We start from the raw sequence: 288358 nt of genomic DNA, 5'->3' as shown, positions 1-288358 counted from the left end.
AGTCACTTGGATTTGATTTGAGATGTTTTGCTGGCCCAAAAGCAAGCTTTCAGGGTGTTTGGGGGAAGTCTTTGGGGACCTGGAGGCAGAGTTTGGAGATTTTTGGGGCAGTAGGACAAGTTTGGCATTGTTTGGTGGCTCCTGGAAAAGACACGTGGATGTTTTGTGGCCTAGAAGAAAGGTTCACTGTAGGATCTTTGTCGGAAATTAGTGTCTGTAGGTCTTTGGAGGAGGACCTTCAGGGGCTCAGAAACAGGGTTTGGGATTTTTTGGGATTGTGAGGCATGTTTGGGGGGCTTCGGGGGTAGTTGGGTACGGTTTGTAGGTAATCATGGCACCTCTATTACCTTCTCTGAGGAGCATTCAGGAACATTTGGAGGCACTGAAAGAGGTTTTAGCAGTGTGACAGGATCAGAGAATACTGGGGATACTTGGGTAAGATGTGGGGGTAAATGCGGGCACCCTGGAACTGGGTTTAAGGTTTTCTGGGCTGCTGGCATAGGGATAGGGGTGTTTGGGGGCATTGAGACAGGGTGTGGGGCAGCGGTGAGCTGCCAAGAGCTGTCAAGGAAGGTTAGAGGGGTGGGGAGGTGGTGCATGAAGCAGGGTTGGGGGTGTTCTGAGGCCCTGGAGCAACCCTGGGGTCTTTGGGGTTAGTGAGGCAGGAATTCAGGACCCTGAAGCAAAGATTTCGGGGGCCTCAAGCAGATCATTGCGAGTTTGGGGTCCTGGACCTGATTTGGATTTTTCTGGGGGCAACGGGGACGGTTTGGGTGTGTTCAGGAACCGCTGAGTACCCTGGGGCTGCTGTGTCTTTTAAAATTGAAAACAAGTGTAGGGAAGGCCTGACTCAGTGCTGCTAGGACATGTTCTGGTGTGGGCTCTGCCACTCTCCAGGCTCCCGGCGGAACACTCCCCACGCTCAAAAGACATCCCAATGCCCTTGGTCCCCCAAAGAGCAGCGCCCATCCCCCTAGTGACGTGCGGAAAACAGACTCCACAATCTGGTAGATTGTAAAGTAGGTATGTTTATTCAGCGCTGGGCACACAGGGGATAACTCCTCCGAATGTGTGTGCTACCATGTGGCACCGTTGCCTTAGATTTATAGAGCAAATGATTTCATATTCATAATATTTCGCAATACGCCTATACATATGCATCACCTATCCCTGCTTCGTATTAAAATTAGCATTTCCATGATCTCCTCCCAGTTGAGTCTGCGCAGTGAGTTCCTTTGGTCCTGGGCAGGGGTCGTGAAGGACTGGGCGGTGGTCGTGGGAGGAAGTATCTCCTCTTCCTCAGTGCTGAACTTTTCACCCCAAATTCCTGCACAGTCTCTGTCACCCCCTGGACCCGCAGAGCAGGTTTGTGCTGGTTGTGGGGTAATCTTCACTTACTCAGGGGTGGAGGAGGCTTTTTACTTAAACAGGAGATAGTGGTCGATCAACACAAACATCTTCACTTACTCAGGGGTGGAGGAGGTTTTTTACTTAAACAGGAGATAGTGGTCGAGCAACACAAACACCTCTACAAGCTAGGCAAACTCTTATCTCGACTATTTCCCTCCTCATCCCCTTCTTGCTATTCCCACATTAACCCTTACATCCCCTGTTCCTATCTAGGCCCTGTATCACTAGCACCCGCGCGTTGACCCCGCAGCCGGCCTGCTCCGGCCACCCCGCCTACACTGTCTGTAGGGGCACACGGGAGCAACGAGTTCCGGCGCCCCAGGCTGCGCAGAAACCACCTTCATATGTGCGCTTCCGCCGGCCGGGAGGGCCTCAGCGGCCCGGAGCTCACACAATGGCGGTGCAGTGGGCAGTATCCCTGGCTGCCTCCGGGAGGCTGGTGGCCGGAAAGGGGAAGTCAGTGGTGTGCGGGCACTGCAGAGCAGCTCCGGCCTGCGCTCACTCCCCGGTGACACTAATCCTCAGAAATGCTATGATGCCTCCCAGTGACCAGCGGCGGAGGCAACGACGGAGGCCACGACCGGTCACTTTTTTTACTGAGGCGCGGCGAAGCGGTAAACACGGCCAGTTGCAGCGGGTAGGCGTGAGGGACTGGCGGTGTGCTGCGGGATAGCCTCGGGGAAGAGCTGCGGCTGGCCAGGCTGCCTGCAGGAGGGCAGCAGTGTTAGGCAGCAGGGGCTGCCAATTGCCGTGCCGCGCATGCGCAGCGTAGTGCGTGCGGTGCCATGGACTGAGGGCAGGAGGGACAAGGCGCATGCGCTGGACTGTGGGCGCGGGGTGGGGGCGGAGGGAGGCAGTGCTCTTGCGCTTTCTTAACGGAGCACAGCTGGTGGCTGTAAAGAGAGGTGAGTACATGCGCATGGGTTTGTTGGTGGTGCTAAGAGGAAGCTGGGGAAGTGCTCGTGGTTCTGCCAACAGTCCTGCAGGCTGAGGGCAAGAGAGTGCGTATGCGCTTAGCTCAGCGTGTACGCTGAGGGAACTGTGCGCATGCGTGAGGTTGCTGAAGCGAGCATGGGACCGGAGCAGTGAGCAGGATGGTGGCCTCAGCCAGGGAGGGAGAAGGCTGGAGTGGGCTGCCGTGAGGCACATAGGGAGAGAGAGGGACATTGTCATGGAGCAGGACTGCTCAACTGGAAGCAGGCCAGAGTGAAGGGGTGATAGCAGTGAAGTGAGGGAGAGAAGGGGAGAGAGGGATCAGAGGAGGGACAGAAGAGTGGGAAGTATGGGTGGAATGAGGACTCTGGGAGCGAGAGTGGAAGGGGGAGATGAGGAGAGGTGGAGGGATGGTCAGACAAAAACTGTGATAGAAACAATGAAATAGGGACAAGGAATGGAGGAGGGGGTGGGGAGAACAAAAGGGAGATGAAGATGAATGGGAACACAAAAATAGGGAAGAGGAGCCAAACAAAAGGATAAAGAAACAAAGTCTGGGGGCCTGGCAAAGGAATAGAGAGAAAAAAATAGGCATGTGACCAGAACAGAGGGGCAGTGTGAGGAAACCAGTGAGTGGGACAGAGACAGAGAAGTAAAGGTATGGAGAACAGGAAAGACGGACAGAGGGAGAGAGGGAAGTGAACACTGAGATGGGGAAAGAAGTGTAGAGTTGGGGAACGTAACAGATAAGAAGAGCAGATCCCCAGTCCTGAGTTCCCTCTGGAGCACATGCTTCAGGGCCATGTCCCATGGTTCACCACCCATTTCCCCTTCAAACCAGGTAAGGACTCCCCTGCTTACCACCCCACACAGGCATCAAGGGAAGCTTGCACATTGTGCTTCTCTGCCTGTGTGGGGAGAGGACAGAGCAGGGGCTGAAGTGTCAGAACCTCAGCTGCCAGGGATGAGAGGCCACTACACACCTGCCTGACACTGCTGGAGCTCCTTGCTTCTTGCTTTTATTGTGCAGCTGTACTCCATGTGCTGTTGGAACATGAAGAGCTCAGGCAGCAGCTCCACCTCCAGCTCAGCCACTCAATGGGGCCTCTGCTGTCTGCAGGAATGGAGAGCCATGAGATTCCTACTTCATGCAGACCCTCCCACCATCATCTGCCTCCCTTTGCACCAGCACTGGGGCCCCCCATTGCACACTTCCCCAGCCTCCCTTGTCCCAGCACTCAGCAGCATTGGGATCACCCCAACTGGCTACCTGCTCCACGAGCCAGGCATGTGCACCCTGCAGTGCCTTCCTGTTCTCCAGCATCCCCAGCCTCACTAGCAAGGCTACTCAGCCTGTATATTTGTGCCCTGCTGTGTCAGAGAGATCTTGGCACAACCCTGCGCCATCCACCTTCCTTGGAGAGGAGCTGAACCCAGTGAGTAGACTGTGCAGCTTGAAATGCATGGGGAAACCCTGATGACATTACTGATGACCAACACACTCATGGTTTGAGCCCAGAGGGCAACTGAGCACCACACAGCTGTTCACTCACCCCTTCCCCCTATCAGGAATGGGAAGGAGAAGATGAAGCAGAAATGGCTCAGAAATCCAGTTATGGACAGGGAGGTGTGCTCACCCATTCCAGGCATGGGCAAAAGACAGACTCATTAGGGGAAGAAAAAACATCACTTTAATTCAAACACTAACAAAGACAACACTTAACAGACGAAGTGGAACATTGAGAAGTGCCACCACATCCAAAACCACCTTCCCTCACCCCTCCCTTCTTCCCGGGCTCAGCTCTACTCCCAGTCTCTCTACCTTCTCCCAAAGTGGCACAGGGAGCAGGAGGTGGGAGTTACAGTCAGCTCACAGTTCCTTCCTTCTTGGGAGGTGGGGTGAATGCCACACATTCTTGCCCCTGCTCCACGTGGCTCCCTTCTCACTGAAGACAGTCCTCCATGAATCTTCTCTGGAGTGAGTCCTTCCCACAGGACGCAGCCGTTCTCATGCTGATCTGACGTGGGTCATTCCTATGTGTTCCAGTCCTCCCAGTGCTGAACAACAACACTAGGGGCCACTTCTCCCCTCAGAGTCCAGACTTCTTTTAAGTGCAGCTGCCTGTCCTGTTGTGGGCTCCTCCATAGGCTTCAGGATGGCATCTATGCCACCATGGACCTCCATGTGTAGCTGGGTGAGCAGCCCTGCCGTCTGACCAAGGGATACAGGGATCTCTGCTCTGGTGCACCTCCCCTACTTCCTCATACTTCCTTCCACTCACCTGGGTGCTTGTCCTTCTCATAACTCTTCCTCACAAGTCCCCCAACCTCCGCTCAGGTTCCCCTTCTTAAATATGTTCTCTGTTGCTGATTGGTGCAACATCCTGGCTGGAGGCATGTCTGAGGTGGAGCCAAGGGAGCTCTTGAGAAGCTTCTCACAGGGCCCACCACTGTAGCCCCCCTCCCCCACTACCAAAAAAATGTGACACAGAAACCTAGAACAGCACTGCAGAGCACATCCACGCCAGCACTTGACACCTTTGCCAGACTTCCCAGAACTACTCATTAACACACCCAAACCACTCATGGGGAAAAACAGCTTTATGAAAATTCAAGACAGCCCCATGTATTTTCCAGGGAATCAAAGCAGAGGGTTTTGTGCTTCTGCTCTTTCCTAGATCCTGCAGTAGCACTTTGCAGAGCTACCTTCAGTACAAGTGCTTTCTTCATCCTTTCTCCTTGCTCAGCTGTTAAGTGTGACTGTGGCTGGCCATTCTTTTTCTGTGTTGACTTCCAGCCTCAGGTTCTGGGGTTTGGCTTGGAAGACAAGCCAATGCTAGAAGGGCTGATTGGGGAAACTCAGCAGCAAGCTTTGGGAGAGGTTGGTGGAAGAAGCAGAGCTGGCCCACTGTTCTGGGTTGAGTGAGTGGTGGAGTTTTTTGGTGGCAGGGGAGGGGGCTATCGAGGCAGCCCCCTGTGAGAAGCTTCTCGAAGCTCCCCCAGCTCCAAGCCAGCTCCACTTCTCTTTGGGAAATTGAGCCAATTGGTGCGCCTCTGCGATAACGTATTTAAGAAGGAACGTGGTGACATGCAGTCGGACTTGTGAGGAGGAGCTGCTACAGCTGCATGAACACCAAGGTCAGTGGAGGAACAGAGGAAGAAAGGAGGGGGGAGGTGTGCTGGAGCAGAGAACCCCCTGTATCCTGTGGTGAGACGGCAGGGCGGCCCCCCCCTGCCACCCATGAAGATCTACGGTGGAGCAGACATTGATTTGTGGCCTGTTGTTCCTGCTCGGAATAATCAAGGTTCTGTGCCCAAAGAAGGCCGGGGTCTCATGGAAAAAGGTAGCCCCGCTGCTGTAATTCAGTGCTGGGAGGATTGCAGCATGCGGGGGTGTCCCACGCTGGAGCAGCTTGGGAAGGGCTGCAGCCGTGGGAGGGAATCCAGTTGGAGGAAGTTAGTGACCCATGACGGAGCAGTGTGGGGAACGCTGCTGCCCATGGGAGGAATTCATGTAGGAGAAAGTTTGTGGAGGACTGTCTCCTGTGAGAGGGGGACCACGATGGAGTAGGGGGGAACAAGTTTTGGACACTCCCCCCACCGAAGATAAAGGAAGTGGCAGCACTGACTGCACCCCCCATTCCCTGCCCCTGTGCCACTGGGGGAGGAGGTAGAGATATCGGGAGCAGAGCTGAGCCCGGGAAGAAGGGAGGGGTAGGGGAAGGTGTTCTCAAGATGTGGCAATGCTTCTCACTGTCCTACTCTGTTATGTGTTGTTAGTGTCTGTAATAAATGTATGGGTTTTTTTTCTTCCCCTAACGAGTCTGCCTTTTTGCTCGTGATCATAAAGGGGAATTTTTTCCCATCCCAGTCCTATCTTGAACCCCAAGCCTGGCTCTCTGTCCCTTCTCATTGCCGGAGGGGAAGGGAGAGAGAGGTGCTGCATTGTGGTTGGCTGCCAACCAGGCCCAAACCACGACACCCACCTGCAGGCACATCCATCCGTAGAGGAGGGATGCCCAGTGCCGAGTTTGCTGAGGAGCAGTGCTGTGACCAGCAGGACAAGTGACCCCAAGAATAGGAGTAACAAGTCACATAACTTCATGAGGTCAGATTACAGCCTGAACCTGTAGCTAGAGCTTTCATATGGACCTTCTCTACAAGCCCCAGTCTGCAGTGGTCTATCCCAGTTTTTCACAGGGAGAAGTGGCAGCGAAAAAAAATGTTTGTCTCACAGCTCTTTCATCTGATTGTATAGGAGAGGACAAGCAATGAACCTAGCCAGAGCTGAGGGGCAAGTATGTATCCTTCCTGTAGAATCTCAGCCGGAAGAGCCTGATTTTATCATCTCTTGGAAAGCCTTCTGCAGTGGCAGCACAGTTCAGGTGGACGAGAGAAAGGAAGAGCAACACTGACTTGCATGATGAGCTCACTGTCACTGTTCCCTTCCTTGTCAGTAGTCTGTGAGCAGGGAACCAGACCTGCAGGCCCCTACACTGATGACCAAGCTCATGTGAGCAATGAGCCCAACAAGGAGCTGAGCTCTAGCTCAGAAGTGTCGTAAGTTACATGCTCTGACTCATAGCACCAGTGCCTTCTCATGTTTTTCAAAGCAGAAAACTTGTTCATGGTTTATCCTCAGTCCTCACCTGCCTGGCCTGCCAGCATCCCTGTGCTGAAGCTGGCCATCGCTGCTCACAGCCCAGCTCCATGGCACTAGGAGTGGCCCCCAGCTTCCCCTTCCCCAAGTGTGTGATATAAAAAGCATGTATAGGTACCTGTCCACCAGTGCTTCCAAGGTCCAGAGTCATAAAGGATAATTTTTTAGTATGATTTTTCTAGGCTCCAGGGGTATTATCTGGTAGTAAGACATGCTCGTTTCTGCCACCAGGCATGGTTAGATGGCTGTGGGACAAAGCAGCTCAGACATTTCCAAAGATTAACTTGTAGCATAATTTTGGAATGTGATTGAGGGCTAAGGAGCACAGAAAGCAGCTGGACTGCAAAGCCCCAGTACCCCAGGCTCACTGCATTTGCAGGCTTAAAGTGGGAGACTCTAGCACCAGTTCTTCCACCTTCAGGGAACCGTAACATAGGTGGATTTGCCATCGTCATGGCACCAACTACCCCTTCAGCCCAGCCCCCTGTGAGTCAGTTTCAAAATGGGGCTTCCTGGCTCAGGGAGAGGAAAAGTGGTTTCTAGCTCTGTGGCTAGGAGTGGACAACCCCATGCTGGAGGCATGGTGCAAAGTAGTATGGGATGAAAGGCTCAGAGCATGGGAACAAAGGTTTAGTAATGGCTCCTGTTCACAAGATAAGGAAAGCTATTGAAAGGGGGACCCTTAATGCAACTAAGGCTGTGTGCAGGTGGGGCAGTACGAAGGACCGCAAACTCTTCCAGGTGAAATGTAGATATTGATGAGAGCAACAACAGGAGGAACACCGTGCAACAGCAGAGTTTAAGGGATAGGAAGGACTGTTGCTGTGTAGCCACAGTGTAGCAAATACCTATTTGGGGTTGGGGGTGGCAAACAGGATGGGGAGGTTGTTAAAGGAGACTCGAACTCCGTCGTGGGTTACTCTAGGATTTTATTCAGGTCCAGCAGCGTTGGGTCACCTCCGCAGAGAGTGACAGCTTACATGAGTTCGCATACATGTATTTATGCACCTACAAAGCATTACCTAATCCAAAATACACAGAATTATACTTTATCAGTCATTATTATCTTGACAGTGGATTTCACATCTTGTTCTGGAGTCCGACTACTTCGTTGTTTTGTTTCTTCTTTCTTTTAGTCTTCAAGGACGATTACCTCAAGTTCTGTACGTCTCAGTTCTTAGTAGCCACAATGATAGATCTCCCATCGCTTCGGTAGCTAGAGGTCAGTTTCTCATACATCAACATCCTTTGAACTGTCAGGCCCATCATTACCTTTGTTACAACATTTTATTGATACTCTATTCAGTTGACTGTGCTTGCAGCCCTGGGCTGGGGCTATACAGGGGACAGAGCTGATAGAACAGCTTGTGCAGCAGCACTGCATTGCAAAATTTTCCCAACAGAGGTGATATAATTTCAAATAAAACCCTTCATGTTTGCAAGCACCAAATGCCTGGCGGTGGTGCACAAGAAGTCAGTCTAGCTGCCAGGCATGCATCAAGGCTCTGGCTCCAGCTACAAAATGCCCCCTGTGCCCTGCTCCAGGCTTGGCAGCCGAGTCCCAGGCCTGAGGCTGGCTGTTGCACTCAGAGCTCCTGTGAAGGTTGCTGCCTGCTGGTGAGCCATCCCAACAGGTCTGAAACAAAAGTTTCTGCAGAGTCCCAGGCTTTCAGGTGCCAGGAGGCCACTGTGTGTCTCACCAAAGCCAGAGCAGCCCTGGCCTTACAGAACCAAAGACAAGGCAAGGCATGGTACTTTTGGGGATGTGCTGAACTGCCTCCCATCTTGGCTGAAGGGGCACCTGCAGCTCAGCATTCTGGTGCTGTATATTTGCTCCAGGACCGCCATCCAGCTCCAGACCTCCTCCCAGGCACCTCACTGGGGCACTGCAGCACCCACATGCCACAGCCCTGCCTGCAGAGAAAAGTACAATTTCTGTGGGGCAGGGGACAGAAGAAATGTCCCCAATGTGGTCAGAGGCTCAGGGCTGGCTCCTTCTGTCCCCAGCAGCCTTTTGCATGCTTCCTGCCCTTGTTGAGCTGCCTGTCTCTGCTGCTCACCTCTCCTGTCAGTCCCCAGGGATCATCACCTGCATGCCTTCCCCAAGCCCAGAAGCCTGTATTTGCAGCTCCTCTAACACACAGAGGACTTTTCCCAACCCCCTTGAGCAAGCAATATCTCAAGGCTCTCATCTTCAGGAGCAGAGACAGATGTGCCTGGAGCACAGAGTAAAGTTGTCGCATGTTGTGGCCATAAACCTGGAAGGGAAATAATACTTCATGGCTGTGTTTGTTGTGGCCTGGGGATACTTAACCCTGTGTCAGGATGGTGATGAGGCTGTTCTATTCCTGCTGCAGGGAGCAATTGCAGCTGCCTTTTCTGCCCTGCCTTGAGCACTGATCCTCCCTGGAAGAGCTCTAGGACCCTAATTAAAATAGGGTCTGCCCCATTGCCCTCCCTGGCTGCAGCCCAAGACCTTTTGGGAGACTAGAAGTACAAGCTGATTGACAACTGATTGCATGTAATTGAGAAACCAGTAAACTGCTTTGATTGTGATTGGTTTTAAGTCATATGAGTTGAGTGCTGTTCCCCTATGACAGCAGAGGAATCAGAATTAGCAGACAGCTCTGGGGAAGGAGAGCAGTTCAATTAGCATCATTTTGTGGTGCAGTGCTAGAGGCTGTGGTTACCCCAGGGAGAACATGTGCCCTGGCCTGTAACTGTGTTTGTGCTCATTTTGCCTTGTCTTGGGGGACACTTGTCTGTCACTACATAGTGATACTTCTAGTGAAGGAAGCCCTTGAAGATTTGGGTCTGTAGCCAGTTACGGGTCTGTTTCTAACATCCCTAAGCAGTAAACAGGTCTGACAAGGACCAGGTCTGACTTCTTCACGCACAATTAAGCCTTCACATTTCACAATGGCTGTCCCTGAAAGGTGCATCACCCTAGGCTGCTCATTAAACTCTTGGCCTTCTGTCCAGGGATGTGGAGTTACTGAAAAAGGAACATATGAGGAAGCCCACATCAAAACAACAAATCAATTAGCTGTCAGTAACTGAAAGCATAACTTTTCGACAACTCATTGCTCTGACAAAATAATTCAAGTGTTCAAATAAGCCATGGATGCATGCCACCACCAGGTAACCCCCTAGCCTCCATGGGAAGGAATGTGCTGCAGATTTGCACCATCCACATCATTCAGCAACTTAAAGGTCAATGGTGAGATTGGGAGGAAAGAGGTTTGGCGTCCAAAGCTGCAGTAGAAGTCAAATATACTTTGGGAGTCTTGGGTGGATGAATGGAGCAGGATCTCTCTTTTGGAGTAGCAAAAATCCTTTTTCTTCTACCTCCACTAGCAGTGTTGGAATTGCTCAGCATGTCACATTGCAAAGGAATCCCTCCCCTCCAGATACTGATGTGAGTAAAAATGCACTGTGATACATTCAGCCATTGGTCTGAATATGCAATTTTGGTGTTGTTGCCTTTTTCATGCAAAGGTTCAGAAAAACATCTTGCTAATCTGCAGTCCTATGGTAATTTTCATCCCTCTCTGGATCTGATCCCCTAAACATGGCGTTTTCTTCCCCTTCTGAGGGGTTGCTGCAAGCAGCAGCACAGGGGCTTTGTCCAGAGTGCATGGTTACTCTTGCTGTGGTACTATTGCATGACAACCAACATGGTTTCACCACTACCAAATCATGCTTCGCTAACCTAGTGGCCTTCTATGGTGGAGTGACTATATCAGTGGGCAGGGGAAGAGCTGCAGATGTCATCTACCTGAGCTTCTGAAATACCTTTGATAAGGTGCCCCACAACATTTGTGTCTCTAAATCAGAGAGATATGTTTGCTGGACAGACTGGTATGTGGATAAGGAATTGGCTGGATGACTGCATCCAAAGACTTTCAGACAATGACTCAGTGTCCAAATGGAGATTAGTAACAAGTGGGGTCCCTCAGGGGTCTGCACTGGGACTGGTACTGTTCAATATATTTATTAATAGCATGGACAGTAAGATTGAATGCACCTTTAGCAAGTTTGTGGATGACACCAAGATAAGCTGTGCAGTTGATAGACTAGAGGGAAGGGATGCCATCCAGAGGCACCATGACAGGCTTGAGGAATGGACCAATGTGAACCTTGTGAAGTTTAGCAAGGCCAAGTGCAAGGTCCTGCACCTGGGCACAATCCCCATTGTCAATACAAACTGGGGGGTGAACAGATTGAGAACAGCCCTGTGGAGGACTTGGGAATATTGGTAGATGAAAAATTAGATATGAGCCAGAAATGTGTGCTTGCAGCCCAGAAAATCAACTGTAACCTAAAAAGAAGCATAAAACAGCAGATCAAAGGAGATGATTCTCCCCAACTGCTCTGCTCTCGTGAGACCCCACCTGTAGTACTGTATCCAGTTGTGTGTCGCTCAGTACAAGAAAGACACGGACCGGTTCGAATGGGTCCAGAGGAGGGCCACAAAAATGGTCAGAGGTATGGAATACCTCTCCTATGAGGAAAGGCTGAGAGAGTTGGGGTTGCTGAGCCTGGAGAAGAAAGGGCTTTGTGGAGATCGGTCATCGTGGCCTTTCAATTTATGAAAGTGGGCTTATAAGCAAGTCAGAGAGAGACTTGTTACCAGGACCTGTAGTGACACGACAAGGAGTAATAATTTTAAACTCAAAGAGGGTAGATTTATATTAGTGTCCTGGGTTGAGTGAGTGGTGGAGTTTTTTGGTGGCAGGGGAGGGGGCTATCGAGGCAGCCCCCTGTGAGAAGCTTCTCGAAGCTCCCCCAGCTCCACGTCAGCTCCACTTCTGTTTGGGAAATTGAGCCAATCGGCTGCGCCTCTGCGATAACGTATTTAATAAGGGATGTGGTGACGGGCAGTCGGACTTGTGAGGAGGAGTTGCTGCAGCTGCATGAACACCAAGGTCAGTGGAGGAACGGAGGAAGAAAGGAGGGGGGAGGTGTGCCGGAGCAGAGACCCTCCTGTATCCTGTGGTGAGACGGCAGGGCGGCCCCCCCCTGCCACCCATGAAGATCTACGGTGGAGCAGACATTGATTTGTGGCCTGTTGTTCCTGCTCGGAATAATCAAGGTTCTGTGCCCAAAGAAGGCCGGGGTCTCATGGAAAAAGGTAGCCCCGCTGCTGTAATTCAGTGCTGGGAGGATTGCAGCATGCGGGGGAGTCCCACACCAGAGCAGCTCGGGAAGGGCTGCAGCCGTGGGAGAGAATCCAGTAGGAGGAAGTTAGTGACCCATGACGGAGCAGTGTGGGGAACGCTGCGGCCCATGGGAGGAATTCATGTAGGAGAAAGTTTGTGGAGGACTATCTCCTGTGAGAGGGGGACCACGATGGAGCAGGGGGGAACAAGTTTTGGACACTCCCCTCACCGAAGATGAAGAAAGTGGCAGCACTGACTGCACCCCCCATTCCCTGCCCCTGCACCACTGGGGGAGGAGGTAGAGGTATCGGGAGCAGAGCTGAGCCCGGGAAGAAGGGAGGGGTTGGGGGAAGGTGTTTTCAAGATGTGGCAATGCTTCTCACTGTCCTACTCTGTTATGTGTTGTTAGTGTCTGTAATAAATGTATGTTCTTTTTTTTTCTTCCCCTAACAAGTCTGCCTTTTGCTCGTGATCATAAAAGGGGGATTTTCCCCCATCCCAGTCCTATCTTGAACCCCAAGCCTGGTTCTCTGTCCCTTCTCATTGCCGGAGGGGAAGGGAGAGAGGTGCTGCATTGTGGTTGGCTGTCAATCAGGCCTAAACCACAACAATTAGATATAAGGAAGACATTTTTTATGATGAGGGTGGAGAAACACTGGAACAGGTTGCCCAGAGAAGTTGTGGATGCCCTGTCCCTGGAAGTATCCAAGGCCAGGTTGGACAAGGCTTTGAGAAACCTGGTCTAGTGAAAGGTATCCCCACCCATGCTGAAGGGTTGGAACTAGGTGACCTTTAAAGATCCCTTCCAACCCAAACCATTCTATGATCTTGTGATTCTATGGAGAACCTGTTACATGTTGTAACTTGGCTTGAAAGTCTTATGAACAAGGAAGGCTGCCCATCTGGTGTACTTGCCTGCAGGCGGAGTGGATGTCTTCCTGTCCTGACTCTTGCGCTTCATCAACAATTTGAGTTTAGGTGATGCTGGATATATGTAGAACTAGTGACTAAAACTAAACAGGGTCTGATCTACCAAAGCAAAGTGACTCAGCTTCAGAGGAGGCAATAAACCATAGGAATCTGTCAAGGTCCAATTTCCCAGTTACGACTTTTGGTAATGTTTGTATGGAGAACCATCAGCCTTTCAGCTGCTTCATTAGCCCTTTGTTTGGCCTATTTATTTGTCATTGACCTTGCAATCTGCAGATTATTCAGGCTTATAACTGCTTAGAACAGAGAAGTAAGCCACATTACAGTGTCTTGCAGAGTAAAAGTCCAAAGGCAAGGGAAATGACAGGATGTGTCTGAGCTAGACTCAATGAAGAAAGGGAAGCAAGTTTCTGAAGTTTCTGATCATAATGTGGTTTACAACCAACAATAACCATCACAGTGTGTCCTGGTTTGAGCCTGGATGGCAGCCAAACACCATGCAGCCACTCTCTCCCCATTCTCTTCCGTCAATAAGAAAGGACAGAGGAGCCGGGCTTGGGCTTTGAGATAGGACTGGGAGCGGGAAAATCACCCTTTGTGGTCACGAGCAAAAGGCAGACTTGGTAGGGGAAGAAAAAAAAGAACATACATTTATTACAGACACTAACAACACTTAACAGAGTAAGACAGTGAGAAGCATTGCCACATCTTGAGAACACCTTCCCCTACCCCTCCCTTCTTCCCGGGCTCAGCTCTGCTCCCGATATCTCTACCTCCTCCTCGCAGCAGCACACGGGCAGGGAATGGGGGGGTGCTTGACCACTGTCCTGATAAAAAAGTGTTTCCTAATATCAAGTCTGAACCACCCCTGACAGAACTTTGAACCATTGCCACACCTCATGTCACTGGATACCAGGGAGAAGAGATCAGCACCTCCTTCTCCACTTCATGTCCTCCTGAAGCTGTAGAGAGCAATGAGGTCACTCCTCAGCTTCCTTTTCTCCAAACTAGACAAACCCTGTGTCTTCAGCCGCTCTTCACAGGACATGCCTTCCAGCCCTTCCACCAGCTTTGTTGCCCTACTCTGGACACACTCAAGTGCCTTAACATCCTTCTTAAATTGTGGGGCCCTGAACTGCACATACTAGTCAAAATGTGGCCACAGTAACTAAATACAGCGGCCTAATCGCCTCTTTTGACCGGCTGGTTGTATTGTGTCTCCAGCCACTCCTCTCCCAGTTTATACTTGTGTCTGGAATTCATCCATCTCAGGTTGTCCTGGGTTTGAGTTAGTGGTGGGGTTTTTTGGTAGCAGCAGAGGGAGCTACAGCAGTGTCCCCCTGTGAGAATCTTCTCAAAGCTCCCCAGGCTCCAAGTAGGCCCCACCTCTGCACCAAGGCCAAGCCAATCAGCTGCACCTCTGCGATAACTTATTTAAGAAGGGACCTGGGAAGAGGAATTGAACTTGTGAGGAGGAGTAGCAACATCTGTGTTTAACATTAAGGTCAGTGGAGGAATGGAGGAAGAAAGGAGGGAGAGAAGGTGTGCTGGAGCAGAGTCCCTCTGTATCCTGTGGTGAAATGGCAGGGCAGCTCCCCCTTGAAGGTCAGTGGAGCAGACACTGATATATGGCCTGTGGGGGGCCCTGTACAGCCAATTAAGGTGGCTGTGCCCAAAGCCAGCCAGGACCCTGTGGGAGGAAGCAGCCCCTGCTGTTGTAGATTGGTGCTGGAAGGATTGCAACGTGCGGGGCTTTCCCATGCTGGAGCAGCTTGGGAAGGGCTGCATCTTGTGGGGAGGACTCAAGTTGAAGAAAGCTGGTGTCCCACGCCGGAGAAGCTATGGAAACACTGCAGCCCATGAGAGGGACTCAAGTCGGAGAAAAGTTGTGGAGGACTGTCTCCTATGAGAAAGGGACCACGCTGGAGCAGGGGGAACAAGTTCCAGAAGTTTCCCCTCCACTGAAGATGGAAGCAGAAGCAGCACTGACTGCACCTCCCATCCCCTGCCCCTGCACCGCTGCGAGGAGGAGGTAGAGATATCGGGAACAGAGCTGAGCCCGGGAAGAAGGGTGGGGTAGGGGAAGGTGTTTTCAAGATGTGGCAATGCTTCTCACTGTCCTACTCTGCTAAGTGGTGGTGTTAGTGTCTGTAATAAATCTATGTTCTTTTTTCCTTCCCCTAATGAGTCTGCATTTTGCTCATGGGGAATGGGAAAGTATAGTTCCAGGCTGGACAGGATGGATGTGAGAACCCTTTAGGTGTGAGCGTGAAATGATGCTGCTCTTGAAAAAAAAAAAAAAATGACCAGAAGAAAATTCTTAACTGTTTACTTTCTATGCATTATTTGGGAATATTCATAGCTGTATAAATACATAAATTTATTATTTCTTGTTTGTTTTTCTCTTCTAACTTTTAGTATGTTTAATAAAAATCCTTCCAGGCAATGATGGGTATAAGTTGGAAATATCTAATACAAATAATAATGGGCTTCTGTAGTCTAAGGTGTCACCTCTGACCAATCTATCTTCTGAAGTTTCAGCATGTTACAAAAAAAAATGGGAACTGTGTGGGTTTTCCAAAACATGGAGGATTGAAAGGCTAATAATAAAGAATTTTTAAATGAGAAGGGAGGTTGAAATAGCCACAGTCCTGACAGATATTCAGGATTGCACACAAAATGTGCTTTTATTGCTCCCTAACAGATGAAACATACATGCCTGCAGCAACTATAAATTCTAAAACTGAGTATTACAGATGTGAGGGGCCATGTCATGTTACTCACAGTTTATGCATAGAGAAAAGAGGATTGTCTTTTTAAAGCAAAGTGGTCCACATATTTTAGAAGCACAGGAGCATGGGGGACTAACGGATATATGACTTTACACTGGACTATTCATGCCATGCAGCTAATTCCTCATTAGTTTGTCTGAGTCTGCAAACCCCATGCATTTCATTATTACAGTTCCACATTTCAGCTGCCTAATGTAGCAATGGTATTGCAGAAAAATGTTTCCCCACCTTGCTAAATTAAGTACCTTGTTATCTTTGTAAGACATTTCTGTGCTACTTCAGGAGCTGAACTGACAGGCAGGTCTTGGCAGCTAATTTTAACTCACTTTGCCTGCAATCCCATTTTGAGCAGTTATGTATCATGTAAATACTGCCTTTTGAATATCGAGTAGTTACTAATTCATTAGCAGTGATGCTTAATTTCTGTGAGAAGCACAGAAGACACAAACTACTTTTATAATTCTGTTATGGTTTGAACTGGGTCGGCAGCCAAACACCACACAGCTGACCTCCTACCATCACCTGCCTGGGAACAGTGTAGGGAATTGGAGGTGTAAAGGGAGACTCGCAAGTTGAGATAAAAAGTGTTTAATAATGGTCGTAAAATGGTCAAAAAACAGTAACCATAATAGAAAGTATAAACGGGCAATGTACAATGCAATTGCTCACCACTTGCTGACTGATACCCAGCCCGTTCCTGGATAGTGATCCCAAAACACCAAGATCCTGCAACTGCAATCCTGGAAGCGAGAGAGAGCCCCTTCCCAGCCACCCCTCCTCTATATACTGAGCATGATGTTACATGATATGGAATATTTCATTGACCAATTTTGGGTCCTGTGCTCTGGCTGTGCTCCCTCCCCACTTGTGCATGGGCGCATGGGCAGGACATGGGGAGCTGGAAAGTCCTTGAAATCTCAGCAACAACTGAAAACATCAGTGTGTTATCAGCATTCTTCTCATACCAAATCCCATATTAAAACCAAAACAAAGCACATTAACTCTGAGGCCAAACCAGGACAAATTCAGAGGACTTTTTGTTAGGTGCTTTTATTAGCAGTTTACAAGTGTGCACTTTGACAGACCACTGATAAAGCAGAATAAAATGAACCTCTGATTAAGATGATCTGTATTTGACCTCTGCTTTGTGGATAGCTTCATATTTTTTTCCTCTCTTAAATAAAGAAAAAAAATATTATTTATTTATTTTATTAAATAAAGAAAAGCACTGGGAATTATGCAGTTGATGCAGAAGAGAGAAAAGTCAAGATGATCTTAGAATGTTATCAGTAGCAGAATCTTTTAATAGTAAACTCCAAATGAACTACCCCAGGATTCTTCAGTACACCCACATGGAAGTCACAGCAAGTCCATCATAACTGACATCACTTTCACATAGTTCTGTGTTGTTTCAACAGAATTCATAACAATTTTTCAACTACTGAAAACTCCTCCAGGACTGTTTGACAGAAAAGTTATGACAATGACTAGGTAAAAAAAACAAAATAAAACAGAACATGAAGAACTTGGTCATTTTTTCCAGTCCTTTCCACAACTTTTTGCTTCAACTTGTCTGCTTGCATTATTCCTAGGAGCCCTGATATGTCATCCGTGTTAGGTCACTACAGCCTTCTTTCCTGAATAACTTGGATGTAGTGTTGCTTTCTTGGGGCATGGGCCCTAAGAAAAATCAGGAAACTGCTTATCAGCCTCCCTGGATCACAAATGAAATCTCTTAGAGTCATATGTCCCTTCCAGGCCAGATGCAGTCCTTGAAGGAGCACCCAGAGGATGGAAGGACCCTGTGAGTCCCAACAGCTACATAACAACCTCAGATGGAGGAACCTGAAAACCTTGCTCCAAAGAGAGATTGGAGGGGAAGGGATCAGACCCACTCTTGCTCCTTTCTCTGATCATGGTGCAGTCTGGAATCCAGGGTGCAGATAATCCTGCAAGGGAGTTCTCCTGAGAAACATGGCCCAGTGACACTATGGGCATCCAGCCATTCTGAGGAGCATTACCCTCAGCTCAGTGCACAGGCCACTGCTGGGTTTGAACATCCGGGAAAGTTAAACATGCATTTTGTTAATCTCCAGTCAACCCATGCATTCTGTTTACCGTGCTTTTATGTCCTTTTTTTTTAAAGTGATGCCACTAAAGTGTACACATGCCACACAGAGCAGAGTCAGACCTCTTAGTTTCTTTGCTCCTTGCAGCCTGACATCAGGATCATACTCTGGTTATGTGGCTTTGAAAAGCCTAACAAAGACAAAGGCAAGCTGAGGACAGAGCACCCTCTTTGCAGTCTGGTGGGAATGTAAGTGCTCAGCAGTATGGGACAAATACTATTGCTGGGGATGCTGCAAGTGAGCTAACCAGCTAAAAGATGGAAATTATGAAGTGACTCAGCCTGACTTGGTGTACCCAGCTGGTGCAAAGCAGCTTTTCTTTGGCACACTTGCAATACAGAGTTGAATTCCTGTGCTACACTAATTTCATTGCTTTCTCACAGCTTTGCCGATTCAGATTAGTGATCACATCAGAACACAACTGGTGATCTCTAGGAGAAAATCCTCAAAAGATAATGGGTTTTGTTCACTTCCATGAAAAAAGACGCTCTTTTTGCAGCAGCAGTAGCATTGGCAACATAGTCTCAAAAGGCCAAATTCGGCTGCCAAGCTACAATTTCTCTAATGTGAGCTGGGTAGACTGAGGTGACATGAGTTTAGAGATCTGTCTATCAGGAACCCAGGCTGCTACTTAAATACCTATCTATGGAGTCTAAACTTCAGGCCTCAGCTGGGTAGGACTGATGGAAATGCAGTGAGCTGTGTTAATCAAATTGCTTAATTCCAAAGAGACATTGTTGTATAGATGTGAGAAGTCTGGTGCCTTAATAGAGTACAATGTAATGTCATTGGTAATTTAGGTGGTTGGTGAAGGAGGTCCACCTGTACATTACATAAATGCTACCAGACCAGAATGAGGAGTTAAAGTCAGTTCGTTTAGAATCTTTCATAGTCTTAGTTAGAGGTGTGAAGGTCACATTATCCTAAGTTCCCCACATTCTCTGTGTTGATGCTCTGAGTTGTATTACCCCACTGAGTGATGCCTGGTCAGCAGCTAAACGCCCCGCAGGCGCTCACCCACCCTCCTCCAACTTGGGAGTGGGGAGGGAATCAGAGGGGCAAAGGGAGACTCGCGGGTTGAGATAAAAACAGTTTAATAACAGAATAATACAGTGACAATATAAACGGGTAATGTACAATGCAGTTGCTCACCACCCACCTGTTCCCAGCTAGCAATCCCAAAACACAAAGACAACACAGCAACACTCCCAGAAGTAAGAGCATACCTCCCCACCCACTCCTTCCTTTATATAGTGAGCATAATGTCACATGACATGGAATATCAGCCAATCCCGGCCCAGCCCTCCAGCTGTGCTCCCCCCGCCCCCACGCACAGGTGAGGGCACTAGGACCTGGGGAGCCCCTGAGGTCTCAGTGTGCTGCACCACCCCTCCCGCTGCCGAACCAACGGGAACTCTAGTCCAGCCCCAACCAGAACAGTTGCTTGTAAGCAACAAAACCAGCAGGATTTCATTACATACGTGCAATTGGTAAGAATCATAGAGAAGGTGTGCCATTAATATTTTTTAGAATAGAAAAGTACAGGAATAAACTGACCAGTATTTTGATCTTAAGTGTTTCTCACTGTGCAAATCACTCACTCTTTCATCATTCCTTAAGTCAGTAAACAAGTGACTTGACACTTGTAGTGTTTTTGCTGATGTAAGGTCTAATTCTGCCTTGAGTATAGACAGCATAGTCTCTCAGTCTGTTTTTCTTTAGCTGGTAATTACACTCACCACAAGTACAGGATCAGCCAAAAGCACTTGCACCTATGTCTGTATACATTTCTCAGCTGCAGTTCTCTAGTAATGTCTATCATAGGATAGAAAGCTTTTTTTCTTCTTTTTTTTTGTCAGTCAGTGTGTATCAGGCAGCTCTGAGTCCATCCATCAGAAGAGGTCCATCCCCATTAGACATTCAGCATGAGCAGCTCACAACCAAGGACCAAGTCCTATACTGCAGTCAGAGAAGAAGAAATGTATTCTACTTCTGTGTATGCTGTGGTAAGAAGAATTCCCTTCCCAGATAAAAAAGAAATTACAGTCACCACTGGTATTTGTAATCTTTACTTCTAAGGCTATTTCATAAACTCAGAGAAGGTCTAGAAGAGATAGCTGAATGGGTAAACAGATCTAACCACAGCTCATCATATTTAGAGATATGTAATTTATTAATAGATTTTTCTGTGAAGAAACTTTCACCTTCTTAGAAGTTTTACTTGGTGATATTGATATTGAGCTTGGTTATGAATAAACTCCAGTGTCAGCAATGAGAGTCGATGTAAAGCCTTGATGGGTGCAGTGTTTTGTGAGCACAGTGAACCACTCCTAAATATTCAGTAGATGTACCCTGTTCTTAAGATGTTCACTGTGCAACAGATTAGTACTCCCATGTCAGGTACCTGCCATAATGCTATCTCTGAGCTCAAGATAAGACAGAGCTCTGAGTGAGGTTTCCTCCTGATGCAGAGGAGAACATTAGGAGCACATCAGGGAGTTTTTACTGTAAAGGAGTTAACATGATGTACTTCCAGGAAGGAGTAATTACTTATGTGCCTTCTGCCTTTTAAGACTGGTGAATAGTATGTGTCGTGGTTTAGGCCTGATTGACAGCCAACCACAATGCAGCAGCTCTGTCTCCCTTCCCCTCTGGCAATGAGAAGGGACAGAGAGCCAGGCTTGGGGTTTAAGATAGGACTGGGATGGGGGAAAATCCCCCTTTTATGATCACGAGCAAAAGGCAGACTCGTTAGGGGAAGAAAAAAACCCCATACATTTATTACAGACACTAACAACACATAACAGAGTAGGACAGTGAGAAGCATTGCCACATCTTGAGAACACCTTCCCCCCACCCCTCCCTTCTTCCCGGGCTCAGCTCTGCTCCCGATATCTCTACCTCCTCCCCCAGTGGCACAGGGGCAGGGAATGGGGGGTGCAGTCAGTGCTGCCACTTCCTTTATCTTCGGTGGGGGGAGTGTCCAAAACTTGTTCCCCCCTACTCCATCGTGGTCCCCCTCTCACAGGAGACAGTCCTCCACAAACTTTCTCCTACATGAATTCCTCCCATGGGCTGCAGCGTTCCCCACACTGCTCCGTCATGGGTCACTAACTTCTTCCGACTGGATTCTCTCCCACAGCTGCAGCCCTTCCCGAGCTGCTCTGGCGTGGGACTCCCCCGCATGCTGCAATCCTCCCAGCACTGAATTACAGCAGTGGGGCTACCTTTTCCCACGAGACCCCGGCCTTCTTCGGGCACAGAACCTTGATCAGCTGAGCAGGAACGACAGGCCACAAATCAATGTCTGCTCCACCGTAGATCTTCATGGGTGGCAGGGGGGGGCCGCCCTGCCGTCTCACCACAGGATACAGGGGGTTCTCTGCTCCGGCACACCTCCCCCCTCCTTTCTTCCTCCGTTCCTCCACTGACCTTGGTGTTCATGCAGCTGCAGCGACTCCTCCTCACAAGTCCCACTGCCCGTCACCACGTTCCTTCTTAAATACGTTATCGCAGAGGCGCAGCTGATTGGCTCAATTTCCCAAACAGAAGTGGAGCTGACGTGGAGCTGGGGGAGCTTCGAGAAGCTTCTCACAGGGGGCTGCCCCGATAGCCCCCTCCCCTGCCACCAAAAAACTCCACCACTCACTCAACCCAGGACAGTATGTCAAGATGCTGCCCATCATGAACACTGAACCCTGAACAGCTGGTTCTGCCATCAGCTTAATCCCCCTTTCCATTTGTCACATTTGTCTGTTTGATAGTTCCCTAAGACAGATTTCAGCTGTGTCATCTGGAAAAGCATATCTCAGCTGAGAACTACACAGACTGTCTAAGAGAAAAACTCTGTCATCTTTCCAAGAAGACTCTACTAATATGTGATAGAAAACATATGGTCACAGAGCCACAAAAAGCTAGAACTATTTTGTAATAGTTGGTCAATGAGATAAAATCCAGGCTCTTTCGATGTACCCATGAGAAGAAAGCTCATGTCCAAAATTAATAATAAAGGTAATGACAAAAACCACTATATAGTATTTAAAAATCAAAATCTGTCTAAAATGACAAAATTGTTGATGTCCAATAATCTGCTTCCATCTTTTAACAGCCATGGAAGAAAAGCATGGGCAGATGTACTATTGATTTTTTGTCTCATCCAGTTTTGGAAGATCGGTTAGTTTTCTTTTATGTGTAGATGAGCTATTGACCCTGACACGCATCCCCAGGAACTGTGGAAAAGATATTTCTACTTACACACATGACTCCTCCTCTTTCGTTACTGAACTCTGACAAGTTCTCAGGAATTTGAAGTGCTTTACAGATGTTTATTATTGAGTCTTAACTTTCCAAAAACCCAGATTTTCATTTTTCAATCTTTGTTGCCCATGGTATAAATCTGGCTGCTTCTTGTTATTGACATCCTCCCAGAAATACCTAAATACCAAAAGTTGAGACTGTTTTTTTGCATAAAAAGAAAGCATATTATTTTTATCCTATAAAGGCAACCATTACAAAACCATAGCTATGACTAAGGGATAAGTGGTCCACTTCTAATTCTGTGACAACACTTTTAAATCTTGTTTTGGAGTTCTTTGGAAACCCTCAAAAAAGCTATTGCTGGATTTGAGGTTATGTCAGAAGAGGCAGAGAACATCTACACTAGGTTTCTAAACAATCAGGTTACTGTTCTGTGGTCCAATGCAGCATATCCTCTGAAGCTTTTAGGACTCTGGGTACAAAATTTTGTCTTCAGGATAGCCTTTCTAGATGGTACAGAAATTTTATGCTGGACCTGATCTCTCTCAGCTTTAAGTATGGGAGCTGCTCGTGTTGGAAAATGGATGAAGACAAAAAATAATTATTTAGGGTAGCATAAGAACTTAAACAATTAGTCAAACACCTGCAAAATGTTGTCCATTACACAGAGGTCCCTGAGCTAGGCAAGCCTGGTAAAGACCTCCTGGGTAATGTATAAATGGAAAGGCTCTGCGTGTACATTGGGAGACTCCTAATCAGAAGCCCTCATCCTTGAAGATTAAGGCCCTCTGAAAAAGAATGAACTAGCTAAAGCTAGGCAGGTGACAAGAAAGTGCAGACGTAAACCAAAGAAAGGCCAATTCCAAAGTATAGACAAAGTTCCAGAAAGGTTCCTCCCCAAAGACCATCAGAGACCTCTAGAGACCACCAATGACCCCCATGGTAGCCCCTCAGAGACTTAAACAGCATGCGTAATAATTATGCAAATATGATAATGAGTTTTGAGAAATTTGATCAATATGTATGTAACAGAGTGATATAAGCTTTGGCTATTGTAACGTACTGTGGACATGTTAGGTGGAATGGTCCCCTCATGACCCTGGCTGAATAAAGTAATGCCTGCTTGTTGATACTAAACCCAGCGTTAAGGAGTTTTCATTCCCAATTTCTGTGACATACTCACATACATGTTTTAAAATAAATGAGGAAAAGATAATTCAAAAGTTAGTTAATTTGGTTTTCAGGCAATGCATATTGGGTACTTGGGTAACTGAAGAAACAAATGAGCTAGAGGGATGAATATATATACCCTATTTTTTCTGCAAAACAAATGTATTTACACTAATTTACAAATAATCCTTTCAGGTTAGGTCTTTCCATGGCAATTGTCTTCTTTTTCCAACTTTTTTGAGAAAAACAAACCAAAACAACTTATAGTGGGAAAGCATAAACTTCTTTCATCTAGTCTGCAAGGGGAGAAGAGAAGACTATAGTATGAGGGTCACTAACTAAAAATTATTCACTTTGCCTTAGAAAATCCAATTACATATGTCCTGGGTTGAGTGAGTGGTGGAGTTTTTTGGTGGAAGGGGAGGGGGCTATAGGGGCGGCCCCCTGTGAGAAGCTTCTTGAAGCTCCCTCAGCTCCAAGACAACTCCACCTCTTTGGAAAACTGAGCCAATCAGCTGCGTCTCTGTGATAATGTATTTAAGGGACGTGGTGACGAGCAGTCGGACTTGTGAGGAGGAGTAGCTGCAGCTGCGTGAACACCAAGGTCAGTGGAGGAATGGAGGAAGAAAGGAGGGGGGAGGTGTGCCAGAGCAGAGACCCCCCTGTATCCTGTGGTGAGACAGCAGGGCGCCCCACCTCTGCCACCCATGAAGATCTACGGTGGAGCAGACATTGATTTATGGCCTGTGGCTTCTGCTTGCATGATCAAGGTGCTGTGCCCAAAGAAGGCCAGGGTCTTGTGGGAAAAGGTAGCCCTGCTGCTGTAGTTCAGCGCTGGGAGGATTGCAGCATGCGGGGGAGTCCCACGCCAGAGCAGCTTGGGAAGGGCTGCAGCCGTGGGAGAGAATCCAGTCAGAGGAAGTTAGTGACCCATGACAGGGCAGTGTGGGGAACGCTGTGGCCCATGGGAGGAACACATGTTGGAGAAAGTTTGCGGAGGACTGTCTCCTGTGAGAGGGGGACCACGATGGAGCAGGGGGAACAAGTTCCAGAAGCTCCCCCTACTGAAGATAAAGGAAGTGGCAGCACTGACTGCACCCCCCATTCCCTGCCCCTGCGCCAATGGGGGAGGAGGTAGAGGTATCGGGAGCAGAGCTGAGACCGGGAAGAAGGGAGGGGTGGGGGGAAGGTGTTCTCAAGATGTGACAGTGTTTCTTACTGTCCTACTCTGTTACGTGTTGTTAGTGTCTGTAATAAGTATATGTTCTTTTTTATTTCTCCTAAGAAGTCTGCCTTTTGCTCGTGCCCATAAAGGGGGATTTTTTTCCCATCCCAGTCCTATCTCGAACGCCAAGCCTGGCTCTCTGTCCCTTCTTATTGCCAGAAGAGAAGGGAGAGAGAGTGGCTGCACGGCGGTTGGCTGCCGACCAGGCTCAAACTACGACAACATAAAAGGGGAAAAGAGGAAATAAAAGGGTTCCGAAGATGCAAGAATGAGAAAGTGGAGCACTGCAAACGTCAGTACTAGATAACATAGTGCCCTTAATTCTCCTCACCAAGTTAATAGAGTGCCAGAAGGCATCAGGTGTTAAACAGCTTTATCTTACCTTCAACACACTTTGACAAATCATGTCAATTAAAATCATAACAGAATTTGTCTGGTGCTGGGAGAGGACCAATACTCATGATCTGATGAATTTCCACAGCAGTGTCCACAAAGTATGTGGCAGTCTGTTTTACTGTTTGAGCAAATACTGCCGAGAAGTCCTTCAAGACAGCCTATGTGTAAAGCAGGAGCAAAAGATTAAAACACACTCAGAATTTGATTTGCAGGAAATTTACTTTTACTTTGATCATCAGATACCTGCTGTCCCATTCTGTTATCATTTAAAGGAATCTCAGCTGGAAAGTTTAACATAACAGAAGACACACACATTAACCACAAAACTGTAGTAAATAAGTTTAAGTGTTAATTTAGGAATTATATTAGTTAAATAAAAGAGTTTAATGGGTAGGTGCCTGCACTTAGTCTTCTAAATCATAGCCAGACCTCTACATATTAAAGAGACTGGGTTGCAGGGAACAAATGAATGTCTGTGTCAAGAGGGAAAGGGCCTTGGGAAAGGGCACTTAAGTACTTTGCACTCCCATCTTTTCTGAGCTGAAAAGCTGTCTATCTCCAGATACTCTAGGCAAATCAGGTAGATGTAAGAGCAGCCCTGGGACAAAGCAAATACATGATGAGGAGTGCACTGGCCCAATGGAGAGACACAGGTCAGTTTCTTAGTCTTCTTCCTTATGTCCCAAACTCTCTCTGACTCCGTTTGCTAACGCAGGATCTCCTTGGAAGAAAGATGCAAAAAATTAGGAAGAAAAGAAGAAATGTGGAAAGAAAGGTTGAAACAAATAAATGTGAAGTATGATGGGAAACAGACAATTTCATTATATTGCAATATGACAGTACTTTCAAGATTATTTTTCCCCTCCTTATGGTAAAATACAGGTTGCTACTGACCTTAAAAAAAATGGATTCAGGCTATGCTGTGAAGGTGTTAGAAGGCATAGCATAGCAATGCATTGTAATAAAACATGGAGTTACAAGATTATGTCAAAACACATTGAAGACAGTCAGAATGGCTTCTCCAAGGGAGAATTATGCTTGACTAGTCTAATGGCCTTCTGTGATGGAGTGGCTGCATCAGTGGACAAGGGAAGATCTACGGATGTCATCTAACTGCACTTCTGAAAGACCGAAAATGGCAAGATATGGGTTTGATGGATGGACTGTTAAATGGATAAGGAATTAACTGGATGGCTATGTCCAAAAAGTTATTGTCAGTGGCTCAATGTCCAAGTAGAAAACAAGAACACAGGGTAGCCCTCAAGGGTCCATACTGGGACGAACACTATTTAATTTATTCATTGATGACATAGGCAGTAGGATTGAATGTGCCCTTAGTAAGCTTGTGGATGACACCAAGATGAGTGGTGCAGTTGATAGACTTGAGGGAAGGGATGCATCCAGAGAGACCTTGATAGGCTTGAGAGGTGAGCCTCATGAAGTTCAACAAGGCCAAGTTCAAGGTCCTGCATACAGATTTGGGCAACCGCTAGTATCAATCCAGGCTGGATGATGAAGGAGTTGAGAGCAGCCCTGCAGAGAAGGACTTGGGGGTACTGGAGGATGGAAAACTAACTATGAGCCAGCAATGTGTACTTGCAGCCCAGAAAGCCAACCATATCCTGGAGTACCTAAAAAGAATGGTCAGCAGGTCAAGGGAGATGATTTTTCCTTTCTACTCTGCTCTGGCTAGACCCTACCTGGACTACTGTGTCCAACTCTGCAGTCCCCTGCACAAGAAAGACACAGACTTGTTCAAGTCTTTCCAGAGGAGGGCCATGAAAATGATCAAAGGGCTGGAAGACCTCTCCTATAAAGAAAATCTGAGAAATCTGGAGTTGTTTAGCCTGCAGAAGAGAAGGCTCTGGGGAGACCCTACTGTGGCCTTTCAGTACTTGAAGGGGGGCTTCTAAAAAATCAGAGAAAGAGATTTTTACCAGGACCTTTAGTGAATTTAAATCAGGCAAGTAATTTATATCCATCTCACTTAATCATAGATAACCTCAAGATGAACAGAAATGTTTTCAGTATTTGTTACATATTCTACAAAACCTTAGTAAATCGTGACAAGACATTTTATTATCCCAGAAATATTAACTGTTTTCTACAATCCAGCAATGCCAAACAAACCACACTTCAAAAGAGTTTAAACTTTCAGAAAAGTCCATGGTGTTTAATTTCTGGGAGGAAAAATTCAGATTATTCAAATAAATATACAGTGTTTCTCCACTGCTATGGTTCAGTGTTTTGCCAACAGGGTTTACAGAGGGGGAAGAATATATGGGGCAAGAGGGCTTGACAAATTTTCGGAAGCAGAGCCAACCAATTAAATATTTTGATTAGCTCCATAATGGAAGTAAACTACTGTATACTTTCTACTGCTCCTTGGGTTTCTTGCGTTTCCCAAAATGTCGCTTATCTATTGTTTCTTTTACACCAACACATTTTTTTATGGATAGGTATTTGCTGTTTGGATTATAGAGTGAATATACTTTGTGAAGAAAAGGATGTTTGCATTGTAAACAAAAATGTTGATATTAAAAGTCAGTTTACAGCTCAGCAGAAGAGTCTGTTGAGTTGTACTGACAGGGCTTAAGTCTAGATGTGAATTAAATAATAGTGTCTATTATTAAATATGGATAGTGTCTATTTCTATCATTGTTAGTAAGTTGACTGACAGGCAATATACTAAAAGGATAATCCTAAAATAAGTTTTTAATGTCAGACTATATGGGTATGATTGAACATTGCATTATAAATCATACTCATTGTAATTTTAAAAACTTTTTTATATAACAAGTTCTGTGTTAAAATAGATTTGAAGTATGACATATCTCAATTTTGTGCTCAGTTCTAAAATGAAAAGAACTATGTCTGTTAAATTACAGAGCTGAAGTTTCATTTGTTATGTTACAATTTAATAGTAACTTGACCATGAAGCTAATTTTCAAAGTCACTATGCTCCATAATATGTCATTAGAATCACTGAACCATATAATAATTTAGACTAGAAGGGATGCCCAAAGATCTTGTATTTCAACCTCCTGCTCAAATGAGGACTAATTAAATTAGGTTTCTTGTCCAGTAAAGCACTTGTGTCTACTTGTCCAGTAGAGTGTTGAGCACCTCCAGGATGGAGACTCACCAGTCCCTATGAGCAAACTATTCCAGTATTTGCTCACCCACAGGATAAAAATAAATAATTAAATAAATCGTTATAGCCCCAGAGTCTTCTTGTCTTCAGCCTAAACAACAAATCCTATTTTCTCAGCCTTTGTTAATGTATCAAGTGTTCCAGCCCCCCACACTATCTTGGTGGCCTTCTACTCTAGCATGTAGAAACCTGTAGAAGGAAGTATTTCAGAATGATGTCATTAAAATTAAAAATTACTCAAATATTATTTTTCTTCTCCAATTTGGATTCAGTAATCTGTTCTGTTCTTGAAGATGTCTGAGTAAATAAATTTAGATAATTTGGAACATAGCTTGTTTAGCTTGATTTTGCTTTAGCAGTTTCATTGCAACTACAGAGAGTAAAATTATTAGTAACAACTATAGCATATTTCCATCTATGTATAGTTACATTCATCCACTTTATGCTTTATAATGCAATAGTGCACACAGTTCAATGAAATAATTCAGAGGAATGGAAGAAGTGAAACAGGTGTCAACCCTTCATCTGCTTTCCAATTCACCTTGAAACAGGTTTTTATGCTAATTCTCTCCACTTCTAGAGAGACATAGCAGCACAAGCCAATATACCCAGGATATTTCACATTACACCTGCAATGCCTGTTCCTTAAGAACAAAGAATTACCACATAAACTCGGCAACATTTTTTTACCAAAATCACATATTCCAGAGTAAATAAAGCTGAAAAGGATCTGTAAAATAACTTGTTTCAGGTGTATTTTGTTCTTAAAACAAAATTGAGTTTAGTTGCTATTTCTACTTCACTGTTTTTTCTTCTTGATGCTTCTTAAAATCATGTTGACCACATGATGTCCAGGCCTGTATTTTGAGCAGACAGTCAGACTATCATTGCATAAGATGCATGAATAGAGAAAATCGTTGTCCATGAGAGCACTGGTTTGCACATGCCAACATTAAATTTCCTCTGCCATGATGTTACACTTTCCCAAAGTTGTAAACAGTTGTAAACTCCTGATTATAACTCTCTGACATACTTTTCTTATTCTGTCCTCCCTAACTTTACTATCCAGAAATCCAGACATCTTCTCTTCAAGATTTCTAATTAATATTTTAATGATCAATGCCTGACAATTTTGAAGGGCTTGTCCTGGGTTTGAGTGAGTGGTGGGTTTTTTTGATGGCAGGGGAGGGGGCTATAGGGGTGGCCCCCTGTTAGAAGATTCTCAAAGCTCCCTCAGCTCCAAGTCAGCTCCACTTCTGCACCAAAACTGAGCCAATCAGCTTCACCTCTGCGATAATTTATTTAAGAAGGGACATGGTGAGGAGGAGTCGGGCTTGTTTGGAGGAGTTGCGGCAGCTGCATGAACAGCAAGGTCAGTGGAGGAATGGAAGAAGAAAGGAGGGGGAAGGTGTGCTGGAGTAGAGACCCCCCTGTATCCTGTGGTGAGACAGCAGGGTGGCCCCCCCCTGCCACCCATGAAGATCTACTGTGGAGCAGACACAGATTTATGGTTTGTGTTTTTTGCATGGATGATCAAGGTGCTGTGCCCAAAGAAAGCTGGGGTCTTGCGGGAAAAGGTAGAGCCCACTGCTGTAGTTTAGCACTGGGAGGATTGCAGCATGTGGGGGTGTCCCACGCCGGAGCAGCTCGGGAAGGGATTCAGCCTGTGGGAGGGAATCCAGTCTGAGAAAATTGGTGACCCTTGACGGAGCAGTGTGGGGAAACGTTGCAGCCCGTGGCAGGGACTGATGTTGGAGAAAGTTTGTGGAAGACTGTCTCCTGTGAGAGGGGGACCACGATGGAGCAGGAGGAACAAGTTTCGGACACTCCCCTCACCAAAGATGGAGAAAGTGGCAGCACTGACTGCACCCCCCATTCCCTGCCCCTGTGCTGCTGGGGGAGGAGGTAGAGATATTGGCAGCAGAGCTGAGCCTGGGAAGAAGGGAGGGGTGGGGGGAAGGTGTTCTCAAGATGTGGCAATGCTTCTCACTGTCCTACTCTGTTATGTGTTGTTAGTGTCTGTAATAAATGTATGGGGTTTTTTTCTTCCCCTAACGAGTCTGCCTTTTGCTCATGACCATAAAGGGTGATTTTCCCTCTCCCGGTCCTATCTCAAACCCAAAGCCTGGCTCATCTATCCCTTCTCATTGCTGTAAGAGAAGGGAGAGTGAGTGGCTGCGTGGTGTTTGGCTGCTGACCTGGTTCAAACCATGAGAGGACTCCACTGCTACATAAATACTCTTTGCTATACTTTTTAGTCTCTTAGTGGAATCATCTTTGTCACATTATGGCAGCTGTCTAGCAATACAAGGATATGCAAGTATAGAATGAATTAAGGATAATTATAAAGTGATTTCACAGTTGGCAAATATTCTTAAAAAGAAAAAAACCATGATGAACACAACAGTATCCTGAAATGCTACCGCTCTGTATGTTGGTTAATCACTCAACACCTGAAATGTGAAGTTACAAATGTTGACATAAACTATGCCTTTATAAATTGATAGCTGTACAGGTGAAAGTGAATATACAACTTTCAGCCAATCAAGAACCAGACTGTGAAGGTTAAAAACTAGTATAGATCTTTCAATGACTATAGGTACCCAAGACGTAACATTTCAGTAAGAAAATAATAGTCTTCTTATTATTTTTTGTTATTTATTAATTCAAAATTAATCCTTTCATCTCTCAGAGTTCTGCTTCACTGAGCCACTGGATTTCTTTACTTTGACATCAGGGTTTTCCTCAAACAGTTGTCTCAAATATATCAAAAACATCCCAGTAGTATTCAGTTTAATTTCCACTCGCTGACCATGAGAAGCAGAAAACAAAAATCAAGCAGGTAATGGTAAGTAATTTTGAGTGCCCTAGTAAGGATTATGTATTGGTGAAAAAGTGTTTGTACAGTACTTTTCTGCAGAGTACCATTTGAAAAAGTTCTAGCTGTCATGAATGAGGTAAACTACTTCCTATTAACTACAAGGAGAGTGTGTTAAGCAAATCATCAAACCTGGGGCAAATGAAAGCAAAACAAAAAATAAACCACATCAGAATTCCCCTGAATATTTTCAATAAAATCGCACAAGTTGGCATACAGATTTGCTCAGTTGTCATACAGATAGTAGCTTTAAAAAAATAATGGGTGGCTGAACTGAAACATTTTCAGAGATTTTTCATAACATTATTATAACCTGCAGTGTATGGAGAAACTTACTTGGTCATTGTTAAAACAGACTTAGTTTCTGTCATTCCAAAGTTGTAGTGATCTTGCTGAGAGAGCAAATCACTGCAGAGTTTGTACATTTGAATCATTTTCCTTGCAAGAGGTTTGCTATATTCAAATTCTTCAGAATACAGTATCCCCTGCAGGGAGGAAGACATGTATAATTCTGTTTACATTGGTAAGATTTTGTAGATTCAGACTTTGTGCTTTTCACAGAACTTACCTTAAAGGGAATAAAATCTCACTTGTGACAGATGTACATTCAAATAGTAGAGATTTTGCAGTTACTCATTCTGTTGGCACTTCTAAACATTATGTATTATCACATATATAAATACTAGGGTCAAAATAGAAAATAGGTTTCATGTTTTCTACAAAAAAACCTGATAAACATTTAAACTTGCAAGTCAGAATAAGAAGTTACATGTGCATATCAGGTTATCATAACTGAAAATTCCGGGTGTTTGAATTGTCAAAAGTAGAAGTAAATGTTTCAAAATTCAGCTGTAGAGGAAAGCCTAGTAAAAGTACAGTTAAAAGTAAACATAGCAAAAATAATTTAGACTTCTGGGTTTGCATATCTAAATGATATTTGGTACCTTTTATGTTCAGAAAAATGCATTCTCTGAAAAAATAAATCAGTTTATTTTAATAAGCAGCTTCAACTTTCAAGATAATAGTTTAAAAAACTATCTAGGCATATTTGTAAATTCATTGGGAGCAATAATAAATGTATAAAATTATACACAGAGACGTGGGGAAGTGGGGACTAGTTTTGAAACTTCTTGCAATCTCCAGATGAGACAATCTCTAACAATCTCCAGATGAGAAAAGGGCATGGACTTGAACTCAGCCCTTGTCCTCATTTGTGTACAACCCACAGGAAATTACAATTTTTCTACTGTGATGGTCCCCAATGAAAGTAGGCTCTGATACTCCTGGTTCTGTGTATAATCCTATAGGTTTCTTCAGGACTGTAAGAAGAGATAAAAAATAAGATTTACAAATAAAGTTCAATTAATAAGATACTTAATTACAAACAATTCATGCTTATATTGATAAACTCATGTGAAAACATAAGCACTGAGTGAGTATAGAGACTGAAGATTCAGGCCCTCAGGGTCGTAGCTTAGTTGTGGGTGAGAATACTTCCTTGATGCTCCCCATGTGACATTTACTTTTTGACTAAATAAATAAAAAATCAGTTTACAGTGGTATCAGCAACTCTGATGCTCTTCTGCATATGAAATACATTTATGATGTACATTAATATCTATTGGTTTTAATGTGAAATAGAAAAAGAACCCATCTTTGTAACTTTAGCATTCCTGAAGGTAATCAGCTGTTGTGCAATTACAAAAATAACTTCAGTATCAATACAATTAAATTAATCAAAGCAGCAATATGTCCCAGATTGAGCTAAGCCACTGAAGAAACATCCCATTATCTGATAAGAATCACTTTCAGGGCTTATTTAGAAACTTAATACTAGATTTTTTTCAACTGCTTTGCAGTAGGAATTCATTCCATTTCAGAAAAATAAAGCAGAAGAAACCTGACAGATATGACAGATCTCTTTCCTCTCCTAACAAGCCCAAAACAAAAGTCTGGTTTCTATAGACTTCCAAAAATTTAGCAGCCATACATGTCCAGAGTAAACATCTTGGGGTAAGAGATAGCATATTGCCATGAAATTAAAGTCTGAGACTTAAAATTGGAGAGGCACCCATAGACATCACAGTTAAGAACTGTTATCTTACATGGTGTAGCAGGGAGGAAAGGTAGTTTGTTGTCACAGGTAATATATCAGACTGCTTATATGCAGAACCTGGTTATTCCATGTTGTGGTTTAAGCCTGATTGGCAGCCAACCACAATGCAGCACCTCTCTCTCCCTTCTCCTCCGGCAATGAGAAGGGACAGAGAGCCAGGCTTGGGGTTCAAGATAGGACTGGGATGGGGAAAAATCCCCCTTTTATGATCACGAGCAAAAGGCAGACTCGTTAGGGGAAGAAAAAAAACCCGTACATTTATTACAGACACTAACAACACATAACAGAGTAGGACAGTGAGAAGCATTGTCACATCTTGAGAACACCTTCCCCCCACCCCTCCCTTCTTCCCGGTCTCAGCTCTGCTCCCGATATCTCTACCTCCTCCCCCAGTGGCACAGGGGCAGGGAATGGGGGGTGCAGTCAGCGCTGCCACTTCCTTTATCTTTGGTGAGGGGAGTGTCCAAAACTTGTTCCTCCTGCTCCATCGTGGTCCCCCTCTCACAGGAGACAGTCCTCCACAAACTTTCTCCAACTTGAATTCCTCCCATGGGCTGCAGCGTTCCCCACACTGCTCCATCATGGGTCACTAAATTCCTCTGACTGGATTCTCTCCCACGGCTGCAGCCCTTCCCAAGCTGCTCCGGCATGGGACTCCCCCGCATGCTGCAATCCTCCCAGCGCTGAATTACAGCAGCGGGGCTACCTTTTCCCACAAGACCCTGGCCTTCTTCGGGCACAGCACCTTGATCAGCTGAGCAGGAGCAACAGGCCATAAATCAATGTCTGCTCCACCGTAGATCTTCATGGGTGTCAGGGGGGGCCTCCCTGCTGTCTCACCACAAGATACAGGGGGTTCTCTGCTCCGGCACACCTCCCCCCTCCTTTCTTCCTCCGTTCCTCCACTGACCTTGGTGTTCATGCAGCTGCAGCAACTCCTCCTCACAAGTCCGACTGCTCGTCACCACATCCCTTCTTAAATACGTTATCGCAGAGGCGCACCGATTGGCTCAATTTCCCAAACAGAAGTGGAGCTGGCTTGGAGCTGGGGGAGCTTCGAGAAGCTTCTCACAGGGGACGCCCCTATAGCCCCCTCCCCTGCCACCAAAAAACTCCACCACTTACTCAACCCTGGACATTCCACTGCGTGAATTCCACTATTTCCAATATTATTGAATTCTACTGTTAAAGAATAGACTAACTTTCCCAAAGAATGGTACACTTGGGAAACCTGTGAACAAGTGTGTGTATTTGCAAGCTACATAGTACTGCCATTTTCTGGGAAAAACTAACACAAAAAAATCCACTATACTCAAGTAGGTCCTAATCTGTCAGTTAAGGGATGCCTTGCAAGTTAAGTTTGCAATTCCCATTTCGTTCTTTCTGTGTTGTTCAAGAATTTAAGAATGGCAATGATCTGGTCATCACTGAGAATTTCTTCAGGTTTTTACTGAACTAAAGTGTTGAGCTCATGTAGCAGTTTTATATGCTAATCCACAGGAATTTCATGCACAGAGATTCACACAGGTACATAGCATAGGTATATCTGAGAATATTGCTATATTCAAAGACATCTTACGCTTGAGTTTAAATGCCCATATTTACAAGCATGACATTTTTAACTATACATGAGGCTAGTTTTTACAAGTGCATGTTTGAGTAGTTTAGTCTGAATGAAATTGTAAACTTAAACTGAAGTTATTCAAATTGTTTATCTAATATGACAATGTTGTAGATACTAAAGACTGGATGGATTACACACCTCCACGTAATCTTATGACACTGTAAATTATTTATTTATTTTAATTATATTTATATTATATTTGTTATTATGTCATGGTTTGAACCCCATCGGAAGCCAAACACCCCACAGCTTCTCACCCACCCTCCTTCACCTGGAAATGGGGGAGAGAATTGCAGGGGTACAGGGAGACTCACAGGTTGATATAAAAACAGCTTAATAATGGTAATAAAATAAAACAGTGACAATAATAGAAAGTACAAATGAGCAATGCACAGTGCAATTGCTCATCACTTGTTGACCGATACCCAACCTGTTCCCAGCTAGTGATCCCGAAATACCAAGTTCCTGCAACCGCAATCCTGGAAGCGAGAGTGAGATCTCCTTCCCAGCTGCCCCTCCTCTACATACTGAGTATGACATTACATGATATGGAACATATCATTGGCCAATTTGGGTATGGTGCTCTGGCTGTGCTCCCTCCCTGCTTCTTGTGTACCTGCACACAGGCAGGACATGTCAAGACATGGGGAGTTGGAGAGTCCTTGGAATCTCGGCAACAATTGAAAACATTAGTGTGTTATCAGCATTCTTCTCATACCAAATCCCATACTGAATTCAAAACACAGCACTATTCTAGCTACTAAGAAGAAACATTATCTCCATTCCAGCCCAAACTAGGACAAGGTACTAAAGACTGAATTGATTACACACCTCCATGTAATCTTACGACATTGTAAATTATTCATTTAAAGGTACAACTAACAAAAGTTAGCAGCTGCAATCTCATAATCTTTGATTACCCTACACAGTTATCCCACTTTGCTCATGCTGCAAGTTCATGTCATACTAATGGGTACAAGCTATCAACTTCAATGGGTACAAGTGGTTACAAACTATAATAAACACAAACTAACTACATCTGCATCCAATAAAAATCCAACACTGCCTTAACTGATGAATAAGAAAAATAATACCTAGATACATACAGTATCTGGGGCTTTAACAAAACTTGGACATTACCCCAGGTTATCATAACCATATATATATTGGGATAAACACATTCTAACGGCATGGTCATCCAGACTCAAATCCCAGTAGCAATGTGGCTACTTTTGCCATTCAAAACTGTCAGCAGTGTCCACCTACCGAAATGAAACCTCCTGTTAACTTGATCAGGTTTGTACAAGAAGAAACACTACCGTTTCTGTCAAAAGTCCAGTAGCAATGCCTGTGGCATGCTTGTCAATAGTTGTCAGTCAGTGCTGTTATAATATCTCTGTGTGACTTAGTGAAACAAAAAAGGCCCAAACAATAGGCCTCAAACCAAAGTTGACTTCTGAGTGAATTCCCCGACCAGCAACTGGCATCTTATCAGCAGCATGAAGCAAGCAGCATCTTATCAGCGTGAAAATGCAACCCCGGGAACAATCCCTGGGAATTATAAGTAAACAATAGGAAGTAACTATAAATCTCAAATGTAAAGAAAAACAGAAACTCCTCAGACATGCCCGGATCCTGGCCAGATCCGGACATGCCTGAGTGAGGCATGTCAATCTACCAGATATCTCCCGTGCATTTTGTATAGATTTGTTTGTTAAACTGTATAAAAGCCGGGCCCTCTCACAGCACAGACGGAGACCTCACCTATGAGTGGACGCACTGCGTAGGACCTCCCAGTTGCTGGGAAAGGCTCTCCGACCCTTCGCTGTGATGGGGCTCCCCAGCTGATGCATGGGTCTGGATGATGGTAAAGTCTGAGGGCAATTGGTGATGTATCTTTCTTAATCACTATAGCTAGCTTTATGTAGTAATGACTAGATGCATTACCTTGCTTATTCTTTCTGCTGCTTTAAACAGTAATGTCTAGGTGCATTACCTTGCTTATTCTTTCTGCTGCTTTAAACTAAAGTAAAATAAGCCTATTTCTTTAGCTTGGTATCTGTGTGCTTTGTGTTAACCCCGTCAATTGGCAAAACACTTAGGAAGATTAATAAGAACAAATCCAGCCAGTACATCTCTGGAAATGAAGAAATATATTATAGGGTCATTTTCTTACAGAGTGTATAATACAGATGTCTTAAGTTCATCCAATTTTCAACAGATACAGTCAGCAAGAAACATTTCCCTAGTTCATGATTAAAAAATAAACCTGACGCATTTTTAATGATACTGGTAAAACTTACAGAGAATAGTAAAATAAAGTTGCTTGCAATTTTGATATATTTGGATTGGTTTTAAGTATAGAAAGGTGTCATGGTTTGAGCCTGGTCGGCAGCCAACCACAACGCAGCGGCCCTCTCTCCCTTCTCCTCCGGCAATGAGAAGGGACAGAGAGCCAGGCTTGGGGTTCGAGATAGGACTGGGATGGGGACAAATTCCCCTTTATGATCACGAGCAAAAGGCAGACTCGTTAGGGGAAGAAAAAAAGAACATACATTTATTACAGACACTAACAACACATAACAGAGTAGGACAGTGAGAAGCATTGTCACATCTTGAGAACACCTTCCCCTACCCCTCCCTTCTTCCCGGGCTCAGCTCTGCTCCCAATATCTCTACCTCCCCCCCCAGTGACACAGGGGCAGGGAATGGGGGGTGCAGTCAGCGCTGCCACTTCCTTTATCTTCGGTGGGGGGAGTGTCCAAAACTTGTTCCTCCTGCTCCATCGTGGTCCCCCTCTCACAGGAGACAGTCCTCCGCAAACTTTCTCCAACATGAGTTCCTCCCATGGGCTGCAGCATTCCCCACACTGCTCCATCATGGGTCACTAACTTCCTCCAACTGGATTCTCTCCCACGGCTGCAGCCCTTCCCGAGCTGCTCTGGTGTGGGACTCCCCCGCATGCTGCAATCCTCCCAGCGCTGAATTACAGCAGCGGGGCTACCTTTTCCCATGAGACCCCGGCCTTCTTCGGGCACAGAACCTTGATTATTCCGAGCAGGAACAACAGGCCACAAATCAATGTCTGCTCCACCATAGACCTTCATGGGTAGCGGGGGGGGCCGCCCTGCCGTCTCACCACAGGATACAGAGGGGTCTCTGCTCCGGCACACCTCCCCACTCCTTTCTTCCTCCGTTCCTCCACTGACCTTGGTGTTCATGCAGCTGCAGCAACTCCTCCTCACAAGTCCGACTGCATGTCACCACGTCCCTTCTTAAATACGTTATCGCAGAGGCGCAGCTGATGGGCTCAGTTTTGGTGCAGAAGTGGAGCTGACATGGAGCTGAGGGAGCTTCAAGAAGCTTCTCACAGGGGGCCGCCCCTATAGCCCCCTCCCCTGCCACCAAAAAACTCCACCACTCACTCAGCCCAGGAAAAAAGGTAAAAACTTCACATTTAAATATAGTCCCTATAAAGCACATAGTCAGTATAAAAAAAGAAAATAGAAGAAAATGAAATAGCCTATTAGTATGCTGAGGATAATTCTTTAATACCTTGTCATGGTTTGAGCTCAGAGGGCAACTGAGCACCATGCAACTGCTCACTTCCCCTTCCCCCCCAGCGCTGAGGAGAAAATAAGCCAGACTTGGGATTTGAGATAGAACCATAAGGGCTAAATCACCCATTATGGTCGGGGGCAAAAGGCAGACTCATTAGGGGAAGAAACAAAGAACATAGATTTATTACAGACACTAACAACACATAACAGAGTAAGACAGTGAGAAGCATTACCACAACTAGAGAACACCTTCCCCTGACCCCTCCCTTCTTTCCGGGCTCAGTTCTGCTCCCGATATCTCTACCTCCTCCCCCCAGCGGCACAGGGGGCAGGGAATGGGGGGTGCAGTCAGTGCTGCCACTTCTCCCATCTTTGGAGGGGGGAAGAAACTTCTGGAACTTGAACTCGTTCCCTCTGCTTCAGCATGGTCCCCCTCTCACAGGAGACATTCCTCCACAAACTTTCTCTGACATCAGTCCATGCCATGGGCTGCAGCATTTCCCTACACTTCTCTGGTGTGAGACACCAACTTTCTCCAACTGAAGTCCCTCCCACGGTCTGCAGCCCTTCCCTACACTGCTCTGGTGTGAGACACCAACTTTCTCCAACTGAAGTCCCTCCCATGGTCTGCAGCCCTTCCCGAGCTGCTCCAGCATGGGACACCCACGCATGTTGCAATCCTCCCAGCACCAAACTATGAGAGCGGGGGCTGCTTCTTCCCACAGGATCCTGGCTGACTTCAGGCTCAGTCACCTTAAATTGATGTATGAGGCCCCTCACAGGCCATAAATCTGTGTCTGCTCCACTGTGGCAGGGAAGGTCCACCCTGCTGTCTCACCACAGGATACGGGGAAGGGTGGATCTCTCCTCCGGCACACCTCCCCCCTCCTTTCTTCCTCCGTTCCTCCACTGACCTTAGTGTTCATGCAGCTGCTGCAGCTCCTTCTCACAAGCCCGACTCTTCTTCCCAGGTCCCTTCTTAAATAAGTTATCGCAGAGGCGCAGATGATTGGCTCAGCCTTGGCACAGAGGTGTGTCTGACTTGGAGCCCAGGGAGCTTTGAGAAGATTCTCACAGAGGGCCACTGTTGTAGATCTCTCCTCTGCTTCCAAAAACCCCACCTCTCACTCAAACCCAGGACATACCTTCCTTATTATGAAGTAAATATTATCCAGTGCTATAGAATAACTAACCTTGAATATCTGAGCACCTTTTTGTGATGCTCACACATTTACTTTTTCTAGCCCTTCCCTAAAATGGCTTGTACATAATTACATCTCCATAGCTGTGGCCTAAATGAAGTTTGCACTCCTGGTTATGAGCAATGTTGGCCATTAGTGGCATCAGCCACATACTCAGACTTGGCATTTTCAAGACCTGCTCATTTTAGCTTTTCTTTCAAGACCAGCTAAGGGAGGAAAAATCTGTGGGTTTCAGTGGAATAAATGCGACTATAGGAAAAGTTTATTTTGAAAGCATTTCCATTATATTATTTAAAGCAACACAGATGATTAGATACTTCTGATTTTCCCGAAAAAGAGGTAAAATATTTGAAGACTTGCTTTAGACCTGCCTCTCCAAAATCTATATGAACTTGTGCTGAGTTGACCCTGGCTGGACACCAAGTGCCCACTGAAGCCACTCTATCACTTCCCCTCCTCACTGAGACAAGAGAGAGAAAAATATAACAAAGAGCTTGTAGGTCAAGATAAGGACATAGAGATCACTCAGAAATTGCTGTAACAGGCAAAACAGACTTGACTCGGGGAAATTAGCTTAATTTATTACCAATTAAATCAGAGTAAGATAATGAAGAATAAGAAGTCAATCTCAAGACACCTTCCCGCCACCCCTTCCTTCTTCCTGGGCTCAGCTTTTCTCCCAGTTTCTCTACTTCCTCCCCTGCAGCAGTACAAGGAAACAGGGAATAGCGGTTGCAGTCAGTTCCTCACCTGTTGTCTCTGCTGCACATTCCTCCTCAGGAGGAGGACTCCTCACACTCTCTCCCTGCTCCAGTGTGGGGTCTCACCCACAGGAGACAGTCCTTCATGAACTGCTCCAGTGTGGGTCCTTTCCATGGGTTACAGTCCTTCAAGAACAGACCACTCCTGTATGAGTCCCCCACTGGGTCACAAGTCCTGCCAGAAAACCTGCTTTAGCGTGGGCTCCTCACTCTCCACAGCTCCACAAGTCCTGTCAGGACCTTGCTCCAGCATGGGCTTCCCAGAATCACAGCCTTCTTCAGGCATCCACCTACTCCAGCATGAGATCCTCCATGGACCACAGGGGGACAGCCTGCCTTACCATGGTCTTCACCACAGGCTGCAGAGGAATCTCTGCTCTGGCAATTGGACCACCTCCTCCCCCCTCCTTTTTCACCGACCTTAGTGTTGCAGAGTTGTTTCTCACATATTCTCACTCCTCTCTGCATCTGCAATTGCTGCTGCACGGGTGTTTTGTTGTTTGTTTTTTTTTTTTTTTTCCCTTTTTCTTAAATATGTCGTTACAGAGGTGTTGTCACTGTTGCTGATGGGCTTGGCCTTGGCCAGTGGCAGGTCCAACTTGGAGCTGGTTGACATTGGCTCTGTCAGACATATGGGAAGCTTCTAGCAGCTTCTCACAGAAACTACCCCTGTAGCCACCCCCGCTAACAAAACCTTGCCACTCAAATCCAATAAAGAACTCTTGCCAACACCTGGAATCAAAGCAGCTCAGCAACTTTCACATCATAGTACAACTAAGAATTTCCATAGTGGAGTAATCCCTGATATATTCAGACATGTATCAGTAGGCTCACAACAAACCAGATCCATGTTCTAATCACTTAAATGGAAACATAGCTATTTTCATTTTTAAAATGAATCCAGAGTTGAAGCACAACGCAACACATTACACATTTTAGAAGCTAGAAAAAGCTTATAAACATCAATACATCAAAAATATTTTTTTCAAATTCTTTCAAATCCTGTAAATGACCATGTTCATATTCTGAACACTGAATAAATAAACCACAACACCACAAGCAGTGTGAGACAGTCAGTATAACTGGTATAAAAGAAATCCAAAAAAAATTACTGATATATCTAATAAAGTTTTGATACCAGGATGTTTGTATGGCTCAGTTCAGTTCTGCATGAAACTGCTACAAACCACTTGCTGAAAACATCCATCAAACTATGCTCCTTGACTCTACTGTGCACATCCTCTCACATAAATGTATTTTCCTGTTCAAGGAATCTTGCCTCCACCTATCTCTCCCTCTTGTTTCCTTGTTTTTTTTTGTTTATTTTTTTGTTTGTTTTTGTTTTGTTTTGTTTGTTTTGTTTGTTTTGTTTTGGTTTGATTTTTTTCTTTTTGAACTCTTTGTTCCTCACTGTGCTGGTTTTGTGTGGTGGAGTTTTTGATAGTGGCAGATGGGGCTACAGCGGTGGCCCCTGGCAGAATCTTCTCTAAAGCTCCCCTGGCTCCAAGTCGGACCTGCCTCTCACCAAGTCTGAACCAATTAGCGATGGTGGCTGTGCCTCTGCAATAATGTCTGCTGGGACTTGTGAGGAGGAAGACATCGATGTGAACACTGAGGTCAGTGGAAGAAAGGAAAAGGAAGAGGGGAGGTGTACTGGAGCACACATCCACCACGTATCCCACAGTGAAATGGCAGGGCCACCTGCCCCTGCCATCACCCATGTAGGTCTACAGTGGAGCAGAGGCTGACTTGCAGCCTGTAGAGGACCCACACTGGAGCAGTCTGTTATGCCAGAAGGAGGCTGGGACTCTGTGGGAATAAGAAGCCCCCACTGTTGTAGTTTGGTGCTGGGAGGACTGCAACACACATGGGTGAACCACACCAGGGCAACATGGGAACACCTGCATCCCATGGGAAGGGCTCACATCAGAGAAAGTTCATGGAGTACTATCTCCTGTAAGAAAGGAAACATGTGGTACAAGGAAATAATGTAAATAGTGCTCCCCTCCTTGAGGAGGAAGAAGCTGCAGTCTGACCATAACCCCATCCCATGCCTCCTGCACTGCTGGAGGTAGAGATTGGGAACAAAACTGAAACCAGGAAGAAGGGAGGGGTGGGGGGAGGTGTTTTTAATATGTGGTGGTGCTTCTCACTGTCATACTCTGTCTGTTAAGTGTTGTTGTTATTAGTGTCTGTATTAAATATATGTTCTTTTTTTTCTTCCTCTAATGAGTCTGTCTTTTGCCAGATCATAATGAGTGAGCCACCCCTCCCTGTCCTTATCACAATTCCCAAGCCTTTTGCGCTTTTTTTTTATTCCTTCCCATCCCTGAGGGAAAGGGGTGAGTAAGGAGCTTGTGTGGAGATCAGTTGCCTTCTTGGTTCAAACCACAACACTAGTAAGAGCCTAATTCCAGGTATGTAAACAGAGCAAGCATTATAATATCATATATGAAGAGTGCCATATAAAAACATAAGGTTATTATGTTGCAAGAAATGCACACCTTAAATTCAATTGCTAGTATGTTTAAAACATTTGTGTAAGGTCTTGATGGATCAAAGATAGTTCACAATTTAAAAGAAAAGTTTGCACAGGAAAAAAAAAAAAAAAAGTCAGGTCTTATCTGAGACATGTGTCCATAAACTTACCATTCCCTTCTTGTTCTGGTCTGATAATCAGCAATAACATCATTTTCCAGGTACACAGAAATGTGTGTCACTTCTTCCACTTCCATGAGCCAGTCTTCTCTATTTCCTCAAGCCCCTAGTCCTTTGCTTAAGCTAACTTAAAATTAATTTCCAAGTTAGTTATTAAGGGACATATTTCTGTCTACTTAGTACCTTATTACAGTTGTGCCTTGTTTATTCACTAAAAATTAAGAGTGTTAACAATAAAGCCAAATGTAATGGACTTCACTAATAAAAAATTTTATTCCAAGAAGGTCATACTTAAAGACAGAATGCTTTACTGGTGATCTAGAAAACTGTATTTTACACATTTATAATAGTTTGTCTGTAACTTTCTTTTGTGATACAATACACTAAGACAGTTTTTATTTTGTTAGTGGTAACGGATGTACTAAAAAGGAACCATTTATTCTTTTTTTTTTTTTTTAAACCTCAAGTGACACCATTTCTAAAATAGTGTCCATGAAAACTTCCTCCTGATTTCCTACAGTTTGTAGGACAAATACCAGACTTGCAATTGAATCTGGACTGCTTAGGGATTAGGAGTTTCAGTCAAAATTTCCAGGAGTTCATAATTTGATTAAAAATAAGATCTGTTTGGTAAATGACAATAATAATAGACTTCGGATAAAAAGTGTGGTGTCCTGGTTCAGGCTGGAATAAAGTTCATGTTCGTTTGGTGGCTGGAGGAGTGCTGAAGCACACTGAGATTCCAGAAGCTCTCTAGTGAGAAACACTTAAGATCAAAATACTGGTCAGTTTATTCCTGTACTTTTCTATTCTAAAAAATATTAATGGCACACCTTCTCTATGATTCTTACCAATTGCACGTATGTAATGAAATCCTGCTGGTTTTGTTGCTTACAAGCAACTGTTCTGGTTGGGGCTGGACTAGAGTTCCCGTTGGTTCGGCAGCGGGAGGGGTGCTGCAACACACTGAGACCTCAGGGGCTCCCCAGGTCCTAGTGCCCTCACCTGTGCGTGGGGGCGGGGGGAGCACAGCTGGAGGGCTGGGCCGGGATTGGCTGATATTCCATGTCATGTGACATTTGCTCACTATATAAAGGAAGGAGTGGGTGGGGAGGTATGCTCTTACTTCTGGGAGTGTTGCTGTGTTGTCTTTGTGTTTTGGGATTGCTAGCTGGGAACAGGTGGGTGTTCGTCGGTGGGTGGTGAGCAACTGCATTGTACATTACCCGTTTATATTGTCACTGTATTATTCTGTTATTAAACTGTTTTTATCTCAACCCGCGAGTCTCCCTTTGCCCCTCTGATTCCCTCCCCATTCCCAAGTTGGAGGAGGGTGGGTGAGCGGCTGCAGGGCGTTTAGCTGCTGACCAGGCTCAAATGATGACATATAGCAAGATAGAACATTCTCCTACTCTTTTAAAATACTATATTTGGAGTAAATTTCAAAATACGATTGTATTAAGTAGTATATTTAGAAAGTACTTACAACCTGCAAATACTGTGTTACAATGAATCACAGTAAGATGCATAGTAAGATACACTACATTTTTGATCTACTGCTCATTCAGCAGGTCGTATTCACTCTTTGGTGTAATTTTTCACCAGCCTTAAGACGATGGCTTTTCCTACATTTAAATTATTATCCTTTCCAATATTTATTCTGTCACTGTTATTTCCAATTGTAGCAAAAGCTGTTGCAAAATTCAGATTTACAAAATTGTTTTATTATTCTGAAAAAAAAAGTCTTCATATGCTGTTCCTTTTGAGGAATTTCCTTGCAGAGCAGAATATTTTTCTACCTCCAAATGTCTCTCTTCACCACTCTCCTATAAATGTGATGCATTCAAACCACTTACTTTCCAAGAATTCTCCATCTGAGAAGCATCTGTACTTGTGTTTAGGTCTTCATAATATGAAGTATTTTCTAAAATCCAGATTTCAACCATTTGCTCATTAAGACGCTGCATACTTAAAATACTTATATACTATACCTAAATAAGCAGGCAAATCTACATATCAGTCCCAAAATTTAAAAAGACAACTGCACAATATTTCCATGCCTCTACAGTCAGCACATATGACAAGTTTCCAGAGCCATTTGCTTTCCAGGTAAGGAATCTTCTTAAGATAAAATGTAGCCATAAATAATTCCATAATTATTTCAAATAAAGCCAATGACATGCTTTAAATGATTATTTACTTTCCCCAGATGAACACGTTTCTTATGGCATAGAGCCTAGCTATAAAACCATATCAGAGAAGTCAGAGTACCCTCTTTTCAGCCATCTTAATCCAGATAATTTTGTGAAAACTAAGATCAACCCAACAGCACAAACCACTTTTTTTTTTTATTTTCTTGGTAATTCACTACTCACCAGTGACTGAAAAATAAGAAGAGGTGTTTCTGCCATTCATCTACATGTGATTTAAGAGGACCCATATATCTTGAGGAAGCTAAAGTTGTTATTTTTAAAAGTTCTTTTATCAAGAATAACCTTAGGGAAGAAGTAAACAATCCTTAATTTCATTCCAAGATCCCCAACATTTATCAGGAATCAACAAGAAGGAGAAACTGCAGATCAGCTTCCAGGCCTTTGAATGAATGTCCAGATGGAACGAAGTGCATACAGATGTCCTGTGTCATGGTCAGTCTTCACAGGACCTAACCCAGCTTTCTCAGACAGGTTTCTAAGCCAGCAAACTGTTGCTTCTTTCTCTTACTGCAAACATTCCATGTTAGTCACTGTGTTGCTGTTTAACTGAGAAAAAAAGTCATATTCTGATAAGCACCATAACTGTTAATGAAACAGTGGGACAACTATGAAAATAAGTTTTGCCTTAAGAATATTTCGTTATCATATGGTTATGAGCAACCCTATGCATTTAAATTTTGTATGTATAATTTTTCACATAAGAATACATTTGCTGACATGTGTTATTACTGGATTATGCTACCATGTTATAACTACTGCTGTTCCTTTCATCTATCCTACTTTGAATTCAGTTTTTAAGTGAAAGCATTTACATACTTGAATATTGTCTGTGGCATCAAAAATAAATACATCTCCAGAATGATGGTGAGGATGAACAATAAATTCAGTTGCTTTCAATGAGAACGTTCCACTTAACTGAGAAAATTATAGGATCTCTAAATCTAGCTATGAACTTAAATGTTTAGGTTTTACAAATTATATATAAGTAACAAAATCTTTTAATAACAAACACTCCCGTTTTATCTAAACTGACACTAAAAAGTTTTATATTTTTTCCATTTTCTTTGTCAGAACACACAGTGGAAAATTACAGGTACTTTTGTTCTCTTTAATTGAGTAAGCACCACATTGTTTCTTCATTTGCAAAGCAAAGAATTTGCATGGGTCTTGCTTTTGTACACTTGCAATACTATCAATTTGCATAGGAAATTCCCAGTTCAAAACACAACTGCTATGTAGACCTAGAGGTATTATAGGTATTCTGTTGCTCTAGTAACTGCAAAAAACAAACAAAAAAAGTTCTATTTAATAACTGCCAATTAGAGTAACACTGTGCAACTACAAGTTAAATATGGATTGTAACAGTGCACTCTGTAAATTTCCCTCATAGCAGCTTTGTTTACAATAACAGGAAGCGTTTTTTTGCTCTGTATTTGTTCAGTTATAATAATTGCAATATCAATATAGTATTATTATATTATGATCCAGAATTTTGAAAATGACTAAGATCAAACCCAAAGATATCTCTGCTAAAAGTACCTTTTTAGAACTGACTCCAGCGGAGCTTTGCCAGATGCTTCCCCAGAAACATCCTGAATTTACTAGGCAAATTTGAAAACATTGAATTCAACAAGTCAGGCTAAGGGTAGTGATTTTTTCCACATCAGTCAATGGAGCATGAACTATTCATCAAAAACTGCACAATATCTTGGTTTCCAAAAAAGGCTTTCTATGTCTGTAAGAGCTGACACCTGGAAAAATAAAACAACAGATATAATAAAGCTTTGCTTACAGCCTTGACCACCTAGAAAACTCAGCCCTTTGCAAAGGCATTGAGAACTGACAATAGTACTCATTTTAAGGTTGTGGTTTTGGGGAAAACTGAGCAAGGTGTGTGTTGTCGGAGGTCTTTTTGTCTTTGGTTTTTGTTTTTTCTTTTGTTAAGGGTAGGTGATCTTGGGTTTTTTGTTTTGCTTTTATTTTTTACATTTTGGAGAAAAATTCAAAAAAACTTGGCTTTCAACATGTGGCAAGCTGGCAAGTTCTCTTCTCTCCACAATTAGTTCTCCACAAACACACAAAACCTCTCAGAAATCCATGTATAGTAGTATATTTACACATTATCTTAAGCATTCAAATATCTATTTTAAATTCTACTCGAATCTTTTCTACCCTTGCTTTGAGCTGTGGTACCATGTTATTATACAGTGTGTCAGTCTAACCTTGGTGCCAGGGAAGGTTATAGAGGAGGTCATCTTGAGTGTCATCATGTGGCATGTGCAGGACAACCAAGTTGTCAGGCCCAGTCAGCATGAGTTTATGAAAGACAGGTCCCTCTTGACTAACCTTCTTCTACGACAAGGTGACCTACTTGGTACGTGGGAGAAAGGCTTTGGATGTTGTTTGTCTGGACTTTAGTAAAACCTTTGCCACCATTTCCCACAGAATTCTCCTGGAGAAACTGGCTGTTCATGACTTGGACAGGAGTATGCTTTGCTGGCTAAAACACTCTCTGGCTGGCCTGGCACAGAGTTCTGGTGAATGAAGTTAAATCTAGTTGGTGGCTGATCACACGTGGTATTCTCCAGGGCTCAGTACTGGGGGGCAATTCTGTTTAATATCTTCATCAATGATATAGATGATGGGATCAAATGCACGCTCAGTAAGTTTGTAGATTACACCAAGTTGCGTGGGAGTGTTGATCTGCTTGAGAGTAGAAAGGGTCTACAGAGGAATCTGGACAGGCTGGATTGATGGGCTGAGGCCAGTGGATGAGATTCAACAAGGTGAAATTCTGGGTCCTGCACTTGGGTCCTAACAACCCCATGCAACACTACAGGCTTGGGGAAGAGTGGCTGGAAAATTGTGTGGTGGAAATGGACCTGGGAGTGTTGATCAACTGACACCTGAATATAAGCCAGCAGCATGACCAGGTGGCCAAGAAGGCCAATAGCATCCTGGCTTGTATTGGAAATAGTGTGGTCAGCAGGACTAGGGAAGTGATTGTTCCTCTGTTCTTGGCACTGGTGAAGCCGCACCATGAATACTGTGTTGAGTTTTGGGCCCTTCACTACAAGACAGACACTGAGGTGCTGGAGCATGTCCAAGGAAAAGCAACAAAGCTGGTGAAGGATGAAGAGAACAACTCCTATGAGGAGCAACGGAGGGAACTGGGGTTGTTTAGTCTGAAGAAAAGGAGTCTCAGGGGAGACCTTATCACTCTCAACTGCCTGAAAGGAGGTTGTAGCAAGGTGGGTCCTGGTCTGTTTTCCCAAGTCACAAGTGATAGCACAAGAGGAAATGTCCTCAAGTTGCACTACAGGAGGTTTAGACTGGAACAGGCTGCCCAGGGGAATGGTTGAGTCACCATCCCTGGAGGCATTTAAAAGACCTGTACACATGGTGCTTAGAGACATTGTTTAGTGCTGGACTTGGTAGTGTTAGGTTAATGGTTGGACTTGATGATCTTAAGGGTCTTTTCCAACCTAAATAATTCTATGATTCAATTAGGTGGCAAACCTATTTGGCAGTGTGAATCCAGCTGATTCACAGATCTGGCATCTTTGGAAACTGGGGAATTTAGTTGTTCTGGATGCAGTTTTTCAAATTTATACTTTAGAAAATCAAACACATACACAAATATATTCATTAATGACCATGGAATAAAAATATGCCACTTTAATTCACTCTGAAAGGAAACTATTTACCAAGAAACAAAGTTGGTCCTGACTGGATTCGGGGGTTGGGCCCCCACAGAGTAACCTCCATTATTCAGGCCTGAATTATTCTGTTGTACTAGCCATGCTTTAGGAACATCAGTTAGCTCAGAAATCTCAGCAGCATAATCTGGGAAGGTAGCTTCTATTTGTCTCAGTGATGTAAAACCTTTAATGATATTTTTTGAGAAAAAAAAATCTACTTTTCAAATTTATATGTGTCATAGAACATAAATTCATACTACTGACTTCATTATACATTGTTGCATAGTATTTCGCTCAAGAATCAGTGTATTTAATTAACTGATGTCTTTTCTAAGACACTGATGTCTAGTGCTTCCCACTTAGCAACAGAATACAAGAGCAGGTGCTTGAGTTTCAACTCTGCATGTTTCCTCTAATGCATCTGTAAGATACTGAACTGTGAACAATTTCTCTGAAAGAATACCTGCCTGTAAGGATGACTGCAAAGTCATGGAGGCCTCCAGCTTGAGAAAAACATCGCGTGTGCACATTTGGAGATATGCAGGTATGTTTCTTTTGCTGATCATGCGAAAGTTGTGTGATAGATGAAACTGAAAGCACATGGACAGTGTATGAGACGTACATGCATGTACTGGACTGTCCTCTATAAAAAGACCTCAGAAATAAGCCATGGTATGCACCTACCACTGAAGAACTGAAGACTGAGGACTTACAGGACGCTGTGGATCCATGGTGGTGACTGTGCTTGCTACTCTATTCTGACTGCTTGCTCGATTTCTGCCTTTTCATTCCATTCCATCCTATTGTTATTATTTTTCTACTTTTGATAATAAAAACTGTTCAGGGCATACAGCATTTGAACTTGTTTGCATCTTAATCTCGCTCTTGGAATCATATTGAAACCTCCCCCAGCACTGGATCGGGACAGCATCCCATTACCTCTTGAATCAAGGCACAATATGAAATAACAGCAATTTGGGCTACTGAACATGTCACAGAGGTACAGAAATGAATTACTTAATTTTCTTAACTTTTAGTTTTATTCCTAAGTAAAGAATCACATCAAATTGGAATTAAAGTAGAAAACAGATCCAAGTAGTTAATGATAAATCATATAAAAGGATATTGTGACTTACCCATAAATGAACCAATAGAAACACAAGTCTGAAAAATTTAAGCTTTGAGCTGTGCAAAAAATGTGAAAGGAAATCACGTAAGCTGAAGCTCACATTTATCACATCCTTTGATTTAGAATATAAGCTGCACTCTGCCCAGTAGCAACATCATACAACAGAGTTGTCCAACTTTCCTGACCCTGTGAGCAGCATACCAAAATCTTCACCACAAATGCAATAGACTCCACTTGCAGGGCAGCCTCAGCATCAAATCAAAGCATCATAGAATAGTTTGGGCTGGAAGAGACCTTTAAAGGTCATCTAGTCCAATCCTTCCTGCACAGAGAAGGGACATCTTCAACTAAATTAAATTGCTCAGAGCCCCATCCAACCTGGACTTGAATGTTTCCAGGGATGGGGCATCTGACACCTCTCTGGGCAACCTGTTCCAGTGGTTCACCACCCTCATCATAAAATATTTCTTCCTTATATCGAGACTAAATCTACCCTCTTTTAGTTTAAAACTATTACCCCATGTCCTATCATAACAGGTCCTGCTAAAACGTTTGTCCCATCTTTCTTATAAAGCCACTTTAAGTACTGAAAATCCACAATAAGGTCTCCCCCGTTTTCTCTTCTCCAGACAATCCCAAATCTCTCAGCCATTCTTCATAGGAGAGGTGTTCCATCCCTCTGATCATTTTTGAGGCCCTCCTCTGGACCTGCTCCAACAGGTTCATGTTTTTCTTGTACTGAGGACTCCAGAGCTGGATGAAGCACTCCAGGTGGGGTCTCACCAGAGCAGAGTAGAGGAACAGAACCACCTGCCTCAACATGCTGGCCACACTTCTTTGGATGCAGCCCAGGTTACTTTCTGGGCTGTGAGCACATATTGTTAGCTTATGTCCAGCTTTTTGTCCACCAGTATCCCCAGGTCTTTCTCCACAGGGCTGCTCTCAATCCCTTCATTCCCTAGCCTGGATTGATACCAGAGCTTGCCCCAACCTACGTGCAGGACCTTGCACTTGGCCTTGTTGAACCTCATGAGTTTCACATGGTCTTAATTCTTGAGCTTGTCCAGGTCCCTCTGAATGGCACCCCATCCCTCAGGCATGTGAACTGCACCACTCATCATGGTATTGTCTGCAAACTTCTTGAGGGTGCACTCAATCCCGCTATGTCATTGATGACAATATTAAACAGTGTTGTTCCCAGTACAGACCTCTGAGGGACACCACTTGTCACCGATCTCCATCTGGACATTGACCACTACCTTCTGGTTGTGACTCTCCAACCAATTCCTTATCCACCAAACAGTGCACCCATCAAATCCATCTCTCCAATTTAGGGAGGATGTTGTAGGGGACTGTGTTAAAGGCCTTATACAGAAGTCTAGATAGGCGACACTGGTCATTTCTTTATACAGGTAGGGACTTGTATTACCTCACAACCACTCAATGCTGGCACAGGATTCATGTTAAAACTGCAGAAACTTCATCTAGCTGGAGAATCTGAGCCCAGGTGCAGGCAGAAAAACTTCTAACATACACTTCCCGTGTAGTTAGAAACAGAAGCACAGGGCTATAGAAATCACCCAACCAAAACATGCTCTGAAAAATGCTAAGAAAAAATAGACCTTCCAAACAGACATTTGTCTACTATGTTATTGTTCATATTATTAATGATTGTTATTCATAACAATGACATTTTAATTATTATTATTAATATTAATAATTAACAATAATAGCAATAAAATAACAAAAAATTTAGGGGAAGGAAAATGCCACACTTTTCTGGGTGTAATTCCATCATCCTCTCCATAAAGAAGATGTTTTTCTTAGTATTCTAACACTTCCTTTTTGCTAACTAAGCTGATTTCTTCTTATCTTTTCCTTAACAATGCAAGGAATCATCTTTAGTATCCTCCCAATATAGGAAAGCTGATAGAAGGAATGTCTGTTAGCTTGTGTAGTCTTGATGGACATTATATTTATATTTACAGGAAAAGAAAGCAAGAGTTTCTTCTCTCTTTTTTTCCGTTTCACAATGGCATTATTGAAGTGGGCCTTTCTACCCCAGAAGAAAGAGGCATGACAGGGTACTGCATGAATCAGCATCAAAAAAATCCTTTTGTGATAATGCATTAGAATGGTGAGGAGAGTAAAGTGTTCAAGAGTAGCTATAAAAGCACAAGGAAAACTGAGCCCAGTTACACTTTTAGTAGTTTTTTTTTAATTATTATATCTTGTTTATATAATAAATGCTGGTGAAATGTCAGATTGCGTTTTTGTTCTTTGTTACACAACACTGTTACTCAGTTTGGCAAAAGTGGATTTATGCTTCTTGCAGTGCTAACTATTCATTTATTCTGGTATTACCTTGCAGCATGCAAACAAGCAAGGACACCAAAAAACGGACATCATCTCAGTTCCGAAGTTCTGAGCAAGGTAAAGCCATATACAGAAAAATAATAAAAAGAAGTTATGGCATGTTCCACTGCGTAATTGCTAGTATTGTATTATTTTAATGAGAAGATTTATCATATTATGAACAGAGCTGCTATGAGCCTTCCACATGTGAGAGCCTGTTTGGAAGCTGATTTCCCACTGGGTGACTGAAGAATAGATACCTAGTGAGTTTTTATCATGCAATATAATACATGAAGTAGAAACCAACTATATTATGTAGGCACAGCTCTAAGCAATTCTGAAGAGAGCAATTTCAGATACAATTTGGTTTCATATTGGTTTTATTACCATTAGGACACACAGACCTGTTTTAACATTTCAGATTAGGGACGCATTTTTAATACCTTTCTTTCTTCAGCACCGATCTTTACCTCATATTTGAAAAGAAGAGGAAAACAACATTAAAAATACACTCTGGAGTAATGTACTCCTAAAGTAAGCTTCAGCATTACTTGAAGATATTATAGATTGGTTGATATCTTGAAGGATGATAGTGGAGCTCTTTCTTTTAATAATGTTTTAACTATTAGTATGTGTTCATAAAATCTAAAAAAAAAAAAATATGAAAGTTTTAGGTAAGAAAATGATAACTAAAAATCTGGGGACTGAGGTAGCATATTTGTAAAGAACTACCAGTAATTGCCTACTGACACAATGAATTTAGATGGACAAGTAAACTTTAGACTGGGAATGTGTTAATATCATGGCTTATTTAAAATACCAAAAAAAAAAAATTTTCTAATAGGTATACATAAAACATTTACAGAAAAAAAAAAATACAAAACCAGAATTAATTCAAAAAAAGGCTGGTACTGAAAGTATAAGCCCCCAGGTACAAGAGATTGTTAACATAAGTGAAAATCTCTCACCAATTCCCCAGTTATGTAATTACATGATTTATTCTAATGCTCTGCCACTGCCTTCTAGCCAAATGTGCTCACCAGGGGAACACACCTGAGCTGAGCTCTAGCGAGCATTACTTCTTCTTCTCCTTCAACAGCTTAAAGAGGACAGCTGTCCCAGCAGGCCTCCATGCCCTTCTCAAACTCTATTAACAGGGAGGAGCAGATCATGGGACCTATTAAGATGGCACATCTCAGGGAAGCATATCTACCACATCATAAGCAATAGCTCTTTGACAGCGTTTATGTGGATTCCTCTGATGCTGACTAGGAAGCAGTTGTCCATAGGTCCAGAAGTGGGAAATAAAAATGACTCTTGAAAAATGCCTGTAAGATCCAAAAAGGGAAGATATTAAATGACAAATCTTTAGTTAATCCTCAATGAAAAAAATCATTTTCTGTATACAGGTTCAAGTATATTTTTAAGGTGTAAACCAAAGAATAAAACCCTAGTGTAAGCTAAATGCTGTTGATACAATCCCACAGAAGTCAGCAACAGAACGTTTACCTATTTCTAAGTTTGTTTCTGTGGATAAACTTTAAGAGATGTGCATCAGAGGTCAGTTAAAGAGGAATAAAAAAGGAGCAGCTCCACTGTGGCCAAAAGACTTACATATGTTCACTTAGTGTCTTAAATCGGCCCATATTCAGCTTCAGGAGATTCTTCCAATGACACAGCAGCAATTTTGCTATGTTTTGCTGCCATCCAGAGACTTGTTTCTCACAAGTTGAGTACAAGTGAGTCTTTCTGCTCCTTGTTACCATATCAAGGGTTGTCCAGAAAAGATTGTGACAGACAGGGAACAAAGCAAATTGTTTAGAAAATAAATATCTTGGGAAAAAAAATGACATTTCAATCCAGGAACATAGGAAATACTCCAGTTCTAGGAGCTTAAGCACACATTTTTTAGCAAGTCTTTATTTGGCACATACTGCCTCAGATGTCACAGAAAGATGGGGAAAATAAGATTTCAAATGTGAATTAACTAAGCCTCAGGACTTATACACAGGCTAACCAATCCTGTTCATTTGCTTTGATAACAGCCTTAGAGCAAATACTTATGAAAGTAAATAGCTCTTAACTACTGTTAAGTAATATGTCAGAAACCACACTAGCAAAATTTTTCTTTACAAGAATCTTAATCAATACAGCCTACTTCTTAACAAATTTTCTTAAGAAAATTTACCAAAGATTAACCTTCATATTAGTTTTTGAAACTGGCAGTGTGGAGATGAACATGTCCTATTTTGTCTAGACCGGGTTTGGTGATATGTACACTTCTGGTGAGACTCAGCATTTTTAAAAGTCATGTTCACTTTAAGATGCCTCATTATAGTACTAGGTCACTAAATTCAAATGTTTATATTTCAAAACTTTGACCTTCAACTCCACAGAAATTATCTTTTTCCTCCTAAACATTTATTTTTTTTTCTTCAGCCTTCCATGTTACAATGTCAGCAGCTTGTAGAAAGCTATATATTATATTTCTAATGGAGTGATCTTGAAATATTCATTCAAATCTTGCTACAGCAAATTATTGTCCTATACTAATGGGATTTTATTGTCATAGGGACACAATAAGGATCTAGAATATAAGTATTCTAGAATTAATGGCATCCATAAATGCCATTAACCACACTCAGTCACTTGTCTTGCAAATTTTTTTCACATATATTCCCATTCTTTCTGTCAAAAAGACCATAATCCAAAAAATTGTCCTTTGAATATCAAACTCTTCATGTCTTTTCATTCAGCTTTGAAAGACTCAATTTTCTATGTCTTACTATAAAAAGAGAAAATTACACTGTTTGGTTGAGGCGAAATTAATGTTTACTATGATTTTCTATTTTAGCTTCTATAATTAATCACAATAGGAGTAAACTAAATTTTACCCACCCATGTCTCTGGCCTGATCTATTTGGTGTCACAGGCCTATAAGGGGGGCCCCAGCCTGGACCTACATTGACTTAAGCTATTTGTGAAACTGCTTTGAAGAGCCCTGTCCTATTCTGATCAATGGATTCTCAGTCATGCAGGTCCCCACCCTTCACATGAAAATCCTCTAATTGTTCAGCTGAGCAGTCATACTAGTCTCTTTTACTAATTACTATTTTATTATTGGGTCCTTGAACCCCTCTGAAGGAAAAAGAAATTGAACCTGTAATGAACTTTCACTGTCATGCAGTGATGTTTTCAAGAGTTCTTCAAACACTGGATGACTGAAATCTACAGAAAAATGGGACAGATGATTTAATTTCCCTCTACCCCTTCCATGGGAGAGACAATCTCTCAGGCACTCTCTGAAGTGCTCATGCAAATGGGTACTGTTAACAAAAACAGACAGATAAATATGTAGCCTCTGAAACCCATCAGGGACAAGATGGTCCTTCATAGAATTATTTGGGATCATATGGTGCAGAACATCTTCAAAATTAGATAAAACAATTTTGTTCCCAAAAGTGGATGATGGCAGTTTTAATGTATTACATGCATAAAGGACCTTCAGAACTGGACTGCTGAATGTGCTTTTGAAGAAAAAGTGTAAGCAGGCAAAGGTCTTCCAAACCTCCTGGAGTCTGAATTTTCCACTAGGGCATAAAAAGCTCCCTGGTTCTCCCATTAGTCTTTTTCCAGATGTAAATGGTAAGCATATAAGCAACCCAGTACTTTGCTAAGGTGAAAGATCCCTTTGGATATTATCTCCATCACTAAACACTGCGCTGGGTTTGTGTGGCGGGGTTTTTGGGGTCTGCAGAGATGACCTCCTGTGAGAAGCTTCTCCTCAAAGCTCCCCTGGATCTACGTTGGACCCGCCTCTGGCCAAGGCCAAACCAATTAGCAGCAGTGGCTATACCTCTGAAAAGGGGTAGTGGGGAGATGTGAGGAGGTGTTGTGAGAAGGACACATAAGTGAACATTGAGGTCAGTGGAAGAAAAGTGGAAGACCCCTCCTCTGTATCCCATGGTGAGATGGCAGGGCTGCCCCCCACCATCACCCATGGAGGTCCACAGTAGAGCAGAGGCCAACCTGCAGCTTGTGAAGGTCTCTACACTGGAGCAGGTGACTGTGTCTGAAGGAAGCCAGGACTCTATGGGAATAAAAAGCCCCAACGGTTGTAGTTCGGTGCTGGGAGGGCTGCAACACATGGGGGTGACACACACCAGAGCAGCATGGGAATGGCTACAGTCCAGGGTATGAAGTCACAGCAGAGAAAGTTCATGAAGGACTGTCTCCCATGAGAGGAGAACCACGCTGCAGTAGGGGAGAATGTGAGGAATCCTCCCGCTGAGGACGAAGGAGTGGCAGACTGACCATAACCCCCATTCCCTGTCCCCCTGTGCCACTGGTGGGGGAGGAGGTAGAGATATCGGCAACAAAACTGAGCCATGAATGAAGGGAGGGGTGGGGGAAGGTGTTTTTAAGATGCAGTAATACTTCTTACTGTCCCACTCTGTTAAATGTTTTTGCTGTTAGTGTTTGAATTAAAGCGATGTTCTCTTTTTTTCTTCCACTAAGGAGTCTGTCTTTTGCCTTTGACCATAATGGTAAGTCTTCCCTCCCTATCCTTATCTTTACTCCTGAACCTTTAACTTCATTTTCTACTTCCCATTCCTGATGGGGAAGGGGTGAGTGAGCAGCTGCATGGTATTCAGTTGACTTCTGGGCTCAAACCTTGACAAACACTGGTGGATACAGAACAAAACTGAAGAAAAGTTGGTTTTATTCTTCTGTGATATCCCCCCAGTTCTTTTTGACTTCCTATACCAACGAATCAGAATTATATCAAATAGTTGCCAAATGACCTATCCTTCCTGAGCTCTGAATGACTTTCAAAGTAGTTTTTATTAAAAACATTACAATGACTTAATTACTACTATTTATAGTGATAGCATAAGACCAAAAGTGCGTTAGACAACTTGTCTAGCCACAAACAGATATAAGACACAATCCTGGCATTGTTAAAACTGAATGATAGAAGGATTCAGGATTTCAGCAATGTTGAAATATAAAGGATATTACAGAATTATTACAGGATTAATTAAATAAATTACAAGATACAAAATGCAATGGCAAAACTATGCCACTGTCCTCACATGGAAGATTACAAAAGTCTCTTTACAAAAGAGGATGAGGTAGAGGGAAATCTCCAGAAGGGTTTTGAGAATGATAAATAGTCTGACATAATAGAAAACAAAACTACATTACATGAAAACTAATGTCATTTATTAGGTACTCTGGGACTAGAGGTATAAATGAAGAAAGTAAGGAAGCAAGGGAGGATGTAGGAGATACCCCAAGATATTCAAGTGCCAGAACTACTTAATTTAGGCACCAGCCTTATGTGCAATCATCAATTTGCCACTGATTACATTTCATTCAGGTTGGTTCCAGGCTTCAGAAGGACTGGCAATAGAAAATCTCAGGCAGAGAGAAGAGTTAAAGTGTCTGAATCTCATCTTTGGAGTCTCAGCACTCTGATCAGATAATCACAGAGCAAGATCTTCAGCTTTATCTGGTACCTCTCTACCACAAACAGAAGTTCTGAAGGCTTCATCTCCAAGAAAAGGGGGATTCTGACCATTGGTACATGCAGCAGACAGGCATAATGCTACTTCTGAAGGAACTCTGCAATTCGGAGGGTGATTGTGCACTGAGAGGATCAGTGCTGTGCAGCTGTAGATACATTAAATGCCATAGTCAGAGTCATGGCTCTGCAAAGATTCCAAGCCATGCTCTCACTCATAGGGCTGCCCACCAAAAATCAGAGCATCATAGGATAGTTTGGGTTGGAAGGGGCCTTAAAAATCATCTAATTCCAACCTCCTTGCCATGGAAAAAGGATACCTTCCACTAGAACAGGTTGCTCAAAGCCCCATCCAACCTGGCCTCGAACACTTCCAGGTAGTAGGCATCTACAACTTCTCTGTACAACTTGTTCCAGTGTATCATCACCACCATAGTAAATAATTTCTTCCACATATCTATTCTAATTCTACCCTCTTTCAGTTTAAAACTATTACTCCTCATCCTATCACTATTTTCTCTGATAAAGGGTCCCTCCCATCTTTCCTGTAGGCCCCTTTAAGTACTGGAAGGCTGCTATGTCTCCCTGGAACCTTCTCTTCTCCAGGATGAATAGTCCCAACTCCCTCAGCCAGTCCTCATATGGGAGGTGCTCCAGCCCCCTCATCATCTTTGTAGCCCTCTTCTGGATCTGCTTGAGCAGGTTCATGTCCTTCTTATGCTGGGGGCCCCAGAGCTGAACACAGTACTCCAGGTGGGGTCTCAGAAGAGCAGAGTAGAGGAGAATAACCTCCCACAACCTGCAAGCTACACTTCTCTTGATGCAGCCCGGGATACGGTTAGCACACATTGCTGGCTCATGTCCAGCTTTTCATTCACTACTACTCCCAAGTCATTCTCTGCAGGGCTGCTCTCAATCCACACATTGCTGACCCTGTATTTGTGCTTGGGATTGCCTTGACCCATGCGCAGGACCTTGCACTTGGCCTAATTGAACTTTGTGAGATTTGCATGGGCCCACTTCTCAAGCCTGTCAAGGTCCCTCTGGATAACATCCCTTCCCCCCAACTGCACCACACAGCTTGGTGCTGTCAGCAAACTTGTTGAGGGTGCACTTGATCCCACTGTCCATGCCTCCAAAAAAGATGTTAAACAGCGCTGGTCCTGATACTAACCCCTGAGGAATGTCATTCATCTTCACTCTTCGGTTGGACATCAAGACATTGACCACAACTTTCTGAGTGTGACTATCCAGCCAATTCTTTATCCATCGAGGGGTCCAGCCATCAAATCCATGTTTCTCCAATTTAGAGACAAGGAAGTCATGTGTCAAATCCTTTGCACAAGTCCGGGTGGATGACATCAGTTGCTCTTCCCTTATCCACCAACACTGTAACTCTGCCATAGCAGGCCACCAAATTCATCAAGCTTGATTTGCCCTTAGTGAAGCCCTGTTGGCTGTCACCAATCACTTCCTTATTTTCCATGTGCCCTAGAGTATTTTCCATGAGGATCCGCTCCATGATCGTGGAGCTCCATGAAAATGCTGACATTTAGATCCGTAGTAAAGTTTAACTCATACCAAAAATGTCTTTATCTCTTAGAGGAGTAGTGAACCAGAGGACCTGAAAGTCCTTGTTATCCAGACCATGCCTGTAAACTTTGTGAGTGAAGAACAGGATCTCACCATAGTTTTTACAGAATACTTAGAAATGTGTTTCTTAAAAAAACCTAGTGCAGTCTTCAGTATAGTTATGCACAGATATATAACCATGGCAATATTTAGTTTCATTTCCCAACTCTAATTAAAACAGATTGGGGCAAATTCAAGTGCAGAACACATGTCGACATTTAAAATCTAATGTAAATAATAGTATAATACACATACAGACTGTTGCAGTAAAATGAAAGAATAAAGAGAAAAACATGCCTTTGCAGCTATAAATGTCAATATTTCAGGATTTTGTTTCTTAACTGAATGAACTACGGTGTAGTTTTTTCTCATCTACTTCAGATTTGAAGAATTGTTAAAAATATTATGAGAGAATCTTGTTGCTATTTGATAAATCTAAACCACACAGACATTCTGAAGTATTTAATATTCAGTCCTTTCAGAGACTAAATTGGTCTATGGTTTGACCTATTATACAGGTTTTATTTACATAATTAATTAGCTCCAAATTTAGAGAATCTGCTCAGTTACTATTGTGCAATTTATAAAGAACACCATGTTTACACTTTATTAGTAATTAAATAATAGAGGAAAAAGCACAAAAATAGCATTTTCTAAGAGCAGCAAGCACTAATCAAGTTAAACTTCTGCAACAAGATCTTTTGATGGCCTTCTTCATGTAGATAATTTTTACAGATGATTCCATGTAATGACTTTTTACACAATTGGGAACATGGGCATTCAGTCCAGACAATACGCCATACGAGAATATTGGTGCTCATTCAATATGGGAAATAATAAAAAGTCTGTTAATAAAAATATTGCAAATATTAAAACACACAACTGCATCACTCAAACATTTTTGGGTTGATTTAGAAAGAAACTGTCAATAATTGTGATTTATGCAAAATCACAATATTAGAGGACCTTGAAGCACCTACAAGGAATTCTATGGATCTCCCCATTACACAGTTCCCAGCCCTTTATGACTCCTCCAGCCAATGGCAAGGCTTCAGATTACTTTGGCTCTCTGACAGGTATCAGGTGACCCTGCAGTGACTACACAGAGTCACAATTTAATGTGGAGAGGACCTCTTCTGCCTTTCCCAGACTGTGTATTTCCAAACAAATTTAAAATAGGAGACAATTCAAATCCAGAAAAAAATGTACAGGCACAGAATCTGATATCTATAATACAGACCTTCAGATAGCATTTGACAATGAGGTCAAGATAGCTCCAATTACAAAAAAAAAAAAAAAGAAGGAATGAATAAATGCAGCTTTATACCGCTCCCACTTCCTAAATTTAACTGATACACAAGCAGCAAAAGAACTTTTCCAGCTTAACCTATAGCAGCAGTAATGCAGAACCTCTTTGATGAAAGAGAAGGGCAAAAGGAGCCTATTCAAACAAGCATTCACAGCTGCTATTATTCTCTTCTACAATAATTTAATATTCTTTGGGAATATTCAGCTAAATGTGTTTCTTAACAAAATTCTAAAATCACAGGCTGAGTAACTGAAATATTAGACTTTCCAGGGAATGTTAACTGTTGAGAAAGAAAAAGTGCACTGGAAAGCTCTATCTGAGCAGGAGCTATTTCCACTGTGTTCAGCCTCGTTTTACACATGTAATTTCTCTTCCACACATGCAGTCATTAGGAGTGAATCTGAATTCAGGCTGAGCAGCCTCACAAGCACTTCTAGAAACATTTTTTGCAAGCTCTCTGTATTCCAATAGACAGACTGTAACTCAAAGCAGTAGTGCACTTAAGGAACTGTGATACCAAAACCCTAACAGAACAAACAAAAAATGCCAGAGCTTTGAGCCCGTGACAACAAATTACCTCCTCCAGCTAATTGAGTTGGGAATCTCCAAGCTCCTCCAGGCTGCATGTGTAACCTTTTTCAATATGCCGGTCTCATGTCACTGATTTAGTGTTACATATTTTGAATGTTAAGCAGTGCTGGTTACAAGGACTGCCAGTTAATAAATGTAAATTATTAAAACTACACTTTTACAAATAAAACTACACTTTTACAAATATGTATTTTTTAAGATAGTATGAAGAAGCTTGTGAGTTGAGACAAAGACAGGGAATTTCTTACCAGTTACCCCCAAGAGCAAAACAGACTTGACCTGTTGAAAATTAATTTACTGGTAATTAAAATAGATTTGGATATTGAGAAACAAAGACAAGATACTTAAAGCAACCCACTACCCTTTTCACAGGCTCAACTTCATTCTGTTCCCAACTCCTCTACCTCCAGCCCCATGAGAAGCACAGGAGGATGGGGAATAGGGATTGTGGTCAGTGTGTAACAGCTCCTCTCTGCCACTCCTTCCACTTCACACTTTTCCCCTTCTCCAGTATGGAGTACTGTCCAGGGGATACAGCTCTTCAAGAACTACTCCAGTGTGGGTACTCTTCATGGGGTACAGTCCTTCAGGAACATACTGCTTCAATGTCAGATGCTCTCCATAGGCTGCAGTCCTTCAGGATATAACTGCTCAGGTGCGAGCTCTCCATGGGCTGCAGCTTCCTTCAGGGCATGTCCACCTGCTGTGGTGTGGGGTCCTCCGTGGTCTACAGTGTGGATATCTGCTCATCGTGGTTCTCCATGAGCTGCAGAAGAATTTCTGCCTGGGCGCCTCAAGCACCTCTTCCCCCTCATCCTGTGCTGATCTTGATGTTCACTGTTGCTTCTCACACTTTTTTTTTTTTTTTTTTTTTTTTTACTTCTTCCTTTGCCTTTGTGGCATTTTTGACTTTTCTTAAATATGCTTTCCCTGAGGCACCACCATCTTGGCTGAAGCACTTAGCTGTGCCCTGTGGTGAGTCTGCTGGAGCCAGCTGGAATCAGTGGTGTCTGGCACAGGGAAGCCCTGGCCTCCCCTCATGGAGGTCCTCCTGCATCTGCACCCTGCTACCAACCCCTAAAGACATGTAAAACTAATACAATACTACACATTAAAATATATGCAATCGAAGTTATATAAGATGCATACCAAAATTATATATATACTATTCATATGAAAAAAGAAAAATATCAGATAAGTCTTTTTATTACATTTAAAGATATCAAGCAGGCTTTCCAACCCACTAGGCCACCACAGAAATTGTAAATCACCTAGGGAAAAATGAGAGAGGAACTTACGATGCAGTCTCTGTGGATATCAATGGAATAAGCCTGGCCCTGACAATTGTGGCAATCTGGGTGACACAATAGCAATAATATCCCCAGATATTTCTAAACAGTCTACAGAGTTGAGTCTCTGTGGGTATATTAGCACAGATATGATGACTTTATTGTCCAGAATCTCAGTTTGAGCATAGATGCCAGGCTTGTCCTTGAAGGATGTTTGCTGACTGCAGCACCAATCTCCCAGATCACAAACCTGAAGATAGATTGCATGGTTAATTTTCTTTTAGTAGTCATGTAAGGTAGAGGGAAGAGAAAGAAACCTTTTACATGTGACTTTTGACAAAAAGGGGAAGCACACACCAAAAAAAACCTCTGGTAGAAGAGTATCACAGATACCCCACCAACAGTTGAAAGGAAACTCACGAATTATATTTTTAAAAACATTAGCCCACCTCTGGAATTTTCTGGAGAGAGGAAGCCTGCATATCATACCAAAATTTCAGTGTTTGAAATGTGTAACACTACAGTTTAATGGATGATGTGCAGACCAGTAGTTTATCAGTTTGTGGCCAGGTTAATTAAAGAAAATTTTATGGGGCTCTGTGTTGCTTAAATCCTAAAAGAGGTATGCATTTCTTGAACAATAACTAACTTTCTGTTCTATTATCTATGAAAACTGCAGGTTTGACTTTCACTTCATACGCTCCTATATTTATTAAAAAAAAAAATCTTTCCCAATAAATAGCATTTTCATAATAATACTTAACTTTAAAGAACTAAAATAACAGATGAAGAAACTAACTGAGCAGTGAAACATACATAAAGATTTACACCTTCTTTAGCAAGACAGCCACAGGATGGACAGTAGTGCTTACAGATAAGAACTACAAGAGAGAAACACAAGTTGAGATGTGTAAACTGAACTTCTGTTTAGAAAAATAACTCATTTCAGATTAATGTATTATATTGAATTGTCAATTTAGGGACTGGATCAGTCATATAAAGAAAAGCATGTTTTTCAATTTCACATGTAACTTGAACAATTTTAAGAGGATCAGTAGTGTTAACTTTAATTACATATTCTGCATCTTCAAATATGTGAGCAGAGAAGGAGGAAGATGGTTTACAAACATCTGGTTTTAAAGCAGGATGAGGTTGTTCAGGAGGTGTTGGAGGTCTTATTCTATTTGTTCTTTGCAGTTGTGTATTAAAAACAAAACAAAACAAAACACATAAACTTGCAGAGAAACACAAGAAATAGAAAACTGGTTCGATACACAGGACATGTCTATTTTAATTATTTCATATTAGTAACAGAAAATAAATATTTGTTTACAAAAAATATGTAACCAAGGAAACATTATAAATGGAGGAAACAAAAGTAACTGGAATTTATACTGTTTAACAATTCCATTATAAACTTTTGTTTTCAGTTAACTTCAAACTCTACCACTACCTGTGTTTGACAAAAACGTTCCCTTGGAGATAGCTAAGCGGTGGTAGTACTGTATGAGTACTGCTGTGAAAGTGATTTAAAAATCAGACACTAGCAGTAGCACAGATCCTAGTTTAGTGCTAACCTCTGACCTACTGTAGTTGAATTTCTAATGCCACTCCATTAGACTGTACTAGCGAGTGCAGTAATGTTTCCAATGCTGATACAGTACACTGCTGTCAGAGCATATCCTACATTGTCTCTTTGCTCAAGGTGAAATTACTTGTGGAAATTTTAATTTGAAAACAGTTCAGTGATTTCCAAGGACATAGGAAGCTAGCAAGAGCCTGGTTAAAAACGGATGGTTCTTCATATAGGAAAAAGTAGATCTGTGGAAACATTTGCCAAAACATATTGCATATACTAAGTTTACATGGTTCAAGGGGAGGTTGATCAAGTTTATGGAAATCTATGAGACATTGCTAAGTATACCGAAACAATAACTGCTTCAGAAAAAAAGTGCAAAGCCAAGAACTGTTGACAGCTGGGAGAGTATGAAAACCCAGGTCTGCCCTATGCTTCTGTGTATTTAATGTCCTTACAAGAAGAGCAGCTTTTGAGAGTAGTTGCTGAAGTCTTGCAGGTTTCTGGACCACACAGGATTACCAAGAGCAGAAGAGTCTGTTAACTGTCCTACTTCTTTCTTACGCATCCCTTTGATGATGTTTTCCCTTCGTTACCCTATGCACAGTCAGGTGCTGCAAATTCCTGAGCAGCCTGCTCCAGCCACTTTTTAACACATCAACAAAGACAAAACAGCTTCATTTGTCAGTAACAAGAAACAGAGACTGGCAGAGGTCTATAATATTGCAGACACAAGACACATTTAATTAGTCATAATCACTTTCAGAATAAAAATAACATGCTCAATTGTTGTCCAAATCTGATCTCCTAAGCCTCTGGAGAATACTGATTTAGGAACTGAGATTTCCAGTTCTGAACACTGTACTTATAAACACCAGCACAAGGCAGCACACAAAGAGAGTGTCACCTCCTACTTTACTGTGCATAAAGGGCAATAGCTTCTTCTTGCTTGCAACTATTTCTTAGTACAAGCAGCAAATATTTGTCCTGTGATATAAAGGTTATTGGTCCACTGGCCCTTTATCAGACACAACAACGATGGTTTTGACACTATGAAGCAGAAATGTGGAGTTTCCAATTCCTATAAACTATTATGAATCTTGAAGTTGGGAGGCGACATTTTGGTCATTAAATACATTAGTGTAGTGTGTGCAATACATCACTGTTGAGTATATGCATGGATGGAAAATAAGCTCTTAGTATCCTGTAAAGAATATTCTTTTGTGGCAGATATGATCAGAAACCATTTAAATTGTAATACAAACACTTTTTTCATCTGAGCATGCTGGGTCCAATTGAAAATTCCCTTAAAATAAAAAATTCCTCTGCTAACACACATTTGTCTTATAATTTCACTGAAGACATTCTGGTGAAAAATACTAAAGAATACATCACCATGTTGCTGAATATTGTACATAAAAAAAGTCATTAGTTCTACTGACCTTTGTTAATGACTACAGAAAAACTCCCAGTAGGCAGCACCAGGTTATCCTCATTCAGACCTTGGCAAGAAATATTCCTCCAATGAGTCACCATCAGTTTTAAAAGAACTATTCTGACATTTGTCCTAAACTTTTAGACTAGAAATGCAACAGGTCCCACTGCAGATCTTTTAAACCATATTAAAGCCTTTAACATCCAAGGGCTCCACACTTACTACTTGCCGTCTCTTCCCTGTTCTGTCTTGCACCTCTGTGTTATGCACAAATCTCAAAGCACTTGGGTTCATTGCTATGTGTTTGGGAAGGACACAAACCAGCCTTTCCCTTGGCTTGCTGGCATTACTGACAGTACTAAGTAGCTCCTCATTTGAGTATTTATCACTTATGCCATTCTCACTCATGGATGACTAAGGGGAGAAGGACAGCAGCAAGAGCTTCTTAGACATTATTACCTACAAATCAAACATACATTATCTGTTAAAGAAGAAATAATGAAGGTTTGGTAACTTCAACACTAATCTGTACAATTTTAAATGCCTAGATACTACTTTCCTCCACATGTTGGAAAATAGTAATAAAATTTTAAAATAATTGTTAAGGGTGACATAAGAATTTAAGCAATCAGTCAAACACTTGCAACATGTTGTCTGTTGCACAAAGGCCCTTAAGATAGGCAACTCTGATAACCACCTCCTGGAAAATGTGTAAATTGAGAGACTCCCAATCAGAAGCTCCTGTCCTTGAAGATTAAGGTCCTCTGAAAAATAATGAACTAGCTGAAACTAGGCAAGAGATATTAAAGTGCAGACATAAACCAAAGAAAGGCCAAGTGCTTACCATACAGAGAAGAAAAATTCAAAAGTTTGGACAAAGTTCAAGAAGGGTTCCTCATCAAAGACCTGTGGAGACTGCTAGAGATCACCAACGACCCACATGGAAGCCCCTCAGAGACTCAAACAGTATACATAATAACTATGTAAATATGATAATGAGTTCTAGGAAATAGAATGAATATATATCATCATTCCAGGAAATTTGATGAATATGTATGTAACAGAGTGATATAAGCTTTGGCTGTTGTAACATATGTCAGTATATGGTGGATGTGTAGGTGGAATGATTCCCTCATGTCCCTGGCCGAAGAAAGTAATGCCTACTTGTTAATGCTAAACCCGGTGTTAAGGAGTTTTCATTCCCAATTTCGATGACACATTGTATTGGTTTTGGCTGAAGAGAGTGAATTTCTCTCGTGGTAGTAGCTTGTACAGTGCTATGTTTTGTATTTGTGCTGAAAATGGTGTTGATAACATAGATATGTTTTAGATATTGCTGAACAATACTTGCACATCATCGAGACCTTCTCTATTTCTCATGCTATTCCACCAGCAAGCAAGTTGGGAGTACACAAGAAGCTGGGAGGAGACACAGCTGGGACACTGCAACTAACCACGGGGATATTCCACACTGTATGACATCCTGCTCAGTGATAAAAGCTGGGGGAAAGAAGGAAAAGAGGGGCACATTTTAAGTTATGGTGTTTGTCTTCCCAAGCAACCATCACATCAAACGAAGCTTTGCTTTCCTGTTCCTGGATGAACGTCTGCCTGCCAATGGGAAGTGGTAAATGAATTACTTATTTCGCTTTGCTGGCCTGCACAGCTTTTGCTTTCCATATTAAACTGTCTTTATCTCAACGCATGAGTTCTCTCACTTTTACCCTTCTGACTCTCTCACTCATCCCTCTGCAGGGGACTAAGCAAGTGGCTGTGTGGTTCAGCTGCCTGCCAGGGCTAACCCACAGTAATAGTTCAAACACTTCTGCTGTTTCATTTTGCAGCAGTTAAATGTAAAATCTTCTTTCTTCTTGCGTCAAGCAGATGAAGTCTATGATTGTAGATTTTTCATTTTCATTCCATCTTTTCTGGCTACAGAGAAGCCATTCACAACCAGTCCAGAGGAAACAATGACCTGGGAGATGTGTCTGCAAAGTCAGAAGGTCATTGATTTTACCTTTTTAAGGACCTCTTTCTGTGAGCGAGATGAATCAAAATAGTTAGCAGGTAGTGCTTGAAAGTTAGTTCTTGAAATAGTGCTTAAAAGCTAGAGAAAACTGAAGCATCCAAAAACTGGTGCAGGGTTGCTGGGGATGGAGAGCCTAGCTACCTACATATGGTGAGGCACAGATGAAAGCACCAGGGTAATCATGGTCGCAATCGTGAATAAAACTTATCTACACACAGCAGATAAGCAGGCACTTCTTTATTCCAGCGCTGGGGAACATGGGGGATAACTCCGCCAAAGATGTGTTCGCCGACAGGTACAAAGCACAACATATTTATACACTTTTTCAGCAGAGTCATGGTTACATAAGATCAACAAAATTCACAGAGTTTAGTTTGACCTTAATAATGATTGGCTTTCAGTTACCTCACCTTACCTATATTCCAATTCTGCAGAAATCATTGGTCATCTTTACTGATTGATTTAAATAGAATGAGGAGAGGGCAATGATTAGCATATTCATGTCATTTCCTGGAAATCATTATCATATGCAAATGTCTCTAACGCGTGCATGGTTATACTGGACGGGGGTCCTCTGGTGGTCATCGATAGTCTTCCTCACTGTGTCCACTGATTGAAATCCATCCCTGCGCATGCTCATTTTATCTTTGGCTGATCTTCCCAATCAAACCCAGTTTCTTCTGGTACGTATTGTTTCAAATCAAGATCCATAACCAGTACCCATTGTTTTGATTCAGAGTCCATAACGATTTCCATAGTAATCGAGGCAAACACAATGCTAGTTGCTCCTAAGATCTTAACATATCATATGTTCTCATAGCTGCTATAACTCCATTTTAAATCAAATCCATATTTTAAACTAAAATCAAAATAATATTCTAGGATTAAAGTTATTTTGTTAAGGTAACTGCAACATGTTATAAGGTTGGTTTCCCGAAATTTCCCAATTATGGGAGTCAAAGCCAATTAAAATTTCAATTGTTTATTCAGCAAGCGGCAACAAGCGAAACAGTGCTGGGCATCCAGGGAGTTCAACTCCGCCAACAGTGCATGCCCTCTCCCCGAAAGTCTTTCCTTTTACATCCTCTGCCTTCTGGTATCTGTGTCTCTTCGAGAGGGGTACTCTGCATCTGCGCATCTTGTTCTCTGCCTCCTGGTGGGCATAGGGATGAGGATGAAGGCTCCATGTCTTCCTCGCGTCATGAACTCCTCGTACTTCTTGCTTTCTTCCCTCAACCCCCCCCTTCACAATCTCGCTTTACCCTGTTCTCTTAGCTAAGCGCTTGCAGCTAGTCCTGCACAATGTAGCAATATGATTAGCCCTGCATAGCTCATGTGGCAACATCCTTCCTCGATATCTTCAATGGAATTTTGATGAACAATGTACCACCTATCACAAACACCATCACCTTAACCATGTCTGTAACCGAGGTGGGGAGCAAAGGCTGAGTGTCCCACTTATATTTTTAAGAGAATAAGGCCTACCGTTCCCGGGGGCACTCCCTTGTGGATATTAGTGGGAGTCTCTCATGACAGGACCACCAGCCATCTCCCTTCCGCAGAGGTTGGGCCCGGATGCCCGAGTTGTGGGTGGGCGGGTGTTCCCGGGGTGGAGGTCCCCACGCAGCTTCGCTCCAGTACTGCGGGGACTGGCGCCCATGGCACAATCGACGCCTCTGTTGCCAAACAACGGCGCCCAGCGCTACCCGACAGCCTTCGCGGAGGATCCGGTATCCTACGGCAACGGAAAACCGCATTCCTGCTCCGTCATGCACAGGAGCCTTTAACCAATCAGAGGCGCGCACGCCGGGCTGCCTGACAACAAGCCCCGCCCCTCAGGTACCGCGCCCCATAGCGGCGCAGCCGGTGCCGGAGCCTGAAGTGGCGGGTGACACCCGACGGCGGGCTGGGGCGGTGGCAGCACCTGGAAACCGAGCACGGCGGAGCTGGTGAAGAAGTAGGTGTTAGTACTGCCAGAGAGAGCAGAGCAGAATCTGCACATGCCGGTTAAGGACAGAGACTCGGGAGAGCAGAGGGGTTCTGGGCAGGGCCCAGCTCCTCATTGTGCCTGTAACCTTGGCAGCTGAGGCACTCTGTAGCTTTGAGGACTAAACGCAGATCTAGGAACCTGCTTGTGGAGACCACTTGCCTGTGTTTACCGTAAGAATTAAATTGATGCATTAATCCAACAAAAAACAGCTCCATAAAATTACTTGTGGAGGCTGTTTTTCAGTAACATCCATATTTTCAGGTTTCTGAAAATTGGAAAAAAAAGCTTTACCTCCGTTCTTTCATCTTTAGAGACTTCAGTGTAGCTAATGTGGGCCTATCAGAAGTGTGCTGAAGATGGCATCTGTGTGGCCACATACTACAGCCTTGCCTTTTGCTTTGAGATGAAGGGAAATGTTTAACCCCACATTTGGAAGGTAGAACCCCTCAGAGCTCCAGAGCTCTCAAATTAAAAGGACCTGGAGAAGGCACATCAATAAAGAAGACAGCATTGGACACGAGGACATGCACTGTGTAAATATGTTTTGCCTGTTAATTGCCAGCAGTTCAGGCCTTGAGCATTTCTCACTCTGTAGGTTTATCACCAAGATGAACTGTGTTTGAAGTCTGCATGACATACAGAATCAAGATACAGCATATGATTCCACTGGGTGAATAACTGATACAAAAACCAAGAGTGATATAAAACCAAAGAAGAGCAGTAAAATCAAAGAAATACGACTGACACTGTGTCAGCACATAAGGAGAAATGTGATTTCTCTTCAAGAAATGCAGTTGGGCTGGGAGTGGAAATGGATTTCACTCACAGTGGGAGAGGCAGGAATAGCCTGTGGACACCTAAAGTAGGGCGATGACTATACAGCCAGCCTAATGCCTACTTATGGTCAGGATGGAATTCAGAGCACACAAATCACATGGTTTGATTTTCTCAGAAAAAGCACTTTGCTGGATTTGCAGATGGATAAGACTTCACTTCAAGGTATCCACCACAAGAAGAAGAGCAGTGGTCTGGCCAGGATTCGGGGGAATTGGCTGACAAGACTGTACACTGCCCATTAATTTCCTCAAATACTTGATACTCTGGAGACCTGAATATTGTGAGATAGACTTCCCATCTTTAATACAGAGGGTGCCTCTAATGGTTTAAGTCTCTAAGTGTACTTTTCTCCCACATGATTTTATCACTCCCATCCAAGCACTTATATATATATTTAAGAACATGGGAATATATTTAAGAATGTGGGAAGGAAGCACCCCTGTGTCCCTTCTTAAGAAAAGGGACAGCAAGTCACAAGTAGATCAACACTACTCATCCAAAACAGTTAAAAGACCTGTGTCCAAGCAAGGATCTGAACAAAGTACTTCAACTTCATGTTTCTGTACTTTAATCATATACAATTTCTTGTCCCAGAGAGAACATGACAAACAGAACAAGATACATAGCACAAAGATGCTCTGTATGGTATGGAAAACAGTGAGGGTATTTTGGAGGCTTGGTAACAACTTTGGTATATTCAGCTGAAGTGCACGTATTTTTGCCGTGAGTAGCACTGCTTCCTATAGAGATAACAAAAACTAGAGTCTGTATTTTAAGATCATTAAGAATTTCCTTCCAAATCACATGGGACTAGCCAGGCATGAAGAGTGGTGAGAAAACTGTCAGATGAAGTGAGACAGAGGTGCATTTGTACTGCTGACTGAAATCTGGAACAAGATGCCCATAGCGTGTACCCAGGTTAGCTGTTCTAAAGCCCTCAAGCAAACTTTTCTCTGTTTTGCACGATGAGTATCAGCTTCTAAAGCACATGGGCAACATCTAGTGTTACCTGAGGGATACTGCATATCCCAGCATCTTTGTGAAAGGCTAAGCCTCTGAATCCATAAAAGAGCTTCTATGAAAACCAGGTCTTCTTACCTCAGTTCAAGATGATGTATCCCTGAGATCAGGCAGGCATTACCACAAAAGGCACACATCATGTATTTGCTTGCTTTTTCTCAATGTCTGAATGCTATTACTGGTCAGTTCTGTTGGCATCCTGTTTAGTCTTAGCAATAAATAAACAGGAACCTTGGGAAAGCAGGTTAAAAGAACAGTATAAACTCAGAAGTGATGTTTTAGACAGATTTCTTATCCACATGAGTAAAGCTATGTTGGACTAGCTAAAATGAACAGCAAAGGTCCCACCATCATTTAACCTGTGATTCCTAGAAAGTCTACATGGAGGCAAGTAAAGTTTCTTCCCCAATACCAGTCTATGGTTATGACCACAGTCCAAGAAGCCAGAAATATGATGGTCAGGCCAGAGAGCAGGACAGTTACTGTACTGCAGAACAAGACTGCTACTGAATAGGAATGGATGGATGGCTTGATTAAGTTGGAGGAACATAGGAAATCAGGGCCTGCATAGGCTGTGCTCAGAGCTTCAAGCAGGAAATGAAGAGATTGTAGGGGATGATGTGCATGCTCTGGACATGCTCATTAGGATGATGGAGAGGGGGAGGAGGCTGTGTTGCAGAGGAGATCATTCCAAAGCCACCTGACACTGGCTGCAGAGGTCAGCACATCTCAGACCCCCCTGCTACTGCAGGAGGCTTTACCTCATTTGGTGAGGTACCAGTCAGTCTACTTTCTCTCTCTTTCCTCCCTACATCATCTGTCACCCAGCTTCCCTAATGACCATTTTTCTTCCACAGTGTGACAGCAAGGACCTAGGACCAACAAATGGGTACAAACTTTCTGAAGATGAGTAGCACTCTGGCTTGATCACAGTCAAGCTGTAGATTAAAGGGATATTTATTTTCTTTTACTGTGTGGGTCCAGCTTTCCCCTGGTGCTCCAGAACAATCAGTTGTTTAAGCTAGTGAGAATCTTTCCCTTGCCCTTTCTGGGGACCACCTACTAAGACGTGAGGAGATACTTGGGACCCCAAAACTTTTGTCAAGGCCTCAATACAGACTAGAATCTGTTCTCTCAGCAGCACATTATACTGACAATGTTTGCTGAACCCCTGCAATCTGGTCAGACCAAGCACCATATTCAGTAGTCTTATGTCATAGCTCTGTACAGAATTAGAAGAACATGATCTTTACCTTACCATTTGTTTCCAAGAGAAAAATTGGTGGGGCGGGAGGAGGCAGGATGTGCTCAGTTGGTATTATTTCCCCAGACAACACAATGTGTTGTTATGGCCCAAGACTAACAGGACCCAAAGCCCAAGATATATCTGCCTCCAGCAGGCACATCCCATATGCTGCTCATGTGGTGCCTTCAGACCAAACCAGCAATTGCTTGTGTGGCATACAAGCAAAAATTGCTTGTATGAGGTGCTGGGTAAATGTCCTGGGTTTGAGTGAGTGGTGGGGTTTTTCATAGCAGGGGAGAGGGCTACAGCGGTGGGCTCCCTGTGAGAAGCTGCTTGAAGCTCCCCCAGCTCTATGTCAGACATGCCTCTGCATGAAGGTCAAGGCAATCAGCTACACCTCTGCAGTAACCTATTTAAGAAGGGACCTGGGAGGAGGAGTTGTATTTGTGAGGAGGATATGCAACAGCTCTGTGAACACTTTGATCAGTGGAGAAAGAGGAAGAAAGGAGGGGGGAGGTGTGCCAGACCACCCTGTATCCCGTGGTGAGACAGAAGGGTGGCCCTCCCCTGCCACCTATGAAGATCTACAGTGGAGCAGACACTGATTTATGGCCTGTTAGGGGTCCCATATGGTTAATTAAGGTGATTGCACCTGAAGGAGTTTGGGACTCCATGGGAAGAAACAGCCCCACTGCTGTAGTTCAGTGCTGGGAGGATTGCAACATGCAGGGCTGTCCCATGCCAGAGCAGCTGGGGAAATGCTGTGGCCCATGGAAGGGACTCAAGTAGGAGAAAAATTGTGGAGCACTGTCTCCTGTGAAAGGGGGACCGTGCTGGAGCAGGGGGAAGAAGTTCCAGAAGTTTCCCTGTGCTCAAAGATGGAATAAGTGTCAGCACTGACTGCACCTCCCATTCCTTGCCCCTGCGCCACTGGGGGGAGGAGGTAGAGATACTGGGAGCAAAGATGAGCCTGGGAAGAAGGGAGGCGTGGGGGGAAGGTGTTCTCAAAATGTGGTAGTGCTTCTCACTGCTGTCCTACTCTGTTAAGTGATGTTGCTGTTAGTGCCTGTAATAAATTAATGTTCTTTTTTTCTACCCCTAATGAGTCTGCCTTTTGCCCGTAACCAGAATGGGTGATTTATCCCTCCTTGTCCTATCTCAAATTCCAAGCCTCAGCTTACTTTCTCCTTCTCAATGCTGGGGGGGGGGGAAGGGGTAGTGAGCAGCTGTGTGATGTTCAGTTGCTGTCTGAGCTCAAACCATGACAAGAAAATACCTCAGCTTTTTGGACAGGATCAGAACACAGTCCCTGTGCCTGGAGGGATTTGTTCCTGTATCTGCTCTTGGAGCCACCTAGTAGCCACACTCCTAGCAAGCTGTAGATGTTTTACAAGCTAGGAGTAAGCTACAAATACAGATTCTGAGTTGCTGTCATCCACTTTCTGTTTCATATCACCTTGATGCAGCCTGTTTGGCTCAGTGCAAGGCGCTAGTGGATACATCTGCATCAGAAGGTCAAATGAGCTAATAGCTTCAAGTGTCATGCTAACCATCTTTACAGCATCACCTGCAGTTTGTCGTTCCATGCTGGATTTCCCAAAACAGATATACATTTTTATTTATTGTTTTTAGCACCATGGACTTGGTTTCAGCAAAGGAACCTTTAAGGTGTGAGTTTGATACATTCTGTGCCCTAGACTGTGCTCTTGCTGTGACACACATACCAGCTGACAACAAAAAAATCACTTGTCTTTCTGTCATTCTGCTTAGATAATGTCCTGTGCAGTAGGTATTGTAGAGGTATGTGGAAGGTAAGAGCATCTGCCTCATTTATCTGATCAAGGACCTTTTCAATGCAAAGGGCAATTGACAAGCAAGGACACATGAAGATACAAACCTAGTAGACAACAGATAAAAGAGATGATGCCAAGGATTAAAAGTCTCTAGTTACTAATTGATGGACGATTGAAAGAAACTCCCAGGTACAGCTTTGGAGATGGCCACCTGGACTTTGTTACTGATAAGGGAAAAAAGAGAAATGTCCAGACAGTCTGGGTTTTAGGTATTCGAGGTGGGTCTGAGGGACTATGCAAAATTCACAAAGGAATGTTTAGTGGAAGGGGATTGGGGAGGAACAAAGTGGGGGAATAGAAAGTGGTATAGAAGTGGCCTGTTGCATGTAAAACGTTGCTGGTCAGTATGCTTGTCTGACCACAGCCTGTGTCTGATCACTGAAGTTGGTCCTATCTTCTTAAATCCTTTCTTAACTACAGTGGGTGAGAGTCTTGGCCACCAGCCACTGGGATGGGAACAGTGTGTGTCTGGAAAACCAGTAACTGTGAGGAATTGGTGAGAATGAAGCAGGTGAGGGGATCAGCTCCAGTTGATGTAGTAGGACTCAAAGTCACAGGCACATGTGCCTGGCACCAGTTGCTGTGGGGTGGAAGAGGATCTGTACCTTCTGCAAACCTGCTGTGTGCAGGGGTGGGGTGTACTTCACTTGCAAATCTCAAGCTGTACCAGCCAGTGGGTCTGGGTAGAGGTACTAAGTAGGCAGAGAGTCTGTGCTGGTAAGTGAGGGTGTTGCAGTTACCTTAATAAAATAGCTTGAATCCTAGAATATTATTCTGATTTTAGTTTAGAATATGATTTTGATTTTAAAATGGAGTTATAGCAGCTATGAGAATATAAAGCACACTAAGGCCCTTAGGAATAGGTAGCTACTATGGTGTGTGGCTTGAACACTATAAGAATCGTTATGGACTCTGAATTAAAACAATGGGTACTGGTTATGGACCTTGAGTCAAAACAATAGGTACCAGAAGATACTGGGTTGAGTTTGGAAGATCAGCCAAAGAAGAAATGAGCATTGGCCAAAGATGAAATGATCATGTGCAAGGATGGAGTTCAATCAGTGGACACAGTGAGGAAGACTATCGATGACCACCAGAGGACCCCCGTCCAGTATAACCATGCACGCGTTAGAGACATTTGCATATGATAATGATTTCCAGGAAATGACATGAATATGCTAATCATTGCCCTCTCCTCATTCTATTTAAATCAATCAGTAAAGATGACCAATGATTTCTGCAGAATTGGAATATAGGTAAGGTGAGGTAACTGAAAGCCAATCATTATTAAGGTCAAACTAAACTCTGTGAATTTTGTTGATCTTATGTAACCATGACTCTGCTGAAAAAGTGTATAAATATGTTGTGCTTTGTACCTGTCGGCGAACACGTCTTTGGCGGAGTTATCCCCCATGTTCCCCAGCGCTGGAATAAAGAAGTGCCTGCTTATCTGCTGTGTGTAGATAAGTTCTATTTGCGATTGCGACCACTAACAAGGGGACCTGTGAGTGTGGTGTACTTGTGAGATGAGTATGTGAATATTGGATCTGTTACCTGGACCAAATGGCAAGTAAGAGACCCATGAAGTGCATAAAAGGGTGCAGGATCTTGGTGGGGGTGGTGGATGGACAGAGGGGCAAGTCACACCGGTACAAGTGTGAGTGTGTGTCGGTGTGAGTGCATGTGTGTGTGTGTCCATACGTGCATGTCTGTGCACACACATGTGTGTGCGCGTGTGTGTGCACATGCATGTGTGTGTGCATGCCTGTCTGTCTCTGGGATACATGCTCAGCTTCACTACTAGTTGAACCTGCAAATGGGAAAGCAGCAGCTGTGTCCATCAGTCTGGAACAGAGACCGCTGCCAGGCAGGAGGAATCCCCATGATCTGGAGCTGCTAGAGGGGATGGTCACTTATAAAACTGCTTAACATGTCTGTGCATTTCAAACCTAAATTCTAACTTGCTTGATCTCTCAATTTGAAGGCTGGCCTCATCATATAGGAGGATATAAAATTCCCTGAAACTTACTTCATTCTTAATTTGCTAGTCCAGCAGACAGTCTAGACTGAACCCTAATTCATTCGACTATGAGGGGTCATCAAGTAACAGATTGCCCAGAGAGGTCTGGCATGACATGTGCAGCAAGACAGAGCTGCTACAGAGACTAGACCTCTAATGCATTATGTTTTCCCACATAAAGAACACAATGGCTTTAAACATCTCTGGTTCTACAGAACACTTATTCTGAATTAGAAAAACAGAACTAATGAATCAAGAATTGCAGTCCCTGAATTGCGAGCATGAAGAAATTTAAAAACAAATGTGATTTTTAATGAAATTCAGGTGTAGGAAATTCCAGGTCAGGTCTTGAACACATTACCAGAGGAAGTCACTGGGTATAAGCAACAAATTCAGTAAAGAATTGGCTATTTGAAAAATATTCAGCTTGTTATTAGCAGCCACCACTGAAGTTTTGGAAGGAGTATTTTTGTCTTTTTAGGCTGCAAATCAACCTCTGTACTTCAGTTCATCATTGACACCTGGCTTTCTGGGAAAATTATTGTGTGTTTGTTCACAGTGGTACACCTGAATGTTTCCTGGATTGTCAGTTTCCATTCCTGCTCTCTAGGAGCTGAAATGTTGAGACAGAGGTTGTTAGCTTTACTGTAAACTGCTTTATTTGCCAAATTTCCTTTCTAGCTATTGAGTACTTGAGCTAACCACAAGTGACATTTTCACAATTCTCAACAACTGATTTTCCTCAAATCTGAGTCTTAACATGCAAAACAACTCCAGCATTTTGGCTTTACCTCCCAAGCATGTAATGGACAACTGCTGTGAATTCAGCTGAGTGGATTACCTGTATTCTGTTTAAACTCCCACATACCAAGGCAATCAAAGCATCGAGCTTGAAAAAACTTGAGCAAGCTTGAAGAGCCTCTCCTGCTAGCCAATGACTTTTCAGCAAAATATGAATGGATTCTTGGCCATGTTTGGTGATATCTGGTGGCAAAGAATTAATATTTTCTTGTATCATTGTTAATATGAAGAAACTTCATCAGAGTGACACTGGTTTGAAGTCATCTTCTAGAGCACAAGTTCCTTTCCAAAGCACTGTTTTCATGATTACATTCTAATGTCATAGGCAGTACAAATCTACTGGTGAGCAATGTAAGCTACAAAGGAAGTACACAGCACTCCAGCAAAAAAAGTGCTGCATGGCATTTAAGAAGCTAACATTGCAGTGTAAGTCTAATGTAGGGAAAACTGCCTGTGTATATGCATGTCTCACAGGAGCCTTATCTACTTAATAATGGAAGTGCCTAAGTTCTTCTGAATGGGGGGGGTCTTTCCACAGTAGCAAAGTACTTGGAAATGTAAAAGTCCCAAGACACATGACTGTTTTATGTGGCCTGCTAAGTACAGATGTGCAACTGATGTACTTACACATCTTTTTACCTTTCATGACAGGGTAGCAGCCTGATATTCAAGATTCTTGTTACTTGTAGTATTTCTGGTCCAGTTCTTTTAATAGCCTTTGTCTGCTTGATCCACTTAGGTGTGAGTTTATATTCTTGAAGCAATATTTGCAGGTAATGACCCAGTATGTTACAAAAGTCCAGCACAAAACTTCATGTGCCTTTCAAAAGCCACGTACCAGATGGACAATCACAATAATACATGGTGTGACTGTGTGCAGCAGCATATCTATTGCAATGCAACTTGAAAAGATGGGCTTATTTTCTTCTATTGCTAATTTTAACATAATCAAAATATCTGATTTCTACCATTTCTTTAGAAAGGGCCACCTCCTTCCACTGAACTCTGCACAAATTATAAGATTATCGTGAATACTCACTAAATTAATAAAGGGGGCTTTAAAAAATGTAAAGCTTTTGTTTCTAGAAGGGAGAAGAAGGAGATGAATACTCTGTGTTTTTTTTTTTTTTTATCAGAAGTGTTCAGTGCAGCTTTGTTAAGAGCTCTATTTCCCTCTTAATCACAGGGTCAGAGCTGCTTTGTTTCAGAGTATGTCTGTACCACCTGCTGCAACACCACAAAGGGAGCACCAGCTCTCAGTCCTCAGGGACTCTGGCTGCACCAGAAGCTAATCAGACCAGCCTCAACCTGGCCCACTGTGCTGTACTGAGAAGACATACAGTAGGCAAAACCATCTTGGTCAGGGTTGATAGATGTTTCCAGTGTGCATTGTGTCATGTGCACTAATCCTGAACGGTAACTACTGCAAGTATGCAAGGTTTGATTGTCGGTGTTGTGTGCATCTTTTGAGATACTATGCCACCACTTGATAACGTCAAACATGAGGAATGTTTACACATTGAATCCAATGACTATCAAATACACAGTACAGAAATGGGTGCAGGAAGGCAGCCTTCCAGCAGCTGATCACAGTGATACCTGGCAGATGCTGGTAATCAGCGCTTAAGCTCTTAAGTCATGCTCACTCATTGCTTAATAAACATTTATATCTTCTATGCACCCTAAACAGAGAGGATCTATCTCCCCACACTTAACTTCTGGGTGCTAGCCTGCACCTGGAGGAGCTGTGCCTTTAGATTCCCTCCAGCAGAGAGCTGAAAACAGGTCTTACCCAATGTTTTAACCCCAGAGCTACCTGACAGCAAAAAAGGCGTTAGCATTGCTCCTTGTTTTGTGGGGACCCCAGAGGCATTTCCCACACTAGGTGTCTACATGTAGAAAGCAGGTCCCCTGACCTTCTGCTGGTACTGCCTAAAATTGCACTAATTTGGAGCTGAGGTGGGAGCTGCAGAGAGGAGGAGTAGGGAGAACTGAGACAATGCACAGGTAGCAACATTTGTCAGGAAATAAAGGCAAAATACTGTTTCTTGTCTTCAGCTGCATAAACTTCTAGTGACTTGAAGGGAGAGTATTAAACGAAAGAGATAATGCACGAAAGACCCATAGTCATTTATCAGAAGCATCAGAAAGAGCTGTGACAGGAAAATATTTGTCATCCAGGCTATTTCATTATTTACGCATCTACAGACAAATGATACCAAGACACACACAAACGACAGTTTAAAATCAAAAGCTTTCACTTTTTGCACTGTATGAAGGAATAAATTCTCTGTTGGTTTTGTGACCTGGTGGGTTAAGTGACTTGGGATACAAGATGTATAATCAGAGGTAGTTTAGCCAAGGTCAGACAGGGTGGAGATTTTCTGAACTGTTTGATACCCAGTTCCCTGGACACCAACAGGAAATAGCTGGCTGCTTGAGCACTGGAAAACCTAGCTCTTGGATAAGGTATAGCTGAACACTGCTGGAAACACCCGTATGGAAAGATGTATACCTCAGAAAGATTTAGGGAATCACAGGCAGGAGCCTACATTCCCTGCCTAGACCACAGATATCTTCAGAGCAGTCTTCAGAGTTTAAGTGCTGGATGGCTATTACTATCCTGAAGAACTTTGTGCTTCTCATTTTATTTCATTTAACCCACTCAGTCTAGCTGTGGCCTGCTTGCAGGCAGGAGTGTTAATACATTGTGATAGAGACTTTTTGCAGCCTTTACTGATACATACAGTCTTCTCAATAAGGACAAATATGCACCATAACAGGACTGTGATATTGATAGGTAAATTAATTTAATCACGAGACCTGACCTGAATAAACATCATGTGCATTCATTGTTGGTTACAGAATAGCAGTCTGGATGAAGCAGAGTAGAAGGGTAGAAAATGGTAATCAGTTTCAGCACAGATATAACAAGATCACCTTTTATTTTATTAATTTGCATAACTTAGATTTTATTTTTTGTGATAAAGTGTAAATGACATGTTTTGTCCACATTTTCTAGACAGCAAGCCACTGTAGAAATACATCTTCTAAAGCACATTCCTTGGTTATTGAAGAGATTTCATCTTTGATTTCTATACACTGACTGTCACAGTGTTTTAAATAGCTGATCAAAAGGGGCCACAACAACCCATTGAACTATACCAGCCTGTTATCTCACTTTTAAAGTAATTGCAGCTTCAACTCTACCAGGAAGAGAACAGACCAGCCACAAGACTACTCTGGTGTTTGAAGACAGGGGTCTTCTCTTCCATTGCCTGGTTCTGTTTTTCCCCAGTTGAAGAGCGCTTTATATTTCCCCACATATATTTTCCCCTGAAGCCTTGTTGCAGAGGGGACAAAAGAAGTACAGAGAAAAAATGGGACAAAATGCTTAAATTTCTTCAATTCTATTTATTTACCTGCCTTCTGTAACTCCTGAACTTTTTCCTTTTAATCTGTTTTAGAAGTATAATTTTGCTATATGAATGGTTAGAAACAGAGAAAACTCTCTGAAGTTTTGAAGTGAAAAGAAATAAATGTGAATCACTTAGTAAGGTTTTTTGCATTACACTGTGTTCTTTTATGCTACTGCACCTTTTTAAATAACAGAACCATGGAAGATTCTTAAGGCGTGTCAGAGATCAGAGTGAAGTAGTCCTCAAAGTTTATGCATCCCCATTCACATTGTTATAATTATCACTTAGAATGGATGTGTACATTTTTAGACCCTAAATGGAGAACAAGATTTTTTTTTTTCTTTCAGTAATTCTATTTTTCACATCCTATCTGAAAGGATTTGAAAGTAAACCAGCACTATCACTAAGGAACGTTCACAGTTCACAGAAAAGCTGTGTCAGATAAGAGCAGATTACTGTGTATGAAAGCACATTGAATGAAATCACGCCTCCTGCAATGCTTCACAAGAAATCCTAGTTGCAAACCAAATATATCAGAAAATAAAGCCTCAGTGTATTAAAAGTGACCAGCAGCAGAAAGGAAGAACTGTGAAATTGCATGAGGTAGCTGTTGGGAGATCTACAAAATTCAGAATAAATGGTGTCTAATGCCTATTCCATTTCATCAGCAAGTAGAAATAAAGTGCAAGTGCTGACTATCTCAGGAAACAGGAATTTATGAGCCAGACCTGTTCCCAAGGAGGATGTTTTTCTGCCTTTTTTTTCCTAGCTATATACATAAATTTGAAGTTTTGTAATAATTAAAAAGCATGTATGTCACAACACAGTAGTCCATTAGCCAAGCTTAATCAAGCAAAAAATATTAACAAAAATTCACAATATACTGCTGAACGCCAGTGACAGTTATAACCTATATGCTCTAACATTACAGTTTAATCCAGGGGTTGTGTGGAATTATATTACCAAACCAGTGCATTTTGAACTGGGCAGGTTTTTAATTTCTGCTAATAACTTTGCAAATATGAGACTTCCAAAAGAGAAAGAGAAATCTTGACCACAAGAAACCCATGGCAAGAGTCCTAATCATCTCAAGATAGATCTGTTCACAGAAAACATTGGAGAGATGATTTATGAAAACAATTTAAGCAAGGAGGGGAACAGCAAAGTGCACAGGCTAATTAGTAAGTACAAAGGAAAGAGAACAGAAAAGGGAGACTGGGATGTTCAGATGTAACAAATAATGCTTTGTTATAGCACTTAGAGGATGTGGAGGCACCTAGCTTGAGACAACAGGAGATTTCAGCCCCTGCACTGAAGAAAGAAGTACCTGCATCTTCATAATGATTTCTGAATCAATTCTGTTACTCATCACAAGACCAAGTGAATCTCAATTGCAAGGCAACAAAAGCTACCTCAGCTGCTTAGGAGGGACAGATAGAGGGGCAGTGAAGTCTTCCAGGCACCTGATGGTAATGCTTGCTTTCATGATGCTCTGTGGCTCAGAGAAGGGTAGTACCTGAGCAGACCTTGGCCATGAGAGTAGATCTTCCGGCTGTTCCAATTCTGGCAAGCTTTTATTGTTCTAGAACTAGGGAGAAACAACTGGACCTAAACCTAGCACTTCCCAGTGGTCACTGTAAACAACTGAGTAGCATGTGCCGCTGGAGTAAAGTAAGGCTCTGCTCTCCATGCCAGTCACAGTTTCAAGACTTTAGAGTCCCATGGCCAGTCAGCAGTGACTGGTCTGGAAGAAAAAGTGAGGGGTAGAAACTACTAGTTTAGTTCACAGGTATCAAGCCAAGACCATGAAACCCTCAAAAATACCTTGAAAGAATTTTACTACTTTGAAGAAAGACTCACAGGATGCAGCCTCTGTAGGCATACAATCCATCACACTTTAAGGACATCTCTATTTCCCTGACACAGGCAGGCATTTGGGTGCAGGCTACAAAATCAGTTACACTACCAGAACTGAATTATCCGTAGTGCTACTTCAGGTCTCTGTTATTCCTGAGTGTTTTATAATTACTATTCCCACATGCAGCCTAAGAAAAATGTTGGCTGTTCCACTAACTCAGATTCTCTTACTGAGGCAAAGCTCTTGAGCAACCATGGGGAGGGAAAAAACTGAAAAGTCAGCCCGGGGCTGTTTTACACAGCAGCCTTTGTCTTGTAATGGAGAAAAGAAGTGGAAGCTCTGCCTCAGACCCTTCTCCCAGTGCTCTGGAGCCCTTTGGGCCTGTGCCACACCTCATCATGAACTTCTGCAGGACAGAGGACAGGCGTAGAGGCAGCAATACCAATGCATAGGCTAGCAAGTGGCAGAGCACTCTGATGTAATGTTTTTGGTGTCCCCCTCAGATGCACTGGTAAACACACAAGTACATGCTCTGTTTGCCAGGCCTGCAGTGCATCTTTGTAACTAAGCTATCCCCCATCTGATCAGCTTTCCTCAGGTCATATTCAGGCCAAGGAAAATAGCTCTGGACCCATCAGGTCTATGGAAGTTTACACCAGTGTAAAATCAACCAGAGAGAGAGATGGGAGAGCACATCACCAGCCTGGCTTCTGTGTAAAGCCAAGGAAGCCAGAATGCATTCAGGACCCTGAGGTCTTGTAGTATTCCCTCTAAGAAGGAATATACAACAAGATGGTGCCATCTTCTACTCCAGCCCAGATATATTTCTTTCCCCACAGTGCTGCTGCAAACTGCAATATTTAGCCTCTCTTTTCTCTGTTTTCTTCAGCAGAGGTTTTGTTCAAGTTCAGTCCTTCTGAAGGGGTACTGAAATTTGAGATCAAGAGATGAAAAGCCTGTTCAGAAAGCTGGAACTCTTTGCTCCTCCTCTGCCAAAGTGCAGTAGAAAGACGAGAAAAAGAGTTACTTTTTATAGGCAATGAAAAAAGTAACAACGCATGTGTACCTGCATAGGAAGGGAAACCTGAAGGTTTGTTGTCTCACTGAGGCAGGTAGCTGCTGTGTTTCCAATATACCAGGCTCAGTACACTGGCTTCAAGCCTTCCCATTCATGAATCTTATAAAACCTTCCTAGGCTATGAAACCCTCCTAAAAGCAGTGGGACATTGCTCACAAAATGAGTCAGTGTGATCACAAGAGGGTATCCTCTAGAAACAGAGAAGACCATTCATCACAACTTCCAAGCTTCCTACATCCAACAGTCAACAGCATGTCCATTTTAAGTAGACAGTAAAAGACAAAACAATTGGAAAGTCTGAGAATTTCCACTGAAATTGGCAGAAAACTTTCAAGGATTTCCTAGAGTGAAGTCTAACTGTGCAGAAAAAGAAAAGAAGGCTGTTTCTCCCACAAAGTGAATCCACCTATAAATTAACAATATATTTGTGATTTAGAAAGAGAGGAAAAACCTGCATCTGGGCCTCTCAAATCACTTCTTAGAAACTTCTTATTTTGGAAGCATCCAACAGTATGATTGTGAAGGTCTCCAGGCTTTTTTTTTTTTTTTTTTTCCTTAAATGTACATTAGTTTGTGCTTATGAGACTTGTCTGGCCATTGGAGGTTCAGGTGTACCTGTTCTACAACAACACCAAACAGATGGCAGAAACATTCTTTTCATAGGTCTTTACTATTTTATTCTATTGTAGAAAGTGTTGTCATGATCATTTGCCTTTATATGTAATCCAGAGCCCTAACAAGCAAAAATTAGAAGCATTACCAGTAGAGACATAAAATACCAACTTCTCTTGCGAGCTGTGCTCATATGACCAAAATAGTCTGTTCTAATAAACACATTAGTGGTGTGTAAATCATCTTACAAGGCACTGAAGGTGAAAAAAATGTAATTTAGTTGGGCTCATACAGCTAAACAACAGCTATGCTATAGTGACAGTATAATTTCCCCAAAGCATTATGGGATAACATTAAATCATTCTTCTGCAAGAGAAGGATAAATAACACTTTAATTAAAAATCTTCTCCTGTATTGGGCAGGTCAAACCAATTAATAGTGTTAATGATCCAGATTCAGGAAAAGGAGGCAGTTTAAGAACACCCCAAAGAACAGATGTCCCACTCAGAGTCTTCTATTTTTGTCTTTGCACATAATTTTCTTTTTTGCTTTTCAGGGTAAGAGCCCTACAGCTTGGCTTCCCCTGTGTGTCAGTGCAGCATTATCATATGCAAAGTCAAAGTCAGTAGCAGGAGGAAGAGACAATGAGAAAACTGGTGAGCGCTGCCAGTATCTGCATGAACATGACTAGACCATCTGTGGCCCCCGGACTGGGGTTCAACCGTGATGTAGCCATTAATGATGCGGATCCAGGGAGGCGGATCGGTAGCACTGCAAGGCAAGAGAATAACATCAGTCCAGACCCAGCCCAGAACTGCCTGATGCCCACAGAGCAGGAGGTGGTCAGCCTCTGTGCCCCACTGACAGTGTTCAGGATTCTTGGGAATGTTTTCTTGTACTGGTTCCATGCTCACCAAAGGCATGCGTCTCCTAATGGCAGAGTGCTGCCTTGTCCCTTCCTCACAGGTGTGGGCAGTTCGCATGGACCAGGATGCTGACCAGCTGAACTGTGAAGCAGTCTTGAGGGGGAATATGGAAGAGATTGTGGAGGGTAGAGACACCACTGAAACACCTGCCCTCTACTTGAGTTCACCCACCCAGCCTGCCCATTGCTCCCATGAAGTCAGTCATGTGAGTAGCATGACCATATTCCTAGCATCTTTCAGCTAAGCAGAAAATACATTAAAAAAAAAAAAAAAAAAAAAAAAAAAACAAAAAACAAACAAACAAAACAAACAAACAAAAAAAAAACCAAAACAAAACAAACAAAAAACCAAGCTTTGTTGCAGAGGAGTGTCGCTGCAGTGACACTTGCTGAGCACAGCAGGAGTGAGGCACCTGATTTCAGCTGAACCTATCTTCCCCAGACATGCTTCTGTACGTGCATCTTAGCATGAACCAAACTTGTTCCTGTACTGCATGTTCCCATCCACAGGTCAGGAATTAGAAAGGATTTACATTATATGCTTTAAGGAGAGGAAAGGCCGCTTCCAGAAATGCATCATAGAGTCACTGGGAAAAGATCATCACATCTCAGAGTATCTCCCAGTGGTAGTGAGGACTCTGAGGTGGTGATGAGCAAGAACTCAGTCAGAGCCTACATGATGCTGAACCCCCATTATGGCATCATGTGACTGAGGAGAGAAATTTGTATGCTTCAGACTGCTAACATCAAGTATCTTGAATTGGGGTAGTTCACACACCATGGCAGGTCAAGAGTCAGAAGAGTCAGATACTACACAGGTGTTATTCTCTTCGGCAATAGATTGAAAGCCATGCTTGACCCCAAGGGTCTCATGGTGCTGCATGGAACCAGAAGACAAATGCAGACAAAATTACAAGCAAGTCTACCTGCCAAATACAAAAGCAGTCATTTTTCCTGCACCCACTCTTCAGCTGCTGTGTACCACCCTTGCCTTATTTTGGCCAGCTGCATTAAACAAAAATGCTTTGAGAAATTGAAGGCAATTAGCATCCTTTTTAAAAACACTTACTCTTCCATACCCAAAGGCCCCCACACAAGGCTTTGAGCAGTAACTGGAGAGAAGCCAGCTGGCAGCACATCAAAGAAATACAGCTGACAGCTGATGCATGCAGGAGCATGAACTCAAGCAATTCTGCTAAGCCCACTACAAGACTTTATTAAATCACTTGACCTGCACCTTCCAAATTTCCAGGCTTACAGGAGGAGAGCTGTGAATGACCCATACTCAAGAAACCTGACAGTTTTACCTGTGCTTGGGCGCTCAGGGGAATGCTTATAGCAAGGCTTGAGACTCCCAGTGAGACGTGCCGGGCACACCTGTGAGTTTGAGCCCAGAGGAGGCGGATTTCTGTGGGGACACATCGCGGCTGTGCCACGAGGTGGGGCTGTCAGCTCAGCCCACGCCTGGCCAGGCGGCCCGCAGCGGCACGGACTGTCGGTGCAGGGAGGTGGTGATTCGCCCTTCTTTACAAACACTAAACCGATAGCACAGGTGGGAAAGGTGTGTGAATGACAGCTGCCTCTCTGACACTCACGGCTTTGCCTCTGCACCAAGGGCGCAGCAGCATCCCAGGCAGCCGTAAGCATCACTTACTTGTCTTTGCTAGTACTGTCATGCAACAGCTCCGTCTCCAGACATTCAAGCTCTCTGCTACTAAGGACTCACCCCTAAAGAGAAATTGCCACCTAGCACCTAGGTAAGTTTGTGGGATTTCCTGCTCTCATATTTATGCAGTAGTTTCTTAAGCTGTTATCATTAGCTTTGCTTTTATCTCACTATTGCCTTGCAGTACTTGAAATCCAGTACGTAGCCCTAATGAGTATTCAATTTAGTCACGATAGCACGTCCTCCCATCTTCCATCTTCTGAAGGCAGTGACACTGCAAGTGCATGTGTATCTCATATTGGGATGCCCAGTGACTTCCATGAGTTTCATGAGAGCAACTGCATGTGAAAACTGAACATGTCAGTGTGCAGTCAGGCTGGGAGCTTGAGATCATAGACTCCAAATCACTTCTTAATGTTTCAACTGAACAGATTGTCAACAGAAGCTCCAAAGCCCCATTCAAAAAAAGCTGGTATCACCTACATTAATAGAAAGTAAATGATACACTAAAGGACAAAATCAAATGTGATCAATATAAGGATTTGTTGTACTGGTGAATCTTGGACTGTGTGTAGGTCTGTCAGTGGGCATGCAAACTTCCATGTGCATTTGTCTCCCTTTCTCTCCAAACTATACACATCTAAGTTGGAAGGAAGAGCAGAGAGGGCACAAAACTACTGTAGAAAAGAAGAAAAGGAGTCTGGTCTAAAAAGTTTAGCAATGGGTGAATGCTTAGAACAGAACAACAGCTTCTGCACCCACTTGCAGCCAGCCTAAGCGATGTATTATTCAAAGCATTGGTACAGCTGGGACCCAGGGATTTGATAGGAGAGGCATGGGAGAACCCTGATTCACTCAGTACCTTGGGAAGCAGGAAGAAACATTCTTCAGATGAAAAAAACCCAAAGAATGTAGAGGCTTAATTTCAAAAACTGCAGACTTTTCTCTATCATCCTGACCTGTCTGGTTATTTACAGTAAATAAAATGCTTTCAACCTGAGTATGGCAGATACAGAGACATAAAGTACAAAAGAAAGTAGATGCAGGTCTGTGTGTTATCTGACAGGAGGGAAACATTAAGGTACACATTCAGCTACAGGCCAAATTACAGCTTATGCAGGAGAAGTTGTCTTTTTTTGCAGGTTGTTGTAGTTCTTGTAGGTGAGCAAGCTCTTCTGGACAAAAACTAGGGTGTATGTGTGAACCTCTGCCCACGACACACTCCATTTTTTATATTAATTCCATCATCCATTAGGTTGTCATCCCCCCTTTCCAGATCTACAGTACTGCCAGGCGGCTCACATGCTTTTTAATATTGGAAGAATACAGAGACTGGAAATAATGTATAAATATTGCCCAAATGCAAGGAGCACATATGCCAGATATGACTGTTTCCACATATGCAGCAGCTCTTGGATAAAGGTCCAAGGCTTTGATCTGTACCATCTTCTACTGGACCCAGCCTTCTGTGATAAAGAGGATTACCATATGTTCACAATCCCTCAAGACCAAATCCAAAATTGTGTAAACAAGGCTTCTACTTGTATTATGCCCAATTCTCCACAAACCTAACCATACAGAAGAAGCTATTTTGTCACTAAAAGCACAAACAGCCTTCAGTAAATGTTTCAGCAAGAATCACAGTGAGGGAGAAGGTCAGATCCTGCCCTCAGCATGTACTAGCCCCTGCAGAAGTTTGGTGTACTGGAGTAATCAGCCTAAGTTAAAGTCCAGTTTGTATGACAAACCCTCCTCCCTCCCAAGGTGTTAGCTACCTTTCTTCAAGACGAACCCAGAGATCGTTAAACTGTCGCAGTCTTTGCTTCTGCTGCTTCTTCTTCTTCTTTTTGTACTTCCTGTCTACCTCCTCCAGCAAGTCAATGCTGTCAGGGAGCAGCAGGTGAGGCGGGATCTCTTCCTCCTCCTCCTTCGGGGGGTACAATGGCAGTGGGAGCTCCTGGGACACAACAAAGGGTCTATGTGCTGGTGATGACGATGAAAAGGCTAACAAGGTTTTGAGGGGTTTTCTGCTGAAAGGAGAAGGGAACACAATATTTGAAAGGGCTTTGAGGCAGAATCTTGGTAGACATACCATCAAGGCACATATAAAACAACTGTTTCTCCCTAACATATCAGCTGGATGCTTATTTCTCTGTCTTGTATTCCTGCCTCTTCCTTAAGTCAGTATTCTGATCAAAATAGTTCTCTTTAATGAAAAAAACTTTGGAAAATAGGTAATCTGGAACTGATGAAAGAATGCAGTCTGGCTTAGGGTGGAGTAACTCGGGAATAACCTTGCATATCTAGAAAGAGACAAAAAAGAAATCGCCCTCAAAGTTGGAGGAGGTCAAACCATACTCCTCTAGTCTGACCTACTGCAGAACACAGACCAGATCGTTTCATTCCTGCCCAGATCCAACTAATTTGAGGGGCAGGGAGAAGGGGTGGGGACAGGACAACTAAGGCACACTAGCTGAAGGAGCCAGTCCTAGATCAACAACTCTCACTGGTGGAGAAGGTAAGTAATGAGATAGTCCACAGACTGTGGTCATGGCTGCAGAGCTATCTTGCAAATTATTGTCATTGAAGGGAATGGCTCAATATATCATTAAGCAATCCTTTGGGCCATCTAGTCTGCAGCAACTAGAAGCAGACTACCTGTGGCAATGCCAAGTTCACTGTCATCTCATTTTCTCTTTCATGAAGCCAGGTGGTACAGAGTAGTGAATGCATAGCTTTTATAAAACATCAGGTCAGGAGACATGTCTGGTACATAAGAGACCAGAGCTCAACTCACTACTGTGGCATTGATTTCTAGAGTAAGCATTTACTCGTCTCCATGATGATCTCTGAAAGGAGATAATGCTGTCCTGCCACTCGGTTAAGCACACCAAGGAGCATGAAATGGTGGTTTTAAAGGGTTGTATGAGACAAGTATGGAGGTCTACACAGAGGGGAGGAGAGGCTGAGCAATTGCACCTCTCCCACAAAGCAGAAGTGAGCTTTGCACATATATAGTTAGTAATGAAGGAGTAGGAGTCAGGCCTTCAGCTTTCTGGCTGCACAGATCTTGTATTAGGCTGGCAGCATTATATAGAATTTCAAAGCAGCTCCAGAAAGTGAGACTATGTGCATGCACAAACTCTCTCACAAGGCAAATTTTGGAAGCCCAAAGGACCACTCAGTCAAGCCCCCAGAAAAAGCTCTAAGGGCTATACTTATCAGCTTTGTGCAAAGGTAATACATTGAAGAAACAAACAATCAGCTCCACTCTGATTACTCAAGCAACATCTCCTCTTCTATACTCAAAGGCCAGCAGTCTGCAGTCTCCTATCCACTCACAGTTTTGCTGGCCCACACTTCCTGTTGTTTGGAACAAAGTGATTCCCCCTCTTTACTTGTTCATGAGAATCTTGGACAAACTCACAAACTCAATCCACTCTATGGATACACAGAGCTCACACAAGTATCTGATATTTATGGCTCCTTCATAAAGAGAAGAGATATAGTAGTCTACTGAAACAAGACAAAATTGGAGACTGGTTTGGTCTGAAACTCAGAAAGTTAACAGAAGACCACAGACCACTGTGCAGAAACCTGGCTTTGATCAGTGAAACCTTCCCAGAAGTATAGTGTGTTTCCTTGTGCCTTGCAATGACAACAAAAGGAGGAGGTCCTGAAGGTGACATGTTTCAGTGTGGCTCCAGTTTTCAATCTAGCCCATCATTGTGTCCATGTCTCTTTGATGGAGAATAAAAGGGGTTTATCCTGGAGAAGGAGAAAAGAAGTTGTGGACTGGAACATGAGGGAGAGAGTAGATGGAAAATTAAGAGAATTTTATCTTATTTCCTGCAAGGAAAACCACAGACTGATCATGTGGTGAACTTCATGTGACAGAGACTAGTGCAGAATGGGTCTTGGGCTATCTATCTCTTTCAAAATCCTTGTGATTGTCACACTCTTACTTTATTACCTCTGAAGTGTCACAACCCTTTGGCTCTCCTCCACACCATCTTCTCCACACCCACTCTTTAATCCCACTTTATTGAGTGACCAGATTTGACCACTCTGGAGGTCCTCTGCTTATGGTTCCATCTTCCCCAGTTTCTCTTCACTGTGTCTGTTCCTTAACTGTTAAAGTCACAGAGTGAGCACCAGTCCTCTCCTGTAAATTAGAGTGCCTTGCTCTCTGCAGCCTCCCCTACCAAACTCATGGCAATACCATGCTAGAGTTCAGCACTGCTTACAGGCACAGCCATAAGGACCTCCACCGTGCATGGCCAGCCATTTTTTCTGATACCTACAGCCTCAGAACACTACTAACAACAGACACTGATATACATAACTTCCTTTGCAACAACACTTCCTGCAGGTAATCCTTCCAGGCACCAACTGAGCAACCACAGGAAAAGGCACACAGATGCAAATGCATGTCATTCGTCCCCAAGGCCAGTTTCCTCCCAGCAGAGCAGCTAAGGGAGGAGTCAGGAAGCACCTTAATTACAGCTGTGATCATGTGATGAATATTTTACAATGTACGTATGCATTCTAAAATCAGGAACAGTTAAAGCCCAAAATAAGAGAGTAAGAACTTGACTGAACTTATGGCACTGCTTATAAATTGTCCTTTGCACTGCTGCATGGTTGGAGTACCTCTTTTGCCTTCTTTGCTTTAGTGACACCACTAAAAGGAGCACTTCTGCCTCCACACTCCACCACAGGCATTCATCCCTTTCCCCCTGCACATGGGCAGAATACCTCAGGCAGCCGTGTCTGTAGATGAAATTGTGTGACTACACCCAGCAGCTTGCTTGTTATAAGAAAACATGCACAATGATCCCACACCTTTTTGTGTTCCTGTGTTATCTGTGTTCCACAGATATCTACAAGATACCTCAGAAGGGACTTTCTGTTTAGCCAGAGCACAGGAAGCCACAGACTGCTGCTGCTGCATAATGCTATGTTTCAGGGAAGGGAGAAAATTGCAGACTTGCTCATCCTCTTGTTTTAGGACCTCTCAGCTAATATCCCCTACTGTATCTGACAGTAGAACAGCCATGTGAATGCTCTGTCTCAGTTCAACCACTTGCCAGTTTTTTCCTCTCTCAATTTTATCCTGTGAAATAGTTCATGGGTACTGACTGGACTGTGTGCAGCACTTCTATCTAGGACAGTAACTGAATATTGTTCCACATTTACATGGGCTGGACTGGATTTATTGACACAGAGAGTCCTGCTATTTACTCCTAGAACAAGACCAGGGCAGCAGTCAAGTGAAACCCTCCATCCAACCTCCAGGACTCTGACATAGTTTTGCCACAGGTCTTTCCCTCACCTCAAATGGTCTTCTCCTTCAGAACTCACATTTTTCTTGAAACTTGTTTCGTATTTTTAAATCTGTTCCCAAGTCATCCAGAAATATTAACACCTTTTCTTAAAGAAAACACTAATGTTCCATCTTCTTCAGCTTCTTCACTCAGCTTTAATATCAAGACTTCAGGAAAGATGTTCTGTCCAGTAGTCCTAATGAAAGCTTTGAGATGCAACTAGTGCCAAACTGAGGGCTTTCAAAGGCACAAGAGTCACTGGCTGGACAGTGAACTCCCATGATGTGGTCAGAGAACTGGGTGCCCAGCTATCCTGAAAATCACTGATACCTGCCTTCCTGATGGGTGAAGATCTAGCCCTCCTTTCCACACTTGTCTGCCTTTGATTTCCTTATAGCAACACCTTTACAGAGCAGTATCAGATTTTGTTTATTCTCAAGTACATATTAAGATCTCTTTCTTTAAGCTTTAAGAAGCTTCTATGGCAGTTTTTAGGAATACCTAAGATAAGAAAGTCCTGGGGGGAAAAAGGACCACCACAACACAAAAAAATATCAGTGTACTCAGGTTTTTGATTATCCCTGTAAACACTGGGACACTGGATTGTCTGTCATGATTTAAGTGTTACAGGATCATTAAGTCTTGTGCTTAAGCACAGGGGGCTTCTCCATGTCAGACCACCTGCCCATTGGTGGCAACAGGATTAGGGGTTGCATTCATGTACCCATGGGGTAAATCTTGGCTTAGTTTGTTTCAGTGTATGTAGAGTTAATGATGTATGTCCATGTCAAGAACTGTAGCAAAAACATGACCTGCCAGAGTTTGAATATCATAGTCTGAAAAAGGCAGCAAAAGAGGTTCAAAGAGAAATGTGAATCAACCAGAGTATGAGAAAAACATTTGATATTATTTTGCACCACACTGGTGAAGCCTCTGGCACAGACCAAGACTGTGCACTGTGCCCCCTTCACGAAAGGTGATTGTCCTGCCTGAAAGACCCATATCAGAATTACTGGGGAGAAGGAACAGAGATGCAAGCAGTGAGGGACTGCATGCCTGGCACAGAGTGTAAAAGCAAAACAGTACCATAACTGGGATCAAACCTTTTATCCACTGTGGTCTTTTAGCAGTGACTATAAGGAAGAGTGGAGATATCTGAGACACAAGACCACATGTTTGGCAAGAGTCTGGATAAAGGGATGACGAGGATTGCAGACCTTAAGATGGTGGCAAGAAGTCCAGGAAGTGTCAAGAGCACAGGTAGTTGTCGGCAGAGTGTGGAGGAGAAGGAGATTATTTGGCACCCTGTAATTACTGAAACCATGGAGATGGATAAAGGCATCTAGTGAGAGCTAACAAGAAGCAATAAGGGTATATCCTGAAGGACAGCTGCAAGATGAACCAGAACTGCAAGTACCTTGGCTTAAAAATGCTGAAGAAAGCAGGGGACATGAGAGCAATCAGTCATGGGGGCAGTTTGAAAAGAGTCTGGGTGAATTCTGGGCAGTCAGATTCCGGGCTGAGAGTAATCAGAGGGAATCAAAAATCGCAGTGTAAGAAATTGAGAGTGTTAAAAGGCAGGGCAGTCAAACACTTAAAAGGGAGGAAGGAGAAGCCTGGAAACCTATGCGGTATGAGACAGCATCCAGATCTGATGAGCCAAGCATGTGTACTCTATGGCTGTTAGTTTAAGAGTTAAAAACTTATGGGGTTGAGGGGTGGGGGAAAATATTTTTATTTTATTAAACAAAACTAAATTAAATAAAAACAACAAAAAAGTCCCCCAAACAAAATACCTAAAAAACAAACCCAAACCAAATAAAATCCTGTTTCCCAACTGGCTCATGGAAGAGAAAATCAAACTGCTGGGGAGGAGGGAGAGAGCCCAGCTCATTGTTAGGTATAGTTCTAGTTGCCACTGCCTCTTCATGACTGTTTACAAACCCATCCTCTGAATGGTTGCTCAGCTATATAAAAGCATGCATTACTTGTTGATGGCTTGTCCAGCTGGAGTGTGTTCTACCTCGTACCCTTCTCTCCTCAAAACATCAATCACTGTGTTGTTGCCCAGGAAGTGACCTGCAGTTAAGAGAAAAATTACATCAGAACTCAACAAGCACAGGGAAAGAGAGAGGAGAACAACAAAGTCCTTCCTCATCATAGGAGGCATGCCACACTCAGGGCAGGCAGTGCTTTATCATGCCCCAAGAGCATGTGCCAGAAACACAGGATCTCTAATAATCCTCTAAAAGGATTGCTGAACTTTCCCAAGGTCACTTCAATTACCACATTCTACCTTTCTAAAATGCAGATGTGATTGAAATTACTCTGGTCCCACAGGTTATTGCATTATCAGGCCACTGTGGATTTCTTGGGGCAATAAGAGGTAAAGTTGGGAGACACCCATCCAGGAGCAGAACCACGTCTACAAGTGGTGGTGGTGCAAACCAGGCCAGAATCTGGCTGCAGTGTGTATATAATTTTAAAATCTTTTGGCATCATAAAGTCACTATCTGAGATATCAGTCAACATCATTAATAATTTTTAAATTATGAAGAATCATCCAACTGCAGAGAATGGAAAATAGCTCTGAAACCCAATGACTTAGATCAACCTCTTTCATTCCTTCAGTATAAGCTACCAGGGACAGAGACTCCACTTCAGTGGTGTTGACAAGTTTCAAAAGGACTTAGCTAGCTCTGCCCTAATTCTGTGATTTATGTCTCCACTCCATTTTCAGACAGATGTGGTGTCTGGTCAGCCCATAATTTGGCATCACAGTGAATAAATGACTACTCAAGGGGTGCAGGAGTTATTCCTGAAGGACTGTATGCTCTGCATGCTGACTGATTTCCACCATCACTCTAACACCTCATCAGACAAGGCTGCTGAGAGCAGATGGACAACAGAGGCTTTACACAGTCACTCATAGATAGATCTAGCTTTCTTGAAAACATTTGTTCATTTAACTGCTTACATAATTAAAATTAGGTTTGAGACTTATTAGAGTGCTCTCTTGCCTCTGTAGATGTCAGCAGTGCTAAAACTGAGAAATAACTTCAGAAAAACTGTTTTCTGCTAATATTCTTCATAAATACATGGCAATAAAACCACCAGAATGATTCTAGTAGCCAGGAAAATAAAGGCAATGAAAGGGAAGTCCAATGCTGATGAGATTAACAGCAGACTAAACACAAGGGATTTATGATTTTTCACTCCAAAACAGATTCAATGAATTGGAGCACAAAATTCCAGTTTTTTATGCCACAACAGCAAAGGGCCCATGAACTACCACTTTAAGACATGACAGTTGGATGGCATCATTTGAGCATTTTATCAAGATTAAATTTCCCTGAGAGCCAAAACCACAAACAGACCTAGCTCAAATGAAACTTTTTAGCCCAACACTGCAACACACACCCATTGGGTAACCTATTTTCTCACCTAGTAACTGGATTTTCCTCCAGCTCCTCAGCCTAACTTTTGCCTTCAGAAAGTGTAAAGCTAATGTGCCATTATGTGGACCTAACCTAATACTGTTGGTATCTGTTGCCTGCCAATGTTTCAGCCCCAGGTGCAGTTAACTGAGAATGTTCTCATGTTAATGAAAAGAATGACTGTAATTAGGCATTGTAATTGAGTAAAATTATCCACTGGAAGGCCAACATTAGGTATATAAAGTGCCAGACCTAGTTGCTATCTCTCACCTTTAACACAGAGGAGAGGTATGTGCAAAGGGAGGGGGAGAGGGGATGCACTCTTCCACTGCCTCCAGACAGCAGAGAAGGGGATGCTTCCAAAGGATGATATACCCCTTGTAAGTGAGAGTGAGGTAGGACAACTTAGACTTTTAGAGAAGTGCATCTCTGTTAATGAGGATAGGAGCAGTGTATATAGCAAGTACAGACTAGGTATCTATCTCATGTGAGCAATGCTGGATGAGCTAAATCATAACCTCAGCAGTGAAAAGCAGTGCCAAGGCTCTGAACTCATATTTTCCTTATTCAAGTCCTTTGGGAGCAAAGAGAGAAGACATAAAAATAAGCGATCTGTAGGTCAATCTACAGTGCTAAAATAATTTTCACCATGCCAGTTTAAAAGCTTAGAGTCTCACGCATTTCAAGAATTAGATACTGAATACCTGCTCACATCACACCACCAAATGCACTATCCCCCATCAATTTTCAGTTACCCTTGCTCAGAGCTGTAATTTAGACTGTTATGTAGGAAATTACTGTAGCACATGGATGAATCCCATTTCAGTCAGTCAACCTGCTTGAGTGATTTCCTGAAGCTGGGCCTTAATCTTCTTTTTAATTTGATGGAGTGATAAGAATCTGTTTTAGATCACAGATGTGTACAGGCCTTCATATGGAGCCTTTGCTCATTGTTGCCAATACAATGAGTTATGTCTGCATGTGAAAGAAAAATGGTGTGCTGATATTATGCAAAAGAAAATAGACTAAATGAGCAGATATGGGTAAAACAGATACATACCAATATAAACAGGCATGTGGTATTAGATTGCTCACAAGACATGATCAATCAGGAGCCACTCAGGCCAGGTACATAAAGATGTCAGTATTTGTTATTCAAAAGGTGGGCCATGCATATTCCATGAGACAGAGACGGTCTGGGGCCCAGACGACCCACAGGCTCAACCTGAGCTAGGTGCAAAATCAAAAAAAAGACAGAAGGGTGAGGGTTTGAGGTACAGGATCCCACCTGGAGCCTCTCTGGAGTCAGCACTTTTGCCTCTTTCCTGGGAACTGCCACAGAAAGTTTGGTGGTATGCAAGAGACCTGATCACCAAAAGAAACTGTAAGAAACATGAGAAAGATTCACTCTCCAAGGATTAAGATTGAGCAGCTATGATGCAAGGGAGACTTAGCCCAAAGCCACATGACAGGGAGCAGGCCTCTTTCACCTGTTTTACATTTTAGCCTAGCACAGTTGAATGCCCCCCAAAAGAAAAGCCCTGGGTCCTGTCCCCTCAGAAAGCCTTCTCTTTCTTTCTGTACACAGCCCTGCATTATCCTCACACCATTAGGTGAAGAGATGCCTCTGAAGGGTCAATTTACTCTGGCAGGGGGTGGGGAGCCGTGAATCTCTATTCTTCTGTGTTCAAGATCAAACAGAAACTAAGAAGCTGTTGTGTGCACCAGCTCAGCCATGCACTCTACTGGAGAGTAAATAAGATCCCAGCCTTTAATCGGCACTGAAAGAAGATGGCATGCAGGGACCACAACAGGCAATATGCTCAAACATCAATGCTGTTTGACTAATGTGCACTTGCAGACTACTCCACGGACTCAGACATGCATTGAGCACTCCTGACCTTCCTCAGTAGCGATAAGCAGTCTTGCAGAACACAGACTACTACTGTTGCCTTGAAATCCATGCCTCCTGCTTGCAGCTTTTGCTGCCAGTGCACACAGAGGTGTTTTCATCTAGGTAACTGTGCTAGGACTGCGGGTTTCAGCCGAAGCTCCTGAATGCCAATTTGAGCCATTACCAGGCTGGAAATTTTCTGCATCTACCAAAATGAACAGGGAAATGCTGCACAACATAAGTTCTGTTTCTGGTCCTGAATTTTTTTTTTTAATATAAAGCAAGATTGTAAAACTGAAGAAAAATATGTTCCTCTCTGAATTTCAACAAAATCCATGATTCCAAACTAATCCACAAATTTTCCTGACTTTCTCGTAGAGTCATGTAAATGGAAACTCTCAAGCCCACATAAGTCTTTATGTCTGCTTAGTAGAAAGACAGCACTTCCTATGTGCCCCAGAAACATGCCAGGACCTTACCATACACAAATATCCCAAGATAATGAATCACTGGAGATACATGTAAATAAACAAAACTGTTAGGAAACTTGATCTTGGACTGCTGACCTCCGAGAAATGGTGGGAACAGCTACAACACATGATCATAACAGTGCACCCACAAAATGGCACAAATGATTCAAGCCACTGGGGACATCATAAAGCAAGATGTTTATCCCTGACTGGGCTGGCAGTGCTCAGATGGACTTTTGGTGCCAGAGACTCTATGGGTCACTGAAATAAATATTTTCAAGAACATTTTAGAAGTACAGATCTTACAATAATTTAGAAACTTCCTGGAAATGCCCATGGCAATGATTGTCTGCTGTCATTCTTCCTACACTGCTTCCAAGGATTATACAGATAAAAGTCAAACTGCAAAACACATGTCCTACTCCTCCTACAGGTCCAGATCACTTGAGAGTTCATCAACCCATGAGGTGGACAAAGTGATCCACATTGACATCAGGTACCTGAGGAAGCTAAAATGAGTTCCCAGAAGACACAGCTCTTAGGGCACGATGATTAAGAATGGAGACACAGAAAGTACTTGTGTGGTACCCCCACCCAGTGTCCCCACAGACAAGAACCCTTAGAGACAAATTTTCTTCATCCCAAAGCAAACCTGTGGAAAGAAAAGGGTGCTCCTCCCTGTCACCAAATCTCCACTTAGGTCAACCTTTTGGCACAAGGACGAGGGACAGCTCATGATCTGTGAGTAATAGGCAAAGTCTATTTTTAACATATATCACAAAATGACCTTGCTCTGCTCGAATATATTATTAAGTGAGTGGAGAAAGATAACCCTAGCTATGTCTTACTGGGAGAGCTTGGCAAGCCATACTGGAGGCAGTCATACCATAGCAAGAGAGAGAGGGAATGAGAGAGCCCTCAGCTTTGTGTAACCAAATTACTACCAAACTTCATTTGCAAAAGTTCCTGTGAAAAACTACAGCGGACTTTCTATATGGGCTGCCACCAGCAGTGGTAAATATTTTCAGCTGAGCACCCTTGAAGAAACCTGTACTTGGTGCTCAGAAATCCAGGGGCAAATTTAATGTATTTGCCTCACGAATACACATGGTTATACTTTTAAGTACATGTTGGGATGAAGAACATGGAGTCATTTTAACCCAGTTAGTAAAATTATGGAGGAAAAAAGCCAGACAAAATATTTAATATGATCCAAAGCAAACAAAGAAAGTGGGTGATGTGATCAACTAAGTTACAGATTAGTTTCCTTTAGATGCATGCTTTCTCTATACACTGTTCAAGAGGAAGACACTGCTTTCAAGCATGAGAACTGTGCTTGAAGGTGAGGTGAGCTTGCACTTCAGTTCTCCCAGGATCAAAGGGAGGAAGTCCTGTGCAGTTACACTAGATAATCCAAACATATGGAAAACAGGGCTCATTGATAATGTAGCTGGGATTCCCAATTTGACACCTAAGCTCAAACAGTTTCTTAAACAGAAAACATGTAACACTAAATCTAGTAAAATCTTCTTGCTTCTACCAGTATTTCCAAGTCAGAAAAAGCTCAGGTTCCAGAACACAAACCAGAGGACCAAGAACAAGGTAATCTCACAACTTTAATGCTTCTGGGAGAAGGAAATTACAAAAATTGAAGGGGGTATGGGCAGCCCTAGGGGTACTGTAAGACAACTTAAAGATTCCCCGAATTCACGTTAAGTTCGGGGTATAAGGATGTTGCATTACAATACTTCTGCATGCACGTAAGTCAAATCCTCTGCAAGCAGCCTTCCCATGCCCTCCAATCTTTTTGAGACTACACACTTCCCAATGTACTCCTTCCTGTGATTACCTGTAAGATGAAATATTAATGAAATATTACTCCATAAACATTGAACTTGAGGTTTTACTCCACTAAGGCCAGGACAAGTATTTGTTTTCCAAAAGTATTATTTCATTTAAACCTCTTTTTTAGTATAAAATCTTAGTGGATCATACTTCACCACTCTCAAACCAAAGGGGAAAATCTGGTGGGCAGGACTGTAGAACAGTGGCATTCTCTATGCCCAAGAAAATATTTTCACTAGACATGATAAGACTTAAAAGAAAGTGCTTCAAACCTGCATTCACTCAGGAGGAAACAAAAAAACAACCTTCCATTTCTTTAAAAGTGATGTGCTTTGCTAATTAACTCACCTATACAGAATTACTGGGATTCATTTTCCACATTTGTTTGTAACAGAATCATGTAAACATGAAGTCCTTCTCAAAATAGTAGATGATGAAGGCCTTGCACAACATGGGGAAAATTGCCTAATACCACAGAAAAGAACCATATGAATTTACAATTGGCACAAGCCAAAATGAAGTAATTTTTCTTGTGAAATATAACAAGACACTTCTCAACCAAATTCTGACAAAAACTGGGTCTCTTAAACGTATGATCCGAGTATTTTTGGTGCTGGGGATTCCCATTTTTACCTTTGGTCAAAGTAAAAACTCCTGATAACACAAACTGAAGCTAGAAAAAGGGTTTCTACTGATTATAAGGCCAAATTTATAGCAAAGTTAACATAAGGAAAATGTTTACAACCCTATATTGCTTCTTTTGTAAAAACTGAGTTAAAAGAAACAGCTTCTGTTCAGGCAGGCTTAGCCACTGGGTCTCCATCTGCACTGGCATTTATTGAGAGTTTTCCACTGTTGACGCCCTAGGCTCATTAGGCAAGGAGACCCTCACATAGGTGACTGTGCTAGCAGCCAGCATTATTTTACTAGTAAGGGAAGGAAATACCAGTGCTATGTCAAGACTGAAGTATTCACAGCCACCTCTGCTGCTGGGCCTGCTCCCATTCCACACCATTGCCTTCCTTTCCTGAAAAAAAAGCATTAAAGACTTGAAATCCCACTATCTTGAAACATACATTACAAGATGAAAGTTTTCCTACTGTAGCTGCCCAGTAAAGGTAGCAATGGGTAAACCCCAGCACTGATGGGAGGCTGATGGTCACCAGACTGCCAGTATCTGAGCAGAAATAGCACACAGTTGTTTGATCTGGCTGATTCTGACAGTTGCATTAATATGTTGTAACAGAGTTTTCTGCCTCTAAATCAGAAATGCAAAGATTTACAGATTTCCTCATTTCATGTGTCAGAGATTTCAGAAGGTGTGCCCTTCATGTGAACCCTGGAGCTTTTGATGTGGATCCTGCCTCCACACAAAGTTATCTACCCCCTTCAGGGGTTGTTGTTCTAATAAACCCTGTCATTAGCATTCTGCAGACTCAGAGAAGCTACAAAGAAAAACAATCTCAAAACTGCTGGGCTGTATCTGGCATTCTCAGATTACAGAGGTACAGGCATACCTCCCGGCACTCAACATTTCCTCCCATGCAAAGAGGCTAAAATGATGCTACACTCCAGAGACAAGCCCTTTGTGCCCAGGGAGTAGTGAGGTGGCCCCACAAGATTCATTTAATCTGTTTTATCATTATGTTATTTTCCTGCCCCTCCCCCCTGCCTTTTTGTCCTCTTCCAGGATCTGCCAAGATTCAGCTTCCTGTGGATTTTTCATTAATTTCCTCATTACACATTTCAAATACTTATATAGGGCATAGATAAATTTGCATTCCCTGTAACACCCACACCTCCAGACCCAACTGTGATGGCCGGTTCAAAGTTTCCATGCTGGGTTCTGAATTCCTGCTGAATTTCAAGGGCAATTATTATCCCTCTTACCTGGGCAACTTTCATATTCCCCATGGCAGGTTTTTGTTTGGTTTTGTTTTACAGGTATAAACACATACACAAGATGAACAGAGACATCCTGGGCCTATCACTGTTGATTATTTTTACAAACTCTGGTGGCAAGTCCTTTCTCCAATCTTTTATTTTCCAGAGGCAATAAAACTTGTTCCTCTTGCATAATTTCCCATCCAAAAATGCCAGATGGAACAGCAAATTTCAAGAAGTAGCAGTGAACAGCTCTACTTGGAAACACCACCACCTAACACACCATTAAGGACAGAGAGTCAGCATAATTCCAGTTCCCCTTGGAAATCTTTCTTTTTTTTTTTTTTTTTTTTTTTTTTTTTATCTTTTTATGATGTAAGGGGCAAGGGAAAAAGCATCAGACATGCCTGTGAATCCAATGCACTTGGCACCTAAGACTGACACATAACTGATCAGTCCCCCACATCCTTTCCTCAAAATCTAGAGAAGTTGGAGGAAACCAACTCCTAGTGGACTATGGTAGACTCTGGGGTAACCACAGATGGCAGCACATTCTCACTTTTCCTTGTCCAGGTGTCTAAGATGATAGGTTACACACCCATCTTCAGCTTAGACAGGGTCAGTTATGCTTCTACAATGATATCCATGTTATTCTTCTGCATGTTTTTGGATCACACATCAACCATCCAAGAGTTAATTTTAGTTTAGTGAGTATCAGTTGACTCAGCTGCTGGGAGGAAGACAACTAAAATCTGGAGCTCTTAGCTGAATTGCTAATTCAGATATTGGTTTATCAGTCTGCTCATAACCATTCTTTCTGGGGGTCTTGCGGGGAATGGGGGAGTAAAGACTGGGAAAAAACAGTCCCTAGAAATTTGAATCTATACAGTCTGAGTAATGCTAAATAAACACATTCATTATTTCCTTTAGTATTCATTTATTATTTCCTTTAGTATTCATTATTTCCTAAGTATGACTCTTCTTGCATTAAAAAAAAAAAAACAACGACCCTTTTTTCCTTCTTTAGCCCCTTCAACAGAAATCATAAGTAAGCTAAATCAAACAAGCCATGCTCGTACTGGAATAAAAGTGACCGTGCAGAAAGAAAGCCCATCTAGAGTTGAATCTGGTGAGAAATATCGAGGGAAAAAAGGAATGCTTCTACTGACACCTCAGCAGTAAAATGTAGACTAGATAAATGTCATCCCAATGCTGAGGGGCGAAGGAGACCTGATGACAAAGAATGTGCAAAAGGCCAAGGTACTCAGTGCCATTGTCACTTTCTTTACTGGTATAACCAGCCTTCAGGAATCTCAGGGTCCTATGACTGGAGGAAAATTCCATGGCCAAGAAGGTTCACCCTGGGTGGAGAAAGATCAGGTTAGGGAATATTCAAACAAACCAGATATGTACAAGTTCCAATACACCCAGTTCCAGTACACCCAGGATACACCCAGAGGAACTGTAGGGGCTTGCCAATGCCACTGCAAGGCCACTCTAGATTACCTTTAAAAGGTTGTGACAATTGGGGAAGGTCCCTGAGGACTGGAAGAAAGCAAGTGTCATTCCTATCTTCAAGAAGCACAAGAAGGATCTGGGTAACTACAAACTGGTCAACCACACCTCTATTCCTGGGGAGGTGTGAAACAAAAAAGGCCCAAACAATAGGCCTCAAACCAAAGGTGACTTATGAGTGAATTCCCTGACCAGCAACCAGCATCTTATCAGCAGCATGAAGCAAGCAGCATCTTATCAGTGTGAAATGCAACCCTGGGAATTATAAGTAAACAACAGGAAGTAACTATAAATTCCCAATGTAAAGAAAAACAGAAACTCCTCAGACATACCCGGATCCTGGCCAGATCTGGACACGCCTGAGTGAGGCATATCAATCTACCAGATATCTCCCATGCATTTTGTATACATTTGTTTGTTAAACTGTATAAAAGCCGGGCCCTCCCACAGCACAGATGGAGACCTCACCTATGAGTGGACGCACTGTGTGGGACTTCCCAATTGCCGGGAAAGGCTCTCTGACCCTTCGCTGTGACGGGGCTCCCCAGCTGATGCATGGGTCTGGATGATGGTAAAGTCTGAGGGCAACTGGTGATGTATCTTTCTTAATCACTATAGCTAGCTTTATGTAGTAATGACTAGGTGCATTACCTTGCTTATTCTTTCTGCTGCTTTAAACTAAAGTAAAATAAGCCTATTTCTTTAGCTTGGTGTCTGTGTCATTTGTGTTAACCTCGTCAATTGGCAAAACAAGGTGATTGAGCAAATTATCTTGCAAACCATTTCTAAATCTGTTAGGGATACACAGATGATTGGGAGTGGTCAGTATGGATTTATGATGAGGCAGTCTTGGCTCATGAAGTTCCTCAAACCAAGTTCTGCACAATTAGACCATCTGTCATACAAGGAGAGGCTGAGAGGGCTGGGAGTGTTCAGCCTGGAGAAGAGAAGGCTTAGGGGACTATAACTGATGTATAAATACCTGATAAGAGGCTGTAAAATAGGTGGAGCACAACTTTTCTCAGTGATGCTTCGTGAAAGGATAAGAGATAATGAACACAAAATGATATACAGGAAATCTCACTTAACCATAATAAAAAGCTTCTTTACTTTGAGAGTTAAACACTAGAGTAGGTTGCCCAGAGACGTTCTGGAGTCTCTATCTTTGCAGACACTCAGACCCTGACCAGACTCAGTCCTAGGAAAACTGCTCTATATGATTCTGCTCTGAGCAGGGGGGTGGACCAGTGCCTGTCAGCCTTAACTTTCCTGTGATTCTGTGAAGGTTTATCCAGCAGGCAGCACTCTTGTCAGAGTGGTAAAACTCTCCGCAACACAGTAGGACAATGCAGCTCTTTTTACATCAACATGAACCTCCTGGGAAAACCAGAAACTTATAGTGTTATCTAGCTGGCTGTCTATGGAATTACATACACCATCATTTACTTTGGCTTAGCATTCAGATCCTGAACTCTCCACTTGAAGTTCACAGAAAATAAAAATGTGTATAGATGGATGACCGATTGTGAAATATTATAGCTGGCTTCACAAGTTCTTCCACTGGCTACAAGAAGTAGGTCTGGCTTGTAGCTCTAGTGCCACCATACAAAAAGGTCTGTCCACTATTAAGATAAAATTCTTATTGAACCTAGTGGAATTCTACTGGTGTTACCATTTCCCTCTTCCCATACTTCCCTCTCCCTGAAATAGACTTATTTTGGTTTGAAACTTTCAATATTTGCACTTTGGTCAGAAGCAAAGCTTTTTGGATAGTTTCAGAAAAATGTTATTTTTTAGCTATCCGCTTTTATGCAAGCTTAAATTACTTCCAAACAAAAATAGTTCCAGAAATGAGCTCTGCCTGTGAAATATTTTCAACAGAATATAGTAGGAGTTTGTCTGATCTGTTAAAATGTAGTAAAAGCATAACATACACTGGATTTAATGATCAGACCTATTACAGATCAAATTACCACATGTAATTCCATGTAAGAAATCAAAATCTACAGCCATGCAGCTGTATTAAGTCCTGGAAAGAGATAGGAGATTTTTTTGCACAATCCTCACTGAAGCAGTAGCCACTGAGACCAGAAAACATCACATGGATTCTGACACCAGTTTCAGTTCTCCCCCTTTCCCAAGGCCCATCTGATTCATGGTAGAGGGGATGCAATACTTCTCTGGTAATTATCACTTGTCTTTTCAAACACCAATCCTCACTTCTACCCTTCCTTGGAGCTAGAGCAAAGGACAGGAGTCATGGCAAACCAATCCTGTTTACACACTCTACCCAGCCCTAGTCTGAAGTGTGTGTGTTAACTTCACTGAGTTGGATGTGCTGCTGGATGTGCATATAGATTCCTGCTGGCTGCTAAAAGGCAGCATATGGATTAGCTTTTCCCCACCTGGGCCCAATGCTCTGCTCCAAAATAGTGGCAGACCCATGGAAGCACAGTGAAAGAGCTAAAGACCTGCACTAGGAAGAGAAAGGTAAAAATGTGCCTTGCCTCTCCCCTTGCATTTATTAAGCCCCTTAGATTCACACAATTTGGCATGTTATTTTTTTGAATGTGTTCCTGAAAGGTTTATTCAAGCACTGGTGAAACCTCTGAGTTGCTAGCTTTCATCTCAGCTCCCTGTTCCTCCTGCCCTTCTGCCTTGCTTGGCCAAACCATAAACATCTATGTCTAAAAGCTGTTCCTTTTGTGTATGCACTGTAGTTGGTTCAGTATCTTTGGCTATGCATATAACAAATAAATCTGTAACTAATAAATATTGCAGTCAATGCATACACTGTTTGCTCTTTGCATACTGAATTAAAACAGACTCCTACACTGAAAAAGTTTTCCTACTAGGGTACAACTATTGTTGCAATTACCTTAATAAAATAGCTTGAATCCTAGAATATTTTTTTTTATTTTGGTTTAAAATATGACTTTGATTTAAAATGGAGTTATGGCAGCTATGACAATATAAGGTATGTTGAGGCCCTTAGGAACAGGTAACTATTATGGTGTTTGCCTTAATCACTATAGGAATCATTATGGACTCTGAATCAAAACAATGGGTACTCGTTACGGATCTTGAGTTAAAATGACTATATAACCATGACTCTGTAACCATGACTCTGCTGAAAAAGTGTATAAATAAGTTGTGTTTTGTATCTGTCGTGGAACACATCTTTGGCAGAGTTATCCCCTGTGTTCCCCAGTGCTGGAATAAAGAAGTGCCTGCTTATCTGCTGTGTGTAGATAAGTTCTATTCGCGATTGCGACCGCTAACACTATAAGGGCAAAGCTGTGTTCTGTGTCCACCATGGTAAAAGTACTGACACTTCTTTCAACTGAGGCAAGCATTTGTAAAAAGCTTCTAACAGACAGGGGAAGAATATGTTCAGGTTGAAGGGCACCTCAATCACATACCAGCTCCAAATGCAAAGAAGAAAATCTTGTCTGGGTACTCCTCCAGCAGGTCCTTCACCCTCCTGCCCATTCTCTCATTTCGCTTGTAGATAAGCTCCTGGCGGAAGTAGCTGTCTATCTCTTGGGCAGTAACGCGTTCATGAGCTGGAAGTGTAGCATTAATGAAATTTGGGACCTAAGGAAGAAAAAAAATAAAATGTCTTCATGAAAGAGCCATATATTTCACAGGCAGTCCTCATACACAGGCATTTTGCTCCATCATTGAATGTGGCAATCACTTTGTCTCTCAAGGCACATTCAGTAGGACAAAACCTGAAGAAAGCTAAAAAATGACTCAGCAAGCTTCTAATAATGTATAATGCTTCATTTCTCTCAATGTATCATTTCATAAGCCATCCAGCTGGATTTTTTTTGATGCAAAGGCAACAAATACTCTCGGTTTGCCACACTGTAGATCCCAAATCCTGATTTCTCAGCTGAAAAAATTAAGTATTTATTCCTGGCTATATTTAGCTACATATCTCCTACTTAAATTGCCATAGGTATGACATAACTGTAATAATAATTACACTCTTCTAAGAGAGTTTGACTGGTATCAGACCCCTCAGGCTGTCAAAGAATAACTGTGAAATTTGTACTAGTTAACAAAAACATCCCCAAACTTTCCAAAAGAAACAAGGACAGATTTTGTCAGTAAAGAAGGAATTACCATCTCCAGCTCCCCTGTCCTCAAGGTATCTTTTAAAACATTGGCTTCCTCCCCTGCGGCCCCTACACCTGTGGCAGCACACTACCCTGACCTCTTGCTAGTGGATGGAAATGTAGGTTTGAAGTTGCAGCCATCCTGGCTTCTTGACAAGTAGCTTTGGGCATTGCAGCTTTGGAGACTGCTAAGAAAGGGGCCTGTAAGTGGTGGTTTCTGGGGAGCAGATACACTAAGGCAGGTGCTTTCCCTTGCAAGGCTGCAGCAGATGAAGAGGCTCTGGAGCCATTCAGAGTCTATTACTGACTGGTTCCAAAGGGTTCTTAGCTCATAGTGGGTCATCTACCGGGCAAGCATGGGGTCAAATACAATTTACAGAGATGTTCTGCTTAAAAACATAAACTGATAATGTTGCAGACTATTACTACTTAGCTTTGCTGTGAGGGAGAGTGCTCTGCAGTGGAGCCCCTTATGTAAGCAAAGGGCAGGTGCTCCCTTAGAGACATGCATGTCTCAGCAAGAGCTGTTCTCTCCAAGGACCTCAAGGCAACTGCAGTCGTCTGCAGTCTGTAACACCTCAGCAGAATAGTGATGCAGCATCTGCATGCTCTTATAGTGCTGGCTTCCTTTGAGAAGCGCTTTGAAATCTATCAATGAAGTGCACTGTGTAAGAGCTAAGCAGTGTTAGTGACCAGGTTGCCTGCACCTGCAGGCTGAAGGGTATGCAAGACAGGAAGGTAACAGCACATGCACAAAGCTCAATACCAGAGAAGTGAGGGCTAGTATGGCAGTATTTCCAGCACTGCAGCACTGCACAGTACATATCAAAAGGTCAAAGGAAAATGGTTATTCAGCAGGTAAAGCCCAGGTACCAACATCTACTTCTTCAGCACTGTGAGGCTAGAGCCTATGTTTTCATTGATGTGTATGATTGCCAGGCAGTACTTCATAGACAAGAATGTCCTGATGTCTTGGTCTGAGGTTAGCTCATCTAACAGCCCAAACAAATTGGTCCCTGCTGGGCTTTTTCTCGTGGTTTCAAGATCAGAGCATTTCATTCCACTGTGCTGCTTAGGAAACCTTCTCCATAAATCAAGTTTGTGAGGCCCCAGAAGGTTTTCTTTTTCTTAATATTCAGTCTAAATCTATCTTTTCTTTGTTTCACTCCATTTATCTTCTTTGGGCCAGGCCCACAGTACACAATCATACTGATAGGGGACATTAAAAAGCTTTCAACTTGCCCAGCCTTACACAATCGTCCAAGTCAGAAGCTCATTTCTCTGTTGCTATTTGCACAGAAGAGCCTGCTGATGCTCTCTGTTGATGTGAAGTTCGCTCATACCTAAGATAGCATAATTCCACAGAATCCTTAGGAAAATAAAGGCTTAAATGCTAAAGCAAACACGACATTCATCCAAAAAGGAAAGCCAAGAGCACCTTCACTGCTTGCATGAAGCAAGACAGGGGTGAGGTGGTACAGACTCCTGTGACAGGAGGTGCAGGAAAGCAGACGTGCCAGGGAGACAGCAACATGTCCTTGTCCTTCATCTGCAAAGGGCCTGCCTGAGGAAAGACGAGCATGAGTAAGACAGGGGTTAGCACTACAGGGACATTTGTATAGTGTACGAGGGATGTGGTGGCAAGACTCACTTGAGAAGTGTCATGGTTGAAGATGATGGAACTGAGGTCTCCACAGTTGTAATGCTTGATAAGATCTTCTGTTGTATAGGGGATCTGGAAACTGCCTGCTCGGAGGCTTTCCTGCTGCAAGAGAGTCTGATTCAAAGCAAAGACCACCTGAAGGAGGGCGAGAGGGAGAAAAAGACAGTTTCTGGTGAGTTCTCATCTTGTCCCTTCAGAAGGTCACTGACATAAAGCCACCTGGTAAGGGCTTTCTAAAACTGCTCCCACTCCAAGTGCACCAGTCCACCCTGTCAACCTGTGCCTCCTCCAGGACTGCAGATACTCACACCTGAGGTCCCACAGGCCTGGTCATAGGAAACTGACTCACCACATGTAACTTCATGAGGTTTTGCCCATGATGTGATTAATACAGAAGTTACAAAGGGGCAGACTGAAATAGGGACAGTCTTGCTCTCCTAGATAACAGTTTGCCTGACCACCATAGAGCTCTAGGGCTCCTATCCCCACAGCTCCTCAGCTGCCTACCTAAATTAAACATGGTTTCTCCTTGTTTGCCCTTTGTTCCTCATCTGCAAGGAACATTCATGCTGTTGTTTCCTGCTTTCTGTCTCCTCCCACACACCCCATTTATTTCAGGCAGAAATGGCTCTCCAAAGCAGGCTGGGGAAGGATGGTGGTTGCCGGGGGATGCAGGCAGCCACCCCCTGCACAGGCAAAATCTGAGGGCAGCAGCCCTGCACTCTCTTCTGGCTGACTGTCTCCACAGGCACAGGGGCTGCTGCTGCTCAAGCTCCTTCTTTTCTTCCTCCTCCTCCGCATTCACTTGGGAATGCAAACACTCCCATTCCCTTCACCTCAAGCTGAACCAGTGTGGCTGCCACAGTACCTATCCCCAGGGAGCCTCTCCCTTGACCAGAAAGGGAGAAGATCAGCAGAGGTCTCCTCCAGCTGTTGCTGCTTCCCCACCTCCAGCACAGCATGGCTCTCCCAGGTCTGTGGTCTCAGGACCAGAGAGAGCTGCTACTCCAGCTGCCTCCCACCGTGAGGATAACCACCACTTAAAAGGCACAAGAGAGCAACATTTGGCTGGGGCCTCTGGAGCTAAACATGATGCAGCATCTCTGTACATCTCCCTTGCTGCTCCAGCCACTACAGCAGGCAGCCACCAAGCCCTGGAAAGGCAGGGAGTCAAGGAAGGACTTGGGCAGAAACTCCCCAGGCTGAGCATGGGATGCTAGTGGGCACACTGGTGGGGCACGGAGCTGGCTACTTGCCCACACAGACAGCAGATCTGTCAGCATATGGCAAGTAAAACACTGCCATCTCTCCTGAGGATAGCTCCACCAAAAAAATGTGTTCCCCGACAGATACAAAGCACAACATATTTATACACTTTTTCAGCAGAGTCATGGTTACATAAGATCAACAAAATTCATAAAGTTTAGTTTGAACTTAATAATTGGCTTTCAGTTACCTCACCTTACCTATATTCTGATTCTGTAGAAATCATTGGTCATCTTTACTGATTGATTTGAATAGAATGAGGAAAGGGCAATGATTAGCATATTCATGTTATTTCCTGGAAATCATTATCATATGCAAATGTCTCTAACACGTGCATAGTTTTGTTGGACAGGGGTCCTCTGGTGGTCGTCGATAGTCTTCCTCACTGTGTCTGCTGATTGAAGTCCATCCTTGCACATGCTCATTTCATCTTTGGCTGATCATCCAAACCAAACCCAGTATCTTCTGGTACCTATTGTTTTGACTCAAGATCCATAACCAGTACCCATTGCTTCAATTCAGAGTCCATAACGATTCATACAGTGTTCAAGGATGTTGTGGTTTGGGCCTGGTTGCCAGCCAACCACAGTGCAGCAGCTCTCTCTCCCTTCTCTTCCAGCAATGAGAAGGGACAAAGAGCCAGGCTTGGGGTTCGAGATAGGACTGGGATGGGGAAAAATTCCCCTTTATGATCACGAGCAAAAGGCAGACTCGTTAGGGAAAGAAAGAAAGAACATACATTTATTACAGACACTAACAACACATAACAGAGTAGGACAGCGAGAAGCATTGTCACATCTTGCGAACACCTTCCCCCCACCCCTCCCTTCTTCCCGGGCTCAGCTCTGGTCCTGATACCTCTACCTCCTCCCCCAGTGACACAGGGGCAGGGAATGGGGGGTGCAGTCAGTGCTGCCACTTCCACTGTCTTCGGTGACGGGAGTTTCTGGAACTTGTTCCCCCTGCTCCAGCGTGGTCCCCCTCTCACAGGAGACAGTCCTCCACAAAGTTTCTCAAACATGTGTTCCTCCCATGGGCTGCAGCGTTCCCCACACTGCTCCGTCATGGGTCACTAACTTACTCCAACTGGATTCTCTCCCACGGCTGCAGCCCTTCCCAAGCTGCTCCGGCGTGGGACACCCCCGCACGCTGCAATCCTCCCAGCACTGAATTACAGCAGCGGGGCTACCTTTTCCCACAAGACCCCGGCCTTCTTTAGGCACAGTACCTTGATCATGCAATCAGAAGCCACAGGCCATAAATCAATGTCTGTTCCACCGTAGATCTTCTTGGGTGGCAGGGGGGGGCCGCCCTGCCGTTTCACCACAGGATACAGGGGGGTCTCTGCTCCGGCACTCCTCGCCCCTCCTTTCTTCCTCCGTTCCTCCACTGACCTTGGTGTTCACGCAGCTGCAGCAACTCCTCCTCATAAGTCCCACTGCCCATGACCACGTCCCTTCTTAAATACGTTATCGCAGAGGCGCAGCTGATTGGCTCAGTTTCCAAACAGAAGTGGAGCTGACTTGGAGCTGGGGGAGCTTCGAGAAGCTTCTCACAGAGGGACGCCCCTATAGCCCCCTCCCCTGCCACCAAAAAACTCCACTATTCACTCAACCCAGGACAAAGGCACACACCATAGTAGCTACCTATTCCTAAAGGCCTTAGAGTGCTTTACATTCTCATAGCTGCTATAACTCCACTTTAAATCAAAGCCATATTTTAAACTAAAATCAAAATAATATTCTAGGATTCAAGCTATTTTGTTAAGGTAACTGCAACAGTGGGAGAGTTGATACTGGATACATGAAGAAATCTCAGGATGGCAGCAGCTGAAGGGATTGCCTGCCCACCTGGGTAAGCATAAAAGACCTTTCACAATAAGGCGGTTCATGTTTCACCTCAAAGAATAAACAAAGTGTCCAAACTCAGTGCCCAAGACTACTACAGCCCATCCTACCCATGACAGCTTGGGGATGGAACATCCAGCAGGCTGCCATGGCTTCCACAGCGTGGTTGGCGGGTTTGTGTGGCATTTAATGGGCTGGTTTGCTTTGGCATGGAGGACTACAGAGGGCTGTTCCATGCCAGGCCAGATCTCCCCATGAGCAACGTATTTCCCCATTTGGATCTAGACCTGCACCCTATCACTGTGCATAGCATCTGAGAGAGAAGTCACACAAGAATCACCTGAAGCCCACCCAGAGAGGAACCATTCACGCTGGTGTTGTGAGTGACAGAGGTGGTCTCAGCTCCTTTGATGACAGCAGCAGCAGCTCAAGTCCTTCTGCACCATTCCCAACCACAGCCCAAGCACTGGGAGCAAGAAAAGTCAAGATATGACAAATGGACAGAAATCAGAAGAGCATCAATGCCCTTGACAATAGCCCTCCCTAATGAGTCATCAGGCTTTGCGCAGCTGGAGGGCAGGAGATGCTTTTGCCAAAAATACTCTCCACATCAGCTGGTCTGTACAGAACGGTGGCATCTGTTGGAGTGGGATCATGGCACATGTACTTAACTACACAGGATTACAATTCAGTGTCAGTGTCTGTATAGGGCATCTCAAAGAAATGGGATAGCCTCTCTCCATTTCTGTATCACTCATACCATCTGAGGGAATTGTTACTCCCTGGCAGAAAGAGAAGAGGTGCGGGGGTAAAAAGGGAGGAACTGTTTGCAGTACCAGGAGTTGATTAAAGCTGTGCCCTGGTGAGAAGGTTATCTATCTTCAGTAAATAGTAATGGTTAAACTGTCAGAATCTCAAGAGAAGGAAGATTCATGAACCTACTGTTCTTAAAGGATTTAATTTGCTGAGGTGGGTCTTACTCAGAGGTTGATAACTCTTATCTGTCATTTCTCAAAGAAAACATTAGGCTAGGTGCAAAGAGATATGGAAGACAACAGCTACCAAACTCTGTGGATCAGATCCCAATCTTGTTTACCAGATGTGAAAAGCTGAAGAAAGGTTGAGAGAGCATGAAAAGCAGGGACCAGATTAGCAGCTGATCTGCAACTGCTGTGTTTACTTGACACAAATACTGCTTGCCTTCCTAGCGCCCCATTCAATACTGAAGTCCTTTCATTTCTAAGTCCATGGAGTTAAGAAGACAACAGAAAAGAAGGAAGTGTTGAAAAGAAATTGTCAATTTTGCTTGGCAATCAAAACCAATAATTTGTGCTGAGTTGAGCTCCTCCAACAGGTGGTACAGAAAATACAGATCTGTCTTCCAGCAATCTCTTGCATTACACTATTTTACTAATTCCAAAATAATTCCTGCATTGGAATCCACAGAAATCACTCCACATTCATCCTCCTTGCAAAACTATTCTTCCTTGTTTCACACCTCTCCCCCTCCCTGCAGCAACTCTACCGTACTCTGCTCCATTAAATGTATTCATACTAGCATCAAAGCATCTCCTGAAAAGATGTATTTGGAGAACTAAAATAACAAGTTTATTAGAAAGGGATTTTTCTCCTCCTACCTCCCATTTCCACTGTGATCTCTCTCTCTTCCCCCAGCCCTCTCCTTTTTTGTATTGTGAAAAAAAAAAAAAAAAAAAAACGATTAAGCTCTCTGGTATACATATTGCTGCAAGCCTCATTCTCCTACTGGAGATTTCTTCAGCTGTCAGGAGACACTTGTCCCCTTTGCTAGCATTGTTGGAGTGGCCTGCTAGGCTGAGGGGGTGGGGAAAGGGGGTTAGAGCCTGGCAGATGCCTTTTTTGTCAAAGACAAAACACCCTCTGACATCCTCTCTACTTTTCAGCACTTTCATCCACATTGGATCAAAGTGCTATTCTGCATATGAAAGGAAACTGGCATTATGTGCCTCAAATTAGCCTATCGCCATCCCACAAGCCTCCAAGTCTTCCCAACAAAAGCACCCACATCTGTTCCATCATTTGCTTCATCTTCTGTTTTTTTTTTTTTTTTTTTCTCTCTGCTCTCAGTTTTTGAGGACCATTCAGCCCCTTGAATTATAGTCTGGGGGAGCATCTTCATTGCTCTGGAATCACTCAGCTGGACAATTAGCTTTTAATTGTCTTAAGGAATCATGGGCTGTTTTCAGCCCTTCCCAGTGACTAACTGCATCCATTATGGCTTCCATTCAACCTCTTCAGACAATTCTTTCCCTCTTCCTTTTCCTTCTCAAAAGTGTGTTTCTTCACCTGGAGGAGACCATGGCTTCTCTGGGCCATCGAACACTACTGCCTCAAGTCAAAGCAAACCTCAAATCAAAGGCAATCGTGACTGTGAAAGTCAATAATCCTCTTTTGTAATGGTAATGGTAGAGCAGGCCAAGTGCTGAGAAGAGAGTGGGATTCCTTGATCCAGTGTAACTAAGTTCCTTAGATGTCTAGTCCCCACACCTCAGCTGCCTTAGAGGCTGAAAGTTGGGACTGGCATACTCAGAGCCTGGAAACCTGAACCCACCTGCCATGAGGAGCCCTGCAAACATCAGCCTGCACAAACAGGCAGAAGAAGTCTGATTTTGGTAGGGGCTGACGATACCGATAGTTGATTTAGCCCATCATCTGCAGCCTTCGTAGGAGCCTAAGACGCTTTCAAGGATGTTGCACCAGATGAGATGCTCCCTGTGACCCCTGCAACAATCTTTTGCAAAGATGAGAGAAAAAGGAAGCAAATTCCCAAACTTAGACCATTTTTGTTAGAAGATTAGATTCTGATACTTAAAGTTTGTCTTTCCAGAACTGATTAAAAAGACACTCTGAAGTTTTTGGTTGTTATGTGAGATTTATACAGGAATACACAAGCCAACCATTTTCCAACTAGGAGCTACAAAAACAATAATATATCAGGCACTTTTGAATCAGTTAATTAGTTTATCATCCTCCTCTTAATTCAGGAGGATGGTAGATAATGCTAAATCAGAGGAATAATTCTTACAGCACTGCTGGAAGAAGTGCAACTCACTTATTTGTAAAAGACAGCATTAAGACGTAGCCTTTTGTCTCAGCAATTTGCACTGATTTACAGGCTTTTATGTTTCCACTGACAGCAGGAAAAATAAACACCCCACTAGGTGCTGAATGTGGAGTATGACCAAAAATGTAATAGATTGTTCCCATTTCACAGGTTAGCTTGCAGTTCACAGCTGGATACCTCCACGACCTTGCTGAGACTTGCTTCCATCTTTATATAGGGCTAATAGTGTGGCTATGAACATGCTGCTGCACCTTGTCCCACAGAGCTCTCCATTTAAGTGCTCACTGGGGTTCCTCCTCAAGCTTTCGTGAAGTTCATCCTTATGCAGAAAATTTTTGCTTTGTGCTGGAAATGAACTGGTGATGCATGTTTGCATGTTACTAGAGAAGGATTAAACCTTTTTTTTTTTTTTTTTTTTAATTTCATCTTTGTTAAGGATTTTGTAGACATTAGAAAAGTTTGTTTTTAAAACCTTGACAAATCAAACCTTCATCAGATACATTTTTACCTAATCAAGCAAAACTGGGGACTGGCCTTTGTATAATTTTCAGTTTGCTACTGTCCTGCACCAAAATTCAAAGCAAAAAAATGAACTTTCAACACATTACACTTAGAACTACTGCTTGTCTCCTACTCAGCATTTCTTGTTAGCAGTGTCCATCTTATTTTGGATTAGCATTGACACACAGCTCCTACACTCAGATCACGTTCAGACTTGGGAAGAATTAAGCAAATGAAAAAGAACTACTAGCAATCCAGATTTCTTGTAGGGTATGGCCACTTTCCAATTTACAGGGTCATCTAACCAATATGCTAGTAGTAAGGGTTACTTTCTTTTGCATAATTATTTATTTTACGGGTCACTTAACACAGCCATCCCAAAACTGTATTAAAAGAACAGAGTTGCAAAGTGAAAAATCCAAAACTAGGATTCTTTGGGTTGAGACTGCTATACTTTTAACATTCAACACCTGTAATTAATATTTTGTTTGGTTTGTGCTTTTCTTTTTAAAAAAACCCTTCTACTAAAATAAGGGTTGCTTTAGTCCACCTCCTCTTTCTTATTTTTCACTGGAAATGTAGTAGAAGCAAAACTAAAACACTGAGGTTAAAAAAGCAAACTTTTTTTTTTTTTAACTTTTAAACAACTTTACAGGAAAATTCCCTTAGAAAGGAAACAATTTGGCATTCCAACTGTAGAAATTATGTAAAAAATGTAGAAATTATAAAGACATCACTGCCTACCACTGTAAGGAGTAAGCTGGTATCACAGCCAAAGCCCAGCCCATCTCCACAGCTTTAAGGACAACACTTTGCAGTATTTTTTATCTTCCTAGAATGCAGTTGCTGAAACTAAACAACCTTGGCACTGATGGCCTGGGATTTGGCCTCCAGTTTCCTTTCATTCAACCACAGATACCCTTTGGAGTGCTGCTAGATGAAAGAAAAAGTCTTACAGCTCTCCTCTTGCCTGCATTGATTTTTTTTTCGCCTGTCCTCTCACAGGCTATGCATAGGTTAGTATTAAACTTGACAGCAGTTTGGAAGATTGCTAGAAGTATTGTGTCTTAGAAATGCAGAATACCGAAGTTTGAAATGTCTCTCACCAGTTCTTGTGTACCTTTTTTGGTGGAATGGAATAATTCAGAAAATAAACTTTTGTGAAGCTTGAGTGCTTCCCCCTCTTTCTGTAAAATTAATGTACGTTACTTGCATAATTTATGTAAGCATGAGCAAATCAAGACTACAAAGTTCATAGAGTAAACAATCTAGCCTTGCAATGTGATGAACAAGCTCAGACAGTTATCATATGCCTTCTGGTAATCATGCAAGGAAATGTTTTCGATTTTCTTGAAGTTCTGCCAGCTATAAAAGTACGTTCTGTATAAAAGACTCAGCATTGATAAAAGTTTTCCACTCAACAGAACAATTAGGCCAGGACTCTGGCTGCTGTTCCAAACAGATCAACAACTTTTAACAAGTGTTTATGTCAAAAGCAACTGGGAACATGTTTAAGAGAAGCTTTTGGCTTCCAAATGGAGCACAGCAGAGCAAGATGACCTTTTCAAGGTACAGGGGTGAAAATTAGAGTTTATATTAGTGGTAGACTTGGCAAGAAAAACCTCAAACAAGAACTGCTAAAATGGTCCCTAGCTAATTTCAGGCAGATCAGAGGCTGGAAGTTCTCAGTGCAAAAGCTTTTCAAGAGGAATAGCTGACAAAATTTTCACATAGTGAAACAGGCTTAAAGCTGTACTGTTCACAGTAACTGTGAGCTCAGCCACATACACAGAAAAATTAATCTCAAGGTAGGGGGGGAATTTGCAAGCCACCAGCTATGCTGTGTGAACCCCCTGAGAGGATGTTCTTGGAATGAGCCATTTGGCTCCACTGCCAGACAGCACCTCCCCCCTCCCCTCACCTCCCTGGCTGTCCACATTAAGACATGACCAGTGGTCCTACTTTGGCCAACACACCAAGCTGCCTTTGTGGAACAATCTAAAATACTCTGATTTTCAGGCCCATGAAAACCCACCTGCTGCCAATGCAATCAGGAAACTGCTGGGCGTTTGGTACTTCTGAAAGATAGGCTGTTTATGTTTAAAAGTATCTGGGGTTTTTTTGTTTTGTTTTTCTCTTTCAGTTTTGTTCTTGAAAGGGATTGCTGCATGCCAACAAGGACTCAGCAGAAATTCTAAGTTACTATCTAAGTTCAACTGCTTTGCAAGAAATCTCACAGATCAGGTAAGTTATTGCTCTCAAAGTATGGAAGATTTTTAACCTGTGGACTTCTGTGCCAGTGTCAATGTATCCAAAGCCAGAAGAAAGGATTCTTATTTCCTCTGCTTACTGCAAGATTTATCCACTGTACAACAGGCTTTTATTATTTTTCTTCCTCTGCTGACTACATTTTTTAAAAAAAGATGTTAAATCACCAAAATAAGTGCAGTCCATGTCGTGGTTTAGGCCTGATTGGCAGCCAACCACAATGCAGCACCTCTCTCTCCCTTCCCCTCCGGCAATGAGAAGGGACAGAGAGCCAGGCTTGGGGTTCAAGATAGGACTGGGATGGGGGAAAATCCCCCTTTTATGATCACGAGCAAAAGGCAGACTCGTTAGGGGAAGAAAAAAAGAACATACATTTATTACAGACACTAACAACACATAACAGAGTAGGACAGTGAGAAGCATTGCCACATCTTGAGAACACCTTCCCCCCACCCCTCCCTTCTTCCTGGGCTCAGCTCTGCTCCCGATATCTCTACCTCCTCCCCCAGTGGCGCAGGGGCAGGGAGTGGGGGGTGCAGTCAGTGCTGCCACTTCCTTCATGTTCGTTGAGGGGAGTGTCCAAAACTTATTCCCCCCCTACTCCATCGTGGTCCCCCTCTCACAGGAGACAGTCCTCCACAAACTTCCTCCGACTTGAATTCCTCCCGTGGGCCGCAGCGTTCCCCACACTGCTCCGTCATGGGTCATTAACTTCTTCCGACTGGATTCTCTCCCACGGCTGCAGCCCTTCCCGAGCTGCTCCGGCATGGGACTCCCCCGCATGCTGCAATCCTACCAGCGCTGAATTACAGCAGCGGGGCTACCTTTTCCCATGAGACCCCGGCCTTCTTTGGGCACAGAACCTTGATTATTCCGAGCAGGAACAACAGTCTGTAAATCAATGTCTGTTCCACCGTAGATCTTCTTGGGTGGCGGGGGGGGCCGCCCTGCCGTCTCACCACAGGATACAGGAGGGTCTCTGCTCCGGCACACCTCCCCCCCCTCCTTTCTTCCTCCGTTCCTCCACTGACCTTGGTGTTCATGCAGCTGCAGCAACTCCTCCTCACAAGTCTGACTGCCCGTCACCACGTCCCTTCTTAAATACGTTATCGCAGAGGCGCAGCCGATTGGCTCAATTTCCCAAACAGAAGTGGAGCTGATGTGGAGCTGGGGGAGCTTCGAGAAGCTTCTCACAGAGGGCCGCCCCTATAGCCCCCTCCCCTGCCACCAAAAAACTCCACCACTCACTCAACCCAGGACAGTCCATCAGAAAATGAGGTCACAAGGATGTTAGCACAAATTGGATTGATATTATCTTTGTAATAGGCATCTATCAACACTATCACTTAGAATGGATAGAACAAATGAGAGAAAGCCAGAACCATTTCTCTTGTTCAGAGCAAAGAACTTGTTTATAGTAGAATCCTAGTTGGTCAGCATGTTCCCACTCGTGTTACTGTCTTCCCTTCACTCACATAGTTTAGTTAACTGCTAGGCAGAAGTAATAACAAGATGATTTGAAATGTGCAACTTTTCCTTGAGAAAATTTAAGTAGACCTTGAGTTGGTTCATTAAGCTTCCTGAGTACCCCAGATAACAGGGGCCCAAGATGACAGTGTCAAGATAAGCACCTGTGAATTAATTAAAAATTGATCTTGGAGCATTCCAGGGCCGAAAAATGGATGAGCTCACTACATGACCATATATGGGCAAAGGAAGCTCAAAGTTCAATCACCGGACACTGAGAGGAAGACTATGAACAACCACCAGAGTGGGAGAAGACCCTAACCTTAATTTTATCATGCATTCTTGGACTATGTAAATAAGTTACAGGGAATCTTATGTATATGTAGATTAGTTCTCAGAAATACACTGAATATGTAACACCTCACAGCATACATTCTCTGTGATTTTACTTGTCCATTGGAGTACTTGTGATGGTGTGATCCCCAGTGCTGTCAAGCGCTGATAATAAAGAATATCTGCTTAACAGTTATATCGGACTCTAAGTGTTGAGTGAATTTCTGTGTTTCAGATGGCACCCCGGATGGGACCATCTCCACCAGGCTGCAGGACCCATTGAGACTGGGACTCTCTTGGGTACCCCTGGAGATATTCTACGGAGAGACTCCTCTCCTCAATCGGATCACTGCAGGGATGGACAAGGACTATCTAATATATAAAGGTATTCTTTCTGAAACTTTATTTGAGGCCCAGTCCATTTGGAAGCTACTCATAAGTCAATTTGTATAGCGCAGGGTGAGCATATACTGGGTTGCTAGCACCTCTAGGGTGTATCCAGAATTTTGTGTGCCTGCAATTGCCTGTAAGGCTTTTGCACGTTTGGTAAATCATCTTTTTCTGTATTGTGAATTTTGGCACCCAGGAACAGGCTTTTGTATTGTGAATTTTGGTGCCTCGGAACAGGCTTTTTATTGCAAATTTTGGTGCCTGCAATCATATGGGGACAGGCTTTTGCAAGTTTGGTAAAAGAACTCCTTTTCATATTGTGAATATATGTGAGTGACTGAGACGTATATTTTATATGAAGCGAGTGTGGAGCTCCAATCTGTGGTTCTGTTATCCCATGAGGGAAACAGCTGGAGACAGACCAAGCAAATGGTTTTGTGAATAGCTGTCACATCCTGATAATATTTGTGTACCTGTGCTGTTACTGAGTTGCATGAGATGTAATCAGAAAAATTGACTATATTTCGGTAGTGGTATTGAATGTGTTAAATGTAAATTGTGGGTGGATTGGGATCGGTGTTATAGTGCTTCTGAGAGTGTAAAAGTATGTTGTGATTAGGAAGGAAACCTGAAGCACGGTTAGCATGGCGGATTGGCAAAGTAAGGGAGTGCTTAAGAAAAGACCACTAGGGTGCGTACTAGCCCATTGGAAAGATTTAGGTGGACCACCTAGAGGGTCAGCAAATAAGAAAACTCTTATAGAATACTGTAATCAGTGGTGGCCACTATATAAATTGGAAGATGGGGAAAAAATGGCCATTTAATGGGATATTGGATTATAATACTCTGATACAACTGATGTTATTTTTAAGACGAGAAAATAAAAGGGATGAAGTAAGACATGCAGACATGTTATTTTCTTTAAAAAATCACTTAGAGTGGCAGAGAGATTGTGGAATAAATATGCCGCCCTAAGACCCCTTGGTGCTTGCCTTAGAAAAGGATAGGAAGAAGGAACAAGGTCCTATATCTCAGTGTTGTTCTCTCTGTAGTATATCTCAGTCATGTCAAAAACATCAGAGGAGAGGGGAAGAGAATGAGGATAAAAAGGAGTTAGAGGACTATGTATGTCACGGTGGGAGAAGGAGAGAAGCAAGAGCAGAAAAAAGCAACAGACATGAAAGAGAAGAAATAAAGGAGTTGGGGACAAGCGAAAATTTCTCTCTTGTTACCCACCGAACTCGTAGTAAAGCGGGACCAATAATTCAGGCCGCTTTAATACAAGCTGTAGGGCCTGAAGAGCCCACTAGAATTGAAGTTCCTTTCTCCATGGGGGATTTAGATACCTGGAAAGAAATAGTTAAAAGATACAGAGAAGATCCCTCAGGGGTAGCTACAAGATTTGAATTAATTGTAATGAATCAAGATCCTGACTCCGGATGTAAGACCCAGCTCACTTGGACAGTGTTACTGCAATGATTTAAAAATAGCCCTACCATTTTTGGGAACCAATTGGCTAAAGAATTAGAGTAGTAGGAAGGGCCTCCTGGAAGTATGTAGATGACATCTTAATAGCAACTGATAGAAAAGGTCAGTGAGTTTATTAAATTTTCTTGGACTAAGTGGCTATCAAGTGTCATTGCAGGAAGTCCAAATTCAGAAGAAGAAGGTGATTTATTTAGGATTCCTGATTTCTAAAGGACAGAGACAACTTGGGAATGAAAGGAAAGAAGCCATATGTCAAAATCTGGAACCAGCTATGATTAAGGAACTTCAGACTTTCCTGGGAATGACAGGTTGGTGCCGGTTGTGGATTTACAACTACGGACTGTTGGCTAAACTGTTATATGAACTGATGAAAGGTAACCAAAGGAATTTAGTATGCACTAAGGAAGCTGGGGAATCTTTCAAAAGACTCATGTTGGCCCTGCCCTAGGATTACCAGATGTTACAAAGATTTTCTGGTTATTTGTTTATGAAAGACAAGCAGTGGCCCTGGGCATATTGGGCCAGTGACTAGGTCCCTACAAGTGCATGGTTGCTTATTTCTCTAAACAACTAGATGAAGTGAGCAAAGGATGGCCAGGATGTCTTCGGGCAGTGGTTGCTGTTGTAATCATAATCCAAGGGGCTCTCAAATTTACATTGGGGCAGAAAACTGTAGTCCATACTTCACATGCAATTGCTGCAGTTTTAGATCAAAAGGGGGGACTCCAGTTATCCCCATCAAGATTTCTGAAATACCAAGAAATATTGATGGAGCAAGATAATATAAAACTTGACACTTCTTCTAATTCTGCTTCATTCTGGATTGATCAACAAGCGACAGAACTTAGGATACATGACTGCATGGAAACAATCGAAGCCATGTATTCCAGTAGACAAGATTTGAAAGATACCCCCCTAGAAGATGCTGATTATACTTGGTTTACGGATGGGAGCACTTATGTAAAGAACAGAACCCGAATGGCAGGGTATGCCATAACAACTACAGACACCGCTGTGGAAGCCAAATCACTCCCCAGGGACACATCAGCACAAAGAGCTGAAATAATTGCCCTAACAAGAGCTTTAGAATTGGCACAAGGAAAATGAGTGAACATTTGGACAGATTGAAAGTATGTGTTTGGAGTGATATGCCCATGGAGTGATATGGAAAGAACAAGGACTTTTAACTACCCAAGGAAGAAATATTAAACATGCAGATGTAATTATACAACTCCTAGAGGTGATCCAACTTCCTGTGGCTGTAGCTGCACTGCAAAGGACATCAGAAGGGTACCACTGACAAGGAGCAAGGTAACAATTTGGCTGATTATGAGGCAAAACAAGATGTGGAATGAGGGGAAATGTTAAGCCTAATTCCAGAGAAATTCTTGCCTTTACCAGAGATGGTAAAATATGATGAAAAAGACTCTAAATTAATATGGGATTTGAAAGCAGAAATTAATTCTTCAGGATGGACCACTACAGGGAATGGACGAATAGTGGTCCCTTTTAGGATATTGTGGACCCTTGTTAAAACTGAACATAATAACTCCCATTAGGGAACTGAGGCCTTATATAAGTCCCTGACATGACAAATAATACCTAGGAATCTATTTCAAACTATAAAGAATGTCACATCAAGATGTGAGATTTGATTGAAAAATAATCCAAAGGTAGAAAATAGGGTGAAATGTGGACAAAGGGCAGATTCCAGGCCAAGGATGGCAAATTGATTTTTCAGAGTTACCCAGAAAAGTAAGATATAAATATCTGCTAGTATTGACAGATACTTTCTTGGTATAGCCAGAGGCATTCCCTTGTTAAACAAATAATGTCAGAGAAGTGGTTAAAGTTTTACTGAGGGAAATAATTCCCTAATTTGGAGTCCCTGAAATTATTTCTTCTGACAGGGAATCGCACTTTGTATCTAAGGTGGTCCAGTTAGTGGGAAAATTCTTAGAAATTGAATGGAAGCAACATACACCTTACTGACCTCATGCTAGCGGACAAGTGGAAAAAATGAATCATATGATAAAATTTCAATAGAGTAAAATATGTCAGGAAACCACTTTAAGATGGGATCAGGCTTTACCCATAGCTCTTTTAAGAATATGAACTAAGCCCAGACATAAAGAAAAATTAAGTTGATTTGAAATCTTGTATGGGAGACCATTTCAACCCAGATATCAAGGAAAAAAATCTGGTTCAAATAAGAGAATTAAACTTACAACAGTATTTGGTAGCTTTGGGAAAACAAATAGAAGAAGTTAATAAGCAGGTGGCATCTACAAATATGGGGATTAGATTCCTCAGTCCATAAATTTAAACCTGGTGATTGGGTATATGTTAAAACCATTTCAGCTCATCCACTGGAAGAAAAGTGGGAAGGACTGTTTCAAGTACTATTGACTAGATATACAGCTATCAAAATTGAAGAACAGAGACCATGGATACATTATTCCAGAGTGAAAAAGGCCCCTCAGCTGTGGACTGTGGAAGATTATATTGGATTCTAACTGTTGAGTGAATTTCTGCGTTTCACAACAGGCATTAGAAAAATTACCTAAAGATTTTCTCAGGCAACAAAGCCATGGTATCTCTGACCTCATACTCTTCATACCAACTGAAGAGAGATTTCTTAATCATCTCAGTGATATCACCTCAGTGAATCATCTCATAATCTGAAGGTCATGAATTCGTTCCTCACATGGCTTACGACATACTTTCATTCAGTATTGTGATAATGTTATTTTTATTTTGGTGTTGGAAAGGGTGGTTTGTTGTTTTTTTTTTTTTTTTGTTGTTGATGTGAGTGAAGTTTTTTAATATTGTGTGATGAATGAATTTTAATGATAATTCTTAAATAAGTAATTCATATGGGTGAGGGGTGAAATGTGTTTGGCTTATGTGTGGCAGGAGTTTTTGGTAGCAGGGGAGGGGGCTACAGTGTTGGCCCCTGTGAGAAGCTTCTTGAAGCTCCCCCAGCTCCAAGTTGGACCTGTCTCTGGCCAAGGCCAAGTCAATTAGTGACAGTAGCCACACCTCTGTGATAACATATTTAAGAAGTGGAACTTGAGAGGAGGAGAAGTGGTGAGGAAAAGTTATGGGGGATATACCTGTAAGGGAAAGAATTCTGCTTTTGCATGACAAGCCTGATAAGAATAACCAGAGTGAGCAATTCACAAGCACTTAAGTCCCTAGCCTATGGCTAGAATATAAGTGGCCTTTTTGTCATCTGCAATGGCCCACTATTTGGAACTAGGTAGACAGAGATATGGAAAGGCTTGGGGAAAATAAACTTTTGAACTTTTCATCTTAGTATGCTTGCATGATGAGCTCATGCATATTAACTTCTCCGCCCTGGAGAGAGTTAGGGGTTATTTCCATGAACATGGGACGAACATGGGACATATGAACACATACATGAAGGGGCATGTCAGTAGGTGGTTCGGGAAGTCTACACACCCTGTAGTACTCAGCCAATATGGAATCAGGGGGGGGAACTTGCGGTCTGGAGAAAGTGATATAAACCACTGATGATAGCTGTTAGGCTCACCCACTTGGTGGGGCACCCAGTCTTGCAAGAAAGCAATAGAAAGCTTCACAATGCATCTTGTCTGAGCTGCTATCATTGACAATTGAGCATTTCTCACATACCTGTGCAAACACCAAAGTCAGCGGAAGAAAGGAGGAGGAGGTGGGGGGAGGTGCGCTGGGAGAGAGGTCCCCTCAGCCTGTGGTGAGAGGGCAGGCTGTGCCCCTGCAGCCCATGGAGGTCCATGGTGGAGCAGATGACCACCCACAGACCATGGAGGACCCCATGCTGGAACAGGTGTCTACACTCAAAGAAAGCCAGGACTCTGAGGGAAGCCTGCACTGGAGCAGTCTGCTGCCATGGCAGGGACCCACGCTGGAAAAGTTTGTGAAGAGCTGCAGCCCATGTGAAGGACTCATGTCAGAGAAACTGTTTGTGGAGGACTGTCTCTTATGAAAGGAACCCCATGCTGGAGAAGGGGAGAATGTGAGGAGTCATCCCCCTGAGGAGGAAGGAGTGGTAGAGACAACAGATGATGAACTCACTGCAATCCCCATCCCTTGCTCTGCTGTACTGTTGCCGGGGAGGAGGTAGAGAAATTGGGAGCAAAGATGAGCCTGGGAAGAAGGGAGAGGTGGGGAAAAGGTGTTTTTAACATGTGGTTGTGTTTCTCACTGTACTACTCTGATTGGAAATTAAGTGGTGGTTTAAGTGGTGATGATGTTTAAATTAAATTGATGGGGTTTTTTCTTCCACTAAAAAGTGCCCATGACCATAATGGGTGAATCATCCCTCCCTCTCCTTATTTCCATTCCTGAGCCTTTTGTTTTATTTTCTCCTCTCCATCCCTGAGCGGCTGGGTGGTGCTCAGCTGCCCTCTGGGCTTAACCCATGACAATGGGGTAGACAGCAGTCCCAACAATGAATTAACCAGGTCTTCTTTAGCACTTTTGAGTCTAGATAGTAAAATAATTTTGTTAAAGGCCAGGGCAAGTCACCTTCCCCACAGTAATTCCAGCACATGGTCACACACATTCACTGTGAGGGTAAGTGTCCTGAATAAACATTTGCTCAAGGACCCCTGATAAAAGCAGAGGTATCTGACAAGAGCTCATTATTTTCACAAAGTCACCAAGATTACAAAAATCTGACTGTTAAGATTAAAATGCCCTAAGATAAACAGGAAGGCTCTAGCGTGTGATGAAATGTGGTGGCAAAACAAAGCATATCAAGAATTATCTCATGGGCATGTGATACATGTTATGCTTTGGAAACGAACACCTGGGTAGTTCTCCTGGGCTAGTGAGTGAAATGCCTTTTCAGAAGTTATGTGGAAAAGCTGCAAGGCAGCCGGTAGCAACTCAACCAGAAACTCCACATATGGAAATTTGCAAGAATATATTGACTTAAGGTCTGTAATTTTAAGCACCAAAGCAAAAAGCTCTGGTGCACTCAGAATTGTGCAAAAGATTTTAAAGGCATAATGAGATGTGAATCATCATTCTCCAAATCTAGTTTTGGAAATAACAAACAATATTGTGCAACAGCAGTTGCTTGGTGAATATCTGCTAAAACTGTGACAGAGAGAAAACAATAAACAGGCAGCAAAATTCAAGTGGCTCCCCAAGCTGGGTAAATTCTAACAAGCTACAGATTTAGACTACTGAGATCTTTCTCAGGGACTCCCGAGTGATTTAATTCTATTTTTTGCACCACAAACCCTCAAGAAGGCCTGTACAGCATAAGCATGAGTCTTGCACTCAAAAAAGTCTAGTCTTAAGTTTGAATAAGAACACATCATAAACAAAGTCTCGGTTAAGCTACATTACTACTATTCACCCCAAATATCTGCAGAAGGATGCCTCCCTCCTACATCACTACACATTTACACATCACTACTAATGTGCATCTTCTTTATGTCAGGCAACATCTACTGGAACTCCTTATGCGTATGTCTCTTCAGTTAAAATCTGAGATGCAGGTCCATAAACCCTGTGTCCATGCAGTGCTGTTACACTGGATTAAGAATAAAGGAGTTCAGAGATTACCTCATTCTGGATGGTAATGTTGCAAATACCTTAATAAAAACAGTTTGAATCCTAGAATATTATTTTGATTTTAGTTTAAAGGTATGATTTTGATTTAACATGAAGCAAGAGTAGCTCTGAGACTATAAAGTACACTGAGGCCCTTAGGATTAAGCAACTAGTATGCTGTGTGCCTTGAACACTGTAACAATCGTTATGGACTCTGAATTAACACAGTAGGTACTGGTTATGGCTCTTGACTTGAAACAATAAGTACCAGAAGAGACTGGTTTGGTTGGGAAGATCAGCCAAAGGAGAAATGAGCATTAGCCAAAGATAAAATGAGCATGCGCAAGGATGGAGTTCAATCAGCCGACAGAGTGAGGAAGACTATCGACGACCACCAGAGGACCCCTGTCCAGTATAACCACGCATCCGCACGTTAGAGACATTTGCATATGACAATAATTTACAGGAAATAACATGAATATGCTAATCATTGCCCTCCCCCCATTCTATTCAAATCAATCGGTAAAGATGACCAATGATTTCTGCAGAATAGGAATATAGATAAGGTGAGGTAACTGAAAGCCAATCATTATTAAGGTCAACTTAAACTTTATGAATTTTGTTGAACTTATGTAACCATGACTCTGCTGAAAAAGTGTATAAATATGTTGTGCTTTGTACCTGTCGGCGAACACGTCTTTGGCAGAGTTATCCCCCGTGTTCCCCAGCGCTGGAATAAAGAAGTGCCTGCTTATCTGCTGTGTGTAAATAAGTTATTTCGCAATTGCGACCGCTAACAGTTTTGGCGACCGAGGTGGGACCTCGCGAGTGAGACTGGATGGGATCGAGCTCTGATTGAACTCCAGCCGGCACCGAGGAATTCTCAGGGAGAGCCATCGTTCTCGACCCATAAAGCTCCTCGCAACGTCCCATGGAAAGTTAAGGCACTTCTTTAGGATCAGTGGAAAGCCTGCCTCTCAGACAGAGCGAAAGTTCCGCGTGGTTGGGGCTAGGGAATTCCCGAGCAGGGGAAGCCTAGGTGCCGCCCGTAAGGCGAATATGAAAGTTTCGCGGGGTTGGCATCAGTGTCAGTGGTGAAAGGGAATTAAAGGAGCGGGGCCCGCGGGACTCCTTGAGAATAGGACTCTCTTGGGCGCTCCCGGGAACTTTCCCGGAGGGACTCGTTATCTCAATTGAGTCACTGCGAGGAATAAGGCAAGGATTATTAGAAGAGGGTCTGGGCTGTTCATAAATCGTGAGATGTGGGATCTTGCGTGGAACAGCGTATACCGGGGTTGCTGGCACGTCACTGGTATACATCTGGTCAGGAACACTTTGGTGTTCACATCGGTACTTTCTGGTCTTGATACGGGAAATTGTATTTTTCAGATTCTGTAATTTGTCTCTGTGCTTCTGAATCTTGTAACTTTGTAACTTTGGTAATACAGGAAACTATGAAACACTGTTGAAATACTGTTGAGGTTTTATGCGTGAATGAGTGACTGAGACGTGCAATTACGCACGAAGCGAGTGTGGAGCTTTGATCTGCGGTTCTGTTATCCCGTGAGGGGTGCAGCCGGAGATAAGCGAAGCAAAAAGAAAGGAGAAAAAAAAAAAAAAAAAAAGGAAAAAAGAAAAAAAGAAAGGTATACTGTCGGTTTGCTATGGCATTTAAATTTTCAAATCTGTTTAAAGACGGGAGAGGGAGTAAGAATTCTACACCAAGAAACACTCCCTTAGGTTGCCTTTTAGCTCACTGGAAAGAGGTGCATGATGAATTAAGCAAAAGTCAACTTACTGAATTTTGTAATCATGAATGGCCATTGTATAAATTAGAAGATGGAGAAATGTGGCCCCTGAATGGGACCTTAAGCTATAATACTATTTTGCAATTACTGTTATTTTGTAAAAGGGAAAAAAAATGGCATGAGGTTCCATATGTAGATCTGTTCTTTTATCTTCAAGAAAAACCAGAGTGGCAAAAAGAACGTGGGCTGATTAATCAAGTGATGTCTCTTATGGTAAAGGATAAAAAGGTTCAGGAACATTGCCCCACAACTGGCATTGATTTTTTGGCGACAATCTCAGGAAGACATAAGGAGAGAGCTTCAGAAGCTGGAGGGGAGGGAGCTGCGGAATTTGGATAGATTATTAGAGGTAGCATGGAAAATTTACAATAATTGAGAAAAATAAAATGAAGTTAGGAAACAAAAAAAATTGCTTGCAATGGTGAAAGACACAGAATTTTACTAACAGAGGAAGGGGAAGAGGTCCTTTAAGAGGAGGAGTACAAGGGGAAAGAGGAAGATTGACTGACAGAACCCCTCTCGGAATAAATCAGTGTGCCTTTTGTAAGAAGGAGGGGCACTGGAAAAAGGATTGTCCAAGGAAATTAACTAGTCAGCAAACAACAGCTAATGTGAAGATTCTAGGAGAGTATGCAGATTGACAGGGACCGGAGGTGAACCCAGCTGAGCCTCTGGTTACAGTTAAGCTGGGAGAGAAGGAGGTTACATTTTTGGTGGACACTGGAGCAACGTTCTCAGTTCTGAACAAACAGAAGGGGATGATAGGATCTAAAATGGTTAATATTGTGGGAGCCAAAGGGAAGGTGGAAAACCGGCCGTTCTTACAACCGTTGAATTTACAATTTGGAAATAAAATCATAACATATGAATTTCTGTATATTCCAGAATGTCCAGTACCCTTAAAGGGAAGAGATTTGCTATCCAAATTAAATGCCCAGATAGTTTTGGAAAATGGAGAATTGTTAAAAATAGCAGAATCAAAAACAGGGGAAATTCTGATGATACAGGAAAAACCAAAGATACAAGAAATCCCCCCCAGAAGTGAGTTATGCAGTAGTTCCCATGGTGTGGGAAACTGATGTCCCTGGAAAATCTAAACTGGCACAACCAGTGAAAATTGAATTAAAGGAAGGAGCAAAACCAATTAGGATCAAACAATACCTAATTAAACCTGAGGCAAAACAAGGAATTAAAAGGCTGATTGACAAATTCTTGAAATGTAAGATTTTAGAAGAATGTGAGTCAGAATATAATACCCCTATTTTACCCGTCCGAAAGCCCACAGGTGAGTATAGATTAGTACAGGACTTGAGAGCTATAAATCAAATTGTAAAAGACATTCACCCGGTAGTATCCATATACCTTATTGACAGTCCTTAAAGAAATATCAGTGGTTTACAGTGCTTGATTTGAAAGATGCTTTCTTTTGCATACCCCTGGAACAGGAAAGTTGTAAGCTGTTTGCTTTTGAGTGGGAAAACCCACAAACAGGGTGTAAAGTACAGTTAACCTGGACATGACTACCCCAAGGATGTATGAACAGCCCAACAACCTTCGGTAGCCAACTTGCCAAAGAACTAGAGATATGGACAAATGAAAAGACAGTGACTCCGCGACCAGAACATCTACTCTTACAATATGTGGTTGACATCTTAATAGCTACAGAAGAAAAGACAGCCTGTATACAGGTAGCCATTGAACTTTTAAATTTTTTGGGGACTTAATGGGTATAAGGTGTCTAAGAAGAAAGCCCAAATAGCAAGCCAAACTGTGATATATTTGGACTTTGAGATTTCAAAGGGGCAAAGAAGATTGGGGACTGATCGAAAGGAAGCAATCTGTGCTATTCCGGAACCTCGGACTGTACATGAATTAAGAGCTTTCTTGGGAATGGTCGGGTGGTGTCATCTTTGGATTATGGATTATGGTCTCTTGGCCAAGCCATTATACGAGGCCCAAAAGTCCACCCCCTTTCATATGGGGTCAACAACAACAGGAGGCCTTTCAAAAGCTTCAGCGAGATTTAATGACAGCACCAGCTCTAGGATTACCTGATCTAACTAAAGATTTCCAGTTGTTTATTCATGAAAGGCAGCACCTTGCCCTGGGAGTCCTAACCCAGAGGATGGGAAGCTGGAAGAGACCTGTGGGGTACTTTTCTAAACAACTGGACACGGTGAGCAAAGAATGGCCTTCCTGCTTGCGGGCAGTAGTGGCAACAGTAATATTGATACAAGAAGCTAGAAAACTCACCTTGGGAAGAACCATCATGGTCTATGTTCTGCATATGGTTGCTACAGTGTTGGAACAAAAAGGGGGGTGTTGGCTGTCCCCTAGCAGAATGATGAAATATCAGGTAATCCTTACGGAGCAAGATGATGTGATTCTGAAAACAACTAATCTTGTAAATCCTGCAGTTTTTCTGAGTGCTTCACAGGAGGAAGAAAACCTGAACATGATTGTGCAATGACTCTAGTTGAGAAGATTTGAAGGATGTCCCCCTTGAAGGTCCTGAATGGAAACTGTTTACAGATGGCAGCAGCTTTGTACAGAATGGAACTCGCTATGCAGGATATGTGTTAACAACTGAAAGTACTGTGGTAGAGGCAAATGCACTGCCCAACACTACATCAGCACAGAAAGCAGAATTAATTGCCTTAACACGAGCATTGGAATTAAGTAAGGGAAAGAAAGTGAACATCTGGACAGATTCAAAATATGCTTTTGGAGTGGTTCATGTCCATGGAGCATTATGGAAAGAACGAGGACTATTGTCCTCCCGGAGGAAAATATCAAGCATCAGAAGGAAATTTTACAGTTGTTATTGGCGATTCAGGATCCGGCCCAAATAGTGATCATGCACTGTAAAGCACATCAATCTGGAAATACAAAAATAGTAAGAGGGAATAGGTTGACAGATCAAGCTGCTAAGAATGCAGCTCAACAATGAGGGTTACAAATGGCAGTAATTCCTACTAGAATTGTAACTTTCCCAAAGGAACCACCAAAATACTTGAAGGAAGATGAGAAATTAGGTCAATTTTTAAATGCAAAGAAAAAATTAGAAGGATGGTGGACAACCTCTGAAGGCCAGGTGGTTGTGCCCCCATTAATTATGAGGGAAATACTACAAGTAAAACATCAGGCATGCCATTGGGGTGTAGAGGCCCTGGTGACATTCCTGAAGAGGCACATAGTATCGGTAAGGATGTTAGAGATGGCTAAATCAGTTGCTGCAAAATGCAATGTATGTTTAAAAAATAATGCAGTGGTACAGAAGAGAGTTCAAATGGGCAAATTGAAAGTAGGAGTAGAACCTGGTGAGTATTGGCAAATTGATGTTACAGAATTACCCAAATGTAAAGGATAACGGTATGTTCTGGTTGGGGTTGATACCTTTTCTGGGTGGCCGGAAATGTTAAAATTGACTCTGAAGCATGATTCAGTATCTGAATGTTGATTTCCTGTAAATTTTATAGTCTATGATGGTAGAAACATGGATGAAGGGAAAAAAATCATTATCAGGCCTAGCACAGGTGACCAATGCTGTTCATAGTGCTTGGTCTGACATACAATTATCTGAAACATGAATTGACCCTTAAAGCAGAGTTTAATTGAATTATTATACAAGCAGAGGTGAAGCAACAAGATAAGTCATTAAAAGATACACCATCATATGACAATTCAGCATTCAGTAAGACCACAATTTAAATATGTGAAAGTATTGAGTATGATTATCAATACTTTCAAAGGAAATGTTGCAGTTACCTTAATAAAACAGTTTGAATGCTAGAATATTATTTTGATTTTAGTTTAAAAGTATGATTTTGATTTAACATGAAGCAAGAGTATCTCTGAGAATATAAAGTACACTAAGGCCCTTAGGATTAAGCAACTAGTATGCTGTGTGCCTTGAACACTATAACAATCGTTATGGACTCTGAATTAACACAATAGGTACTGGTTATGGATCTTGACTTGAAACAATAGGTACCAGAGGAAAACTGGTTTGGTTGGGAAGATCAGCCAAGGGAGAGGTGAGCGTTAGCCATAGATAAAATGAGCATGTGCAAAGATGGAGTTCAATCAGCGGACACAGTGAAGAAGACTATCGACGACCATCAGAGGACCCCCGTCCAGTATAACCACACATGCGCACATTAGAGACATTTGCATATGACAATAATTTACAGGAAATAACATGAATATGCTAATCATTGCCCTCCCCCCATTCTATTCAAATCAATCAGTAAAGATGACCAATGATTTCTGCAGAATAGGAATATAGATAAGGTGAGGTAACTGAAAGCCAATCATTATTAAGGTCAACTTAAACTTTATGAATTTTGTTGATCTTATGTAACCATGTCTCTGCTGAAAAAGTGTATAAATATGTTGTGCTTTGTACCTGTTGGCGAACACGTCTTTGGTGGAGTTATGCCCCGTGTTCCCCAGCGCTGGAATAAAGAAGTGCCTGCTTATCTGCTGTGTGTAGATAAGTTCTATTCGTGATTGCGACCGCTAACAGTAACACAGAACAGGTAACAAAAAGAAGCTATCCATCCCTTCAAATACACTACGTATCCCCCCCATAAAGCTCTTACAGGGTTTTTAAAAATAAGCATATGCATGAAAGGGTTAAAATGCTACCCCCCCCCCCAACTTATATACAAGGAAAATAAAGTTGGCATTGAGAAACTTGTGTCAAAATCCAACAGACAGAAAAAACAATCTCTTATTAACTCCTACAAATTCCTCATTTTGTCATCTTGGGAAAAATGCTGCCCTGGTGGTATTTCTGATAAGTCTTCATCTTTAACCTTTCTAACTAGAGACAGTTCTTGAGAAAAAGTTGCCTGCTTACAGCAGAACATCTGGTATTTGCTACCATGTAATGTGTGATCCCCAAATAGGGAAGCAACACTCTTTTATCACAGTCATTAACAGTGATGAACCCCACTGGACTGGCTTGTGTTGCAGCTTAATGGCAGCTCAACCCAGCCCTTCTCAAAGACGACACACACCAGAATGCCACAATAGACAATGCATCTTTATGTTGGTATGTTTTTCCACCACACCCTATCATGATTCTGCTTCCAAACTGGTGCTCATTCACCCTTCAAAACATTCCTAGCTCCAAACCTCCCCTTCCTTTCTAGTAATTACTCTTTTCCCAGGGGTATTAGCTTGCTTTTTAACTCAAGCTCATCTTTGGGTTTTTTTGCCTTACACATGAGCAGCACAGGGAACTCACTGAAGACAAAGAAATGTCAATATTACCTCTTCACTAATTTTTCCACATACAGCAATATTTCAGCTTGGAAGAAAAGCCCTGCTGGTGTAGGAATCTTCCTAGGCATTTCCCTAAGAATACTCATCCAAAACCACTCATCAACCAATACCAGATATGAGTTTCTCTCAATGATGCCAGTTTTTGAGGCTCTGACCATTCATAATTAAATACAACTAAACACAAACTTACCAGGACAACAGAGATTTCCTGTTCAGAACATGTCACACTTACTATGTTTTAAAACATACTTGATGTTAAAAAGTAAGTTCACATCAAACAAACATTTCATTAGAGAACCTTAAATAGAACATCCATTTGTGACAGGTAAAACAAGGACTCAAATCACCATCCCTCAGAACAGCATTTCAAACTCTTGTATAATGGGGTCAAACCTCCAGAACCTGCTGAACAATTTGGAATTAATGCAAAAAGAAAATTTAAGTTACCCAAGAAGTTTCAGAAGCCCCTGGAAGTTTTGCACATCAACCCTGCATGATCTCTGTAAGGCCAGTGGAGATCTATAAACTACTGTGGATACACACATGAATTCTAGGGATAGAGGACATTAAAGCCTTTTGTCATGTTCATTCACACTACTGTCCAAAAAATTCAGTTGTAACTAGCTACAGTCTTCCAGCTGAGCAGTGCTGCAATTTAAGTGTAATACTCTTCCTTTGGTCTCACTTTATTTTTTCTACTTGCACTCAGGAATAGGATTTCTCACCATATGAGCACACTGAGATGTTTCTGATACTTTGGCTGAAGCCCCTATTCCTACTGCACAAACCTGAGCTCTATAGAAATTCACTTTGTTTACCATTACAAGCCCCCTCTTCCAGACTTAGTCTTCCCTTTCTGCTTGTTTGTGTGTGACCTGCTGGCATTCAGTTTGATTGCATGCCTACCCAAATAAGTTCCAGAGGCAGCAAAAGTGCCCTTGGTGGGCTGGAGACCTGATAAGCTCAGCCAGAACTAACTCAATACAATGCTCCCCATTTTTTGCTGCTCCAAAGGTGGGGAAGAGAAGGGTAGAGTCCATTCCCGATGATCATATGCTCAGTGCTCGACCTCATATGCTAACTGCCATGACATTTACTTTTTATAATCAGGTTGTCTGTACCTCCCAGAACCAATGACATAGGTGTCAATGTTTCAGTATCAAATTCGAGTAATGGTATCAGATTCTTCTAACATGACACTATTGATGCTCTGCCAGGTGACAGGAATCACTGAGGAAGGAAGTGCTTCCACCCCCAACATCAAATGGTGAGAGTGAGATCCAAGGGAGACAACTCACTCCCTTGGTATATCCTCTGGGCAACATCAAAGCTTAGTAGCAATCCCAGAACTCAAATACTTTGCAGCCTCTACTGCAACCCCTTTGTACAATCCTTTCCAGGAGACCTTTCAGATAGAGTGGACAGCACTGATATATGACAAGTCTCATACTTGTCTAATGTGCACACCAGGAAAGTGTAAGTTTACAAACATAAAAATAGCAGCACCAATGGTTAAGAGGTGCAAACCTGTGTCATACACCAGTCTTATAGCTAGTATGTCCTATTGAGTATACATTCTTAAACATTTCAAACTATGTAAAACAAAAGTTAAAGGCTGTAGACCCTGGAAAATAACTCCCTAATTCCCTATCCTTGGCTATATAAACTGACAAGCCATCCAGGTCTGGGACATGGAACTTCTCCCAAGGTCTCTTTTTCCAAGAAAGATAATCAAAACCAATGTCAATCCAAATCATAATTCCTTTCTAAGTCTGTCTGCTAGAGATATTCAGCCTCTGGTGGGACTATATGACTCTTCTGCAGAGCCCCTTAAATAATAATATTAGCAGTTTTATTTTGCATCCAGGAAGGAACATACAGACAATTTTTCTTATGGTCCAGTTAATCCAGCTCCATGTTTTCAGTTTACTCAGTGATCACATAATTCTGCTCCAGAGACTGTCAAGACAGTGACACAATCTTTTATCTAGAATGACCTCACGCACGATATTCAAAAGCCACTGGGCCAACCCTCAGTACATTATGTCAAAGATGCATTTGGTGCACCTCAGTGTTTATTTAAATTGTGGTCAGATAGACCAGCCATCCAAGGACATCAGACGATGGTCCATGAAAAGACTGCCCATCAAAAAGCCATCATCAGAAACTAGACCCAAGCAATCGTGAAATAAAAATAATTATCAGTAAGTCTAGTGAAATTTTTCTCTACTAACGGAATCATTGCAACATCACTGCACTAGATGGCCTGCAACTCTTCACCACCAGAAAGGGCTAATTCAATTTCAATTTAAAATAGATGAAAAATGAAGTTTGATATAAGTGCTGACATGTTTGACCTTTTTTTACATATAAAATGGTTTTAATTCAAACTTTTTCCTTAACAATTTCCAAGGACATGCTTTTATCTTGTTAAGGGCTGTTACTACATTTGGTTTTCTTGGATCTCACTTGTTCTCCATGAATGTTCAAAAAGGCTGGCTAGCAGCTCACAGTAACCTGCACCAGTTCCTTTAGAAGTGTTGGCTGTGTGTCATCTGGTCCTGCTGGTTTTGAAATGGTTAGTTTTGCCAGGTATCTTCTCAAAATCCCCTTATCAATAACTTGCCAGTGAAACCAACATCAGTTCTATTCTTTTCCTGATGGTCCATAACAGCACTGTTTTTTAACTAAAATATTTGCTTGCTTCAGCCTTTTTGCCATCGTCAGATACTCCAAAGCTGTTCTTTCAAGAGCTTCTCTCTTTCTATTTTCCTTTCCTACCTCCACAGCTTTTGCTCCCCTGCTGCATAACTGTGCAGTGAATATTTCTGCATCACAAGGGACTTTGCACCTTTGCAGTGCACACCTGCTGGTGGAGAGTTCACAAAAAATCTGGCCATCTGGAAATCCATTTTAAAACACTTCTTGCTTCTGACCACTCTATTTTCTTATCACACTCTTTGGACTGCATGACTTTATCTACCTTAGAAGCAAATTATTTGTTTAACAAGTCAAACAAAAAGTGCTGGAATTAAATGAGAACAAATCTGTCCAGTCATTTGACTTCATTTGGAAGGGAACATAAGCAACAAAGCATCACCTGCAGCAATAACTGTTTTGGTTAAACCCAGAAAGTCATTTGAAACTTTTCCATGGTTATGAGTGGCTGCTAGACATTTACAGGCTACTTGAGGGGGATGGGAGGGGGCAGTAGAAGGGAAGTCCCACATCTGCTTCTGGTAAAGTTTTTTTACAACCTTTTAAATTCCTAACTGATACCACAAGAAAATATTGCTGCTTTTGTCATGAGGGCCTTCATCCTCAATCCTGTTCTCTTTAAAAAACCCATAATGGAGAATGGGGTGTCTTTTAAAGGCATTGGCAAGCACTACAGCTAACACACAAAAGAAGCCATTGCAGAAAGCACACACTCAGGAGGAGAAAAACCCCCAAACATCCCAAATGCTACCATCAGGTTCCCCTTTTCACAAAGAATGACCAGACAGATGCACTAGGCCTGCTGAGACAGCTCACTATCAGAAACTTGGACCATGGGCTGGCTGCTGGCACTAATACTTCTAACTGCAAAGGTCTCCCTTCTCCTCTGCAGGTGTGAAGTATCATGATCTCAGACCCACTGCTACAGATGTTTAGAATAGACCTCCCAGAACATTTGCTGCTTCTCCTTCTATACAGCAATGCAGGCCAAACATGGTTAGCTAAAGCACAGATACCATCCTGTGCTACTAGATATGGCTGTACCACAGCTTGGGGAGTTTGTAGTAATCTATGGCTTGTGACTTGTGCAGCACTGCAAAAGTCAGATACCATGATCCAAGCACTCTGTCCAGGATCACTGCACAAATTGGTACAGATGAGTGCACTGAAAAATCATAATCCTTCCACATTTCTTTTTATTCTTGATATGTTCTAACACTGCTTAATAAATATTACTTATCAAGCAAAAGCTTCTGGGATTTACTACATCAAAGCAATGAATGTATAATTACAATTCTTTTGCAACATTTCTGACAAATTTGGGTCTTAAGTCTGTCACATCTCTTGAGCTTCCAAACTAAAAGGGAATTGAAATCAAAAGTTTAAGCACAATAATTCATTAAGTCTTCCCAGTTCAGTGACTCTCACTGCAAACTGAATGTGCCTTTCTGTAATAGGCCAAGGAGCTCAAAATAACAAAATTGATTGTGAACTCCTGGTTCTCTATCTCAGTGCATGAAGATTTATTATGACACATACATTATTTTGGTTTTGTTGTTGTTGTTGTTTTTAATTCCAAGGTCAAAAAGGTTCTCAGAACTTCTTTGGAAACAGAGCAATATTTCACAACAATTACGGTAAAATGAAAGGATAAACTTGGATGGATCAAATGAAAATATGGGAAGAAAAGATCAAAATCGATACCCAAATAAATGTGAGGAATTATTGGGAGCTATACTATTACACAGGATCTGTGGGTGGCATGGCACCAGAAAATTTAGGAGTCAACAACATGATACTTTCGCAAAAATGCAGCTTCCTAAAGTGTTATATGCAAACGTGGAGAAGTAATTTACCTGTCCTATTCAGTCCTGTTGAGGCCTCTGCCAGATTCTTGCAGCCAGTTTTGGACACTGATGAGACAGAAACAAAATCAGAGTCCAGAGAAGAAAATTAAGACTGTTCAAAGATTTGGAAACATAAGCTACAGGAAAGGATGAAGAAAATGGCTTAATCAATTTAGAAAAGAGAAGCCCAAGGAGGAACACAGGCATTACCACAGTTCACCATGCTTACAAATGGTGGTTAACAAAGGAAAAGGTGATCAAGTTGTGGTCCACAGATTGGAGATGACAAGAAGACATCAGTTCAGCTTGCAACAGCAAGTGTTTTAGGTATGAGGAAAAGCTAAGATGGGACGGAATGAAACAGAGATAGATTCTCCAGGATCACGGTACAGTCTCCACCACTGAATTTAATCCACCATTAATCTTATTTCCCAGGCATCATTTTGATGTACTTCTCCTGCCTTGGGACAAGAAGATGAATTCGGTTTCCGCACCTTTCGCAAGTCTTTTTAGCTGTCATAACCAAATGCTCACATGCTACAAGTAACTGCTTCTTCAGGTAAGAAGACAGTAACTGGAGACAGTTTCTGTCTAACTGCTGTTAAGGAAGTCTGAGTGTGTTCAGCAGAGCCTGGATGCAGAACACAGCTGTTCCTCCTGGCACTGAACTCCCTCCACACCTTGTAACTCCCTGTGAGACACTCAAATGGTTTCCCTGGTAGCCACAGGATTAAGGCCTTTGGCTGCCTCCTGTTTTTAGGACCCAGTGCATACAGGATGCCTTGATGTGGTCTGCTAATGTTTTCTACTGTACGCATATGTGTCACAACACACTTATGACAGTTTTTCAGCCTTTGATGCCTAAACCATCACCTGCTTACCATCCTCCTCAGGCTATATTGTTAAGGAAAGGACGCTCAAAAAATGGTTCATTTCAGGCAGTAAAGTAAGTAAAATACTAGGTACTGCCTTTGTTCAGCCAATTAAAGGCAAAAAGGAAGTAAGCTCTGCTTTTATAAACCATATTAGAAAGCACAGACAAAACCAAGCAAGGTACCTCAAACTGGCATTTCTTCCTATAGTAGTATCAACTGAATTGTTCAAGTCTGTCTCCATTGTGAACTGGCATAATACTTGAGGATTTTCTCTTTTTAAAATGTTTGTTATTTTCCCAGTTTTCTCTGCAACGTTCCTCAACTTCTAGGCCTAGCTACTTTGCCCAGAACTTTCTTGTTTCGAGTGATATCACAATACTGGATCTTTCCAGCACTGGAAAGCCAAGCACTGAAATGAAGTCAACAGTCAGTATTGACTTACATATTGCTCCAATCTCTAGTCATTTTTGCATATTTGTGTCTCTCTATTAAAAAAGTTACAGATGCTGCTGCAATATGAAACTGAAATTGGCTAAAGAACAGAATATTGTATGCACAATAATTAAGAGCTATCTAGAATGGGGGAAATGAATGTATGCAGAAAGTCAGTGTCCAAAACAAGAAGATAATCTTCCCAAACACTAATTTCTGAGAAGACAGGCTATTGAAAAGCATACTTCCCCTGGTAAATTTGTTAAATTCAGTAAACCCACAAGAACTGAAATGTTTCTGTTTCTTACATGACACAATAATTCCATTTTGGAGATTTTCTACATAGTGGTGATTGGAATTTTCCCTGGATCATGACACCTGATGACAATAAAATCATCCATATCATATGAGCTCAGTACCCACAGAAGTGGTCTGCAAACCAGCTCAGTCAGGAATTTTAATAACTGCCAATTGCAAGCAGTTAATTGGTTCTTCAGTTTCATTTTTATTAAAGTAATTAATTAAATCAGTTTATTTATAAACCTACTTAGCATACGGAGTATTGTTAAATTACCTGTTAATTTAGTTACTGCACAGAAACCATTCATGCATATCCACAGAGCTCACAGGCCACTTGAATTGTTCTTTTAGCACAGACAGATTCACAACGTGTTTGAAGCAACCAGAAAAGGTTGCTGAAAGTGTGACTGCAGCCAGGGGACTGTATCTGTCTCTGACATGCATGGATCCAATCCACAAGTATTTATGTCAGAGGAAAAAACAAACAAACAAACAAACAAACAAACAAACAAACAAAACACACAAAAAAACAAGTCTCACAAGAAAAGTTACTATTTCCCAGTACTCCAGTTCTTCCTGAGAAATCATGTCTCTGCCAAACCCTGCCCCTTGACTCTGTGTCTTTCTCAGATCCTCTTCACACATCTGACTTCCTATGGTCCTGCTGATTCACCTTAGCATGCTCACATGTACACGCATGTTTCACTTGAACACAAACATGTACCACCAAGGGAAGTCCAAATGCCATTTCAGAGCAGCATCACAGAGCAGCTGAAGCTGCTATACAGCACAGGACAGCTCCAACAGAGATAGACATACTGCATTCATCTTCTCACTAAGACTCAGACATGGTAGGCAATGTACCCAGCACTGATGGCCAGTCCTAATGCTGCTGAGGCAGGACAGCAGCTGCGAGATTTCACACATGCTAGCAAGCTTACACTTACATGCACACATACAAAAAGCCACAACTGCAGCAGCATCAGCAGTATCTGAAGCTGCATCTGTAGCACAGGTTGCCTGAGGTTTCTACTTGAAGACACCTAAAAAACAGGATGAGAATGTGTGCACCATGCAAGTGACGATGCCAGTGTTGCCACACGGCACGGAACCTGGGCAGCAGGTTAAAAAGCAGAAGGAATAATGGTAACCAGCAGTTTGCCCACATTTTGCCATGCTGCCACAAAGCCAGCTCCCACATGCAAGAGGCTCTGTGGCCAAAAGCTTGACACTGTCAGCGGCAGACATCAGGCTGTAGGAAGAAATGTTCCTGCTGGAGATGACTGACAGGAGGGGCTGCAGAGCCATTTTTAGTTCTAGGCTCCAATATAATTAAATTCATGCTGATCAGAGCCCTCAAAATAGAGAAATCCTGAGACATCACCTCCTCCCCCAAGAAGTATGTAGAGAGTCACTCTGGTGTAGCTCTATGCTCTCAATTATGTTTTAGAAGATAATCTTCTCAAACATGACAATTTAATTCCTGACAGAGGAACAGAGATCTATTAAGAAGCAACACAACAAATCCATGCTACAGCTGGCTCTCTGAAGTGCTGGGGCACTGTCAATCATAATAAAATCTGTGCTAAAATTAAACAAACATAAATTAACTGAATCCACTTTCACTAAAACATTTAACGGGAAAATACTTTTTAAAATAGAAAACATCACAGACAACAGCAGCATCACCTGAGGTTAACAGACACATTAACAGCATAGTAGACAGAGTAAGAAAAACAACCCTATTCTGGCATTTCCTTTTCTCCACAATTATTTGGTTGTTGCTTACAGAGCAGATTTTATACCCATCCACAAAAGCACTTCTCTTGTAATCCTGATGCATGTTTTCTACGTTTTGCCATTCCAACAAAGACATTCTTAGCTCCTGAAAGAAAACATCTGAAAATATTTTATTAACATAGCTTCAATGTATGTGAAAAATCTTGACTTACTGGGGGGCTAAATTCACCTTCATTGAAAGCAGTCAGACTGCTTCACGTGTCTCCTCAGGTTGATTTGCTGTAACAACCCCACTTCTACCTATCTAAAAGGCTACTGACATGGCTTGTACTACTCAGGAAACAAGATTCTCAATCTAGGAAAGGCTCAGCTTCTCACGAGTTCTTAAAAAACTGAACCTGGTGTCGAACCTAAAGCATGTGGACAAGCTATACCTGTTTTAGAAAGCCAACAGCAGAAGCAGTGTGCTACCATGGCCAGTTCCTGTGACCTCTTTTGCTACTGTTGTTTCCAAGTATTGAAACAATGTATTAATTGCAACATATTCATAACAGCTCTGCACAACACTGTTGATCCTGATGTTATACAAGGAACAGAAGACACAGAAGAGGCAGGAAAGCAGTGGCAGGGCTGGGAATAAAAACCAGGTCTTCCTGTTATAAAGTGTCAGCCCGGAGACACCAGGCTCTTTTTCCGTCACATACCATGCCATGGCATCCTTCAAAGGAAAAGAATGCTTTTTCCAAAAAAACCCAAATAACAGTCATAGAAATTGTCTCTTTCAAACAACCATCAAGACTAGATTCGACAGGTTTGGTTTTTTTGGTTTTTTTGTTTTTTTGTTTTTTTTTTTTGGTTTTTTTTTTTTTGGTTTGTTTGTTTTTTTTTTGTTTTGTTTTTTGTTTTTTTTTGTTTGTTTTTTTTATGTTTTTTTTTTTTTTTAAACTGAGGACTCCCTGACCTTTTGACAAAACTTTTGGTAGAAAAAAGTCCACCTCAAATCCTCAGAGCAAACATAGTCAAAGTCCTCTACAGAACAGTGCTACCACAGACATGGCCCAGAAAACAGGCATGGGTGAGATGTGGAGGGCACTATACCATGTTGTTATCCCACACAAGATATATGGAATTCCACAGAAGCACAACAGCATCTGCTTCCTCTCTATCTCACAGGACCTCATTGCAAAAACCTGCCTCCAGCCAACACTTGCAAGTAAGGCTTTCCATCTCCTTCTCCTGATTGCCAAAGCTTGCCTGTACTGTAGACCTTGTCTTGCAAGCTCTGATTGGTGTCCTTGTACACGTCCTCTGGGGTCAGCCTCCTTTAATTTTTATCTGGTGGCAACTCTCTCATGTGTCAGAACTAATCACTCAGAGGAAACACACAAAGAGAGAGGTAAGGGAGAAGAGACCACTCAACCAGATGTCCTGATGCTTGGAGTATGTGTATGGAGCATGTGATCCCTCCTCTCCCACTTCACATACCCCAGATCCTACAATAGCACAGGTGCTCTATGCTCTTATATTTTCAAGGGATGCATTTTGCATAGGTAAGGCTCTTGGAGAACATGATACACTGCAGTGCGGAGCCCAGGCCAACCTAAATTATATGTGAACAGTTAAGCTGGCTATGTCAGCATGCTGTTCCTCTGAACCTCTTACAGTGTGTTGACTATCCAATAGCATTTGTTACACTCCAATTCAATCCTTATGGTGCTACATCTCATTCAGGTTTCTCTCCCATCTAAACCAGGACAAGATGCTAGCCAGGCCTTGGCTAGATGCACCAGCTGTCCTACCAGCTCACATGATACTGGGAATTCAAAGCCTACTTGCTGTTTTTGTGCAGCGACATTGCATCCCAGTTGCCTAGTGAAATGTTGTACTGCCTGCCTGCAACAAAGTAAAAGCTAGAAAACAGCAACCTTAGAGGATACTAAACTTGGAAGACATTTAAGAAGAGGCCAACAGTTACTTAATTCAGCTGACCTGATTCACATACTTTGACCTGTTTGAACAGGTAACACTGTTTATCGGCAGGTCCAGATCAGCAGCTGCAAAAATCACATTACAAGGAAGATAGTTGAATGGAAACTCTTCTCTTGTATATGCAGTCTCAAAGCAGCCCATTTTCCTGGGCTGGTTTCTCAATTCTAGTGAAGTTTTCCACTTCCACTTTGAAAGATTAATAGAGACAACAGGTGAATGGCTCAGTCTGTTACACACCTCATTCTCCTGTAGAAGATACAATGATATATTTTAACAGTGCACCACTGATAAGAGTATATCTGTCTTCTTCTCATCCCTTCTTCTTTCCTTGCTACTGGCTGCATTTTCCTGCATGCATTTTCCACCATGCTGTCTCTGTCACCACTGGACCCTTCTCTGGCTTGTAAGCCACTGAAACTTGGCCCTTTACAAGAGCAGCAACACGGCTGGATGATTGCAAGGTTTTCTGAGCAATGCAATCCCTAGATTTGGGAATAACAAACCAGGAAGGACTTCAAGGCCGTAACTGCTAGACTACTCTGCAACCCAGTGGTAGCCTGCATTCCACAGTTGTCTGCTGTGCCCACATATTGTCTTCTGCCTATGACTCCTCTCAAGAGTTCTCCTCTGGCTAAAGAATCCAATATATATTTTGTATCTTCAAAACCAGAGAGCTTTTGATATATGGCTCCAGAATAGTTATCTGTTCCTGTCTTGCTAATGTTGGCTATCTTCCTCTAATTCCTATTACAACGCAGTAAAACAAAGCAATTCCTTCATGTGTGCCTGCCTGCTCAGCATCTTCTCTGTGCTAGCCAAGTGCATCAGAACAGCTGTAATGCATTCACCATCCCTCAGCAATAATGTACCTCGAGCTCATGAAGTCCCTATAACCATAAACTGGGAGATCATGTAGAGGAGAAATAAATTTATGCATGTTGTGTTTCTTATGCTCATTCCCTATGTATGCCATGGGTGAAATTTAGCTGGTACCATGACTCCTTATTTTTATAGTTAAGCAGTGAGTGTAAAGCTGTCGTTAAAGAGTTGGGCTGAGCTGAGACAGTGGGAACTGCTATGTTCACTCTCTGACCAAGAATTTCCTGTTTCACTGCTCACATAAGTGAATTAAATTTGCCTTGTTGAACAATTTGCAGTTGTAAACACTCCTATCCCAGGAGAGGGGAACTGAGCTGCAAAGCGAAACAGGAGGGTTGCTGGTCACATCTAATTACATGGAGTTCAGAACTGCATGTAACATTCAGCAGAGACCACAGAGTAGCAGGCTGGAAATCAGAGACAGCCAGACAACTTGTTTCAGCACAAAACAAGAGAATCAAAAGGAGAGAAAAACTTCTGCCAAGTACACAGTAAGAGGACTCTCTGCTGTTATAGGCCACATTGCTAATAATTATTGATGGAACACTAGGCAATCTTTGGCACGCTTGTCCATCCAGTTTACTATGCAGCATTATAAACTTGCACTCAAATATAAACCATAATGGGCTATCCCTGTGTCTGTGTCTGTTTCTGATGTATGCCCCATCCTCATGTCTCAATACCACAAGCGGACTGCTTCTTCACAACACACCCCTTTCTTGCTGCACTGAACCTACAAAGCCCTGCCTAGCTTCCAATTAGCAAAGCCACGTGGTATCCTCACTGTCCCACCAGGACAAGTTGTGTGGCAGTACACAGGAGCCCTCAAAATACCTGGACATCTGAAACCTTAAGGGATACATGAAGAGTGATGGAGGAAATCAAGAATTTATCATCTCATAAGCTGTACCCTGTGTTTTTAATTCTGCAGTTAAGCACTGTTTTCTCTAGTTGCCACTCCATTTGCCAGATGATGCACAGCACAAGTGAGACACATCTACAACATTTCAGTGGCAGAGTCTGATGTAAGCCAAGACCAGTCACCTTGAAAAACCTTGGAGTCAAATTAGTGCAAGGTTACACATTGCTTGAAAATCAGATAAACCAGTATGAGCAGATATGCAAGAAGTGTAAACACTTAAGAGCAGCCAGACATCAACAGGACATGCTAAGTGACTGCCGCTGGCACAGCCTGGAGAGGTAGAGGGAAAAGTAGTGATGCCAAAATTAGGACCTGGTCTCTTGTGCTATTTTCCTTGCACAATTTCTCACTTACTCAATGACTCTGCAATATCTCAATTTCACAACCCATCTTTCCATGGCTGCTCATGCTGTGAAGTTTTGAAGACTACCCCAACAATCCCTTTGCTGTTTGATTCATTCTGGAAAAGAGCCATAGTTCTGCCACTCCTCAATAAATAAGATGGCATGTGACTGAAAATAAGATCATCCTTCTGGTAGGAACTAACACTAAGAAATGGATTGGCTTCAGGCACCATTATATGTTTATATATATATATATATATATATGATGTAGGGACTTTTCACTGATTTTAATTTCTGTGAGTCTTAGCAACAAGGTAGTACCTTAATTTTCCCCTCCACTCATATTAGAAATCACAGTAGAAACAAGGGACAACTGCTTCTACTCAAATTAGTCTGAGGCAAGTAGTGTCTTCCCTCATTGAAAGTAAATGCAGCAAAGCTTTCAAAAAGATCCTTTCCCAACAGCATTAACAGTTCTGAAAGCCCATCAATAAAATTCTCTGCCGGAATCTTCTGTGGACAAGATAAAGTTCTTGTTATCATCTAACTAATCTGCAATTACTCTCCTGTAGGGACTGAAGTGAATGGAGGAAAACGTCTTGGCCAGGGCAAATGCAATTAGAAACAGACTAAGTTAACAACAGCGTTTTTGAAAGCCCCACATAATACTTATAATACCTAAGGTGAAGACTCATACATTGGTGCGTCTCCAGGTTTCCATTACATGACCTGGGGCTAGAACCTGGATGATAAATTGACTAGTTTCTAGGGGAGCCAGGCTGGATTAAGAAGCAGTGGGAACAGAAAACAAACTGGAGTTCAAGCAGACCAACAGTGTCAAAGCACACACTCACACTCTGGAAGTATAGAGGCAGGCATTTGCAAGCAGAGAAGCTGGGGCTGAAGAAGCTCTTGCTCAGTCAGGTGTGGGATCCCAGCTTCAAAGCAGATGTTCCTCCTAATTCAGTAGTGTTGCACCTCCATCTGGCACAGAAACCAGGAACCTGAGCTGGGGAGAAAATGCAGAGGAAATGCAGCAACACCAGAGCAATTGCCTTGTTCCCAGCCTTGCAACATGTTTTTGCTCCCACTACTAGGTAGAATTTGATGTGTCTGTGCAGTCTCTACCACTGCAGACTGTGGGAAAATCTTTAACATGCTGTGGGATGGCATTGTCTATGTACAGCACATGCCCAGCTGAACCCATTTCACCTGCTCATGCTTTGTCCTGTTTCCCAGTTAGAAGAAAGAGCATTCCTTTTTACCTCACAAGGGGCCATCAGTGAGTGGAAACCTAAGCCTTAATCCTGCTCCTATTCACATCCTCTTGATTCCTCCCTGCAGCTCTGGCTGTGCAACCTGCAGAGTATGCAGATGTATGAATCTTGCCAGGAACGAAATCCTGCCTGTAGACCATTTTCCATAAAGCATGTAACAAGCTCATGGGTGATGGGCAGTTGGATTGGCAAGAATCTGGGCTTCCTTCTTGGTCATCTGCTGGCAGCTAGGACCACCACTCAGTACATGCATGCTGAGGGCAGAGGCACAGCAGAGAGACATGCTGCCCCAGCTCAGCATCCATCTGCCAGGATATCACATGTGCTTGCACCTGCTGCTTGAGGAGGAATCCTCCAACAGACACCAACTCCCAGGAGGCCTGTGGTGCTCTAGCACAGAGCTGAAACATCTTTGTGTGAGCAGAGGTGCTTCTTGCAGAGCTGATGCCTGTCACACCCAGAACCAGGAAAGTTTGCTTAATGGTTGCCTTTGTTTTCAAACATGAATCCTGGTGGAGGCCAAAGTGATTGCTTGCTTAGAGTCAGTCCTCAGGCATTCCACCAGGTCACATTAGACCTGTCTAACTCTATTGGGAATAAATGTGTCTGTATATTCCAGGAAAAAAAAAGAAAAAAAATGGAAAAAAATCCCAAATTCTGGCCAAGTGTTGATATTAAACTGGGAAAAGGAGCTAGGCAGGAATGCAGTCAAAACTCAGTTCTAGCTCTGCTCCTTTGTGCTTACTCCAAAAACGGCATGTGCTTGGTATTTGGGAGAAGAAAAAAAAAAAAAAAAAAAGGTCTGCTTACCATGAAGGGGAACAGGACAGAATTTCCCAATGTGTTTGTGGAGTTCAGAGGCAGATGGGAAAGTGACAGCAGCAGGATCATACACAGTGCCACAGTACGAGGGTGTCAGGCAAGCCAGACTTGACTTGAGAGTTTCCAGAAAATCAAGACCTGGATGTGCAACAAAGTGCAGAATAACTGATACAGGGCCTAGATAGGAACAGGGGATGTAAGGGTTAATGTGGGAATAGCAAGAAGGGGATGAGGAGGGAAATAGTCCAGATAAGAGTTTGCCTAGCTTGTACGAGGTGTTTGTGTTGCTCGACCACTATCTCCTGTTTAAGTAAAAACCTCCTCCACCCCTGAGTAAGTGAAGATGTTTGTGTTGATCAACCGCTATCTCCTGTTTAAGTAAAAAGCCTCCTCCACCCCTGAGTAAGTGAAGATTACCCCACAACCGGCACAAACCTGCTCTGCGGGTCCAGGGGGTGACAGAGACTGCGCAGGAATTCGGGGTGAAAAGTTCAGCACTGAGGAAGAGGAGATACTTCCTCCCATGACCACCGCCCAGTCCTTCACGACCCCTGCCCAGGACCAAAGGAACTCACTGCGCAGACTCAACTGGGAGGAGACCATGGAAATGCTAATTTTAATACGAAGCGGGGATAGGTGATGCATATGTATAGGCATATTGCGAAATATTATGAATATGTAATCATTTGCTCTATAAATCTAAGGCAACAGTGCCACATGGTAGCACACATATTTGGAGGAGTGATCCCCTGTGTGCCCAGCGCTGAATAAACATACCTACTTTACAATCTATCAGATTGTGGAGTCTGTTTTCCGCACGTCATAACAGCTCGAAGCAGAGCCTGGGAGTAACTCAATTCCCTTGCCTCTCCCCTTCTGCTGCACACACACCTTGGGGGCTGGTGCTGTGCATACAACCATGTGAATGCAAAGTAACATTTCATTTAGCTTCTTCATCATCAGCAAAGTCTGCCCTAGATCACATTTATGTTAAGACAGACAGAGAGGAAGGAGTAGAAAACACAAGGCAAGGGAAATTAGAACTGTGTAGAGCATTTTTCTTAATGCTGTGTCTAAGGCTCTTGACCACAAAAACAGGAGGAATGATCTAAGTAAACCAGATGCCCCCCACCCCCCCCCTCAGGAAATGTTGAACCTGGGAGTTGAGACATGCCCTTTGTCTGTTAAGATTGCTTGTTGGGACATGCCCTTTGTTTCTTGGGACATGCCCTGTGCTTGTAGGGACATGCTCAGTGCTTTGTTAAGACGTGCCATTTATCTGATTAACATGGGAGTTGCTAGGGGAGGGTCGGCACCAGAGTGGGGCGGGGGGGGGGGGGTGAGGGGGAGGAGGGGGGTTGGGGCTTGGAGTGGGGGATATGTTAAGGATTTCTTGGACCTAATTGTAATATTCCTTCCCTATTCCTGGAATTGTGTTACATATGTAACATTCTACGTAAAAAAAAAGGAGCCGCTTTTGGCTCCAAGCCATGCGTGCATTTGGAGGAAATGATTCCCCCTGCGCCCATCACTGAATAAACATACCTACTTTATAACCTTACTGGTTCTAAAGTCATGATTCCACACCTCATTTTGGCACCCCAGGTGGGACTCTCTCTGCTCGGCTGCTGGAACCACTGAGGAACGGATGTCCTAGCTGCGGCCTGAGAATTCTCGGAGGAACTCCGCTCCCAGCCGTTCACTGCGGGAGCAGACAAGAGCCATCTAAACTGCGGACAAAGGTATGTTTACGGGGTAATGGGCTGCTGGTAAGGCACGCAGAGACGTCTGGCGCACAGCGTAGTCCCAAGGTGGGGTACCCAGTCTGGTTAAGGCACCCCGGGAAGGGCTCTGTCTAGAGTGGTAACAGGAGTGAGGGGCAGGCTTTGGGAGACTGTCAATGATTGGCATATAAGAGATAATTTGCCTTCTGTAATAAAGTCCTGCCAGAGCACTCCTACTCTGCCCTGACCCGGACTTGTGGGAATCTCTTATTAAGGGCATTACGCAGGACTTGTGGGAATCTCTCCTTAGGGCAGGAGGGCAGTATGCAAGTGAAGTCCTGGCGCGGACCCCTTTTTAAGAGCAGTACACAAGTGGGATAGCTATCATTCATGTCATCTGTTGTAACCTGTGGGAACTGAAATAAGTTTTTGCATCCAGTACCATGCATTGTGCACTGATTCACATTAGTCGGTTTTGTACTTGTGGCAAATGGTTAATGGTTTATGATTTATGCTACACACGAGCTTGGATGTTGTTTTAAATTGATGCATTTTGTGCTGTGAGTGAAAAGTGGGATGGGCCCTTTGTGTGACTGCGTCCCTGCGTGCCTGCAGGGTGTGAGTGAGATGCAGCGCAGCTGCGAAGCGAGTGCGGAGTTCTGATTCGCGGTTCTGTGTTCTCTGCGAGGAGAGCGGCCGGAGATGAACAAAGCAAATGAGACTGATATGCTGAGTTGGATATCCTTAGCTGCTGGCGGGGTGGTAGCTGGAATAATAATCATTGTGGTCATTTGTTGCTGTTTTTGTGGTAACATATCAATTTCACGTAAGATTAAAGAGGGAACAAAAATGGGAAATACCTAAGGTAAAGAAATCCTAAAGAAAAGCCCTTTGGGATGTATATTAGCACATTGGAAAGACATCGCTGGGTCTAGGGGCACAGAAAGTAAAAAGACCCTTACCGAGTACTGCAATCAGTGGTGGCCACTTTATAAACTGGAAAATGAAGCAAGATGGCCACTAAATGGGACCCTAGACTATAATACCCTTCTACAGTTAATGTTGTTCCTAGAAAGAACAAAGGGAAGTAGAATTTTTAGTGGATACAGGAGCAACCTATGTGGTCCTTAATCAGGCCTTGATGCCCCTAGGGGAAGAATATGTTATGGTAAAGGGAGCTACTGGCCAAACTGAGAAAGCCTATTTTTGCAAGCCGCTAAAGTATAAATTGGGAAAACAAATGAGTGTTCACAAATTCCTATATTTGCTGGATTCGCCTAAAGACCTTTTGGGAAGAGACCTGGAACAATTGCAGGCCACAATTAAGTTTAAGAATAGGGAAGTTACTCTGGAGGTAAATGATCAACAATATGTACAAATAATGAGTTTACTTTTAACAGATCTTCCAATAAAGGGAGAGATCAGCAAGGAAATTACTGACCAGGTATAGCGAGGAGTATGGGCAAAGGGAATACCAGGGTGAGCTAAAAATGCTGTACCAGTTATAGTGAAATTGAAAGAGGGACAAAAGCCGGTAAGGATAAAACAATATCCTCTGAAGTGGGAGGATTGGGAAGGTAGTCAGCTCACTATTGAAAAATTTTTGGACCAGGGGCTGCTGAAGGAATGTGAATCTGCCTTTAATACCCCTATCCTTTCAATGAAGAAACCAGATGGATCTCACCGGGTTGTACAGGACCTGAGGGCAATTAACAAAATAACCGAGGACCTATATCCCATAGTGGCTAACCCCTATACCTTGCTTACTACCAGGACCCATGAATTAACCTGGTTTACTGTTCTAGATTTAAAGGATGACTTCTTTTGCCTCCCTCTCCACGAGTCTAGCTAGAAATTATTTGCTTTCGAATGGGAAAATCCCAAAAGCAGCCGTAAAGCTCAATTAACCTGGATGGTGCTGCCTCAAGGATTCAAGAACAGTCCCACGATATTTGGCAATCAGTTAGCCAAAGATCTTGAAAGCTGGGACCCTCCATCTGACAAATGCAGGGTTCTTCAATACGTAGATGACTTGCTTGTCGCCACAGAGACCAGAGAAGGTTGTATAGCCTGGACGGTGAGTCTTTTAAACTTTTGGGGCCTACAGGGGTGCCGGGTCTCCCAGAAGAAGGCACAGGTAGTACAACAGCAGGTTGTCTATTTGGGCTATGAGATAAGTGCGGGGGTCTGTACCCTAGGACAAAGCTGAAAGGAAACAATTTGCTAGACACCACAGCCCAGGACTGTGAAAGAACTACGCACCTTTTTGGGCATGACTGGGTGTGTAGACTCTGGATTTACAACTGTGGACTCCTTCTGAAACCTTTATATGACTTTATCAAGGCATGCGCATGCAAGAACAGACTGAGATGGACCCCATAAGCAATCAGGGCCTACACAGACTTAAAAAGAGCCCTGATGTCAGCACCCGCGCTCAGACTCCCAGACGTGAGTAAACCTTTCCTTTTATTCTCGCGTGAGAAGCAGGGAATTACTTTGGGAATCCTAGACCGGGACCTCAGGCCCTATCTAAGAGCTGTGGCCTTTCTCCAAGCAATTGGACGAGGTGGCAAAAGGGTGGCCAGGGTGTCTCAGAGCAGTGGCAGCTACTATCTTGAATGTCCAGGAGGCTTGCAAGTTCACCGTGGGCCAGAAAATGACCATGCTTGTCTCTCACACGGTGTCAGCAGTCTTGGAAGCTAAAGGTGGCCACTGGTTGTCACCACAAAGATTCCTGAAATACCAGGCTATCATGGTGGAACAAGACGACGTAGAGATAGTGGTGACTAATATTGTCAACCCAGCTTCTTTCCTAGATGGCAACCAAGGGGAGCCTGTGGAACATGACTTCTTAGAGACTATTGAAGCGGTGTACTCCAGCTGTCCACTCCATTGGAGGGAGCCCATGACTGGTTCACAGATGGAAGCAGTTCTATGGTAAGTGGCACCCGATACTCGGGATATGCTGTCACAACAACGGACAGAATCCTGGACTCTGGGCCGCTACTTGCTTCAACCTCAGCCCAGAAAGCAGAAATAATTACCCTGACAAAGGGCCTTGAGAAAGCTAAAGAATTGAGAATCAACACATGGACCAATTCTAAATATGCATTTGGAGTGGTGCATGCTCACGGAGCTATTTGGAAGGAAAGAGGACTCTTGAACTCTCAAGGAAAAACCATCAAGCATGCCACAGAGATTCTGAAACTTCTGGAAGCTGTCCAAATGCCAGAAAAAGTGGCTATCATGTACGTAAAGGCACACCAGAAAGTACAGTCGGCCATAGAAAGAGTCAGTGAGTTCACGGACAGAGGCGAAACGAGTGGCACGAGCAGAACAGGTAACCAAAGGAGCACTAATCCCAGACGGTAAGGTCATACTGGAGGGAAAACCTCTAATAAGGAAGACCTTAAACTTATAGGGGATTTAGATGGGGAATTGTCTTGGTTTGGGCTGAAATAGAGTTAATACTCCTTTTCAGGGACTAGATGAGTGCTGTGTTTTGGATTTAGCTTTGGGTTTGGTATGAGAAGAATGCTGATAGCACACTGATGTTTTCAGCTGCTACCAAGACTTCAAGGACTCTCTGACTCCCCATGTCCTGCCCGTGCGCAAGGGCACAGGGAGCAGGGAGGGAGCACGGCCACAGCACCTGACCCTAACTGGCCAGTGAAATATTCCATATCATGGAATGTCATGCTAACTATATAAAGGAGGGGTGGTTGGGAAGGTTCTCTCTCGCTTCCAGGATTGCGACTGTGGGATCTTGGTATCTCGGGGTCGCCGGCCGGGAACGGGCTGGGTATTGGTTAGCGGGTGGTGAGCAATTACGCTGTACATTGCCTGTTTATATATTTCTTTTTTTCCCCCCCATCATCGTCATTGTTCTCGTTTTATTGCCATTATTAAACTGTTCTTATCTCAGCCTGCAAGTCTCCCTTCACCCCTCTAATTCCCTCCCCCATTCCCAGGTGGGGAGGGGAAGGAAGGGTGACCAGCTGCGTTTTGGTTGGCTGCCAACCAGGCCCAAACCACAACAGGAATGTAACCAGGATGGATGGGCTGTTGCTCCACAACAGAAAATCATATTTCCCTCACACATGATATGGGCAGTCGTTTGAGAGGAACACAGAAAAGGTCACTGGGGAGCAGAAGCACTATTTAAATATTTGATTGGGAAAATCATTGCAAGAAACCTGTATACAACAGTGCGACAGGTGACACAACAGTGTGATCTTTGTCTTCAGACTACCCCCAAAGTTGGTCCAAAACTAGAAATGAGCCAGATAGGCAGAGGTAACCTGCCTGGGCAACAATGGCAAATTGATTTCTCAGAACTCCTGAGAAAAAGGGGGTACCAATATTTATTGGTATTAACTGATACTTTTTCAGGATGGCCAGAAGCATTTCCTTGCAGGATGGTGAAAGCTCAGGAGGTCACCAAAGTCTTGCTACAAGAAATCATCCCAAGGTTTGGTGTACCATAAGTAATGTCCTCAGACAGGGGACCACACTTTATATCAAAAATAGTTCAACAAGTGAACTTACAACTAGGGATTGACTGGCAACTGCATACTCCCTATCAGCCTCAATCGAGTGGTCAGGTAGAGAAAATGAATCACTTGATCAAACAACAGATTGTGAAATTGAGGCAGGAAACAAACTTGGCTTGGCCACAGTCCTTGCCTCTGGCTCTTTTATGGATCAGAACAAGACCCAGGGCCAAGGAAGGGGTGAGCTCATTAGAAATTCTATATGGGAGGCCATATTCTGTAAAGATGGGAACATCATCACATACAGGGGAAGAACAATTGAATGGGTACCTCACAGAGTTGAGCAAACAACTCAGAAAGATTGAGAAACATGTATACAGTACAAAAGGCAGGGGACTTGATGGGCCAGTACATAAGGTATCGCCTGGCAACTTTGTAAATGTAAAGTCTCTTGCATATAAGACCTGGGAACCACAGTGGGAAGGACAATTCCAAGTGCTGCTGACCTCCTTCACAGCTATCAAAATCAAGGAGCAGAGTGCCTGGATCCATCACTCAAGTGAAGAAGGCTCCTAAGTCTCAATGGAGAATCACACAAGTCCAACTAGGAAAATTATTTTTATCTCGGTCATAATAGTAAAAGAATTTACTACAGGAAAAGAATAGGGGGGAATTGATCTAAGGAAACCAGATGCTCCCCCCAACCTCAGGAAACGTTGCACCTGGGGGTTGAGACATGTCCTTTGTCTGTTAAGATTGCTTGTTGGGACATGCCCTGTGTTTTGTTAAGACATGCCATTCATCAGATAACATGGGAGTTGCTAGGGGAGGGTTGGCACCGGGGGCTTGGAGTGGGAGATATGTTAAGGATTTCTTGGACCTAATTGTATAGTCCCTCCCTATTCCCGGAATTGTGATACATATGTAACATTCTACGTAAAAAAAAAGGAGCCACTTTTGGCTCCAAGCTGCGCATGCATTTGGAGGAAATGATTCCCCCGTGCGCCCAGCGCTGAATAAACATACCTACTTTATAACCTTACTGGTTCTAAAGTTGTGATTCCACACCTCAGGAAGAGTGAAGTTTTAGGGATAGCAGGGAAAGCTGATTGACCTGAAAACAGAAGGAAGCCAGAAGAGTGACTTGTAACAGTCTCTTAATGAGCTGAGATCATCTGGGCTGGTTCTAGCCCATGTAACACAGTCATTGAGTCTTCATTCAAAACTCAGGCACTGTATACATGACTACTCATATAAAACAATAAAAAGAGAGAGATGACTGTGAAAAACTTGTATATTTATAATAAAGTCAGTGAACCAATGCTGATATGCAACCACTGAGCATTTGAACAAGTAGGCAGTTTTCAGCATGAATAAGGTATGTGACTACAGAAATAGTACCCTGCAATGTCACACTACAGGAATGTGTATAACATGCTTGATACAGGGAATAGGTGGTTTCCTTGCCTGGGACATATCTCAGGAAAGCAGTGTGCAGGGAGGGATAAAAAGTAAAAGTCAGCTCCACCACCTGCACAGAGGAACAGCTGTAAACTCAGTGCATACCTGCTGTGTTTTCCAGAGACGGTACTCTCCATGAGGCCAATGGGTCCCATAAAGAGATATAACTTCAGAATTTAGTCACAGGACTCTTCCCATTTCTTCTAAAGGGACTGAAGCAGAAATCCACTGATGTCTGCAGGGGATCCTTTCTTGGCTTACACAAGCTTTGCATCAAGAAATCGCAGCTGACTCTTCACAAAATCCATTACAGCAAGACTTTCAGTAACTTTCTAATTTTCACAGTCTACCTGCTTCACCCTTGGCCAACTTGGTCTGCATATGGAAGAAGCCCTTTTCCAGGCTCTGAGCTTCAGCAAGGCTAGTCACTGAGGAAAAGGAAAATGGCACCACAGACTAGCGCAGATTCCCTGAAAAATTTAGAATAGACCTCAAGTAGTTCACCTTCTGTCTGGCTACACAGGACCCTCCAAGTACTTCCTGAGAGCTGCAGGACTCATTTTTCACAGTCTTTCCTAAGCCAAGCCTATTCTAGCGTGGGGGACACATTCTGGATCCACCACTTGGGCTCTACATCACATGGCAAACCCCCATGTTTAGGGACATCTAGCACCATGCAACAGCTCTACAGCCACTTGATCAGTTTCTACAGACATAGTCAAACGGCCTCTCAAGACATCTCCAGCATCTATTTTAAGAGCAAGAACAGAAAGTCACACAGCATGGGGGATCACAGCTGTGTAGGCTAGGCAGATACTATTGAGTCACCACCTCACTCCACTGAATTGCCTAGGAACCAGCTTTATGCCAGTATACAGTACTGCACACCCCCTTCCAAACCACAGATACCAGCACTGTGCTCAAAGAGCCTGCAGGGTGGCTCCTTCCAGAGAGACATCACTGGCAGAAGGATATATAGAAGCATCGGTTATGGACCAGCACACATCTCTGAAAGTCAACGGTGTCTGGAAACACATCTGTTTCTCCTGTCTCACAGTCACACAGCCTCTGATTCACTTAGGTTCCTGAGCTGCCAAAGGATGCAATTCCTCTAAAATTTAGATGTCTACTTAGGTACTGGATGTGCACAATCACACATGATGGCTCTGGAAAAACAGTGCCTTCTCTCAAGGACTTCTCTCAAGTCTCCTGGAACAGATGTAAACCACAGAGGTTAAGGCAGGGGCTTGGTGAAATTAAGGAGTCATTGAACTGTACGTACTCACCCCTGACTAGCCTGAGCAGGAATGTGGCTTGCAGGCAGCATTATGGCTTTATGGTCCTACTTTTTTCATTGTTAAGCAGGTAAACAGAGACCAGAAGTCCTGGCACATTCTCCTTAGGGATCTTCCTCTGCAGGTGTTGCAGCACTGAATGCAGCCATACAAGTCTTTTGGTCCCTCTCACATGTACATACACATTTGTCTGATGACTGAGGACATTTGGAACTGGCTAGCAAAGACCTCCAGTACCTCAAGCACAAAATAGACCCCTCCTGCTTGCTGGTGGTTTTCACTGCTCCTAAAAGCTCAGCCCAATTGCTGAGGATGTGCAGCAGAAAGCACACAGCTTTTACCCACAGCTGCCCCCTGACTCCTGCCTGCCCCTGTGCTAAAGTCACAGTACCTCTGTTTTAGAATAATTTCGTGTCCTATGTCTAATAGTTAAAAAAAAAAAAAAAAAAAGTTCTGAATTCAGATTATCATAAAGAATGTCACATTGGCACTGACAACAAACTTATGAAGCTTCAATCTGATCTATAGAAAAGATCTAAAATAAAAATGAATCTGAAAGCTTTTTGAAACTGCTTGTCTAGCCTTAGTTGCAGATGTCTAAATGCCTCAAATTAGTATTTTATAAGACAGAACAAAACGTGCATTGATTCCATGCATGAATCAGCAGCCCTTGAACACTAACTAGCAATCTTTTTTGTTTCGGAGAGCTATTTGGTGTCAATTTAAAGCCTTAATGATGGCAATTCCACAAGGTCCTATGGAAATTTGTTCAACTGGCTAATTGCCTTCACTAGAAACCAATTATATTGATTCTGATAGTGCATATCTCAGAAGCTAGGCCACTGGATTTTGGGATTATGATGCATTGTCTCTCTTTCTCAGATGCCCCAGCATGCTCCTGAAATGACTTGTCAGTTTGCATACAAACAACTTATATATCAAGTTTCTTTACTGTCCTGTTGTACAGACATGGTGTTCAGGTCCCAAATTAATTGTGTAGCTCTTTTCTGACCTTCCTTCAATCCTTCAATGCTCTCTGACATGCTGACATCAGGACTAAGCAGTGTTTCTGCACTGGGCTCCTCAGCACATTTCTCGCTTACTCCTACCACTCACTTGAGGACTGCAATCTCCCTTTCAGCTGCAATACTGGCCTTGGTAGTCATGTTAGATAGTTGTCTTCCAATCTCTTTGCACTATCAATGTATTCCAAATAAGGCCTCCAGGCTTGCTAGCTTGATCTCCATGCTTCGCTCCCAGTTGTAAGGCCTCACATTTAATAACACTAGATGACCCCAGTTTTCCAGGTGACTCAGCTCTGTTCTCACAACTGACTCATTATTTACCTCCGCTCCACCTGCAAGACCTCCATATTTGTGTAACCAACTATTGGGTATTTACATCACTAACAAAGCCACTGGGTAATGAAGGGATAAGAATGGATACCTTCAGTAACTTCTTTACAAGCATCTTCTAGCTTTCCTCCTCCCTAGTGGAAGATGACTTTTCATCTGCAGCCATTTTATGAGAATGATGACTTCCCCTGGGCTGCTTACAATAAGCCACTTTGATTTTGTCTAGTGTGTACTCCTATATAAGAGTATCAGCAGGAACAAAGTCAGAAGCCTTCAAATCTATGTATGTCAACATGATGGCGTTTATCACCAGAAAAATAATACTCTTATCAAGAAGTGAAATCACATTTGACTGACAAGGCCAGTTTTCCATTCCAGGGCAATTGGCCAGCATCATCCTCCTTTCTCTCAACTCTTTACCAGCTGCAGCGCCTATCAGCCTTTTTATGCTTTGAGCAAACTGAAGTTTGGGTAGTCTAACAAGCTACACACTAATTGTCCCAGAATAATGCTGATACAGTAGAGTTTCTTCCACTCCCCTGAAGTTTTTTGAGTGCCTATATTAATGATTCTAAGAGATCTTTGGCTTAGTCTCTAATATTCTGGACTGTAAATTAACCATTACTAATGTTTTGTATGTTTTAAAATACTGACTTTTAACATTTTTCCTAATTGCTGCAAGTCATTTCCTACTGGACCAGAAAATATTCCCTTATGACCAAGCTATGAATACACAGTCTTCTCCTTCCCAAACACCAAGAAATAGTTACTGGTTATTTCTGCCTTTTCTTTTTCATAAGCAACAATTTTTCAACCCTGTTCAGTATGGAGCATGTACTACTGCTAAGATATCATGAATCCCTGATACATTTACAGAATCCCTTCTTATTGTTCCAGACCCACTGCCCAAAGGCTCTTGATTGGTACCCTTCAGTTCCCTCATCAATTGTCGCATTTCCTTGAAGATTACTTGTTCACATTGCTTCCTCTATTTTTCCATTGGTCTTATTTTGGGGTTTTTATTGCTGCTTTCATCTCCTCTGTTAACTAAATTCTTTTAACTAAAGAATACATCTTTGCAAATGCAGAATTGTGATTTCTAACTGACCTAATATAGGACTCTTGAACAACTCCCAAATATTCACATTTTTATATTTAAGTTCTTCCACCAACTTTATTTGGCCTATAATTATTTTCAGTTTGGGGAAGTTGGGCCCCCTTAAAGCACCAATCATACATATTATTGGTTGAGACTATATGCTCCCTTTTCACATAGCAAATTAAGTTCGGTCACAATTACTTGTACAACCTTTTCAGTTCAGTAAGCAATTTTTTTTTATTAACCTGGATGAGGTCTGAAATTGCAAGCCAGCTGTGATAATTTCTAGATACAATTTTATATACCTTTGTGTTTTAGGTGAATAGGTTTCTTCCAGTGCTGAAAAAAAATATACCTGAAATACCTAAATGTAAGTAAAATTTTTCTCTTTCTTCTTCTCTGGCAGAGTTTCAAGGTGCTGCTCACCCAGGCATTGTATAATACTGGTAACAAGTACTTCCATCCCATGTTGCTGATCAGCTACAACCTTGAGCTTTCCGTGTCTTTTTTTTAACTTACCAACAGCTTCACAGCTAATAAAAAGATACGTGGTGTCAACCTCCCTTCTTTCTGCACTTCCTCCTTCCTAGAAAGCATGGCTGTAGCTACTTTTTTAAACATTCCAAACATGCAACTCATCCCACCAGACTCCAGCTATAATAACAGCCCATTTATCTTAATAAACAAGCTTTAAAAATTCACACAGGGATGAAATTTGTGATCACATTACCCTAGCCTCACAAGTTACTGTGCACAGGCTGAGCAGCAAAGGCTGTGCAGGAACCCAGACTTAAGCCATACTGTATGAATTATATTAGCAATTATTCCTCCATCACCAGCTCCCAATCACTCCTTCCATACCTGCATTTTGAAGGGTCAGGCCTTTGTGCAGATACTTGGGAAACTGGAAATGCAGTGCCCAGAGCAATTTGTTGAAACACTCAATCTGTCACAGGGCACAGACTGGTGAGAGTCTGGAAGCAAGCAGCCAGAATAGGAGGAATGGGTCTGCTTAGTCACCTGTCACCAATGCAAGACTGAAAGATACACTACTACCAGGTACCCATCATGGTCTCAAGAAGAGTACAGATATACCTCACCTCGAGATGTCTGCAACTGCTTGAGTAAAGAAATCTCAGCCTTAAAAATCCCCAGAGACCATTTTACCAGACATACCAACAGTGACAGTATTTCAGTTCCTCTCTCAAAGAGCTACAGAGGAATTTGGTATATTTCCACTTTGGGGGATACCCTGAAACTCCATGGGCAGGAATTTCCCCAGGCATACATGAAGTCAGATGGCATTGTTATATGACTGTAGGCATGGGATATCACAAATCTGAGGTTAATCAGTATACACAGGTGGTCAAACTGCTGCATATTGGCAGCAGAATGGGTTGCTTTAGTCAGAATAAGGTAAGAGCTTCAAAATTGAGCTCAGAACATCAGCAGCAAACCTCTGTCTATCCAGTGCTTGCTAAGGGCATGTCTTCCCTGCTGGGGCATCCCTGGTCAAGAGAGCTAGCAACCACAGTGTCAAACCTTCCCAAAGCTGTACAGCCCTAAGATATCTAGTGAAAGACCTGGGAGTGTTAGTTTTGTGCTGATCCTGTGCAACTGTGGAAAGCTAATCTGCTTTATCCTTCTTTACCATTGGATTCTGACATAACTTACCTGTCCTTCTGGGTGCACAGCAGAGGGGTAAAATTGTGGGAAGAGGCCAGTGGAATTTGAGCACCTGAGTGATTTAGCCTGCTTCCCCTGCCCCCAAAAACAAGTAGAAGAGAATCCAAAAGCAATAACAAAATCTTCTTTTTGTCCTGTTTCTTCAGGTGACTCAGGCCTCAATGGTATGAGGAAAGGTTTGCAGGTAAAGAGGCAGGAAGATGCTTAGGACAATGTCCAGATGAAACTTAAAATTTTCTCAGCAGTTAAAATCCCAGCAAAGTAAAGCTTTTACTTGAAACAACTGAAAATTTGGCCTACACTGAATCAGAGGAATCTAGGGTTGTAGTGTCAGTAGCAGGGTCCTTGACAACACACTGTGCTGGGACACATGCAGCAGCACATCACTGCAGGGCTGCAGCTATCTTGTAGTTTAGAGCTTCCAGCTTTATTTATATAATCAGTTCCCACAAGAAGTTCAAACACTTCCTCTGGGCTTGCAGGAAGCTCTTCAAAATGCCACCAAGATCCAAAAAGGCAAAGACAGGGAGCTGTAGCGATGCAGTCCCATGCTGCTTTGCCTCAAGTGTAAGTAAAAATAGCTTTGAGCCATGCTCAGAGCAGGTTTCTTGCTCAGCCAAGTGGAGCACACCAGGAAACCCATCTCTTTGCTGGGGGTAGTATGGCTTCCCTGTGTGACATCCCAGTAAGCCAACAAGTGCCACTTCGGAAAGGTGGAGGGAGTTAACCATACTTGGGACACTCTCAAGACAGTGACAATGCATGATACTCTCCTCATGAGCCACACATCTTAGAGGGGTCTCTCACTACACCTATTGCAAGTGGCCAGTGTGAGGACACCTTACCACCAGACGTACCCAGCAAAGGCAGCTAGCACCTCTGCTTTTACCTTTGGGAGACAGGAACAGCCATGGGATGAGGCTTGCTGTCTGGATCATGTAACACCTGGTAACACTGATTTATCTGCAGCAAAATCAGCCAGATTTGATGTATAGTTGTAAACGCAGTTGATTTCAGCTTTAACAGCCTGATGGTCCATAAAGATATATAAATATTTTTCTCACATGGTGCTGTTTGGGGGACACACTGAGAAATTATAAGTAATCCACACAGAAATTAAGGGTTTGAGTAAATAAGATGAAAATCAGAGTCTAGCACTGAGTCCACTGATGATGCAGCCTCTGTGCAAAAAGGATCATGCTCAGAAAGCAAAACAGGCTAACATAAAAACAAATAAATGCTTCCATTAAAAAGAAAAATAAATTTTTTTGCTAGAATGTTTTTGTAATGCATTTTGCAGAGAATTCATGTAAATCAAGTCTGAAACAGTGTATATTTTTTTGCCAATGGTTAATTTGAGTTCTGGCCAAAGCTAGAAATCCTGTTAATCTCGTTAGAGCAGAGTAAAGAAACTGAGAAATGCACAAGGCCAGCTGCCTAAATCTTCCCTTAAAGTTATAGGACAGGATTGTGATCACAGTATATTGCAGACTAAACACTGCTACACATTTGGTTTTAATTGACAGGACTGTTCTTGAGTTGCATGGATAGATGCCTTCATAAGTCTCTTCCTGGTTTCAGACTGCAAAGCCAACTGCTCCTATATGCTTGTCTATTCCCATTCGACCTCTGCATGCTCAAAAAAGGTAAGCCTCATGAAAAGGAACGAAATGTGGACATCTGCATGCGCCAGTAGGGATACTGCCAAGCTTAGGTCAGCTGACCTGTTCCTTATCAACTTCCAAGCCCACCTCCTGTTCCCAGCAAGCCAGTGAAACTGGAAAGCTGTTGTGTTTGAACACTACTTTTTCTGCCATTTGTCTCAGGTCGAGTCTCCAAGCATGCACCTGCACAGACAGCATGCTTCAGGAGACTGGATAGATGCACCATGACCCAGACTATAACCTGGACTGCAGGCACTGCATGCAGGATATTCACAAGTGCCAGGGTCAGGCTTTGGAAAGAAAAGGACTGTTGGACACCCAGTAGCACCATCTCACCTGGCAACCCATCAGGAAGAGTTGCTGCTTTCTAAGAGCACAGCACATGCAGGGCTGATGACAACACTAACCCAGAAGCCCAGCCTGCCCTGGCTTCTCTCTTCCGAAAGTGAGCAGGACAGCCAGGAGGAAGGAGAGTGGGCAGCCAGCTACTGGTGCTCTCAGCAGAGCCTGTCACCAGCTGAGTCCCACACAGGACACTTAATGAGGCCCACGTGGATGCACACTGTACCCACCAGCACTGCTGGAATAGCTCAGCATCTCCAGAGAGAAGTCATGACTTTTGTTTAAGCTACTCACTTGAGCCACCCCTCTGGGAAATGCAGGTTTTGGAAAAGACCTTCCCGCACCTGCCTAGTATAGCAGAAGCCCAGCACCCTATGTCCAACAATGGTAGAGCACCTACAGCGTGACTCTTCCCCTGGCACCTGCCCTCATATCCAAGCTGTCAGGGGCTAAAGGATATCCTGAGACAGAGATGGAACTTGGGACATGTATGAGACTCCCTGGTGCAACTACCCTTCATCCATCTGTCTAATCATTTTGAAACTGTTCACATGTCTTGGTGTCCAAACATCCTTCATCCAGACATACTGGAAATCACTGATGTCTTGTGTAGATGTGTATTTACCTGCTAAGCCTGCTGCCTGATAATAATTTTATTGAGGGACCCAATCTTTCCTTTGTTATCAAAAACAATTAAGAATTTTTCCTGCTGATTTCTTTCTGCATTAGGCAAGATAAAGCAATAGACATCATAAAATTGTGTTTCAGCCCCCTCATCCTACTTGCAATCAACCTTTCTAAATAGATAATAAAAACATCCATGAAGATTATAGTAAATAACTATAGGAATAAAGAAAATTGAAAGTCAACAAGTATAATGGAAACTCTATCATTTCCAAAAATCCTGATCACTTTTTGTGAGCTTTCAAGTTTATTTAGTAAAGGCAACAGCATCAATGAACAGACTTCTGAATAGAGTGTATAGCAGTAGGAATTTATAGAAATACAGGATCTACACATCATATACTGAAGATGTGAGAAAGATAGTTAGACCTGAAAATTTAAATGCAGATGAGAAACAGCTGTGTAAGTTACTGAAGACCTCTGGAGGATATGTTCTTTACCATACAGCATTCAGCATACATATCAACAACTCGGTGGGCAAAAAAAACCCAGCAACCCCAACTCTATCACTAATGTATTTTGCAGAAAAATTAAAGGTCAGGGGAGCAAAATAATTAGGGGAAGAGAGCAGAGGTGCTGTGTTATCTGGATCTCTTGTTAAAACAAGAATTGTCTGTTGGCATTGGCCAACGTCATCTTGGCCATAGAGCAGACAGGGACTGGACCACAACAACAAGGGTAGCACACGTTCTCTCTCTCTCTTTCCTGGGAAGCAGTGACAGTAAAAAGGACTTTGAATCCCCCAAGCATAAGCTCTCAGAAAACCACTGTGCCTGAAAGAACCACTGACAAACTCATATGCATAAACAAGGAAAGATGAGGATTAGCGATAATATCGCTGCACCAAGCACATGCATAACTGTCACAGTACAAGACAGGTGCTGTTAAGCCTGGGAAAACTTGGGGTAACAGTTAACATGTAGAAAACATGTCCCACTGGGAAAGGTTCAACAATTTGATTCATTTAACAAAAAATAACATTAAAGGACAAACTGATTGCAGTTGCAGTAGCCACACAAGGTAGAGAAAGGTGATAGCAGAGGCTTGGTGGTGGAATACAAACCCTCACAAAATCAAACAGTTGAAAGCTGAAGCTGGGATATATTCTTAGTCTGAATGTGTCCAGATTTGTTGAAGAAAACTAAAAGTTAGTCTCCGGAAACACTGCCATGGGACAGTAACCTTGTCACTGGGATACAGGAGCCAAGTGGGATCCCCATGGACCTGGCAATCCAGCCTGGGCCAAAAAGGAACTGTCCTACAGCTGCTGGACACAAGGGTTACAGCAGTGCAGTCCAGTTCTTAGACTAGAAAGGAAGTTGTCTTCTTCAACTCTGCAGGCATGTGCCTTTAGGTTGTCCAGAGCAGTTGCAACCTTGCTGTCCAAAGGAAAATTCCCACACTTTGGGTTTAGTAATGGACAGTAAGTAGCCAGCCCTCAGGATCAGGCATCAGATAGAGACACAGTGTCAGTCCACTGTGATCAATCACAGTAAGTCTGCACCAAGATCTGAGAACGTACAGACCAAAGTTTAGTACAAAGGCACCCAACAGCCTGATCAGCTGAATGTGACAAGCCCACATCGCCTCCCCACTCCACACTTCTCACTCCTCAGTGTTGGTTGAGTTGCTCCAAAAAGCATCCAGCCCAGAGCTTCTGTGTGCTCCCTTGAGCAGCCTCCAAAGCCCAGGACCCCTCTCAGCCCACTGACATGGTTGTGGTCCTCTGCAGCAACAGTACTCTCACCCTAAGCTAGAGGATCTCAGGTGTCATAGTGTGTTTGTCAACCAACCCTCCATCCTAGTGCTGACTTGCCAGAAGAGAGAGGGATAATCCAGCCATGAGTGCTCTCAGAACATTGCACAAAACTCATCGCCCAACACTTGCTAACTGGGAAAAGAGGAGAGTATATTGGCATGCTCACATTGTAACACTGGGAGCCAGCCACAGCAAGGCACTGTCTGTGGGAGCTGCAAGGAGAGACAAAGCCACCTTTACTGCCTGACATTGTCTATTTCTGCTGTGTAATATGCTGAGCAAAGAGCATTTTAAATGGAAAAATCCAGCTAGTTGATAGGGGTGATTGCAAGGAGTTTATAATAGCACATATGACCAGTGCAAACTGGTGCCACAGCAGAATCCACCATTTGGGATTTCAAAGCCCTACCACAGAGTCCAGGCTGTTTGAAACAAAGTTTCTACCCTTCTGAACGTGTAGACAGAAGATCAGCAACTGAATTCCCCTTTTACTCTTGCTTTGTGAAGAACCCTGAACTCCTCAGGTTGTTAATATGATCTTAATTAAACTCTAATTATGAGAATAGAAATGCGAAGCTTTAGCAATTTTGGTTCCCACCAGCCAGCCCATTCCCCATCTCTGATGTCTAGACATGGAGACTGTAGGTGTGTCTACACACAAACTGTAAACAAAATCAAATCTAGGTCACAGACTCCAGCAGACAAAGATGCAAATAGGATCAATTCAGTTGTTTCAGCTCCAGTTCATGTGCAGAAAACTGTGATGTTCCCATCACCTGAGGAAGAAGGGCGGTTCCTGAAGCATACAACTTGAAGTTACACCCTCAGGGCAGAAGATGCAATCAGGATACTGCAAGTAGTGTCCTGTCCAACTTGTTCAGCAAGTGCTCTGCTTCTCTGTCAGCTCTTTCATCAAGAAATTGCTCTTCATTTGCCTCCAAGTTTGGATCTGAACCACTACTTGCAGAGCTCCCAACAGGTGCCCCTCCTTGCTCTTTCTTTCTCTGAGGTTCTCTGTTACTGCTGTTGCCAAAGATGAACCTAAACTGGGACTCATGAGTGGAAACACTGCCAAATCTGACCTCATCTCCCTGGAAATTAAAGACACATTATAATTGATGAGCTCCGTGTTGCAAAAAAAGCCCTTTGTTTCAAATGAGGACACTAGCACAATTTTCTCCAATTTCATATCATATATTTTGGGCCTAATTTCAAGCCATCACAGCTGTCTCTCTAACTTACTTAGAAGGGGAAAAAAACAAACCAACCAACTCCCCCCCTCCACACATAACAAGGCAGTGGTTGTCTTGACTTATTACTTTCCCCACAGATGCGGACTGATCCTAAATAATAGTTTTATACCAGGAGCTATCAAGGGTGGCATACATAGATTAAGCAAGAAAAATGATGTTGCTGTTATATCAGGAAGGCTGTATTTGCTAAGTAGGAGTCTACAGCTCTCACAGTTGTATTAGTGATCTAGAATTTGGAAGAGCTGGGAACCCTTTACAGAAAAGCAGGAATCTCTCAGCACTTTGTTGATTGTAGAAGTTGCTCTTTGAGTAGAAACATGGACTATTCATGACCTAGTTAATGGAAAATTATCAGTTTTAGAAGCCCTTGCTTTGTTTCCTATCTGGAACTAACAGTATGAGGAAGTGGCTGAAAGATGCAAAAGACAAGACTTTCAAGTGCTCAGCCCCAGAGCTGGAGCCAGCATTTCAGGAGCAGTCAGTCCTTAGTGGCTCCCTGCTTTCTACTGACACTCAAGCAGCTTTGAAGACTACTTTTGAAGATGTATCCACACATTCAGATGCTTGGATAGGAACAGAGTGCTGTGGCAAGGTCTGGGACACAGGAAAGGCACATAGGGAAAACAATGCTCTAAATCAAGAACAACTAACAGGTGGAGTCTTCCAGCAAGAGTCTCAAGCTTGGAATAGCCAAACTGGTCAGGGTCTTGGCTAGGGAGTAGTTATGGGTGAACACTGTTTATACACTTAAGCCTTAGTCCCACACAGTGGGTAGACACAAGACCCAACTTCTTGTGTTCAAGCTCAAAACAGTCTGTGAGAAACACAGCCTGGACACCTGTAGTGGTTTGAGCTGGGTTTACAGCCAACCACCACAGATGGTTACGAGCAAAAGGCAGACTCATTAGGGGAAGAACGAAAAACCATACATTTATTACAGACACTAACAACACATAACAGAATAGGACAGTGAGAAGCATTGCCACATCTTGAGAACACCTTCCCCTCACCCCTCCCTTCTTCCTGGGCTCAGTTCTGCTCCTGATATCTCTACCTCCTCCCCCCCAGCGGTACAGGGGCAGGGAATGGGGGGGTGCAGTCAGTGCTGCCGCTTCTTCCATCTTTGGTAGAGAGAAGCTTCTGGAACTTGTTCCCTCTGCTCCATCGTGGTCCCCCTCTCCCAGAAGACAGTCCTCCACAGGAGTCTCTCTCCCACGGCTGCAGCCCTTCCTGAGCTGCTCCGGCGTGGGACACCCCCGCATGCTGCAATCCTCCCAGTGCTGAGTTGCAGCAGCAAGGGCTACTTTTTCCCACAAGACCCCAGCCTTCTTCGGGCACAGCACTTTGTTCAGCCAGGTGAAAATAAACACAGGCCACAAATCAATGTCTGCTCCACTGTAGATCTTCATGGGTGGCATGGGGGGGACGCCCTAACGTCTCACCACAGGATACAGGGGGGTCTCTGCTCTGGCACACCTCCCCCCCCCCCTCCTTTCTTCCTCCATTCCTCCACTGACCTTGGTGTTCACGCAGCTGCCACAGCTCCTCCTCACAAGTCCCACTGCTTGTCACCACGTCCCTTCTTAAATACATTATCACAGAGGTGCAGCTGATTGGCTCAGTTTCCAAACAGAGGTGGAGCTGACTTTGAGCTGGGGAAGCTTCGAGAAGCTTCTCACAGGGGGCTGCCCCTGCAGCCCCATTCCTTGCCTCAAAACAAAAAAGAACCCCATCACTCACTCAACCCAGGACAACACCACTTGAATGTGCCAAAACACAGCCTGTTTACAAGTGGATAGCATGGTACAGGCCATGTCCTGCTCATATATTCTGAGCCAATACCAAACTGATGTTCATGATACTACCGCTAGAGCCAACAGCAATGCAGCACAGGCTTTAGGCTGGAGCACTAATGCCTCCAATCCAGCAAACACATAAGCACATGCAGAACTTGAAAGGAGCAGTTAGGAGGTCTGAGGGATTGACTCCAGTTCTGGAAGTCAGCAGTGGCAGTTTGTGCATAGCTATAAAGCCTTTTATCTTCTAGAAGCCCGGATGCTGCTATGAATGAGACCTGCATCCTTATAGGTTACTGCAATAAGAGAGGCACTATCCATGAAAGAGGGTGGGATGGGAGGAGAAGTCTTTAAGACAAGCTAGGATAGAAACAGCATGAAACAGGAAAATAAACACCATGGCCCTGGTATGGAAACAGACTAATCTTTCCATACTCCCTAATGTTGCATAGATCTTGGAATAAGAGAGGGCAATTGAGGGAGCAGTAAAGTATTTCATATTGTGTATCATACAGAAATGATACTTCTATGGCTTGGCTATGTGAGCAGCTAACCCGAGCTGAGCAAAAACAGAGATTTGGCAGGTAAAATAAGAGAGCCATAAAACAAATTATTAAGAGGAAACTGGAATACATAAATACAGCCAAAGGAAAAGAGCCCCATGACAGGCAGGTAGCTGTTGTACGCATGGGGTTTTTTGCTTATTTTATTTTTGCCTTTCCTCACAAGAAGAAGGAAGTCTCTAGCCTAGGTTTGTCTGCACTTCACAGTTATTGAGCATTGTGCAACCCCATGGAGACAATCAATGAAAAACTGTTCTAGGCCTTCACCTTCAATAACATACTTACACCAACCAGGTCCAATAGTGGAGATCAAAAGAGGAACCTAGATAATAACAATGTATTGCTTGTAGAGTGGCCTAGGAATCCTCCTCACCAGGTAGTACAACTGTGTCCTAAGTGAAAGAAGGAGCAAACCCTATGCAGAAACATAAACTGAGTGCACTAAACTTGCTTCTCTGCCATGTAAATCACCTCTCTGCAACTCTGCTGCATCAAAAAAGCATTTCTTCTACAGGATTAGACCATTACTTATGGTTTTGTGTCCCCATTTTCCCCAGCAGAAGTTTGCAAGTCATCCCTGTGTGTTCGCTCACTTGAAAGGCAGACAGAGAAGTGGTCTGATATTGGGGGTCTCCAGATAGCAGCACAATACAAAAGGAAATAAATTTCAGAGAACCTATTTTAAAAATCTTTGTTTGGTTTATATTAAACACATAATTAACTCAAATGTCTGAACAAACTGAGAAGAAAGGTCTGAAATCAAGGATTTACAGAATTGCCAACCACGAGAGTTCACAAGTCAGGTTCTGAAATAACCGCAAAATTGGCTTAGAAACATAAAAATCATCTGCCTCTAGTTCTCCTTTTCCTCAAGCTGCTTGTATTGGAAATCTAGCAGTGGGCAGAAGTGAAGATGAGAATTTGCAGTGCAGTAGTTGCTCCAGACCTGTTCCCACAAGAGATAACATCTTCCTTCTCCCTGGAAGTGAGAAGGCTTGGGAGGAGCTGAAGTTCACAAGATGCACACACACATCTCCATCCACCATGTGGTAATCAGGGGTTGTGATTTTCCTAGCTAGAGTTAAGTTCTGGTTACCCTGACCAACTCAGCTGGGGTCTCACAATAAATGTCACCGAGTTGGGCAACTCTGGGTGTTGCATCTCTGTGTTTTCACCCAGTGCAGCTTCCCAGATTACATGGTGTTTTTTCCACCTACAAAACAGCACAGCAACAGCCACTCTTTGAAGAAAGTCATGTGAAGGCCTAAAGTAAGTATCAACAGTTGGATGAGCTTAACAGGGACATCATTTGCAACCTATATTTCTCAGCCTCTCTACCACTTTCTCACAAGACAGTGGAGAAAGCACATGCCCTCCCCACCCCATCCTTCTATCATGTTAAACCAGAAAGGCAGTGTCAGCAAAAGAAAAACACAGGCAATAATGTTAATAAAGCCTCAACCAGAGAAGAGGTGGAGGAGATGGGACTTCCCAGACATTCCTAGGGTGGCTGCAAGCAAACAGAACAGCACAGGGTTTCAAAGCACAGTGAAGAAAAAAACTGGAGATGCAAATGAGGCTGCCAAGCTCCAAACATTAATGCAGATGCCCTGCCTGCAGTTAAGGACTGCACAGGTGATGCACCCTGTGCTGCCATGCTATTCCCTGCACTGTGGTCCCCCACCAAGACTGGCTGGACTAGCAACACTTCTGACATCTGCCCCAAACTGCCCTTGCTGGCCTGCACCTCCCCTTCTGAAGTGTCTGAAGTGTAAACTCTGCATCAGTGCAAGTATAAGCTTCAGGATGCAGAAGAAAGGGTTGGGCATCAGTCAAAAATCTCCAGCCCCATGACCAAAGCTGTTCCCACCTTAGGGTACCAGGGCATAGCTGCAACAGCAGATCTCACCTATACCTAAGCAAATTTCACTTACTCTCCCCAGACTAGCACCTCCCTGTGGCAAAAGTACCCCATGCCAAGAGCAACCTTATGCCTTCTTGTGATCCCACCAGGCAGGCAGAGACAGTGACAGATGATGCTCCCTGGTGTATTTAGTTGAGAGGAGAGCCCATGACTGGCCCATCCAGCACAGGGACAACATAGAGGTCATACTACTTGCCTGGTGTGACACTGCATGAACAACAGTGATGAACTCCTGCTGGTTTGCAAACACAAAGGGACTTGCACTAGAGCCTGCGCTAGCCTATGGAGCTCCCTGCAGGAAGCTGTGCTGTGCTGACCTTCATCTGGTCTCAAAGGAAGGAAAAAAAAAAAAAACAACAAACAAACAAACAAAAACAACAACACAAAAAAAAAAAAAAAAAAAAAAAAAAAAAAAGACCAAAATCCACTTTTCCCAATGCAGAGGATAGGCCCCTATTTCTGAGGGCACTGAGAGGTCCACTGGGACACTTTTCCAACCAGTACTTACTTCTCAGCTTTACTCACAGCACCCCTGCTTCCCCCAAATGATCACATAATTCTTTTTAACTAGCTGTGAAAAAAGCAAGTTTAGACACTGAGCTCCAGCCTGCCTCAGGCACCTGCAGGGCAGCCCAGCCAGGTTCAGACAGCAAACACCCAAAGGTGCAGTTTCTCTTAGTGTGGAGCCTACCCAAGGCTGCCCAGGGAAGAGGACAGGGGTCTCCTCAGGACAGGTCTAAATGAATTTAGGACATGGCCTGAACTACAGCTAGCAAACTCTCCTGAGGGCATAGGCAAAGCATGGGCTGCAGGGAGAAAATGCGAGCCTCTGGGTTGACAGCACTTAACCAATGCCCCAGCCTGTGCTCTTGCTGCTGCAATATCCACCCAAGCAGCCAGGCTGGCACCTCGCACACCACTCCGTCTCACCTGGGAGAAGTTCAGCCCATTGAGTGGGTGGCACTGCTCTTCCACTTTCTCCACAGCACCTGTTTGCTTCTTCAGCCGTTCTGCTTCCTGGGCCAGGTATAGATCCAGAACAGGCACTCCTCGCGACTTGATGTCTACTTCCGTCAGAGAATTCACCATCAGCATCACCCACACTGGCCTCTTCCTCTCCCAGTTGCCAGCAATGGCATTGAAGAGGTAGTCTGCATACAGCCCTTTGCCCCGCTGGTCTGGGGTCATCCAGGATGGCATCATGAGCTTGACATACTCCAGGTGTTGCTTGAGTCGGCGGTAGATGTCATGGGGCAGCACGTCCTGGAGGTTCTCCCCCTGTGGCAGGAGCTGGCAGCTGGTGAGAGCTGAGATGGTATAGGGATCAGTGAGGTCCAGCTCAAAGTACACGATGTGGCTCTGCTGAAAGGCCTTCTTGGAGTTCTCTGGAATGAAATCCCAGACACGCGCGTATGGGACATGGATGGTGCCAAAAAAGTAAGATGGGGGCTCTCTCTTGATGGTCCACAGGAAGGAGTTCAGCTCACTTTGCTAGGGGAGAGGGAGACACAGCTGAGTAAGTACAAACATTTATGCTGAGCCACTCAGTACAGGGCTTAAGGAAAACATGATGCCAAGCTGGCAGGTTACCTGGCTCAGTAGCTTGCCAGCATGGACTTTTCCTAAAATGGCTTTGCTCACATAGTCCTTATTTACCATCCTTTTTCTCAGGCCTTGAGGTCAAAAATAATTTTTCATTCATTAAAAACACAAGAATTTTGGCCTTGGCTTTCTCCTCCTGAAAGGCCTTCTGGGTATTCTTGACAGTAATGCCACCCTGGCTCATTACCCAGGTATCTGACAAAACCACAGACCAAGCAGGCTGTGCTCCAGGCAAGATGCTTATCCAGCATTCATCTTTTATGGAGCCAAAAGCTGGCATCACTTTGCTGATGCACAGCAGGACAGCAGGGTTCCAATCGCCTTCACCTTGATGTCTCTCACTTCAGCACAGCAAGGCACCTTTTGTCAAAGAAACTGCTGTGACAGTCAGAGGGTGCCTCAGCATCTCAGGAGACCTTTCTGCTCTGAACAAGACACCAAACAAATGAGTAACACAAAACACAGCTGGCAAGCAGACTTCCTGGAACAGGTAGAAATACAGTTTTACAGGGTGTAGCACATGGCAGACAGACACAGAGTCAAGACCCCTCACAGCCCAGTTCTTTCTTCAGGAGCAGAGAGGTACATGCAATACCTTGGAAAATAAGGAAAGAAATTCTGCAGGCCAAACTCGGCCTGTGGTGCCAGGGCATGCTCTTCTAAACATAGAGGAGGAAAAAGCTTCTTTCCTTAGATTAGCTTTTAAAAATCTCTCAAAAACCACAGGCATCAGGAAGTTATAATCAGACTTTCAGTTTGTTCTGCTGCAAAATGTGCCTCACAGCATCCCCAGGAATACCGGAGTGTTCTCTGGCAGGGCTGTGCTCAAGCCCTAAGCAATCCCGCAGGACAGGAGAGCAGATGGGGCAAAATGGATCCTGCTTGGATCCTGCCAAGCTACTTTATACCAGCAGCAGGCATGACCTCCATCACTGACAGCATGCATGCTGCTGCTGTAGTGGTCCTTACTGAAGCAATGGACACAAACAGTTTCTATTTGTCTGTGCAGACAGGAAGAGGTAGCCTTTGAATGTCTAAGTAAGAGGACAAGCTTCCAGACGCACTCAAACATCTGGCCAGCCTTCAGCCAGCAGATAACTCAAACCTCTGCTCTGGGGCAAAGTGTGCATGTATGCTGATCTAAAAAGGCCATCTGATTGCCAAATGCAGAGCAGGCTGCTTGGAGGAATTTATTGGAACCACATTGCCCATAAATTTCTGACAATGATGACCCAGGGTCAGAAAGGTTAATCTTAAAGACTGCTCTGCAATGGCTCATCCCAGACAACCTTCTCCAGCAGCTCTCTACATCAAACCCAGGTCACTGATCAAGCAGCACTTCAGCAAAGCACTACCACTGGTCCATCTTATCAGCATGGACTGACAAGCCAAGTATATGCCAAAGAGCTCTTGAGATACTTCTGCAGCATGTTGAGAGTCTGAAGGATACCTCAGACCTTGGTAACACCATACTAGAACTCCAGATCCTATAGGACAGTCCTGCAGTGTGTTCCTGAATTACAGACCATAAAATCTTTCCTGAAGACCATGGGAACAAGGGACAGCAAACATCATGATGCAGCACTGAGAGGTAAAGAAGATGCAGGGCAACAGGTGAGTATGAAACTGACATAGACAAAGAACAACATAGGAAAATGAACACACAAAGTAAAACAAGAAGGAAAATGAGACAGGAAAAATGGAAGGACACAGCACCATGGTGAGAAATTAACTGGAAATAGTTGTAAGCCAGCAAGAAGGAAGGACCAAAATTGCTGTCTTCTATCTACAGGCAATCAAAAAGATAGAAGAGGCACCTGGGACAGACACAAGGTCAGGAGGTCAACACTCCTTCACTTAGCACAAGTCTGATCATGTATGTGGCAGTGCACAAGAACACCCAAAACTGCAAGGAATCATAAGGAACAAGTGGTTACCAGCCAGCTTAAAACTTCAATTAAGCCCCTGAATAAATGCAGCCCAGGTAGATGGTACCAGGCTTTAACACAGATGATCAGTGCTGCTCCAGACTACTGCACACAGCCTAGCTAGAAAGGTGCTTCACATTTCACTCTCCCTTTTTTTTGCCCTGTAAATTCCTCCAGTCTTCACAATCAGATACTGAAAGCAAAGTAATACTGCTTGTTTTTAGTGGTACCACTGAGGAAATCACATAGGTCATCAGGCACAGAGTAAATTAAGTCTTCCTTTAAAGAGCCTGCAGCACAGGAAGAAGCAAGCAGGCTGAAACCTAGCAAAACTTCTCACATAGTCCTAGATACTGAGACCTTACAAAGCAAAGTGGCTGAGCACTCTTGCTGGAACTTCCACAAGAACAGGAGCAGTCATGAACTTGGAAACCACCCTCAAGCACTATTCAGACCTCCCTTCTCAGAATTGCTCAGAGCCAATGTGAGGGGCCAGAGAAAAGGCCTCAGTCTCCCACCATTGATGGGAAACCTCCCCAGACCCTGCAGAGCCAGTTTCTGGGCACCAGCAATAGGGTATCATCACCAGATGACGATACAACAGAAGCTCACAAAGCTCATCTTCATGCCAAAAGGTGTCATTACAGCTGCTCGGGACATGCTAGTGGCTCACTCTCCTTTGGCATCTCCCTTACCTTCAGGAGGTGAAGACTGGGTCCCAGCACTGCTCTGTCTCCATGCCAGACCCCTGCAAACAGCTCTCTACTGCTTTTCATGAGAAGAGATGGGGCAGAGTCCTTGGTGTGCCTGAGCAGGTCTGTGCTTCTCCTGCCGTACTTTCTGGCACTCTCACATCCCTGTGCATCCCCTGGAGTTCATGCATGTTTCACTGCAGCTTCAAAGAGAGAAAAGCAAGGGTATAATCTCTCCTCAAGACCACAAAAGGGAGCCATTCAACAATGCTCTAGGTGGCTGTGAGATAGCACAGGAGAAGTGCCAAGGCTTGTTCAGCATCACTGGCAGCACCTATCTCTCACCTCACTTCCCTGAGAGTATGCAGTAGATAAAGGTGTTACAACCCAATTTTTGTTTGCAGTAGGATCCTTCTACACAGCTGTTACATTAGAAAGGGGCGCTTTAAAACCAGCATAAATTGCAGCCAAAGGAATGTCCCGGAGGCTTGAGAGAAATGGGTTGTATATCTCCAGGAATTTCACTTTCAGCAGCATAACAACAAAAAGTCAGGTTCACATATAGATCAAGAGGCATACTTCTGCCTCCGATCTCCAATTTATGAATGGTATTCAATGCATTACTTGTGATGGGAAAAACTAGGAGCAAGGGATAAGAATGGGCGGGCAGCCTAAGGAAAAGAGTAGCAGTCCCACACGAGAACACAGGTCTTCCAATCTGCTGCCACACCAAGATCTGAGGCAGCATCACGCTAGCCATACAACACTTTCTCTGCACCTCAAGTTTAACCTCCCACTACAAAGTCCCAGATCAAGGTAATTCTGAATACTCAGCACTATGGCACAGTGCCTTCTCCCTTGCTTCACCTCCTCAGGTGAACAACAGCTGGCTATGAACAGATTCAGGGTAACAGACCAGCTAAAAAATTGCTTGGAACAAAAAAAGAGAAAGAGAAAGGCTTCTCCGTAGCCAGTAGGGGAATGAGGGAGAAGGAAAAAGAGCTGCTCAAGCTCACACTGTCACAGACACAATCCACTGGGACCTATGGGATCCACTCCCTACCATGAGACTGGGAAACCCATGGCTGCACAGGGGACAAACTCCACTGCCCACTGTGAGATGTGATGGGGGCACATAAAGCCAGACACTGTTTCCCTGAAATGAGGGGACAACAGTATCAGGAATTACAGAAATCCCAGAAAAGCATGGTGCACATCAAGGGTTTTTCCTCAGGGAGGATCTAGGCAAGGACAAAAAAAACTTGAAGAAAGGCAGAGTAAAGTGATGTCTTACAGGTCATAGCTGAAACCAGAGCATTCTAGTCCCATATCCCAACATCTGCACTCTAATCACATAGCTGGCTGTCCACAGGTGGCACTGGAAGCTCCCATGACATCCTGCCTTCCTTCTATCTGCTTCAGCACAACCCAGGCTCTGACTGAAAGGTATTTTCTTTACCTATCCAATAGGCTTCTTCTTTTAAAATTTAAAAAAAACCCAAGCCTCAGAATCTGTTCATTTTAACTATCCCCAGCAGCTTGCTTTTCCAGCAGTATTTATAGGACCACCATAGACTGCAACCTGTAGTCTTCAAATACACAAATATTACCGCATTTGTCAGATGTCATGCATCACTTCAGGTCAGGCAGCAACTATTCTGCTCTTAGAGTGGTCCCAAATAGAATCAAAGAAAGTGTCATCTTTATTCTGAGAAACTAGCTCAAATTGGGCCAAATGATGTACTGACTTGTCAAGAGAAATGTTATGGTAAACATCCAGAAAATAATGCTGCAAAAACCAGGAGGAACAAAGAATGCACCTAGTGGCAACACTCTGAACATCTAGAAGAAGAGCATGGAAGTTTAAAAACAAACAAAAAAAAAAAAATCAAGAGGGAATGTTGTGGTGATACAGGGAAAGGAGGTTCAGAGAGGAAGAAAAACTGCTGTCCAAAGACTGAGGAGCTGGATGTGAACTCCAGACTTTGGAATCCTATATCTGGTCTCCTTCATTCTACATTACTTCTGCTTCTTTACATCTTCTGTCTCATCTGTGCAGACTATACATTTTTCCAGCACAAAGTGTATAACTTGCTGTTCAGGAAGGTGCCCTCTGTGGCTTCAGTGTGTTTCAGAACTCCTAGTTTTCATATTCACCACTTGGCCCCACAGTCACATCTTCCAAACCTCAGCCTAGGATTGCACTCTTTCTCAATTCACAATATTCTCTTACATTTTTTTTGTTTGCTATGAAAGCCAGAGCATGTGTGTCCTGGGTTTGAATGAGTGGTGGAGTTTTTTGGTAGCAGGAGAGGGGGCTATAGGGGTGGCCCTCTGTCAGAAGCTTCTCAGAGCTCCCCCAGCTCCAAGTCAGCTCCACCTCTACACCAAAACTGAGACAATCAGCTGCACCTCTGCGATAACGTATTTAAGAAGGGACATGGTGACAAGCAGTTGGACTTGTGAGGAGTTGCGACAGCTGCGTGAACACCAAGGTCAGTGGGGGAATGGAGGAAGAAAGGAGAGGGGAGGTGTGCTGGAGTAGAGACTCCCCTGTATCCTGTGGTGAGATGGCAGGGCAGCCCCCCCTGCCACCCATGAAGATCCACGGTGGAGCAGACACTGATTTATGGCCTGTGAGGGGTTTCGCATGGTTGACCAAGGTGACTGTGCCTGAAGAAGGACAAGGTATTGTGGAAAAAGGTAGCCCCACTGTTGTAGTTCAGCACTGGGAGGATTGCAGCATGCGGGAGTGTCACACGCTGGAGCAGCTCGGGAAGGGCTGCAGCCTGTGTGAGGGACTCCAGTTGGAAAAAGTCGGTGTAGCATGTCAGAGCAGTGTAAGGAAATGTTGCAACCTGTGGGAGGGAATCAGGTCAGAGAAAGTTTGTGGAGGACTGTTTCCCATGAGAGGGGGACCATGATGGAGCAGAGGGAACAAATTCCAGAAGCTCCTCTCACCAAAGATGGAAGAAGAGGCAGCACTGACTGCACCCTTCATTCCCTGCCCCCTGCGCCACTGGCAGGAGGAGGTAGAGATATCAGGAGCAGAGCTGAGCCCAGGAAGAAGGGAGGGGTGGGGGACAGTGTTCTCAAGATGTGGCAATGCTTCTCACTGTCTTACTCTGTTAAGTGTTGTTAGTGTCTATAATAAATGTATGTTCTTTTTTACTTCCCCTAACAAAGTCTGCCTTTTGCTCATGATCATAATGGGTGATTTGCCCCTCCTGGTCCTATCTTGAATCCCAAGTCTGGCTCATTTGTCCCTTCTCATTGCCGGAAGAGAAGGGAGAGTGAGTGGCTGTGTGGTGTTCAGCTGCTGACCAGGCTCAAACCACGACAATGTGGCATGCAATATTTCACCCAGGCAGGCAGCCCTATAAACTTTCCTACATGGCTTTCTCCCTCCTTCTTATCTATTCTGGTGTTTCATCTTGTCATGTTCCTTTATACCTAATTGAGGCAAAGATCATGCCTTTACTCACCACATTAAGTGCCCCATGCATCCATGGTAATACACACAGAAATGAATGTTTTTAATAGTCATTCTTTGAGCTTTGGCCCACCTGCATTACTGACACTCTCAGACTCAGCTTAACACTATAAGCAGAACTCACCTGGGGATAAACACTGCGCTGGCTACAACTATTAAAAGAACACACATTCAGTTTCTATTTGCCAGATATGAAAAAATCAAATTTTTGACTAAAAAGCCAAGGGTTGAGAGCAGACAGATTACTTGCTCTCCTGAAGTGCATGCATGGGGAAAGGTAGCCATTTAAATGAATTGGCCCCCTAACAGGATCAATGCATCATAAAATACTAAACAGTTACAACCAGAAGCATTCTGCTGTTAATTCCTGGATTCTGACTTTAAATTTACCAATACACTCCAATGTTAAGCACCAGACCACATTGCTTAGTAACTGGAATGTAACCCAAAGGATTCCAGCATACTTTATTTTAGATTAACTGTTTTTAAAACCTTTTTTTCTTCCTCTTAAAAAATGATGGGGCACATTACTGGTTGCAGCTTTAACTATAAATTTAGAGTGATGATGTGAAAGTCCTCTGAAGTATTGCATATTCATTCCTTAAAACAGCAGCTTCTCTCTTTCAGGCACTGATGCACATATTTCTTTCATGAAGGAAGTTTTAGGCAACCTGACAAAAAGAAAGGTATACCTGTAATCTAGAGAGGTAAGAAAAGAGATCCCATAAATAATTAAAATAAACAAAAAAGACTTCCCTGGTGATGCAGAGACATGGAGGAATATTTTTTTGCAAGGTGCTGGTGTAAATATTCATAAGGATACACTCAATAGCTTTGCAAATAAGGCACACATTGCCATTCCCAGTCTAATGACCCTAGGAAACAGCCTGCCAATGCCAGAACTACAGGTGGTCTCACATTTTAATGACAGTAATCAGCAGATAATGAGATACCATTAAAGCATTTCACCTCCACTTTTACTGGGAACTGGCAGAAGTCCAGTCAATAGCTCCTAAGGACAACTCCCTGCATGTCCCACCAAATCAGTGAATTTCCACAAGTATGACTTCTGCTGCTCAGGCTCTCAGGGGCTGTCCCCTTCCTTCTTGCTCTCACTAGCTCCCTGCAGTAGATTAATGCCAGCCCACAGCTTTTGCAGTTCATGACCTCAAGGGGAAGGGCACACCCACTACATAGGCTTGACCTGGCTTTATGGCAGTGTCATGGCTGGGCACCTATAAATCCAGTTGACAAGCTGGTCCCAGGCACAAGCAAATTGGTAAGGCTCTGTTCCCCAAGGTACAGTTAATGTCTGTCTAACACAAGTTCAGGCTTGTGCCAGTAAGGCACATGTGGCTTGGTATATGGTTGAATTGACTAAATCCTAAATCTTCCTAAATCCTAGGAGACATTTCAACCTCTACAGTTGTAGGAGGACTGGCTTGTGCAGCTGGAGACAGCAAGGCCCCTAGACCAGGGGCTACATGTAGGTGCATGTGCAGTTGAGGAAGCGAAGAAAGGTTACAGAGCAGAGCTTCTGTGACAGATGAACTCAACCTACCTGCCCTTAACCAAACAAGTTTGGTACAGGCTCCAAAGGAGGTAGAGGCCTGAGCTGTAGCCAGGCCAAGAACTCCAACAGGAAACCCACAAAGGAGCAGAGCAACAAGCTGTGCATACCTTTCCCATTGTATGCAATTTGACTACCAGCCAACCACTTTACCCCATACATATGACAGCCTAAGTGAGCCTGTTTTGAGCTCCCCCTGATAGGCAGTGTGGCTGCATGGTGGTGATGTCCCCTTGAGCTGGGATGCTCTCAAAGTTGATCCTCGAGGCAGAGATCTTTTATCAGTGACAGATCACTGGATGAGCCCAATTTGAGTTGTCCTTGGACAGCAACTGGAATGTACACCAGACAAATCTCTACTTGAGCAGGGACGCCTCTCAGTGTTAAGAGATACTAGGTTTTTAGCTTAAATAAGTAAGTTTTAAGTAGAATGAATCACTTAAGTGAGTTATAATGTTGTGTAATTTAGTATGCTGTTTACTTAGCCTTACTTACTTACTTAGCATGAGTTGCTAAACTTGCTGAAACCTTAGGCCACACACTGTAAATTTCCATTTCTATTTACTGAATGTGTACCTACTTAGCCAAAACAGGGGCCTCCAGAGCCAACATAAATCAGAATATAAGGAGGCTATAACCGTCAACAACCTTCAAGATAATGAACAGCCTGTCTGAAGACAGTGAAGGAATCCAATAAGATCTCAGAAGAACTCAGGCCAGAGTCACTATCGGACCAAAGGGCACATGGAAGGAGTGTGAAAAATACATGAGAGGTGGGTGAGTAATCTGCAATTGCCCTGTGATTTCTTTGTTTGAGTCCCCCCTCTCCAGATGCAGCCAGTTCAATCTGATCTGCTGCTTTACCACTCCATTAACTTATTTATTTGTATAAAATCTGATGCTGGAAGGTCTGTCTTGGGAAACCTCAAACTTTGGACCAAAGTATCACTAGATGCCCAGATTGAACAGTTCAATCTTTGGAGCAAACTAACACCAGACACTTAGACAGAAGGTAAGTGAATTGGGAATAAGCATGATGAAACTTTGAAATCTTAGCCAAGTGATATAAAGAATTGGGTGTGAACATACAATTCTTTAGCCATAAACACATAAAATCCTTTAGCCATAAACCAGTGACCAAGTCTGGATCCAGACTCACCTAGTCGCCATCAGGAGTTTAGGGGGCCCATTCTGAACCTAGTCACTCAATGGGAGGATCTACCTTACCTTTTTGCAACTCTAATCTCTGTGTAAATGAATCTAAATAGATTTTAGCTCAATTTTCCTTTGTATGTTTCCTCCACGTAGTAAGAGTGAACCTTGCCACTGAACTCTGTTAAGTCACTTTAAGTGATCGTATGTCAAGATGCACAACAAATTGGCAGAATCATAAAACACTCATCCATGACACCTTCTTCATAGTTGCAAAGCTTCCTCACATACACCCTTGAACACGTACCCTACAGTAAGCCCACTGTGACTTTGGCACTTCACCAGTGCAGCAGGTCTACTCTCTACTTCTAAGGGCTTACAGTTCTCTTAACAGCTGTGCTGGAAGAGGTAACCCTGCCTGGGGCAGGAGGTGAACACAAATGGTGAGACACATGTCCCAGGAGTGTCTGGTGTGCACAGCACCTCCAGTTAGGCTGCTTCCAGGTCTAAGCAGATGCCAACAGACAGCATGGATGGCCTGTTAACACTAATAGATGCATTAACACAAAGCAAGTTCAGGAAGGCTTCTTCTATATGATTTTTGGTACTTTTATCTCAGAAACTTCAGCGAGAACTGCTTTTTCTCAGTGTTTCATTTTTTAATGGAAAAAACAACCTGCTCGCAAGCTTCACACTGACCAGAACATCACACCTATCTTGCAGCAGGGACCCTCAGCTTCCCTTACCACCGACCAGAGCCAGGTCAGTCCATGCTGCTCCTGGTTACTACAGTCAGGCTGCTTAGATTAGAGGACGAGCAAACCCTAATACAACTTAGAACCGCGTATCCGCTTCAGGGGCATAGCCATTTTTTCCGGTCCGAACCTGCTCCACAACGCTCAGCGTTCAGAAGTGAGGCAAGAGGCCACCACCCACAGCGAGGGATGCTGGCAGCAAGTCACTCCAAGCGAGCCTGTCCTGTTGCGACCGGCGCAGCTCACGCCGCACAGCGCGGGGAAAAGGACCTGCTGGGGTTCATCCTGGGGTCTCCCTCCTCCGTCAGCACCCAGCGGTAGTCGTCCCACCTGGCGCACCGCCCCAAGGAACCGCCCTCCTCTCCCCGTCCCGTTCCCGCCAGCCATCCGCGCCCGGGCGGCTGCCGCCCGCGCTCCGCACCCCGTGCGCGCCGCAGACCGCGCTGAGCCGCGGCCGGCGCGGCCCCGCGCACCCCAACCTCTCGCCACTGCCCCCCGAGGGAAAGAGACGGCCGTGCCGTGCCCACCCGTGCCCGCCCCACGCAGCTCCCGGGCGGTCGGGGCAGCGTCCAAGTTGAGGTCCCCAGCGGCCAGTGCGTTGCGCCCCTGCGGGCGGCACAGCCCGCCGCGCCGCCGCTTACCTTTCCGTGGAGCGGGCAGCCGCCGGCGGGGTCGCGGCTCTGCCGCGCTCTGGCCAGCAGGAGGAGAGAGCCCTGCAGCAGGCAAAGCCAGCCGGCGTGCACCATCCCTGCTCGCTCCCAGGCTCGGCACACTTTAGGAACACCTTCCCTTTTCTTTATTTTTTCTCTCTCTTCTGGTGCTTCCACACCTCCCTTTACTCCTTTTTTTTTTTTTTTTTTTTTTTTTTTTTTTTTTTATTCCCTCCTTTGACTATTTTTTTCCTTTCTTTTTTTTTTTTTTCTTTTCCCCCCGCCAGTCGACCCAACCCTAGAGCACTTGCAGTAGATGCCCCGGCCCCTGGCCAAGCCTTCCAGCTGCTGCCCCCTCCTCTTAAACGGTCCCGTGTCGGACGGGGGGGGGGGGCGGGCGGAGGAAGGGGAGGGCGCGAGGCCTGCCATACCGGGGGCGGGCGATTGGGCGGCAGCGGGGGGGGGGATCCTGGGCTGCGCTGCCGCCTGACTGAGGCAGGCGGCGGCGGGGTCGGTGGGCGGCGCGCATAGCGGCGAGACCCCGGGCTGGCCCCGGGGGACTGGTGCGGCGACAGCAGCCCCCGCCGCGGCCGTCCCCTGCCCTCCCCCGACTGCCCACTGCCTTGCCGGGTCCGGCCCAGCCCTGCCTGCCTGTGCCTCCCGGCTCCTTCCTGCCCCCTGCCCTGCCTACCGGTCTCTGCCCAGGCAGCAGTTCTCCTGAAGTGAGTATACAATTGAATATTGTGGTTCTTAATAAGTCTCTTTATTGTCTGACAACTTCTGATTGAGGAACAATTTTAACTCATCCTTTATTCCAGGACTCTTGTGCCAAAATTGTATGTCCAGTGTGCTTTGCACAAGCAACGTGATCTATTTAAGATCAAAAATGCACTGAAGAACATATCACCGTCTTTAATTGTAAAATTCAGCCATATTTGCTGAAGAGACTGGTATTTAAAACCTCACAAAAGTACATTCTGCTGTAATCTCAGTCTTAAAAACATTGAGCAAAGCCAGAAATATGCCAGTTTATAGGCTGGTGTGAATTAAAAGATGAACTTTCATAGCTTGCAACATATTCATAATAGGGTCTTCCTGACAATGTTGATATGGCATGTGTAATTCACATATAGTGAAACTGTTAGTGCTTTTAGTGCGTAAGCTAAGAAAACTTTAAAGTTAGAATAGTAACTCTCTATTGCCCACCATGGTGTATGGTGCTATTGTATGGTACATTCCCTCCCTGCACCATCCACAGTTGTTTTAGTTAAGTACTTTCAAACACAGAAGCCAAAATCTGTTGAAGCCATAAATAAAAAGAGAAGACAGGTAAAATAAAGGGGGAAAAGGTATGCCATTCTAGGGAGCTGTGTCTCCTTGTTTCAGCAAGGTGTTACTCTCCATGCAGACCTTTCTCCACAATGCATTTCTCCATGTTTTCTCAGTGTTCAATAACAGTATTTTTACCATTTCTACTTGAGTAGTCCCCATTGTGCACACTGTCCTGTGGAGACAAATGGGGATGCTTCTGGGTTTTTTTAATAGCTAGTGGATCCAACCTGCCTCTGGGCTGGCTACTCTGGATGCACAAAGATACTCTCAGATGACTACTTGTTGGAGAATGGCTCAGAGACAACGGTCCTGTGCCTTTAGCCAGTAGATTGTAAGCTTGCATGCCTAAGTTGTGCCTTGTCATGTATTAAGAAAATCTTTGAACGAACGTTGGTGCAGGCTCTGCTCATACAAAAAGAAAAAGGGGGAATTGTTGGAGAATGGCTCAGAGACAAGGGTCCTGAGCCACCGAGCAATTGTATGATCAGAGCCTGCTCTAGCTGCTGATGCTGAGCCTCACTAGGGTTTGCCTGCAGCTGCTCACAGCTGCTGATACAGGAGGAATGTCAAGGACGCTTCAGCCCTGTGTACCGTGGTGTGTCGAAAACAGGTTAAGGGGAATTAGGAATAGTGGTCTGAGAAACCCAGTGTTATGATAATGGTGGTCTGAGAAACATTGTGTTACGGTACTGTCATGTATCGAAAACAAGTCAAGAGGAATCAGAAATAGTAGCATGAGAAACTTAGTGTTATGAGAAGCTTGTGCTGTAAACTAACTGCAAGTAGGTGGACCGTGCGAATACGACCTTTAGAGCTTAAGCCAATCAGCTAGTGACTAGTAGGCATAATAATTATCATTGTCTGTATAAATATATGTACCCTAGACCAATAAACACACACGTTGATTGATGCTCTATCACCCACACTGAACCCGTCTCGGCGTGTCGTTCGTCCGCGGCTCCGCAACTACTATTTCTTTATAATGTTGACCCTTCCTTCTGAACCTGTGTGTGTGAAAAATACCACGCACAAAGCAACAGACAAGCTGTAGACCAACAGTTTCAGGCACTTTGCAGGCACAGATAGTCATTGTTTCTTTAACTTCACTCTATTCTTACCTTTAAACTAATATTTTTTCAATCCCAGAGATCCAAATCTCTGTCCCTAAGGTTAAATTCTGGTTCAGAGTCAACGGCAATTTCCCACCAACTCAAAGAAAGCAAAGGTGCCATACTTTGTTTTTGCTAGGAGAGACTAATTTTGTGGTGGAAATTAACTGCTTCCAGAAGAAGGTAGGCAGAGCGAAAACCCTTAATTGTCTTGCCTCCTCCTATGTGCACTACTGTGTTTCTGAATACTGTGGATTTTGATGAGGAGATGCTGGTAATATATTAAATGCATTTTCTTTTGTGAGGTCACGCCAACCATTTAGAACAAAAAGCATTATCTGATAAGGAATATGGCATTTATCCAATATATAGTAATTATAATCCCCAGCTAGTTTAATTATTTATTTTTTACAGCAGGGGAAAATTCTACTTGTAATTTGCCAACAGTCTAGATATTCCTATACATAACAGAGCAAGAAGTGAGGATGGGACATCTTTCTTTATCATCTTTTCAAAAAATATCCCTGATTTGACATAGGGGTTCAAATAGTGAGTTTGCCCACCAGTCAGAGACAGTTAAGCAGCTTTTCTAAACAAACATCACTCTTAGCAGCCAGGTGTAAAACATAGCAACAACATTTTCTGCCCTGGAATGCACTAAGCCAGACCCATACTTGGTCATATGTATTTCTGGGCATGGAAGCCATATAGCATTCATACAACATCTAGATCAAGCTATAGAGAAGAAGAATAGATCTTTCATGGCACAGAGGTGTGCTGCCAGATTGATTAGGCACCTGCTGTGTGACTGTTTTTAGTTGCTTTCAGTTCTACAGTAGCAAAATACCTAACAACACTTTCTGAAACAGCAACTCTTGGGCATACAGGCAATGCAGCTTAAGATGCTGCTTGGCTTTATTTCTGAATTGGTGAAATACTTTCTTTGTGGTGAATTGCTAATGGAAAACATGGCAGGATAAAAGGAGTGTTTTATAGAGGCTTTCAAAGTAATTTATACTTTCACTACAACATTTCAGTAGCAAGCCACATCTTAGACCTAATAACAGAAACCTAAGAGATAAATCCAACATTTTTATTTAATAAAGTTCTCTACATAGAGTGGCTGGGATAAACAGTATCACAGTCCCTTGCAAAATTATTCCAATAGGACTTCAGCATATGCTTAAGGCTAAACATTACATATGTACATTGCACAGAAAGGGTAAACTGAAGCATGCACTTAAACACGTTTCTGAATCAGGGCCTTAGACCACAGAGGGTCTGTGATCTAGGTTGTCTGCCTGGTTGTTAATTCAAGGTAACTGAAGAGGCAGGCTGCACAGCTATGTGTCTTACAACAGCAGAGTTTGAGCAGCAAGTTTAAGCAGTTGCTCATGCTCACAACCCACACTTTTAGGTGTGCCTACATGTGGGGCCAAGCAGTGACCTGGAATGTGTGTAAAAAGTAGCTACTTTGTTTTTTTGTCAGCTGGTGTCTAACTTGATTCAGCTTCCAAAACCATAGGAGCAGTTACATGTAAATGACTGAGAGTCTTTCAGGGGTATGAGTCTCCTCAAGCAGGTGTTACTACTGACATCTGCAGAGGTTTACAGCCCAAAAGTCCTGCACATACTAATTTAGATGGCATGTGTCCATGTGTACACATGGCAAGTGCACATACAGTGCATGCACTCCTGACAGACCTCCAGCTTGTGCATGTGCCCTTGCTACCTAACATTAACCTGCAATGTGAAAGAAAGCCACCTCGTACAGACAAACACAGTGAGCCTTGAGTGAAAAGCTGCCACAAAAGAGATTTGCACAGACTTCGGGACAGAATTATATTCACACTCCATTAAGAGGCAAGTCAGCTGTGATTCATCCACTCTGGAACATGATTTGGCTGGTTTTGAATTCAATGTAGATTTTAAACACCATGAAAGTTAAGCGTGAGGATTTCTCACCATTTAAAATTATAAAAGAAATATCATAAAGCACATAATAAAGGAGGCAAGGGATCTTTCTTCATCAAGTTGAGAATAAGTACTCTACTTTATCTGCATTTGAAAAGAAGTTTGCTTAGAAGGATTGATGTAGACTTCAGAGATTCAGTAACACAGAGCCCCAGTTATGCCTCTAGATAAAAAGGGTTAGTGAACTTTGTAGTATGTTACTGTATGAAAGTGTTAGGTCAGCTGGAAGGGAAATATGGGGAATATATTACAAAGTTAAGTGGTTACATGTAATTATTAAGCATAGTCATCCAGAAGCCAAAAATAAAGAGTGGGATTCTGTTCTCTAAAAGAATCTTAATAATAGTAATCTCAATAGTAGTAATCTCAATTTGAATGGAGAGAGAAAGCTAAACAAAAATAAATCTCTTAGGCATTGAAAGGAGATAAAGAGAAACTACATGACCAGAACAGGGAGCTCTGAATTATGCTAGGTCCCAGCACTTTAGAAATAAAGGAGAGGATAGTTTGAAGCCAGTCTGGGAAGACTTAAAGGACTTCTTACAAACACCTTTCCACAACCTGAAAGTATTCTTCAGAAAAGTGCAATCAAAACCCAAACTGTTTAAAAGGTGAGAATAAAGTGCTATCAAAATAGTAATAATAATGTGAATTATTCAGCTATCAATTGATAATGTTAGGAGGAAGAAATGTCAAGGGTTCTCAAAATAAATACGATTAACACATTATTTTATTAAATTCAGTAAATAAGGATCCCATATCTCATGCAGATAGAAAGTACTTTATATTTTGAGGTATTTTAAAGGGGTGGCTGAGTTACACTGTCATCTTACTGCAGCTGGAGAAACAGAAACAGACCATAGCTCCATGGTGAAAGCTCAAGTAGCTTAAATGAAATTAACTAATTTTCTTCACCTAAAAGCATGTTCCATCCTGACCAACCCATGGCTCACCCTTTCACTCATTGCTTTGGTGCTCCTCTACATTGAGCATGGCTGCATCATGAAATCACATGCTGGACAATAAGCATGTTGGCCAAACCTGCTCTGCAGAGATGAAAGGGAAATGTAGGTCCCTGAAGGCTCATCTGCCTCCCTCTCTCTGGGAACTGTAGTCCCATCATTAACTTATACATGGCCCTCAATCCCACTGGCTGAGATACAGATGCTTAGGTGTTGGGAAGAAGGGATGCAATAGTCACTCTTCTCTTCCCACTTTCTTCTCAAGCCCTTCACTGGGTTGGAAGAAAGATGCAGGAGCAATCAGTCCTGGAAACCCAGGTGGATCCTGTTCTGTGCACATAGGCATCCATCTGGGAAGCATCTGGAAAGTCTGAGCCCTCCAGGGAAGATCCACAGTGTGTAAAACCTTCAGTTTGCATAGGTAGATTTCTGAAGTCTTCTAGGAAATATCAGGACAACTTCACTGTGGAACAACTGAAGAAAATCTAAAATGGGTAGAAAGCATTGAATTCACTTTATCCATTAAATTGGCATTATTTTTTTTCAGGACATCTTTGGGGGACAAAAGCTATCATGATTTTTTAGCACCTGTAATTAAAGTTTTCCACAAAGAGCAGAGGAATTTTCCAAGAGAAAACACCTATTTTGTCTCAGTTCTCTAACTGGCTTTAAAAAAATACTAGCAAAGCAGTCAGGGTTGAAGACACAGTGTAGGCAACACTCAAACTTGTTACAAAATGTTGTCTTAAAAGTATGTAAGCTCATCAGTTCAGCAGAGCTGAAAATAAGTTTCTATTCTAGCTCTATTTTCATTGGTAATTTTCTTTTAGTCAGCACTTGCCTTGCTTTCAGTCAACTGGGAATTTTCTTTCTCCCCACTAAATATTGAGGAAAATTACTTGAGTTTCCCATCAAGATAAAAAAAAAAAAAAAAAAAAAAAAAAAAGGAAGTGCTTTCTGGTTCCAAGTAATGGCACAATGGCACAACTCAGCATTTTGGAGTGGGGAGGAGGGCTAATAACCACCCTTTAGCTGTGGCTATTGCACCTAACTTTGCAGAATAGGTAATCTCAAGGAGCTGGAAGAACATCCTACCCTTCTTGGGTACAGTGACCATTTCTGCTGGAAATGATGTATAACTTTCTTAGCCAGTCTGGATCTGATTTTCACTGTCTCCACTGAGAGCTCTGTCTAGGACTTGAATGATCACAGGATTACTTCCTAAATCCTCTGTTAAAGATGTGACACAGAGTCCCAGTTACCTCATCTGTGCCCACTATGATGACATAAAACAAATCTTTTCATCATTGTCATGTCTTTCAAGTAAATGAGTCACCAGGGACATAAATACAGCAGGATCATATTCAAGCTCCAGACCAGGAGGGTTCTTGGGTATGTGCTTAACTTGAAGCAGATGGACAATACCACAGCTGAAACAGATCTCCACTTTGAGGCAGAGATCAAGTCAAACACCCTGTTGTAGAGAAAAGAAATCCAAATCTGAACAATCAAAGGAGGCTGAACCCTCCATTGTTCTATGTGGTTAATACTGAATCCATGTAAAACCATTTACGAGGGCAGTTCCTCTGGAAACAGTCCCTACCCAAGAATATCTCCCCATCATGTGAAGGTGAAAGACCTGGTTCAAGCCACCCGTACCATGCCATTAGCAAGAAAGGTCCTGGTATCAAACCATTAGCAAGCCAGCCCATTCTTCCCTGAATCCCAGGCCCATGCAGTAAAGCTACTCCACCCTGTTTCTTTGCCGTGCAATGGTGGACAGGGCTCCTACCAGGCTGACATAACTACCTGCAACTATTTTTAACGAAAGTCTTATTTCTTAAACGTCAGAAGCATTTGCTAGGATGAGCCCTGAGCTTTCACACTTCACGGTGAGATTCTGGATGGAAAAGCCTAATTCTAACATAGGAAGCGGAAGCAGGACACTTATCACATAGCTGGAAAATGTAAGGTCCAAAACAGGACTTCCATGAATCTCCCAGGTCACTTCATCTCCACAGCTGAGATGTAGTTGAGCTAGCTGCTACTCCCTTATTCTCTCCAGGCCACTGAGTTGGCTTTTATCAGTGACAGAAGCCCACCCACAGGCTTATCTCATCTGACTTCTTGAAACTGTACACAAAGGGTCAGAGCTACTTTCCTGAGTCTGAGTGCACAAGATTGCAGCCCAAGTGCTTACCCATGGACAGACAAGATCTGCACAAGATACTGAGGAAGATTTTAAAGAGCACTCAGCATTGACTCCAGTCTGCTTTCTCTGCAGATAAAGGGATTTGGGATTGTTTTGTTCTTCGCTCATACTCCTCTCCTGATCCATTGTCCTGGGTTGAGTGAGTGGTGGAGTTTTTTGGTGGCAGGGGAGGGGGCTATCGGGGCGGCCCCCTGTGAGAAGCTTCTTGAAGCTCCCCCAGATCCACGTCAGCTCCACTTCTGTTTGGGAAATTGAGCCAATCGGCTGCGCCTCTGCGATAACGTATTTAAGAAGGGACGTGGTGACGGGCAGTCGGACTTGGGAGGAGGAGTTGCTGCAGCTGCATGAACACCAAGGTCAGTGGAGGAATGGAGGAAAAGAAGGAGGGGGGAGGTGTGCCGGAGCAGAGACCCCCCTGTATCCTGTGGTGAGACGGCAGGGCGGCCCCCCCCCCGCCACCCATGAAGATCTATGGTGGAGCAGACATTGATTTGTGGCCTGTTGTTCCTGCTCAGCTGATCAAGGTTCTGTGCCCGAAGAAGGGGAGGACTGTCTCCTGTGAGAGGGGGACCACGATGGAGCAGGGGGTAACAAGTTTTGGACACTCCCCTCACCGAACATGAAGGAAGTGGCAGCACTGACTGCACCCCCCATTCCCTGCCCCTGCGCCACTGGGGGAGGAGGTAGAGATATCGGGAGCAGAGCTGAGCCCGGGAAGAAGGGAGAGGTGGGGGGAAGGTGTTCTCAAGATGTGGCAATGCTTCTCACTGTCCTACTCTGTTATGTGTTGTTAGTGTCTGTAATAAATGTATGTTCTTTTTTTTTTTCTTCCCCTAACGAGTCTGCCTTTTGCTCGTGATCATAAAAGGGGGATTCTCCCCCATCCCAGTCCTATCTTGAACCCCAAGCCTGGCTCTCTGTCCCTTCTCATTGCCAGAGGGGAAGGGAGAGAGAGCTGCTGCATTGTGGTTGGCTGCCAACCAGGCCTAAACCACGACATCCATAAAGACACTGACCAGAAGAAGGCGTGATGATTTCTGTGGCTACAACCTAAAATATAAGACTGTACTTTACCCAGGCTGGTCTGTTTCCCCTTATCCATCTTCATGAGATTAAGGCCACTTTAGCAGGCTTCAGGCCTCACTAGGTGCCCCGATATCTGTTAGACATTAAGAACCATCACAGTATGAGCACCTGGGTGCTCCTGCTCAATAGTTGCCAACATCACAGGCCAATAGCGGGACAATGTATGGACTCCAAACAAAGCATGCAGATTGGTACCAATCAGTCAGTGCCTTGGTGAGCCAGCTCTCACAGCTCTGCACAGAAGGCAGGAAGACCATACGTTCAAATAAACCAACCGGGTTCAGCTTAGAAAGCAATCTTGTCCAGGTCTACTAGAAGGAATAAGGGAGGTACTAAGTTTTTCTGAACTCTAACTTCTTGGTCCTATATGGATGATTTACAAATACCAGACTGTTTGGTATAGAGCATTAAGTTACAGACAACATTTTAAATCTAGTTAGAGAATGGTTCTTTCCTCTTGTCTCTTCTTGATTGTGGCTCTTTTCATTGTCAAGCAATATGACAACAAAGCAAGAATGATCAGGACCTAGACGTGTCAGGGTGTCTCTGGAGAGGTACAGCAACAAGATGGAGTGACATTCGTGCAACTGAAGTGGACAAAAAATGATTTAATATCAAAAATACAGAGACAGTATTCTAAAGATAGCAATATTTGGGGGAGAAAAGGCATCAAAGACAATAACATTCCCTAACTGTCTAAAAATTTAATAAAATATTTTCAGCTGAATACCAAGTCTTGGAGGATATATCCTGGTCATTCTCAAGTCAGAAGATCAGATAGATGGAGAAGTGAGGGCAGGAAGATGTTTCATTGTTTCTCCAAACGTCTGACTGTGCATAGGTCATTAAAACTGAACATTTTCATTACCTATCTTGTCAAGTTGGGCCTCTTAATGACATATAGAAGCTGGAATAGGGAACCAGCATGGATGGTTCCCTAGTCCAGCCTCTGTACAGGTTTTGACTGAATGAGAATCCAGGCAAACACACGCTAGAAGAATTCCAGCTCCTCATGAGGAAAGGGGTAAGAACCTATCCTTCAGTTTCACACTAGGATGCAAGAGTTTCTCTGCAAGTCACAAAACCTGTGGCACCAGAACATGGTTTTGTTCACCTTTTTCACTTTTTTTTGACTTTGTTTTATCCCCTGACTGCTGTGCACACCAGTTCAGCAACCTTGCTGCATTTGCTGTTCCTCCGGTCTTTGCATTGCCTTGTTAGCTTTCGCATCACCCATGATTGCTTTCCTGGATCTGTCTGGCACAGGAGAAATTTTCTGCCTCTTTGTACCTAGCACAACCCCAAGATGCTCTGCTAATAAGGACTTCTTTCTCCCAACCTCTAGCTCCTTCATCCTGCCAGGAAATGTTGACAGAATGTCCACTCAGGCCTGGCAGAGCTTGTGAATTTGGGCTTAGTGCCTTGTACACACAACAAAATCACTTGTAGTCCCAGGCTGGCCGTGTGGGGCCCCCTGAAGTGACTACTCACTGGTAGAGTTTAGCTACAGACTGACTAAACCACAGTAGATGCTGGAGCATCAGTTATGTATGGAAGGGGTTTTCCCTACCATATGGTTACATCAAGTCAATCTTTCCATCTAAGATAGTCACTTTTAAAAACGTCATCACAGATAGACCTCTGATGGAGGGGTGGCAGGTGGGGCACAGAGGGTGAGGCCAGTGCCTTGGGAGGGGAGGAGGGAAGATGCAACCACTCTGGTTTTGATGGTGAGACTTAGGTATGTCAGAATAGCAAAAGGTGACTCTGTCCCTCCACATCTCTTATGATGAATTCATCTGCAAGTTGATGTTAGAAACATAAGGGCTAACTCAGTAGTAACAATACCAGGGCTGTGCTAAAGATCATGTTGCGAGGAAACTCCTTCTACTTACTCAATCAGGAGCAGATAATATGCCTGTAATGGAGATTACGATGAGGCTCAGTTTTGCCAGGACATATCTTTCCTGTGCTGGCACAGGACAAGCTCACAACTGGTTATAAAAATGGCCTGCAGGCTGTAACCCTAAACACAGGGAAGAGATCGTACTTCCTCATGAAGGGTGTCCCTGGACCCCCATAAATTACAGAGACACCCTTAGTAAAGGGCTGAAGGTCTGGCTATTTGTTTTTTCTGCAGAGCCTGAACAACTGTTGATTCATGATGCTTGTTCAGAAGTGCTCTTTCAGCACATTTGCATGAGACAGCAGCAGTGTGGGGGCCCTTGCAGGTATTAAAAGCACCCCAGGATCTCTTCTAAGCAAACAGGGGTCTTAATCCTTGGCCAGACCCCAGAAGAGGAAATGGGATAATTTACACCCTGCTTCCTGGGATTCTCCCTATCACTCCTGGTAACACAATCATACCTTGTCACTTCCTGCCTGAGGGTCAAGTCTGCCTGGCTTTAATGCACCCTTCTCACTCCCCTGCACCTACCTTGAGGTCAGTTTCCTGCCAGACTTGAGCAGATTTCCATGGGCCTGCTCCCTCTGATACCCTTCAAGAAAATTTGCAATGTAGGAATAGAGACTTAATGTGGGTTTGCCCCTTGACTGCTAATAGTCAGTGCCTGCACATCCCAAAGCAGGGTCTGGTCTCTAGAAGCATTTTCACAAACACTTAGCCCATCTGTCTGTCTTCACACACCTGTTCTGGCTTCTGAAGGCATGTCTTGTTGCAGACAGTGAAAAGCTGATGCGATGAGTATTTGCAAACTGACAGATGTTTCAAAACAGTCTAACCAGCTTTTGGGATTGGTCACCTTGCTCTAACCAACAGAGCACACCCTGTTGAAAGAAATTGGAACAGATTTTCACAGTCTGTGTTTTTGGAAAAGTTGAGGGATGCAGCTCAACACACATGTTCATGTTTGCTTGAAGGCTACAGGGGTTTAGTGCCTTTAAACACAGTGGGATGACTATGCTATTACATGTAGTGTTGTGTTGAGATAAAGTTCACTGAAAGGTTGATAGGGCTGCAAAGCTCAATACTGAATCATATCCAGGGACCAGGTTGTGTGGTGTGTCCGTGTGTCACTGTGCTGAAGAAGCTATGCTACTTCTGGACCTGTCTCTGTGATCCATGCTCTGGTTTGGTAGACACAGTCATGGAGTCATGCCTAAAGATGAAAAGTGCCCCAAGATAAAGTGTTGCAATCAAGAATGCGGATACGGCAGCCACAAATGTCACAAACGTCACTATTCAGTGTTGGTAAAAGCAGAACCAAGAGTTTAGGACTAAGACTTTCTTACAGTAAGTGCCTTACGGACCTAACAGAGACAAGCCACCCTCTAAACTGGGGTGCCTGACAGGAAGGATAGGAATGTTTCCTTGGAGCTTTAGAATTGGATACAAGGCCTGTCTCTGTTTATATGATACCTTAGTTTCTATAGTAAACTCAATAAAATACTAACAAGAGAGAGAATGTTTCAGTTACAGCTGATAGTAAGAAATACGTAGAAACTCTCTGTACTAGTTTCCTCTTATGTTCCAGTACACAAGCCATGTTTATTCAGTTAACTATCTCAAAGGCCTATGCACCTAAGCATTTGCCTTATACCCTAGCTATATCACCAGATGTGATAGAAGAGATCACCTCTTCCTGCAAATGTTGCACTTGAAATCAACATTGCCTGGTCCAAATCTATATTGAGGTCTTTCTCACAAACCGACTAACTTCAGCTTACATTAAGATGCCCTCTTAAACTGATTACACAAAAACATGAGGGCAACTCAGTCTTAGAAAGCTGCTTGTGCTTGGCTTAAATAGAACAAGAGTAAATCCAGGAAAGTAAATCCATTTAGTCTCACTTAACATCCTTCTGGTCCTTCATATAGAAGTTCTCAGTGATACATTCAGTATTCTGGCTGTGTTATGCCTAGTTTGCTGGCACATTAGCACCTCCACCCTGCAAGAAGATGGGCCAATGCTATTGGAAATCCAATGGCAACTGCACTTTCTCAGCTGTTCAGAACACATTGTGCACTAGAGTAGTGGAAGACAGGTGGATCCCTGTATGTCTCCAGTTTTCCTTAGTCTTTTCCCAAAGGAACTGAAGAAAACTGCTTCTTTCAAAGTCCTTGAGGACAGAAGGCTGATCCTCTCTGCCTATCACCTCCCTTTCTGTGATGACTGCTTTAAAAAAAGGGGCTGTGGATTCTGGGTGCCTTTTCATTCAGGTGAAACATTGTGTAGAACTGCTTGCAGATTTCATGTTCACTTTCTCTGAATCTGGATTTCACTACTGAGCAGAGAGAATTTTACCATCCCTGGTCCCAATTCAGAAAACATATCCTTACAGTAAAGTTAGACCATTATTTTCTTCCCTCCAGAGACAGCCTGAAACTTCCTTTCCACCTACATGAGAAAACTCTCTGCCCTAATTTAAGCATTTCCTCAGGCAAAACTAGCTAGCAAGAGAAGGTGGTAGACCTACTGAAGCTCACATAGTTTTCACTGGAGCTAGTAATGCCCAATTTCGTTTAGCAAAGACAAGGACTGAGAATTAATACCTTTGGCTTCAAAAATAAGTCTTTGACTGATAGGAATCATCTTCTGGCACTATTTCTGTCTGTGCTGTGTACAGAGAAGCCCAGAGGTTCACAGTAGCTCACATGAGAATATTGACTATCAGTTGGTAAAAGCTAGGCAAGACAAACTCTCTGCCTTATGTCCCAGCATTCCCTCAGGGAAACTGACATTTTTTAACAGCAAAATTGTTAGATAACTATAGTACCAGAAAGTTTCCCACCTCACTAAAAACTATGGCTGCACCTCCACAAGTAGGGATAACACAGATGAGTGCAGCAGAGGTCAGTCACCACAGAAATTGCTGGAGACATGGAACATCCATGCTACAGCAGTCAGCTCAGAGGTAAGAAGGCTTTTCTTCAGCCAAAGTCACCACATTGCTCCATGTCTTCTAGCCATAAAGCCTCTGCTAACTTGGGGGCATGTTTTTTTTAAAAGTGGTTGTTGTGGTTTAAGCTCAGAGGACAACCGAACATCACACAGCTGCTCACTCCTCCCTTCCCTCCCAGCTATGAGAAGGGACAAATAAGCCAGGTTTGGGATTCAAGATTGGACTGGGAGGGAAAATCACCCATTATGGTCACGAGCAAAAGGCAGACTCGTTAGGGGAAGAAAAAAAAAGAACAGAGATTTATTATAGAAACTAACAGCAGCACTTAACAGAATAGGACAGTGAGAAGCATTGCCACATCTCGAAAACACCTTCCCCCCACCCCTCCCTTCTTCCCAAACTCAGCTCTGCTCTCGATATCTCTACCTCCTCCCTGCAGCAGCACAAGGGGCAGGGAATGGGGGGTGCGGTCAGTGCTGCCTCTTCTTCCATCTTTTTTTGGGGGGAGCTTCTGGATCTTGTTCCTCCTGCTCCATCATGGTCCCCCTTTCACAGGAGACAGTCTTCCACAAACCCTCTCCAACGTGAGTCCTGCCCACAGGTTGCAGCATTTCCTTACACTGCTTTGGCGTGGCACACCAACTTTCTCGAACTGGAGTCCCTCTCATGGGCTGCGGCCCTTCCCGAGCTGCTCCAGCGTGGGACACCCCTGCATGCTGCAATCCTCCCAGTGCCAAACTGCAGCAGTGGGGTCTACTTTTTTCCACAAGATCCCAGCCTTCTTTGGGCCCAGTCACCTTGGTCAGCCATGCGAAACCCCTCACAGGCCATAAACCAGTGTCTGCTCCACCGTGGATCTTCATGGGTGGCAGGGGGGGCCGCCCTGCCGTCTCACCACAGGATACAGGGGGGTCTCTGCTCCGGCACACCTACCCCCTCATTTCTTCCTCCATTCCTCCACTGACCTTGTTGTTCACACAGCTGCTGCAACTCCTCCTCACAGGTCCGACTCCTCCTCACCACATCCCTTCTTAAATACATTATCGCAGAGGTGCAGCTGATTGGCTCCTTTTTGGTGCAGAGGTGGAGCTGACTTGTATCTGGGGGAGCTCTGAGAAGCTTCTCACAGAGGGCCACACCTATAGCCCCCTCCCCTGCTACCAAAAAAACCCACCACTCATTTAAACCCAGGACATTCCACCCCTCAACTCTGTGAATCATGTATTTAAGAATTATCATGAGAATCCACATTCACTACAGAAGTTATTACACACATCAACATCAGAACAAAAAGATAACAAAACCCAGCCGAAAGAGAAAAAAAAAAAAAAAAACAAAATTCCCCACACCAAAATTAAAATAACATTGACCAAAAACTGACATACAATACATAAAATCCACCCATAATCCTTTCACCACACTAGAAAAAAAACTTCCCCAGAATTACAACTACAGAAATTCCAAAGATCATTCCACCAACAGAGTTCAGTCTGTGTTTCGACCAATACCTCTCCCAATTAATATCAAATTGCATCCCTCTGCCCCATGCTGGGTGCCAAAAAGGACTGTCATGGTTTGAGCCTGGTCAGCAGTCAAACACCACGCAGCTGCTCACCCACCTTCCCCCACCTGAGAATGAGGGAGGGAACTGGAGGGGCAAAGGGAGATTCGAAGGTTGTGATAGAAACAATTTAATAATGGTAATAAAATAAAACAGTGACAATAATAGAAAGTATAAATGAGCAATGCACAATGCAATTGCTCATCACTCACTGACTGATACCCAGCCAGCGATCCTGAAATACCAAGATCCCACAATGGCAATCCTGGAAGCAAGAGAGAGAGAGCCCCTTCCTGACCACCCCTCCTCTATATAATAAACATGACGTTACATGATATGGAATATTTCATTGGCCAATTTGGGTATGGTGCTCTATCGTGCTCCCTCCCTACTTCTTGTGCACCTGTACACGGGCAGAACAAGGACAGTTGGAGAGTCCTTGAAATCTCGGCAACAATTGAAAACATCAGTGTGCTATCAGCATTCTCATACCAAACCCCATACTGAATCCAAAACACAGCACTCTTTTAGCTACCAAAAAGACGCATTAACTCTATTCCAGCCTGAATTAGGACAATAGTCTGTAAACACCAAGAGTAAGAACACAGGATCTCAGATAGGGTCTTGCTATGCAACAGGGTTTGCACAGGCTAGGTTGACCCTGGCACTGGAATCACAAACTAGCTCTGCTGTGGCAGCAGAAGTGAGAAGACCCCTCCAAAATGGCATTGGTATCTCACATAACGTGCTCTGATGCCAAATTCACTTCTGGATCAGCTTCAGAAGAGTAAAGTAGCTTCTCAAGAGTAGATTGTTGTTGCTAGAGAAAATCCTAAAAGCTCTCACAGAACCAAGGCTGACTTCCACAAGCAGCAAACTGTCTCTGCAGTGATGGTGCTTTTCTTCATTTCCAGTGCTGCATGCTGAAAATAGTGAGTAGGATTTAGACCAGACAGGCACTGGAAAATTGCCCCTATGTCTATCAGTGTATCAAGAGGATGAATCATTCAACATTCGGGGCTGATTTTGGGTCTGGCCTCCAAAAATTTACCCCAAATGATGCACAGTGAGAGCCATCTCTGAGGACTGGATTACAATGTTCCATTTTTTATTTCCACCTAGTCAGTTGCTGGGCATTTTATCATTACTTATTCTTGAGATCAGTTAGAGGCATCATTTCAAAATCCATCTGGTCCATCTTACTACTGTTTGTTAACAACAGACTGCAAGCATCTGGAGCACATTTCCCCCACGTAGTGGAAGGGAAACATTAATGCTGGCATTTCGCTTTGTTTACACTGCAGAATTATTCAGTTCTGAAACAGAACTGACCAAATCTTCACTTCTGTTTCAAGTTAATAGATTGTAACAGGTTGTTACTACTTCTGATTGTTTCGGGATATTTCCAGTTCTGTTCCTCTTCTATTTTTATGTGGTTTATTAGATCTGAGCTGAGCACATTTACCTTTGTCACAGCAGTTTTACTTTTGTCAGGTACCAGTCAAACTGCCCCCAGGCATAAAGGACGGAAGCAAAAGGAAAATGTCTCAGAGTTTTCCTTGGAGAAAATGCTGGAATGCATTGCTGCTTTGTTCCCAAGGACAGCATTGCAAAGCTACCTCATGCATTAAATGGTATTGCCTAGTGCATTGGCCTGTGAAGCTGTCTTAGATCTAGATGATCCCGTATCAACTTTCCAGGGCCTCATTTTTCCATGATTGTTAAATGTGGGTAATTGTTAATGTGCCTCCATGTCTCTAAGAGAGGGTCTACACAAGAGTAAGCACTTCAGCTAACACAGTATCATGGGTAAGGCATTTCATAACCATGTGCCACTATGCTGGTGGACTCTGCTCCCAGTACCTGGGTGAAGAGCATGCTCACATCATAGTGATCTGAAGAGATCCCCTCACTCAGTCATGGAATCCCAGACTGGCTGAGATTGGAAAGACCTCTGGAGGTCATCTGGTCTAACTCCCCCTTGTCCAGCAGAGTCACTTAGTGCCAGTTGCCAGGACTGTGTCCAGATGGTTTTTTGATATCTCCAAAAATGGAGATCTATCATCTCTCTGGGCTACCTGTGTCAGTACTCAGTCATCCTCACACTGAAAAAATGTTTCCTGATGTTCAGAGGGAGCCTCCTGTGTTTCAGTTTGTCCCCACTGTCTCTGGTCCTGTCACTGGGCACCACTGAATAGAGACTAGCTCCAACTTTTTTGCACTCTCCCCTCAGATATTTATGCACACTGATGAGATCCACATTATTCTCCGCATTTGTGATTTTCTGTTAGGTTTTTTCATGCAGAAAGACCTTTCCTCCAAAGGAGGTTTCTTCCCAAAGCTGACATGATACAAATAAAACAGCTCATGGACACTCACCCGAGCCACAGACTTTGATGAGATTTTCTTTGCCGTGTAGGCATCTGTGATCTCATGCAACGGATGCCTAAGGAAGAGAGGATTCATCTGCTAGTCCATCCAGCTGCTGAATGACTGCTCTGATCCTACCAGGATTAAAAGACAGTCTGCAAAGCACTTACCCATACATCACAGTCATATTGGGATGTTTGAACTACTGTGCTAACAAGCTATCCTTGAGTTGCAGAGGGAAGATCATTAAAGGGGTGATGGCTCTACTTTTAAACTATGTGGCAGATCCCCTCTGCTCCTATAATAGCCACAGAGTCCCACAAGGCTGTTAAAGAAAGCCTCTCTCTTTGTCTCAGAAATGTTGGGGTTTTATGAATACTGCCTATGCAGGAAAACACTGTTCCCATTGCTTTCAGAGCAGCACAAGGAACTAGAGCATGTCATGATGTCAGCAAAATATTTGGTTGCTGGCTCTCCAGATGTAATGCATCAAGAGCAGTTAGAAAGATGTCTGTAGAAAGCTGTCACCTTCTAACTTACTATGTGCTGCCTGTCTAACTTACTACATGCTAGCATGTCTGGGTGATCACATCTGCCTGAAGACCTCACAGCAACATGCTGCTATCACTTCCCATGGTGATGCAGAAGCAATGTAAAAGTGAGTGAGACATATTTTTGTCTTCTCAGCCACTCTTAGGACACCTGCTACTGAACTGAAAATGGCTGAATCCTTCATTAATTGCTGGAAGGGCAGAGATAAGCCCCAGGTCCAGGCTGACTTTAGTACTAACTGGTACAGTGGTTGCTATGACAGATATAGAAAGTCATAAGCCGGGCCATGTCACCTTGCACATCACATTAAAAAGCTAACAATGAGAGTCTTCTTAATCATCATGCATGTCTGCATTTCCAGAGGTCATTAAGGAAGCAGCCAGAAGAGCAAGAGTATTTCTGATGAAGACTACAACAACTGAATGTGCATGTGACCCAGGGAAGTGGACAGTAGGAAGAAATGAGGAGTGGGAGTGACCAGCATAAATGCAATCAGGGATTAGCAAGACAGAAAATATGACTTCAGCTTCAAACAACAAACTCTAGCATCACAACTGTGTTTGATTGGATGTGATTTAATAGCCAAAGGAGAAGACACCCAAAAGTGTTCAAATCTCTGTTACAGAAACACACCCAAAACCCTCCCCAGTATTTCTGCTGAGATCTCTAAGCAGTTTCTGGAAGATTTTGTGACACGTTTCATTTATGCTTTTGGTCATGGTAATCACAGATACAGTTATTTTTGACAGGGACAGCTGTGTTCCCATCTTTTTGAAATGTTAGCTTTCACTCTCCTATATATATTCAACACTATAACTGCACCATGTAAGAAAACAAACTGCAAAAAATATGAACAGAGGAACCAAAAGGTAGAGCTAGGGTGAGGGGGAACAACTCTCACTGTGCTATGTAGTTTCTCTTTTCCTACTGGTTGGTTACCCAGCCCAATCAAGTGCAAGTCAATCAACTGACATGTGATATGTTTTGCAGATGGATCAGTAGCAATGCATATCTGACACACAGATGTTTCAACTTGGATCCAGCAATCAGACAAAATCCTGATGCGGATCATTCACAGATGTTGCAAAAGAAACAAATTGCTCCATCCACTAAAAATAAATTTATACCTTTTACTCTTTGTCACCCATAGCAGCAGTCTCCTATGAAAAGCAAAGTGTGACTCTCAGTTAGGTTAGTTGGGTTTTGCAGTTGGCTGCATTGTAGGTCTTGCTCCTTCAAAAGGAAAATCCCTGAATCCATCTCTGAAGCACTGGGGTCTGATTTCAGACACATCCCTCAGTGCTGGCAATAATCAAAGGCACCTTTTGAACAGCTGAACCAAAGTCACAGCTGCTAAACTGGCTTCTTCATTCATTGGGGAGATTCAACCAGCCAATTGGAGAGCATGTCCAAGGGGCTGTGTAGTCAAGGGACAGCTACACTCAGGGCTGCATCTACGGTGGCACACATCACCAGCCTGGCAGCAGTACTAAAAGCATTAAACTTAAAAGTGCTAAGCTTAGCACTGACAATATCTGCACCATCAGTTCTGGTTTCTGAAAAATCATGGGACAAGCCTGAAAATATCAGATAGAAAAATAAATAGAGGTGGAATTTATTTTGTATGTTTCTGAGTACTTGATGAATCCAGTTTTCACATTCTTCTTCATGATCACAGCTGTTACTAGTTCCTACTTTATGAAAACTGTAGTTGTCACCAAGGACAATATGACTCTCGGGTTGGGAAAACAATATGTAGGCTAAGTATGCAAAGTCCTATTTACCTCCATGGGAGCTATCAAATCCTGCACCAAAAAACTTTTGGAGGCAGAGAAACCTCATCAAAACTATTTGCCTGTGGCAGGAAACAGTGATATGCACTAGCTGCAGGAATGGTAACTGTCTCAGGAGCCTCAAACAGCATGCCAACTACACCATCTGTGCTCTCCAAGTGGTAGGTTGCTGGCCTTACCCACATCCATGATACTCATATAGCAGACTCAGAAAAATGCAAATTCAGCTCTTAGGCTTCCTGACTTGCAAGGGTCAAAAGCAGGCAGTGTTGGTCTTCACTGAAATAGTGAGTGTGTCATTCAGAGACGTGATCCATCTTGCTGTTTCTTCTTTAAACATGCAGTACATCCATTTCAGACAGATACCTCTCAAAGACAAACCTCCCCTTCCTGATACAATTGAGCATAGGCAAAGACCACTATCAGCTGAAGTGAAGCTAACCTCCAGTCCTGCATAGCCTGCATTCATGCTACAGAAATTAAACCATTTCAGGGAACTGTTGAATAATGTCCTACGGCAAGGAATAAATCATCTGATCTCTTTTCCCTCGACTTCTCAATATTTGAACACTGTTGACTATCAGACTTCACCTGTTCATCACAGAGATGTTCCAGAGGACAAGCTAAAGCACTCAGATTCCTTCCTTATGGGACATACTCAGTTCATGGTCGTGAGCAACCGGGTGTCCACAACTCAGTCCTTTATGTGCAATTACCACTTAGTGTTTTCCATTTAGAGGCCTCTTTTTAAGTCTGGTCTGTGACAATCTACCCACAGAGATAAATATCACAAAAAGTACACAATGGAATGAAGGAACATGGGATCAGAGTGAAATAGGAATGGACTTAAAATAGGAGGGCATTTCTTAGTCCCCCTGGTTTCCATACAGACCTATGATCTCAAAGCAGGAGATGAAAACACCAAACCCATGTGCATACTGTGTGGTGCTCTCAGCTTGACAAACCTCAAGACAATGCATCCCTTTGTTGCAGTTACCTTAATAAAATAGTTTGAATCCTAGAATATTACTTTGATTTTAGTTTAAAAATATGATTTTGCTTTAACATGAAGCTACAGTAGCTCTTAGAACATAAAGTACACTAAGGCCCTTTGGATTAAGCAACTAGTATGCTGTGTGCTTTGAACATTATAAGAATCGTCATGGACTCTGAATTAACGCAATGGGTACTGGTTATGGATCTTGACTTGAAACAATAGGTACCTGAGGAAAACTGGTTTGGTTGGGAAGATCGGCCAAGGGAGAGGTGAGCGTTAGCCAAAGATGGAGTGAGCATGCGCAAGGATGGAGTTCAATCAAGCCGACACAGTGATGAAGACTATCAACGACCACCAGAGACCCCCATTCAGTATAACCACGCATGCGTTAGGGACATTTGTATATGATAATAATTTCCAAGAAATAACATGAATATGCTAATCCTTGCCCTCCCCCCATTCTATTTAAATCAATTAGTGAGGATGACCAATGATTTCTGCAGAATAGGAATATAGGGAAGGTGAGGTAACTAAAAGCCAATCATTATAAAGGTCAACTTAAACGTTATGGAATTATCGATCTTATGTAACTATGACTCTGCTGAAAAACTGTATAAATATGTTGTGCTCTATACCTATCGATGAACACGTCTTTGGCGGAGTTATCCCCCGTGTTCCCCAGCGCTGGAATAAAGAAGTGCCTGCTTATCTTCTGTGTGTAGATAAGTTCTATTTGCGATTGCGACCGCTAACACCTTCAAGATTGTCCCCACCAGGTCCTTCCAGCCTGTGCCACTTCCATAAATGTCTGCAGAAGTCACATAGTAGGGTTTAGGGTCTGAGGGAGTGTCACCTCCACAGTAAGACTTAAAACAGATCCATTTCCAAATCGTTGTGCCCAGTGGAAGACTAATTGATGACATGAATCAATTTGCAAGTGTGGAGCTGTCATCCCAGAAGGGAAATGGGCAGATAACTATCAGGTTTGAAAAGCACAGGGAGCCTTTGACTTTACCCTGCCTTGGCCCTTGTTTGCTGCAATCCTTAAATATGCAGAGTAGCCAGCAGGGGTTTTCATGTGCTAAAAAGCTAGGCATGATTGCCAATGCTTTGCTGAGGCAGAGCTGGGAGCCTGACCCCATGATATTGCAGTCTCACATCACTGGGTTCCTCAGGACACCTAAAATCAATCTAGGCTGCTAAACCCCACATGGAGAGGGCAATGATATCAGGGTAAGCAGCTGTTTTGCCCTGTTTAAGACACAGACTGTGCACAGGGGAACTCTGTTCCAGAAGATGGAGGTGCTGCAGGCAGTAGCAGTTGCAGGAAGGAAGTGTGGGATGTGTCAGGGGCCTGAGCCCTTTACAGTGTGATCAGCACACTGGCAACACAACGGGTGTGCAATGACAGGAAGAAGGAGGGTGGGAATGAACCCTGAATTAATTTTTCAGTTAATAGAGGGAGTTACTGCATCTTTACAGCTGTGTCTAGTTCCCCCTTCTCCCCAGTGACACTGGAGGACATGGAGATGGGGAATGTGGTGGAGACATTGGTGCATGGGGAGATCTATAGGGAGACAGGACCAAGCACTCAGTGGAAGAGAGGCTTCACGTGAAGGTGAAGTTTCATACCCAGGCATCTTCACAGCCAAAGGAGACCATAAGCCACTGCATTTGAAACAAGGCTTATTTGTCACTTCAACACAGTATTTACAAATTGGTCCTGTGATGCTGTTAACCTGAATTTAAATTTCCAAGGTGCCCAGCTCACCCAGTCCTTATAGAAATTGCATCTCAGTGTCTCCAGGATTCTCTAAGCAGGGCCATCTACGGAATGGGCAGGACTGCGTGGGGCTCCACCAAAAGATGTCATGTGGAGAAGGGGCAGGGAAGGCTTTAGGCTGGGATCTCCCCACTTCTCTTTAAATTAGGCAAATTCTTACTGTGCAGAGGTACCAGAAGGCACAGCATAATTTACAGGTGAAGCATGGAAATCTTGCATGTCTGACACAGCTTCAAGTAGGCTTGCTGAGTGGTATTTCTGGTTCCAGGAAAGTGTACTTGGGGAAAGATAGCAGATAGATGTCACTAACCTCCCTTTCCCTCTGTTGTACCATATTCAATATTCAGAGTTACTCACCAGCTGAAGGGGAAACACTTCCAACCTGTCTATTATCTTAGTCAGACTACTGTTCCTTTGATCACACAAGTACTGCATGTCCTTTCCTGTGCAACTCAAATATAGCATTTGTGCTGCTTTTACACAATCTCTTCATCACTTTTTCTCCAAAGTGGTGACAGAAGTGAGCTGGTTCCAGAGAAGCATTGTCTGTCAGAGAGGATACAGGTGCCACCCAAAGTCAGCAGCGGGAGGAAGTGTGTGCAACCTGTGCCATCATTTACCATGACAAATCATGGTGTGGAAGCAGAGGATCATGCACTCACTCAGGACTTCCCTTGACACCCGTTGTGTCACCAGATGAGGAGGCTACTGTGACAAAAATCCTGGCCTGTGAATGTGTGAGCAGCTTCTGGTGAACCTCATGCATGGCAGAGTGGAGCTCACTTTCCCACAAGGCCAAACCCTTCATGAAAGCAGCATCAAAAGTCAGATCTCAGTCAAAGTCAATAGAGGTAAGGAAGATGAATACCCAGAGCAGGCAGCACTATCCAGCAAAGGCACATTGTCCATATGGCCTGGGGAGACACAGAGTCATTTGAGTTACAGCACAAGGGCTTTTTTAGCACATGCCTATAATCAGGCTGCTGCTGAAAAGTGCTGTTGCCTGACACATTGTCAGGGCTTCAGCACACATGCTAAATTCAGCTGGTACTGGGCTGAATTAGGTCCTTGGCCCAAGAGCACTTGGAACAGTACAAGTCTCTCCATTGTTCCTAATACCCTATACTATGTTTTCCATAGCTGATCCACTTCCCTCCAGCGACATTTAGTAAAAGTTGTTCCTCACAGACTGGAAGGAGGAGGCAATATCCCACTCTGCCCCCAGCAAATCCTCCAGGGATACGTAGGAACAAACCGATAAGTCAGTGGGTAATACCACTGCCTCTGTGAAGCAACTCAGACAAGTCCAGCTCTGCTCTCCTTGGATCACAAAATAAGGAAAAAGAAAAATTTTAGCTGTTTATTCCATCTGGTACTAGAGGAGAGTTTGACTTCTCCCCTCCCAAAACACTATTTCAAGGACTATTTTTAAAGAAAGCTCCATGGTTATAAATTGTTCTGGAGCCACTTGCACGCACAGCCTTCATGTTAAGGTGCCCTGATAATCTTTTCCCTTTCCTTTTAGCAAATGAAGAGCGAAGCTTTATAAACTGGAGTTTCTGAGGTCACTGGCTGACAGGGCAAGGGATATGACATATGCTTGACATTGCTTTAAGCTCCAGCTCTGAAGCCTGTGGGGATATTTTTGTTCGTCACTGGGATCCCTCCTGCTCTTTTCTTCTAAGGCTTCTTACACTTCTTTGAGTGGGATGATGGACACTGGTGCAAATTAAGAGCAACTTTGTTAGAGCCAGTGAAACTATTTTCAAGAATGTGAAAGCTATGTAAACAAGATTGGCATCAGGCCTCACAGTTAAAAAATAATTAATTTCTAAGAGAAAAAAAAAAAAAAAAAAACAAAAAAACAGTTTGTTCTTTTTTCTGAGACTACTTAGCCTCTGGAAAGAAAGCACACAAATATGGTTTCACTTACAATTCTATCTAAAGAGGCTTTGTGACACACAGACTAACATCATGGTTAAGCAGGAAATAATTTTAAGTGGCGTGTCTCTGATTGCCCTCTCTAGCCTTCTCTCCCCCTTGACTTCCTCTTGTCAGTGTTTCCTCTCCCTCCGATGCATGATTTTTAGAACAGCAGTGTATTTCCACTTCCTAAGGCTAGAAGCACTACATTTCTTCTCCAAATCAAGAATTTTTCCCAGATCTTCCTTTTAAGGGGACACTTAAACCCTCTCAAATTTTAGGATCAAGATTGGGAAGAACATTAAGGGCATTTATGGACATGGGAGTATGCACTTGGGTGTTCTTAAGAAAGGGGCTACAAGTCTTAGTATTTTTGAGCAAAACCAGTCTTAGGTATAAAAATCCCTAAAGCTCTCAGAGTGGCCTGGCATCATGGGGATCAGGACAATATTGCCTTCTTCCCATGAAACAGTCATTCACATCAAACAGTTGCAAAAGAGTTCCAAAGGCACTTTTACTACAGATGCCTTTGGCTTCTTCCAGGAACGGTAGTACTTCAGTCTGGGATTTCAAGGAAAGAAATTTTGAGAGGGCTTTTCTTTCCCCTGTACATAAACAAGTCACAAGACTGAAAGATTTACAGACCAGGAGGCTGCTCAGTTTTTATCTGGGCTCTTGAATATGTGTAGCTTGTCTCAGAGAGAATTCAAAAACCCTCTTGTAATCAAAGAAATTTAATGTATTTTTAAATTTTCTTTTTGCTATCCATAGACAAAACAGCCTCTTTGACATCAGAAACCTATTTCTGGCACTTGTAAGATCAGCAAAGATAGACAGCTGGATGGAAAAAAAAATTCATAACCCCACAAAACAGAGAGCAGAAGAATGAATAGTCCATCTTTAAACAGGAGCTCATCAATGAGGAAATTCAGCTTCAAGGTCCTGTTCTGGCAAAGGGACACTGAATGTGGCAAGAAGCCCATGCATCCCAGCTCACAGCAAAGCATGTTGGAAAATCCCTCCATGAACAGGACTGCACTTAAACAGAAGTTTGCTAGACTAAGGTTTGAAGTGCACCTTCATACCTCCATGCTGTTTCTGCCTTGCATATCCAGTCAGAATCCAAACCAGATATTAATCTGTTGTTCTAAAACACATCTCAAGTCTATTTGGCAGGGAATTTAAGCATTTATATGGCTGTGATGAATTCCTGTGTCTAGGCCAACTTGATTAATTTGTAAATTTTTATAGACAGCAAAACAGAGGGGTGCATCTTTAATCTAAAATAACCTCTGGAGACAGCATTTAAAATATTAGGAATTAATTGCTTTCTTGCTTGGTAGACAAAAGCTGTTAGCAATACATGGAGGCAGGGAGAGAGGCTCCAAATATTATAAAGAGAAGGGATTTTTCAAAGACATTCATCATGATTCTCCCACAGAAATCAGAGATGAAACTCCCACTGAAATAAATGGCGACAGACTTGGGCCAGCAGCAAATGGTTTGTTAAAGTTTTTGTTTAACTAGGGACCTGACAAAATGACAGTGTGCTGCAGCAAAGCCTGATTCAATGTTTGGCTATGTGTATTATGGACCAGAAAAAGTGTATCTTATTGGACAACAAAGTGAAATTGCTTCTCAGAAGGACACAGGGGCTGCTGAGCAGTTTGAACCAATCTCCTACATAATCAAAACTATGGTCACATTCAATATCCCAGGTGTTTGGGCAGGGGGACTGTAAAAAGTCTCTCCCCAGGCTCCAGAGCTCCCTACTCCTCAGACGCTTTAGGCACTGAGGCAGAGGTTAGTGACAAGATTATACTGTTTTATAAGGGCATTCTATCAAGCTTTTTGGAAAACACCTGGGGTAAAAACACAACAGGGAATCTCTCCAAAAGCTCTTTTGCAAGGTCAATGCTTTCCCCTGCTATCAGCCCCCTATAACACGCTGTATCTGTCTGTCACAGCTGCAGGGTGTTTAATCTCCACCCTGCCAAAGAAGAATGAATATTTTCTCCCCCCAGATCAAAAGTCCAGAAGCAGTTCTTCCTGGCCCTTTCATGTGCTCTTGCATCAGAATTTGTGATGGTAGATGCTACACCAGAGCCCCACAGAAATTTCTACGCAGACAGACTGAATTCAGATCCTGACTTGTGATGGTGCCAGTGGGAATGGTTTTTGCATTCTGTCCATAAACATCTTGCTGCAAAGATGCCAGATAAAGCCTGGAGGGAGTCTCACTGATGGCGTTAGATTAGATTCCATGGTCTTGTCTGAGAATCAAACAAAAGTAAATGTCTTGATTCCCAGTAGATGGCACCACATGTTTCACTACATTTTTTGTGGTTAGTGCGACAGCAGCTCACAGACAACTGAGCCTGCAGAGCAATAGTTTAGTGGTCCTAGAAGTCATCAGCTCTGGCCTTTACTGGAGACTGGTGTGAGAGAACAGCAAACCCAGATCAACACAGGGATATCACACCTTTGAAAGAATAAAGATGCACTGGCTTTTAAAACGGCATAGCCATAAAGAAGACAATGGTATGTAAGGGCAGCTGCCTCTGTATCACAGGAATGGCTGCATGGCAGGGCTCTGTTCTATGCTCTTGAAACCCACTCCTTGCGGATAAGTTCCTTGACTGGGGGCACCATGGGCTGCACTGCTCCTGCCCATGGGAGGATGAGATTGCAGCCCTGGGCAGTGCAAGACAGTATGTTCCATAGAAGAATTTGCTCCCCTGCAAGGTGGTAGGGAAATGCTTGTTGCCAACAAGGCACCAGCAGCCTTTCTTCTCATTGCCTGAAAGTCCAATGCCTGTTCAGGGCTAACAGCTCCCATCTTCCATGAGGACATATTGGGTTAATAGACACACATGCACAAATAAAACCTGTAATGTTTATTTTCCACAAGATTTTAAACATTCAGTATAGTTGTATCAATTTATTCAGGAGACTGACAGTTGCCTAAAAACACAGCAAGCTGAGAAAGATGTTTTTTCTCTCAGGGAATAAATTATTTCTTACTGATTAATTACAGAGCAAATGGGAACACATTTAAGTAGAGAAAATCCTGGTTAAGGGTAGCAGGAAGGTTGGTATTGTTGAGATGTGGTGTTCCAGGACACTAGGGCACCATTTCCAGCTCAGACACACGCCCTGTGTGACCTTGGGCAATGCACACAACCTCTCTGAGTCTTATGTCAGTGCCATTTTACACCACATGGGTCAGAGGTGGGAGTACATGACATGTCACAGCTGGTCTGAGCATGTTCTTATTTCCATATGCTGTGTCCAGTGCCACCCAAACAATTGCAACAGCCTGGCCTTGGCTCCCCTTGTACAAAGCAGGACTGAAATTGTGAATGGCTGCAGCCCATCTCCTTAACAGTACTAGTCAAAACAAGAATACATTTGCTTTTCTCTTGACACAAAACCTAGTTCAGAGTCTCCATCCCTCTATTTAAAATGCCACTCAGGAATATTTTTTAAGAGTCTAACAAGACACCTTCATCAGCCAGTTTGATCTATGAAGGGGAAAATCTAATTGTAACTGCTCAGCAGTGATAATTTGTGACTGAAGAATGAGGTGGCATGCAAGGCAAGAAGGGTCAGTTACAGGATGGGATTAAACTGACTGGAAACAGAAATGCTAGAGCCAGAAGGACTCCTTACAAACTTGATGAAGAGATAAGAAACAGCCTCAGCATTGTCTTGTAGCCATTCTGGAATGGGAGCGGTCAGGGGCCCAAGCTCAGGAGCCACCTTTGGACAGCAGAGCTGGGCTGGGTGATGGACCCACAGCTGGGCCAAGGTGCACCATGCAGCTGCTCTGGGGATTGGTGCTGGTGCATGTGTATATAAGAAATCTGCTTGTGATGCATCTTTGCAGACTCCACATAGAACCATTTGTTTCCATAAGACTTTGCCCAGTGCATCGTTCATTCATTTTTTCTTTTATATTTAAGCACAAATTTGTGTTTAATTCACCTCAAGGGGTACCATAAAAATTCCCCAACATCTACCATGATAATTCCTCTTCCAGTGAGTTATCTGATCCTGGTCTATCAGAAATAAAAGGTGAACTCACAAGGCTGATGCCAAGTTCTGGACATACACACAGAATATTCTACCAACAAGTTACCGTCACCAAATGGAAGGACCTCACATCTCGTGTGATGGTGTGCAGGAAAACCGATAACCTCTGTAAGTACAAAGGAGTGTCTTACCAAGTCCAGCTCTTGTCTGACTTTTTCTCTTGCATGTGGAAGCTTTAAAGCCTTCTCTAAGGAAGCTTTAATAGGAGAACATTAGTGGCATATGACATGAATTAATTTCCTTTCCTCCAAGCACATGGTCAAGACTTGCCAATACCACACTGGGCAGCAGAGACAACATGTTTGCTCTACTTTCTTGCCTGCTAAACACCCAGCAAAAAGTTCATCCAGCAATATAATTTTCTTTAGAAGCTACATAACAGCTGATCTTTTTAAAGAACTGCCTAATCTCATTTTAAAGGCCTCGAGTGCTGGTAAGTCCCAAACCTGTTCTGCTGCACTATTCATTTACCTTCACAGCCAGGTGTCTTCTGAGACCAGCACGTGCTCCCTTGTGTGCTGAGGGAAGGTTCCTGGCTGGAGGTAGACTTCTGGTGGAAAATATAATTTCCAGGGGACAACAAGTCAGTAATTACAAAAATAATCTGGCTTCAGCTGCATCATTTTTTCCAATGTCTTTGGAGCAGTTACTGGGCTGCCCCAATTTGTTTCTGATGATGGAAGCTGTAGTTGCATCAATGAACTGCATTTAGTTTTACTGAATATTTGCAGAATGTCTTCATCTTATTCTGAATCTCTTTAATGGATCCAGCAGTTAATTCTCTAATTTCATGGCTTGCATGGGGGTAGCTGAATGTTTGCTGGAGCTGAGACTGCACATTATGCAGTGCTGGTTTCCCAGAAGGTCAGGCTGATGTACCTTTTCCCTTGTCCTTCTCCCAGTCCACAAACAGTGCTTTTCAGTCCCTATTCTTCTAGGTTTGGATTTAACTCCACCCAGGGACAAGTGTCTTTTCCATCTACAGTAGCTTGAGCCAGCTCCCATGGTTACTCATACACCTTTATATAGGTCACTCCTTCAACTGGCAAGGCCAAATCCCTTGTATAGGAGACACCACTGGTCTCAGTGGAAGCCTGCCCACCTCATCCAGCTACCAGCCCAGGATCTAAGCCATCATTTGGATGAACGATGGCAGGCCTGAGCCTAGCTCTCTGCTAAACAGACATGATGATATCCACCAGCCCCCAGATCTTGCTTGATCTTAAGGCACATTCTGTAAGCAGGATAGTTCTTACTGCTGAGCTCAGACAGGAAAGATGAGAGGTATCAGGACAGCAAGAACACTTTAGTAAAAGATGGGGACAAAATGGCATAGCTCCCAGCATCTCTTGTCTTCTAAGTTTGTATATTCTTTCTGCAGCAGCAAGCAGAGCCAAAGTTTTCCCAGATTGGTGTACCTCAAAAGGTAGATATAGCCCTCTTCCACATTATGGGAGGCCTGCAATGGTCTGTCATTTCCATCCTAGCATACTTCTGCCCCTTTGTGTCACAATCATGCCAAACCCATCTTTGCACACAGACATTAGTCATGCTCACTTTCAGGGTGGTCTACCCTTTCGTGTCTGGGGGGCCTGCATTGCAATACCCACCCAAGGGTTTTCTAATCAGTGAACAGCGCTGTGGTAACTGATGGAGTTCAACATGGTCATTTTATGCATGCTAGTTTCAATGGGCATTGCCATTTTTTGCTCCTTAGCTCACCCCTTGCTTTATTCAGGTTATGTCATTGTTCACAGGCTTCATACTGAGGCTGATTCTTTCCTCATCCCTTTGCATCTTCCCACAGGACAATAAACCTCACACTGTTTGCTTTTTCCTTCTGTGTCTGATGTAATTTTCTCAATGACAATGAGGATATTCTCACCTCCTTTTTTGTCTATACCTTTATACCTTTACCTCTGAATGCAAAGAACCCACATGCTATCACCCCCTACCCCTCATAATTTTGAAACTCTAATGAAGTGCTGGGCCTGAGCTCAGCCCAGCCCCAACACCGCCAGATGAAGTCATACCTTCTCTGTAACTCCAGCAGCTCCAAGTGATCAAGCTTGCTTTCACTAATAAAGGAAAAGGGAAAGTTCAGGATAGGCAACTGCCTTTTAATACCTAGAATACAGCCACAATGGTACAGAGGGACTGGGCTTCCTGGAACAATGAAAACTGGTCTGATGCTCCATTCAGTTACACAAATTGCGTAAGAATATTGCTCCACTAGGTTGAGCTATGATTTACCCCAGGTGAGAGAAATAAGATGCTTATCCATGCCCATGACTTCATCTCTCCATTCCACCCCAAATAGAATTTATGCTGGGTCACAAGCCTCCCCTCTCCTGACTCTGCTTAATGAGTATGTACCAGATGACAGGACAGACCCTGGTCTTTGATTCCTTTTGACCATGTTTGATTACTCTCTCAGAAGATGAGAAAGTTACATGTACTCTGGAGGACAGGTCAGAGCTGAGAATTAATGCAACCTGGCTTCAGTAAGAAGAAGTCATTTCTAGTATAGCAAAGGAATGTTTTATTTATTGTTTCTGGCATTTGATGGGCCTTCTACCATGTAATGAGAATGCAGATAGGAGAACAAACAATTTTTTTCAAAAAGCTGCAGCACCAAAATATCCTATAGAAGGGGGAAATGTTAAAAAATATCAAAAGAGTCATTTCAATCTTGGGAGGGGACAAGCAGCAGTAAAACTGCAACAAGGAAAAGAAAACCCTTACCAGCATACATTAAAAAACCCATTAAAGCAAGGCAAAGATAGCAAAAGGCAGTCTAGGTTGAAGTCCCCTTACTCATCAGTTGGCAACAAAGGAATCCAGCCCCCCAACCATTGTTTCTTTCATGAGGTAAGGTTCCAGCCAAAGTAGGGTCCAGCACCATGAAAGAAAAAAAAAAAAAAAAAAAAAAAAAAAAAAAAAAAAGAAGGAAAATATGGAAAAATCTTCCATCAAGGAGGAGTCTGCCATGTAAAAGCACAGGATAAGTGGAGGATTTTTATCTGTGTTTCACAGACAAGAAACTGACGCATCAAGCAACAATGTGTTTTGACCCAGATGATGCAGAGAAAACACCTTCAGTCAGGAAATAAGAAATTTAAATGTTGGTTCAAAATACCATTTTGAGATAAGGAGAAGGTTTAAGAATCATGGAGCTATGCCAGTGGAGACCATGAAAATAACTACAAAAATCCAGCCTACAACTTATATTCCTAACACTGTTTACAGCTAATGCAGATGTTAAGATCCCATTCTTTCTTAATGTCAAGATAGTGCAGGCTTATAGTGACACTTCCTTTCTCTGGAGAGGCTTTGAAATTACTGAGCCATCTGTCTGCTGCCACCTGTTGCTGCCCTGGAAATTAATGTCAGGTCAGTTGGAAACAGGTTTCAAATAAACCACTGCTCTGAAGATAATGCACAATTGCAGTTGGTGGTGTCACCCTCACATTACGGTGCATCTGCCACCCAGGAATTCCCAGCTGGGTCCTGTTTCTTCTGTAGGGAAAGCATTCTCCTTCTCCAACAGGGCCACTGCTGCTTTTACACATCTTCCCCGCGCAATGGAGCTGCTTGGTACATCGGTACACTTTGAATTCCACCCACATGCACTTCCCTGTGGCCTTTTCCCCACTGTCCACTTGGAGATTACACATAAGCACACTTCAAACTCCAACTCTGTGTACAAAGGCCAAACAGGTCCCTCCAGCTCTTCACCAGAGGAGTGGCAGACATACTTCCAGGACTAGAGTGTGAGTCTGCAGCTGGGATGGCTAGAGGACAAGCTAAGGGTGTTGTGCAGTGGGGCACAGACCACTTCTGTGGCAACTGTGAGCCTGTGTGCACCATCACCTTCACTGTAAGCAGCCAGGGCATGGTCTTGTGGAGCACTTCTGGGGAGAGGAGAGTTGAGCAACCTGTTAGAACCAGCCACGTCCCTTCCTCCCCAGCCCCTAATTACAAAGTCATTCTGCAAACCCTCTACTGCTATTGCACTTAGTGGCTCCTCTCATGTTTTCTGTGTTCCCCAGGTCTGCAAACCTTTTCCTTGGTGAAGATGGACAAAGGTCATTGAACAGCACATGCTATTTTTCCAGGCAAACACCTTTTCTGGTGTTTGGGCACTGCAATTTCTCTAGCTGCTGGAGAAAAGAAAGGCACATTGGAAAAGCAGGAGGAGACATGGGACCTGCCTTTTCCTATAGCGTATATAGCTCTGCACTTAGAGCTAGTCACAGTGTGAGCTCTGCCCATGAGGGCACTCTCAGGACAGGGATTCAACCTCTGTGGGATGGTATAGGGATTTTTTTTCTGTATACACAGAAAATATATACAAAGATGTTTTTTCTTTTTACACATCTATATACACATAATTTGCAAGGGTGAGATGTGCCATAGCTACTGCATCTCTTCTCATATGGTGGTTAAATTCACAAAAAAACAGACAGAGAAACTTTCTGTATTTCCTCTGGGCATAGATCAGACTACACAGAGTCTGAATTTGAAAGTAGCTTTAGATACAGTCCTAAACAGACAGCAGCAGGTAAACATCCATCTCCTGGAAAATGCATAACTGCTGGTCCTTTCTCACCAGTTGTATTGCTTCACTATTACCCCAAAAAAATCCAGTGTGCTTGGGCTCTGCTACCCTGGCTGTGAAGGAAGAGAAAGAGGAGCCAATCTCTGTGCCAGTGTTCCACCTGTTCTTCCCCACTTGAAGCAAGGGGTCAGGAATCTTCCCTTAATAGCCTTTGCCTGGGGGCAGGATCTAAACACAAAAGGCAGCAGGGCTGATCAAGGTGGGCACATATTACTGATTTGCACAGAAATGAAGCCCTAGTCACAATGCCACCATACTTCAAATGCAGAAGGGCCATCTGAGGTGACCGTATAAAAATATTAACTTCATATTTCCTGCAGAGGAAAGCAGAGTGGAGCAGACGATTCCTAGTGAATAATGTGAGCAGAATGTTTTCTGAAGGGCTGCATGACCTGACCTGCAGCCCACTTCAACAATACTGGCAGGCAGGGTTCCTGAGGGAGAGGCACTTTTCCACAGGAAGGTGTGGAAAGGAGACACTGTCTTTTATGCAGAGCTAGAACAACATAAAACTGCTCTTCTATGCCTTAATTTACACTTGTAAATCAGAATGCCTCACTTCCCTCCCTCAAGGACATGCTGAACTGGCTATGTGCAGTGCAGGAAGGAGACTGAGCAGCAAACAACACAGACAGTGCTTGGCCAGAACCCCACTGGACAAGAGGAGCTGTGTCACTTTGCTCCGGTGGAGAGCCTGGACTACGTTCTTCAGAAACTGCAAGGAACTTGGAAAACTAAAATTCCAGTTTGAAGATGACAGGGGCACCCAAGTCCTTGAAGCTGAGACCCCAGAAAGCTACACATACCGGTGCCGCATGCCCACCTCCAGCCTTTGGTGCCAGAGTATACAGATGTAGGTCCCACTGGCCTTGGAAGTGGCTACAGTCATAAGTCTGAGTTGTTCAGCATTGCACGGTGTGTCCAGGCACTGGTGTGCACAGGTGCCAATAGCCCTCAGTGGGATGGAGATCAATTTTCAAACTTATGTTATTTGAAGATGAGGTCAAAACCCCTGGCAGTGTCTTGTTCAGCATGGTCATCTCTTGCTCTGTGTGAGTCAGGACCACTCAGGAGAATATTCTGCCCATCTGGCTGGAGATCACAAACAAGTGTATTTGCTTTTCCTGTTTCCAAAGGGAAGGACTTAGAGTACTGGCAGAGGGGATGGGTCTCACAGCAGAAAACCAGAGCAGCAAAAGTGCCCAGGTACCTTTCACGTCAGATTGTAATTTTACCCAGTGCTCTCTGCTTGTTGGTTTACACCCTCTCCTCCACATGCCAGGCCCCAAGGATCCCGTACCTGCATACCCTGCTCTCTTGAGGAATTACATGGGTGTTTGGCTCAGTGCTGAAGACCCACAGGTCACTATACTCCCTTAATGCATGAATTTGGAGCTTTTGGGAAAGAAAACCCATTTTACTTCTGACATAGGAAGTAGGTGAAGTTAAAGAGGTTCCAGTAAGTAGAACAGCTTATGTCTTCTGTTACTCAGAAGAGAGTGGGTATTTATAAAGCAAAATGGGAATGCTACCCAGCTGAAGCTATTTCATGATACAGACGAAGAACTCAATGCTCTCTTGTGTATACTAATGAAGCTTTGTGGGATTGGGTGAAATAGCATCAGTTTTACACTCACTGACAACATAGATGAGCACCTCTCTGCCTCAAACTTCATTATCCATCTCATCTTTTTAGGCAAAATGTTTCCCCTGCAAAATATTCCCATTCTGATACTGAATTGTTCTGTCCTCTGTGACTTGCCATGGCTCTTTTTCTTCAACACACTTGACTCAGTTGCTTCCCTTTCTTACTCCCTTAGTAGCTGACAGACCCATATTTAATTTGCTGTTGACACATCATGCCAATAATTCTTTATGTTTTGCTGCTTCCAAACAAGTGTGCTGCCATGCTAAGTATCACTGAATGTCTCTCCTTTTACTGGGTCTGATCTTTTGTTTGTATTCTCCCCCTGAGACACTTTTTAGAACATCTTCTTTACAAGCCATTCGGAGTGTGGAAAATCCATCTTTCAGAGAAAGTTTTAAGAAGCTCTTGTGGTTTAGCTTATACAAGAGAAGACAGAGTGACTCAGCTTCAGCTGTGGGCTAGGTACTTTGGGACCAGACTTCCAGGATCTGAAGTCTTGTTAATTCAACCTCCCACAAAAAGACCCTCCCACCCACAAACATCAAACCACAAGCTCTCCCAGCCTCCCACACACCCCCCACAAATTGATAAGCTTGAACCTGAATTCAGAGAACAGGGCACAAGTGTGTGACTGCTGTCATTAGACACTGGTACAATGCACCTGGCATATAGAAGAATCTGTATGTCTCAAGGATTTTAAGACAAAGCTGAGTGCTTCAGAGGTACCCCCACTCAGGCAGAAGTCAAGGGCTTCCTCTGGGATTTTCTAGGTCCACTTTTGTAGCCTGAGCTGCACAAGTCCAAGAGACAAAAGGATCAGTCCCTTATGGTGGCCTGGTGAATGACTTCTATATTCTTGCCTTTAATGGCATTCGTTTCCCTGGCTATGGAAGCCAACAGTGCAAAGTCCATTGTCCCTACATTCAGAGTTTCTACTTTATCTCAGACAGTAAGCAAAAAGGCTATTTTCATTGCCTAGGAGGTAGCTAAAGAGTCCCTCACCCAAATGTGAATGAGGCTGGCTGGCAGCATCAATAAGGACAGAGCAAGTATCCCAACTCTCAAAGAGTCATCCATCTGTAGTGACAAACTTCAGGAGGAATTTCAGCTGAGGCATGCTTTATGGTAGTTTTTTTCTATTTCACAGTTTGCAATGTCAATTGAAAGCCAGAAATTACAGTGATGTTAGGTTGGACAGCTCAGAGGTATAATTGGATATGAAATGAGAATTGGTTTTGCTGTAAAAGGATATCTCAGCTGCATGGCCTTATATACTTACCATGCTCTCACCCTCTCCCCAGTTCTCTTTATCATTGCCTTTTATGGAGGAGATGAATCAGAGCTCCATCTTCTTTATTGTGTCTGGGCACTGATTGCTTTGATCATGTTGAAATGCTGTATTGCACTAATGACCACTAAACCCCACCTTTGATGTTTGTGAATGTGCTACTTGGCCAGTAGAAAGAATATAAATGCTTTTGTTTTCTGATTATTGTCTGTCATGTTTAGAAATAACAACAGCAAGACAGGGGTAGAAAGGTGAATACTTAATGGAATGAAAAATTCTGCTGCTACTTGGCTCCCAGCATTGCCTGTCAGGCGATTTCTGCAGATGCAAGGCTGAATGCTTGGCTCTGTGCTGAAAGGTGGGGAAAAGGCTCAGCTGAGTTATATGCAGTGTTGCCCCTGGGGAACATGGCCAGCACACTGTGTGGAAGACCACTGCAAAGGCAAAGCACAGCAATTCCACTGGGGAAGGATACACTTAACTGGCTGCATCCTACCCTGGGGCAGTGACAAATGTGGAAAGAGCCAGGAGCTATGGGTCTTGCCCCACTGCTCCCAGGAAGAGCTATGCATTGCCTGGCCATGGTTCAGCTCTTTCCAAACTGTTTTGTTGTAATCTTTCTTGGCATTTACAGTATGCTTAGCCCCATTGTATCCAACTACTTTACAGTACAAGAAAGTCCACTTCGTGGCTATATTTGTTACTGGTGAAAAAAGGCATCCTGATGTGTGGAGCTCCAGAAGACATAGCAACACAGTCCTTGGGTCCTGCAGAACCAGCAAAGTCTGTGAGCTTAGGCTTAGGAGAATGTAGTGCTTTCCTTTGCTTATTAGCCCTGCAGTCTACTGACCACATTACGATGACGTCTGGCCTGAGCCTCTGTTTCTTCCAAGCCCTCTGGTCCTGCAGCAGGTAGGTTAGTCACAGATGGCTATGAGGAGAAACGGTGTTTTGAATGGTGTTTTGTAACTGAAAGCTCATGTTATGTGCAGCGTGGTTTGAGCCTTTTCTACAGCCCTAGCAAACTAAACAAGATCAGCATGTCATGAAGCTATAAAACCCCATGTTTTGAAAAGTAAGGGCCCATCTCTCTAATTGTACCAGAAGCCTTCTCCATCATCTTGTTTCTGTAGATCTATTTATGTTGCCAGAATCATTTGCACTCTCATATCCATGTCAGATAGGTCTTTCAAGTTAACTGAGACTCAAACTTTCCATGCCAGTGCCCAGCTCTTTCTTGAATTGGGGGAAGGATGTTTGCTGCAGAATCCAATGCAGCCAGGACACAGCAGTCACCTTAGAGAAAGCAGAGCCTTGTCATATGAAAGTGTAGTGAGGCAACCAAGTGAGAGATCTAGTCTGCCTGACAGCTCCATTACATGCCACAATAAATCCTTTCAATAATTTTAAATGTGCTTCACCTCATCCAGTTATTTCATTTTCCTGAGTCTTGTCATATCACACAGACCAACTTTTAGATTTGCTATCTCAAATAACTTCTTTCAAAGCCATCTTGATGAAGTGCAGTACTGGTGTTCCCATATGCCTATAAATATTTAATGCTTGAAAATTTTTAACTAAAGATATCTTTAGAGAGATGTTGGCAATGGCTGGTTTTTTTGGTTGTTTTTTTTTTTTTTTTTCCTGTCTATTTTAAGGACAGTAGTTTTGACTCACTAATATATTTACAGTATCAAATATCAAGAATGGTTTCTGTGCTGTCCTTTCCCTGGAATGACATTCAGCGTCTACTTCAAAACAATATATACGTTACATGCGTGATGTGCTTATATTACAGCAGCCTGAACCTTTCAGACAGAACATTTCCATAACATAATTATGCCAGTTATCAATAAGTAAATATTTCCAAAAGAGAAACACTGATTTCAATGACACTAAATCATGCAGAATCACAGTATGGCTGAGGTTGGAAGGACTTCTGGAGGTCATCTGGTCCAAATCCCCTGCTCAAGCTGGGCTACCAAGTGCCAGTTGCCCAGGACCATGTCCAGATGGCTTTTGAATATCTGCAAGGAGGGAGACTCCACCATCTGGGCAAACTGTGCCAATGCTTTATCACCCTCACTGAAAAAATGTTTCCTGATGTTCAGGGGGACCCTGCTGTGTTTCAGTTTGTGCCCACTGCCTCTGGTCCTGTCACTGAGCACCACTGAAAAGAGCCTGGCTCTGTCATCTTTGAAGCCTCCCTTCAGGTCTTTATGTACATTGATGAGTGAGATCCCCTCTAAGACTTCTCCAGGCTGAACAGTCCCAGCTCTCACAGCCTTTCCTAGTATGAGAGATGCCCCAGTCCCTTAATCATCTTAGTGGCCCTTTGCTGGACTGTCTCCAGTATGTCCATCTCTCCCTTGTACTGGGGAGCCCAGAACTGGGCACAGCACTCCAGGTGTGGCCTCACTGGTGCTGAGGAGAAAAGAAGGATCCTCTCCCTCTACATACTGGCAGCACTGCTCTGGGTTGAGTGAGTGGTGGAGTTTTTTTGGTGTCAGGGGAGGGGGCTATAGGGGCGGCCCCTTGTGAGAAGCTTCTCGAAGCTCCCCCAGCTCCAAGTCAGCTCCACTTCTGTTTGGAAACTGAGCCCATCAGCTGCACCTCTGCGATAACGTATTTAAGAAGGGACGTGGTGAGGAGCAGTGGGACTTGTGAGGAGGAGTTGCTGCAACTGCGTGAACACCAAGGTCAGTGGAGGAACGGAGGAAGAAAGGAGGGGCGAGGTGTGCCGGAGCAGAGACCCCCCTGTATCCTCTGGTGAGACAAGCACTCATCTCAGTGCAGCCCAGGACACCATTAGCCTTGTTTGTGTCAAGGGGACATTGATGGCACATGTTCAACCTGGTGTCCACTAGGACCCCAGATTTTTTTTTGCAAATCTTCTTCCCATCTGGTTGGCCCTCAGCTTGTCCTAGTGCACAGTATGATTCCCTATATACACATGAAACAAACCAGTCACTTGCTATAACAATATCTACCTTTAAGGCACACTGCAGACCCAGTTCCCTGGCAAGTTTCTGTTAGGAGAGCTAACAGCAGCTGCCAGGTTGTGAGGGATAGCTTCTGAGTCCACCAGACTGGGGAAACCGTGGTGTCTCAATGCACAAATGAAGGCTCACAGACTTTCTGCAAAGCAGCGTGCTCTTATGTGTATGTTAGCATCTTGACTGGGTTTTACGGATCCAGTGTTGAGTTGCACCATACACTAACACTTTGTCCTGCCTGCCTAAGGCTTCTTCAAATAAGAGAACACTATGAACTTGTCAGACCCCCTACATGGCTGAACTATGGTCCTGACATTGTTTGGCTGTCATGGTGGTTTCCAGAAGATTTCTGAGTACAATCTCTTGGGAGAAGATGTAGGGAACTGTGTTTTTCAGTGGTTCTTGCAAGACCCAGAACAGCTTATTCTGTGCAGATATTTACAGTAATGTAGGGTTAACAGGTCTCAGATCTCTGCAGGATTGCTTCAGGTTCTGCACAAGCAACTTTGAATCCTGAGACTGGACAGTAACTTTGGGCAAGGATACACATCCTGTATCCATGTATCCTTCATTCCAGGAGCCTCTCTCAGAGGCCCACTTGCTTCTCATCTCCCTTATCCCCAAGAGCTATCACCCCTACAAGTATCCCTGCTCTTATGGTCCACAGTCTTTCCCAGAAGACTCAAATGTGCTGCAGCTCATGCCACTAACTGCCACCCTGGGCTTCTAGGCTGCAGAGTGGAAGCTAAATGGTAGAAAAGGGCATACCATATACTAGGAAGAGGTCAGAGATGTTTAGCCTTACAGATGATTCAGCTCCAGGGGCTGACACATAGGCTCCATGGTCTTTCTCTTTCCAAGGGACTGCTGCTGGCCCATGCTTTTGCCATCATATTTCTACAAACCTTGGGCTTTATTGTGGAAAATCCAGCTTTTCAAGATGGATGAGAGGCCACAAATGATAGATCAGTGCAAAGATGAACAAATTAGGCCCAGAGAGATGTTCTACTATTGACATGTTGCATGTTTGTCCCTTGTGTCCTTGTACAAACAACACTTTCCACTTCAATCCCTGAAATTTTCATATCTCTGTTACTCTATGCCAGCCATTACTAACATAACACATAGGGCACAGTCTTCATTCATCCTCCTATTCAAAGATGTCCCTAACAATGTGAGGGGACCACTTTGGAAATGGAGGTCTCTTCAAGGAGAAAGAGTGCAAAAAAGAGAGTTAGGAGAAAGAACATAGCAGACTTTTACTTTGTACAGGAAAGTGGTCTCAATGAAACTTGTGTGTTCATGTTTCTGTTAGTATCACCATTTACTAAGAGGGCCTGGCACAAATCAAAGTACAAGGGGGCATGTGATGACTCTGAAGCTAGGAATTCACCTTCAGGTATGTGTGTGCTGGGTTTCTGTGGCAAGGTTTTTAGTAGCGGGGCATGGGCTTACAGTGGTAGCCCCCTGTGAGAAGCTTCTCAAAAGCTCCCCCAGCTCCAAGTTGGACTCACCTCTGGCCAAGGCCAAACCAATTAGTGATGGTGGTTTCAGATCTCTCATAATGTATTTAAGAATGGGAACCTGGGAGGGGGTTAGGTTTTTTGAGGAGGAGTTAGTTACAAGAAGGATGGACATCCAGGTCAGTGGAAGGAAAGAGGACAAAGGTGGGGAGAGGTGTGCTGGAGCAGAGACCCCCTTGTATACCATGGTGAGACAGCAGGGCCAACCCCCTGCCAGCCATGAAGGTCCATGGTGGAGTGGAGGCTGACCTGAAGTCTGTGGAGGACCTCACACCAGGACAGGCATCTGCGCATAAAATAAGCTGGGACTTTGAGGGGAGAAGTTGATATAAATGAATGAAGCCAATCTCTATAAAAAGCATATAATTTTGGGGGGTTCAATCAATTTAGGGTGAGAAGCAATAGGCAAAGCAGCGCTGGGTACGCAGAGAGCCTCAACTCTGCCACAATGCACAATGAGTTCTAAAAGCAGTGTCTTTTATGCTCTTTCACCAGCGTCTCGACCAATCCCTTTCCATCAGATACTCATCCTGCTCTTCTTCTACTGGGTCATTCGAATTGTTGGAGTAGTGTCCTCCTCCCATTGGATCTTTTGGAAGATTGAAGGTTTCCACCTCTTGGTGTGCTTTCCTCCTATTGGATCTTTTGAAAGCCCCGGGGCCTCATCTTTCTGCAGGCTTTTTCTTAGCAGCTATTGCAACAGCTCTAGGGGAGGGTTTTCTAAGGAGTGTTTACATTTGCTCCAGGGAGTATTTCTAAAAGGCGGTTACATTGTTCCAAGTAAGAAGCACACTCTATATTCCTACAGATTCTCGATTTGATTCCAGCATTCACCACAATTATTATATAGGTTATGGTGATCACAAATCATTTCAGATCCACACAGAGTACAACAATTACACTTATCACACCATACCCTATCTTGACAGGAATCATGCCTGTGTTTTTCACAAAGTGACACCCACTGTTGCAGTTCAGTTCTGGGAAGACTGCAACACATGGGGGTGACTCATGTCAGATCAGCATAAGAATGGCTGCATCCCGTGGGAAGGACTCACACCAGAGAAGGCTTATAGAGGAATGTGTCTAGTAAAAAGGAAGCTATGTGGAGCAGGAGAGGAATATGTGGCATTCACCCCACTGCCTGAGAAGGAAGCGAGCTGACTTTAACCTCCATTCCCTGCCCCTGTGCCAATGAAGGAGAAGGCAGAGAGATCAAGAGCAGATCTGAGCCAGGGAAAAAGGGAGGGTTGGGGGGATGTTTTTTCTTGGATGTGGAGGTGCTTCTTACTGTCTCATCTTAGGGTTAGGGTTAGGGTTAGGGTTAGGGTTAGGGTTAGGGGTTAGGGTTAGGGTTAGGGTTAGGGTTAGGGTTAGGGGTTAGGGTTAGGGTTAGGGTTAGGCTTCTCACTGTCTCATCTTCTCATTTACTTCTTCCCATTCTTGATAGGGGGGAGGACTAACTGAATGTGTGTGTGGTGCTCAATTGCCCTCTGGTCTCAAACCACAGCAACGTAGTAAGAGAATAACCATTTTATGCATGAAACTAAGGGTTAGGGTTAGGGTTAGTGTTTAGGGTTAGGGTTAGAGTTAGGGTTAGGGTTAGGGTTAGTGTTAGAGTTAGGGTTAGGGTTAGGGTTAGGGTTAGGGTTAGGGTTAGGGTTAGGGTTAGGGTTGGGGTTAGGGTTGCGGTTAGGGGTTAGGTTTAGGGTTAGGGTTAGGGTTAGGGTTAGTGTTAGAGTTAGGGTTGCGGTTAGGGGTTAGGTTTAGGGTTAGGGTTAGGGTTAGGGTTAGGATTAGGGGTTAGGGTTAGGTGTTAGGGTTAGAGCTGGGGTTAGGGTTAGGGTTAGGGTTAGGGTTAGGGTTAGGCTTCTCACTGTCTCATCTTCTCATTTTCTCCTTCCCATTCTTGTTAGGGGGGAGGACTAACTGAATGGGTGTGTGGTGCTCAGTTGCCCTCTGGTCTCAAACCACAACAGCGTAGTAAGAGAATAACTATTTTATGCATGAAACTAAGGGCAGAAGAAAGAGTTGTCTATAAAGGAGGCTGGTCACAAGGACCAGGTATGGAGGTATGGCCATGAGGCAGGAAAGAATAGGGCTTTAAACAACTGGGGCATCAAACACCTGTGTTACAGATGCTCAGATTTACCAGACTATATAGCATCAGGCACATCAACAAGGTTGGAGGTTGATGGGTGCTCTAGAAAAATTATTTACTTAATGGAAAGGATTGGGATGTGAAAACTGCATGAGAGACATAAATTGAGCATGCTTAAGCTGGGTAGTGTACTTAAAAATTTAAGGCATTTTTGTGTAGATACAGCCAATGTTATTCTCCAAACAGGAGGAGTGGGCTACTAGAATTTATTCTAACTTCTGTCCCAAGAAAATGCGTAGCTGTTAAAACTCCAGCTACAGCCATGGTTTTTGCTCAGGAGAGATAACTGCAAGTCAAATGTCTTCACAGTCTTCAACAACACATACATTTGTAGTGAAGTTGCATCTTAGGAAATATTCCTTTATCTTCATTTATACTTAAGTACAAAAGAAGTACTTGTGAAACATGGAGTGTAATCTTTGATGTGAGGGTAAGATTATCTCCCATCTGGAAAAAGCAGACATAAAATAAGATTTGCCAAAGGTCACAAAAAAATAATAGTATAAAAATATACCAAAGGAATAAAAGTGATCTTGATTTCCAGAGGCAGTTTTCCCCAGTGAAACCATTATAAAATTCATATTGCTCTTCCAGTCTTATGCAAAAGGAACCTGTTACTTCTCTTAACAAGTGACAAGAGTAAGGAGTAATTCAGGGAGCACTGTTTCCAGAAGAATGCCATTCAGCTGCAAAGACTTCTAGCAAGAATTCTGAGAACAATTAGAAGTTGAGAAGCATTAAAGAAAGACACTCCTGAGGCATAAAGGGAGGGAGAGAATGATCAACAGCCTCAAAGTGCATCCATGGGAAATTTGATCATAGTAGGGTCTCTGAGCTGGCAAAGGCATAGGCACAGAGGCTTCTTGAGTAGAGTCTGGAAACTGAATTGAGATAAATTTGAACCAGAAATATGGTGTAAGATCTTCAATAGAGAGTAGATATCACAACCATTGGGATGGTCCATGAAGACTGTGCTCTTGTTTAAGCAAAGACACTGAATTTCAGTCAGGAGTGAATACAGGTAAACACTATGACCTGCTATGCCAAACATTAAATTAAGTGATCACTTTTGACTACTAAAGCTAGAGAACATATATTTGCAGATATTTTTCTTCCTGAATACTGAGGTGTAAAACTGGTATTCTGACCACAGTTTTTCAGTTCAAGTGTTCCTTGATAATACTTGAGTTCTACTAATGCTTAAGTTTTCCCAATGTTCTACTAAACTGTGTTCAGACTGTTTGTTCATTTGTGGGATGGAAGTAACAATATAATAATGGTTATATTTCCTAATAAAACTCTAGGAAAGGAGAATCATTATTGGCTGTTTCTGGAACAGCCAATTTTATACCAACATCCCTAATGAGTCTTTGTGCATAAAAAGCCATTTTACAGAATCTAGTTTTCCCATTTAAATATTCCATCAGATCAGATTTTCAATTTCTTTTTCCCTCATATTTTATGCCTTCCCTGCCTCCCCCAATTAATTTTATTAGAATTGCTTAGCTTTGATGAACTGACATTTTCAGCTAGAACAGCCAGATCTGTTCAAGACCATTCACGGTGAAATCTGAGGTGAAAGAGTAAGCAGGTATCCACATTAAATATTACCAGCAGGAATTCTGTGTGTGGAAGCAAATGTCCAAGGAAATGGTCTGGACCAAAAGAACTCTCTACAGTTTTATGAAGTTATAGAGGAATTGATTGAGCAGTAGAGGCCAGTCTGCTCATCTTGGGACAAATTGCCAAGAATAGACATTGAGAAGAAATGGCAGCAGTGCTGTGGTGACTTACTGAAAGAGCTTATCCCACTGACTGTCCCATGGTGTATTATAGGTAGTTTTCTAATGCACTTGCTGCCATGACTGGGGGAAAAGCAAAAAAACAGATGACTCTAGACCTCTTGTTTGTCCCCATTGGTACCTTTCTCATTTCCAGAGTTTTCTCGCAATGTCCTGTGTGACATACAACCATCACTATTTAGAAAGACAAAAAGTCACATCAACTAACATGAAGAATGTTCACATTTCCAGGGAAGCAGGCCAGAGTCCTTTCTCAGAGATAGCTTGCACCTCTGTATGCAGTGCTACCAAATAAAGCAAGGAGAAATGGACAAAACATCCACAGGCAGAGTGGAAGCTCCAGGCATGTATGAGACAGGACCTCAAATCACTGTGTTGGCCTGACATGTACTCTTAATCTTGTATGTGAAATTGGTGCACTGTATTTGGCCTACAAGATCTGATTTGTGATGCATTTGATACTTGTGATATATCTGATATATATGTATACTTGTAAAGATCTGACATGTGATGTATTTGATACACTGTCTTAGCCCATGGGCTTACCACTCAGCTAATCATCTGCTGCTAAATCACATGGGAAAAGGTGAAGGGAAGAAGGGATATGAATGTGTATGCATGACACAGCTGAAGTAGCAAAATGCTAAGCATCCCAGTATGTTTTTGTGGTCCTTACCAGCTTCTGCCAGGCAGGCTGAGTGACACCACACATTTGACAATTCATCACTGCACAGGAACTACCATCCAGTTCTCATTGTAAAGAAGACATTTCCACAAAAAAATCACATCTCACTTCGTGCTGCTAAGCTCCTTGAGCACTGCCTGATACTTTTCTGATGTCTGAAATAAGATTTGTAGCAGGAACAACTGGATGGATTACAGCAGTGTCTTCAAGCTATTAATACTGTCCAAGGCTCAGGTTTTCCATGCTTTCAGTGCTCCAGGCACTGTCCTTGTGCAGAACAAAGACATTCCATGTGCTAAATCACTTGGTCAACACACGAATGGAGGTTGGCATGGCACCTAGAGTAGAGCTCCAGCATCTTGTTTTGCATGCTAACACATGACATGATTGCTTAGTGAAGAATCAAGTTCCATCTTAAAAATACAGAAATTACTTATCCTCCCTCCTGCCACTATGTCCTTTCATCCAAGACCAGAAGCCTTTCCAACGTTGCCTTTTATTTATCCTAGGAAGTCTACACTATTTTTACTGGTGGTGTAAGGGATGAATCCCAGGTGATTGTACTGTGAGCCCAGGCAATACCCTGAGAGGAGGGACCAGAACTAAATCAGGCAGAGGGGCCTGGTGTCACTTCTCTTGGTTTGACTGGTGTCTCAACCACTCTTGGAACTGGGGTGAGAAAAGGTTCCAGAAGTCCAGGAACTGAAGCCAATAAATAGGGGCATATACAAGTCAGAGGTGAGGAGGGGAAATCTCTTGGGAATCTCTTTCTCTCTTCCTCTCTCTCTTTCTCTCTCACTGCGTGCCCCCCCCTCTCCCCCTCCCTGAACCCTCCCATTAGCAGGTCTGACTCTGGATCCAGGACTGATGATCTTTCTATCTCTCCCTCTCTCTTCCTTCCTCTTTATCTTTCTCTTTTCTTTTAAAGTTGTTAAAGCATTAAAGGCCTACTTTGGTTTCCCATAAAGCCGCATAGCATAGGTAGATATATTTGTGAGATTACCAATATTTACAGCATATTTGTTCTCTATGTTCTCATTAAAGTTGATGTTTACGTATGGACCTTGAGTGTTATCTCACCTTGATCCACACGAAGGGAATTCATGAATCTTAGTCACTCCCCTCTCACCACAGGTGGGACATGACAGGTGCTAATGTTGTCCTTTAGCTTGAACATCTTTTTCTCTTCTGCAGTTTACTGCTAAATATGTTCTCGCTGAGACTTCATTTTGCTGGGTAAGGCAAGCCAAGCACTCCTTGATTGATAATTCCACTAAAACTGGAGTAACAGGGGTCAGCTTTCCCAAATGTTGGCAGTTATACATGATGGCATAAGTATTCCTCCAAGTTGCCTGGAAATGACTCCACTGTTGGACAAAACCTTCAGCAGAATGTATTAAGGGAAGTGACGTGCACAACATGAAAAGTATGAGAGCTGATAAGGTCTTCTGACTCCATGGCATTGTCTATTCAATCATGTCTCTCCGGATTTTATATTAGTAGGACTGACACTGGGCAAGCTTTTCTGTTCTACAGCATGGCCAGAGTCATAAAGCCCCTTCAGGCTACTCCTTCCCCCTCCTGTTCCACACATATGCACCTGACTCCAGAGGGATTGAATCTGTCACATCTCTCCAGGTCCCTGGAAGATAGAGAGCCCATGTAAAGGCTCTTAAAAGTAAGGAAAAAATAAGAGTTTCAGTGAGGACACAGTCTGAGTGTACTGAGACTAGGAACTGCTGGAAATGTTTCCCATCTCAGCCCATGGAGTAGCTCAGTGCTGGGAAAAATTGATTCTAATGTTTGAAAAACAGTATCATACTGTCAGTAAAAAATCTGATAAAATTGTGTAAAATGTCTCTGTGCTCAGCAGGAGGAATGGTATTATTACTCAGAGTGGGCTGCATGAAGTGATGAACTTTCAGAGCAAGGCTCATTCACTGAGTCAGACACCAGGTAAGGCAGCTTCCACTCCCTGTTCCTTCAAAAGTGTCAACAAGTCCAAACTGTGTTCAGTTTCCATCCCTAAAATGGAAGTGGCATCAGAGAACCACCTCCCTGCAAGAACAGGATTACAGAAGCATGAATGTCTCCTTTGATATTACAGAAAGGAGGAGGGAGGGGAAATCAAAGAACCTTTGATAAGTAGGACATCAAAATGATCCCATATCCCTGCCCTTTGAAGTCATGAGGAGTCAGTCTGTTGGCTGTATTATACACAAGGTATGAACCAAAATCTTCTGAAAAATTCAAAACCGCAGAGCCTTGAAGTTTTTTGAAGAACAAAAAACCTTTGTTTCCTCCTATAGACCAGTGAAAAAACACTTGATTTTTGGATTCATGCTTCAGTTTTACTGGTGCCACAAGGGTAATGCACTCCTAATCCCCACGGCTATTAGCTGGTGTTATCCATACTTGTATTTAGAAATGGCCAAGGCTGAGGAATTGATTTCTTTGCAAAAAGCTAAGTTTAGTCTTTGCCTGCAAAAGTATCAGAGCTTCTACTTGCACTTCAGGTAAGTAGTATCTAGTTGTCTTGCCACTACTGAAAAGTCCCAAGCCACTAGGAAGTTTGGAAATTCAGCCCTCAAGTTTTAAAGCACAGCAAGTCCACTTGATGGTATAATTTTTAGTTTGACCTCTAGTTCCACTTTAAGTTTATCAGCTTCATTAATTTTTTTAAACAGCTTCAGGAAGAAGCGGAGTGTGAAGTGCTGTTAGTAGTGCTAGCTTTTTGGCATGTTGCTGTTCATATCAATGTCTGGCTGATTTGTCATCTGTTAACCCAACACCAGATGTTATTCAGCCTAGTTTAGCTATAGCAGCAATGTAATGCATATGTATTGTCCTGTGGTTCCTGCTACTCAAAGCTAGTAAACCATCAATAAATATAGCAGTTACCTCACCTGTTGTTGGGTTCTTTGACTGATAGAAATATTTTGTTACATCTCCAAGAATAAAACTAAGTAACATGGTGTGCTGGCATAAGGCTATCCAGATGGTTTCAAACACAAATCAAAGATCATCAGAAGTAAAAAAGACAGAAATAATTGTGTGGTCCCCAATGCCCAGTAAACATATTCCAGAGAATGGTTTTTGTCACTTAGTGCTGAAATCAACACCTGTATGCGTGCACAAATAGAAGCTTATTTCCAAACATGGAGAAAAAAACAAGGGGATGGGCGTGAGGGGGAAAGACAAGTTACACACAGCCGATTGAGACATGTTTCAGCAAAAAATGGGTGATTCAGCATTTCCATTAGCCTTGTGTTGGAAACAGATTTGGTATAACAGCTTTTCTTTAGAGCCCAGAACAGCCCACTAACAGTGCTGTACTCATTGGAGAAAGCTGACAAGTTGTGCCCATGTTATGTATCATGCCAGACTGAAGGACTACAGAGTGGCTTGTCCAAAAGAGATGAGAACAACGAGCAAGTGCTCCCTAGTATTAGGAGACTGTAGAGGTTAACACCTTTTTAAGGTGCTGAGGTATGTTTACATCAGAAGACCGTGTACTCCTGAAGATTCTCAGTGTTCACAGGCTCTGAGCCTTTTCAAGGGCCTGTAAGATTTCAGTCAGTTGTTTTCTCACACACGTTTTCTACCTTAGCAGATGGCAGCCAGGGAAATGTGGTAAGACTGTTTAGATTGGTTTAAGTTGCTCAAGCATGCAGTAATTTTTCCGAAGTATTTGTTCTGGGACAACAGAAACTCAGCATTTTCAAAATTTCCTACTGCTCCTGCACAGGTGGTTTCCATAATAAAGGCTTTGTTATTTGTAAACCTAACTGAATCAAACCTGTCAACATTTAAAGTCTTCAAAGACATCCTAGTGCACATAGAGAAGGTTTCATTCCTCCTGATGCAAAAAACTTCCACATTTACCCTCACAAGGTTGAAATAGCAGGCTCAACTAGCACAGCAAAGGGACATACCTACTTGGAACAATCCAAAGCTCAAGTTTTGCAAAAAACAAGATTGCCCTAGTCCACATGACATCACTTGAAGATGCATTAAAGCTTGAGATATCAACATCAGAAGTCCTGAAGCTCTGTTTAGATATTCATTGTGAAGTGCCCAGAGCAGCTGGAAAGTGCTTCCATGGTCCTGATTTTGCAATAGTGCTTGGCAAGTTATTCTATGACCTCAGCCATGGGCACCAAATCTCAGGGAAGGGTCCCATACTAGCTGAGGGCCGGGAGCCGAGGCTCGACCCAAAAGTACCTAAAGTTGTACGTCCCACGGGAGGCCAGTCTCTCACCGGTGGGACCGAAAAGGGCAATTGTCAACGGGGGGAGGGGGTGTGTGTGTGGAAAAGCCTTGACTGCTGTAAAACTAAACCAACAGTGCCCTCGCGTGTTGAAAATAAAAATCACAGCTCAGTTGAGCATGTTCCAGCTCTGTGCTCACTGCTCCAGGTGTCCATCTCGGCTAGGTCATGGTAGCACCAGAAGGACAAACAAACAAACAAATAAATAATGCCAAAATATATAATTTGGAAGAAAAGATGAAGGCCAAGGGAGGACTGAGGTCTCATTAGCTTCACAAGTGAGTCTTGTGTTGGCCATAACCTGGTACCACTGTGACTCTTTCCCTTCCCAGGGGCTCATGCATTTTTGACCCTGTGTGTGCATAGAAACAGAAGGTCACAGACTTGACTTCCTGCCCATATTTGAACCTAAATCCAAATTTGTCTTAGCCCAGGAAGATGTTTTGTGGGCTTCTCAATGACTAGTATATCAGAGTTTACTCGCAAGGTGGGTTGTACCTCACCTGGTAGTCATCGCGAACCACCCTTACCAGACCTTCATAAACCTTGTTCAGTCTTTCATTGTTTTAATGATGGCTTGCAGCAGCAGTGTGGCTCAGCAGAGCTAGAGAATTGCATTGTACAAACAGAGAACAGTATAGGTAATTCATTGTCAAAATGATACTGCCAAAATAAAAAAAAATAATAAAAAAAAAAAGGGTTTGGTTTTTTTTTTTTTATAGAGGAAAACAGAAAAAGAAAGGATCATCACAGCCCTTGTAAAGGACTACATAGCCTTTTCTTACACGCTTTGTTAACACTCAGTCCAACTAGCTACCTGCATATGCCAGTGAGCTTGGACATACACTGGGAGAGTCCAGGTGAGTAACAAATAACAAGAAAGAAGAAATTGTTATAAATTATACAAGTTTTTATATACTCCTTTTTTCAAAAAAACCCCCTAAATCTTAACTACACCATACAGCTCTCATGCATTTGTGTATCTGTATAGTGGGGATTTAATCGGTTATGTCCAAGCTCACAGAGATGACCATATGGCATCTCAGGCTAAGAGTGAGATGGAGCATGTAGGAAAAAGTTATAAGGTCTTTTATATATGCTCATGGCCATTTTTTCTTCTTCCAGTATATGACAGCTAAATATTTTTACCTTGAGGGTTTTATCATGATAACAAATAATCTGTGCTGTTCTTTACTTTTTTTTTTTCTCTTAAACCTTAATTGCAGTGTACAAGCAGGTGCACACACACACACATGCATTCTTTCACATATTTCCTATAAAATTTTCTTTTGAGATCTTCACCAGCTAAAAAGTATTCATGCTGCCTCTACACCATGCATTTTCACACTTATTGTAAGCTTATTTAAAAAGTCACAAGTCAGACTTGACCCATAAAGCATTCAAAGCACGGCTGGAAGGCAAAGATGATTCACACACTTTCTTCCACAAACTAGAGTCCAGGATTAGCCAGAGATGGGCAAAGGTGAGTGTTTAAAGTCTGGAATCTTGTTCCAACATTACTAGCATTAATGAACCTTTCTCCAGGGCAGATGCTCACCTGTCTGAAAGTGAATCAGAAGTCAGGCACAAGATTTTCTTTACTTCCTCCTCTATCCACTGAGAGCAAATGAAATAGCAGAGGCATCAGGAAGCTCTGGGCTTCCTCCACTGAAAAAAAGAACTTCCTTCTTCTCTTTGCTTTTTAGCTGGAAATGAAACACAGTGACATCCACTGAAGTGGTTGCACATGCCCAAGACAGCCTTAGTGCATGAGTCATGCATTACAAAAATCAGACTCAGATCAGCCTGCAGAAGACAGTATGCAGAGCTGAGAACAAGGAAGACGAGGAAAGAGGAGAAAGGCAGTCTGAACAAAACTTTAAGTGGCATCATTGTTAAGTAAAAGTCCATTCAGGCAGGGGAAAAAGAGCAAAACCCCAACTCAGCATGAAGGATCCCAAAACATTAATGAACTAGTGTAAACATGTGACTTTGTATCTTCAAAACTTTCTGAAGCTACTATTAACAATACTTCAGGGCATGGGGGCTGTACATCATTGACTGTCTTGAGTAGTGGGTTCTCAAAAGGTGGATGCCATCCATTTAGTTTCAATTCATGACAGAAGAATAGGTTATTATTAAATTTTCCAGCTTCTGTGATGGTTTAGCCTATATTCCTGCATAAAACTAGGTGAACGTTTTCCAGTTTCACCTAGATAGGTGTTCTTTCAATTAATATATAACATGTGCTTCACTTGAGTGTATTTTAAGAGGTAACATCTGCTCTTTCAAAATTATTTTGTGTTGTTATGGGAACTATGACTGCTCACTTAACCATTGTCTTCACAGTAATAAAAAAAAAAAGGACCATTAGTCTGTCTCTGTGTTAATCACTAAATAGGCCTATTTTTTTTCTGTCATGATGCTGTAACACGAAGATAACTTCACAATAGTTACTGCAGATTACCAGTTTTTCTATAAGTTCTGTCACATTAATGTTCACAAGATGAGGTATAGTATCTCACAAGCAATTAAACGTAACATTCACAGAGGAAAAACTATTATCTGCAGGTGAAATGGCAGGTCAGACAGGCAATTGCAACAGTCTAATTGTTTTCTTCAGTGCTTTTAAAATTCTGTCTTCTCTGAAGATCTTTTAGAACACAGTCATCAGCATTCCATTTCTTCTCGTCATTAAAGAGTGGGATTTTCAAAAGAGCTCAATATAGGTCTAATTCTTCTACAGGTCGCAAGGGTAAAACACACAATGATTACGGTAGTAGGAGTGTAAAGCAAGTGCCTGTGCTTCTGAAATCCCATTTGCTGATTTTCTCTCAAGAGATAAGAAGTCTCTTTTCATTAGTAATGAAACAACACAGACAAGAATCTTCACGCTGCTCCCCCAGGGACACAGCCCAAGCCAGGCCTGGAACATTCATATGCTGGAGCAAAGCATCTACTCTGTTCTGTCTCTGTTGTCTATGACTGGCTGTAGTCCTTTCTGCTGAGAGCTTCTCACAAAATACAGATCAGGTTTTCCCAAACACTAACAGATTTAGAAGCACAAATTTCCCATGAATCTGTAGGTGAGATTTAAAACACATTTGTAGCAAATTTTCAAGGCTAAGCTAACTAACTTTTCAAGGCTCCAGTGCTATTAAATAGCAAATCAAAATCTAAAAAAGTGAGGAGGTAGAAATCTTAATAATGGACTGTGTGCATCTCTGGAGATATAACCTACTCTGCTTTTCTGGCAGAAACACAGACCTCATCCACAGCTTTGCTGATGCAGAGGCATTTGTGTGTCAGCTGCCTATGTAATACCATAACTTTCATGGAAATGTTACACTGTTCTCTGCCGGAGCACGCAGAGAAGTGTGCAGATAGCTTGATGAATTAACGCAGGCATGTAAGTGGATCCCAAAGTGGGAGGAAGGAGGAGTTGAGATCATTGAATAGGTGAGAGATACCTAAAAATCTCACTAAAGCAAAACAGTAAATATGTGCATAACCATTGCAGAGACCCTGGCCATAGGACATGGAAAAGGGGAGCCCATGGTATCAGCTACAGAGCCAGGAACATGAGGAGTGAACATGCAATCATTGGGGTAAGAGGCTAGGTCCTCCTAACACAACTGAGGAACTGTGCAAGGAGGAAAAGAGAATGCTGCTGAGCAAGTCAGGAGACGGTGAGAGACGTAGCTTAGCTGTGGTGGTACTTCAGCTGATGAAAAGATGTCCAGTAGTATCCTCACACACTGTAATAGAAGGCACTGATGTTTGAGGAAGCTATTGCACAAGGAAGAATAGAGTGCAGATGAGTTCAGACCCTTCAGATCCATAATCAGTCCAGAATAACATAGTGTTTCTCATGGTGGTCCGCACTTGCACTTCACAAAAAAGGCAGTGCAGGGGAATATAGGAGTAACCTACGCCACGGGGACATTTCTGGCCTACGTCTTGAGCACTAAGGGCTAGGCCTACACTGCTCTAGATGCATCTTCACTGATATAGAGCACTAATGACAGACATTAACTAACATGCTTTTCACCCACATAGAGGTTTTAACCTGCAATAGGTTATAGAACAACAAGGATCCTTAAAAGCCCATGAAAGATAGTAGAAACCACAAGTTCAATTTTATAACATAACCCAAACTGCAGGAGATCCCGTATCTCATGTCCATATGCTTACTGCCCAAAATACATAGAAGGCCTCACACCTATTTTAAGAAAAGCCCTTGCCGGTGCTGAAGAGTCCCATGGCACCTCATACTCTTGAAAATCTCTGTTATTCAAAATTCTTTCTCATCAAGGTAGAAGTGGCCAAATGGTAGCAATTACAGTGAAATCCAGTGTCAATAAGGTAGCCACACATCTTCTTCCCCTCCGTGATTGTTTTCCCACTTCCCTATTCCCTTCATTTACAGGCACAAAGTGCAGAAGCAGCTAGACTTGGATATCCAAAGCCATCCAACACTTTTCTAGCCACCACTGCTGATGATTTGGCAGCTAGTATCACATTCCAGCCTGCAGTGTGGTTATGCTGACCTAATTTTCTAGAGTAATACCCATACTACTAGTCATATCTATCACTTTTCAAAATAAATTCCTTTTAAAACTTTTTTTTTTTTTCTCCTGTGTGTCTAGTACTTAGAATCTAGTGCAAGGATTTCTAAAATCAGAAGCACGAAGCCCAAACTCAGAACTCTGAGATGTTTCAGGTTCAGTTGATGATGAGGTTTAACAACCTATGCTGACAAAATAGATCAGAAAAATTACTTTAAAATTCCAGCTAGCAGCAAGTATCAAAAGAATGTTTTTGGGTCCGTGTTGTACAAATTCAAAGGAAAGCACAAAGTCACAACACATGTGACATACAGAAAAGTTCACTGCGACTGGGTCATTAGTCACCTCATCATGTATTCTGTTACAAAGACATAACCAACAAAAGGGTGAAACCAGCCAATCTTTCTTGTCATCCTAAACCAAACAACTTTTACTTCAAAGACAAAACTTTGGAAGTCTGACGTGTAAATCAAAAGCATAACAACTGGGAAAGTCATCCAATCATTTATTGCTGTGAATGCTAAAACACATCCTTCAGAATAAGTCAACCAAACTATTAAGGCTGCAAAGCCTCCCACAACTGCTGAAAGTTTCTTGCTCCCTACAATGAGAAGACCAATGACAGTAACATTGAAATAAAAAGTAGTCACAAAACTTGATCTACTACATGTTTTAGAATTGAAGAAATAGCTGAAAATATTAAAAGGATTATATACTCAGTGTATTGCTTCCTACAGGAAAATAATAGAGAGTCCAGGATTTGCACAGCTAATGTAACTGGGAAAAAAACACCAGGGAAAAGATCATATAGAGAAGTGAGTTATGGAAGGCTTCAATATGTTGGTGCTGCTCATACACATTATTAAGGTTTACTGTTTTAGACAACTCTTCACAAATGCCTGACTTTATTAAAGCGCACCCAGTACATGTTCTTATCTTTGGAGAATGAAGAAAGGGAGCAAATAAGTGAAGTTAGTTTATTCATACTGAGAAGCAGGGGATGTTGAGCAGAAAAATACCTCTTTCCTCAACTGCTATAGAGCAGAGTGGTTTGGTTTTGTTTGATTTTATTTTCTCAGACTAACACTGTGCGTCACCTGGAAATTCAGGCACAGAACTGCTTTCTTTCCTGAGATTTCCCATGACTTAATGGTCTAGAATGAACATAGCAGCTTTCAGAAAACATGTCAAAAGTGAGGCTTTCCTCAACATGTTTCTGATGGAAGAGAAGAGAAGATCCTTACTGAAAATCCAGGACCGGTTTGTGGCTGAAAATGAGCTGTCAGATCCTGAACTTTGCAACAGGGAAAATAAAGGGACACTTGTCAGGGCCCAAATGTCAGTTTCACAAGAACTTTCCTGAAATAAGCAGTGGGAATGGCTACCTGTAAAAACCATTAGTGGAGATGACAATCCTGGTTGCAACCTGACAGCTGAGCAATTACTTCAGTGATCCAGTGTCCTGAGTTGAGTGAGTGGTGGAGTTTTTTGGTGGCAGGGGAGGGGGCTATAGGGGCAGCCCCCCCTGTGAGAAGCTTCTCAAAGCTCCCCCAGCTCCAAGTCAGCTCCACTTCTGTTTGGGAAATTGAGCCCATCAGCTGCGCCTCTGTAATAATGTATTTAAGAAGGGACGTGGTGACAAGCAGTGGGACTTGTGAGGAGGAGCTGTGGCAGCCGCGTGAACACCAAGGTCAGTGGAGGAATGGAGGAAGAAAGGAGCGGGGGGGGAGGTGTGCCAGAGCAGAGACACCCCAGTACCCTGTGGTGAGACGTTAGGGCGTCCCCCCCATGCCACCCATGAAGATCTATGGTGGAGCAGACATTGATTTATGGCCTGTTGCTCCTGCTCGGAATAATCAAGGTTCTGTGCCCGAAGAAGGCCGGGGTCTCATGGGAAAAGGTAGCCCCGCTGCTGTAATTCAGCGCTGGGAGGATTGCAGCATGCAGGGGTGTCCCATGCCGGAGCAGCTCGGGAAGGGCTGCAGCCACGGGAGAGAATCCAGTCGGAGGAAGTTAGTGACCCATGACGGAGCAGTGTGGGGAACGCTGAGGCCCATGGGAGGAGCTCATGTTGGAGAAAGTCTGTGGAGGACCGTCTCCTGTGAGAGGGGGACCACGATGGAGCAGGGGGAACAAGTTCCAGAGACTCCCCTCACCGAGGATAACGGAAGTGGCAGCGCTGACTGCACCCCCCATTCCCTGCCCCTGTGTCACTGGGGGAAGAGGTAGAGATATCGGGAGCAGAACTGAGGCCGGGAAGAAGGGAGGGGTGGGGGGAAGGTGTTCTCAAGATGCGGGAATGCTTCTCACTGTCCTACTCTTTTATGTGTTGTTAGTGTCTGTAATAAATGTATGTTCTTTTTTTCTTCCCCTAACGAGTCTGCCTTTTGCTTGTGATCATAAAGGGGAATTTTTCCCTATCCCAGTCCTATCTTGAACCCCAAGCCTGGCTCTCTGTCCCTTCTCATTGCCGGAGGAGAGGGGAGAGAGAGCTGCTGTGTTGTGGTTGGCTGCCGACCAGGCTCAAACCACGACATCCAGTGATGGGGGATTCAGTCTTGAATTCACAATTTTCACATGCTTCTCTGAATGTTAACTTTCAGCCACAGTATCTCAGTGGAGAAGAAATATTGTCCTGAAGACAACCTGTGACTGAAACAGCCTTTGAGGCAACTGAAATAATTTCAGAAGAGCAATCTCAGCCATTTCTTTGGAAGTGATGAACCAAATCCCAAAATACCAGGCTGTAACAGCTCTTTATGACATTTTAAATTCAGAGTAATCACTGCGTAATTATATCATCAAGAGATTGAAGTTACACTGGTTGAAATATGTGACATTTCAAAAAATGTTAACTTCCACTGGAAAGTGAGACGTCCATAAAAAAAAAAAAGGGAAAAAAAGAAACCTGACTTAAAGGATTTTGACACACCCCCCCAATGAAAATAAATGCATGCTAATTCTCCAGCTGTCCTATATTCCTTTGAAAATCATAAATACTTTGACTCATGGCCTCACAACATGATTAGATCACACAATATCTTGCAGCAGTGAGTACCATGGGCTTCATCCCCCATAAGCAGTTTTAAAGGGGCTCCAGTGGGCTTCACTTGTCTGATCTTGAAGCATAAAGGTGACAGCATGTGCAACCTGAAATCTGATTCATTGTTGTATGTCATATTATTACCTCTTTTCTTATTTTTTTGTATTTTTTCAGTTTTAAGTGTTTAGAAGTTCTTATTACATACAATGTTTTTATGCTATTCCCAGACTTGTATATAAATTAACATAGCAAATACAAGAAGTAAAGTGATAAGCAAGTCCCCCAGCAACATAAAATGCACATCTGATGAGCACCAAATGAGTGAAGAGAGGCAGCTTTGCAGGAACGGAGACAACTGGAAGATAAAGATGACACCAGAGTTATGAAGAGCAGAAGCTAAGATATTTACTGTTGATAAAGGTGACAAAGGAGTTTGTGTTTGTATTTTCTCTGTTTGGCCCATGCCTTTGAGATATTTCTGGTGGATCGGACATTTCACATTTTTCTTCCCATTCCTCATGGCCAGATTGCAGGGAGAAAGGGGGAGGGAAAATTGTGTCCCCAAGCCTTTCTCCATGTTTACAGTGCACTAAGAGGAGGTGAGATCCACACCGGCAGCCCAAGGAAGCCAAGACAAAACTATGAAGGCAGCTGGTGAAGTCTGCAGGTCCATCAACAGTAGGTCACGTAACATACTCTCTCTATTACTCCCATCTCTTCCTCCATTTGTACTTTTTGGAAAGTATTGCCACTGTCTCTACTTTAGCTCCTTCTCAATATACCAGAATGATTTTTCCTAAACTTTTTCTCTCCAGTCAGGTTTTTCATTTCTGTTTTCTTTTTATTTTCTGAATTTCATCAATTTGTGCTCTGAGCCTTCAGCTCAGACTGTTACAAGGAGACATTCAACCAAGCAAATAGTTTAGCTGGTGGAAATCAGTCTGTTTTCTGATTTGTACCGCCTGGAGACCAAAATACCATGTAATATTTTGGATTCAATTCCATTATTCCATGTTGATAATATAATTTTTTCTTTATTAAATAAAGAAACTTAAAATATTTCAGAACTGACAAAGAATCACATGGGTCTTAGCTGCATAGTTAAATCACTATGTTGGTTCAAAATGGCCATTCAAATTCTACAAAAAGATTAACAGAACTCTTTTAAGCTTTTGCAAAATAAACTATTCGTCTCCCCACAGCTCAATTATTCCAGATATAAGCCCTGGAAAAATGCTTTGGAGGGGCGAAAATCCCTGAAATCCCAGTATGCAAATGACCTGTGCATGATAGAGTGAAAGGGTGAACACACTTTTGTAAGCACACATGTTTATGAAGGCATAATTTCAGAGCATGACTAATTAAACCATCTATAGCAAGGGCCAAAGAGGTCGAAAGAAGTGGGCAGGGAAAAAAGCCTCACCTCTCACTTCTGTTAATTAGAGGGCAATACCAGTGAGTCAGCACCATCTTTAGGCAGCAGGATACTTCACCAGAGCAGAAAGCGAAGTCTGACACTCAGCAGGCCACCTGAAAATGTACAAGCTCTGACAGCCTAGCCTTTTGTCACAGTATTGTGCTGTTCTTATAAATAATGATCATCCAACAGCACTCTAGATGATTAGCCCAACACACAGATAACTGAATGGCTTATGTCAGACAAATGTTTCTACCCACCACTCCCCTCACCAGGGAAGTGCCATTTGTTTTACTAGACTGCATCTGCAATTGACATACACTGAAATTAGTGCTTTTGTTGAGCCAGTTCTCACTGTTGTGATTCATTGTCTGGGCTTTGCTGTGAGAAAAACAGCCCAGATCAGTGAGGTGCAGGGGTGGGGAGACTATTTAGGGAGAGCTGGGGCATTTCAGAACATTCAAGGGAAGAGGGGAAAATGAGAGAGTGGAATTCAAAAATGCCTTTTGCAAAATAACCCTTGATTTTTGGTGGTAAAGACAGGTCTGCAGTGGAGAGTGTAATAAGGAGAGAAATTAAATATGGATCACTCCTTGTGTCAAGGAGATAAACAAATAGTGAGAGAAAAGAAATAGAGTGAAAAGAAGACATTTTTTATATAGCTAAAATCTTCCTGTAGCAGCAATGGGAGTCTCAAAAGCCACTTCTCAGATTAAGGATGCAGATGGGATTGCCTGTCAATCTCATGTTATTCAGAGACAGGGGTACAAGAGCTCTGCTGGGCTGGATTAGACTAGCTGCCCCATCCTCTCTGCTTTCAACTCCAGACATATTTGATATGTTATTGTAAGAAAACATTGGCCTTGAACAGGTCATGCCGACAGTGTACAAGAGAATCTTCCTTTCTGACCCCCAAAATAGTATGTGATGCACAGTGAGGTTACTCTCTTAGATTTTGTGTATAGCTATTGGATCCCACATGACCCAAATCCCACTGCAGTGAATGCAGTCCTGCCCACTCCAGTGGACAGTAACAGTCTGCCAGACTACTTCAGTGGTAGCAGCATTCGGGAGATGAAAGGAAAAAAACTAGTAAATTCTGTGTATGCTTCCCAGAGATTGAAACATTTTGGAAAATTCCTCTTCTTTCCTGAGGGACAGTGATGAGCAGAAGGGGCTGCTGAACCTGTAACAAAACTTCAGAGCTATCAGTTTTTTAAGATACATACCTCAAGCAGTAAAGAGAGTGGACAAAACTTGGTGAGAGTGTATTCTCCATGTCACATGCCTCATGGTCTCTGGCTTATCTCCACATGGAGATACGTTTTCCTGTGCTATGGGGAGGGAGAGTGGCCTGGGCTGCATGCCCAGCTGATGTAAACTGACACAGCTCCACTCACATCAGCAGTGCTGCCCTGGCACCAGCAGCAGATCTGATTCACAGACAGCACTGCCAACTTGAGCCTGGGATTGTGTTCAAGCAGGGTTTACACCATTGCTTCTTCAGAGCTGCTCAGCTGACTGCAGGGGAAGAAGACTGATTTATAATAGCTGAGGACATGACCTCGTTCTTAAGGGAGCTCCTTAAAGCACAGAGCATCTTGTAAGGTGGTTTACTGCTTCTGCCCAATCTGTACCCCAGCACTGGATATAAGCACATATTTATATATGGTCAGACAGACAGATAGGAAATTTTAAGAAATAATACATCTGCTAAAATATGATTTCACCCTACATAGAGCTTAAGAGAGCTGGCCAGGAGCCGAACCAATGTGGTCTTGAATTCCATATGAAGACTATGGAATCACACAAAACTTGTGTCTCATTGGTCTCAGTAATGTTACAGCTGTTTGGGCTGAGCAGGGAATTCTGAGGACCCTTGGTGAATGACACTACTGATTAAGCAGAAGTGAGAGATGTTCAAGACATAAAACTTGACACTATGTCATTGTGTAAACCACAGAGTAACATTATTATACTGTGTTCTTAGCAAAAGTAAGCAGTTATTTCTCAGGGATTTTATCTCACTGGCTTCAACATATTCATAATTGTCATGGTTTGAGCCTGGTCAGCAGCCAAACACCACGCAGCCACTCACTCTCCCTTCTCTTCTGGCAATGAGAAGGGACAAATGAGCCAGGTTTGGGATTCAAGATAGGACCAGGAGGGGCAAATTACCCATTATGATCATGAGCAAAAGGCAGACTTGTTAGGGGAAGAAAAAAAGAACAGAGATTTATTATAGAAACTAACAGCAGCACTTAACAGAGTAGGACAGTGAGAAGCATTGCCACATTTTGAATACACTTTCCCCCCACCCCTCACTTCTTCCCGGGCTCAATTCTGCTCCCAATATCTCTACCTCCTCCCCACAGTGGCACAGGGGCAGGGAATGGGGGGTGCAGTCAGTGCTGCTTCTTCTTCCATCTTAGGTGAGGGGAGCTTCTGGAACTTGTTACCCCTGATCCATTGTGGTCTCCGTCTCACAGGAGACAGTCCTCCACAAACTTTCTCCAACATGAGTCCTGCCCACAGGTAGCAGCATTTCCTTACACTGCTCTGGTGTGGGGCACCAACTTTTTCCAACTGGAGTCCCTCCCGTGGCTGCAGCCCTTCCCGAGCTGCTCCGGCATGGGACACCCCTGCATGCTGCAATCCTCCCAGTGCTGAACTACAACAGTGGGGTCTACCTTTTCCCACAATACCCCAGCTTTCTTCACACACAGCACCTTGATCATCCATGTGAAAAATACAGGCCATAAATCAGTGTCTGCTCTACCATAGATCTTCATGGGTGTCGGGGGGGGCTGGCCTGCTGTCTCACCACAGGATACAGGGGGGTGTCTACTCCAGCACACCTCCCCTATCCTTTCTTCTTCCATTCCTCCACTGACCTTGGTGTTCACACAGCTGTAGCAACTCCTCCTCACAAGTCCAACTGCTCGTCACCACATCCCTTCTTCAATACGTTATCGCAAAGGTGCAGCTGATTGGTTCATTTTTGGTGCAGAGGTGGAGCTGACTTGTATCTGGGGGAGATTTGAGAAGCGTCTCACAGAGGGCCACACCTATATCCTCCTCCCCTGCTACCAAAAAACCCCACCACTCACTCAAACCCAGGACAATAATGTTTCAAGCAAGTAGACAATGATCATAGCAACCTCCTTGAGGGAGTGTGTCTTAAATGTAGGAAGCTGAAAAGACTAAATTAGAGTAAGTTTCCAGCTTTTCTTCTTCCAGTCACCTGAGACAAGTGCTTCTGAACCTTCCTGGATTTAATGGTTCTTCCCAAGCCAAGAGACAATGCCAATCTTCCTACCCTTTGTCCAGGGTTTCGCAAACCATGAGCCCTCTGGGGAGATTGAAGAAGCCAAGAAAACTGGGGAAAAGGAAAGCCACAACTTTCCCTGGCTCCTGGTGCAGGCATAGAGTCACAGAAGGTGCTAAGATGTCCAGATAATGGGACTGCAGAGCAAACTGGTACAGGTATAACTATCTGTTACGTGACAGGAGAGACACAGTCCAGTGGAATATCATGATGCTCACAGCCTGACTTCCAGTTGTTCCAGAGAATTATGCTGCTTCTGCTGAACATTGTTCTGGAAAGAGGCTTCAGATCTGCTCCCAGAAATGCACACTGAGCCGTACTTGCTCAATGAGATGCAGACTTCAGTCTCACAACGGGGTTTGACATCAGTCTGCCAATGCCAGCCTCTTGTGTGGATCCAGACTCCATCCCTCATCTGAGCTGCTGTTTGTCTCCTCTCAGTCAGGGGGCTCATTGTGCCTGGCTTCAGGCAGGGATGGAGCAACCTAAGCTGTGGGAAGGTGAGCTGTGCTCAGCATGCAGAAGGCCTGTAGTATTTAAAATAGATCCTGACTTGGCCTGACAAACAAGCCCCTTCCATCTATCTCCAAACACAACAAGCTGCATATCTTTTCCTCTTCTCCAGATGCACAAGGTGGGGCCCAGGAAGAAAGGACCGTGTCTCTCTGTTCTTTGGTTCATGGTTGGTGACTTCAACCTTCCCTTCCTGATCACCACCATTTCACTCTCCCTCCTGCAAGGTCATCTCTGTATGATCTGGAAACCATTTTGCTACCTGCAATTCCTTTAGGCCAGTCCTTCAAAGGCTCTTTCCAAAGACAGGCTCTACCCTGTAGTTCCCTCTTCTGGAACACGTAGATTTTACAGTCCAGTTTCAACAACCCAGTGCCATCCACTAGTGGCCATATCCTTTGTGTGGCTTCGCCTCCTGAGTGTAATGGCTTTCTCTGTCAGCAGCAGGATTTCAGTTGCTGTATTGATGTGCCCTTGTGGTAGTGCTTCTCCTTAGCTGTTTCGTTACTAATCAACTAACTGGGATGACCTATGGATATACCATTGATGAACTAGCTGATGGCCACATTCTCAGTACTGCAAAAATTCCCCTGTCTTGGGCTGTGTTTCCAGGGAGAGCAGTTAGGAACACACCTTTCCACACAGAGAATTTGCTACACAGGAGCTGCCAGTTACCTGTCCCACATAGCAGTCTTTTTCCTTGAAGGGAACTGACTTCATTTCAGACTTTCCCTGGGAGTAGAAAGAAAGCTTTTTACAAAGTCCATTTTGTTTTCTAGCCACAGTAGTAGTGGCTGGCTGTTGCATCTCTCTTTGGAGCTGTCCCACAAGTTAAATGCCTCAGGAGTTCTAAGATGCTTTTGATGTTCTTTCTAATCTTTGAAAAAAGCTTTTAAAAAATGCACTGTCAGTCCCTAGAAATGCTTTTTCATTTTTACTGCACTATATTATCTCTGCAGTGACACTGTTAATCTGACAGTTCACCTTCTGCCCCAACATGTCTCAAAGAAATCTGGTCTTTGTCTGTTGACATAAACCCATTTGTGACTAAGGAGTACAATGTCTTCTGCAGTTCTTTGGTTAGAGGACAGCTGTCCAATAGCATTCTTGTTTCAATGTCAGTGTAACCAGATATCCAAATGTTACAACTTTCAGGCATGAACAATTTTTGTTTGGATCAACATCAATGCAGAACTGGATACAGAGAAACAAATCATAGCTCAAAGACACGACTCAGGGAATGGCAGCTCCAGCTAAGTTAGCTCACGTATAGGCCACTGAGGGAAAGAAAGATCTCCAGAGATCTGATTACCAGTCAGCTCTTGAGAAGGTGATCTTTCTCTTTTGTCTGAAATGATGTGCTTAGGAGTAGATATCCTCAACCATTGCTCTAGCCCTATAGAGCACTATAAAGCACTACAGTGCAAAGCAGCTTCCTAATTAACATTCAGACACATTTTCCCTGCTCAGAAAAACATAACAAACACTATCAGAAAGTTCTCAGATTGGATACAAATTCATAGAAGCTTTATATGACAGCATGAACCCTGAATGTCCTGCTGATTCTCCAAAAGGGCTCCCAGGGTTACTTGGTACTATATAGAGGTAGTGTGCTATACATCTAGAATGATGAAAGAGCAGGAAAATGTGAAGAAATAATACTTTGAAACACATAACATCATTTGTCATTCATATAAAAAATGTCACATAATTTAAAAGATTATGTCTTTATCTTTCTAAAGTACTTTTTAATGTTTTCTTTTCAAGAAATTCTATACCGAGCATTCATTTTTCTCCATATAGATAAATTCATACCCATAAAAACATATTTCTGTATGATTAATTTTTATACAACAGTGACAGAGAGCAAATTTCAAAGTGTTTGGATGAAGAACAACATAAAGATGTTATTACCGGTACTGAGCATTGCCAATAGAGGTAAATTGTATGTAATTTTATCATCTGTAGTTGTTCCAGCTAATGACTGTGATAGAGTGGTGAGAGCACAGGGATACTAAATGCCATGCTTTAAGATTTAAACCAATCTTGCTTTTAAGTGGTTAGCATCAACTTTGTGCTGGGCAGATTATCCAAGAGTGTCACAGTGTGAAATCCCTGCACTTTTCTTCACAGATTACAATGGTGACAGCTGTCACAATGAAAATCCAAGGCAAGCTGGACTGTCTGTTGACAATAGGCATGGAAATTCCTACTTTCCAGAGCTCTAACAGTGAACTGCAGCCATCTCACTTGACTGTTCCTCAGTGCTCAGCACAAAGCACTGAGAAAGGAGACATCTGTCATACCTATAACTGCAGTTTCTGAGACCACTGTGTGTGCAAATGGGAAAATAACACCATTTTCCCAGTCCTGCAACTGCACCATGATGCCTTCAGTTTACTCACAGAATGAAATACCATATCCAAAGGTAGGCTATGGGTATGTTAGGTATGCCATGCTGTCCATAACCATGACAAGAAGAGGCACCAGGAGCCCCTTTGGCTTTCCCCTTAGAATTTTCCATATGCACAGGCGTAGCCTTCTGGAATGACCAACCTCCTCTCTCTGTCATTTAAATCATTCACCAGATTATTTTCTGGAAACAAAGCAGGAAGTTTAATTAATTGCTCTGGGACACTATATGGGCTCTTAAGACCGTCAGTATGCTGGAGCACCTCCCCTATGAGGACAGGCTGAGATAGTTGGGGTTGTTAAGCCAAGAGAAGAGAAGGCTCTGGGGAGATCTTATAGCAGCCTTCCAGTATGTAAATGGTGCCTACAGGAAAGATGCGGAGGGACTCTTTATCAGGACGTGTAGTGATAGGATGAGGGGTAACAGTTTTAAACTGAAAGGAGATAGATTTAGATTAGATATAAGGAAGAAATTATTTACTGTGAGAGTGGTGAGACACTGGAACAGGTTACTCAGAGAAGTTGTGGCTGCCCCCTCCCTGGAAGTGTTCAAGGCCATGTTGGACAGGGTTTTGAGCAACCTGATATAGTGGAAGGTGTCCTCGCCCAAGGCAGGGGGTTTGGAACTAGACAATATTTACTGTCTTTTCCAACCCAAACCATTCTATCATTCTATGATGACTTTTTTTTTTTCTCCTGTTTCCCAGATGCTGCCTCTCATTGCAGTGTCTAGATGCTGCTGTGTCTTTGGAGACCAGCTGGATGGATTCTCCTTTCAATAAACTGATCTCTAGCTGTATTGCACAAAATTGAAATCTCACAGCAAATATTTAAGAAGCACATTTTTCCTTTGAAAAATCTATACTTATGATTGACTGTAGAAGTAGTCATTAAAATCTGAATTTAAAAAAAGAAGTTTTTGCTAATCTTTAAGTGCATGGACAATCTTACTGCTTAGTTCAAATTCATCATACATGTATGTTTATGTACTGTAGCCTCCACACAAAGGATTGATACAGCCCTTCTCTATTTATAGAAGAAACTGTTGTTTGTATATTTCCTTGCACCATAAAAGCAGAACTTGAAGTGCATATATACATAACACTAACAGACAGAAAGAGAAAAAGCCATAAAATGGATGATATTCACTGCTATTGTTAAATAATCCATAAATATTTTCTCTTGGTAAAAGATTAGGCAATTTGGATAATTGTGATATAAAAATGCAAAACAATCTCCCCCTCCTATACATCAATATGTGCTTACAACTGTTATTGTATGTGTTTTGAGAAAGATATGCACTGGTGTCAGATCTTCCTATTTTATATGCTAATGGAACTTTTACCAGACAATCGAACACTACAGTTGTAGCACTGAATGTTGATCTTTTCTCTGATTCTGAAGGTTTGTTGTGGGTTTCACAGTTTCCATTTTCTGTGATTCTGTAGTTTTGTTAAAGACCTTCTAGAACCATAAAAACCTCTGCATTAGACTGCTCCTTTACAGTTGTAAAAAGACCCAGATACAGTAGTCTTGATTCTTAATTAATTTCCTCACCATTTAAATAGGAAAAATGCACTGACTTCCTTGGAATTCCTCCTGATTTGCAGAGTTGTGAATGTGAGAAGGGACACGCCCTGCTTTTTAATTGCTATTTCAGTTATCTATCCAATTTACTCATGTAATCAATCATTTGAGTTTGTCCTGGGGAGGCTTTGAGATGAAAGTCACAATGAAGATCAAAGGAAGTGACACATGCTTATCGTAAAGCAGTGACTTCAGCTCATGGTCTTCCAGCATTTAGAGTGCCATCTCCTGGACCTTTCTGATGCAGCATCCTCTCCAGGAAACCTGATAAAAGAGATGCATGGGCTAGTGAGGAAGAGCATCTAAACACACTTCTGAGAAAACACACAGCATCTGAGGAGAAAACTCTACTTGCTTCACTACTTGTCCACAGACACATCCTCTACACAGAAATCTCTGCTCTGTACCTAGGCCCAGATGTAGCATGTTGTTTGTGGGGATGCATGACCCAGTACTGCCTGTCTCTTTGTGATGTGATGGATGGCCTCACCCACCTGGGCCAAAGCACTGGATACACAAGGGGTTTGGATGGGCTGTGTTTTGCAGCAGGTACACTGTGTCTGCAGGAAAGCAGATACAGAGAAGGGAAGAGGAAGTATCTTGGAACAGAGCAAAATCTAATATTTAACTTCTGCTTTCATTAAAGTGGAGAACAAGTGCCCTGAAGTTAGGTCACACTGTTAAGCCTGAAGACTAACTTTTGTCATTCAAGATGTTTGTCCTTCTGTGACAAGAAAGAGAGGCTGGTGCTGGAACAAATACAGTCTGTCTTTGGGAGTTGCATTTAAATGCTGTCCCAGTAAACTCCTCTGTAACCTGCTCCCATGGAGGGTCTGCAAGGATGGAATTTTCAATGAAAGTGTCTTAAGTGATGCAGGAAATCTAAGGATTGAAGATCCCTGTGGAGGTTATTTAATCTATTTCCCAGGGAATATCAATTCAACTTCAACATGTGTTTGTCTAACCCTTTTCTAGAAACCTTCAAGGAATTGGGCAGCGTTTGTTTGTTTGTTTGTTTGTTTGTTTTTCCCAGAGCTAAGAATCCCAAATCCATTGTGTTTTCTGCATCACTTATCTCCCTGCTATCTCTTCTGTAGACTCAATCCAATTCTTCATCTTTTATGATGTGCACAGATCAAACCTTGAAATTATAATCCAGCTAAAGATGAGTAGAAAGGACAACTCTACCTCTGTTGTTCTACACACAACATTCCATCTTCTTGTATTGCTGACAAAGAAGCTTGATACTTCTGCAAGAACAGTATTTCCCTGCTGTATTATTTTGTTCTGTGTGGTAACTCTGAAAGTCCTGTCTACAGTTCTGCTCAAAACCTATCTGTTCTTCATTTCCTATTTGTGGATACACTCTTTATTCCTCTGTGTTCTTTCTTGTGAGTGTTGCTAATAGGAATGTAGGAGCAAAGTACTGAAAGAAAGGCAACCAATTACATGAAATCAGCTTTGCCTCAGATAGAGAAAACATGTCACTGCCATACCCTGAAGGCAGATACTTCTCCATTCATCACTCCACCCCCCTTGTTCTCACATAACCTTCATAGAATAACTAAATGAAAGCCAAATACCCCTCTGCTTGTGGGTGCTGATTTCACTGCTTCCCAAATTATCTTTGCTCAAACATTCTAAAGCAAATGGAGATAAACTGCACATTCTCTTTGAAGTCCTGGAAGAGCCACACATTCAAAATGATAACAAATCTTGAGTTGATTACCAAGCATATGACAAATTAGTTGCTAGGTGACACCTCCATTGCATTTCGGTTCTCCATCATGCTCTGTAGTGAAAATATTTTTGAACTGCTAATGCAGAGTAACACCTTCCCTTTAGTTTGTTTCCCAGAAATTAATACAGCCAACCGATCAATCAGGTGCTACTTAGCATGGCAAGAGATGACATAATCTATGAAATAACTATATTTCCTAAAGCAGGATCAGAATTGTTATAGTACTGAAGTAGCCACACTGCTGTTACAGTATTATGACAATTGACAGATTTGGTTAACTATCAGATGTGCCTTGCTCTTTTCTAGTTGCTTCCAAAACAGTAATTGAGATCTTATTAACAGTTTTCCGTCATGGTGGAAAACCAGTTTCTGGCCTTGTATGTCACTTCATTGACATGTAATCCAAATTCCTGACATATAAAGAGATGAAGCATTTACTTTATTCCATTAATTATTTTCAGGCCAACTGAATGTTTGAACTGAGGTTTATGAAACAATGGCACAGGGACAAAGCCCAGAATCTACAAATGCAGAAAAATAATCACTGTCGAGCAGGTACTTTCTATACCTTTTTTTGTGGTCCTTAAGAAGATGTTGTTGAGAAGTGGGTTAACCTAAATTGTAAGAAAGTACTCTTTGGAGATAGCTCTATACAGAAGTTGATGCTCTGAAACATAAAGTTGCAACCCTTTGGTGACCTATAATAACATAAATCTGTATTAATTGTCTTAAACAGGAGGTAGTTAATCTCAACTTCAAACTCTGTAAGACAAAACTGTACTTCATGTGCACAAAGAACAACTAAAGGAGGAAACAGAGTGGAGAGCCTGCAGCAAACCATTTTCCTCCTACAGAAATCCAAGTCCTTTGTCTGGAATGACAGAGTCTTTATGGGGAATTATTGTTTTGTAGCAGCTCATTTTAAGATATATTCGGCAATTCTCATAGAGGTATTGAACAAACTGAAAGGAATTGCACAGACCTATTGCCTTGGAGAACAACGACAATGCAAGTTTAATATTCACATTTATCCAAAATGTAAGTTTTCTAAAGGAATAATTACACAGAAAAAACATAGAAAACAAAAATCTTTATACCAGTAAAGTTTTCAGAATGTCACTGTGACTCATATCTTCTTCTACAGCATGAATGAAGGGCTGGCCACCCCCTGCAGATAGCGGAACAGAAAGGCCCTACAAATTATATAAAAGCATAAGGGTCTTTTGCAAAGAGAAAAAGCTATTCTTCTTATCTATGTTGAATAGAACAAAAAGTCACAGATTTATTATTTCAGCAAGAAAACTTTTATTAGAAACTAGAAAAAAGTTCTTATTAGGAGTTAATGTAGGGTCCTTGAGAACAGGTTATACATACATTTACGTCTTCACTTTTATCAGCATAAATGTAGCTAGATTTGATCCTGACTTATTGCACATTGTGGTTTAGGTGACTACTCCGGGCCCATCCAGTCCTCTAGCTCTATGGTGTGAAAGGGCACTTGTCTTTGATTCAGCCGCCAGGAACTTCTGAGGCTTCTTGACAATTGTTACTGTGATCACTGTTCATCCCCAGCCCTCTTCAGGGTATGTTACGGCAAGTGATTGCAGTGTGAGGAAATGAAATACAACACCTTGTTTCACATGCTGTCTCATGACAGAAAGCATAAACCTGACAGAGCTATGTGGCACTGTACTCCTGTGGTACTTGCTGTGCTACACAGATCTTTCTTGTATTAGCTGTAATTCTGCCTCAGCAGGATTTCCATAGAGTTGTCAAGGGGCAAGGCAGGCAGCATTTGGCATCAAGAAACCCTGCAGTGATGCAGTGGTGCCTAGAGGGGTGTCTGGATGGTGCTGGAGCGTAATTGCACACTGCTAGCTTGTAGTGGCAGAAGTCCACAGAGCTTTTTCACATGCACAGCAAAACCAAGCACCTTGAGGAGCTGTTGGTGCAGTAGTTGACTGCCAGATAGGTTAGTGCCAGATATCACCACTGAGTGTATAGATGAACAGCTAGTAGCATGGTGTTGCAGGTGGCAAAAAATTGAGGGTATGTGTGCAAGGGTGTGCCTATGAAAGACTGAAATTGGTCTTTTGAATGCTCAGGCATACGCTTGAGAGCTGCTAGCCACCGTCAGGACAGACTGGTTGTAAATTTAATAGCAGTTGGACTAAAGAAAAGAGGCACATTCCAAGTTGTCCAATGAATAGAGAGATATCAGACAGGACCACTAGTTAGGAGGCTTATTGTGCTCTTGGAATTAGACAGGTTGAAATGGGAAAACCATGTGCTAGGGTCTCCAGAAAGGAGAACTGTTGACAAAAAAAAGAAATGCTCCCAAAAAGAAGTGGTCTTGGAAAGAACATGGGGTCTGGGAAAGGAAGACAGTAAAGATCCTTTCTGGAGAAAAGATCCTGAAAGTTGTGGAGGATCCTGGAGATCAGAGAGACAGTTGGAGACAAATGTAGGGAAATGACCAGGGATGTTGGCTGCTGATGCCCAGGTTGGGTAACTGTGAGCAGCAGCACAGCACAAACCAACTTGACTTTCTCCCCAAGCATCCTAGGCCAGTAGCAACCTGGTTTCAGGGAGGGAAGTTGAGACCCGACCAGTATAATACCAGGAGCAAGTAATGAGTGTGTGAGATATCAAGAAGGGTAAAAGTTCTAATCTCCATGGTTTTTAAATATACCCCAATATCTAGATCCACTAAAGGTTGTCATTCACTCTGTCTCATCTGTGACACAACACCACAGCAGATCCACTGCACTTTTGTTGAGGGCAATTCCCAGTTGCAATAAAGGAGGTCTGAAGTTATACAGAGCAGTTGAAGTCTTGAAACTGGAGTAGGTGTCTTGATGGCTGCTCACCTCTCCCATGCAGTTTAGACTGCAGTGAAAATTCCAGACCCCTCCTTTTATTCCACATTCCTGGTGGAATAAAAAGTGTCATCATGGAAGAAATTAAGGTGTATTTTGCGTGTTTCCAGTGGTCTTGCTAACCTGAAGAAGTACAACCACAGGAGTATATTCCTATCTCATACGGGGAAGAACATGCTTTGCTTCTGTAAGCATTTTTGGATATCATCAGTGTAGTTCCCTGCACAGTAGGAAGATAACCATGTATGCGTCAAAGTGCTTGAAACCATCACTCAGACAAAAGATAGTAAATAGCTACTGTTGTCTGCCCTGTGATTAGGAGTGAAAGTTTGCTGTTTGCTTTCCCAGCTTCACGTCATTTTGTGTTTGGCAGAAGATGGAACATGCTTACTGCGCTAAACGACCACAAGGTAATTGGGGCAGAAGCTCAACAGGAACAATAGCTTTACAGTCTTGTAACATATTTGATAAAAACTGGAACATTACAGAGCCCAAAAGGCTACCTAGAAAGCAACAGATACTATTAGAAAACTTCTTGACTTTATATTTGTAATATTTACAGTCTACCTAAAGGTAAAGTCTTCATGTCCCTAAACCCACTGCACTTCATGGGAGTGTGACATAAACCTTGAGATATACACAGAAAGGTGTGATTGATGTTTTTAGGGACTATAGTTAGTGGGAGAGGAGAGGGAGAGGAGGGGAAGAGGGAGAGGAGGGGAAGAGGGAGAGGAGGGGAAGAGGGAGAGGAGAGGAAGAGGGAGAGGAGAGGAAGAGGGAGAGGAGAGGAGAGGAGAGGAGAGGAGAGGAGAGGAGAGGAGAGGAGAGGAGAGGAGAGGAGAGGAGAGGAGAGGAGAGGAGAGGAGAGGAGAGGAGAGGAGAGGAGAGGAGAGGAGAGGAGAGGAGAGGAGAGGAGAGGAGAGGAGAGGAGAGGAGAGGAGAGGAGAGGAGAGGAGAGGAGAGGAGAGGAGAGGAGAGGAGAGGAGAGGAGAGGAGAGGAGAGGAGAGGAGAGGAGAGGAGAGGAGAGGTTAATATGGTATGAGAAATCTTAATGCATTTCTTATCAAATACAGGATGTTCATGTCTATCTGATTATACTGCATTGTAGTGAGCTGTTAACAGAGTGTCTCAAACATACACTGAGATCCCAAACTCAGAAGCAATTACTCAGACTTCCTCATCACAAATGAAAGACCAATGTTAATGCTTTACTTTGAAACCAAAGTATAATGTATGCAACATCCTGAAGTGGTATTGGTTTATGTTTCATAGCAGCCAAATGACTTTTGAGACAGTAAGAATAATCTATCCACCCTTCTGGGAGAAATGTTACACTAGGACAAGGTTGAGACACTAAAGTGAAAATAAAAGAAACCCACAGAAAAGAAAGTCAAAGGCAGTATAACACTCTCATCCACAGTTTTCAAAGCAAGGACTGCTTTTAAGCCATAAAGGCAATAATAGCTCTATGGGCAATAAGAACATAAAACAGCTAGTATCTACTAAATAGAAAACTGCATCTGTGCTTACCTGGGCATGTCTCTGATGAGGGTAACACCACTTAATCACTGCACACCTGCCATTTAAAGGCAGTGCTGCCGGGCGATGGTCTGACAGGCTTCTTACAGCACTCTGACTGGTAAAGAGCTTTGACATTTCTGCTCTGATACTTCTACATATTCATACAAAGCCTCTCTAGAGGGCCTCAAGTCTGTGTCTCACTTTCTTCATGAAGTGAGCGTCAGTGAAAATAAAAAGATCTGACATATGTGTTTGATGTCCTCAGAAATATTGGAATGGCCTGCCATCACATCCTCTGCCCTTAAAACACATTTTTGGGGAAGGGCTCTCTTAGAGGCAACAGGGCTGAGGAAATTTTGCTACTTTCTAGTGCTGAAAGCTTTGATCTTGCAGCACAAAATACAGTTGCATGGGACAACAGAGAAAGTATATGTGTTTTCCAAACACTAAACAGCTTTCACTTTTTGCTTATGCAGCTGATTTTAGCAGAAATCCCAGAAACAACCATTTTCATTGTTTTTAAATCTTGTATGTAAGGCAGTTACCCTTTACACACATTGGGAGATTTCTATGGAGCAGCTACTTGCAAGGTAGGGCTGTACAGCCCACAATAAATATAGTCTCTCAATCACTGTGTGCTTGAAAACCTTGATTATCCAAACCCTGGCTAACCTGGAGCCCCCAGACTGCTGAAGAAAAACAGAAATTAATGCTAAAAAAAAAAAAAAAAAAAAAAAAAGACAAAACAACAAACCCATTTAACTGCAGCTCCAAGACTATCTGAGCTTTGTCTTGTAGTGTTTGCAGATTCAGCAGGCTCATGTTTGTATGAGTCATGAGAATCTGACATAAATTCTGTATTCAGATAATTAAAGTTACATTGTGTAACTGAACCAATTATAGACCAAAGAAGGAGGAAAAGGGGAAATTGCTTCAACACGGTAATACTGAGAGAAAGTTCCTCACCTATTCACCTTTTATAGTCCTTTTTTAAAAATGAAATCACTTATGAGCAGGGTGCATAGAAACACAAGTGACTATTTGCATACCTGTCTAAATATAGAATTAATACACCTTTCTCTTGAACATTTTATTTGAGTATAACAGCATACATTTGCTAAAAAACAAAAGAACCAGTTTGTCATGCAATGACTTTGTGTTGAATGCTTAGCTACAGCAAGGATCTGTTTCTAATAACCACGTTAAATCACTTTAAGGTATGAACACAGCATACAAAATGCAGCTCAGGCTCAAGGCTTTACAAGGGTCTTTCTTGCTCTCAGTGTCACACATGCACACACCACAAAAAACATCCAGAAGAGGACTTTCAAAGCTTCCAAATGGGTAAAAAGCTGCCAAGAAAGGGAGACATTTTCTGGAAGGAATACAGAGGAGACCTGCATTGTAGCAACCTTCTGGTGCAATCAGGAAGAGAGGAGGGTGACTGCTCCAGAATGGACATGGCTGCGGATGGACAGTATTGCAGACAGTGCAAGGCTCTTCAGACAGATCTTACTCTGAGGACACCCTCAGTCTCACTCATGCTTTTCCCTGCTATCGCAGATCACACAAACCATCCTGCCAACCTCAACAGGAATGCCTTCATGAGCTGAGAACATGCAGGAGGCGATACCATTGTTCTCCAATGGCAGTGACATTCTCTGTTTAAAAGACTGATGAGGAGAAGTGCAGGTTGTCAGCCACATACTATTGTTGCACCAGCACCAAAGGAAGCTGGTGAGGCCAAATGTCTCTTGAAACTGAGAGGAAATTAGTGGAAGTATCTGAAAACTCTACAGCTTTAAAAGCTCTGTTGGCATTTTTTAATGGCAGTGCCCACCTGGAATGGTACTGCTCGTATGTGGGATGATACCAGTGTGACAGAACAGAGCTGTGTTTAGACGTGACGAGTCCCACTTTGCTTTCCAAGTCCATTTCTATTTCTGTTGAAAATCCAGACTGATCTGAGCTGGCCAGTTTACTGCAGGTGCTATTCTGCAAGTGAGGGACACAGGGAATCCAGAAACTGTTGAGCCTGAAGGCCCCTTCATGGCTGGTCCCAGTCATAAGGCAATAATCGTAATGTGTCTGGTGGCTGGCCAAGTTCTCCCCCATGCCATGTCAATGGCCAAAGAGACCCCAGAAGAAGGTTTCAGGAAGAAGAATATCCACATCCACAAAGTGGAGAATAAAAGAATATATAAGGGATATTTTTCAGACTGACTTTATGTCCTGGATTTAGATTTGCAGGAGCAGAAAGGAAGTGGAGACTGAAGGAAAATTTAGTACCTTACACAGCGCCATAACTGCCCAATACCTTTTCACAGTATTTAAGCAAAAATAGATGTAAGCTACATTCCATATTTTCTAAGACTACTGCCAAGGAGGTGGAAGATTTGAGGAAATATGTTTCAGTGTCTGTAGGGGACAGGAGAGAGGTTGCCTTTCTGGACTTGCATTGTGGTGAAAGAGGGCAATCGGTTTGGGTTGTATAGTGTAGGGTGCACACCAGCACTTGCACATTTGGGGTGTACACTGCTGGCTGGGCCTTTGCAAGGCCGTGCGCAAGTACAGGATCTGATAGACACTGCTTCCTCCTAGCAAGAAATGGGAAAAAAAAAAATACTGGCAAGAAAATGGCTTCTGTTCAGGAATGGGCCAGACATTGGTTCTGGCAGTCAGCTTGCAGACCAGCACTGAAACAACTTCAGAGCAAATGAGAGCTACAATGAGCCATCACACTGTGCCGCTCTGGATTTTGCAGGGGTCTGATTTACACTTTACACTTGTTCACTTTCTGTGAACAAGAAATTTCATTTATGCCAATACCAGCTTTCCCTTTCATACCCCTTACTCTGAGGTCTGTAATGTCCAATGGAGCCTGCACTGGCATGCTGTTCCCCAGGCAATACATACCTTCAGAGTCAGCTCTTGACTGGTGAAGATCAGTTCACCAGCCTCAGGCAGGGAGAGAGATTTGCTGCTGCCACACTCACACTGGCAGAAGGTACAGCAGGTCTCATCAGAGCCTCTGCAGACCAGATCCCTCTTCTAGACTGGCACAGGCACATGTTCAAACGAGGACACTGGGGTGAAAATTCTGGCTTTGCTGAAACCAGCTTGTTGTGGTTTAGGTTGACTCCCCCGCATGCTGCAATCCTCCCAGAACTGAATTACAGCAGCAGGGCTACCTTTTCCCATGAGACCCCGTCCTTCTTCGGGCACAGAACCTTGATTATTCTGAGCAGGAGCAACAGGCCATAAATCAATGTCTGCTCCACCATAGATCTTCATGGGTGGCATTGGGGGGACGCCCTGCCGTCTCACCACAGGATACAGGGGGGTCTCTGCTCCGGCACACCTCCCCCCTCCTTTCTTCCTCCGTTCCTCCACTGACCTTGGTGTTCATGCAGCTGCAGCAACTCCTCCTTACAAGTCCGACTGCCCGTCACCACGTCCCTTCTTAAATACGTTATCGCAGAGGCGCAGCCAATTGGCTCAATTTCCCAAACAGAAGTGGAGCTGATGTGGAGCTGGGAGAGCTTCGAGAAGCTTCTCACAGGGGGCCGCCCCGATAGCCCCTTCCCTTGACACCAAAAAACTCCACCATTCACTCAAACCAGGACACAGCTGGATCCTGGTTATCATCTTACCTGACCAGCACCCCTCCCTCCCCTTCGTTCTTTCACTGTTCAAGCAAACTACTAAAGGCAAATCTCCTTGACCCTTTTTCAGAGACAAGTACCAGCTTGTATCATCTCCCCAAATGCTAAACTGACCAGCTATTGCAAATTAAGTTCAGTCAAGCAGGAGTCCTTTCCCTCAGAAGGCCTGTCAAAGGAGCTGTTCATCTCCAGGTCAAGTGATCCAATTACCTCTCATTGCAAGCTCTGCACATTCAGTACGTATGTACTGAACTCAGAAAAGAGTCACTACATCCTCTTACATCCTTCCCCCCACATTCATTGATGAAGCTGTTCACACACCCACTTTGACTTCAAAGACACTGGAAAAAGATAGAGGAAAATACTAAGGGTTTGAGGCTTTCACTCTTACAGTGGATTGCATCATAGGACTTGTATCCCACCACAGTCCCAACCAAACCATTAAGGGCTTACATTAAGGCACTCACTGGACCACTAAGAAGGTTCCAGGTCTGTTTTCTTTATTGCCCCCATCAGGTGTTGCATACACATTCACAAGATCCTCCTGAACCCTCTCTTCTCCAGGCTAAACATCCCAGCTCTGACAGCCTTGCTTTGGATGTTGGGTGCTTCAGCACTTCAGTCATTTTTGTGGCTTCTTAGAGGACTCACTCCAGTATGTCCATGTCTCCCTTCTGTTGTGTAACCAAACAATGGACACAGCACCCCAGATGTGTCTCACCATGATCACCTCCCATGACCCACTGACAGTGTTTTGCTTAATGGAGCCCAGGATGTCACTGGCCACCTTTCCTGCAAGAGCACATTGTTGTCTGACATGTGGTGTCCATCAGGACTCCCAGACACTTCTTTGCCAAGTCACTTTTCAGGCAGCCAACTCCCAATCTGTCCTAGTACACGTGGATATTCCTTCCCATGTGTAAGACTTGGATCTTCTTCTTGTTGAGCTGTATGAGGTTTCTCTCTGCTCATTTCTCTAGTCTGTCAAGGTCCCTCTGAATGGCAGCAAGAACTGTGCTCTACCAGCCACTCCTCCCGGTTTCTGATGTTTCAACCACACCTCATAGCAGAATGTACTCTGCACTGTTGTCTGTACCATTCTCCAGGTCACTAATGAACATGTTAAACTATACTGGCCTCAGTTTCAGTCTCTGGGATCAGCCACCAGAGCTTAGCCTTCATCTGGACTTTGAGTCACTGATCACAATCCTCTGAGCCTGGCAGCTCAGCCAGTTTTCAGTCCACCTCACTGACCACTTATGTAGTCCATACTTTATCAGTTTGTCAATTAAGATATTATGGGAGAGATAAGAAAGCCTTGTCAAACTCCATAGGAACAACATCCCCTTCTTTCCCCCCCTTAATAGTTTCCTTTTTAATCACAGAAGGCTCTGAAGTGGGTGAGGTATGATTTCACCCTTGCAAATCCATGCTGATCACTCCCAATCACTTTCTTGTCCCTCATATCTTTGATAATGGTCTCCACGATTAGATGCTCCATCGTCTTCCCAGCAATAACTGTAAGGATGATTGGCCTTTCATTCACTGATCGTCCCTCTTGTTCTTGAAGACACGAGTGTCACTGGCTTTCTTCCACTCATCAGGAACCTCCCCCAGTGATCATGGCCTTTCAGAGATAATCAACATTGACCCCACATGGCATCATCTAGCTCCCTCAGGATCTGTGGGTGCATCTCATCAGAGCCAATTACCTGTGCATTTTCACTTTGTTTACATATACTCTAACCTGATCCTCCTCTACCAAGAATAAATCATCCTTGTACTACATATACCCCCTGATTTCAGGGACTTGAAATTGCTGAAGACCAGTCATCTCACTCAAGACCAAGACAAAGAAAGTGTTCAGTGTCTCAGTCTTCTTCATGTCCATTAAGACCATGTCCCCATTCCAACTCACCAGTGTGTCCAAATCTTTCATAGTTGTCCCTTTGCTGCTGATGCACTTGTAAAATCTTCCTTTTTGCCTTTCATCTCCCTTGCCATATTCAACTCCATGTGGGCCTTGCCTTTCCTAGCCCCATTCCTACATGCTCCCACAGTGTCCCAGGTCACTTGTCCCTGTTTCCCCCTTCCGAGTTCTTCCTTTTTATCACTGATCTTTGCAAGTAGCTCTTTGTTCATCCCTGCAGGCATCTTGTCATCTTTGTTTTCCTGCCTGTCAGTTGGAGTCTTGAGTTTCTTGAATTTGCAGGAGATGATCCTTGAAAATTCAGCAGCTCTCCTGGACAGTTTTGCTCTTCAGGACAATATATTATGAGATTCTCCCAGGCAGTTCCCTGGATATGCCTAAGTCTAGTCTCCTGAGTTTCAGGCTTGTGATATTCTGACTGTTTTTTTTTTGCCTCCTCCTAGGATCATGGACTCCAGCATGTCATGGTCATGCAAACAAGACTGCCCATTCCTCATGTCCCCTACCATTTCTTCCTTGTTTATAAGAATCAAGTCCAGTAGTGGTCCTTTCCCTTTCAGATCCTCAGTCACCTGTCCCTTGACGTTATCATCAATGCACTCCAGAAACCTCCTGGATTGCTTCTGACCTGCTGGGTTGTCCATCCAGCAGGTATCAGAGTGGTTCAAGTTCCACATGGAGACCAGGGCCTGTAGAGTTGAGCCTCCTTGCAGTTGTCTGAAGAAGACTTCATCTATTTCTGATCTGGCAGGTAGTAAGACACCTATCACAACCTCACCTATATTGATCTGTTCACTAGTCCTCAATCATCAGCCCTTTACTGGATCCTGACCCATCTTCAGTCAAAACACTGTGTATGCCAGCTGCTGTCTCATATACAGGGCAACTCCCTTTCTTTGCCTTCCCTTCCTTTCTGTATCCTGCATAAAAAGCCTGTACACATCTATGGGCAGCACTCCATTTCTGTGAGCTATTCCACTATGTCTCCACGATCCCAATGAATTCATAGCCCTGCAACTGCATGCTGACTCATTGCTTCTGTTTGTTCACCATGTGTATGCACAGAGATGAATCCAGCTGTGTTGATTTCTCAGAAGTGTGAGAACTTTCCCCACCATGCTCCTTAGTAGGCACTTCCTTATCTGTATGCCTTTGCCTGGGGTGATCCCACTTCCATCCTGTTTTGCTGATCAGAAGGTCTCTCCTGTCCACATCACCCTGGACCATTTGCTGGCTAACATAGTCTACCACTTCCTCACTTAACTGGGGAGTCATCCTTTCCTGCCCATCATTTAAATCTCTCCTCATGAAGTTGGCCAGCTTGTGGGCAAAGACACTTCTGCCCCACTTAGTCAGGCAGATCCCAACTCTTCCAAACAGTCTTCAGTCCTAATCACAACCTGTTGCTGACACCAAATTCACAAGCAGTGTTGACCTACAGGATCTAACCAACCCTGCTCAAGTCCTTCCTTTTCACTGGAAGGATAGAGAAGGTACTGCTTCAGACCCCATGCTCTAGACCATCACTTCCAGTATTCATTCTTGGGCCTGGCAGTCATACTGCCAGGTCTACCCTGGCAGTCATATTGTCAGGTCTCCCCTGGCAGTGTGATTATGCTACATTAATCACTGGTATAACAGCTCCTTACAACTTAAAACCAAAGTAGGTGTAGTTGGTGAGTATGTGTGGAGCAAGAATAAGACAAATTTGATTTTTTGGACAAGGGATTAGTTTTGCAGCATTGGTAGTTAAAGTAATATAATTTTGATTAGCAAATCAGCACAGCTGAGGTATAGCTTGCAGGCAGAACCAGGATTAGACAAAAGATGTTCATCTTGATTTATGTTATAAGGAGTACCATTCAGTCTCACACATGTCTAACATGTTTAGGTCTTGTGTGTATGGTCCCAAGGAGATAGCTGCCCATCCTCCGTATGGATTCCTCTTTTAACCCTCAAACCCATATCTAAACAGCTGTGTCATACATTCTCTTCCTTTCTTCTCACTACTCAAATCCTTCCTGAAGGTGCCACATCATCAGGGGTGGGTCCTCTGTCCACCCCTTCACCTCACTCCAAGAGAAGATATGGTGAATAAGGAGACCATCAGGCTATTCAGGATCTTCCTCACAGCAATATCAGTGTTGCTAGAAAGGTATTAAAGCTCCCAAAGTGAACCAAGTCCCAAGATCAAAATGAAAACTCTGAACAGACTTGTCCATGTTAACTAGTTTTGTTTTCTTTTCTTTTCTTTTAACACAGCTTGCTTTGTAAGCAAGAAAAGCGTGAGGTTACTATGTAGTTTCATGTTGTACCTGTCATGTAACACAGTGCTGGGGATCTCCTTGGAGTGGAGCTGTGACCTCTGTCAGGTGGGGTGATCAGGGAATCCTCCTTCTGAGCTGGTATCTCAACCAGTCGAGCCCCTGATATGCCAGAGTACATCCTCCACACTGGGTTGTTAATTACCAAATGGGAAACAAACTACCAGGTATTTCTAGTGTAATTCATTTGGAGCAATAGAAAGGAAATAAATGAGGAGGACAAATGACTCCCTGTTTTAAGCTTCCAAAACAGTATTTATCTGCACTTGAACTGTGCAACTCAAAATGGCACTGCAGGCAGGAAGAGAAAAAAGAAGAATAACCTTCAATCAGCCAGGAAGCCACCTTCCTACATTGCATTTATCATTCTCCCCGCAGTTCCTTTATTTTTTTTTCCCAGGGAGAACAGTTTTACTTGTGAGGTACTCACCCTCAAAGATTAAACAACAAAAGAACTACATCCACTTGATTAGTAACCTATGTACAAACTGAAAGAAATTCCTAGCTCATCCTAGCTTGCATTTTGTCATTGATTATTTGACACAATAGAGAGGCAGTGTTTCAATCATCAGAGGATTTTCTCTAGTGATGGCTGACTCCCACATCTTCAGCACTGCAGTTCTGGGAGAGACAAGACATTTGCTGGTAGCAGTGAAAAGGGTTTTTTCTGCCCTTCAGTGACCTGTTCCATGGGGTCAAAACCCATGCCATAGTCTGGTGACAATCACTGCCACCCAGACTAGAGATCAACATTATAATTGTCTGTCAGCACTATGATAACTACCTGATTTTAATACTTACCAAGTAAAATGTCCTCTGCTATAAAGTTAGTGGTTTGCTATGCTGCAACCACTGCTGATAATGGCTTACTCTTTCATGGTACAGTTCATTTTCTCTGCACTTTCTTAACACCATCAGAAGGGCTGCTTGCATTTCATTAGTTCAGAGAAAATGGTGAGAGAGAATAAAGAACTGAACTGCTGAACTGAAATGTACTCTGTGAGGCAGAGACAAACCAGAAAGTGAGCTGTGGCAAATTCACATCTCTTGGGCATTTGCTTTTCCCAAATGCTACAGTACTGATGTGTGAACTTGGATGTAGTATGATGGTGCAGCCACACAGCAGAAACCTACAGCTCTGTGTACAAAAGCCCACAGAGAGAAATCTACACAAGCCATAGCCAGACCTGCGTCACTGCAGGAGGTACAGCTAATAGTATGTGTTGAAAGAAGAGCTTTGCTCTCTCCGATCTCACCTGCACCTGCAATTCCCCAAGTGCACGGAGCCAACTACTTGATGATTGCAGCCAGCAAGGAGAAGAGGGCACTACTGATGGATGCTGTACCATCACCTGATTATTGATCACTATCAAAATAAACATATTCCTTCTTTACCCTTCATTTCCTTCCATCCTTTTTATTTTACCTATAATCCTGAGATCTCTGAGTGAATTCGCCATGGAAATCTGGGCCCAGATCAAAGACATCAAAGAAAGTGGAAGGATATTGAAAGAGAACAAGGTCCAATCTCAAGAAAAATGCTGCTTCCCAGGGACAAAGGGCAACAGCAGGATGCATAGATGCATGGATGCAGCTCACATGCACAGGTTGACAGCCACTGAGGTGACAATCAATAATAGAGTTAAAGGCACAGCTCAGACGAGCATCATGATGGTCTTTAAAAGAAGAGCAGGCTCATCCTAAGAATAGTCTAGGTTGGATGTGTAGAAAGCAATGGAGTCGCAGTGAGCCCATCCAACATCCAACACAATAAAAACATCAGCGTCAATGTGAAAAGCTGTGTCTGAAATAGACTCCACATCTGATTTATACTCCAGAGGCCGCTCCACTGCGGGCTGCATATCTAGGTTGGTGTCATTTTGCTCCATGTCTTCTCTCAGAACACATTCAGAACCTGCATGAGGTCATGGCTATTGCATCAGCAACCATGATGATGAGAAACTGTTGGCACAGTTAAGTGGTAATGAAGAACCTCTGGGGTGTGTTTAACGTAGAGATGAGCTGCTTTTCTCTCCCATTTTACTTGGCTGGGTTTTCTTTCTTATGGCAAAGCACAGCTGTTTCCTGCACTACAGAAAGAAATAAAACCAATCAATTTAAAATTAGAAACTGTTGTCCTAGTCTTTTAGAGGAACTTTGCCCAGAATGTACTATTTTAGTACTAATTTTTTATATTTTTGATAGGTTAGGATATATGATTTTGAAGCTCTTTATTTTTGTCTCATATATTCAGCAGTGAGGGTAGAGATGTATTATGCTACCCATTGGTAATTCTTAGTCTTAAATCACAGAAGCATTTAGTACCAGAGATGGTTACTACATACTTGCAGAAGAATCAGAACTCAGAACTCAGAATCTGCTAAATGTACAAAATGCTGAGAAGTTGCCCTGTATGACCTAGCGCAAAGAAAAATCCTCTCCAAATTCCTGTGTTTATTTAGGGGAAGCCAAATATAATTCTAAAACATACTTGGATAACACTGAGGACAATACAGCTGATCTGACCCTCTAGAAAGCACAATCAGAATATAAACAGCAGTGAGCCACATTACACAACAAACTACAAAGAAATACAAAGAGCTGATGCCTGAAAGAAGTATAAAGTAACTACAAGCTGAGGCTGCCTTTTCAAATAATAAGTTTATCAGGCCAGAAAAGGCAGTGTCTGAAATTTGTCCCGTACCTCTATCTTTCTGCCAGTGTTAAGGGCAGCTCTGGGCACAGGGAATGAATTGGGATCAGAAAACTTTAGTAGAGTGCGAGGGTAGGAGCTGCAGAGCATGCCACATACCTGACACAGACCACAGCCCCAGCTTACCTGGGATTGTGGGTTGGAGGGGCATGGCTATCCTTTGCCACAGCACCCCTGTTAATAGTGAATTATCTCCTAACATTTGTGCTCGAATAATGTTGGGTCCCATCACAGTGATGCACCCAGACAGTTTTGAAAAGAGATGTCTCATGGAAAAAAGTCTTTCCTGAAATATTTTTTAGCATTTAGCTGAAGTTGTCTTTACTTTCTCTACCTCTGTTTCTGGTTTTGTTTTTCATCAAAAGTAACTTTTATCATTAGAACCAATGTAAGCCATCAGCTACGAAACCTTCATGCAGTGAGCATCACAACTTGTGCAACAAAATAACGTACGACAGACCTGCTGCCTGATTGTCTGCTTGCTATTACAAGCCTCCCCAAACACAGATCTTCCTGGACAACCACCTGTTTCATAGTTACCACAATCTGGACTGGGAGGAAGTGTCAAGGAAAATAAGCAGCAGAAAATAAGCAGAAACTAAAGCTGTGGATATCCAGCACGACAATGCACTGAGCACAAACTGTGGTCATACACATCACCAAGACAAGCTCCCAGGTTGTCATCTGCAGTCTGCTCTGCAGTGAGATAGCCAAGACAACCCAAGACAATACATCCACAGGATAAATCCTGTATCACTCCATTGCATCTCCTCATGGAGGATTGGGGTCTTCAAGGACCAATGGGACAAGGAGGTAAACAGAACATCATTCATCCCCTCATTTGATACAACATCTATGTGGAGTGCTGTCCATAAAGCACCTTCATTGTCATGTCCACTGCCTAGGAATCCTTGAAATATTTCAAATACATTTAACAAAGGAATTGAACTTCATTGGGATTATTTAACACTGAAAAACATAAACCTGCTGAAATCTTTACCTCAAGGCTTTTATGTAGCTCTGAAATTCAATACCCATTTGAGACCACATTGCTTCATTGGAGAGGACTACCCTTGTGGTTACCAAGGAGGAGACAACTCAGTGATGTGCTTGGTCTGTGAGCTGAACCAGAAAGGCCCTGGTTTGAACCACAGGGAAAGAAGTGAGGAGCCAGCTTTCCTGCTTTACATGAACAGAGACTCCCATCACCACTAGTGAGGCCCAAAGGAGCTCCCTGAGGAACCCTTTAACCATTTCAGACCATCCATGCCTGTCAAACCACTTCTGCTGTCCACTGTGGATGAACTATTAAGGGAACCTCAGCAACAAAGCAGTTCTGAGTGTGCTATTTAACAAGAAGGTGTAGAAAGGTGTCAAGAAGAAGAAAATTGTTTACTTGTCTTGTTCAGGGCTGTGAAAAGCTCAGACAAGAGGATTCAGTAAGTGACTCCAGACTTCACAATTTTAATGATTCAGTTCATCCAGGTCAAGCAGAGGCAAAGAGGGATTACAAAAGTCATCTTTATGTCAGTAAGATGAAACTAGCCTTTTCTAAGTGAAAAGCCCTCTAAGCCAGCTTGCTGTGGAGAAGTAGCTACTTGGCTGAATTGCTTCCTGGGTCATGCAGGCCCTCTGGAAAGGCACTACAAAGCAACAAGAGTGCTGACACCTGAAGAATAGGAGAACTGCAGCTGTGGTCCTGCAGACAAGACCTTGAATGGTAAGTGCTTCCCCGAGGCCCTACAAAGGTGAGTTCTGTTTTTCTGTGGAAGATGGGTGGTAGGCCACCCTGGGCAGTATTCATGGCCACCTTCTCCAGATCAGACAAGATGGGGATGCAGGACTGAGCCCTTCTGGCCAAAGTCAACCCAAGAGATTGCTTGAGCAGGTCTTTCTGGTGCTCCTGATGTCTGTAATTTTACTCTATAACGCTATTTTATTCATCATATCTCTATCACAGGAAAGAGGAGGTTGTCTTAGAGCCTTCAATCTTAAAATCTCTTGCCGAAGGCAATCATCCTCCTCCTCCTTCCTCCTGTGCCTGTCATGTTTGCCACCTTCTCTATCTGCACCCCTCCTTTTTATGACTTCAGCAAGATGAAGTGACCAGACCCTAATGAAGCCTTCAAGATGAAGATGAGCCTGTGGTGTTTATGTCTGAATTTTCAGACTGTTTATTATTCTGTCTCTGACATTTTTTCCCCTGTTTCTTCAGAATGGACTGTCCGCAGTGAAAATTATTTTCTTTTCCCTTCTCTCTCTGGGCAAGAGCAGTGGTTGTGACTAACTCAGAACCCATCAGTAAGTTCAGGTTGCTTCAATTGTTCCTTTCATTGTGCATTTCCAATTTGCAATGCACTTCCCTAAATTGAATTTCCGCTACCTTTGGGTTGCCCGATAATCAGTTTTCTGGTGTTTATCATAATACTCTCCAGGCCCCACTAATCTAAATCATCCTGTACCATCAGGAAATTTGCCACCTAACTGGTCCCCCCTTATTCTAGGTCATTACTAAACATGCTGAGACACACCTGCCCTAGTGTTTCTCTTTAGGACACCTTGCTATCAACTGCTTTCTGTGCTGAAACCTGGCTGGTCTCATTCATTCTTTGTTTCCTACCTCTTAACCACTTTTTAGTCTATGACAAGAGCCCCACACCTCACCTCTACTCCTCTAAAAAGCCTGATGAAAGCCTTCTGAAATCCTGAGTAAACACCAGTGCTGTTTCTCCTTTCCCTCTGGTGTGTTACCTCCTCCAAAGGACCATCCCCTTTCTGCCCAGCTCTCCCATACACTTCTAGATGCTCTCTAATGCTGCCTTTAATGTTTTCCTTTCCTCCTGATATGAAATACAGCTCATATTCTTCAATGCTGGGCATCCTTTCTAACAAGCAGGTGCACTGTTCGTCACTATTGGGTTTTGAGACAGAAAGGACCACACTTTTATTAGTGGATTGATGTGACAAGATATTATATGCAGATGTACGATTTATGAGGCTGTAAAGCATGAATAAGGTAAGGGGCCCCTTACTTCTAATAATTCAATTACCACAAGTAATTCTGCAACCTTGAACATCCAGGAACTCCCAAGACTTGGTTTATATTAGAATTGATCAAGTATTCAGAAAATTAGTCTAGTGTTATTTCTACATTTAAAAGCCTCAAATCTGACTTTTCAGAATTTGTGGGGCTCTTTAAGAGGATTCAGGTAAGCAGAAAGGGGAGGGGAAGAGGAAGGGGGTTTTTGGAATTGGTTTTTAGTTCTGGGGAAGAAGCAGATGGCGTTTCAGGGAGAAAAGGGTCTGCCATCCCAGCTCACAGCACAGGGAGGTGATGGCAGGGCTCGACATGCAGGAGACGAGGCAGACCCAAAGCCCTCGCAGAATCAGGACTGTCCAAGGGGACCAGGAGTCAGACCTCCCTTCCATGCCTCCTGACTGCTGCTGACTTCCTTCAGGGGCAAGCAGCTTTCTCCCTCTCTCTGCTTCAGTTCCCCAGATGGAAAGTGGAGATCACAACATTTCTTCTGTCTTTCCTGCTCAGATTGTACATTTCTAATCTCTTTGAACACCTTGTACTACTACAGCTACAGGTGGGCTACATCAGCTACCTTGTTTTTTAGTATATATAACTCCTGCCTCAATAGTCTTATTTTAGTAATCTATTACTATGGAATGTCTTGAGGATTTTTGAGAACTTTACCTCTATAGTTCAAGGCAAAAATATCATTTAGCATCCCTGAAATGTGACTGACCATTTCACACTCTAATGGTCTAGTACAGACACTGGCTGTCTTGCAAACTTCATATTTCTGATACACATCAAATAATTTATTATTGCCCTTGGTATCCTTGGCTACTTGCTCTTCAAATTTCCTTTTATCCTGCCTCCTCTCTGGCAGATAAGACATAGGAAGAAGATTAGCTTCCACTCCATTAGTATTACAAGAGCTAGATTTCCATTTCTTGAACAACGGTATGAATATATTCCTACTCTTAGTCATTTAACCAGAGTGCTTTCTGTTTACTCTTTTCCCTTCTGAGCGATGTACCCTTCTTGTGATTCTCTGTGTTAACTGAAGGCTGTTACTGCTGCAGATGTGTGCAGTGGCCTAATGTGTGTATATCAATGCAGGTTATATACAGTATTCAAAAATATGTTACATGCAAAATCCATTTTCTCCAATCTCAAAAACTGTTCCAGAATACTACAGAAAAAGGTGCTAAACTCCATATTTGGTAGGAAATTTCAGATATGCTAAATTTCCTGAAACATTCATCTCCCTGTCCAGACAAGTGCTTTTAAATACCTTTCCCCTTGAGAAATCTCAGCTACCTTGATCCCAGGCAAAATACTTATGCATCAAGCTACATGCTGAGCATAATTTTCTCATCACATAATGATGAGCCCCAAATCTAGGCATGCATCCAGGGCTACCCAAGCAGCTCCTGTTGGAGCAAAGTATAGGATACAAGGAAGGGTGCCTTGCTACCTATACACAAACAGTAATGCCAGGGCATATGAGCAAGGCAGAAGAGCTGAAGCAGTCACTTTGATAGCATGACTGGATTTTCCAGGGTAGTAGTTCCTGCAGATTCAGTGTCCAGTCCAAATTCTCTGTTCCTAAGTCATCCCTTTTCCCACAGCGATGACTATGTAGACAGATTGAGGAAGTATAGGGGGAGGTAAACAAGCCAAGCTCCTGCGATGTCACCAGCAATAGCCAGATTAAATGAAAGACCTATCTACAATTTATAGAGCTACCAGGGCCAATAAGTATAGTTTCCAGCGTAGCTGCTGGGAACAGCTTCTCAAACTAACACACCTCAAGCAATGAAATATTTGCCTTTCTCCATAAGCATCTTCAAAAAACTCAGAGCTGTTAATAAAGCATCATCAAACACAATGACCTAGCAGATAAAGACACAGAAAGGATCAGGGACTTCTCTTATTTTGGTCTTACATGAACTGTGTTTAGATCAGCTACAGTTCAGCCCAATGTGTAGGCACTTGCAGAAAACATAGTCATAGATCCTGGGATTTTATCAGGATCATTTTTTTCAGGTTCCAATGTACATTTATAGGCTTTTGTAGGATCTGAAGAAATATGCCTTTCTGAAAAAAACTAGTTATTTTCTAATCTTAGCAAAGAAGCTCTGCCAGTGATCTTCTCCCTCAATGGGTATGGCAGCAAACACCATCATTTTGTTTTTAACTGTAGTTCATTATCACTCCCTTAATATCCTTCAGACAGCTACGTTCCACTGAAATGGAATGCAAAAAATTACATGAGTGACTCTTTTTGATCTTAAAAAATAAGAGTTAGGGGTTTTAAACAATTTTATTTTCCTGATGCTCAAAGACCAATCTGCACCGTAAATGTTAAGTTTGTGGTAGACTCCTCAGTTTATATCACATGCAGAGAAGTTCAGGTGAGTAAACAAATTGCAGAAATCCATCTTCATAAATAATTTCTTAGTCATCCAAGATAGTTTGTTATGAATTCAGTGGAAGCCCTGAAATACCCTACCATTTTTCAACAGAGCAAGTAATTTAACTAACCATCCTTCTGAATTTCTATTTATGAGGGAGAGATTACCTATGTCTTAGTCTCTGTACTGATGATTGCACGCATTCCACAATGTCTTGATTCCTTTCTGAAACATTTGAACACAGCAAATTTTCTTTTCCCTCAGCTCAATATAATGCTGCCATTGCCTTTAGATGCAGTACATTGCCCTGTCTTGAAAGCTGCTAGAAGCTGCTGGACCATCATAACCTTAGTGACAGCACTTTACAGAGGAAATAGCTAATTTTAAATAGAAATTGTAATGTGAAATGTATTTTTCAGTTTATAAATTACAAGGAATTGCTTTTTGCCACTTCGTATTCCAGCAGTCTGAGAAAAATATCCCTGGGACTCCAGTGTTAGAAGCAGTGCAGGACAAAGCAGGGGTGGGAGGTGAGGGTATCTGATCGTGGGCCAAGCTTTATGAACCTCCCATGCTCCATCAAAATCATACACATCAAGGTGTCTTCCCCACTTTGAGCTATCATGTTCTATCAGTCAATACTGGAAGCCTGCTCTTGAGCCCTAAAGTGAGGCAAAGACTTGTTGGTGATGCGAGACCATGAGAGTGAAAAGCATGAGTCTTTCCCCTTTGGCTGTCAAAGGAAAGCAGAGGGAAATGAAGAGAGGAAGCTGCAGTTGTCTGAGAAGAAAGAGGAACAAAAAGCACAAATATGAAGCAGCCAAACCCACTTGGGATTATGAGTTTGGATTGCAGACCCCTGAATTTTGCATACCCAAGCAGAGAAAATTTTCAGGAGGTGCTTAACACTCCCATTATCCAAACACTGGTCTATAAACCAGGCCTTTAGGAGGTCATGCTGAATTCTCCAAGTTTACAGATGTCTCTGGATGTCTGGGTGTGCACTGCTGTAGCTCCATCTTCCATCATGGGCTGCACCGCCCAGCCACACTGGAGCCTGTAGTGTTGGCCCCACGTGTCTTTCCGTGCTGCAGGAGTGTCAAGGATGCCTTAGCCTCCTTCAAAGGGTCTGGCCAGTGCCAGTGGTCTGCACCCTGTGCCTCACTGTAGTCTTGCAGCACTGAAATTATGCAACAGGATTTCAGGTAAGCACTTTTCCTTCTTTTCTGCATGGTTCCTATGGAAACCAATCCCACAGCCTTTCCCAAGTGAACACAAAAACCACAGCAGGGTTCCTACGTGGGAGATATGCCCATTTGCTGTATTGGCCAAATGTTTACTCCATTTACTTACATTACAACAGCTTCAAGACATGCAGTCAAAATGCTACGTGGTTTGGGAGATCCTGTCCCTTATTCCAGTGGGTTTGTCTCTACTTTATCAGGCTGCATTCTTCAAGCAATAGTGTGTCACACCTGCCAAATTTTGCTAGTGAAGCTAATTTATGCACATGACAATGTTCAATTCAGCTCTGTAGTTCAGCAGCACGTGGTAATAGAGATCTCCTGGCACAAGATCCCTATAGTTCCCACGTGCATTAATTTATTCATAGGAAATGCAAAAATGGAATTTTTGTAAGAATAAAAAGATGTTCCTATGTATTTAGTCATTGTTGAATATTTATAACTGATGAAAAAAACCTTCATTAAAAAGGTAGGTTGCAATCTTTAATAATGACAGGCTAGTGGTGTTAGAAATATTTAATCACAAGAAGAGATCTTCTCAGAAATGATGCTTGCACAACATACCTGACAAAGGAGACAGCAAACTGCAGGAAGGGCAATTATGCCTGGGGCACTCTGTTCCTCACAGGGCTTTGGAAACAGGCCTGTCACATCCCTCTGCACCCACACCTGACCGCATCCCTCATACCTACCTCCCACCCAGTTTGCTCTGTCGTGTGTGGCTTCAAACTTGGCTGCAGCAGAACATCTTTGCTATTGAGACAGACAAAGTAAAACATACTCAGTATGTTCTGAATAGCAGGTGCCCGGTGTAGTTTTCCATGAAAGGAGTATTCAAGGCAGAGAGGGAAGTACATTGTAAAAGACAGCTTGCTTTGTGAGGCTCCAGCCAGCCCAGGCAGCAAAAGGCTTCCTACTTCCTGATATACAGCAAGCACACTCAGGACAGCAATTGATCCAGAAGATGTTTGAAGTTGCTGAAAAGGCTTCTGCTGAATTAACAAAACAGCTGACTCATGCCTGAGTAAAGACAGATGGAAAATGGTCAGCTTCAGGGGATCCTGCCCCTTAAATAGAAGGATTTTCTGCATGGAGAATGGGAGAAATAAGTCACGTCCTTTTCTTCCCAAAGGGTGCTTTTGGTTCACACAATTGAAACTAGCTGGAGATAAACTGGAGTATAAAGGGGACTGTAGCTTCAACAAATTAAAAATATTTTTATCCCTGTTCTCTGAGAAAAAGCAGATCTTGTAAGTTGAATGAACCAGAGGATCTTAGAAACATTTTAGTACAAAAAGGCCTGTATCTCAGGACAACATCCTTACTATAAATGCCAACATAGTGACAGAGAAGTGAGGAGATCGTTCTCCTCTTTCCAGTAATATGGACAGTCTAGCAAAGAGTATCCTGAGTGTTTTGTGGGCAAGAGAGCAGTCACAAAGCTGACAGCATCCCCGAAGTGTGAGAGAGGAAAAGGTCTTCTCAAAGCTTAAGGAGGGCAGACTTTTCTGTGCAGGCTCTGCTTTGAGAGCCCAGAAAACTGGGAGCACTCTACAAACCACACTGCATGGGCCTAGCAGCACTGGAGGGACAGATGCAAAACCTCTGCTCTGAAGTTGAATCTAGAAATATAATGTCCCAAGGTGGCATACTCAATCACAAAACATCTGCCTGAAGAGGCAATACATCTGTCATTTTTCTGTTAGTCCCCAAAGTGAGGTGACACTGGAACCCATCTGCTAGGTTGAACCCAAAAGATATGTCCAATACAGATGGATGCTCATAACCTTCATGTGGGTACTGACACCATGTCTTCTGAAATGTTCAAGAAGTAAATACAAATGTATAGTTCACTTGACATAAAGTGCATCCAGCAACAAATGGCCTGCAAAAGGAAAGCAATTATAGAACTTGATGTTTACTTATTCAGAAATGAGGTTTCCAGGGAATCTGAACTCCTGTGAAGAGTCCATGACAATTCCATGCCAAGAGACTGTTCCAGTCACTTCCGCTACCCTTCCATGTTACACCAGTCAGGAAGCCTTACTGCTGTATCCATGTTACCTGGACAACCACAGGTGGCAGTCATTGGCTGAGACAGACCTGTAAGCCAAAACACCTTTGTTTCCTGTCTATATATGTTGTGCAGCCTCTGCTAAGGTAACGGCACCAAATGTGGAGCTGTAGGTGAGACTAGAAGTTATCCAGCTGAACTACTGTTGGGACGATATCATCCACTCAGCCAGAGGTTACAGATGGATTTAGGGCTTCAGCTGTTTGGGAGGAGTCAGTATGCAATAAGTGTCTCTTGAAATGACACCAATTGCTAGGACTCTCTCTTGATGACAGTCTCATTAAATCTTCCTTCAGTGAACAACATATCCTATTTTTGGTTTCTCCTACACTCCAACCTCCCCTTATTGTCTGGTGGCCTGTGCCAGAAGCAAACGTCTTCACACATCCTTTCCCTTGGCTGCCTCCCTGATTACCATTTCACTCCTTGTTCCTGGAGCTACCTCCACAGTCCCTTGTCATTCTGCATTTATTTACCTGACATGTCTGAGTCCCCATTGCCTAACCCTGCCCTACTCATCTGTTTACAAGTCTGTGATAAAGGCAGTTCAGGGCTTCGTTTGTCCAGGCTTATCTGAAAAAGGTCTACTTTCTCTCACTTCACGGTCCTCCTAAATAGCAGCAGCCCTATTTCTTACAATGACTCAAGGTGATGTGTATAAATCACCTCTTGTCTTCTTTTCCTAATGTGTGTTGACATATCCACCTGCTCCTTCATATGGGAACTATCCTTCTTGAAGAACTTCAAGTGTTTTCCACAGGCTAAGTATAAACTGAAATAAATGTGTTTTTTAAAAATAATGATAATCTAAGGTGAGGACTGTCATTTCCAGATTTTCCTAAACCAGGAAGGACCTTGAGCTGTGGATTCCAAAGCTTCCACAAGCTGTGTCTGTCTACCTGCCAGGCTACTTATGCTATTTTATTACACCATGTTTGTGCAACTAACAGGGAAAATATGATTTCCATTCTCATTACCCCAATAATGTTATGAATTTTAGCTGCAGTAGTATTCTTATTACAACAGTAGAGATATTTGTCCCCTAAAATGGAGTATACCCACCTTCATAGAATACCATAGTAAGCTTGCCTATCTTTCGTTTTTTCGTTCCCTTGGGGACCGTACTGTGCCTAATGTTTCAATCACCTTTCTTCTGCTGCAGAGATGATTGGATTTGGAGTTTCAAGGGACTGTGAAAATACCAGACAGAAAACCAATACCTCAGGAGCCAACAATTTTCTAGGCATATCTTATAGCACTTAAACAACTGAAGTCTTGGCAGCTAATGGCCCTAATGGTATATTTATTAGACAAGTAAGGAAAAGCAAATTTCATGAATGTTTAATGAAGACACTAGTAGAAACCACATGAAAATGCTGAATTTTCTTTTCTGCTCAGGAAATACTAAGTGGCTCCTGTCAACCACATGTATATCTGATAAGTGAGTTCAGTTAATCAGTAGGCTTTATTGCATCTCCTAGCATGAAGAAGTTCTCACTCTAAAATAAGGAGGATCTAATTAAACATACCAAGTATAAAAGTGCAATGCCCTTGTTTGCTGAAATAATCCATCTAGCTCAAAGGCTAATTTATAACTAAATACTGAAATGACAGTCTCTTCACTTTTATAAAAAAAAAAAAAAAAAGTTTTTCTTATGTAAACGATGAAATAAAAACACTACTTCAATTGCAGAGAATGACTCCTGCTCCCCATCGAATGACTCACGAGGTCTGTTGCCTCTAGTGGTAACAATGTGAATATCAGCTCCACCAAGCAACGTCCTTACTGTCAACTCACTTCTTATGTTTTGTATGATATCTGGCTGATTTTCTCTCTTGGAGAAAAATCCGAAGTAGAATAAGGACGACCAGATGCTCAGCACCTTGAAGAAGTGTTTTCTTCTTGCCATCAGCTAAGCGAGACCAATTTATATCTCTTGAGGGTCAAATGCTGAGTACCTATCCCCATCATGCTTAGTAAAAACATATCTGTTTTAAAACCAGTCATTATTTTTTTGAATAGGGCACAGGACACTGTAGATACAGAGACCAATTTATACCAACTAAAGGACCCACCATTGCTGAGTCTGACATCTGTCTTTTATTTGCAGTTCAGAGAGGGTCTACTCATGATTTAGACTGTCTTGAGATTCTCTTCTGGCACAAAAAAAAAAAAATAAAAAAAAATAATCTGGCAAAATGTTTGGGTTTAACTTGAATTTTCAGAGTGTCTTTTCATGCTTCATGTGGTTGTGTCATCTTTTAATTTGTTAGTAGGAGACCTAATTCTAAATTCCTTTTATTGTCTGACAGTTGCTGTCAGGCACCATCCAACAGCTTCTGTTTGACCAAAATAATAACTAGTCAGATATGAAGTGCTAGTGTTCAACATCTCCAGCTTTCACTCTGTCCATAGCTGCCTTGGAGTTGCCAGCCTAAACCTGGAAGCTCAGCTGCTCTCCTTTCAGAAGACAGTGCCAAGTTAAGACATCAAAAGGAATATCTGTGTCTGAATAAGCAAAGAAGCGGTAGCACAGGCTGAATGATACAATACAACGTGTTCTTTATTTATTCAGTGTCAAACCAGAGAAATCAGCAGTTTCAATTACAAAATCCTCTTAGAGGGCCAAGCTCTAAGATTTGCAAAGACTTGCATTTTACTATGTTATATATTCTTATTACCTCTCTAACTGAAGAATGGCTGGTATACAAGGTGGCGATCACTTACATCTTCAGAAATTTCATATTACTTTTGGAAGAGAATAAAAAGTATTAGCAGAAGTAGTCTTTACATTTGACCAAGAGGAAGGTAAAGAATATGAGATGTGCTTTGCACAGCACCCTGATCAACCTCATGAGGCTGACTTTATCAGATATCTGCTAGGCTTTGAAGCTTCCCCTGCCCAAGAGCAAAGAAGCACAAAACAGAACATTAGAACCATCATAGAATCATCATTGAACGGTTTGAGTTGGAAAGGACCTTAAAGATCATCTAGTTCCCCTGCCAGGGGCAGGGACACCTTCCACTACATCAGGTTGCCCAAAACCCCATACAGTTAGGCCTTGAACACTTCCAGGGAGGGGACAGCTACAGGTTCTCTGGGCAACCTGTTCCAGTGTCTCACCACCCTCACAGAAAAGAATTTGTTCCACATATCTAATCTAAATCTACCCTCTTTCAGTTTAAAACCATCACCCCTCATCTTATCACTACCCTCCCTCATAAAGGGTCCCTCCCCATCTTTCCTGTAGGCTCCCTTTAAGTACTGGAAGGCCGCCCCCTAGAGCCTTCTCTTCTCTAGGCTGAACAAACCCAACTCTCTCAGCCTGTCCGCACAGTGGAAATGCTCCAGCCCCCAATCAACTTCGTGGCCTCCTCTGGACCCACCTGAGCAGGTCCATGTCCTTCTTATACTGGGGGCCCCAGAGCTGTACACAGTACTCCAGGTGGGGTCCCACAAGAGTGGACACCTTCCACTCACGAGAGTGGAGAGTCTCATATACCTCGACCTGCTTGACACAATTCTCTTGATGCAGCCCAGGATACGGTTGGATTTTTGGGTTGCAAGAGCACATTGCTGGCTCATAGTCAGTTTCCCATTCACAAATACCTCCAAGTCCTTCTCCACAGGGCTGCTCTCAATCCACTCATCACCCAGTCTGTATTTCTGCATGGGATTGCCTCAACTTATGTGCAGGACCTTGCACTTGGCCCTGTTGAACTTCATGAGGTTTCCATAGGCCCACCTTTCAAGCCTGTCCAGGTCCTTCTGGATGGCATTCATTTTTCCAGTATGTCAACTGCACCACACAGTTTGGTGTCATCAGTGAACTCACTGAGGGTACACTAAACCCCAGTGTCTATGTCTCCAACAAAGATGTTAAACAGCATTTGTCCCAATACCAATCCCTGAGGAACTCCACTTGTCATTGCTCCCTGCTTGGGCATTGAGCCATTGTCTGCAATTCTTTGAGTGTGACCATCCAGCTAATCTACCGAGTGGTCCACCCATCAAACCCATGTCTCTCCAGTTTAAAGACAAGGAAGTCATGTGGGACAGTGTCAAAAGCTTTGCATAAGTCCAGGTAGATAACATCAGTTGCTTATCCCTTATCCTTAACCACCAAACTTGTCAGGCATAAGGATTTGACCTTAGAGAAGCCATGTTGGCTGTCAGCAATCACCTCCTCATTTTCCATGTGCCCTAGTTTCCAGGAGGATCTGCTCCATGATCTTGCTGGGCAGAGGTTAGACGGACTGGCCCTGTAGGTCCCCAGGTACTCTTTTTTTCCCTTTTCAAAAATGGGAGTCATGTTTTCACTTTTCCAGTCAGTGGGAACTTCACCAGACTGCCATGACTTCTCAAATATGATGGATAGTGGTTTGGCCACTTCATCCACCAGTTCCCTCAGGACCCACAGATGTATGTCATCAGGTCCCCTGGCCTTGTGCACCTACAGGTTCCTTAGGTGGTCTTGAACCTGATCTCCTCCTAGAGTGGGCAGTTCTTCATTTTCCCAGTCCCTGCCTTTGCCTTCTGTGTCTTGGGCAGAGTGGCTAGAGCACTTGCTGGTGAAGACTGAGGCAAAGAAGTTGTTAAGTACCTCTGTGTTCTTCATGTCTGAGTAACCAGGTCTCCCATTTCCTTCCAGAAAGGGTCTGCATTTTCCCTAGTCTACTTGTTATCACTGACATACCTATAGAAGCTTTTCTTGTTGCCCTTGATGTCCCTGGCCAGATTTAATTCTAACAGGGCTTTGGCCTTCTTAACCTCATCCCTGGCTGCTCAGACAGTTTCTCTGTATTCCTCCCAGGATATCTGTCCTTGCTTCCATCCTCTGTAGGCTTCCCTTTTCTGTTTGAGCTTGACCAGGAGTTCCTTGTTCATCCATGCAGGCATCCTGGCATTCTTACCTGACTTCCTTTCTGTCAGGATGCATCATTCCTGAGCTTGGAGGAGGTGACCCTTGAATATTAACTAGCTTTCTTGGGCCCCTCTTCCCTCCAGGGCTTTATCTCATGTTACTCTGCCAAGCAGATCCCTGAAGAAGCCAAAGTCTTCTCTCCTGAACTCCAGGATAACAAGCTTGCTGTGCATCCTCCATGCTGCCCTAAGGATCTTGAGCTCCACCATTTCATGGTCAGTGTAGCCAAGGCTGACTTTGAGCTTCACACTCCCCACCAGCCCCTCCAGGTCCAGCATAATACCTCTCCTCATTGTCTCCTCTATAGCTTGGAGAAGGAAGTTATCATCAATGCATTCCATGAACCTCCTGGATTGCTTATGACCTACTGTATTGTCCTCCCAACAGATAGCGGGGTAGTTGAAGTCCCCTGTGAGGATGAGGGCTTGTGAATGTGAGGCTGCTCCCATCTGTCTATAGAAGGCCTCATTTGCTTTGTCTTCCTGGTTGGGTAGCCTGTACCAGACCCCCACTATAACATCTCTTATCCCTGCTTTCCCTTTTTTTATGAAAGTTTGAGCTGAAACAGCACAGACCCATAAACTCTCAGTCAACTCTTCATCCATCCCCAGGTGGAGCTTCATACACTCCAGCTGGTTATTGACAAAGAGGGTGATGCCCCTTCTCATCTGCCCTGTCTGTCCTTCCTAGAGAGCGTGTATCCTTCCATTCTGACTGTCCAGTCATAGGAGTCATTCCACCATGTCTCCATGATGCCAAAAAGATCATAGACTTGCAGGTGTGTGCAAGTCTCTAGTTCCTCTTGTTTATTCCCTGTGCTATGTGCATTTGCATAGAGGCATTTAATTTGGGCCCTGATGGAGCTGACTTACTGGCTGGAATTCCTTTGTGCTGCCCTTCACATGCTCTCCTGACACCCTGTGATCCCTCTCTAGGCTCTTGGCATTAGCATCAGTGTGTCAGGATTGGATGGACTGAGGTTCCCCTGCCCTGCCAACTTTATTTTAAAGCCCTCTGCATCAGCTTGGCAAGCCTATGACCAAAGGCACTCTTCCCCTTCTCTGACAAACAGACCTCATCAGTCCCCAGTAGACCAGGTTTCTCAAGCATTTTGCCTTTTGCCACAGGGCAGTCTTATTTGTCACAGCCCCTTCCCAAAACTGGTGAGAGCTGCAAAGCTGTCAGGCAGCAGCTAATGAGTTGAGGGTAGAAGACTGGATGACTAATGAGGTTCAGAGCCTCAGATATGCAGTTCAAATCCTTATCAAAGGATAAAAGTTATTCTGTTACATGTACTAACTCAGTTTATACGATACAAACTATATTCAGCTCCATAAATGACAGCAATATCTGACAATACTGCTGTGCTACTTAGAAGATTTTATCCCATCCTCATGGAAATATTGATGAGTAAACAAATCCTTTATTCTTACTTCTACTTTTGGAAGCTATGATTTTGAAGTACATTGAACAACACAATTCACACACACTCCAAGCAGACAGAGAGCTTAATAAATTATGGGCAGTTCAGTTGCCCATGATGGGAAAAATATCTAGCTTCTGAAAAAATATGTACCTAGCTGCAAGAAAAGGGGCACTCTGGCTCTCTACTGAAGTTAATAATCTTTTCTCCATATTAGTATCTTCTTCGCTGATTGCACTCCAAAAGTCTACCTGATATGGTAACTAACTTAATCAATTTTTTGTATTTTTTTTTATATAACATGCTGTATCAAATAATTAAAAATAGCACAGCCTAATAGGCTTACAAGCAAACAGGATCACTTTGAAAAATGAGTATCAGTCCAACAGTTGAGCAAACATGCTTAGGCAACCCTTCCAGAAGCCAGGGAGGCGGGACACAACACCTCCAAGCAACTCATCTGTTATGCAAATGAGGTTGAAAAGGATGATTCAGCTGGAGGAGCATCTCCATAAGGCCTGAATTGTCTCCTCATCTTGCTAAATGACTTGGGATATAGGTAAGGGGGTACCTCTTCTACTAAGACCTCATCTCCCTACTCTGGGCTTTACCTGGCTGGGGCTTACAGGTGCCTCTGTGCAGACTCACACTTTTCACACTCAATTCTATTCCACAGTAAATGTTTTACGAAAGTTTGAGTTGAAGCAGCACAGACATTTTGCATACAAGTGGAAGAAACACACTTTCCCATGATAAAAAATGAATGCTGCCTGCTCTGAAAAGCCTCCATTCAATACATGTGGTACTGGCAAAGTGAAATTTAACAGCAAAAGAAGGATGGTTTTGATAAATAGCCTTGCAGCGGCAGATGGTGTGCATGCAGTGTCCATCAGGGTTGGGAAGGGCGTTGCTAAGGGCTGGTGGGAGATCTGTCAAACCAGGCTTAGCTGGGGGCTAAACCACCAGCTAGCCTTGGCCTCACAAGCATCCCTTTCACAGGTGGCTCCTGCTGGGGCAGTGATTCCTCATGCAGGAAGAAATGTCCTTACCAAGCTGGTGGAGAGAAGCAATTTTAATGTATGCTCTCTCAATCATTTCTGACTGTGAAATTAAGTTGCCTTGTTATTCTGATGAAACAAGGTCCCCAAAATTGCAAATGTTTAAGCATGGAAATCATTTCAATTTCTTTCCCGTTTCTCAAAAATTGTACTTCAGAGCTTTGCCTCTGTCTTCTCCTCTCAGCCCCAGTCTGATTATTAAGATTGCAAAACCTCTGGAGAAGGGACTGTCTCTTACAATAGGTGTTCAGCAGTGCCTAACATAATTTTATTTTAGATGCTCCTGGTCACTAATGAAAATAATTAATAATACCGTTAATTCCATGGGATAACTCCATTGTACTAAAATAACTAAGATGCAAAAGGAAGAACTCAAAGCCAGGAAAGTGCCACATTGGTGCTAGATGTAAAACTTGAACCGTTGTCCCATGTGATGCTATTATGAACTTTTCTGCCGCTTATTCAGCTAGCATTTTTGAAACAAAAAATACAGACATTCCCAAGCACTCAATAATCAGACCAGACCTTCTGCTCCCTCACCGAGCCAATCCCACTTGGCTTAAGCTCCCAGGATTTGTTAACAAACCAGGTCTGAAGGTTCTGCATATATTTGGAGACAGATAAATGGGTTCCTTGTCAAATTAAAAAATTTCCTGCAAGTAAAGAATTCATTTCAGCACCAGTTTTTGATTTTCTGGTCGAGTGATTCACAGCAAAATTTGCACACCCCGTCAAGATGTGAAAAGTCACACCTATTTTTAAAATATTGATAATTTGCTTTATACAAGGGGTTCCACCCACAGGACAATAAAAGCAGGTTGGCTCCCATCAGTGCTGTTTGCAGCGTAGATCTATTAGCACTAAGCAGAGGCCAATCTCACAGTGCTGCTGCCTTTCCCTCTCTTGGCACACAAACAGGGACCCACTCTCCTTTCTTTTCTACCTGGATTTTCCTTTTAACTTTTTTGCATTTAACTACCTCCAAAACCTGGGTCTTCTTCCAAATCTGGGTGAAAGTAGCTGGTTCAAACAAGAAGTTTGGAGAGGGTGTGGGACAAACAGAAAAAATGTCACTGTAGGTGGGACAGGACCACTGCAAAAATATCCCATATCTTTGTGTACTTAACAGGTGCTGTTTTAACTTTGTCCTGAGGCAAGATAGTGGAAAAAAAAAAAAAAAAAAAAAGAATTATACTGGCTCTTTTCCTGTGAACAGGGACAACCTGTGCTGATCCAGTGGGTGCACCAGCATGCAGGTCAGGGGTGCATCCACCCCAATGAACTGTATACTCCTTTCTTTACCATAGTATGTGCCACTGGTTCTTGGAAGCCATAACCCCGAGCAAGACTGCTTTGTTGTGTTACAGCCATGCATAACAGGAAACACAGACCTATTGCTCTGTGGCTGGGGGCTGAATGAGACAGCACTCATCCGAGCCATTTTGTCTACCCCAACATCACATTGCAGCACCAGAAGAAGGGGAAGAACCGAAGAACAACCATGTATCCTGGACCTCCCACAGCTCCTCTGGGACAGAGAAAGGACATTTAAAAAGTAATGTATTTGTGTGTATGAGTAAGGAGTTATATGTGCATTTTGAAAACTGTATCTTTAGTGTGCCTCATCACTTCTGTAGTGCCTGCATTCATCTCTTTTCAAAATATTCCATTATCATTACACAATTCTCTCCAGTCTCCCCATTCTGCTAAAAGCATCCTGGTACCAAAGTACTTAGAAATATATGTGCTGTTACATCATTCATACATATCAGACCCCACTATGATTCTTCACTCATGGAGACTGATGCTGAATTGTATTTTATTTTATGTTGGACCTATAACAGAGGAAGACAGAGCTGCTCTGTTTAGACTTGGCAAACAAATTGAAACCTCGTAGGTATCCATATATCTTACCAAATTACAATGACACAAAGCATCCTTTCATGTTTGCTTTAGATTGAGAGCATGGCTGACTACTACTACCCTGACTGCTACCCTACCAGTGTGCATACATACACTGATCTCATCGTAGTCCAGTGTCACCAAATCACCATACTTACAAGTTTTATAATATTTGGCACTTTTTTTTTTTTCCTCTGTTCTAGCCCCAGATACTGGATTCAGGGGAAAAACTGTTTTCATTAAGAGAAAGATACCTTTTAAGTTCCAGGGAGAGAAGCATCAAAATGTGAGGTTAGTACAGAATCAGCTACCAGATAGCAAATCACAGAAACATAGAAGATACTGAATAATTTAAAGCTGATATCCTGAATTTTTGGCACATAATTTATGGTCTTTGAAATACTCATCACTCAAGTACTGGTGGTCCACTTCTGTATAAATAACAGGCCGGTTGTCCTGGGTTTTAGTAAGTGGTGGAGTTTTTTGGTGGCAGGGAAGAGGACTATCAGGGCGCCCCCTGTGAGAAGCTTCTCGAAGTTCCCCCAGCTCCAAGTCAGCTCCACCTCTGTTTGGGAAATTGAGCCAATCAGCTGCTCCTCTGCGATAACGTATTTAAGAAGGGACGTGGTGACGGGCAGTCGGACTGGTGAGGAGGAGTTGCTGCAGCTGTGTGAACACCAAGGTCAGTGGAGGAACGGAGGGAGAAAGGAGGGGGGAGGTGTGCCGGAGCAGAGACCCCCCTGTATCCTGTGGTGAGACGGCAGGGCGGCCCCCCCCTGCCACCCATGAAGATCTACGGTGGAGCAGACATTGATTTACGGCCTGTGGCTTCTGCTTGCCTGATCAAGGTTCTGTGCCTGAAGAAGGCTGGGATCTCATGGGAAAAGGTAGCCCCGCTGCTGTAATTCAGTGCTGGGAGGATTGCAGCATGCGAGGGAGTCCCACACCAGAGCAGCTCGGGAAGGGCTGCAGCCGTGGGAGGGAATCCAGTCGGAGGAAGTTAGTGACCCATGACGGAGCAGTGTGGGGAACGCTGCGGCCCATGGGAGGAATTCAAGTCGGAAAAAGTTTGTGGAGGACTGTCTCTTGTGAGAGGAGGACCACGATGGAGCAGGGGAAACAAGTTTCGGACACTCCCCTCACCAAAGATGAAGGAAGTGGCAGCACTGACTGCACCCCCCATTCCCTGCCCCTGTGTCACCGGGGGAGGAGGTAGAGATATCGGGAGCAGAGCTGAGCCCGGGAAGAAAGGAGGGGTGGGGGGAAGGTGTTCTCAAGATGTGGCAATGCTTCTCACTGTCCTACTCTGTTATGTGTTGTTAGTGTCTGAAATAAATGTGTGTTCTTTTTTTCTTCCCCTAACGAGTCTGCCTTTTGCTCGTGATCATAAAGGGGAATTTTCTCCCCATCCCAGTCCCATCTCGGACCCCAAGCCTGGCTCTCTGTCCCTTCTCATTGCCGGAGGGGAAGGGAGAGAGAGCTGCTGCATTGTGGTTGGCTGCCAACCAGGCCCAAACCAAGGCATCGGTGGATGTGGAGAGGGAACACTGAAGGAATGGAAAAGCGAGAGGTCAGCAATAAAGAGCAAATACGTGCTCTGCCTTGTGGGAGTACATCCTTTCCTGAGGTCTCTAGGTGCTCCCATCCTCTGCTGAAATCCCCTCCTCTAGGTTTCTGCATGTCCTTTGCAAAAGCATCTCAGAGGTTTTCTGCAACAGCCTCAAAGGGTAAAGAGCCCTGGGGTACTTGTAAATACACATAATAATGAAGGAGGCAAGATGCATCATTATTCTTGACACTTCACTCCTGACACATAACCCTGTCCTTCAGCCTCCAACCTGGGAAAAGACATTTTTGCTTCCTATTTGGCCATGACCGAAGGAAACGGATGATCTCCTCCTCTTATACAGACGTGAGAGTGCTATTCTATTCCCTACACTCACTAATTTCCTTGGTGCCTCTTTAGACACAGGGTCAGAGCTGTTGAGGCCACAGGGAGGGAAGGAGTTGTCTTCCCCTCCAGGCAGAAGACTTTTATGTGGAGAAGCCACAGTGAAGCTGTGATGTCCTGTCATCAGGGCAAGGTAGGGTCAGCAGCTGGATGATCACTGTGCTAAGCCTGAAGTACTTTGTGTGTCAGAGGAGCTATGAGAAGTTTGCTCAGATCAGGAGTATGCATGAAACAGAAGCAGGATTCAGGGTAAATCCATACTCACATCTAAGGATTCTGTTCTCTCAGGGCCCCAGTCCTACTGGGTGCTAAGGCCAATGAAATCTAAGAGCATAGGTTCATAAATCATTGCCATGCACACAGCAGAATCACCCTCTGCACATCAGTGTGGCCTGTCTGTGATGTGCTCTGCATGCACACACAACCGAGAGGTTTCTTTGCTCTGACAGACTTCAAGAATATGCATTTTTTTCCTGGCTCCCAGGGCTGGAGTGAGGTAAACATTGTGTTTCTTGATCCATGGACCTTGATAGCTCCAAATCTACCACTGCTTTTATTTCCTGATTATATATTTTTAAGATTGAATCTTGATGACAGAGAACAAGGATCCAGTTTTCAGGGAGAGATAATGATGTGATTATACAAATGTTCAAAGCAGGACAGGCATTTACAGAGAGGGCTGAGCCATAGTTACATGTCTGGGGATTTAGGTGTATTGTATGCCTCCATGAATTATGCAACAAACATAAACATGGGGCTTGTTCCAGTCTGTTACGGAGGTACACTATGACTCTGATCAAGTTTCAAAAAACAGCAACAAAATACCCTTGTCACTTCCTGTGGGTGTCAATGTACCCAGAAAACATACTCGTCTGCTGCAATCACAGTTGTGTTTTTAGAAATGCTAGAGCCCACTCATTATCCTTGAAAATAGGCTGGAGCAGGGAGAAGGGGAGAACTGGCAGTGGTGTGTCTGCAGGAATAACATCTACACCAGTGTCTACATAATGACGGTGCCTCCTTGTCTTCTCTCTGCTCCCCAAGTAAAATGAGAAGTTGCTAGAGGCCCAGACAAATCTCCAAAAGCCTGCCTCATCCAGGTATTGAAAGGGATCTATAGCCTGGTCAGAAACAAAACCTTTGCTTTTTTGCACTGTTCAGGAGAAGACAGAAAGGAAAGCTGAAGATAGACATGCCAAGAGACTGACAGCATGTCTGAAGGAAAGGCTTGCAGAGCATTGCTTTCCTAAGGAGAATTTCCACCCTGAGAGAAATCTCCCTGAGGACATCTCATCTGTGCCGCAGGAGAGATGGTGTGTCTAAAAGAAGACTGAGACCTATCAAGGCTTTCTGTACTCTCACACCCTGCTTGGGGGGAATCTTTTCCTCTACA

The 288358-nt window shown here is 43.4% G+C and overlaps 1 protein-coding gene across 6 annotated transcripts; it reads right to left on the bottom strand.

Annotated features, from left to right (window-relative positions):
* Positions 1–52866: 52866 nt before the first annotated feature.
* TRABD2A (TraB domain containing 2A) lies at positions 52867–183916 on the bottom strand. 6 transcript variants are annotated; one of them, XM_042788015.1, is made up of 9 exons: positions 183698–183760; positions 176090–176289; positions 172795–173355; positions 109276–109422; positions 109063–109188; positions 106923–107097; positions 94444–94534; positions 88904–89158; positions 84799–85308 (listed from the first exon to the last, which is right to left on the bottom strand). In XM_042788015.1, the coding sequence occupies exons 2-9, from the start codon at positions 176168–176170 to the stop codon at positions 85128–85130; spliced, it is 1617 nt and encodes a 538-aa protein (XP_042643949.1). In that variant the 5' UTR covers positions 176171–176289; positions 183698–183760; the 3' UTR covers positions 84799–85127. The 6 variants fall into 6 exon arrangements, with proteins under 6 accessions (XP_042643950.1, XP_042643949.1, XP_042643947.1 ...); XM_042788016.1 differs by lacking the exons at positions 84799–85308; positions 176090–176289 and adding an exon at positions 52867–53743 and having other exon boundaries at positions 183698–183916; XM_042788013.1 differs by lacking the exon at positions 176090–176289 and having other exon boundaries at positions 183698–183916.
* Between the last annotated feature and the right edge of the window lie 104442 nt (positions 183917–288358).

This window comes from Tyto alba, unplaced genomic scaffold (assembly GCF_018691265.1).
Source record: "Tyto alba isolate M040663 unplaced genomic scaffold, T.alba_DEE_v4.0 Super-Scaffold_13, whole genome shotgun sequence".
NCBI lineage: Eukaryota > Metazoa > Chordata > Aves > Strigiformes > Tytonidae > Tyto > Tyto alba.
The sequence above is the reverse complement of the archived record's forward strand: the minus strand, read 5'-3'. Positions and strand labels throughout refer to the sequence as shown.

Bases quoted from the DNA above. Each gene is read 5' to 3' on its own strand.
- TRABD2A (XM_042788013.1), bottom strand. From the start codon at position 183,802: ATGGTGCACGCCGGCTGGCTTTGCCTGCTGCAGGGCTCTCTCCTCCTG. The intron at 94,535-106,922 runs GTATGTGATTGA...TCTTAACTGCAG, and splicing joins CTTCTTTGCATTTGGAGCTG to GTCACTTCCTGGGCAACAAC. The intron at 85,309-88,903 runs GTAGCTAACACC...CTTGCCTTGCAG, and splicing joins TGGGTTCGTCTTGAAGAAAG to TGCTACCGATCCGCCTCCCT.